This window comes from Lipophrys pholis (assembly GCF_963383615.2).
Source record: "Lipophrys pholis genome assembly, chromosome: 2".
Lineage (NCBI taxonomy): Eukaryota > Metazoa > Chordata > Actinopteri > Blenniiformes > Blenniidae > Lipophrys > Lipophrys pholis.
Window position 1 is genome coordinate 13425411 of NC_137636.1, and position 288358 is coordinate 13713768.

At 41.1% G+C, this 288358-nt stretch overlaps 12 protein-coding genes across 21 annotated transcripts in view; 2 read left to right on the top strand and 10 right to left on the bottom strand.

Moving 5' to 3' along the window:
• Positions 1–5332: 5332 nt before the first annotated feature.
• On the bottom strand, positions 5333–13154 carry stk33 (serine/threonine kinase 33; the record flags this gene model as incomplete). The annotated part of the gene is made up of 13 exons (XM_080458058.1): positions 5333–5545; positions 5862–5936; positions 6357–6526; positions 6852–6924; positions 7011–7096; positions 7224–7336; positions 7414–7489; positions 9209–9296; positions 9972–10054; positions 11889–12027; positions 12191–12295; positions 12437–12550; positions 13068–13154. The coding sequence occupies 13 exons, from the start codon at positions 13152–13154 to the stop codon at positions 5333–5335; spliced, it is 1422 nt and encodes a 473-aa protein (XP_080314184.1).
• A 5115-nt stretch (positions 13155–18269) lies between these two features.
• rerglb (RERG/RAS-like b) lies at positions 18270–22340 on the bottom strand. Its single transcript, XM_080458193.1, has 5 exons — positions 22141–22340; positions 21107–21163; positions 20503–20576; positions 19992–20140; positions 18270–19060 (listed from the first exon to the last, which is right to left on the bottom strand). Exons 1-5 carry the CDS (start codon positions 22190–22192, stop codon positions 18775–18777), a joined length of 618 nt encoding a protein of 205 aa, XP_080314319.1. The 5' UTR covers positions 22193–22340; the 3' UTR covers positions 18270–18774.
• Positions 22341–25221: 2881 nt separating this feature from the next.
• Positions 25222–40710, bottom strand: trim66 (tripartite motif containing 66). The gene is made up of 17 exons (XM_080458195.1): positions 40685–40710; positions 39820–40033; positions 36328–36457; positions 35884–36000; positions 35616–35730; positions 35222–35368; positions 34480–34597; positions 33457–34271; positions 31405–31611; positions 29826–29949; positions 29665–29746; positions 29386–29572; positions 28263–29140; positions 27779–27902; positions 27612–27686; positions 26859–27011; positions 25222–26772 (listed from the first exon to the last, which is right to left on the bottom strand). Exons 1-17 carry the CDS (start codon positions 40691–40693, stop codon positions 26536–26538), a joined length of 3732 nt encoding a protein of 1243 aa, XP_080314321.1. The 5' UTR covers positions 40694–40710; the 3' UTR covers positions 25222–26535.
• Positions 40711–49198: 8488 nt separating this feature from the next.
• dennd2b (DENN domain containing 2B) lies at positions 49199–97969 on the bottom strand. Of its 4 annotated transcripts, XM_080458186.1 has the most exons (21): positions 97805–97901; positions 97244–97390; positions 79989–80090; positions 73988–75256; positions 72149–72294; positions 68771–68892; positions 67406–67618; positions 66889–66985; positions 66687–66731; positions 66382–66566; positions 65674–65783; positions 65078–65147; positions 62924–63001; positions 61768–61908; positions 61512–61660; positions 54704–54881; positions 53483–53524; positions 52966–53077; positions 51288–51527; positions 50947–51033; positions 49199–49882 (listed from the first exon to the last, which is right to left on the bottom strand). In XM_080458186.1, exons 3-21 carry the CDS (start codon positions 80063–80065, stop codon positions 49848–49850), a joined length of 3396 nt encoding a protein of 1131 aa, XP_080314312.1. In that variant the 5' UTR covers positions 80066–80090; positions 97244–97390; positions 97805–97901; the 3' UTR covers positions 49199–49847. The 4 variants fall into 4 exon arrangements, with proteins under 4 accessions (XP_080314312.1, XP_080314311.1, XP_080314313.1 ...); XM_080458185.1 differs by lacking the exon at positions 97244–97390 and having other exon boundaries at positions 97805–97969; XM_080458187.1 differs by lacking the exons at positions 79989–80090; positions 97244–97390; positions 97805–97901 and adding an exon at positions 75703–75962.
• A 1675-nt stretch (positions 97970–99644) lies between these two features.
• On the bottom strand, positions 99645–105136 carry tmem9b (TMEM9 domain family, member B). Its single transcript, XM_080458194.1, has 5 exons — positions 104898–105136; positions 103687–103778; positions 103485–103593; positions 103069–103203; positions 99645–100823 (listed from the first exon to the last, which is right to left on the bottom strand). The coding sequence occupies exons 1-5, from the start codon at positions 104967–104969 to the stop codon at positions 100668–100670; spliced, it is 564 nt and encodes a 187-aa protein (XP_080314320.1). The 5' UTR covers positions 104970–105136; the 3' UTR covers positions 99645–100667.
• A 1448-nt stretch (positions 105137–106584) lies between these two features.
• Positions 106585–126999, bottom strand: scube2 (signal peptide, CUB domain, EGF-like 2). 2 transcript variants are annotated; one of them, XM_080458189.1, is made up of 23 exons: positions 126827–126999; positions 126312–126431; positions 125824–125949; positions 125300–125434; positions 124426–124551; positions 124193–124309; positions 122487–122576; positions 121746–121862; positions 121544–121666; positions 120503–120619; positions 120082–120204; positions 119679–119795; positions 118812–118901; positions 118557–118670; positions 117716–117883; positions 117195–117401; positions 112646–112816; positions 110682–110849; positions 108608–108769; positions 108244–108441; positions 107792–107944; positions 107612–107691; positions 106585–106877 (listed from the first exon to the last, which is right to left on the bottom strand). In XM_080458189.1, the coding sequence occupies exons 1-23, from the start codon at positions 126912–126914 to the stop codon at positions 106731–106733; spliced, it is 3057 nt and encodes a 1018-aa protein (XP_080314315.1). In that variant the 5' UTR covers positions 126915–126999; the 3' UTR covers positions 106585–106730. The 2 variants fall into 2 exon arrangements, with proteins under 2 accessions (XP_080314315.1, XP_080314316.1); XM_080458190.1 differs by lacking the exons at positions 117716–117883; positions 118557–118670; positions 118812–118901; positions 119679–119795.
• A 2042-nt stretch (positions 127000–129041) lies between these two features.
• On the bottom strand, positions 129042–133575 carry sinhcafl (SIN3-HDAC complex associated factor, like). Of its 2 annotated transcripts, none has more exons than XM_080458191.1 (6): positions 133527–133564; positions 132257–132441; positions 132008–132107; positions 131804–131918; positions 131278–131434; positions 129042–131159 (listed from the first exon to the last, which is right to left on the bottom strand). In XM_080458191.1, exons 2-6 carry the CDS (start codon positions 132382–132384, stop codon positions 130976–130978), a joined length of 684 nt encoding a protein of 227 aa, XP_080314317.1. In that variant the 5' UTR covers positions 132385–132441; positions 133527–133564; the 3' UTR covers positions 129042–130975. The 2 variants fall into 2 exon arrangements, with proteins under 2 accessions (XP_080314317.1, XP_080314318.1); XM_080458192.1 differs by having other exon boundaries at positions 130018–131159; positions 131278–131431; positions 133527–133575.
• A 778-nt stretch (positions 133576–134353) lies between these two features.
• dennd5a (DENN/MADD domain containing 5A) lies at positions 134354–169759 on the bottom strand. 4 transcript variants are annotated; one of them, XM_080458106.1, is made up of 24 exons: positions 169502–169759; positions 157863–157934; positions 156938–157047; positions 155674–156358; positions 149942–150129; positions 148459–148770; positions 147167–147382; positions 146559–146793; positions 146227–146316; positions 144950–145100; positions 144782–144875; positions 143976–144107; positions 143320–143472; positions 143113–143200; positions 142940–143027; positions 140405–140533; positions 139760–139881; positions 139529–139674; positions 138643–138761; positions 138375–138556; positions 138072–138154; positions 137078–137201; positions 136101–136269; positions 134354–135859 (listed from the first exon to the last, which is right to left on the bottom strand). In XM_080458106.1, the coding sequence occupies exons 1-24, from the start codon at positions 169599–169601 to the stop codon at positions 135676–135678; spliced, it is 3972 nt and encodes a 1323-aa protein (XP_080314232.1). In that variant the 5' UTR covers positions 169602–169759; the 3' UTR covers positions 134354–135675. The 4 variants fall into 4 exon arrangements, with proteins under 4 accessions (XP_080314232.1, XP_080314233.1, XP_080314234.1 ...); XM_080458107.1 differs by lacking the exon at positions 157863–157934; XM_080458108.1 differs by lacking the exon at positions 146227–146316 and having other exon boundaries at positions 169502–169730.
• Positions 169760–174373: 4614 nt separating this feature from the next.
• tmem41b (transmembrane protein 41B) lies at positions 174374–181924 on the bottom strand. Its single transcript, XM_080489609.1, has 7 exons — positions 181619–181924; positions 179557–179674; positions 178466–178594; positions 177656–177749; positions 176840–176944; positions 175617–175755; positions 174374–175527 (listed from the first exon to the last, which is right to left on the bottom strand). Exons 1-7 carry the CDS (start codon positions 181713–181715, stop codon positions 175358–175360), a joined length of 852 nt encoding a protein of 283 aa, XP_080345735.1. The 5' UTR covers positions 181716–181924; the 3' UTR covers positions 174374–175357.
• A 2007-nt stretch (positions 181925–183931) lies between these two features.
• ipo7 (importin 7) lies at positions 183932–198051 on the top strand. Its single transcript, XM_080489622.1, has 25 exons — positions 183932–184185; positions 186715–186796; positions 189141–189294; positions 189410–189568; positions 189670–189826; positions 189944–190033; positions 190162–190256; positions 190731–190815; positions 190925–191059; positions 191543–191642; positions 191732–191808; positions 191968–192084; positions 192479–192568; positions 192657–192822; positions 192915–193075; positions 193217–193345; positions 194215–194281; positions 194427–194552; positions 194662–194759; positions 194850–194945; positions 195079–195299; positions 195432–195640; positions 195801–196007; positions 196084–196200; positions 196545–198051. The coding sequence occupies exons 1-25, from the start codon at positions 184102–184104 to the stop codon at positions 196640–196642; spliced, it is 3120 nt and encodes a 1039-aa protein (XP_080345748.1). The 5' UTR covers positions 183932–184101; the 3' UTR covers positions 196643–198051.
• A 452-nt stretch (positions 198052–198503) lies between these two features.
• Positions 198504–208690, top strand: swap70a (switching B cell complex subunit SWAP70a). The gene is made up of 12 exons (XM_080490429.1): positions 198504–198798; positions 199864–200004; positions 200973–201146; positions 201232–201456; positions 202045–202191; positions 202336–202444; positions 202575–202756; positions 204628–204735; positions 205098–205264; positions 206254–206452; positions 206860–206956; positions 208195–208690. Exons 1-12 carry the CDS (start codon positions 198703–198705, stop codon positions 208311–208313), a joined length of 1764 nt encoding a protein of 587 aa, XP_080346555.1. The 5' UTR covers positions 198504–198702; the 3' UTR covers positions 208314–208690.
• Positions 208691–214708: 6018 nt separating this feature from the next.
• The window catches only part of sbf2 (SET binding factor 2), a 100184-nt gene continuing 26534 nt past the window's right edge, over positions 214709–288358 (bottom strand). Inside the window, exons 3-42 of one of the 2 annotated variants that reach the window (XM_080493378.1) lie at positions 279693–279830; positions 274749–274886; positions 273920–274030; positions 272869–272974; positions 268393–268525; positions 265974–266082; positions 265560–265673; positions 264182–264259; positions 263792–263905; positions 262849–262977; positions 262578–262676; positions 262278–262482; positions 261958–262067; positions 261014–261163; positions 253614–253682; positions 244279–244449; positions 243690–243958; positions 242472–242644; positions 242245–242318; positions 239801–239996; positions 239143–239270; positions 238413–238588; positions 238101–238234; positions 237796–237997; positions 237267–237463; positions 236945–237085; positions 235490–235573; positions 232289–232363; positions 230918–231096; positions 230095–230271; positions 229646–229747; positions 224641–224826; positions 223441–223567; positions 222453–222580; positions 220130–220354; positions 219933–220040; positions 219615–219805; positions 217627–217714; positions 217422–217553; positions 214709–216050 (exon numbers count right to left, since the gene is read on the bottom strand). In XM_080493378.1, the coding sequence (XP_080349504.1) occupies positions 215952–216050; positions 217422–217553; positions 217627–217714; positions 219615–219805; positions 219933–220040; positions 220130–220354; positions 222453–222580; positions 223441–223567; positions 224641–224826; positions 229646–229747; positions 230095–230271; positions 230918–231096; positions 232289–232363; positions 235490–235573; positions 236945–237085; positions 237267–237463; positions 237796–237997; positions 238101–238234; positions 238413–238588; positions 239143–239270; positions 239801–239996; positions 242245–242318; positions 242472–242644; positions 243690–243958; positions 244279–244449; positions 253614–253682; positions 261014–261163; positions 261958–262067; positions 262278–262482; positions 262578–262676; positions 262849–262977; positions 263792–263905; positions 264182–264259; positions 265560–265673; positions 265974–266082; positions 268393–268525; positions 272869–272974; positions 273920–274030; positions 274749–274886; positions 279693–279830 (5565 nt within the window). In that variant the 3' untranslated portion in view covers positions 214709–215951. The remainder of the gene's footprint in view (positions 216051–217421; positions 217554–217626; positions 217715–219614; positions 219806–219932; positions 220041–220129; positions 220355–222452; positions 222581–223440; positions 223568–224640; positions 224827–229645; positions 229748–230094; positions 230272–230917; positions 231097–232288; positions 232364–235489; positions 235574–236944; positions 237086–237266; positions 237464–237795; positions 237998–238100; positions 238235–238412; positions 238589–239142; positions 239271–239800; positions 239997–242244; positions 242319–242471; positions 242645–243689; positions 243959–244278; positions 244450–253613; positions 253683–261013; positions 261164–261957; positions 262068–262277; positions 262483–262577; positions 262677–262848; positions 262978–263791; positions 263906–264181; positions 264260–265559; positions 265674–265973; positions 266083–268392; positions 268526–272868; positions 272975–273919; positions 274031–274748; positions 274887–279692; positions 279831–288358) is intronic. The other variant, XM_080493379.1, reaches the window with a different exon arrangement.

The following is a 288358-nucleotide window of genomic DNA, read 5'->3' on the forward strand; positions in this document are numbered from 1 at the left end:
GAAGAACTGACTTCAACCGTGGCACGGTCGTTGGTACCAGACAGACCGCTCTGACTATTTCAGACGGCCGATCTTCTCAGATTTCCACGCACAATCATCTCTAAAGTTCACAAAAAACTGTTTCAGAAAGAGAAAATATGGAGTGCGCAGGACAGTTCCCTGGGTACAAATGAGTTGTTGATGCCAGAGGTCAGAGCAGAATGGGCAGACTGGTTGGAAGATGACAGAAAAGCTGCAGTAACTCGAAGAAAATAACTCATTACAACCGAGCAATGAAGAAGGCCTTGTCAATATGTCGAAGCTTTAAGCTGTGGGCAGAAACCCACACCAAGTGCAACTCCTGCCAACTAAGAAAGGGAACTTGAGACTACAGTTTGCACAGGTAACTAATATCATATGATAGAAAATTGGAAACAGGTGCCTGGTCTGAGGAGTTTCCATTTCTTCTGCACTATTTAGATTTCATATAAACAACATGAAGGCACCATCTTCTGACGCTACTTCGATAAATTATATCTCGCCACAGCAGACTCCAGACGATGCCCAATGCCTTCCGTCTTGAAGCGCTTGTGTTTGCACTTTTGTGTTAGTGGCTATGTCCACCAGTGTTTCATTTCACTGGAATGTTGTTGGAAATCTGAGATAAGAGTCGAGCCTCTTATCAAGAAGGTACAAAATAATTGTACATGTTTATTGGAAACTTTTTGTTTGAAAGAAGAAAATTACTTCTACAAGCACCGCAGCAGCCTCGAGATTCATCAAGTTAGAGTGCGCTTATGACAGCAAATTACAGTCTGCTTTTCTAATTCTAATTACTGCGATGTTGGGAGGGCACAGGGGGCATTTTATTTTCTGTCTGATGATTGAATTTCTCCCTCCTTTCCTGAGTTGTATTTTGGTGCGTGACCATGAGCTTTGTGGTGTTCCAAGTCTCATGGGACCAATTCCTATTATTTACTTGACTGTGACCCCGTATCATGACCCCTCAAGTCGCTCATTCTCCAGAAGCCGACTTTTAAATTGCTCATCTAATGGCGACCTGCATTTTTACTGAACTGTAATGAATGTTCCAATTACGCTGAAGGTGATAAAGGTGATTCTCCTATGATAGAGGAGGTGATTGGATCTCCTACACTCCATTTCACTATCTCTCTCTCTTCTTCAGGTATTCCCACAGACCCGTGGTCACTATGAGCTGTTGGGAGGAAGCTAAGCCTCCACTTGTGGTAATGCACCCTCTCAGTGCACTGCCACCCAATGAGGTGACTACAGAATTAAGTACTTGAAATAAATGAATTCATTCTGGCAGAAATGTGTCAAATGACCTTTCCGCTGCTCATTACACATGGTGCACATTACACCAGAGAAATGCTCCTGTTGTCTGGGCTCCTTTGTTTCCCCCTTCCTGTCTGCCTTGTCAAAGGGGAATGGTAATTAATTGAAATCATTTCCATGTGTAAGGTTGTGTAGATTCCTCCTCAAGGTGTGTCAATGGGTCGATAGATATTTGGAGTGTATAGTGGAGTCAGGTGATAAGAACTCCAGTCATACTGTGCTAAATGACTGCCAAAGCTCCATAAAACCAATTCAAGGGCAGATGAGTTTGAGGGCAAGAAGTAAGAGAAAGAGAGAAGGAAAGGCATTGTCCCCAGCTGACTGTATTCTGACAGCGGCGGAGATGGTCACCATCCGCCCGAAATTGCAGTGTTTTGGATCATTCAAGGCTGGCCACATTTTTCATTTTCCAGCCCCCCCCCCCCCCCCCCCCCCCTCCCCGTCTGATTAAAAGGTTGTTCGCAAGAACTGAAGAGTCTCCTTGGAGGTGGCATCCTCCTGCTTGACTGAATGCGGGGCATTTCACCCAGCTCTGTGCACAAGAGAGGAGAGCTTATCCTAATGCAGAGGTTGCCTGTCTGCCTGCCAAAGAGAGATGTGGCTTTAAGAGGGCCATACATGGTGTTGATTAGTTTTACTGAGCGGGTATGCAGAGACCAATAAATTTAATATGAATAAATTAAAAATGTACTCTAGCAGAAAATTGCTTGGAAAACAACCACCTCCCTATTAAAATATGTATAGTAATGCCTTTTATGTGAAGTAACTTGGGATTAGATATCACTGTAAATTAACACACCACCCAACCGTAGTCAAGAACTTTTCACTTTTAACAAGGACTTATAAAAGAGGTATTTACTCCAGTGTGTTCAGTAATTAATTTGATATTCAAATGAGCTTACAGTATGTATTATAATTGCAAATATCCCAAATAAGAGTAGTTTTTAAAAGGGGGTAGTGTCAACAAAGATTGATGAGGCTTGCTTTGAAATTGCCATCTGTTTCAAATGTTTAGTTGACGTGGGCCCACCCCCTCCCTCTTCTTCTGTGGTAATAGCAGCATCATGGTTTACTCCCGCCATTTGGCCATATGTATCTGTCATTAGGTGTGTGCGTGCGTGCGTGCGTGCGTATGCGTGAAGGGGGAGTTACACTGTCGTACGACACACACATTTCCTTCGCACACAACGCAAACACTGAAGGGGATCAGGAACATCAGCATGTGTGATGAGCTCCCACAGATAACGTCTCTGCAACGTTTCCATGACATTGTAGCTGTGTTACCTCATTACCACAATGTCACAGCAGCAGTGTGAGGATGTTGTGTCGGGGGGTGAGGATGGAGGGTGGGCGGAAGGGGGGGGGGGTCAGCTGCAGGTATCGGGCCTCTGCAGATGAGCTGATTAATTAAAAGGAGCTCTATTAAGGTTATTGAGATGCCCCCCCCCCCCCTCCCTTCCCCCTACCCTTACTCCTCAGTGGATGACGGTGGATGGAACCCAGGAGGGGGCCAAGGGAGGGGAAGCATCCTTGCCTCTTTTGACATTAGCCAGCGTGTTCCCACTTCACACGGCCCGCAACTCTCGCCACAAGTGCCTCCCTCCACCCCACCTTTGCGGGAGTGACGCTCTCTTCAGGCTCCAAAATGGGGCTGCAGAGTTTTAATCCCTCCAGCCCATCAACCCACCCACCCTTACTTCCATCTGTCAGGAGCACTGCTGGAAGAACTGGGGGGAGGATTTGTGGGGAAGAGAAGGGGCGCATCCCTCGTTCCATCCCGACGAATTTTCTAATTTCCTTTTCCTCCATGCTTTGTCCCAAATTCACGCCCCTAACCTATCCACCATACAGCCTCTCATTTTGCCCCCCTCCTCAACCATCTCTTTTCTCTGTTGTTTTGGCAAAAGGAATAAAAGCAAAACTGGGGGGGCTCTTCTTTCTTTGCAACAATAGAGGATAACAGTATTAAACATTGGAAACTGCTGCTAGTATATTTGAAAACAGCCAGTATTTTTACATTACTTGTGTTTCAGCTTCTTTACATAAGTCGAACTCTGAGCCGGACATAAACCCTTCGGAAGTTTACTGAAGGTCACATTCATAAATATCTGCCACATAAAAACAAGGACAATAAGCTTGGAAATGCCATTTCTTCTCATCGCCTCTAACAAAATTGAACTAAAGGTATTATTACATTTCATGCAAATCTGGCAAAAAATGAAGAGGTTTAAGTAATGAGAGAAATCATTGTAGTGTGTTCTTGATTCTCATCTCTGGAAATTGTTGCCCAAACAAAATCACAACACAGTTAACGGTTTAATTTGCCTCAATGGACCATCAAGATAAGAGCATACAGCATATTAATTAGAGACACATTACATGGGCATCACAGTTCTAATAGGCAGTGGCTCAAGCAATCAGCACCAATTACACATCTTCACGCACAAAACCAGGTAGCTTTGGGGACAGCACCCTCCTGTCAGAAGGACACCAGGAAATGAATTCAGCAACTTCCTACAGCTCCATCTGCTGTTTACAGCAGTCTGAGTAAACCACAATCGTACAGCCTGTCAGTAATGTAGCAGTCATTTTGGCAAGCAGCTGAAATCAAAGATAATTCACATGTCATTTGTTAATTCTCACAGCCTGTCCCAGTTAAAAATGAAAATAGAATAAACAGTGAAAACAATGTTTTGCATATCGACTTACTAAATCAAGAAACATCAGATCATCACAGTATATTGGCATTCATATACTTTCAGAAACATTCATTATTTAAAAAAAAAAATCAAATAAAAATGAAAGCTACATTCACAAATACACAATAAAACACGATGCCAGCACATGAACACAGGGCCCCTTTGTTGGCACTCATTCACTTCAAGATGCAAATGGGTGGATTTGAAATTCACCCTCTGTGTGTTATGCTTGGATACTTTAATGTTGTATCTATGCTGGGGATTATTCTCTCTACAGCGGAAAAACCTGTGCTTGAATGGCAGTGCCCTCAAAGTAGCTCCTACCGCTTTCAATGGCCTCCAAACGAGATTAGACCCGTGGCTGCCCTCAGTCCCAATCCTCTGCATTCAGATGGAGCGTAACCAGCCTGTGTGACAGTTTTTCTGTTTTGACACTGAGTGGGTGCAGTCACTGCATATAGGACATTTTGGAATTGAGAGGTCAGAGGAGAAAAGAAGAAAATCCCCCACTGCTTACTTTTGTGCTGTGAAATGATATCCAGTAACTACTCCTGTATCCTTTGTGGTATTGTGTCGACAATATCCCATTTATTAGCATTTATTGAAAATACCACTCATTCCTTGCAATGAATCGAGTGTTTGCAACTGTGCAGTGCTTTATATTTGGCACAAGACAATGTATTGCAACTGTATTTATGCATATAGACCCTAAACATACACAATGAACATTTTTAATTGTAATAAAGGCTACTTTACATCATATTAATTTAGAAGGAAAAACTGTAGCACTAGGTATACGAGTAAAAAATTCCTTAAGGCATGGGCTGTGCTGTGCTCGGATCGCTTAAGTGGCTGGCTTCACCCAAATAACTAACAAGGTAGATACTCTAAGATAAAGGCATCAACTATATCTGACAAAACCCATCATTCTCTGCATTTGCTGGACAGTATATAACTGTGAGTCTGTATTTAGGAAGGACGAGGCTCTCCATCAATTGGTTGTGTATTGCTCTGTGCATTTGTCCAGCAATCTTTCACCATTCCAGACCACAATTCGTTTGGCACAAGGTTGTACTTAACGCTGATCCCTCAGCAGCAGTGGTTTTGGACTTATGTGTAATTTTCACACCTGCACACAGTTTGTTTTTTTTGGCACTACCATAATCTCTTGGTCATTGGTCATCACCATAAGGATTGCACATTTCATAGTGGTTACATTCACGTCAGTGTTAAAATAACAGAACAGCATACAATAGAGCAAATATTAACATTTCCCTCATTTTCCTATGTGATATGGCTCATTTTTTAGTTTTGTTCTGAGCAAGTAGTGGTTTTTGGGAGTGCTGGGAGTTTGTAGGGGCCAGGCCTACTTTACTGGAGGTAGAAGGTCTGCGGTCATCTGCTTTACTCTGGCTGGAGGCAGGTTTCTGTCCTGTGCAGGGATCGCTCCTGTCCTGAGGCTTGCGCGGCTTTGCACTCGGCGGTGGGGGCGCTTTCATACCAGCATGAGGCTGCAGGGATAAGATTCATGTTCATCTTACGTAACAGAATTAACTATGACTTTCATGTAAAACAGCTGCATGACTACACCTTTATTAGCATCTTCTGTAAGAGGTAAGTCTGGCACCATCTAGTGGTGATTTAATATCAAAACTAATAAAGAAACTTTAAAAAATTCAGAAACAGCAGACATTTGCTTTTTTTTTTTTTTTCTTAGATTATGCATATAAAAATCTATATAAATAAATAAAAATCGAATAAAAATTTAAGAAGAAAAGGCAAAGGTGAGGGAGGTTGAAAATAAACCTGTGTTGTGGGTGGCTGTACCGAGGTGTCAGAGCTGCTTTGGCGCGCGTCCTGCGGGAGGCCGCAGCTTTTCACTTGAGTCTTCATTCCTCCACTCTACACAAAACACAACATGAGACATTCACAGCTAGTTTCCAGAAATAACGGATAAGTTCTGATCTCTCTAGTGGTAGTTCATGCTGTATTGAAACTGTCTGGTGGACAGCCAAACCATTCTGAGCTGTGGTCATTTACATAAATCAGCACATGACATGATGGTCATTGCTACTGAGACAGTCAATCCGTTTGAGGAGTTTTTGCATAAAAGCAATGCTGACTAAAACAATTATTTATAAACATTTTCATTGTCTAAGTTTAATAACACATATTTTAACCCAAATTGATGTGTCAGCAGAAACACCAGATAACAGTACAGAACTTAGATTAATCACATGCCGTTGCTCAATAGACAAGACAAATCTTAAAGAGCTGTCAAATTTAGAGGCCCCTAAAAGTGAGGTCTGAATGTCCAAGTACCTGTTTAGTGGATGTGGAGCATGTCGAGGTGCGGTGGTTGTTCTTGGGGCTGTGCTTGGCATGGCTACTGCAGTTGCTATTTGTTTCTGTGGAAACAGCCTGGGGAACATGGATCGGGTCCAGGATGTCCTCAGAAGAGGTTGGGGATAATACCTCCAAACTCTGCTCTCCTATGTGAAAGAAATTACAATTTTACCACCAGCTACTGTGCCGATTTAAGAAATCTGGCCTTATTTGATGATTTTGTCATACAGATTTGTGCCACAAAGGTTCATTGTTGTAATAGTCAGGTTGCATATCATATAATTATTATTCAAAAGTATAACAAACACTGCAGAAATGATTGAAATACAAACAATTCCAGCAGCTATTTATCCATAAATAATGAACTGAGGTTAAAAAAACTACAACCTTCATTTCATCATCACATGGTACTATAGTACTCCATGTTGTGTATTGCAGTGATGAAAATTTTGAATAAATATCAAATATTACTCTCTTCCTGTTCCAGGTGATGCTGCATCATCTCCAGCACATTGGATTGTACAGCAGGCACATCAGTGTCGCCCTGTTGGACAAAGCACACTATTAGAGCTCCTCGTGTGACTCATTTGGTAAAGTTCATGAATGCAGCTGGCAGAATCGGCGCCTCACTGTGATCCAGGGGTTTTCTAGGAGCTGACTGGCAGACATGCGGTATGCGGGATCCACTTTCAGAAGGCAGATCAGTACATGTTTTGCTGTTGAGACAGAGACCACAAGCCATTCAGTGAGTTTATCAGCAACAACGTGCCCCATAAACCTGAATACATGCTACATTTGTACAGTGACTTTGCACTGATTTTATCATTGAAAATGAAGTTTCACCTGCATCACTGACGGTCTCCCAGATGGGTTCAGTGAATTTCAGTTGAGTTTTCCTAATTCTCTCAAGCAGGGCTGACTTTGTTTTGGCGGAAAATGGAGGCTTTCCACACAGTCTAAAGGGAAACAGACATGTTGGTGTATGTTTCCGCTGTATGTGCGTATATGTTTGAGAGTGTGTCTGTCTACTTACAACATGTACATGACAACTCCTATGCTCCACACGTCACACCACTGACTGTAGCCACGGTCGCTCATGACTTCCGGAGCTGAAAATGACACACATGCAATATGTTGATTTTAATTTGAATAGAATATTGAAATGTGGCAGCAAATGAATACAATGTTAAAATAGTTGAAATCATTACTAGTGCTGACACCAAGTGAGACAACAAATGTAAATAAATGTATAATCACTGATATGAGCAGTAACGTAAGTTATCAACATTCCAAACTGTAAAAGAGAAGACATTGCGATCCAAGACAATCACAAGCAAACTGTTTAACTTCCAAATGCATAATTATAAAAGCCATTTTTTGACAGTTTGAAATCTTATCTATCTACGTTAATAGGTGTTCTGAGATTGGACCGTTCCAAGGGGAATTACGAGCAATTTCTTGCACAAAAAGTCAACCGAGTTCCTCTTTATAAGGGAAAGCAGCTTGTCAGGAAAAAAGACTTAGTGGTTTTCTATAGTGTGAACACATAAATACGTCAGTGTAAAGCACTATTATTCAAAGTGAAGTTACACTAGTTCAAAAAAATTTTTAAACTTCTGCAAGCGGTTTTCATCTGGACTTTTTACCTACCTATAGTGTCTTTCCTCACACAACCTCATTATCAGCTGTTCATGAGAGAAATACTGTGAAAAGAGATTATAAGGTGGCATGAAAGGCATAATGGGATTTCTCCATGTTGTATGTCTGTAGGGCCTATTGTCTGTAACCCAGAATAGAGACCACAGTGTCCATAGTCTACCTGTAGGCTCAAACAGATGTGTATAATGCTGTGTGCAAGTTTACTTTTATCTAAACTGTGATTTAAATATAGGGTGTCTTTAGTAAACCATCATTCTTTTCACTACAGTTCTATATGCGTATGTTTTCAAAAGCCAGAGACCTTAATAAGCTGAAAGGGCAATACATTAGAAATTTATTATGCACATACCCCAGTGCATGATTGAACCATTAGTCCAAATAAGTGCTAATGAACTATATCATTAACTTGGCTGGATTGTGACAGAAACAGCTGTGTGGGAGGGGCAACACCAGGTGAGTCGCAGCCACAATAAAAAAAGTGTGAACACTCACTGGAAGCACAGTGGTCAGATAAGAAGCTGCCGCCAACACAAGACACAACAAGCCAATGTTTCACCATAGATCACAGTCACAGACGCATCTGGTTAACCCAACATTTGTTCTGCACCGATACAGATGAGCCCTATACACACACACACACACACACACACACACACACACACACACACACACACACACACACACACACACACACACACACACACACACACACACACACACACACACACACACACACACACAAGCCAAGTGATGTGTGGCACCATCTCCAAGTACAAGGTGAGCAAAGGGTCTTAACACCATGGAGGAAAACACAAAGAGGAAAAGAAACAACTGAGACATTTTAACAAATAGAGAAAAGCTGTGGAAACAACACATTTGCCTTCAAAGTGTGTTTATGTCTTTTGAAACGATGCATGACAATTCACGTGAATCATTCTGCGTTAATTGTTTGATAGTTATTCTTTAAAGTATCCTTACTTACCAGTATTTTACAAGTACAATACTTTATATGTAGAAATACTTAATAATACTAAATATGTATAAATAGTAAGTGAAATACACAACAACAGACTTAAACCCGTTGTTTAAGAGCATCACATCACTGTGAATAGCCAACCTCTGCACCTGCGGTTCAATATGGTCTGCCGTTGGTAACACTGGTGACTTACCCATATAGATAAGAGTGCCACAGGCTTCCCTCATTGTCTTCGCGATCCCTACACCTTCTGTCTTCACAGATAATCCAAAGTCTGTCACCTGGGTGGAGAACAGCTCTTGAGAAATTGGTGATATAAATAAACATGATTTAGTTGCGCTGACACAACCTGGATTCAAGTCTTTGTTAAATGTGCCCCTGTCTGGACAAAGCCAGGGCTTGGGCATAAACACAGACTGCTGGCTCTTTCCTTGAAAAGCTTTGCTGCTACAGGTCCATATATTTATCACATCATTGCAAAAGAAAAACATCCAAGTCCTGTGAGCTGAAAGTTCGTTATACTGTGCCATGACAACATTCTCTTACATGTACAGCAGGTTTCTGTTTATGTATGTGCGTTCACACAAAGGAAAAACAAAAAACAAAAAACAGAGCGAGACAAACATTTATGCTGTGGCCGAGCCTTGTTTCAGCTCACACACCAGGTATCTGCTATGGCTGGCTTGTCGTCAATGCGTCTAACATGCTGCGCTCTGCTTGTAATTTCTTTAAAGACACAGTTTATTCTCTCTTTGAAAGGGTGTACTAGAAAAAAAAAAAGACCGGGGGGAGCCTGTCATAATGAGGCAGTATTTAAAGAGTTCACTAACTATAGAGGAGGCAGTGGGCGAGAAAGGAAAAAAAAAAAAGTGCCCATCAGAGGCTTGTACTCAGTCCAGCAAAGAACCGACAAGAAACTGTGATGAAAAGTTTTACGGTTGATGTCACTGTTTTACCTTGATATTGATCTTCCCATCATCTTCATCCAGAGAGTCTCTCACAAGAATGTTTTCAAGTTTCAGGTCCCGGTGCACTATATCTTCAGGATGAGAAGAAGAAAACCTTGATGCAATGGGTTTCAATTTTTTCCATTAATGATCATGACAGGACTGGACGAATTCACAAGATGTGGTGGGGCATTCAACACTAGCAGCTAATGCTGTTAAAAAAAAACAAAAAAACCTGTTTGTACCAAAACATATGGCCTTCATCAACCTTCCACAGCAAAAAAAATAATCATTTTGGATTTCATTCCGTGAATAATACAAATCGATGTGGAGGCAGTTACGCCTCTGGAAAAGTAGTTGTTGATCATAGTTATGGATTATATGAATTACTAAGGGTGGCTCTGTGGTTTTAATGGTGAAGCACTCCTGCCTCACAGCGAGAATATCACCCATTTGAATCCAGTTCAGCGCCTTTCTGCGTGGTTTCCATGTTCTGCCTGTGCGTAATATCCCCACACACTCCGCTTTTCTCCCCCAGTCCAAAGACATTTGAGGATATCAGATGTCTCTAAATTGCCTGTTGGTGTGAATGTGAGTGTGTGATTGCCTGTCTCTGTGTTTGCCCCATGATGGACCTGTCTCGGGTGGAATCTGCGCCATATAGATGATTAATGTATTATTTGCTAAGGATAAACTATGTTTTGTACACATTTACACAGCGATCTGTTCAGCTTGCCGAAAGCAGACCTGACTGAGGGGCTCCGCTAACAAAACTTGGTGGTGTGAGGGAAGGCAGGCGGAAAACAGCCCTGAGCCGTCTTTGTGAGCAGTACACTGTTTGAACTAACCAAGTATACAATGTTATGCATGCAGTATTGATGTCGTGTGAAAGTGCAATAGACGAGCTGTGCAACACAAGTACACCTGACTGGGGTTTTGTCATTTTAAGAATTCATATTTTTTTGATTTGATAAATTCCCATTTCCATATTAAAAAGCTTTCTTTTCCTTTTTTTTTTTTTTTTACACGTAATCAAATCCTAATAAAATCCACCGATTCCGGAATACATTTTACAGTATTTAGTTTAAATTTGGGGGTTTATGAGGGGACTAATAAGAATAAATCTCACTATAATAGCCACCTATAACTCAACATTTGGCATAGTATATTTTAAATGATTTGACATATGTAAGGATAGACGATACGACTTTGAAAAAAAAAAAAAAAAAGACGAATGTGCACTGTTAAGACTTACATAGAGAAGACAAATAGACTATGTGGAGCAACAAGGCCTAACATTAGCAGCTGCAGGTGAGCCTGAAAGCACGTCTGAGGCAAATAGCAGCTGAGCCTGAATAAGGTAAAACATAAAAAATCAATAATCTCAGAATTACTTGAAGAATTTCAGGGCATGAGACTATCAAGACCGGTCATTTGGCCAAAAGGGCTCTAGATTTGTAATTCAAAGCCAGCACTTCCTCATTAGTCTCTGATGAGTTGAGGAAAACCCGCACACAGGGACTCTCCATCTGAGACACCTGTTAATCAGTATTGCTCCCTCGCTTGTTGTAAATTAGTCATTAGCCCAATGTAATGATGCCTCATTGCCAAGCAACATAGTAAATTACCACTAACCACAAGTTTGACCATTAAGGAGTGAAACTCCATTTCTAAGTAAATCAGATTTAATTAAAATGTTTATTGCTTTTTTTTATTTATTCATTGTGGCTATTTTACTCAAATAAGACTCATTTCTATAATTACTGAACACTATGTTGGTAGGAAATCCATTGTGAATTAGAACAAAAACAATTTAGATATATTGGTGAGCCACTAGTACTTTATTCAAAAGAAATGCTCGAAATCTGCTTTTGATTTCAGCAAACCTCACAACCAGTTTCTCACTGCAGTGTAAAACACTATTACCTCTTTTATGAAGGTAGACAACGGCATCAGCTAAACTACACATTATATTCCTCGTTTCATCCTCTGTGAAGACCGTCTTTCTTTGCAAGAGCTGCTTCAGGTCACCTCCTCTGCACAGTTCAGTCACCAGATATATCATCTAAAAACAAGAACAAAGGTGCTTCTTACCAGTGAATCCATTTGCACAGTCATCAGTAATCACTGCGCCGAGATGTATTCAGAATAAGAGATTATATCATATTACCCACATGACACTCACCCTTTCAAATAAATACGCTTATTCTGGGATTATGATGTCTTACCTTAGTGGTGTAGTAGATTGCTTGAACGTGTATGATGTGAGGATGATTCACTTCTTTGAGAATGTTTATTTCATCCCACAGCATCTTAGCTTTCGGACTTCCAGCCTAGTGTGACAGAAAGTCCAATCACAGCTGTGTTTGTTTTTCTCAAAACATTAACTTCTCTTATTAGTGCAACTGGTTTTCTTCATCACGGTGAAAAAAACTAAAAACAGGCTTCCCAGAAGGATGTCAAGATAGACTCACCGCTGATCTGCAAACCTCTTTAATAGCCCATTTTGTCTGTGTCTCAATGTGGGTGGCTTCATAAACAACTCCAAAGCTACCTTGACCCAGTTTCCTTCCAAATTCATAAATTTCCTATGGGGATGAAAAAGCAACACACAAAAAAAGCATTAATGCATTTGTAATCTACGCCTGCCCAGTGTCAGTCAAACAGCAGGGGAGCGTTTATTTAAGACCTGAGCCTCATTTCACTGTTACTTTTAAGGAAACATTATGTTTTAACTCTACCCTGAATTGTTGAGTACATGCTAATTTATAGTTTCCTAAAAAAAACTTAAAGTTGTCTGGTCTCTGGAGCTGCAGAATATAGCGTTTTTAATCAAGTCACAAATGATTAAGTTACTGCTGCAGTTTGTTCAATCTCAGGTCTAATTAACTTGATTATTATCTGTGTGCATGCAAGACTGAGCAGTAGCTGCTTTGGGTTTTGGGAAAGGGAGCAGTCAAATTCCCCAATGAAGGGGAGCGACACAGCAACATAAAGTTTGGCCCTCCACTTATGCAGTACTTAGAGTGACCTATAAATTCTACCATGTATTCCTTCCTCAATGGTGACAAAACAGCTTATGTCCAGTATAGAGGCTCTCCGTACCCTGAGGTCTGCATCGTTCTCCAAGCGATTAACTGGCACATCCCTCTTCAGCAGGTCCTTACTGGTCTGAGCGGACACCAGGTTCATGTCTCATCCACTAACCTCAGAATGGATCATCTGTGGACGGAGGGAGAGAGCAGTCATTATCTCTCTGGGGAAGTAAAAAAAAAGTCACAGGACACATATTTGCTCTTTTGAAATGTGTTTCCATGAAGACCAACTCACAACTTCTTATGAGGCAACTGATTAAATGAAACTATAAAATATAAGTCAAATCTTTATATTTTCCCTCATTCTTCCATGGCCATCATTGTGCGGTTGTGCATTAGCACAAATCAGAAAGGTACTGCACATATAAATATCCCAGCTGAATAATAGAAGCAACCACGAATGCTGAAGTTTGCTTGATCGATATTTTGACATTTATGTTAAGTTTGCTGATCATTTTCATTCCAAGAGTCTATTTTCAAAGTTATGTGCAGACTAACGAAAACTTTACTCCGTCTTGTCAAACTTGTCACTTTTTAACTCATGGTATATAACCAAACTGCTGTCTCTGTCTGAGTCCATATTCACTTCAAGCGCAATTTACCCAGCTTCAAAAACAGTCTCTAAAGCCAAATTAAATGTAAAGCAATTATCAAGTGATGACTGGGAGCGATGAAGTGGATCCACCACACGCACAGCAATTAATTATTAACAAGGAAGCGGTGTCTTTAACCTCTTCACTCTGATGCATTATTTTAGTCCTGACAGGGCTCTCATAACAGGCCTGTCTCTCCCATTATCTCCTGTCTATTTTCCAATCAAAACGATTGTGACAGCCTCTGGAAATTCCAATCACCTCAATCACAGCTCATTTGTGCAAGACAGCGGCTTGTGACGAGTGTATCACTGAGGACTTGAGTGATGGGGGACGGTCCTGTGTGCCGCAGGTGCCTCCCAGACAGAAGGGCCTGGTCCTGGGCACCAGATCCCCGATGCAAAGGGAAATCGGATATCAAGATCAGGATAAGGTGAGAAGTTTGACCTCAACCAGGGTCAGTTACAGACATGGGACTTGAATTGCTTTAAGCCTGGTGTCCTTGTCTACAAGCGCTTAATCTGTGTTTCTAAAACTACAGGTCAAACCACAAGTCAAAACACAGATAGATTACTTTCTTCAGACTGTTGTTGAATTTAATCAGGCACTTTGCATATCAGATTTCTCTGAACCACAGTGAGGCCTAAAGGTGTCAAGCTGACACAGGAAATTACCTGATGGGGACAAAGTGACGCAAGTAAGACTTATTTTATTTAGCACGAGTATTCAAAGTAACTGTGCCTTATTGCTCAAATTAAAATGATGTTGAAACATGTAGATGCTTTTGCGACAATATCAAAGAAATGAAGTGGACTATAAAGGCCATGAGAGTCGTCTCTTCCAAATCCCACTACTCTTTGGCAAACCTGTTCTAAATAACACTTGCTAATGGAGTGACAAAGACAGGACTGTTTAGTCATTTGCAAAATGTGACCCCTTGTGTTTGTTGCATGACCAAATTGCAGGGAACTACATTTGGGATTTCAACCACTCAACACTACTGGGCGACAATCGTGCCCCCGTGCCACATGTGCACCTAAAACGCTGTCCATTAAGGCGGCATTTTCTGTCTCGGTAGCTGTACATCGGTACTTAAAACCAGAAAAACCTTCCTGGAGGACCAAGTCTAGACTGCTTAATTATTCTTTGTGTGACCTAAATAAGTCAGAATATGACCAGAGACAGTGTATGTATCTCTGCATTTCTACCTTGATGATGGATTCAACAAAGAAAAAAAATTACATAATTACTAACAAGGTCGAACAATGACAAACTGGCAGCGCACGGCACGAATTAACAATATCTAAACACAAAAGTCTTTGCTCATCCACCAAGACTGAAAGATGAGCAAACATTAGCACACCTCAACCTCAAGGAGACTCAGACTGAGGTCTACCGTTTTACAATGAGTTTTAGCCTCATCTCCAGTTTCAGCAGGAAGTAATTAGAGCCGACAGTTCATCACAGGTCAAGTCCATACTTGTCTCACCTCTCCATCATTCTGTCAAACACCAATTCTTGGTTATTTACACAACCGGGTGATTATACGTACGTATTACCTCACCGCTGTCACTTCAGAACAAAGAGACTGGGAACACACAAGGGATGGCGCCTGTCGCGGGGAGAGGTTTCCTCCTGTAAACCTGCTCAGCGTCCATTAACCTGAGGTGATGTACAGAAACTCACTTCACCTCAATCCTCAACGTCAATAAGACTGCAACTGAGATTCTAAACTCGACCTACCTCATATTTTAGAGAGATACCGTATGTGAGGATATCATAATTTAATAGTACAAAAAAAGAAGATAAAGTAAGCCTTTTTCAATCTCAACCAGACCATTAAGATATGACACATTTCAATTATGGTTCGTGGCCTTTAGAAGACTGCTTTCCCTAATTGCATAAACAGTGGAATAAATTAGGCTTAAACTCTGTCACATTGCCTCGAGCTGCAATAAGCATCTGTTGAAATACAGCCTGAAAATCAAACATACACAGAATCTCACTAACTGCAATTAAAATGTACACTGCTATCCGTTTTGCTTGAGCCCCAATATTACATTTTACTCATGTGAAACTTAATCATTTATTGACAGCTTGGCTTTGATGACAAATGATAAACTTCACAGTCCTAATGAAGTGTGGAATTACATTACCTGATGAGGCAAGAAATTGCATGTTTAGAATGCGAATATCCCATCTACTTCACTACACTATAGAGTGAATCCTAATAATACGCACAGAGATTATGAAAGCCTGTGGTCTAAATGTAATATACCAAGAACACATCCACATTAAGCCAATAAAGCATGTAGCAGACTTACTCGAGAGCTACGGAAATATGCTGTACCTAAAAACTGATGGCCTAAAAAAAAAAAAAAAAAAGAAAAGGGGGAGCCTCGACTTGAAGTTGCGATTCTTACATGTGAACTAAGCAATGCATATAAACAAATTTTTATAAAGCCCCCCCGCCTCCTCCCCCAAGAATCCCTCCTGTCTTCAATGCTCATGCTTGATAAGTGTCTATTGGCAAGAAAACATGCTTTTTGCCAAAAGGAAGCTAAAGATCAAATTCTGCCATTTGCTCAGGGCACTCCACATGTTGCTGGGAGATAAGGGCCAACAAATTCAAATTTTCCTATTGGTTTAATCCTGGTTGAGGCTAATCTCTGCCCTTGCTGGGCTCAGCCTTGAGAAGCAAGGAAGGCAGACATCTAGAAAAATGTAGGCCAATGCAGAAACAAGAACAAATCTAATTCATTTCAGTGGCAACCCAGATAGAGTCTGCACATTAAAATAGGAATATGTTGTTGTTCAGTGTGTCACGCTGGCGAACAGGAGAGACTTTGAACTGTGTGAACAAAAGATGATGACCAAGACTGAATCATTGTCTTTCTCAATTGGGGATTTATGCAACAGCTCAGTAGCGTTTCACACATAACCACAAAGCGACTGGCCAGGTAAATTAAACTAATCGGCTTAGTTAATGGACGTGAAACTACCACTAATTGCAACAATCTCTAATGGTCCTGTTAGTTTTGCATTCAATTGACTTACCGCCTGGGGTGAATTTAAAAACACGGAGCCTAAAAGCAGCAAAGCACAACCTTCACCAGGCGCGCAACTGAGAAATAACACCACAAATGGCTCACGTGCGTCCACAAAACTGCTGCCTAGGATATTCCAATTAAAGGCACAGATAATTAATTGATCATTTGTCAGCTGCCACTGAGGGGAAAGAACAAACCAAAAGCGGCTCCTCTTTGAGCAGATAAAATATCGCAGAAAAGCGTGTATTGTAATTTTACGTGGCGTCAGCAGAGGTACGCGTTGTCATGGCAACGTAACATGAAGCGGTACAAACGTGTCCTGTCAAACGAAGATAAAAATACGAGCCAATGAAAATAAATAAAGAGGAATTCACTTTGGTCACAAGGGGGGGGTAATGGTATTTAGTGAGGTAAAGTATTCAAATGTTACTTACCTCGCAGACTGTATCATTGTAGTTCAGCAGACTGGAGTCAAAACTTTTTTTCTGGCCGTGACTACGGAAGGCGAAGAGGGACACCCTTACTCCGGATGCTGGGAGAACTTTACTTTGCGAGCCTGTCGTTTGATTCGTCGCTTCACCTCTTCTTTTTAAAAACTGCGCCACGACGAGGCGATTAGTGATTCTCAAGCTTGGACAAGGCTTAAGGGCTGTCATTACTGACTCGAGAAACTAATGTTTCTCTGCATCACCGAGCATTTTCCTTGGAGCTTGGTCTCCATCTAGTGGGTGAGTCGAAGGTTTGATTTTAGCAGCTGCTCATTAATATCCTCCACCACAGTGAATTGTCATAAAATACTCTGGAGTTTAGAGTCAGCACTTTGGAATCTTTTGCAGTTTACCAACTGTGACTGTTAATAAAATCAAGAGGAGGTGGATTGGTACATATTGCACACAATGTGAATAAACTCCATTATTACTTTTTAGATTATTTCTCTGCATTTGATCCGTCCACCCAACCACCCACCCACCCACCCATCCATCCATCCATCCAACACTCAAAGCCATAACATTCCTGTTGTGAAGTGAGAGTGCTGTGCCTCCTTTGGCAGAGCAAGCTATTTTTCAATTACAAAGTATGGGTTCAGTCTCCATCTCACCCTGTCCATGTGTGAAAGTGTCCTTGAGCAATACCCCGAAGCCAAATTGTTCCCAATGGAGGGTGAGCCCTCTACATGGCAGCCCTCACCATTGACTAACATTGAAAAGTGTGTTGGGAATGCTTTACATGGAAAACGGTGAATTGAACTGAAAATCATTTAACATTTAACCACTACACCACCGTGCATCCGAGTTTGACCCAACCTATTCATAGCAAAACCTTAACATCTAACATGGGAGCAGTCTGAGGTTTAGTAGCCTTGCTCAAGGGTCCACAATAGTGGCAATTAGGGAAGGAAAAAGTTCAATCCTCAATTGTATTTCCTATACATATATTGGAGCCAGCTCACCTCTTGGCCAAAATCAAAAAATGTTCACAGTTTTTACTACTACAGATTCTTTTACTGTCTGTGTTCTGACCGTTTTATATTATGTTTCCAGTATGAAATTAAAAATCAGTCTGTCTTTTCAAGTAGAAATACTTATTTGTTTTAATTCTAATGAAACACAACACAGTTCTTTTGTCTTCAGTTGTAAAAGCGGTTTGCACATCATTGATTTCTGCTGTTGTTTACATCTCAATCACTGTTTGTGGTCACATCCAAAATTGTTGGCTCGGAAAAGAATGACAAGTCTACTCAAACCGTGAAATACTAAGATCAAAGAAGCAACGTAAACAAACCATAAGAACAGGTATCTAAATACAGCTTCTACAGAAAGCTTCAAAATCTCAAAATAACCATCTACGGAACAAAATCTAACAAGAGCAGCTGTGAAGTACAGAGGCAAAGTTTCTATGAATAAATGTAAAAAAAATGTTTTATTCGGAAGTAGAAAATGACAGACAGATAGAGAGATAGATAGATAGATAGATAGATAGATAGATAGACTCGTTCACATTATTAGAAGCAACTAAAGTGCTCGGTATGAATCCTGGTCACATCAAAATGAGCAGGAAGTGATTTCATCCAACCTCAGACAGACTTCCTCCTTTTACCAAAGACATTATTGATGAGTTTGACCATGGACTTGGAGCCGCTGTAACGTCTGCGGCCTGCACAGTGCTTCAGGTTGTCCATCACATGACGGATGAGCTTAGTGAAGAGGTTGGATATCCCCAAGTAGTCCTCAGCTGCAGAAACCTCCTGGAAGTGGCAGCGCTCCTCCTGGGCCACAGACCTTCCCTCCTCCTCACACACCTGCCGAGCGTTGCAGAGGTCCTGCTTGGTCCCCACTAAGAAGACTGGAACGTCTTCCAGTCTGTCAAGGTGGCGTTCAGACAGAGGCAGGAATATGCAAAGTACAAACTTCGTTAACTTTTCAGATATCTGTACTTTTTCTGGGTTGTTTTTCTTACTTCTCTAGATTTAGTCACAAATATCTGTCGTATCTACTCCCTATGTTCTAAAAGCTGTCTTGCAACTTGTATATTTCACTTTTTTAAACAGCATGTTATACAAGTAAACGTACATTTTATTCATTTCTTTTGTCATCAAAACTCAAGTCTTCTTGACTAACATAGGTTTGCAAACAATGGTTATGATGTTTTATATAAAGTATTTATCATGTGTGAATACATGAGAAAAAAAAATTGGATTAATATATACCACAGAAATAAGTATGATGCAAGTGTTCTTATGCCTATTTATTTTTGTTGTTTTTGCTTTTCAACCTTAATTTTGCCAGCTAGGTCAAATTTTCAGGACCATATGTAACAGGTCATAGAAGCAGGATTTAATAATTTGTTACCAAATAACCTATTTGAATACAAAATGAAACTTTAACCACCAACTTGTAAAGACTTGTATTGCCCGCTTCAAGTTTTTTTGAAATAAAATACCTTTTGCAACTTATTATATGTCCTCGGTTCTGTTATGAGTTCTACATGTTTTATAATACACAGTCTTAACCGTTTGTAAAATGAACTATACGAGGTTTAACTCAGATCCTTTGTCATTGTCTCCATGCTTTCACGCACAATGGTCCTGTTTGACTGCAAGGTGAAACCACACTGCATGCCGGGATATATGTGCAATACAGCATCTTGGAATGCGGTTCGTAGTTGGGAGCATACCACATTGATCGTCCTACTGATAGGCCTGCACACATTTATCCCAGGAATGGAGCTCATTAGTTCATAAAAGTAAATCCCTCAGCTCAGCTTCATTACCAGCTGACTCTGGTCACTCACCCCTTTCTGCTCTCCTCTCGGGCCTCTTTGATCTGCCGCAGGACACTTTTGGCATGAAGGAAGGACATTCGGTCACTGATGTTGTACACCACCACAAATCCATCGGCCCAGTTCACAGGCTCCTCCAGGATGCAGCTGCTGCCTCCACTCTGACACAGCAAAGGTGGGATGACGGGATTCAATCAAGTGACCTGACTTCAGAAGGTTTGGAACTCTTAAAATATGGGATTACTTAAAAAGAGAGTAGATCTAAATTACAGTGTATGGTACACATTCATTGAGTATACGATCCTAGAGCAGCGGATCCCAACCCTTTTTCTCCAAAGGCCCCAAAATTGCCCATGAGAAAGACCATGGACTCCTCTCCAAACTCTCATACATCAAAACAGAACAGTGTGGCCTATGGCGAACAAACCTACTCTTACATACAAAAACAGAAGTTTTTCCAAGTCTGTTCTAGATCCTTGGAAGTAATTTTATTGATTAACATGTGCAATCAGATTGTTCCCACCTGAGAGCAGGGGTCAAATATTTCCAGGTTTAACTGTCTCCCATCAATGGACAGCCTTTTATGGTACAACGAATCTACAAAGAAACAAGAAAAACGGATGGGTTGATTTTAAAGGTAAACTATTCTATGATGAAGTGACATTCATACGAACACAGAGTGAAACACTGTAAATGAAAAAGCACAAGGCTCTCTTAGAGGCAATCAACCCAGCATGGTGCCAGTTTAGCAGAACTACGAAACAATGATTTCTGTGTTTACTGCAGTGCACAATTACCCAGAGGAGGCACACAACCTAATTCATTTAGACCACAAGTGTAAAGGGATTGAAATGTTGCAGCCCTCTGAAAACGGTCTATTACCATCTATCTATTACTGTCCGTGAACGCCATAAACATGCATGGTAAAAAAGTGCACATGATTACTTATTTCAAACCTAAATGAAACGGACAGAAAAGAAGGTTTTGTTGATTCACATTAACTTGATATACTGTAATTAGTATGAGGCCAAGAGAAACCCTGAACGAAAACCCATGAGGGTCATATGCAATACAGCCTTTCAATGATATAGCGACATTGCTGGTTTAATGAGAGTATTTTCACATACTTGCACTGGAAGCGTACTCTCCAATGAAACGTTTAGTCAGGAAACGCACCAGAATAGCTGTTGGAAAACAGAAGAGTAGGGAAAAGGAGTGAATGCTGCCGTCTCTTAACCAAATCCAGACATTCACATGATGGCATTGTTGAAAAGAAGTGCATTCATATACGCTCAACCCTGCTGTGCAATGTAAACTGGTTTGGCATACATAAAATATACTGTATATTTCCGAGTATACAAACATACTGCAAAACAATGCTGACTTGAATTTTTTCTTAAAATATTATATTTTGGTAATCAGTACATCAGGGCAAAAATTATGACGTAAGTATTTTTTTCTTACGGAACAATACCGTATGTCGCTCACAATTACAAAAATATCCAGTAAAATAGAATTTGTCTGGAGCTGCCGAACATCTTTACAATAAAAACCAATGCAGGATTTGTACCTGTGATTGATTTGAACCTTTTGATTTGAAGGAGCAATTCATAAAGTCCAACCAAAATGCAAGTAATTTAAATAGTGTGTTTTGTTGACATTAATACAAGCATGAGATATCTAATACACCATAAAACAAAAAAAAAAAGGATCAATTCAGAACAAAAAAATAGGACATGGAAAGTATTAGTTTGGATAGCATATTATGCTACAGCAAATGTTATTATTTTTTTACTCCCACAATATACAATAGATAATAAAAATATACAATACATATAATATATTATATATATATATAATATATATATATATATATATATATATATATATATATATATATATATATATATATATATATATATATATATATATATATATGATTATATGTATTGTTTATGCTCCAGAGCCATGTGATGCAGAGACCGCTGGTTAACAAACCCAAAATGTCCCATTGCATTTGATCTATAATAAACTCCTTAAGGTATACAGACACACGTTAAGCAATCTGCACAGTGGCCTCTATTCAGAATGAACAACAGGACTAGGAAATGAACGGTGCACTGGGTCCATCGTTAAAGCAAAAACGCTGTTGTGTATTTACCTGTTTTCCCAGCTCCGTCACTCCCCAGTAGAGCCAGCTTGATCTCACTCATTGTGGTGGAAACAGAAAAGAAGCTCCAAAAAGACCCGTCTGCTTTCGTTCCCTCCTGAAGTCTTCCTGCCACTGTGAGGATGTGTCGTTTAGAAAAGCTGTCTCACCACTGCTCGTCTCCACTGTGAAAACTGGAACTGAGTCTCTGCCCCTTCTCAGCCAGCCGAAGGAGTTTTTGAAGCACGGAGGCAGAAAGGTCAGAACAAACACCAGGATTGACAGGCTTTAAGAGTTTCTTTTTAAAGATTGATTTACTTTGTAATTGTTTAACTATTTAATTGTCCGTGGTTGCGCACATTGTTTTAAACCGTAGGAGGCCATTACCAATGTGAATAATGTGGTTTTGTTTAATGACATGAAGAAAATATTTCAGGCTCAATGTTTCAAAACAAAAAGACACAATGGCGATACACAAAGAGCGGATTGCCGATGACAATAAATGTGTTGGGTCTCCTTTCGTGGTGCTGAAAGTTTTATGACCCTGCTCAGATCGATGAATGGATAGATAGGTCATATGCTCAAGGCGTATTTTAACATGTTTCCTGTTGTCGTTGCCCCGTCAAGGTTTTGTGTCTCGTGCTTACTGTGTTGTGTTGTTTGTATTAACTTTTCTATCTGTTATATGTATTTTTAAGTTCATAGACTTTCATGTTAAAGGTCTTGTCGACATAGTTCCAGTCCATGTCTGTCCCATTCTAGTTCAACACGTCAGTTCATTTTGTAGGTTCCTATATATCTGGATGGTGCAAGCTTTGGCTGCTTTGATCATGAACCATAAGGATTTATGAGCTATATTGAGCTTATTTCATGAAAATGACTAATTGCACATTTTCTAGATCAAAATACATGCATTTGGGACTTTTTTAAAACCTTGAAATAAATAGTAATACAGTCATTTCTACTGAATTCTGGTTCCAATATGCTTCCCATTATCATACCATTAGCTGAAAATCGATGTTTTTTTTTTTTTTTTAATTTTAGAAACTAGCTGGTGGAGAGCCTCACAAATCTTCTTGGAGTAACCCATCTGGTCTGGAACGCACTACAGTTTCATGTTTCTGTTTTGTCTTTAGCGTCTGGATGCGGTCACCGTATTGGACTGTGTACCAAACCTTGTCACTCATAAGAGACTTTGCTGAACCATGTTGAGGATGTTTGTATAGCCAGAAATTCGTGGTGCCACAGATGAGTCTCTGAGACGATGACCACTGAAGATGTTTCAAAGCGTAACATCCTACTTGACCTCCTCGACTTACACATTTCCTCTCCCCCTCCTCTGTGCCTCCTGCAGCACAAGACGACTCTAAACTTTGATTCAACAGACTGTTTCACAGGCGAGCCTACGTTTTTTTTTATTCTCTGAGCCCTTCGCTGTCTGCCCTTTTCATTGTTCACATTATTAAATCTTGTACATTTCTCCTCAATGTCTGCCGAGTAAAAGGTCAGAAATGTGGTTCATATATAAGACATAGAAATGTGCCCTCAGTCCAAAACAGAGAGCACTTAAACACTTATTCTTGTATGAAAAACAGATTGATACTAAGAACAGCACGAGCAGAGTAATGATACCAAAGTCTGCAGTTAATCTTCGTCCATAAAACACATAACACAACTGGAATTTTTACAGCACAAAGCAGCAAGGAAACAAAGTCCCACTGAAATTTGGAAGGAATCTCAGCTGGGGGCGGGGGGGGGGGGGGGGGGGGGGGTGGGGGGGGGGCAGGTTATTTTAGTTGCACAACAATAACACGTTAATATGTCATCGGGGACATCTTTTAGAATGGTCCCTTCTCCAAAAATCACCTTATTAAGTTACATATATCCTTCTTTTGTCTTACTAAATCTAAAACAGACCTGCAGACACACAAAACCTCGCAACATTTGTCGAACAACTATTCCTTGTAAATTTAAGGCGTGCAATATAATATTTTGAAGTCTTTAATGGGAAGTTGAATTTGAAAAATCGTCCATAGTGTTTGTGTTTAATGTGAGGCAGGAGCGAACAGCGTGTTCTGGGTAAAAAGCCTCAGGACCACACAGGAGGCTGACGTCATGGCTGAGCTGAGGAGAGGCCAGGGAGCTGCGTCTCCTTTTCTTTACTGCTTCCCAGACAAAGATCAGGACAGAATCTATGACTTCAGTAAATGTATTATTGCTGATGTCTTTATAAATCTGCTGAACTTTTTTTTTTTTTTTTTTTGTAGTCCATCAGGGAATGCATGAAACCCTGAACTTTAATGCCTCAATAGCCAAATACATTACCGTGGGCTCCAATTGATTTCTAAATGTACCCTCCTTAATTACCAATCATATCTAAAACAATACCCAATACCAAATATACTAAACTAAACTAAACTAACAAGGAAACAGGCAGATGCAAATTTAAATTCAAGCACTATTGGAATGGAATAATCCATCATTTATTTTTAAATCCATCTCACTATGTATATTCAAATGTCAATTGCCGTTTATGCTTCTGATGCCGTATTTCAGTTTTTAAATTAATTGGTGGACATTATCAGTTCTTTTTCCTTCACTCTGAAACCCACATAATCTCTTAAAGTCATTTTTCTTACTGCCAAAATCGTCAGGCTTCCAAATACATTATTATCCACCAATCTATTCAACCACTATGCAGCTTTATCAAATTCAGGGTTGTGGGATGCAGGATCCTAACATGGCACCTGTTAGTTGTGACGTATCAGTTTCTCCCTAAAGTTTGTGTGTTAGAAGCAGAAAAAAAATCCATAATTGTGAATATTATAGGAGGATCCACACACATTTAGACAGGTGTCTCAATATATTGGGTGGCTGGTACGGTTGATGCACTAATTTCGCTTTTTAGAGAAGCTTAACTCACAACTATCAGTCTATGCATAAATGGTTGCAAGACATATAAATTCTGGTAACATGCAATAAATAAATACCAATTTGTGGTGTTTTAAGTGTTGCATTGGTGATTCAGGCAGTCCAAAATGATTACATGTAATAAAGTGATTGAAATGGCCGATAAAATAATAAATAAACATACGTTGTCCTTGGATGTTTTATTGATAGTACTATGCATGTATTCATTGACTGTTGACTTAAAAAATGAAGAAAGAACCTGCTCGCTTGTGTCAGTCACCATAATTGATCAGTTTTCCTTCATACACCAGATCATATGATCATTTTCACTGAAAAGAAGTGACGTTACATACATCGTACATACGCTACTCTTCTGTGTATTACCAAGGAAGTCAAATGAGGTTTACATTAAGATGCAGGAAGCTAGTAAAGTACTTCTAAAAAGAGGAAATGTGCTACAGCGATATTATAAAATGGCAGGTTTTCTTTCAACAGTGCAGTTTTGTATAATAATCAATACTGAACAATATCAAGACCTTACACTTAATTAAGCCTGAGTCATTTAGATAATAGAAGAGTACAGCATTTTGCTAAAACACTGAAGAAACAAAAATGATACATAATCTATATGTAAACTTAAATATTGGACTAACTGATACTTTATTGACTGTTTGATTATTACATTGTGAGAGTGGCTGCAGTCACTCACATCATGCAATCGAATAACAAACTCAGTGGAACTTACAGCAGCTTCTGAAGAAACCCTACTGATAAAACATAATTCAAACTGCAATTTCAATAATGTGCAATAATCATTTAGCAATTATAGCTGCATATAGTAAAATAAACTTTTATACTGTCACACCTGTATAAACACGTGGAACACTTACAACTATCTAAATACAAAATTGATCAGCTTTGAAGTATTGTGTACAGTCAGAGCAATGCCTTAAAGGAAAACCCAAGATTTCCACTTAAAGATGCAAAGTCAAATTAATAAACAACTGCAACATCCTCTATTTACAATAAAGCAATATGAAATAAGATTATAAGAAGTATTTGAGGATTTAAAATAAATGCGTAAAATAGTGAGCGGAGCATCAGCAGCAAATCAAAAGTGGCCAAAATATCATAATATGATAAACTAAAAAAATACAGCATCCCCTCCCTACTGAATCACATTTAAGAGCCACAGAAACACTGTGACTTATGTTTCCCCCCTTTCTTTACATTCTCTGCTCATCTTATCAGTGGAAGTCTAGAGGAAGAATATATTTTCCTGCATTGGTCACCGCTCCAATTTCTAAAGTGTCAATATGATCAGCTGCCATCAGGTGGCAGCACTGTCATGTGCCTACATACCTTAACAAAAGGACTACTTTCAAATTAGAACATGGAGGCAGTATTGCAGTCCCAAAGTGTGCTCATAAGAAGAAATAAAAAAACTGCATGGCGACACGCAAGAGCAACATATTTGCAGCGGTGGTTGACCTCTGGTTAGAAGTGATGTCTCCTGGACCTGAGGGACTGTCTCCTCTTCCTCTTCCTGTGACACTGCTCCCTCCTCTCTGGCCAGGGGAAGCCACTCTCTGTCGTCCTGTAGGCCTCATCGTATTCGTCACTGTCAGAGTCCGCCTCAGCTGCGGGGAAAACTCGGTCTGGGAAAACCTGTTTCAGCTTGGAGGTGAAGAACGCCTCGAGGCTGTGGCCGGCCTGAGCCACCTCAGAGTCGGGCTGCAGGCAGAGAGACAAAGTCACTGATACTGTCACACTGTGACACGTCTGAACCTCTATCGGGATTCATTTGTTTCATAACTTACGTAATTGAACTTTGCACAGTTGCGGAACATCAGGTAGACGTCTGCAACGAACTGATCCGGAGAGTTGTAGTGTCGGCTGTTCCCCCTATTGAGTCTGGTCTTGATCACAGACAGATCCATTGGTCTCTTAATGATCTGGTAGTAATGGCGAGCCTGTATGAAAATGCAGCTCCATTTAAGACTCTCACACCATCCAACGAGCCAGGTTAGGTCAACAAAAGCGATTATTGCAGTGGTTTCTTTTGAATCAAACAACTAGTGTAAAATAGGATGCAGCCTATATATGATTAACATTGACTGTTGTGAATCCTCCTGCATGCTTAACTTAAAAGAAGGTAGACATAAATGCTGTGACTGATATTCCACCAATTTCTAAACACTATCGAACACATTATCGTCACGTGCATATGTGCACACACTATACTGATCAACGCCAACCAGTGGAGAAATCAAAGACAGAAAACTGGTATAAACAATGAATGCCGCAAATACTTTAACAGAAAGTCAGCTTCATCAATATTTAATGAGAGGGAAAATGCATTCTGTGCAGCTGTGAGGCTCTGAGGAACCTGAGCCCCCAAACCCTGATAAATATAGCAGCAATCAAAGTGTGTTTACGTCCTCTTCAGCGTGGGGAACACTTTTCTTGGTTGCTACTGTGGGTCTGCAACTATACTACAGAAATAAATGATGGCGTGCAAATGATCTTGTGAAAAATGAGTGCAGGCCTGTGAGAAGATGGCGGTCGCTCACAAGTGGACTGACGGGCTCCTGGAAGGGAGCGCTCAGGATGTTACTGAGGATCAGAAGAGTCAGCCGCTCACACTTCTGCAACCACAAAAGCAAACATGAAGAAACGGTTATAAAAAAAAATCATTTTAGTCACAACGGCATTTAATGTAGCTTATGCGATGACCTACTCTCTGGTCACAGGCGGAGAGTCCGTGTGCTGATGTGTGTCCTCCAGGGGTTCTCTCGTTCTCACAGTTGTACTCAACCTCTGGTTGTTCAGCGTCTCTGCACAGGCTGCACAGCCAGTCGCCTCTGAACAGGGGAAGATTTAGCATCGATGAAGCGTTATCATATGCAAATCAATGACAAGTTGAATGCACAGGTACGTGTAAGAAAATGTAAAGATCCTTGAGATTCTTTTGTAGTTATTTCATTACCAAATAAACAGCAATTTTTAAGAGTTTTCAAATTTGAATAGTGATTTTAGCCAGTGATTTAAAAGATAGAAATATTTTCTTTCATGGTGTGTCAACTAATTCACAAAGAATGAAACTAAAAGACTTGACATTTTTCAGATTTTTTTTTGTAGTACATTTACAGTTGAATGAACTTTTTATTCGTTTTAAAAATGTCTGGGATGCATCTGTATACGTTACAGTGAGGGAAGCTTACGAGGGGAAGCTCAGCAGAGGCGGGATGTGACACGACAAGTGGAAGACTTTTGGACAGCGGTCGCAGCACAGCAGGTCTCCTCCAATCAGACACACGGCACAGAAGTCCTCGCTCTCCATCTCAGCGCTGTCCTGCTCCGAGTGGAGCTCCTCCGTCACTGGGTTTGCAATCAGAAGCTGCCTCTGATTTCCAGGACCCATGTGAGACTCCTCCTCCAGGTCAGAGCGGAGAGGTTGTGGGTCGTCAGCTGTCAGTTCAGGTTCAGATTGTAAATCGACTTCAGACTCTGCAGAGCCATGAGACTCCAGAGGCTGATCGGACGCAGCATCAGAGTCGGTCTCAGCTTGAAAGCCGGGGTGGAATTCAGGCTGGAACTCCAACTCTGTTTCAGCATCAACTGATTCCGTCTCAGCAGTGGCCTCTTGGCCATCCTCTGATCCTCTTCCTGCATCTGACTCTGGCTCTGCCTCATACTCTAAACTTGGCTCTGATTCAGCTGCAGCTGCTGAGTTCTCCTCTGCCAGACATTCAAGTTCAGCCTCAGATGAAGACTGTGTATTTGGGTCAGACTCTGGTGTGTCATCAGAGTCTAGCTGTGGGTCTGGATCACCACAAGAAACAACAGTGTCCTCTGTGACGGACCTGGGATCTGAGTCAGAGTCCGGATCCGATGGGGGGTAACTCTGTGGTGCATATTTAGAGTCAGTGGAGGACAGTGCAGATGCCTCCTGAGAGCTGAGTCTCCCTCTGTTGTTGTGGCTGTTCACGTCGCTGTTGGATGACAGAGTTTTAAACTGATTACGAGTTTGCCGCTCTGCATATGGTGGTGCTGTGAGCGAGCTGGTGGTCCTCCTGGTCTCAAAGCCTCCGGCTATCCCCTGAGAAATTAGAAAACAAGGAGGGAAGGTTTTTAATGAGCATGTCCTGTTATTAAAATGCAATAACTCTTGTTAACACATCAAAAAACGTCTTTCTGAGGCTAAATTGGCCGCAACATACTTACTGCAGATTAGGAAAAAGGCATTGCATATATCTGGATGTCGTTGGTATTCTTACTACCTAAAAAATGTGGAAACAACAACCTGAAACCATCAATCTTATTGTACACAACAATAAAACCTACTTCAGGTGTTGCATCGTGCCAGCCTCTCTGCTGCGCTGGAGGTTCGCCCTTGTTCACCCCGCTGGCAGGTAAAGGGTCGCTCTGTCGGCGTCCATGAGGGGGAAGCTGTGACACAAGTATTTTGAGCCTCTCTAAGCAAACCACAGGAACCCTGGGTCTTCCCGAGTCCTTCAGAACATCACTGCTACTTCAGACAGAAGCAGAGGATAAACAATGAAAATAACTTTATTTTAAGATCCATGCACAGAAAAGAGGTTTGATCTCTCACTAATGACACACCTGCTCTGGGCATTCCTGGACACTCTGCACTTCTCCTTGGCTTCATGATCAGCCTCTACATTCACATATATGACAGGATGATCTAAACACAAAGATGGACATGCATTAGCCAACTTGCAAACAAACCTGTCTATCTCGAGGTTTAAGGTATATTTCGGTACCTGGCTCAGTTTTATAGAACAGCAGGGGAGGCAGCTGTCCTCTGGACGGGGCTGAGTTTGATGACTTGACAGCACAAAGAAGCCCGTCTGAAGCTCTCCTCTGTCTCGGATCCATAATTTCATGCTGGGAACAAAGTTAGCAAACCACACATAAATCTGCAAGGACGGATACTTTGATCAGGGACACAAAAATAACATCAGTGGTCCAAAATGTGTCCAATTATACTGAAAATGATGTAAGACCTTTAATTTAGTATGCCTCTAAATTTGTTTTAATAGGCATACATTTAATATGCATTTCATATTCTTACCAAAGGGATGAGCGATACAGTCATTACAGTGTGTGTGCGTTTAATATACAGATTAGCATCCAGCCAGTGAAGCCAAGCATTTGATATTTGGAAACTGACTTGAAGAATGGGGACATGGATCACGTGTTACCGGCAGGCTCATGTTTCTTCTAAATAATCACCTAAAAGTCAAACATAAAGCACGTTGGCTGGAACTCGCCCACCAGAAGTTTCTCTGTGGCCCTCAGAGTGGCACAGCATCAACTTTCCAATTAATCTAAACTAATCCAATAATTCACATAAACAATTTAAACTGATGAAGAGTCACTCAGTTAGACACACTGAGACTCAAGCAGAGTGAACAGTGGAGCAGGTAGGTTTATTATTGAACATTTTTTAAACGAAGAAAAAACCTGCAAATGACATAACTTTCTTTAACAATTTTAAAAATAAATATTTAATTGAATGTGGATCCTTTAATCACACCTCTTTGCACTAAAACAAAGATACATCTTTGGAGTTGTTATTACTTGTAGGGTATTATGTATTCTTTCATGGTGTCGTCCACAGGCCATCAGCTTGAACTGCAGGTGACCTTTGAACTAAAGTTACTTTGACACCTCTGCCTGGAAGGATATAGTTGGTTTGTAATAACTGAAAAGAAATTTAAAAAATGGTGGATTCTTGGTTCTCCTTTTTCTGTTGCACCGAATGAGCTTTATCCATATTTAATGTCAACTCTTTGAAGCATTAAAATTTGTTTCCACCAAATGTACTACACCAATTATGTGTTGCACTCCTATTGCATAAGAAAATGGCCGAACTGAAATTTAAATCCTCGTTCAATCTTTTATTATGTGATGTGCTTGTTCTTGTAGAGTCTTACCCACTACAGCACCAGACAGAAACGGTTTGGTGACAGATGTAGAAGTGCTGTTGCTGCAGCAGCTAATGTGGTGTCAAGCAGAGATGTGGAACGAGCTCTCTTGGAGGTAGACGTCTAAACTTTTTGACTCCAAACTCACAAAAGCAACCAAATTCTTCCCGTGGGATAATTCTCTCTTCTACTGCCAGTTTAGTGAAGTCGAAATGTGATTCCTCGCTCTGAGTTTTAGAGAATTTTGTGGAATTACACTTGACAGGAGATAATAGTCCTGTTATTAGTTTTCTTTGCAATGCCAGAACTCACACGTGTAAAGTGCACATCTTTCCTCTGATCACCTCCATTCTCTCTGACAGCACAGCCTCGGATCCTCCACATGTGTGATTATACTCTTGTGCCGAGTTACCTGATTCGCAGCTCCTGCCTGTGGGCTGCGAGTGCACCGTGCGGGCCTTTCGGCGTGCGGGCTGCTGGATGGGGCTGCCAGTTCTGTCGGGATGCTCTGGGAGCGTCTCTTTCTCCTCGTGCACACTGAGGCAGAGCCGAGTCTGTTGCTCTGCACATCAGATACACACTCGTGGGCTGTCACGGACACCTCCAGGGATGTGGATCTCTGTCAGAAACACAAACGTACACAGCTGAGCAGGCCTTCAAGCTGCATCACATGCACAGATGCACCTGTTCGTGCCATTAATAAGTGAAAAGACCGAAAAGAATGTGTGGGATGTGTGCGGCGGACACAACCTCGAGTGTGACACAGGCGCACATTAAATGAACAAAAACCTTACTCACAGCCTATTCTGAGAGTTACACAAAACGAGCTGATCCTTACAAACATACTGCATATATGAGTATTATTATACAGACAATAAAAGGTTTGCATACCACAGTAATTATGGTATGTAAATTTAACATCACAAATTCAATGTGGCCCTTTGATTAAGCCAGAACTGCTAATCGCTCATTACCACTCTTTTCCTCTCTACTGACGCAAGTCTCACACAAATTTCTGTGTTAAACACCTCAGCTGACACAAGCAGGAGGTCTGACAAATCATTTGGCTCTGCACATTTCTTTTTACGTTCCTTTTTCCTCCTTTTCTTATTTTTCATATACACTATCATACATATTCAGGCCAGGATGACACTGTGCACATGCTCCTAAGTATCATCCGATTAAAACACTTACCTGATCTGTGCCCTGTGGGGGAGGAAAGCAGGATTCACACCATGGAGGAAAATAGACTATAATCCTTCTTTCAGGAATGATGGGGGGGGGGCAAGAATTTATCTCAGAGTTAAAACTGGAGTTAAAACCAAACTGGCAGCTCCTACTATTCCCTCAGTGCCTCATTAATGACAGGTTAAGTACATGAATGACTGTGCCCGAGTGGTTTTATATCATTTTCAGATGCTGTGACTTGAAAATGTAAAAATAACGTCTTTGTAATCACGCATCTTGAGAATTTTTAGAGAGGTGATTATGCGCATGCTAAAACCTCTGGCATCAAGTGTGACTGTGATGAACGCTGTTCTTCTGGATTTTATGATGCATTGATGTGAACTGTTCAGCTTTAATTGTCAGAGCGCTTCTTTGTTTTCCCATCATCCTTTATTTATGAAAGCAGGAGCAGCTCTCTGTTGCACCATCTGTTTTCAGGCTAGCTGTCAAAAGTGGGAAGTGATCGTTCTGGCATTAAAAGAAAGCGTCCCTTTTAGTTTCAACCGTTAATGGCCATTAATTAAAGCTGAATACAGCCTGAAACCCAACAATCTCCTGCAAGTCAACAAAGACATTAACAATCATCTCAACATAAAACATGTTTCAGCTGATGTTTAAAATAACTTCAAAAAGGGCTTACACTATATCTCAATTAGAATTTTGCTGTTGTTGTCTGCAATTTTCTGTTTGCGTGTGCAAACTTTGAACTGAATTCTTTTTTTTTTGTTTGTGGCGGGGGGGGGGGGGGGGGTTAAGAGGAAATATGCCTGACCAATCAGTGTTCCCAGCTTGTGTGGTTTGGCTACAAATTTGAACGCATTGAAACGTTGCAAACCCATGTGTGAAATGAAACAAAACAAAAGGACTGCACAAAATGTAACCTCACCAGCTTCTTTCATATGTACTTTCACACCATGGATGTATCTAGCCAGGCAATGACTGCAGTTATTACATGAATACACTCTGCTTTAATGATACTCGATTACTATGTTGACTATAAGAATGGTGGGTGTCATCAAGTTTGAAAAATATCACTAAATAAAAAGGCAACACTATTTTTTCCAAAACCCAAAACCGACACGGAAAATCTACTGAAAGCAATAGATTCTTGTTTCACTGCACAAACGTAATGTGTGTAAATTAGATCTTTTTAGACGCACTATTCTCTGCTTCATTGATTTTTTTTGCAATACTGTGTACACAGTAAGTCAATGTCTGCAGTCAATTGTTTTCTCACCCTGCCATCTCTGTGGTCTGTGGGCATCAGCGCAGGCCTGGTCCTCTGCTGCTCTTTGCCCTGCTCTGCTGCTACAGAAACCTGCAGCTGTTGTTGTGGTTGTGGTTGAATGGGGCTCTGCTTGCCCCTGTCCCGTTGCAGTTCCTCATCTAGTGTCAATTGTTCACAGGTCTCCTCCACCCGGTGTCTTTCACCCCAGCTTTCTTCAGACTGCACATCTACCTCCACAGCCGTGTGGCTGAGCTCTTGCTGCGGGGCTTTGCAGGCCGACAGTTTGCTCGGACACTGGCTCGGCCTGCCGCGGTACACACTGAGCTGATCCTGGCTGTCAGGAACGTCCTCTCTTTGGTGTTGGTGATAAGAGAGAAAGGATTTAGACTGAGAGTGGGGTTGTGAGTCAGGAGCTAGCGGCTGGGATGCAGATGCTCGGCTACAGCTAAGCTGGATGGGTCCTACGATTGGGGCAGGTGACGTAGTTGGGGGGCACTGTAAGGCGTTGTCCATGTCCCAGCATCTCTGGAGCTGCTGGCTCTGATGCAGAGAGGCAGAAATAAGAGCAGGTTGAGTGCAGCTGGAGTTATAAAGTGAAGCCTCCAGCTGCCTTTTGTCCAGACTGGACAGGTCTTGCTGAGTGGGAATGCCATGCAGGCAACACATCTGGGGCTCACAGCAGGCCGGGTACCCACAGCCCGACTCTCGTCCTCTGTGAAACACAGACGGAGCAGCGAGGCAGGCGATTGGCTGAGGCCTCATGATACTGGAGCAAGCCATCCCTGGAGGATAGGTGCAGTTTCCTCCTTCAGCCGTCAGTTGGCCTACAGAGCAACAGAGTCAAACAACACAGTATTTCACTTGAAAGTAATACCTAATATAATAAAACACATTCATATGGCCATTCTGTTTATCGTAAAATATCTGACATAATTAGAAATTTTAACTGACACACATTGTTTCTATGTTTATCATCATGACAACAAAGTACATTTTAATGTAGTCACATTGTCTTAACTGAAGATAATTTACCTAAAGAAGACATTTGCTTTGTCCAGTAACTTGCATCCCAGTTGAATTTGATCTTGACGGGACTCCAAGAGTCAGAGTGGAGAGGAGCCTCAAGCAGCTGCTGCATCTGAAGTGAAATCTGCACAAACGAGATACGCTTCACATATGGGAACAGGGTTCATTTTCAGGGTACATTTTCCATGCAGTATTTTTTTTCAGCCATAAACTCTTTGATGCTCAATTTTTAATCAGCCCATTAATAATTGTGTTGCTTGTACTAAATCCGCAATAAAATAACAATCATTAATCACCCACGTTGAGTGTTTTTACCATTTAATATTTTATATTGTGTGAAAACCAGTTAGATCCAGGTCCAGGGCCTTTCTGTGTGGAGTTTGCATGTTATCCTCCTGTTAAGTTCCTATTGGTTAAACCTTGCACGGAGGACAGATGAGATGAGTGATTGGTTGGAGTGCCCTTTATCCAGATACAAATGTTATCGGCCGTGGAATTGTCCGAAGGTTTTCCCAGCTGGCTGGTTGTTTTCTGCATGACACTGTCATCCTATGGCCCTCGATGTCTCTTCTTAATAAGGGCAAAAGGCCCCAAAACATTTAGAAAAATAAATCTGAGGGGAGGCAGTGCGGTAACAATGGCCAAGATTTAAATAAAAAAAAAAACATCACACTTGTTCTGGCCCCCTCCTTGCGTTTGTTTGTTACAGCGGGACCATGGACGTCTGCTGACCGTCATGTTTGCATACCAGAGCCCTGCTGAAGAGCACCGGGCCTCTGCAGTGATGGGTCGTAGCCCAGGTGATGAACTTCTGAATGTGGTCCAGCTGGCCACAGATCTCTATTGCTCCCTGCAGCTGGTCATCCAGACGCTGCTGGAAGCTCTCGGAAATTTTCTGCAAAGAAACACAGAAGACGCATAAAAGTTAGATGTCAGTGCTTTGCTGTGGGTTGATTTACAACCCCCCTTTTTTTTTGAGGGATGTTGTTGCTGAGATGTTGGTTTAAGCAGCTTTGACAGATTATTATGGGATCTCATTTGCTTGCTTGTAGGGCTGATTTCATCATGGCAGTTAGGGATTCTTTGCATGTAGATTCACGGCTGGTTGAACGATAAGAAGGAAAGAAAGAGAAAGTAATTACCTCCAGTTGCTCTATTAATAGGTTGGCTCGTTTGTTAAGCTCGTTTATCATAATCATCTTTGCCATTTTAATCTGGTTCTCTGCCTTCCTGTGTGCAATCTTTACTCCATGAAGTCTACACAGACAAAAAACGGGGAGAAAAGGGGAGAGCAGAATTTCAGACACTCATTTATTCATTAGTTGCTATATTCTAAACTGCTAAATTATTGACCATCCGTGACAGAGATTACTCGTACCTTTGGACTGTGAATATAACTCTAAAACCAACCTGTCTTCTATTTGTTTGGCATTGTTTTCCACTGCAGACCTTCTCTCCTCCACCTGGACCATCAGGCTCTCAAGCAGCCACTGCTGATCCTGCAGGGCCTTCCCAATCTGCACCACCCTGGACACATGAGAGATCACAGTATCCACCAGATAGAAAGTTAACTAAAGCATCTTTTGGGCAGGACGAACAGTCAAATTAAATTTGTTTCCCCTGAGAACAACACATTATGCAGGTGACCTTCGAAGCGGCTACCGTACTGTAACATCACAGAAAACAAGAAGGCATGAATACGTAATGAATGCTAGGCTGGCCAAGGGTAGTGTATGCAGATACGGATGATAAAAGTGACAGGGCAGTTAAGGAGCGTTACAGCTCAGAGGAAGTTTTTAACCTGCGCTTAGCCTTTCGCTGCAGTGTCCTTGTGCTGCGTATCTGAGGACTGACCTGTGGTTTTTGTGGGAGGACAGGTGACAGCTGCTACAGCACAGAAGGTCACATGACTCACAAAAAAGCTCCAAGGGCTCCTGTCTGTGAGAGTGGCACGTGAGGAGGGAGCAAGGATACGACCCTGGGCCTGCGAGACACACGGAGAGGGGAGGGGGTGGGGGCAGATCATGAAGCATCAGCAACAGTCAACTTTTATTTACACATACAGCAGGAGGGCGCCAACATTGAGAGGTATTGTAGAGGAAATACATGCATCAAACGAGGAATAATTCTAATACAGGCAAAAACGCATGTTTAAGGGTAAATAACAAAACCCCACACGTGCTTCATGTGTGAAATGAGCAAGTAAAAACTTCAACTTTAAGATGTTCCAAAATGCTCTCCGGTGTCTTCTCCATAAACATATGCATATAAACGTTAGCTTTTAGTCCTTAAAAACACAACATTATTTTCCTATGGATAAAAAAATAAATAAATACAAATCTGCACACAGAAAAGTGCAAAATGTGCAAACTTTATATTGATCATGTAATTAAAAATCTCAAAAGTTTCATACTTTCTTTAAAGAATTTGCTGGAGATCCAACTGACACACAGCATCATCAAATTAGTGTCTCATTGTCTCATTGATAAACTACTTTGTCCTGAAACACTTTCAAACAATTTAAAGTCATCAGAATTAAACAAATGCAGTAAGACATAATAAGGGTCTCTCAGCAGCACTGTGGCAAAAACATGGCAGAAAACAAGCCACATGACCACAAGTGTGTCAATTTTGTTGTTTGTTTGTTTTGAGTTTTATTCCTAATGGGATAATGTTTGTCAAAGCACCTGCTAAGAAAAAGTCAAGCAGTTTCAACAAACATGTCCATTAGTTTAAATGAAAGATTCTGACAGGTTGGTTTTGTTGTCAAGCAAAGTCGGTCTTTTTCCTGTTTTGAATCTAAATGTGCAATCTGCATAATGTGTAAATCAGTTTGTAGAATTGTAAATAACACACACCAAGTAGAACCAATGTACCTATTAACAGGTCTAGGGCCCCTGGGGTTCATACTACAGGGACAAGGACTGATAAAAACTTCCTATCTCTGGATGAAAGGCTTGTAATACTGCTTCTCGACACTAGACGCTGAAAGAGTCATTTCTCAGGTTATGAGTGGCAGAAGATGAACTCAAGTCTTTTTTCAAAAGCAGCAGAAGAAGAAAATAAAAAATCATGACCACATAGGATGAAAACAGACATTTTCACTAAGCAACCATTACCGCTGCCAGCAAACAACTAAGTGTGGAAAACAAGCCAAGTTTAAAAAAAAAGTACAAATCATAGAAAGGTGACTCAATGATTTGTGTGTGTTTGTGTGGGACGTTGGCATTGATGGAGGAGGCACATTATTAGAAGGACAATGTTCTCCGTGATGGAAATAGATTTATGCAGAAACCAGCAGTTTTCTAGGACTATGTTGTCCCATAAGTTTGAGCCGTCATTAAACATATTTACAAAGTGCACCTTTAAATTAGGATCGACTGTCTGGTTGCAAGTCATTCCATGTTCATCTTTCCACCGTTCTTCTTTACCTTCAGAGTATCAATCACCAGCTAAACTCAAACACATGTACAACATGCAACCTCCATACAGTAGGACTCCTGAGTCCAGAACTAGGAATATTCTCTCTGTGAGACAAGCGTTCTAAACACTACACCATTGTGTCATGTCTGTTTTTATCAGTTTATGTCTTTCTTTTTTTTAATTGCCCCTTTGATGTTTGATTAACTCTGATAATAGGCTTGTTGACAGAATAAGGAGTGGGGTTAGGGTTAGGGTTAGGTTTAGGGTTAGAGAAACAGAGTAGATATAGTTGGGCTCACTTCCACGCACAGCACTGGCTCTGGAACCATACTCCTTGATAAGGGTTAGTCTTTTTCTTACTGTGGCGTTGCACAGGGTGAGAGGTGACGGCGATACTCATAAACCACACAGTTTAGGTTTGTTCCAGAAGGTCTCCGCCCTGTGGTTTAAGGTGGCGGGGAAAAAAACTGTGACTGTTGTTTTTGCTCATGCACCAAACAACAGCGCAGCGTATTCGCCTTCTTGAAGCGAGTCAGTGAGGTCCTGGAAGGGGCACCACCAACGGACTTCATAGTCTTACTTGGCGACTTCAACCCTCGCATTGGCAACTACTGGGTAAAGTGGAAGGGGAGGAATGGCTTGCCCAATCTGAATCCGAGCTGTGAGCTGTTATTGGACTTCAGTGCTCATTTTGTCTATAATAAACAAACGCTTTGTTCAAACACAAGTATTCTCATAAGTGTACTTAGTACCAGACCCATTTAGGTCTCGGGTTGATGATCGACTTTGGGCGGCTGTGGCTCAGTTGGTGGAGTGGTCGCCGTAGATTCAATTCCTCATGTCAAAGTGTCCATGGGCAAGACACTGAATCGCAAACTGCTCCGAATGGATGGACTGGGCACCATACATGGCAGCCGCCTCCATTAGTGTGTAAATGGGTGAATGTGATTAATGATGTAAAGCACTTTGGAACTGCTCAAGCAGTTGTTGGATGGATGTAAGTATAATTGTGAGACTTTTCCACAGTGCTGACGTTCTGTGATGTTCAACATTTACATGTGACATCAGAGCTGGCCTGTCTCTGTGCTTTGGTGCAGAAACCATTAGACAGTTGTTGGAAAGAAATTACAGCAGAATAAATTCCAGGTGTAAAGCGATTGCATGAGTGATGAAGCTGTCAGTTTACAATCTTTTAGCCATTGAAGCGCCACCAGCGTAATACACACAAAGACATACATTTACATAATATGCATTCAAATGCGTATTCAAACTCTCGAATATGTCTAAATAGGTCACTGAAAAAACAGTTGGCTGTGTAGTATGCTGAATCTAACAATAGCTGGAGAGGCTGGTGCACGAATCCTTACTGGTCTCTGCTGGCCGGCTCACCTCAGCCAATCCCCTTGTGCCTGCAGATCATCAGAGAGCTTTGTGGTGGAGAGCTGAACATCACGGGGTGTGCACAAACCCAATATGACTGACCACATCCTGTCTATCAACGTAGCCCTCCAGCTTTTCTCACAGGCACGCAAACCAACACGAAACACTCCAACATCACAATAAAGTTGTCAAGAATGCTGCGATTTGACAGTTTGCTCAATGCAGGCCTGCAACAGCAGCTGGCAACAAAAGCTGTCGGGCATATTTCAGGGGCTTTAAATAGCAGCACACTAATATTAGAAAAAATGAAATCATCTGAGCACTTGAGAATCTGGGCCATGTGTTAAAGATAGGTGTAATAAAACACAGGGATCTCCAGGAACTATCATCAACCATTGCCGCTGCCTCGTGCATTATTCACTGCAGTAGTTTCTGGTGAAAGACGATGAACGGTCGCAAACAACCAGACTAAAGGCAGGAGGAGAAAATAGTCAGAACAGTCTGAAAGGTGAGGTTACCAAGACTTTTAAACATATGTCTTGCCTTGTCCAGTAGGAGGCAGCGAGCTGGAGCCCTTCTGGTGCAGGTCAGGACACTGGCTGGCACTGGGCCTCTGTTGTTGGTGCGAGTCTGTGTGCTGAGAAGCAGTGGGAGCTCTCTGATGCTGGTGCACATCTGTGCACTGGTAACACAGCCACTTGTTGCAGAGCGTACAGAGGCTCTGAGCGAGTGTTGGCTCTGTGCACTCTGAGCAGCTCTAGAGGAGGAAAAAAAAAACAAAAAAAAAAAACAACCTCTATTTAATATATGCAATGGAGACGAACAGCCTCACACACAGGTCTACGTGTTAAACAGATGACGTGGCAGATGTCACATGTGTGTGGCTGTTTTACTTCGTGTGAAATCAAACTTCAAAGTGTTGTTCCATGTTCTCACATCCGCAATGCCTCAGAGATAAGTAAGCTCTTTGTGACGATAAAACTGAACCATGCTGGAGCGTCAGTTATCACCTTCATCTCTAACGACTTCCTAATTAAAATAAAGCAAAAGCTCTTTCAGTGTCTTGTGTTTACATCACCATTTGAAATGCTGTCATCTCATGTCTACCAAGATAATGTGCAGACAATCTATTCATCTACTCTCAGTCATTGTGTGGAGTTCATCAATTTTGAAGCTATAAACAGACATTCAGGATCCAACTCACTTCTGGACAAAGACATGGATATCCTCAAACCATATTGGATGACTTTATAGGTGAAACAAGAGCAGCGCAAACATCAGAGGTGAAAAAGAGGCCCAGAGTGCAAACTGAGATGCTGCTGCACAAAAAGATGCGATCTCCGGCTGTGTCAGTAAAGAAAGCGCGTTAAAGTGAAGATAGGAAACGATGCTGAAAGAGACACCTTACCTTCTCCATTTCAACGCTTCAAGAGGGGGGGGGCTGTTGCTATCTCAGCAGGCAGGAGCAGAGAGGAGAGGGAGCAGCCTGTCGCCCCTCAGCAGCAGAAACACTGAGGCTTCTACCTGAGGCAGGAAGCAGCACACACCGAGAGGTGGCCCCAGAGGAGACGGCTTACATGACAGCCTCGCAAGTGCTCTCTCCTCCCCCAGTTCATCCAAGTGTAGGACCCCTCACTGTCGCAGAGGAGAGGAGTGTCATGTTCAAATTTCACTCTGCAGCCACAAAAAGGAGAGAAAATCTAATCCTTTTTTTCTTAAATAAGCCTGTGCATAATAATTGGGAATTAGGGAGATAACATAATTATTTTTTGTAGGGCAAAATATCCCCGGAAGCCCTTTTTTCCCAAAATGGAGGAAAGAAGACCAGGTGACCTACAATGAGGAAGGAGGCTGTAACGCTAGCACCTTTAGGTTGTGTGGCGGCAGAACGGGATGATGTCGGGATCAGGTTGTGTCACAGTGTGTTGGGCTGAGCTCGCACGGGCCAGCTGTGGCCTTCTTGCCTTTGTCAGCATGAGGAGGGGACGGGTCCCAGAGGAGACACACTCTAACGCACCACGCTGAAACGGGGTCAGGCTCCGATGAGCTCCAGAAGGAATGAGGATACACTCCTGCGATACTGTCTAACACCGAATAATCAATGAAGGCTTCATGCCGACATGGCAGATAAAGTAAACACTGGGACAGGGGACAGGGGACAGGGGACTGCACCCTGCGGCTCATGCAGATCTTCAGCCTCTACTATCGTAACTCGAACTGAAGTTATTTCAGTGTTTAGTTGTTGTTGTTTTTTTTTTTCATCCATTTCATTTCACAACATACAAAAACTTTTGTAGAAACTCTTTGTCTATTCAATATTGTCACTGGAATAGATCAACTCACCTTCTTGGTGCTTTTGATGAATACAAACAAGACTTCTTGTGATCTCTCTATATGCTATATTAGGCTTCACATTATATTCATTTCTAATTTTGTCTAATTAGTTTATTTTTTCTACATATATCTGAACAATTCCAACAGGCCTGAAAATCTTATTTAGTTATTTTTTTAAGTAATCCTATGGATTATATTAAATATTATGATCAATTTCACTCCTTAAAAGTGATTTCTGTTGCTGAAACTGCTAAAACACTCCTAAAATGTTAGTGATCCTTAATGTTGTTCCTTAACCTCTTTGATGCCACATAAACTACAGTTCTGGTTTGACAGCCTGACTACATATGAATGTTTACAAGCTCTACTGTCCTCGTTTTGAAGGTCATTTCAGAAAATTGAAATGTGGTGGATAAGGAGGCAAAAATTGCTCTTTTAATTCATAAAGGTTACAAACCCCTTGCCTTGTCATAACTCAACAAAAAAGGTTAATTGAGGTAACAGAATGATAAAATGTAGACACAATGGGTTTTTTTTCCAATACTGCAACAAGATATCTACCAACGACACAGCTGCATGATGAAATGGAATCTGTGGAAAGACACTGCTGATCAACGTACTTCTTAAATCCAGAGGAAACTTGAGACACACACCCTCCCAGAATTAAACAACTGGACCTGTGAGAAAGTCTGCCTAACAACAATCCCTCCAGCCTGACCTACAAATCTGACAACTTTCTCATCCTTAGACGTTTCAGTGGGGAGCTTAGAGCAATCCCATTCCCTATTGTGCGCGCAAAGACCCAATTTAAAACACAATTAGTCAGTCGTAGTGCACCCCGTGTCTCGCTCACGCAGCTCGGTAGCATTTTGAAAACCCTTCCGCATACTTTACCCGCACCTCCGCAGCATTCATCTTTCACTCCGAAACCCTCCCGCCAGCAGCTTCCCCGCTCTGCTAAATGAAGCAGGCACTAAATACGCATGCCATCTCAAGAGATGTCACAATAATAGAAACCTGCGCCGTGATCCCTCCCTTGAAAGCACCCCTTGTGTAACATCTATTAACACCGAGGTGATGAGGTCACCGAGAAAGCAGGATTATCTTCATCCACTCTCAAGTTCATATGCAGCTTTACCATTTCTCTCCTCAGAGAAGTTACACTCATCGACGTGAGAAATACAGATTCACTGGCTCACCATTAATTAAATGCAGGTTTGTTTGTTTGTTTTTAAAGACAGCATTAGATACGATAGATTTACCTTGAATAAACGGTCAGCTCCAGCTGCAACTTGCCATATGAATATAATTTTAAAGAAATATTTGTTCCATTATGTTTGTCCTCACTTCTTCAGGTGATTGCACCGCCACAGATGACGGGATCTAAAATGAACCTTCTTCTATATTGAATTTATTTTTCTCCTCACATTATCTGATAGGCAGGTATTTTCCAATTTATTTGCCTGATGGAAGACACTGATATCTGTGCATGATTTTTTTTCACTCAATTACATAGTATATCATCTCTCCTCTGCAACACATGATGGTTCCCATTATTACTGTGATGGATCACTGGCAAATACTGAAAATAAAGGAATGCTTTTGGAACGTGCACATGGTAACCGAGGCAAGTTCTGACCTATTTCTTTAGTCAAGTGTCAACTTAGCATTCATGTATTCTTAGCGTATTTATCAGCGAGTTAAATAATGGGAAAAATCCATTTTGGGAAGACAAGTTCAGTGCATCAGGACAACATAAAGTGACATAAAGAATAGAAAAAAAATGCAGAATTTCATTGTTAGTTTCTGTTGTTGCGTATCTAATGATTTTTCACTTAAGATTAATAATGACGGTATTTATTTCTGACAGAAGACTCTGATTGGAGGAGAGAGTTCGTATGAATACTGATATCTTATAACCACACTGGGACACTTCACAGGTGCATCCTTCAGCTTAGCAGCTGTTTTAAAGACGCTGATAACAGCCAAGGGCCCATAAGAAAAACTTTGCTGTTTTGCTCAGGTTGCCTACTGTATAGAAATGTACAAAAAAAGAAGTTGATGTAGAATTGCAGTGACCAAAATATTGGCGTTTGTTTAGCAACAATCACTTTCAGGTTTTGCAAGCAGCACTAAATGTGCTGACAGGGAAAAATGAAGATTAAAGAAATCAATCATAGTCTATGTTTTTATTGCTGGGCACCAACAAATAGCATCAGTGTAACTGTTCAATAAGCAATATCACACTCGAGGTTGTGTTGTTGTACTGCATTTCTGTATGGCTGTAATTATCTTACAACCAAATCACAGCCTTGCTGATATTCAGTAGCTACTACAGTTCGATCAATGTAATATCACTCAACCACTTACGACCTCACATCCTCATAATGGGGCATTATATTTTAATATCTCAGCTCCATTAAACTAAACCTTACTTAGCCGGGCCTTTCATAGTGGTACGACTGTGGCTTTTGCAGGATTGTTATTGCTTTTGTATTCATGTTGTGGGCATTTTTTAATTCAGTTCTATAGTAAATATTTTGGCCTTTGATTGGCTTATGACTGATTTCTGCTATTTCCACAAACCTAAAAGAAATATAAAAGACAGGCTAAATAAAGCATTCTAAATGTATTCATTAATATATTTTTAAGTTAATCAGTGTCTTTTCATTGCTATCTTACATAGACATAAACCCGAGTGCAAATTCCAAGACAATATTGATTTTTGTTATCATTCTTTGTTAGCATTGTGGGGCTTAACTACTACATACATATCATGTTACTGGAACTCCATTACTTTTAGCAGTTTGCACCAGTAACTGATTCATATTATAGAAATAATGCAGTTATACTAACTCAACTTTGTATACACTTTATTATTTAGATTTTTAACTCCTATCAAACTGTTGCAAAGCCGCTGTCTCTCTCTGTCCTGCTCCCAGTCGAAGCTGATTTTAACTTTTTGAGTTAATCCGTCATTAGACTGCCTCTGCTGTACTTTGCTGTACTCACTATACACTTATGACTGTGTGTTCACATCAGACTCTAACATCATCATCAGGTTTCCTGACGACACATCGGTGGTGGGCTTGATCTCCAACAACATTGGGATGGAGTTCCTGATGTAAACCCACCTGGAGGACTGATGCAGAGACAACAGCCTCCTCCTGAACCTCAGCAAAACCAAGGAGCTGATTGTGGATTACAGCAACAAGCAGCAGAGGGCAGACCACCCACTCAGGATCAGCTGGACCTGGAGAGAGTGGAGAGCATCAAGTACCTGGGTGTCAACATCACACAGGACCTGACGTGGTCCTGTCACATTAACACCCTGGTGAAGAAGCTCCACAGTGTCTCTACCACCTCAGACACCTGAGGGACTTTAAGCTCCCTCTCAAGGTGCTCAGAATCTTTTACACCTGCACCATTGAGACTGTTTTGACTGGAAGTATCATCAGCAGCACCGCCCCCCCCCCCCCCCCCCCCCACACACACACACACACACACACACACACACACACACACACACACTCACTCACTCAACAAACAGCGTGGTATATACACTTGTTGCACTATTTGACACTTTGATTTATTTACATTTACCTTGCTTATTTTCTACTCCAGGGATTAATATCGAGGCACAGTGCAATAAACACTTCTGGGGATATTTTATGGGCCAATTTTATATTCTAAAGGTCCTTATTCTATTTAAAGTCAACAAAAAAACATACCTACAGCACCACACATAGAAAGGCTGCATGCATTTATAAATATGACCAAAATTACAACTTTATACAATCCTAAAAGATCTTGACTTCAATTTAAAAAGATTACATTTAAAAAGAAAAACAAAACTTCTCCCACATCTTAGATGTATTTGCCACAAATTGTCGTTATTTTATTGCAGATGGGTTAAAAATGGCATACTCACAAACACAGAAGTTCTAACTATGGATCTTCTGATTTTTTTTAGAAACTATAAGCTTTTGCTGTTTTTAAGGTTTCGGATTCAGAATCTACCATAAATGATGTCAAACAATTTTGATGCCACCGTATGAACAGTGCACTGCAGTTTTGTGTTGTTTTACTCACAGTGCGAAGCGGCGGGAATTGGGGGCTTTCCAGAGGTTTTCCTTCTGGCTTGTTACACGTCTGGGTACCTACTCCATCTGTCCCTGCACGTGTCAGCCTGACAGCACTTTATTAACGCGGTCTCGGTTTAAAACAGGCCGACAAAACACGTCAGGCAGACGGCGGAGTGAAGCTGCCTCCCGCATCCCCAGCCTCCCTCTCCGCAGCCTCAGCAGCCTCGCCTCCAGGCAGCGCATCCCTCAGCCCGCTGTGGTGTTTTTAGAAAGTGCGCATGAAGATTCCGCCCCTGTCATGGCACCACGCTGCAGTCCACAAACACTGAGGGGACAGCACGCGCACCGTCAAGTCAGCGCGAGCGGAGCGTCCAGAAACACAGTAACAGACGGTGCGCGCGCACAAGCTCCCGCACGGCTCGTGCAGTGCAGCCCATCAGGTAAACATGAGCCTACAGCCTGAGTCCGAGCCGGCCTGTCATCATGTCCTGCGTGCTGCTTGCAGGCGCGTGTGTGTGTGTGCACGCGCGTTTGTGAGTGTGTGTGTGTACGTGATGTGTGTGTGAGTGTTCGTCCGCACAAAACCACAGTTTGTTTTCTTTACCTTGACCCGCGCGGCTCCCGTGTCGGTTGCCCCACCCCCCTTCCTCCTTCGGATGTCGTCGCTCTTTGGCCCGGTCGGACAAAAATTTTGGAGATTCAAAGTCTCGCAGTTAATCGTGAGATTTTATAGTCGCTCTCATGCGATACTTCTGAAGCTGACGAGAGATGCTGCTGGAGAGTTTCACACGATGGCATCAGAGAAACTTACTGCCAGGACAGCACGGAGAGAGAGTCTGACGCACTTCAAACAAGTGCGTCATGATGAGGAAAAAGACATGTTGTGATCCATGTTTTAAAGTATCATTATCATATGGTAAAACAGACACAAAAAAAAATGTAAGAACTGAGTTCAGAAGGACTGGACCCCCGAATGGGCGAATTTTAACATGACAAACTAAAACTTCTGAGGAGGGAAAAGACACACGTTTCACTCACTTCTGCTCCATATGAATATCCATCCCTCCATCTTGTATAATACTTCATCCAACACTGATATAAACAATATTCTAGCTTTAACAACGTTTTGCGTATTGTATTGATGTTGATTTTAGGGTCATAACGAGCTTGGAGACAAGCCCAACTGATTACAGGTAAAGTACATCCTGATCAATTCACCAGTTCATTACAGGACAAACAATGAAACAATCACCTAAATTCACACAGAAAGGCAACTTAGGGTCCACAATTAACATTTTATTATTTAGGGGAAACAATAATTGAATGTGTTTATTCCAAATAGAAAATGTAAGATTTTTGGATACATTTATTTTCTGTGTTATCTGCTGTTGCACGTTACTGTTTTTTAGTCCTTCATGGGGCTGATGATGATGATGATGATGATGATGATGATGATGATGATGATGATGATAATAATAATACATTTAAAGAATGAATGCCATTCAAGGTGATTAAATGAAAGTGTTTAAGAGAGTTAAGAACAAGTTACAAAAACACCAACAATAACAACAACAACAACATAGAAACAATGTGTGTCTGTTTTGTTTTTTTAAAGAGTTTGTTTAGGAATTTGCAGTACACCAATATCATTTAGCATGAATATGTGTTAAAAAAAGATAAGTTTTAAGATGAGTCTAAGGATTGAATGTTGGGTGTGAGAAAGTTCTAGAGGTGGCGGCTGAGCGGCTGAAGGCTCTGGACCCCACAGTGGTCTGGAGGCACAGTGAGGCTGAGAGAGGAGGCAGCTCTGAGGGTCCAGCTGGGTGAGTACTTGTGGAGGAGGTCAGTGAGATGCAGAGGAGCGAGGTGATGGAGGGCCTTGAGTGGTGGAAAGGTGGAGATGGCTGTCATATGTGTGGCAGTGGAAATGTATTGTATATCTAAAATATGGTTAAGGGTGGAGGAGACCGTGAAGAGGTGGGGACCGAGGACAGAGTCCTGAGAGACAGCAGAGGAGATGGGAGATGTCTGGTCTTATATCATTATACTGTAATGTATTAGTCTGGCCAAGCCTCGTCTTCATTTAATTTGAGTTGTCTATTCATGTTTTGACTCCATGCTCAAGGTCGTTGTTTTTGTGTACTATCTGTTCGGCTTGTGTTGTTGTTCTGCCCTTCATGTGTTTTCAAGTCCTAACTTCTTGTTTGTGTCCTTGTCGATCTGTCTATTAAATTTGTGTTGTTTCTGGTGTAGATCCTTGCATGAACTATCCGACCCAGCCCGCCTGGAATCTGCACTGCACCTTCGGTTTCATATTTGGTTTTCTTTCTGATACAGATACTCTGAATATCACCATTAAGGATTACCTCCCATGTCATTTATATATGTCTACATTTATGTCCTTCGATCCCTGGAACATGTAATGAGGGCAAATTGAAATGACAGTAAAACTAACATGATTTTATGTAACTTGTTTAAATTTTTTGTTAATTAACAAATTAAAAAATAATTCACTTCACTGTTGTTAAATGATTTTCTTTTCGATATGTAAATTAAAAATGAAATCTGAAGCAGTAAATATAGAGTGGATGTGGAATATTTCTTGAGATGTAGTGAAACACTGAGAATCGTTTCACTAAAGGGAATAGTGCCACCAGCCTGAAATGTCTTGCTGGTACAGGAACATTCCCTTTACCAGTGCCATTGCACTTATCAATATATAAATTATGTATGCATGTTATGGTATTGTGTTTATGCATTTAATGACATTCATTGTATTTTCGAGTCTCTTACAGTTATCTAATAGATCTACATTAAAGTCAACATCATGGCAACTGTCGTTTACCAGCAACAATTCATATTACAAGAATACACATATGCAGAATTACATCAGATTTTTTTTTCATGTGGAATTTTTTTTAAGTATTCCCCCCCAAAAAGATTTCATACAAACTATTTTAGTATTTATTCCTATTTAATGAAAAATATTTTACTATTTAAATAAGTATTTTCATGAACTACTCTGACCAAACATTGTAGGCGTGTAAAAATAGACTCATGTCAAGATATTATTTCTTTTAATGAAATTATATAGAGACCACTTAAAGTAATAATTTGAATACCACACTGGTAAGTCTTATATTATGGTGTAAAATTAATTGAGGGGTCTGAGTACTTCCTCCCCTGTAATCTGTGGGCATGCAGCTAAATCCTAAACACACAACATAATGACGGCACATCAAATGTCACTCCTAATTGCTTTAAAGGACACAGACAGAGGCAAAGTAACGTGGCACCTGGAGTCAACAGCGAGCCTCAGTTAGGAGAGCTAATAACAGCATGGCAGTGACAGCCACCAGAGTGATGTGCACAGACGTAATTAGGTTACCGGCAGCATGTGGTGGCTGGTGCGAGACTCCTGTGTCTTTTGGGATCTTACCAGCGACTCCGAATGTTTAGCTTTAGGGGAGGCTGTCGTTGAGACGTCAGATGTAAAAACAGTTGACGTTGTAATATTTGGAAAAAGTATTTATTTTATACAAAAGTGACACCTGCACACTTTGTCATCTGAAGAAACACATTTCCCAAAGTGATGAAGGCGACAGAGAACATGGAGGCTGCAGCTTTCTGATGTCAGATGTATGCAAACATTGACATTTGCCATCAAAAATATTTTACAAAAAAAAATCTGAAATCCAACAATGTACACTCAGACACTCAAAGAACTTTAATATATTTTTTTTTTTTTCAATAAAAGATTGCAAAAGACTCCATGAAGAGTTAAAAGTCATTTTCTTCATTGTCTTGCATGTACAGTTCTTGAGAATAGGTTTAACACTCCTTAAACAGAGGACAACACTGCTGTAAAATAATGAAACACATAAACTGTACATCTACGCCCACATTATCTTATATACTCTCACACACTCGGAGAACGCTCCTCACAAGCACACCTGAACATCAGTGGTTACTCTATGACTCGCTGGCTGTGTACCGTCCTGCTATCGCTGTCTCATAAGGTACTATAAACATACACTGAAGAGTGTCACAGCTTACAGTGAATTAATATGTACATTTCAAATGTCAAAACACCAAAGAAATGAGAAACATCATGATGCAGAAACTCGAGACATCGGGTCTTCAGTTTTCCCCTCAGTTCTTTTTATGAAGAAACTTCATTTTACTTCCTGAAAAGCAGCAAAACGGATATATTATTTGACTGAATAAAAACAAAATGGCATGATAGTTGATTTAAAAGAGCACTGGGAAAGTTTCTGTGCCATCTAGTGGTGAGGCTGAAGTCTGCCGCTAAGTGACTATCACTCCTGTTACGCCTTCATTCAATGTAGGAGAACCGCAGGACAGCAGCCAAGAACCAGGAAAACAATTAAAGAAGTCCAATCTAAAGTCGATGTGTGGTTTCTCCTCTGTGTGCTTCTGTTGGAATAGTGCAAAGACCTTCTTTTCAAGGAGATGTGAAGGTCTTATCCAAGTTACCCAAAATGATATCTGTGTTTTAGATATGACTGTAATATTATTGAAATGTTTTGTAAAAAATGTTATTTCCATTTCTGCCAACAGATCTCTTGGAGTCCCACTTTCAAGCCTAACATGTATGTATGTATGTATGTATGTATGTATGTATGTATGTATGTATGTATGTATGTATGTATGTATGTATGTATGTATGTACATTTTGCGGAAATCAGAATTTTTCTGACTGGATTTTTAGTTAAAAGGGTTAGTCTGAAATCTTATTCTAAGTACATTTCTTTAAGATTAATTGCATTTTAACACTGAATGTTTTGATTTTGGTAAATCATACTTTACTTAAACTTGAAACTCTCCACATACTATGAATGCGGTCCCATCTGAGTGTGAATATCACTAACAGAACCAGGCAGTTGTAATGGCACAGATCCTGTAAGAACATATCTGAAACTGACATTTCAGGTAGGAACACAGAAACTGTTTTTAATTTGCAAATGAACCTGAACAACCTGTTGATATCACCATTAATCAGCACAGAGAAGCTCAGAGAGCAAAGTGATTCCAGGAACCTTGATGGCATCTGCCCTGATGGATGTGCTAAATACTTGCTAAATATGTGCTGCGATTGTAGCTTTGTGAGTCAGTGTCAAGTTAATGAAGAAATATTCCCCAAAAATTTTTGCAGCACATTTTCAAACTTGTTACATTTTCAAAGTCCCGGAATGTGAGACGAGGCGCAAACGTGTGCTGCTGAACTCACCGAGGCCTTTAAGAAACTTGTTGACTCCGCTCTGCTCTGTATCTGGCAGCTCCTCCAGATACTGATCCACCCTCTGCTCGAACAGACCTGTCGACCGCACAGCGAAGGTAAGGAGGAAAAAAAAAGACATCATGTCTCAGTGTTCCAGTAAGTTACAATGACGTGGTGACTAAGAAAGACCTTCAGCCACTAGAGGACAGTAAGAGAACAAGAGTTTCCTCAGAACGGTGAGAGCCGGGATGGAAATCCACAGAGAAAACTGCACAGTCACGTAATCGATTTTGTAAAGGAGGAAACAACATTAGCTCAAAAGAACAGAGGCTGAGAGAACAACAGCCTACCTTTAGCTCGTGTCTTCCTCAGCTCCCGATCTTGAATGAACCCAGCAAACATCTGAGACTCCATGAAGACCCCCAGGAAGCGCCGGACGCTCTTTGAGGCCACAGACTTACGGAAGGCCTCTCTTTGGAAAATACGCTCCCCGCGCTCATTCTGCGTGATGAAGAGCGAGTAATGTCCCATCGTCTCCAGGAAGAAGCGGATAAAAGCTTCTGACACCAGACTGTTCAAGGAGTTGTACTCTGTAGACGTCGCAAAGCAGATCAATCAGATAAATAAAGCAGCCACGTGGCAGTGCATCCTACGACGTTCGGCTCAACGACTCTTACCACATGACGTTTCTCAAATAATTCATGCACAAAAAACGTTATTGATGGCAGAAGAATAGCTGAATGTTCATCATTTATAATATAATGACAATATGGAAATAATCTACAGACTCACAATGAAACTGTCAACATAGAAATAATGTTCAGGAGACTCACAGAGTCTAAATTAAAAGTGAGCTTGCCAAAATCAAGACAAGAATGTTACAGAACTAACCCAGCCCAAACGGTAACTGCAAACCCATGCTCTACTTCCTGATTTTGTTCTTCGGTATTTGTTTTGACTTGTCAACAAAAGAGATAGAAATTCCCGATCTAATCTCTGAGAAACTCTGAGACTGATCAGTGGGTTGGACAAGTGTGTTGCTTTGGTTGGCACATTAGTGAGACCAGGTGGTGACTGACTGCAGCAGATGCATAAAAACCTCAAACAGTTGGTTTTATCATGGAGGAGATAGTGGAGAAAGAAAAGAAAAACACACAAGCGCTCTGAGAATCCCTCTCCTCGTTAATGTGTTTCAAAGGGCAAAGTCCCTATTTTGCTCTGTTCTGTAGAGCGCGATGTGACCGTGCTATAAAACTGTCTTTTCCACTGATCTCTTGAGGACAGGAATAAAAAAACACTCATTCCCATACCGGGAGTCGAACCCGGGCCGCCTGGGTGAAAACCAGGAATCCTAACCGCTAGACCATATGGGAGACTACTGATCAATCATCTCCCTCAGTATCAAACCTGACACGGTCTCACCTCAAGCTGCTCAAAGTGCACAACTTTGATCAACACACTCCCTGTTATCTCGCCTTTTCAGATGGGCTACAGCGACTTATTGTCACATCTGTGCAGGAGACACAATTTCCTGCACAGAGTGAGTTTCGCAGACATGTACACCGAGGCCCTGTCCACAAGAGAATGCCATTTCGTAAAAGCATAATTTTTAGCCGATCATCCACATGGCGAGGAGTTCTAGGAGCCCGAAAACTGTTTTTTTTAACAAGGGTCACAGAGTGGGAACCCTAAGGTTTAATAAGGTGATGTGTTAGATGTGTGGAGTACCAGGAGGAGCTGGAGTTTACCTCTATATTTCTATGCATGAATTCTATGTGCTCCGTGTCTTCTTCTGCGTTTTTCGTGCATTCGTTGACTCACAGCGCCCCTAAAGGCCTGGCATATGTACTCCATGCCCTTAGGCATTGTGTTGAGCTGTGTTCATAGTGACATGTGGACGGAATTTCTTTGGGGGGGGGGGTTGACTCGTGTGGACAGGGCCTGAACATGTTCATCTGCACGTTGTGGCAGTAATTAGCTCATAGAGCATCTGTCCTGTTAGTGAATGATGATCTGTCCCTTGCTCACCTTCGTCCGACTCGCTGTCAGAGTCCTGATTGATGATGTCATTCCTCTGCTCCAGAGCTTGCTCCAGAGCCGCCTGGAGTTTCCGCGGCAAGAGCGAGGCCTCATCGTCCATCTATAAACAATTGAAAATGCTGCAGTCACCGGGGATAAACAACAGTGATTGGAGAGCACGTTTCAAAGGCTCGGGGTTTACAATAGAGAACCACGTTTTACAAAACGCTCCGAGCAAAGCCGTGTAACTTTTGAGAGGAGAAATAATGCATTCCTGCTATTCAGCTGACCCTCACTCAGCTTCACGAGGCTTTAGTGTTTGAGATCAGCGTTTAATATCTTTTGTTAGTCATGTCTGCTAATTTGTCTCCTGATCAAATTAAAGAAGTGCAACCAAGACTTAGAATTAGGAGTAGCAGTTATTTATATTTAGAACTTCAATCCAATCCTATTTGCTGTGCAGTATTGTCGCCTTACTCTACAGTCAGTTTTTTTTTTTCGTTATTTGACAAGCATGGATACGAACCTGTCGGATGAAGCGGTCAGTTCCCAGGTCCACCATCAAAGCCTGAGAAAAGACGAGAGAAGCAGTTCATTTTTTTTAGATTCTTGCATTGGACTGTTTATTTTATTTGCAGGGCAACAACAGAAATATCTGCAAAATAAAATCATTAATTAGGGCCAAAAAACGTACATCAGATAACAAAAAAACAAACAAAAAAAACACCTTAGTAAAATGACTTTTTTTTTTTTTTTTATGTTTTCATGAGTCAGTCTGCAATAAGAGAAATAATGTAAACAGACAGCGGGCAATGTTGACAGTCTGTTAACAGGCCAGGGTGAACTGTGACTGACAGTGTCTTCTCACTGAAATCACTCAGCTAGATTAAGGAAGACGGAGTGAATGCTGAAACAAAGAGAAAGGGTTTTATCATTTCTACGAGCTACACAGGTGTATACTTGATGTTTTTCTAACTAATTGGGAGCATTACTTCACTGGGCTTCTTCTGCCAAAATCTGTATTGTGAGCCAAAACAAGAATCAGAGGCAGGACTGATATTTAATAGCTGTGTGTGTGTGTGCGCGCACATTGTGAGAGTGTTGACCAACAGATTTTATAAAAGCATTTAAAATGTATAAACAAATTGCTTAGAGAAAATAAAAATAGATAGGGCACAATTCTTACACGGTCAAAATGAAGATTTAGCTTTGTTGAAAGGCTGCAGCCATCATATTAATCCATTGTTTAGGATCATTCTTTAACTCAGCAGTTATATATTTCTCACATCAAACCACATATATACTTTATGTTTTGTTCTTAAAGAAAAAAAAAACGTGATGAATTTTCAAAAAGCCTTGTTTCAAATTCAAAGATGTATAACCCAAGCTCTTCCAAGTTGTAATCAAGTGAATCAAAAAACCAGAGGTGTTCACAGATAGTTGTATTTGTGGAGATGGGAACATTTTAGATGTTAGACTACTGCTGAAAATATACAATTGTTTTGTTTATTTGGGAGTCATGCTGTTTAGTCTACCAATATAAATACCATTGGAGGCAAAGGATATAAAAAAAAAAGATCGCAACAATCACCAGTTTATAATCAAATCACTTGAAATTTGCATCATTGCAATTTATCACTTGAAACATCAATATCTATTACAGCAAGAGACAGGATTCAATCAGAGAGTCAGAGGAGAAATCCTAGAACAAATAAAGTGCAATTAGAGACAGAGACAGAGCACTCACCTCTTCTATTGGCAGCTCTTTGAGTTTAGGCAAAGAGCTGGACAGCAGCCCCACCAAAAAGGGAGTGGGACAGCAGACGATATCCAACATGGACGCTGGCAGGACAGGAATGAAGGTGTGTTGCCAGGAGAAGGGGTAGAGCAGTGCCACCACTGCATGCATACAGCTGGACAGGGTGCTGAGGATGGAAGAAAAAAAAAAGAAATAGCACACACATCAAGTACCTTTTGTTTTGGAATAGAGGATAAAAGGTAAGGTGGGTAATGGATTGTGTGGTTAAATATTTTCCTGCAGAGTCCAGTCATGCTGGCTTACAAATATATCAGTCAAAATGTTTGAATCATAATTCATAAACCATTATATAGGTTTCCCAAACTGTGTATTTCTTTTTCTCAAGGCTTTTCCCATGTAAAATAACAATTTGATCCTCTTTGGTTGTGAAACGGATCCTTTTATATGAGGCATAACGTCACAGCGAGGCGCTCTGTACTTTGACTTTCTGCTCTTTCCGCAGCTCATCTGTTCTCAGCTATTTGTGCGTTTAGACAAATACATGAAAAAAAGTACTTAAAGATTGTATGCTAAAACACTTCTGGAATGAAAAATGGCCACTTTGATTGCTCTGGCTTTTCTCCCACACAGAGTTCAGCACAACTTCACACACATACCACAAAGCGTAAGAGTAAGCCCCATTGAAAAATGCATTATTCTGATATTGCTCCACTCTGCCTGCAGGGGTGGCGTGACTGTGACATGTTGCTGTAGTTAAGCTGGAAGCTTGTTGACGCAATACAAAAAAGCAGCACTTTGGTTTAACTCCGACAGCTGCGGTATAACATCAAGATCACAAATAGCAGCCTGTCTTTCTCACGATCCGTCGCTTGTTGACAGTGGCTGACCCTCCTCCCCTCTGTCTTCTACATACTATCCAGTCCATGTACACAAAGAGAGTGAAAATAAACTGTGGGCCCAATCACACTCACGTACAGACAAAAGACCGTTAAATCAGTATGGATCAAGGACAAGACCAGGGATCAAACATGGTATGCAATGGGGTCCTACTTGAGATACAGATGCACTTTCAATGAGACATGTTTTGCTGTGGTTGCTAACATCAACTGCAAAAAGATCATTTAAGCCAACAGAAGTCATTGTTTTCGTGTGCTCTCAATCGGTTTGACCTTCTTTGAAAGATTGGAGCAAAATACAAGGAAACTGACAAAACTCCCACAACTTATTTCAAAGTAATCAAGTGGACGACGTTACAGTATTTGCCACAAGTCTTTTCATCTGAACTTCCCAAGAGTCAAATTGGCAGGATTATAATGTGCTCCCTCGACGGGGTAAAATAGAATTACACCAGCGAACCCCAAGTGCTATAATAACCATAGCCATCAGTCTGTTCTGGCCTTTTCCACTTCACTCTCAACACGTAGCACTTGCAGCTTTACTTTGACCAGTCTGATTTCCATTTGCCTGAGGAGGGGCTGATAATTCCTAACAGATTTCGTCTCCTGGGTCTGACGAGTTCCAACAGGGAGTGACGGGGCACAGATTTCAGAAAAACCTTTGCCACAGGCTACACATGGTCCAACACACCACTGATACCAGAAGGATCAATTACACTCATTCCCTCAACCGCACACTCCTGGGAGAAAATGAACATGCAATGAAAACACTACCAGAGGTTGCCACTCAACTTTGGAAAGAGAGAAGGACATTCCCATTTCATCCAGAGCAAAACGTCAAGCACACACAGGTCCGGAAAAAAAACATGTTCAAAAGAATAATACATGATGAACCAAACATTTTACCTGGGCTAATATAAAATGAGTATTACAAGGAAAAGAAGATCACAGGTGCTTGACGATGGCTCCTTTAATGTTTGCGGGTGAAGATAAATATAGTGATTGCAGTGTGGTTGCTCCAGATTGGATGGTGCGGTGCGGTGGTTTTTTTGTCCTGTGGGTTTTTAAGTGTCGCTTGTTGCTCTACTGGTTAGCAGTAAGTTTGGCCACGTTGAAATCTTTCAGTAAATATAAGCTGGTAATTGTTTGACCAAATGTCTGCAATTGGCGAATGTACAGATTCAATGAACTAAAGAGCAGCAGGTCTATAGTTGCAAAATGAAACCGATTTTGTCAGACACGAGCATCTGCTGAAATGTTTAATCCCATTTTACCCATAAATATAAACGACACCACCCAAGCACAAGCTAAAATTGATTTGATTAAATTTACTTTGATTACACACTTAAAGGAAATTTGAATTTATGATTTTCCTCTCAGGAAAAGGAAGATCCAGTTGTGCAGAGGTGAGGTCTGTGTAGAGCTGCTGAGGTTGGAGAGTTAATCCTGACATATTAGCTCTCACAGTGCGCCAGGCCCAGTTTCAAGTGTGTGAGGCCAAACTGGCAGATACTCTAGGAAACATGGGATCGGGAGGCTTAGTCCATGAAACCCATAGAACGAGGGCAGATTTCAGCATTTGAGAGAGAAAGAGGGAGGCAGACAAAAGCCAGTACCGTCACATGCCTTGCAGCTCTGCACTGTGTCGGCCCGTCCTGACGTTCCTCAGACTGACTGCATTGACAAAAGGACAAAGTGACGGTACTAAAATCGACTTCAGACACAGCTCTAACACACCAGCTGTGCTGTAAAGTGCCACAAAGCCATTTTTCAACTTTGCAATACTTCACAAGCTCAAAATAACACATATAAATAATATAAAGCGACAGCAAAGTATATAATGATCTATAGGATTTCTCCAGTAGGCTGCACATGGTGTATTTTTATCCTCTTCTATGCTTGCTCCCTCAGTCCCCAAATGGTTTTTCCTCACTTCCTGTCTATAAGGATCTCCAGCCACTGGTTCTCAGTTGAACAGCAGAAGCATTCTACAGTGAAAAATGGCTCCCCAATGAAAAACTATACTGCATGTTCTCATTGAAAACAAAATGTCTGAGCTTGAGCTCGAGGGTGTCTAGAAAGAAAACGAATGTGCACAGGTGTTGTGTATGTGTGCATTTGTGGGAGTGCATGAGCGTCTGCATACGGGTGCAAATGTTCTGAGAGCGACAGTGATGCAAAAATCAGCTGGCTGGTCTCTGGTAATGGCCACATATTGCTTGAAAAACAGACACAGTTCACATGTTTACACTGTGTCGATTTCACTCCACCTTTGTATTTAACTACCACATGGGAAACCGGTTGAGTTGTTAAAAGTGGTTTTGGCTTCATACCAGCACTGCAGAGCAGGAGAGAACATTTTTTGAGAATAACAGAGGACTGGATGAAACGACTGCTACCACACATTTGATGAGAGGGAGAGAGCCTGCAACAGCGCCAATAATTCCGCACATGTCTGAGGATTACAATCATCGATCCTAAAACTGCAGCTGCAAAACAGTAACTCACTCTCGGAAAACGCAGACCAGGACACCCAAACTCAACACCGGTACCTTAAAAAATTGCACTCTTTTATCATGTCGTCCAACCACAAGGAGAAACGAGTGTGTGGGTCTGTGAAGAAACCCAAGCAGCCAACACAGGAAAGTGAGCTTGATTAATTCACCATGACTGAGAAAAGCTTCCAGCCATTGTTTAGTTTTCCTCTAAGGTCTCCTCCCTTTTTACTCTTTCCTCCTGAACACAGGCATATTATATTTCACTGAATTATTTTCTGTCCTTCTGCGCTGCCTCAGTGTGATACACTTGGGCCGCAGCGTGGTGGCGCAGCAGGTGGTGGCAAACCAACTGAAAATATTGTAACACTCAGAAACATTCAGGCTCCCGTCTTTATCATTGAGAGATTTGAATGGGACCACCTGTTTGATTTGATGTAATAGTGTCACATACTGGCCGCATAGTGGTTATTACACTCGTCTCATAGCAAGAATATCTCTGGTTTGAGTCTGTTTGAGTGTGAGTAGTTGTCTGTCTGTCAGTTTGCCCTGTGATTGACTTGGCATCCTGTCTGGGATGTAAGAGCTCTTCTCCCATAGTCAACTGGGATGAGCGGATGAGACCGTGGTAAGACAGGTTAGTTTTACCCTACTGACGATGTGTTGTTGCACAATAACGCGTATCCATCCAGTGCCCCTTTGGATGGATAAATGGATTTATGAACTGAGAGGTATGAACTGTCAATAACTTTTATGTAATCAATAGTCAAATTAGGAAAAGCCGTTCAGACTTAAGATGCAATAGTCTGCCTGTCCTCATGCAGACTGTTTACGCAAGCCTTTCGCACTGACAAAACTCAACCAGCATCTGCAGTTCAGTCAAGTGAAACACTTACAGAGTGTGACAGTTAATGACGAGTTTATCCAGTTAGACTTCAAACTTGTATTTGCAGGTATCAGATAGTGAAATATCCCCGGAAAGCAATGATCTGTGCAGCAGGCGTTTATCTGTCTGCACTATTACAAGTGAAGTGAATGTGACTATTTCCTAAAATAGCTTCTCCTCTCTGTTTCTGCATGTGTTGGATGTACATTTTGGAAGAAAGAAACATACATCATGCTTTGCAGCCGAGGTATTTTTGGGAGTAGATTATGAACCAGAGCCCCAGAAGAGAGAAGCTCTTTTATCACAGAAGTCATTAATGCTGCGGTAAAGTCCTGTCACTGTTTTCACATAGAATCTGAACTGTGGGAAGGCTGCACGCATGCATGCACTTTAAAATCCACACATATGCATAAATGATTTCAATGATAATAGTCATCAGTCAGTTAGTGGCTGCATGTTTATACCACAATATCATAGTATTCTTTCACTGAGGGGGATTGTTTAGTATTTTGTAATTAGATTTTTACATTGAATATTTCCTAAATAACAATAAAGTAATTTAACTGCTGACGATGGCCAAAGGTTAAATTTGAGGTCATCAATTAGCCTCAAATACATGTTTTTGGACTGTGGGAGGAAACCCACGCAACAAAGGCCCAGAAAGGCCCAGTGGCACAACACGGACTCAAACCTGAGAACTTCTCGCCATGAGACGAGAGTGCCAACCTCTCCACGATTGTGCGGGCCATGACTCAAATTCTAAATGTAAGTGAATATACTGAATAAAAGGCTTGAGTCAGATTTCAGATGTTTCATTAAATTCTTTTGTGTAAAGATCTGACAACAGGAAGATCCATTATCGCCTTTTCACAGTAAACCCAGCAACGATTGCAATACATTGTCAAAAGTGTGCGATTTCATTAATAAATCCAGCTTTCCATCTTGAGAGGTAAAATGATTCAAAGAAAAGCACCAGTGGTGAATGTAATCCTACTTATTCAAATACTACGCAGACATAAGAAGCCAGAGCAGAGGCAGAAAGACAACATGGAAAACAGAGAAAACTCACAAAATACAGGAAGAAAATACATATAAAAAAGCACCAAGTCCAGTGTCAAACCAGGGATTATCTTAATGAGTTTTAACCACCACACCACTGTGCAGCCTGAAATCTCATCATATATCGTATTATATTGTCAGATTGTTGCCTAATCCCACCCAGTGACTCCTTGATATTATCACCTTGGGTAATGAGCAGATTGGACAAAGTTTCTCCAGGGACTGAGAGTGAGGTCGCTCATGTGTAGGGAGTGAACGTGGCATCATAAGTCAATCGGTGACAGTCGAGCCACGGATCACAGAGGGCAGAGTCGCGCACACAGGAAGTGCATTCCTTCCCCTCACAGTCACTGCCCCCACTGATGTTTGTTTAAACTGGGCTCTGATACATGGAGAGATTACTTCTCCTCTTCTCCCGCTCCACCCTCGCTTCTAATGCTCTAAAAGTACCCCTGTGTTTTCTGCAGAAAGAGGACAGACTGGGACACAGAGTCCTTGGAGACTCATCACATCTTATCGTCCCCGCCCAGTTCTACTCTGGAAGTGACTCTCACTGCATTGACCCACTTTTCTGCTGGTATCTAAACTGGCATCTGACAGAGTGACCTCTTGCTTGACTTTCAGAGACCAATTACCATCAAAAGCCACAATTATCCAGCTCTGCACGGAGCAACTAATGAAGCTTCAACACAGTGTTGCTATTATGAGTGAGGTGAATGCTTCCATCATCCAAAGATAGTTTAAATAGGCACAATGTGTTTGTTATTCTGAACTCCTCCTCTGTTTGATATGACAGATGGCATGGAAAGCAAAACATGGCCACTGGAGTCCTGTTATCTGATAATCTATACAGACATAATATTTATCATCCTGGTTATTCTGTTCATGATTTCCATCCATTTTTGAACTCACCTTTTGTTACACCAGGGGCTCATGGCTAGCCGCTTCAATCTACTGCAATGCTGCATGAATTATGCTTCATAGTTTTCACTATTACCTGGCCCACGGATTACATCAAATCCTTAAATCATTCTTTTATAATAGGTTGTCCTGCTTGGGGTCACGGGGAGGCTTGAGCCAACCCCACCTTGCATTGGGTGAAAGCAGGATACACCCAAGACATGTGTCTAGTCTGCAAACAGACCATCACAACATGCAAACTCCATACAGAAAGGGCTCCAAGCCCAACATGACCTCAAACTGAGAACCTTTGTGCTATGAGGTAAGAGTGCTAACCACTACACCTGTGGCCTATAAATAACTGTCAAAGTAAAAGTTAAAGCCAAAAGCTTTCACCCTGAGGGAAAAAACAAACAAAAAAAAAGACAAAGGGTAGATGAATCAACCCAGAGACTGTTTATTAACTGCCGAAAGCTATTTTGCTGTTGTTTTTCACATGAAGTCACTTCAGAAGATTTAATAAATCATTACTCATTTGTTTGGGAGTGGTAGAAACTAACCTGAGCTTGTCGGCCACAAAGATGACTCGACGCTCCAGCAGCAACGAGGCGAAGACGCGTACCACCTGACGCACACTGAGGCATCTGAAAAGGCTGTCAAAGTCCACGTGCTCCAGTCTGGAGTCGGTGGGCCGCCTCAGCTCAATGACCTGAGAGAGAAATATTAATCCACTCAGCACCTCTGGGTTCACTCCATCTGAATCTTCTGTTTTTCTACGAGAAAAATGTTGTGTCTGGATTGTCCAGAAGCTCTGACCTCATTTCCTGCACCGGGCAGGAATGTCTTTACTTTGATCATCTTTCCTGGTGCAGGAAAGGGGGACTCCATCAGACTCCTCATGAAAGGATAGACCAGGGCTGCTGAGACACCTCTCCGTCTCTCCACCTCGTCCAGGATCTGCATTTGTGAGGGAAAAGCAGAGTTTTCTTAATATACCAGTTATTATACCAGCTGCATTGCAAACTCTCCAGACTTTTTGGTGAAAATGTCAGTTGTTGGAACATACTGTATGTGTTTGCGTACGAGCCACTGTTTCCAGAACAGCGTTTTATATTTTGAAAAATAGCTAATTTGTCCATTTTCATGCTTTCTGACTGGAAAATTCCACCCCATGTCCTTCTCAGCCTGTGTTCATCCACTCCCCCTCTTGTCTGGAAAGCTGATTAGAGAATTGCTCATTTTCAAGGTCATATGATATCAGCCTTCTCATTCTCTCCATCTGTGTGTTTGTCAGTCTGCCTCTTTGTCTGACACATCCTCATCTGAAATGCTTTAAGACAGCAATCATTTAATCCATTTTTAAAGATTTGGGCCATTTCTTTCCCTCTCATCACTTCTGGAAGACTATCCTTGATGCTAGTAATGAAGTACTGCCGTTCACAAATAAATAGCAAATTGTGCTAATAGGTTCATCATACTTCATCAACATAATTCTGTCAATTTTGCTTGAACTGAACTACTAAGTACAGTTTTGGGATGTTTCTTTTCAGAGATTTTTTTTTTTAAAGATCAACTGCAGTCTCATAATGCTTATTATTAAATCCCAAATGTTTATGCAAACTGTCTTTAAGATATTCTGTGTTGTATCATTTCCCTGTAATGTAGCAGTCAATTTGTTTTCAACCGTCTGGATTGACTCACTGTGAAATAATAAAATCATCAGATAAGGCTGAAAAAGTCAAACAGTGACTGCGATGCTCTGTGTTGGCACCGATAAGACTTGAATGAAGGAAACTATAACACTCTGGGAAATGAGAGTGAGGGGGGGTGGGGGGTGGTTGCTCAGCTCTGGGACAGGTTAACCACAGCTACAACACCACATACAGCTCGCTGGCTTCAGCTGGCTTTCCTAATGTGTTATGAATGTGTGCAAACATTTACATGTGTGCCTAAAGGACAAGACTGAACTCACTGTAGAGAACAAGTCAAAACAGCCCAGCCTGCTGATGACACAGTACACCTCTGGAAGACGAGGTCCTTTCCCAGTCGGCTGTGAGAGAAGAAGAAAAAAAAAAAAAAAAAAAAAACACAGACTTATTGGACATGAACAGATATGCTGACAGAGGTTTTTATAAAAACAATTAAGATGTGCATTTAGAGTACTGACACAGCTACTATAAAGTTCTTGTAAGAGACATGATGAAAAAAGAAAAGTTAAAATATAAGGAGCAAAGACCGAAACATGCACAGTTCAAGACCAAAAGCTTCCTCATGCTTGCAAAAGGGACTATTTGAGCTTCATTGTGTCCAGTGTGTTTGTCACTACATGGCTGTTTTCTCAATCATACGAATGGGTTCAGTTTGACTATGCCCACTCAAAGCTTGATTTTAAATGATGTGCGTATGAGCAAAGTTTATTATGGCATCAAAGTGTGAAAGCCGATCTTGGGATAAACTCAATTTATACATGCGAGGAAGACACTTGAAACCACCAGTGCACAAACACAAAAAAACTACTTCACAGTTAAGGATGAAACACCTCCTGTGCGTCTACCTAATGTACTGCATACATATTTTTAGTTCCAGGATTTAGAAGAATTTTCAATTGTAAGGTTCTTAAAATGGACTTATATTTTTGTGAGAAAGGAAAAAAAAATCAGCTAAGCATATATTTCCCATAGTTTATATAGCTAGACCAGGGATCATGATGAAAATACAACCATCTTCAGAACTCCACCTTAAGATGAGTAGGATAAGTTGTTTAAATGCCGTGGTTTAACTGTATGATTTAATCTGTTGTCTGAAGTGAACGTCTTTGATGATGTGAAGGCCTCCTTCCCACATGTAGGTGGGTTATCTGCTCCCCCTGATCATATCTGCTCTCCTCAGTGTGCTCACGGACCACAATATGCTTCAAAAACACATTTAAACACACAAATGAATACAAGCACTCAACAAACGCCAGTCCACTTGTCCATATTAGGTATACAATTTTCTCCTCTTGTTTCTCCTCCGCTTTTCCAAATGGATGATTAAATCAACTATGTGGAGCTTGATTCAAGTCCTCAGGAATGCTCAGTCACTGCCAACTTCTGGTTAGACAGCAGGGAGGAAACAAAGTTACTGGAGGGGAGCTGCTCACCTCTTCTTCTACCTTTGTTTAAATCAGCTTTTATTGAGATGAATCGCGGATCAACAGAGTAGATCAAACATAGCAGCGTTCAGCACTGTTTTTGTCTGTCAAAGAACTACCAGCAATGTCTGGCTGATGAACACACGCCGTCACAGAGACGCTCAGAGTAAACATCTGAAGGCCATACGCACTGTGGTAGCATGCGCATACTCCGAAATGCCAAATGGCAAGAGAAACTCGCTGCACATTCGTGGAGTCCCACACAGACATGCTCTCTACCCACAAGCTGAATGCAAAACTCAACAAAACGCTTGAAAGCTCTGCGTGGCCTCATCACACAGAAGAAATGCTCCAGAATGACAACAACTGGATTTTTTACGGGTTTTTTTCTTTGTCTTTTCATTCCAGAGGAACAATCATTATATTCAATAAGTCAAGCCTAACTGAGGTTTAGCTTCAATTATTTTAATCTTGTTAAGTTTTATTCCCTTTTTTTGACTTTCTTTAATGTCCACACTCTCATCTCTTTTCCTAATGTATAATTCATGATTGTACCTGTTGAACACACATTCATTCTGAAGGATTTGTGAAATCAATTACTGCAATATATTTGAAATAGCAACTTTCATAAACATTCCAGTTCATAAACATGTGGTTTGAATGTTTGTTATTCCAGATGTTTCTCCTACAAACACATTACTAAAGGTATTTCCTGGCCTTGCACTGATGCTGATCAGCTGCTACAGCACTAAGTGGGATCATTGTTGTCTCCATTTATTTCTTTCTGTATTTTATTAAACTAATGCCGAGGTCATGTGTCGTTTTTTTTTGTGTGGTGATTTTCCTGTCGCCAATCTGGATGGTCATGCAAGACATTAGCAGCGCCAAAGGAAAAGCACATTGCGTGCGCGGATAAAAACGTCTGTCACAACAAACAGGGCTCAGCGGGCTGTCAGCAGAGAGCAGAAGACAGGGAGCTGAACAGTGGCTTACCAGCAGGCGTCTGCAGTACCCAAACCTCCTGCTGCCGTCCTCTCCAGTCAGCATGAAGGAGAAGGTCTCGCTGTAGCCAAAACCAAATTCAAACACAAGAAAATCAACACGATGACAAAATGACATGTGGTCAACACTCGCATGCATTGAAGAAAAGGTGTGTTAATAAAAACCTGCAAAACACATTTAAGTGAGTGTGGATATCTTTTACAATCAAAGAGTACAGACGAGTAGACAAACAAATTTCATTGTGCATGATGGTGTTAATCGTTAAAGTGATGAAAAGATCAAATTCGCACAAAGAGGTATGCCTCTTCAGGTTTTCAAAACACAGCACGTCTTATCCCAGATGAACAATTATTCCACCATTTTCATTTCTACTTTGATTCCAATGACAAAAAAAACCCCACTGATTTCACACAAAAAGGCCAAATCTTCTAAATTCAAGAAGTATGCAGAATGTGTAACCTGTGAGTGGCTTTAGAGAAATTTTCCAGAGTAAGAAACTCCCTGGAGTTACTGCTTCTGTGTTTTGTAGCGTTCCAACACACAAACAACTTTAATGAGTTTGCCACTTTGTGGAAGATCAGCTGTACCTGGTGTACTCCGAGACGGGACTCCAGTCTTTCGCATCTGGAAAACAGAACTGAGGGATGGCTTTCAGCCTCTGCTCTGCTTCCCTCATCTGCTTAGTGGGTCTCTCCAGCTGCGAAAAAAGAGGAAATACATGATCCATTTTTATGAAAAAATATAAAAGACCCAATGAATGTCTGTGTGAGCAGCAAATGACCAGACTAACGTTTCTCCCATACAAGGTTAAACCTTTGGCCCCTCCAGCCCTCATTAACAAAACAACTGACTGAGTGTTTCCCTGGTTGGCACAGAAGCAGATCTCCCAAAGGACACTTCAACAGAACCAAACAACTTAAAATATCATTTGGAATAACAAAAAACATGTCCAGCTCACATGAATGGATACTGAATATTTTTAACATGTATCTTCTATAATTATCTATGACAAATATTCTACTAGTAGTGGCATTAATAGCAGTAATGCAGGCTGCAGCAAAAATAAAATTACAAACAGTAATTTGAGAAAAAAATAAGAAACGCTGGAAGACAATCAATGGTGATTTGTAATTACTGAAAGAAAACACTTGAAATCCCGTAGAGGACCTTCAAAGCATTTAGGGGCACTGACATACTCGACGTGTTTATTTGGCTATTTGCTTCATGAGAAAATAACTCAGTCATCCAGGACTCTCCGTGTATGAGACGGACTCACTTAGGATTTTTACAGTTACCTTGGGGAATTGGTAGGTGACCTCAGGAGAGTAGGAGTTTTTGCTGGGTTTCTTTTTCAGAGAAACAACCACAAAGTACTCGAAGAGTTCTCTCTCCTGCCACTCGATGAGCTGCAGCTCCAGCGTTCGGTAGCTTGGGGCTCGTCGAAGGATGGACTGCAGTTTCAGTAACCGCTGGGTGTGAGCTGTGGCGGGAAAACAAAGATAATTCTCACAAATGCTACTAGCACAGTAGAAAAGTCTCAACTTTGAATGAATACCAGTGCAGAATCTCATCATGGCCTATGGAAGCTGTGGCCGCTCACCTTTGAACCTGTCGTCAGAGTCACTCTCACTCTCACTGTTGTCATCTGGAGGCAGACATCAGAGAGGGAAGCAAGGATTTTACAGATCAGAGGGTATTTTGTCATGAGTACAACACAGTGAGAAATCTATGTGGGTGGCTGGGACACAAATATTTACACACTTATCTAGCCAGTGGATAAAGGGCACCCAGAAAAGCCTTACCTCTCAGAGAAGCAGTCTCAACATTGGACATGGACAGCTTCTTCAGCCTCTTCTTCCCACGTTTAGTGCAGTAAATGGAGTTGATCCTCTGGACCAGCTGTAAACAGAGGAAAGAGGAAACTCTGTGAAGAGGCTGATGGTTTGTTTCTTTTCATCTTAAGCATAGAGGAAGCTGGAGTGTACCTGGCCAAATGTAACAGCATGATATTTTGTGCTCTTGCATTAATGGTCAGCAAAAAAAAAAAAAAAACACGAGTGAAAAGCTTCAGGGAAAGTTCTTGAGAAAAGGCACCATGAGGTCTAAAATCCACACAGTAATTACACGCATCAAGGTACTGTAGTCCAATATACATCTTTTCCAAACTGAGGAATTACAAGTGATCCGGAGCTGCTCTGACTTTGACTGGGTCCCAGCAGAAACCCGAGCCGGTCGGCGTAGCGGGAACGGAAAGAGAACAAAGTCGGGGCTCTGCGAGGACTTAGAGCAGGTGTTTGTGTAGGATCTGGCAGTGTGTACCTTGGGGATCCTCCAGTGCCTGTGTGAGGCCAGGGTATCACTGGCGCTACAGAGGCTATCATCCAGCAGGCTGCACGGTGATGACACACCGATCTGGGGAAGAAGCAACATTTCGTCGTGGCTGTAGCGCTTGGACAACTGGGACATTCGGTGACTCTTACGATCACACGGACCAGGAAGACGAAGGGACTGGCTACTGGGTTTGGACGGCAACTAGTCACAAACGAAAAAGCAGATATATATTTGGTACATTTCATCAAGTAGTGAACAGTTTTACATCTCAGTTCATAATAGTTTTCATTCTCAGCAGCGGTTTCTGCTCAAGACTTCCTGGACTCAAAATACTTGCTACGCTTAAAGTTTTCACCAGTAATGTTCCTTACGTCAATGACTTCCCAGTGCTTATTTTGTAATATCTACATTAGGTTATTTCTAATGTAAAAATTGACATAAAATTATTTTAACACGACGACCACTGGATGGCTTTGATACTGACACAGTCACATATTATTTTTAGAAGTTAAGTCTGCCGTGTCATGTTTATTCCATTAACTGTTAGAAGAAGACCAAGTTAACGATTAAAATAATTTTCCTGTGAACAGAACATATTAGCATTCCTCACACTGTGGTTGACAAAATATCTATCGATTGCTTAGCTTCTCCGTTAAAACATTGTTTTGATATTGTCAACTCGAAGCTCTACTGTATCTTTTCTATTGAGTCACCGAGTTACCGAGCCAGATAGTCTGATAGTTCGACAGCTAGAAAGACATTGGTCGTCACATCAGTGCAAAATACTCAAGAATTCAATCTGTAATTAGATGCAACAATACAACCTGAAGATAGTCTGTGCTAATCTGGGTATGCACTCATCAAACAGAGACTGGAGATTTTGATGATCGTCACACAATTTTCTCTGCAATCTGAACAAAGTGGGCTAACTTTGATTTTACCCATAAGGACATTCTCAAGCCATGCAGTCATATCCTATTTAATTAATACTTAATATTTTCTATTATACTTGCTTTAATCTATTTTGGTGTAATTTGCTGAAATATCCAGACAAGCTGGTAAAGGAGTGGTTGCAGGAGCATTAGATCAAACTTGTTTTTACAAATGACTTCTGAGACGTTCCACCTTTTCTTTCAGGAGACAAGTGCTTCAGCACTGAATTGAGGAAGCTGTGTGTCCAGATGGGCCTTTCTGTGACTATCACCAGGTCTAAACATGTCAAACTGTTTCCTGTCATGGCACAAATGAGGTGAGGGATTCTTTAAAAGATCTTATCCAGGACCCTGCAGTGACAGCCAGGGAGGTATGCTCACAGGAAAACGTAGCTGTTGTGTTCACTGCAGGAAGACTCACCTGAGGTGGAGAGTTCAGCTTCCTGTCCATGGTGGTCCACGATCTGCTGCTCTCTGACTGACAAGACTTACGACCGAAACTTCTTCGCTTCAGGTCAACATCCTCGTACGGATTCTCCTTCTCTGCAGGGAAGAAGTGAGTATTCAGTCAAGATCAAATCATCAGTAAAGCTCGCAACAACTTGTGGACAGAGGCGGTTTTTTTTGACAGAAAATAGATGAATCTGTGGGGTCAAAGAGGGTAATCGTGGGGTAGCAAAGGGTGTCAAGGGCATAATACAGCCTCCCTAAGCTAGTTTAAAAAGAGATGAGTCATGAAAGGTAAGTCAAAGGTCATTCCCAGCTGCTTCAAGTGAACTCCCTATTTTCAAAACAGTTGCTGTTGGCAGGCGGCCCTGCAGGCCCCGGCGGTCCAACCTCAAGCCTCTGGACACTGGTGGTGAGTCACTGTCCAGGCATGCAAACAGTGAGGGATGAAGAAGAGGATCATTTTCTTACAATGCTGGCAATTACAGACTTGATATGTATTATAAGATTTTCGAAACCCTTTTACCACTTCTTTTTTAACTGAACATCATTATACATTTTGTGTGAGTTTACATAATTATATTGATGTTTTATAACCTAAATGCATTGGGACCAAATGGTATTACTTCTTTATAGATGCGCTTCAGTCAATATATGAGGGCAGAAAGGAGAGAAAGGGGACGTTACAGGGCATTGTGCAGCTCTCACTGATGTCACCTGGCAAACGACCAACTTCAATAAAGAGAGAACTTGTGTAACACCACAGTCCATGTCTATTCAGACATGTGCTCTGAGAATAGCTTTTTGGCAGGGTCTGTAAAAGGTTGTGAGAAAGAGGAGAAACCACAGCGAAGAATAAGAACAGAGCCAGATGGTGTCGAAATGCATGAAAGGAAACTTTTAAAAGAAAGAAAATCTGTGTTATCTGTCGGTAGAAATTGAAAAGAAAAAAAGCATTTCTTTTTTCATATTAGTTATTAGAGCAAAACCCAACGACCTCTGCTTCTCTAACATTGAGAAAGTGTTTTTTATTTTTTTTTACCTGTAAGATTAATATTGGAAGAGACTATTTTTAAGGTAATAATTGGACCAGTACGCACCTACTCATGCACACATGCGTGACTAGAAAATGCTTACTGCTGGGATTTTTACAGCGTTATGTTGTGTCACACAGTAAATTAGCTCGGTGGAGTTATTTTCTGTGCATCGTTAAAACCGAGGAGGGCTTCGTCTGCACCCACATTGTGCTGCTGCGCCATTAAACTGAAGCAATACTGAAATGAGAGCCTGCTGGGAAAATGATATGTCTGTAGAGCTTCTTATGTACTGGAGGGTACTAATCTACTCCTCTGATTACAAACATCCAGATCCCTCTTTAACACACTCCCAGACACACAGTATTATATATGGAGTGGACACACCTCAGCGGCACACTGTGATTGTACATTTTTGTGTGTACAATGGGCTTTCTGGGCGGGGTGAGGCACAGAACAAACTCTAGCAACAACGGTAGTATCAGCTTCCCCGGTGGAGTGGAGACTGCGTTGACACTGCTGAACAAATCATGGCTTAAAGAAAAATAGGCAAAAGTGGAAAAACCGGCTACAGCTTTGTATTAATATCTGGCATTGCTGAAGTGCATCCAGCACACAGGTAGACAGTTAATGGCCACAATGAGGAATGTGCTTTACTTAAATAATCTTTTGCATCAAAAAAAAGCAGGTCCATAAGTTCATAATTGTATGTAGTTGTCTAGGTGCAATTTTCTAATTACTCATTGCATGCATCAGACATTTTCTCAGGTGCGTTCATGAGAGTGAGCGCAGACAGTTGAATCATGCTGTCACGGGGGCACAAAGTGTGATTCATAGACTTGTAAATGTATCACTCATTGGGACTCCATTTATCGACTGCACCCACTTGGTATTGCCATCATTTGTGCTATTGAAAACACCCTGTAGCACAGGTTACAGTTGACTCACAGTCATAGTTAAACATCTGACATTGAGTACAGGTGGAGGAAACCAGGATGAGTCAAGCAGGACAAGATGTCTATGTGGGGTTTTTTAGGGGCTTTGTGGTTTTTCTGGATACTTGTTATAACAGGCAACCTTAAAAGACAAATTTCCTGCTCCCCCGTCTGCTTCTTGAATGTATCATCTGTCCTGCCATAGAAGAAATCCATCATCCTGCTCAAATGGAAGCTCCCTTTTAAAGATTCTGTTGTTTTGAATAAAGATTGGCAAGTGAACGTCTCCTCACAGCAAACGTTACATTCAGTGTTGGATGAACAATGAGGACTTTGTTGGAGTTGGAAAAAATAAATCTTTCATGTCCTGATGCTCTTTCAGAGACTAAAACACACCCTCAGTGAAGAAAATGGGCTCAAAGACTACGCATGACCTCAGAATTGATCCTTCAATACATAAATAAAAAATAATTGATATTTATTGCCAAAAACGAATGCATTATTATAATTATACAGTCATACTGAATGATACATGTTTTGTTTTTTAAATCCTGCCCTCACTTGTGCATGCGTGAGAGCTTTTCATAAAATGTATTTCAGCGTGTAAAACTTTTAACTTCTACTGGAATCCAGACTTTGTCGTGGGCCTGTACTCACACTGACACACATTTTCACTCCATTAAGTCGGCACCAAGGGAACTGCCAACAGAACTGGGCAGAAGGCCTGGGGTCATTCGCTAGTGGAAAGGAATTTGGCTCTTCAGCATGTACAGAATTTCATACACGACTTATCTCACAGAGGATGTGATTGAGTTGGTTGAAAGTGAGGGCCATAACACCAAGAGAGAAAATATGACGCTCCCTCGTAAAAATTCAGCACGCAAATGAAGAATTAAACAATGATCCTTTTCAATAAATCCTAGAATCAGACTAAAGTCTCAGAAAAAATGGCCTTCTTTATTTTTTACAATAAAATGTAACCTAAGCCACGTGGCATCCATTAATCTGATGGTGAAGTTGATTGAAATTCACTTTTTCAACATGATTCGGATACAGGAAGAAGAGCCATTACAGTCTGAGTACATTTATTAATGTTTCACATACCGCTCATTAAAATATCTGCCGGCTTCTATAAAGGGCCTTTATGAGCTACTTATTACACTTATACACTTTTTATGTATTTACTGTAACCATAAAAACCATAAAATTATTGTTACCTTACAATAAGATAATACAATAGCTAATGTAACATAAGGTGATATCTATTTTCTCCTGTTTAAATGCTCCTTTATTCATTCTGAACTGAAAGAATCAGACAGAAACCGTCTAAATGAAGGCCATACTTGTTTTCAAAGTTTTTGGAACCCTGCCGAGCATGCTTACCTACTATGTCCTCATAGGCATTCTCCTCTAAAGTGCTTTTGGAATTGGGTCGACTCCGCGTCTCTGCGGTCAGTGTGCCGTTCTCCGTGGGCGAGGACGGATACGAAGACGGCAAGCTGGCAGCATCCTCTGACTCGCACGACTGTCTGGAAAGAAAAGACACACGTTAATGAAAACAGGAAGATCACAGATTTTTTTTTTTTTTTTTTTTTAAGCCTCAGCGCCCAACAGATCAAAGAGTAATAGATAAACTACAGATGTCAATAAAACAATTAAACGGACAGTTTTATTTCCTACATTTGCTGTAAACAGAACAAAAAACTGAACAGATGGCAAAGATACTCCTACTGTTTATAAACACATGTCCGAATCATTAGGTCTTCCCTCAATGACGTTACACCACAAGTATCACTAATAAAACAAAACCCACAGAAACATGATCATCGCCGTGGTCCAATTACAAGGAAATTCCAGATATTTCACAAGTAAATATGCAGATATCTTACTATTTCTGTCAGGCACACATCACATGTCAAAGCACTGCACACACTGTTAGCTGAGCTGCATGCCTACAGAGATCTACTGGACGGTCGTGTCGCACCATCAACAGCTTGTGGCTTTTAGGCCTGGTCTGAAATTGCTCCAGCCACAGGAATGTTAAACACAGAGTCCAAGGGACGAAAGTTTCAGGATTTTATGCCTGCTTGACACAGAGACGATCTAAAGAGGCCCCACCCTCGCAACCAGAACCCCAAGAGCTATACATTAACAATGGTTAAAAAGAACGGAACAAACAGTGCCTTTAGTGTATTAACATGTGGACGTCTTTCTTCTTTCCAAGATAAACTTCCAGATCTTTTTTTTATGGACCTGCATGAATTTCTGGAAAGGATCTGCCATATCACAGGTTCTGTAAACTATCATAAATCATCTATTTTTAGTGCGAGAACTTTTCTTCCAAACCAAAAAGGCATTTACTGTACGGTAAAATCCACGAACTGAAAAGGACAAAAAGCAGCACTTTACAAAAACAACACAATGCCTTTCATGTAAGCCTAGAATTCTGTAGATTTCCATGTTATCCATCTCCTATTTTGCGTTTTTAAATCAAGTGTCACAGGGCACTGGAGCCTATATCCCAGCTGACTATGGGTAAAGGCAGGATACAGCCCAGACAGGCTGAAAGAAAGACGTAGAAACGTTCACAAACAATTTAGAGTCAACGGCTTCAAATGTATGTGCTTTTGGATTGCGGGAAGAAACTGGAGCGTCCAGATAAAAATTACACACACACACACACACACACACACACACACACACACACACACACACACACACACACACACACACACACACACACACACAGGTAGAGAATGCAGGTCCCATAAGTTCAACCTGGACTCAAATCAGAGAAATTCTTGCTATGAGGCAATCACTGTGTAGCCCATGATATTGATGCTATTTAATATTTAACCTATATTTGATTGCAAAAACCACTCCAGTATATACAATAGGCCATTATACATTTACAGTAAAAGACAGTAACGCAATGACAAAAAGCCCAAATTTGGGGTTGAACTTATCACAATCAACCAAAAGAGATCCCGACAAAGGACCACAAACTATTCACAGCAGCATTGAAAGTTTTTCCATTTCCAGATGCAGTTGCACCTCCAGCACATGCTTTTTACTGAGGTAGATTCTAGAGAAACGCCATAAATGTTTTATTGCGTGAGAATGGAGAACACAAACAGCTCACTATACTGGAGCTGGTCAGCAGAGGCACGGTGAATGTTCATACAAGTGATACGAGAGGATAGCTGAATATTTCTATCTCACCTGTCATGGATTTTTATGGGGGTGCTGCCCTCGGCCTTTGCAGTTCGTGTCATGCCAGGAGCAGGGGTGGAGGGCAGTGGCGGGGGCGACTCAGAGGCTCGGTCTGGAGGTAATCCATTGGCTTGCGTCTGGTCCTGCTTGGCGTCATATTCAAAAGTGCGTTTGGGTTTGGGTAAGGGGTTAACTGGTGTGCCAACAGAAGCTTGCTGGCTGGGGGGCTCTGGGCTTTCAGACCTGGCTGAGCTCACACTAAACCTCTGTCTCAGTTTAGAGAGCTTGTCGGGCACCAAAACAGCATCCGGTTCAGTGGTCACTGAGCAAATGCTGCTGCGCTTACTGGTGCATGTACTGTCCAGGTCGTCACCTATCACAAAGGATCTTTGTCTCATCTTGTCTGGAGCATAGCAGTTACTCAAGTAACGTGGAGGGGGAGGACTAGGGTTCTCCTTCAGGGCTTGCTCAATCTTTTGTATCCGGTTGAGAACTGCTGACGTCTCTTTACGAGCAGACAGGGAACGCACAAATGTTCCCGATGACTCTGCCTTGCCAATCCTCTTCTGGAACCGACCGATACCATCCTTGCCTGGAACTCTTTCCTCTTCTTCCGCCTCTGTGTAAGAGCATTCAGAGAACGCTGTGCTCATCCTGCGAACGCCCTTAAAGTCAAAAGTCTTCTCACTACAGGGCGAGGAAAGCAGGCTCGGGCAGCCCTCGCTACCTCCAACACGCTCTCCTCCTCTTTTGTCCAGACACAAGCTCATCCTAGGCAGAGAGACTCTCCTGCACTCCCATTCTGAGATCTTTTTGCGGATAGTGGCTGGGGGGACACCTGTCACCGTACGGGTCAAGGAGAAGGTGCGTTTGTGGCCTTGGTTAGACGATGGTCCCAGAGAGAGCGTGCTCCAACTCAAAGGTCGACCATTTACTCCTGCAGAGGGATCCCCGTGTTTCTCCGTATGCGTCTGCGCGGTCTGATCTTCACGACACAGCTTACTTTGAGCTGGAGGCTTATAGATGGAGAGCCTGTTGTCCAGGCAGCTGATGCTCCTTGACTTGATGAGACGCCCTTGCGAGTAAGGGTCTTCCGTGAGAGACGCAGCAGTGGAAAGGCTAGCTGTCTTGCTTTTCCATCCAGAGCGTAGCAGGAACCTGCCGTCGGTCCTGACGTACCGACTCTGTTTTCCAGAGTTCTCGTCGCTCTGCAGGAGGGGCTGCTGGCTTTGTCCCAGGCTGGCAGAGAGAGCAGGACAGGGAGATGTAGACTGGCACCTGAAACAAGAAAGAGAAGTGTGAAATGTTCACAGAAATGCAAACTCAAAACACAATCTTTCAGAGGATTTTTAAAACAAAAAAGGTGAGTTGTAAGTGCTGCCAGCCAAGTCCACTCAACTCTATGGCATAAGGGTAACAGAAACTCAATCTGGAACAGATGGGCAAAAACTGTAAAAATAAGAAAAATAAAAAATCAGCTGAAAGGTTTAAATTAATTTTCAAGATCAAAGACAGAATGAAAACCTGAGCCTCATTTTTAGAAAAACCACAGGAAAGTATTCTGCCTTTGGCAGAATGAGACTCAGATAAAGGCCAAAGGAAATACAGACTACATTAAAATGCCACTGTGGATTTTTCCACATGATCAAAAATAAGTTGAGAAGAATCAATGCAGACCTCACAGACAGCGGTGTGCCAGATCAAATTTATTACTGCACCCTTACCTGTACGAGCCTCACTAGTTATCTCTGGTCCTCAAAGCCTTTTCTGATCTTTGCTGAGTGATACTAAGTGCTGCTGTAGTCCCATGATCACTGCTGACTCTCACATCGTTGACCACACATACATATTTTCTCACGGCGTTCACCCCCTTTAAGATTTCCACAGAAAGGAAAAGTTTCCACGTAAATCCAGGTCGCTCCACTACTCACGGTTTATCACGAACATCATCATTACTTGGCCGATGACTAACTCCTGTGAAAGTGGAGAGCTGAGAGATCTGATGTCACAGCCATGGCAAGAATAACAAGCGTTATGGGAGGAGGGAGAGGGCTGTGGACTGTGATCCAACACTGCAGGTCGGGACAGATCCAGCTTCACACCTATTTGCCCTTCCCTGGTTTCATTCTTCCTGCTCCAGGGTGGAGAGACTTTTACAACAGCTACATGCCTGCAAGCTGCAAGCATGATGGATGTATCTTATCTTTCTTGCATGAGAGGTATAGGAGTAAATTTAAGACAACAACTCACATATAAGGAACTCACAAAAACGTGTGTATATATACACACGAAAGATCTGCCATCAGAAATTGTACTTTCTTTAAACACACTAGATTGTATGATCTCTGTTTCATCTAGAAGAATAATTCAAAGCAGTATCTGTAGTCAATAGTTTATACTAAAATTTACTATACTGTACTGTATCACAACTATGCTGTCTAATAATGTTCATTGTTAGCTTATACAGCAGTTTTATCCCTCCAATAAAAACATAAACTGCAACTACAAATTATTTTGTTCAGGTGAAATTATTCAGTGTTGGTTAACTGCTCTAAATGTGAAACTGGGGGATATTATGTAAAGTGATGCCAGTATGAGAGAGAGAGAGACATAATCTGAATCTCATTAAAACAAACCTGCCTGCTTTACCATCAATATGATTACTTCTCAGAAGGACACGCACTTGTTTGTCTTGAGACAAATTGGACATTATGAATAACTATGATCATTAAATTGGAGAAGATAAAACCTATTAACCTATTTATTAATGTGTTGCAGTGAAAGGTTCTACTGAGCTGCTACCTTTCGCAGGAATCAACACAGCAAGGTATCACAACTTGCACCATAAACATGACTAGTTTTTAAACAAGTTGCCATTCCAGTCCCGATCAGGAATCAAACCAGTGTCCCCAACACTAAAGGTCAAGACTTATCCCGATGTGTGGGGTGACAAGTAAAAGTAATGCTTGAAAAGTATCACTCGACAGAAAATACTCTCTGAAAAGGATAAATGATGTCAAATGGACCAAAACAAAGTGCAAGAGCAAATGTATTACACTTTAAACCCACAATAACTCAATCAGACTACATGGTTTTGTGAATTAATATCGTCATTTCTGAGCGCTTTGACGTTACTCAGCAGTCAGCCCATGTACATGCAGTATTTTAGTGGGGAAACTATTAGAACTGGTCTGGCAAATGAAAATCATACTGGGTTCTTGGCAGAACTCCTAACTAAACTTCTGCCAGGGAGATGGACGACTGCAGGAAGCCAGGCGGCGAGCAGTGTCTGTTAAGTTAAATATCAATGGGAATGTTTTAGTAGCAACCGGACCAAACACTCAGAAATGAAATCCTAATACCACCAACAGCACAGTTTATTGAGTTAATTATGACCGTATGAGTTTTTGCTCTGGGGTTTTCCACTTTCCTTTTACTTTCATCGTTGGAACATGAGGGCGTTTTCATGCTCAACAATGTGACAATAAGCAGGCAATAACAAGATGATCCAAAAGAAATATTTACACTGGCAGCAAACTCCTTTGAGAATGTTTTGAAGAATCTGCGCATATGTTTAATTTGATATGCACAGGCCATGAGGATTATCATTAGATGTTTTATTAATGTATATATTATTATTATTACTACAAACATATATAAATTCTACTTGGCTGTTTGAAATGTTTATTTGATTAAAATTAGACATTTAACTTTACCACTTGCTCAATAAAACAAATTAAAGTACATACCTATATCTTTAATTTGTCCATATTGTGTAATTCTTGTTCCATATTGCTTTTGTTTGCTTTTTATAGTTGGTTACACATTTGATGATGATGATGATGTTGACGATGATGAATGAAGGAATGAATGAATATAATATTAAATACAAAAGTGGGTGTAGTCAACTGAAAAACTCCAAAAATCATCTTGAATACCTTACTGTATTAGAGTAAGAAGACACAGGCTGATATTATTCTATATGCTGTAGAATAAAATATAGACTACCCTATGAAAACATCTCAATTAGACATGAAAAGAAAACACAGGGAGATTTCTTTCTATTCTCTATTCTAGGCCTGGAGACCTTTCTGGGTTTCTGGAGGTCTGGTTAATGCTTGTGAAAATAAGCCCAGTTTACCCAGCTTCAGCTGGGCCGGCCACACATGCAGTACTGTACAAAGAGCCGCGTGCCAGTCACAACCTGGCCTCCGGCTTTCACTCAGGCTGTCAGGGCCTGTTAACCACAAGGCACTTCCTGTTACTGACCAGGATGGAGATGTGGAGAGAGCAAACTGGTCACAGAACAGTTCAACCAAAACACTCCAAGTTCAACATTTCCAAACTTCGCCAGTTGCTCCCACTTCTTAATGTAGTGTGCAAACTTGAATGTTTTAGAAAGTCAAATAAAATAGGAGGACATGTAATGTTTGGGGACTTTTTCATGTATTAAACAATAACAGGAGTATGACTGCTCTCTCTGTCGCTTGGTGCTCAGCCAAAATGTTGTCAAAACATCTGACTTGGTTGCTTTTGACGGTTAATTATAATCTGTGTTGTATAAAAAGTATACTCAAAGGTCAAAATCAAAAGATGACCCTGTCTGTGTTAAGGGTTTAAATATAACCTTCCATTCTGTCACTGTGTTGCTACATGTTGCCATGTATGCCTCTTAAGGCTACATAGCTTGCTGTAGGTGTAATTTGTCCTTGAAAGTGATCCCTGGTTAGTTTCATTGTTTGGGGGTAACACATTGCGTAGCACAATCCAACTGTACAGTAAAGCCTCTCCACCTCTTGAAACTGGGATTTACAATCCATCTTTGACAGGTTTTATGAGCTTTACATGTGAACTTAACAGATCCTCAGGTAACACGACCTTAAGAGGCATCTTAAATGATCAGTTATTTTTACTGTAGGAATAGTTTGGTATTGTGATTACAGCCAAATGTATATAACAACTAGTCTGCAGTAAAATGCACGGGACACAGAACAAATAACTTCATCCTTCAAGAATTTCTCTCAAGGATTAATAAAGCATTTCTATTCTATTCGATTCTATTCGATTCTATTCGATTCTATTCTAAATTCACAGCAAAAAGACTCCAGTTTGATTATAAAGTGGGTGCGTTTCTATGAAGGGGTTTACATGTTCTTCCTGTGTGCAGGCTTTCTCCTGATGCTCTGGCTTCCTCCGAAAATACAAAGACAAGCTTACCTGGTTAATTGGTGTCCCTAAATTGGTCACAACAGTGTGAATGATTGTCCATCTCTCTATGTTATCCCTGTGAAGTACGAGCAAACTGCCCTATTCCAAAAAAATTTATTTTATCTGTATAATCATATTTGGTCATCATCACTGGATACCGCTGAACTGAAATGTTGGTGTGTAAGAGCTGTCTGGGACAATCAAAGCTACTTAGCACAAACTGGGAAACTGAGAATGAAACTGGGAAAGAAAAACAAAAAAAAAATTCAATGTGTCTTTGATCCATCCCTCTGGAACATTTCTAGTTTTTCATTAACGTGAACAAGAAAATTAGTATGACTATAAAACTGCCTAAATGTTGTGGTCCAATACTGTATAGAAAACTCTCTTAATAATTATGACAAACCTCTCTGACATATTTCACTGCAGGCAGTTGCAGACACGAAATGCCACTTTATACATTTCTAATTAACACCTATCAACACATTGGCACAATGTCAGCTCTCACCATACTAACATCATCTCAGTACTCACAGTTCAGAGCTCAATGAGGTCTTTGTCCAGGAAACAGGATTACATTTGCAAAAGTTTTAGTAGTATTGACACTCACAGTGGTTTTCCAATGAGCAAAGAAAATCAACCAGATCACAAATGAGAAGTTGTGGCGAGAGATGAATGAGCTGACTAAATACAGGACTTCTGTCTCTTTCAACATCCAGTCAGATGGATACTCATGTGGAAACTACCTGAGATTACTGGACGAGCGCATTGACTCACCCGCTCTGCCCCTGATGTCACTGACCTGTCGGGGATGTCCCGGGGAGTTTTACCCCCTCCTCCTCCTCGAGGAACAGCCTTTGAACTCTTGTTGGCAGTCATGTCTGTCTGCAGCCCGCCCGCTCACCTGATGGACAAACACAATGTGGAACATTTTCACAAAATCACAGCTGCAACAACTTCAGCAAACACAAAAACACAGGTGAATATTTCCAGTAGAGTTCTTCATAGGGTGACTGACTTATACAAAGAGGAAGCATCTAATGCTGTCATAAACATTGAAAATAATTTATAGATCAAACACCAGATAATCAGAATTCCTCTGAAACACAAAGAGGAAACAGGATCAAACGAAGAATCAAGGCTTAGTTGTAGTGTCAATGACTGAATGCAGTTTTCTGTAGCACTAAATTTGTTACATAGAATCACAGAGCAGATTATCGAAGCCCATGGGTTGTCAAAATGTGGAAGAGTTCAGATCAACAGGCAATAAAAAAAGCATAACTCCTCAGATGCTTTCCACTTTAAATGTGGTAAGTCTTTATATATTGCCTGCAACCTATGTGACTGTTCCACGTCTGGTTTTGCACTACATCTTTCTTTTCTATTTCAATTTGTCTCCATTTCAATTGCAACAAACTTTGTTTTAGAAATGTGTGATTTCTACAGGCCACATAGTGATGCAGTTGTTCGCACTATTGCCGCATTACAAGAGGGTTGTTGGATTATGTCCACGATTGGATTCTGTGTGAAGTTTGCATGTTCTCCCCAAGTGGGGGGGTTGTCTCCCAAAACATTGATTTAAGATGTAAATGGTGATCTGTAGCTTCGTGCGTGCGTCACTGTGTCTGAACTATGATAGCCTTTTAAACTGTTTTAAGATGTGTGTTGGTATGAATGGAAGGAAGACATGTGTGATAAGTTGGGGAGGGCGAGAATAGTATAGGCAGGGAGGGTGGGTTAGTGAAAGAAAAAAATACAATGAAATACTGCTTTGCGACAGAATTGCTCTTTATTTTGACTGTCTAACAATCCTGTTGTTTCGTTCTGTGCAAATCGCGATAAAAGAAATGATTTGAACCAAAAGGAAAAGGGCTCCAGTGCACCGGAACCCTGAATTGAATGAAGAGATATGATAGATGGATGAATGAATTCTTCCCAAAAAATGAAACGAAAAGCTTATGATAGAAAAAGGCATTACTCTGAACCCAAGTGGCTTCTGCTAAGAAGACCCACCCCAAACTACTGCTTTAGCCCACTCAGAACTGAAACAACATCCATTCAAGCATTACTGTAGTAATTACTATGACATAATGAGACAAAAAACGTTAAAAGATATTCAACAACAGGAATACTGTTGACCCTGAGTATATACTGTAAGTTTTAAACCATTGAATGAAGCACTGAATGTGGAAAAAAAGTTATTTACTAATATCTATAGCGCACTGATAAGTGTTGATTTGGGAATCTAATCAACCTGTTGGTCTTGAACAAGTGGAGTAGGCCAGAAGTGTATATACCTTTACACCACTCTCTCTTTGGATACAGTTGAACAGTGAGTGCTTTGAGATGACACTATCATTTTAAAGACTTGTGCTTTGAATGAAAAGCAGCATCTGGTGATCTGCTTCACAGATTGTTGCAGACGATTAAAAAGGAACTGAAGCAAAGAGGACTCACATCTCAAAGGGTTAAACCAGGAGTCTATTATTCTCAATCCCAGATGACTGAGCTCCTCCACTTCTTATAAAGGCTGGCTAGTAAAAAAAATCCTACCGTGTACCACACTTCACCACATCTGCCATGTAGAAGCTCCAGTGTAAATAGTGCAGACGACGACTTTCAACAAACCAGAAGTAAGTGGCAGAACTAACACAGCGTGCAGTCAAACCCTGTGCCAGAGTACCGCTGGTGCTCCTGGCACGGTTGCACTTTCCCACCTAAGAAATGTGCCTTTCACCATCCAAAGATACAGAGAACTACGCTGCTGCCCAAAACCGTCACCGACATTTTGGATCTCGGCCAAGAGAAAATCTGGAAGGGAAACTATTTCTTATTCTGTCTGCTCTCCAGTTAATGTGAACAAAGGGTTTATGTAAACAATTCACGTATTACTAGAGATAGGGTGCATATTCCTATATGCTTAGGGTCACTGCTGATATTCAAAGAAACATATTACATCAGGTAAAGTTCTCAACATATTCAAAACACCATGTGAACCTATTTCTTTTATTGTCGTCAAATATAAATAACTCCCATGGTTCTTTTGTGTAAGCAGCTCATAACAATTCATGGGAACCTGAAGTAAGCACAACAAAAGGAGGAATAAGGTGACGTAGGTAAAGAAGCACAAAGTTTATGAAGAGAGGAGGTCAGGGCTGATGGATGGTTCAGCAAAATCCTGGACTTACTGCTGTGCATTTAATGGCATTGCCATAACAAACATATGACTTACATTTGCTAAACCACTCAAATCAGAGGCAATAAAATATGTTAAATAATTTAAAGAGAATCTGAAATTGTAAATATTTTTGGTAACAAGTGTTTGGCTTGTCTTAATATTGTTTAAAATTGATGTATCAATATAATTTAGTTGTACCAGTAAAAGTATTAATCTTATGAGTAGCATTAATGAAATTGATAAAGGCTAATATTGACTGGATCTAGACAATAAGCTCAAATATTGAAGGCTCTGTTATATTTTCTATTATTGGTTTGATGTGTGTATTTCTTCATAAGAATGTCTGCAGAAAGTTGCTATAAGCTGTTCAGTTAAAAAAGTGACTTTTTGTCTTGGGATTGATGACTCATGCTTCCGTCATTAATAAAACTGTAATGTTGAGTGCTTCACTTGTTGAATGTCTTTCAAATATTCAATGTGATACACCATCCTCCAATATGACAAGAAGGCCACACAGAAAACCACAAAATATGTTAAAGACGTCATCTATCACATATTAGATCAAAAGTTAGCTGAAGCCTGTCGTCAAACTTGAGGCCAATGCCCCTGAAATTGCAGCACTGACCCTTTTAAAAGGGGCTCAAAGTAATTGTTTCTGGTGCGTAAGCGGGTCAAACGGACATCCCCGGAGATCAGAGGTGAACAGGAGGGTGCCTGCTTGGCCGCATGACTTGTTTACAGGAAGTAGTTGTATGAAGAAGCCAGCCAACCAGTAGCAGATCTGATTCTTATAGAGACAGATGAGCAGAGAGGGAGCATTCCTGCTGTCAGCTATTTCCTGTGACTGTCGACTTTGCAAAGAGGACGAAGCGTGCATCATCATATTTATTTGATACAAAGAACGGTTGTAGTCCTGCCCTGCTCAGAAGTGCACAGTGCACAGACCACACTGCACAAAGTGAATTAAAGTAGGCTACAGAGCCTAATTACATATTACATTACAATTACATTTCATTGCAGATCTTCCGATGCAGATACTGTTGTGCTGCAGGATTTCAGAAGTTCAAGAAATAGGACGTAACATGGAGGTGACTCAAAGCAGAAGTTCCTTATTAGACAGGACATCTTTTAAATAAATTTCACAAATGTTTTTTGTTTTGTTCTTTTGTTTTTTTTGGTTGTTTTTTTTTACAAAGGATATGGATATACTGAGGAAAATATATTAAAAAAAAATACCCAATTGAAACCAAAACTCATCAAACATAAAAACAAAAAGGGGTATTGAGGAAAAATGAAAGAACAGAACTAAGAACACAAATACTTATTGAGTGAAATGAAATTTGATCAACACTTGATGAACATGTTGTATGTTTTTCTTAAAGTGACACACACTTCTCACTTTCTCACTCTGCAGAAAAGACTATATGTTTTCAGTCATTTTGTCCCGTGACAGCAAACACACACATGTCAACGAAACAACATCGTCATGACTTTACTGAACTTGGTTGAACTTCTCTGTAACATTAGTTGAGGTTAACATCTGTGTAACTTTCATTGTTTTCTTGGCTATTATCACAGAAATGGGTCACAGAGGCCTAAGATGGACTCTGCTGTGTAAACACCAAGGCGTTAGCTAACTGACTTCCTGAGGTCTGATACCATCTCCCTACACAAAATCACAGCGTGTAAACAAGAACTTCTAAGAAAGCTCCAGAGTACCTTTAAAGTGCATTCAACCACATTCAAGTCCGCTTTTCTCTTGAGATGTCCGAGCAAGGCAAACTAACGGTCAACAGCTGAAGATACTCTCAGCATTCACTGGTGTGAACATGTTTAGTGTTTGACTGGCAGGATGCTAAATGACATACAGGCACATTTTAATCTAAGAAGCTTATTTGATGAAGGGTTTTTTGTTACTGGAAAGATCAGAGTTCACAAATAAAACACTGCGCTTTCTTTTCCTCGCCCTCTTTAATTATTTACGCTCTTAGACACTTTCCCCCAAACCTTCCTGTGCTAGAAGTAGCTGGATGTCCTTGTGGATCTTATATCAGTACTCCACATCATGCAAACTAAAAAATGTACCATGTTGCTCTAGTCTGTGCACACAACACATGTTGAATGCCAGTCTGTTATAAAAATATCTTCTATATCCATTTATCCAGACTAGGGTTCCAGGGGTTAGGGTCGGTGCCCACTGCAGTCAACACGGGGCAAAAGGCCGGAAACAGTCTGGACAAGTTGCCAGTCAATCATAGGGGCAACACAAAGGGACAGACAACCAGCCCGACCTACGGCTAATTTTGAGTCACCAAACATAACAAGAATGTGTTTGGACTGTGGGAGGGAGCCAGGATATCCAGTGAAGCGCCACACAGCACAGGCACAGGAAAAATGTGCAAACACCACAAAGAAATGCCCCATCTGTCAGCAGGATGGAACCAGGAACCCTTTCCTTTGACGCAGTACTGATTATCAATGATCCACCGTGTCTTCCCATGTGTGAGGTTGAGCTCAAGAAATAAAGATGGCTTGACTTCAAGCTTAAACAATGTGATCAGATGAGTACACAGCAACATCATTGCTATGCACATGGTCCTTCCAGCCACTTGTTCAAAGTCAGAAATTCTCACTCCATTCGTCTTTGTTTTGTTCTTCAACTCTTCAGGAGAATAGCGAGCCTATTTAACTTCCAGACAATGCATTATTTTTTTCCAGCTGGTCACAGACTGAGTCTGTCTGTTGAGCAGGTAGCCTGCTGAGGGTTTTTAGAGCTGCATGCCACAGCTGGAAACAGCTCTGATAACAATAGTGAGAGTGAACCAAGGCAGTAACCAGCTGGGAAATGTAACGACAAAAAGAAGACACTAGAAAAACGATGTAAAACTGAAAAGTCTGAAGTTGCTCGGACTGATACTAGGAAAAATTGTTCACCGTGAATCTGACAAACTTGCAGCATGATGCCTTTGAGAAAACCTTTGCGAAACATTTTGTCTGTGAGGCCCCCACACACATCGCTGCCATCTTCAAGCGTTTCATCACAGCTTGACAGGATACACCACAAATCTCCTTAGGATGTCAACAGTCTGAGAGACAGAGCACATTAAAAGCATATACTCCCCAAATCACACATTCCCTCTGTTCAGCTGTTGCATCTTGGCTGCTCCCTCTGTTTGCACTCAAGGTTTTGTGAGTGACGCATTCAGTCTTAGAGAGATACAAGTTTGACTTGATAAAAAGTTTGTGCCTTAAACTTGAACTCCAAGGAGACTGCCTTTCTTCAAATCCTCGGCGTTCCTTAATCCTGGAAGCTAAACATGTTAAATACTTTTCCCTAGTTCAGTTCCATCGAGATCCATAAGAGATTCCATGAGAGGCATATCAATGACATATTTTTCACTCTACAACAAGAGCAAGTTGATAAAACGGTACTATGACAGTGTCTCCATCGGACTGTTTGACTTGGAATAAAAGAGCCCTTTGTATTGGTTACGTCCTTGAAAGAGAGCGATGGTTAAAAAGTAAGTCTTTTATCAGTGTGCGTTTGTGTGTAGTTGTGTGCAGTGTCTGTGTGAAGGAGAAACAGACTCCGTTGGGTATAATATCTTCAAAAGAGAGTCCACATGTCCTTGGCACTGTCACATTGACAGATTGTCTGATACACTGTTCTCACCACCACACACAGGAATGTACTAATATTTGCTCTCTTCATCAGACCGCCGCGGCTTTCAAAATATTAAAAGAGTGTTTTCAGTGGGTGAAAGGAAGCACAGCGGAGGGGCAGTAACACCTGGAGTCGATCCCGAGAGCTTCATTTTCATTTAACAAAGACTACACACAAATATGTACACTCTCGGCACCTGGCACTCAATGTTCAGGATTATATGAACAGAGTACGGCTTTGTGTTACAATTTATTGTTGACGTCATGATGGTTGGACTTTTATTACCTCCAATAAAGAGGCTTCCTTTCAGGTTTCTCCGACTATCCAAAAGCACAAAGCAGCAGACACAACAGCTCCTGACCTAATACTGTAATTCTCCTGTGCCCTGGCTTTTTTTTTCTGTTTGACCTGGTACTCTATTTCTGCTGATCAGCAACCCGATTTCAAGGTGTTTTTTTTTTTAAACCGCCACAGAGCTCACAGGCTGCCAAAAAAACAAGTTAAGACAGAAGGAAGAGTGAAAATCTCTGGCAGACATGACCACATGAGCCCACACACTTAACCGCACCATTGTCTCAATATCCCACAGAAAGACCAGTTTTGTCCCGGACAGACAAAAAGAGACTTGAGCTGGTTGAGTCAAATCATGTTAGCTGAGCAGAGGGGGAGTTGTGCAACATGTAAATCCTTTTAGACATCTGTATGGCTTTTGAAATTCACTCACAGCGAGACAAATACAGTCCATTTTAGTGGCTATGTGAACATTTGCGGTATAAACACAAACAACCTTGAGTGTGTGCTTGGAAGGATAAAGGCGATGGGAAAGCTGCAAAATTCCCATCAGAAACTGCAGGAGAATAGTGTATTCTGGATATAAAGTATGAACATATTGCGTTCGTAATCGGACTCTCTGGAGAGCCGTTTAAGGCTCTGAAAGCTTCTATGTAAAATAAAACCACCAAGGTCGCTACTACTGGCAGTTGCACACACAGCTATACCTACTGAATATAATTACCCCACCACATGGTTCACCACGCTGCCACTATAGGGCTCGATTGACCAGGTGGAACCAATACTTGGAAACTTTTTTTTTTTTTTCGCAAGTGGAGCTTCTTTTTTTTTTTTTTCCTTTTCTTTTCCAGGGTAATCATGGCATGTTTTCACTTTGTGGAAAAGAGGGAAAACCCTTCAGTGTAACCTAGATATGAGCGTGCACAGCTGCAGAGGCAGGCATGTGGAAAACAGGCTTAAATCCATCTGAGCTGCAGCGGGGAGGCTTGAATTTGTGTCACAGATCTGACCCATGACACAAACATCTTTGACTTTTCCAAGGACAGAAAAATGTGTTCTTGTTTGCCACTGTCTTAAAGAGAGAGTTTATGGAAACAAAGACTGGTTCGAAGTACACCGGTGGTACCGCTCAGTTTCTCTACTACTTGAAATGTTGTCAATTTTGATCAACATCAAACAGGCTCAAAACTTAAAGTGATGACTTATTTGTGTCACGATCTTAAATGTGATGGAGAAAACAAAAAGAAAAGCCAGTGCAAATTTCAGCATAAACACGTATTGAAAAGTCTAATAAAGTATTGAGCAACTCATAAAATAATAACATAAGCAGCCAACATATTTCCTTCAAATCATAAAGGGGATGCTACCTTCACCAGGTAACTGAACATCTCCCAGTGTGTTGAGCAATGGATTAATCAAACCCACTAAGGGTGAGAAATGAAGGTCGATCAGTGCTCACATCACCGTATTAGCATTACTCCTCCACCTCTAGACGAGGCGTTTCAGAGATCCAAGTAGTTCGCTTCAGCTGTATGTGTTTAATGATCTGGAAATGGTGTTTCAAAGTCAATTTGCGTTGATCTGCACACTCATTGAATGACTATTCATAACAGAGATGCTAGTGACTCATTATATGATGTAAACTGTCTTCTTTATAGAGAGGCTTTGTGAGTGCTGAGTCGGCATCATTTAGTCCAAGTATCAACAGGCTGTGACAAGTGTTTATGAGTTGAACACACAGCTGACAGTGTTTTGTATTCAGACATCCAACCTGATGGTGAAGCGATTGTATTTGAGGAGGCAGCTTCAGAATGAGTAACAGTCTGAACAGAGAAAAGCAGCGTATTTTATGACATGTTCCTCTTGGCATTGTAATACCACCTTATAGTCAAATGTGGAAATGTGTTAAAACAAAGAGTTGTTGGGCCATATGAGTGTTGGACAAGTCAACAATGCTGCCAATCAAGAAGACACATTTGTGGTTTGTTGATAATGAAAAAAAATTTTTTTTAACTTGTTAAATTGGAAACTGAAGAAAAAAAAATATTCAGGCACCTATTTTAACACACACACAAAAAAAATATTCAAAGGCTTGTATCTTTAGTACTGGCCAAGAGTATAGTTCTATAAACAGTCCGTACACATCTGTCATGTACAGTACCTATATTCTGTATTCCGTACAGGCACATGATTCTCCAACTAAACATTTGATTTAACAAGGCGGACACAGACTACAGCACATCCCTGAGATCACAACTATAAGTAGACTGACTGACAGCCAGCATTTTACATAATGTCCAGGCAGATCAGTTCAAATGTTTAGACTTGCAGTCAGTTTCAAGGATAGTGTTCTCTCAATAGAGCCTGGTGGTATCGTTTAGGGAGACGGTCTTGTGATTTGCCCAATTAACGCTGGGATTTTTGTACAAACTATGCTATCAGCTCATCGAAAAGCTCTGTAGCCTTGGGTTCCTATTCAGCAAAATGCCTGAGAACAGCACTGTTCCTGCGGAGCTCCTCTCAAGGCAACATCATCAGACGTTTACTCTTACAGACTAAAAATGTGTAGACAGTGTCTGCAAATCATAACAAATCCTAAGTGGGAAAACTCTGATTGTTGATTGAACAACAATTCCCTTAAGAGCGTCTGGTAAAAAGCCAGACTCACTTCTTGTTACAACTGAATGGGGACCAGAGAAGAACTTCCTCAATAGCTTTGTGTTGACAGTCTTGTCCACTGAGCGGGGAAGGTCATTGTTTGATCTGCACAATGGAAAGAGTATAAGAGGGAAAAACGGAGCCCTAAAGAAAACCAGTCACAGACCATAAGGTTTGTATTATACTAACTAAGATAAGATTGTGAGGATTTAGGCTGTAATCGGTTAAGAAAACTCATATTCAAGACCAAAAACATTCCCAACAGACACAAAGCTCCTTGTATTGACACTACAAAGACTTCAGTGAAAGCTGGGTTTTAAAAGTGCTGTCTATAAGGTATATAAGTAGTATGACTTTAATAACTGTTGTAAAACCCTGAGGGGAACCTTGATACGCACAAACACTCACTTAGTAACAGGTGATTATCACACATTAAGCATTAAGCAGATTTGTTGATTTATTCTAATACATGCAAGAGCCCATGAGAAAGTAAATGAAATAGAGACATCTGGAACATATAGCCTAAAAAAACAAGATAAAATCAAGTGTTGTGCTCTGCATCATGGTGGTAAGAGAGACTTGTGATCAGCTTTTTGAAATGTTAAGTTTTTAACAAATACAAAAACAAGTAACTTACATAAAGAAAGTAAGTTGTGAGCAGAATATGCACATGAATCCAGACTTATGATATATTACCACTGACATCTGGCAATGTACCTGAACTATAAGAATAGAATAGAATAGAATAGAATAGTCTATCCAAGTCCGTTGTGCAACTGTTGTATCGTAAAATATATTGAAAGCTGGAAAGGTCTAACTTCTTAGTAGAATAAATACATGAGTAAGCTGTTTACATGGGAACCTCTCAATGATAAAGTCAAAGTGGAAAATGTTTGAAAGCTTCTAGAAGCTAATGTGACGTAACACAACACAAAGTGCTTCAACACTGATTGATGTACACTGCTTGTTTTTGTTTTTTAAAACGTGTCATAGTTAAGGTGAAATCTGACAGACCTTGTCATTTTGACGTCGCTAGCTGACTACCATAAACGTCTAAAGCAGGAGTCCAACTCATTTTATTTCAGGTACCACATACAGCCCTGTTTGATCGCCACTGGACCAAGAACAGTCAAATTAAAGCATCACAATCTATAAATACTGTCAGCTTCATATCACCCCCTTTATTTTAGTGCAAAACATACAAGTTAATTATACTGTTGTAGTCAAGACCACCAGAGCAATCCAAGATCAACACTTCAATCAGCCGAGACTGAGTCAAGACCAAAACCTTGACATTTTGGTCCTGTGGCCAGTCTCGAGTACTAATAATACCAGTTCTGAAAATATTCATGTTTGATGCAACTTTGTTTTTTAAACAGAACCACCTAAAATCCTCTTTACCATGGTGATTCTTTCGAGACTTAAACATGGTAGTGTAATGTTTCTAGCAAAGAGTTCACGTTCACAGCAGTATCTTGCAATCAGCTGTCAAGTTTCAATTCTCACTGTCATGTCTGATGATCTTGTGGGAAAAAAAAAAAGTTCCACCATCAGTGGCCAATTTAGGAACGACAATATAGTCATTGTCTCTTTTGTAATGTTTAGACTCAGCAACGTCATCCCAAGGTCCAGATTCTTTACCCGAGGGGCCAGGATGGGCCACCGAGACATATGTTTAACCCCACTGGTCTAATAGTCTACAAGTAGCATTGTCTATTTAAATGTGACTTTATTATTAGTTGGGCGATGTAGGTGACTATAATGTTGTTTGTCACTTATCTGCAGATTCCCCACTTGTTAGCAGTTGTTGTGTTGTGTTAATACTCCCAAACTGGTAACTTTCCAAGTCCATGAACGCACCTTTATTATCATTGGCTCAGAAACAAGTAGAACGCATTCAGCTCGAGCAAGGCGGTGCAAAATCAATGAAAACCGAAATGTAGAAGAGATTTGGTCAAATGTGTTTTTGTCTTTGTTAACAGATAAACAAAACAAACAAAAAAAGAAAACAACAACTCTGTATCCAAAGTGTATGCTGAACCACAGAGTCCTGTGCTCTCTCTGTTCATCTGCCGACTTTTTTGGAGGTTCGAACGATTCTAACTTGATCTCATTGCAGTTTGCTGACTGACTGCTTGTATCCGCTGGGATTTTTTTAAAAAAAAAATTTTTCTTCATTCAAAGGGTCAGCAGCAGAACAGAAAAAAGGCAGCAGCAGCAGCAGCAGCAGCCTGGTGTTGCTTTTGTACGCTTCATAGTACAACTTGCCGATGACCAAATATGGTCACATGGAGACACTTTAAAGCACCTTGCGAACTTTTTTCACTCCGTCCTGTCAAAGTCTGTCATTGGAAAGCCGCTGTGCTTCCGACTAAAAGCTTCCTGCTCCCGAGTAGCGGTACAAGAAAAATAATAATAGACAGGGAAAAGCGGCGTTTACCTCCAACTTTCTCCTCACGTCCATGGCTGTTGATATATATATATATATATATATATATTTCTTTCCCAGATTATAATCCCTTGGCGACGCACAAATCCCGCTCGTCCACACGTAGAGGAACTTTGGCTGGCAGAGCCGCGGATACCTGCCCCTCACAGTAAAGTCCGACTCATGTCTTTCCAACCAAAACCGACAAAAAAGAAAAAAAAGAAAAAGAAAAAGAAAGACCAGGGGGGAAAAGGGGGGGGGGGGGGGGGGGGAGGGGGGGGACAGAAACAGCCCTCCTGCCTCCCCTCGCCTCTCTCCTCTCCTCTCCTCCCACAGCCTGCTGCAGCGGAGGGCAGAGGCAGGACTTGTTGCCATGGAAACGGGGTTGTTTGCCCCCCGCTTTTCTTGGGATTTGCCTGCCACCCCTGCCCCCCCCCCCCCCCCCCCCCCCCCTCCCTCCCTCCCCCCCCTCCCCCCCTCCCTCCCCCAGGCAGGCATTCAGCCCCTTGTCCCTTGTTGATTGTGGGCCTGAGGAGTGCGGATGAATATTCAGGAGGCTGCAGGCTGCTGATGGGACATTGTGTTGGTCACCCACACGCACAAAGATGTCTTTCACTGGCTGCAGTGTGGAAGCAGAGCTTGACAGTCGGCCATCAAACTCATTTCACTGAAGAGTTAGAGTTCATGATCAGTTTCCAAGCAAGAAAAGTCCTTTAAAAAAAAAAAAACTCGCTCTCGAAATTACCTGTGTATTTCCACATTAGAATTTTACTCCATAGCAGCGTTTCCAAGTCTACCTGCTCCTGCCTGCTGCAGTGAAAGATGGTTCAAATCAGCATAATCGGCCACCTGGAGTTGGGTTTCAATCTGATTTCCCTTCCAGATGAAGTGCAGTGGTTAGCGCGCTCACCTCACAGTGAGAATACGCCCAGTTGGAGTATGGCTGGGGGCATTTCTGTGTTGAGTTTGGACTCTCTCCCTGAGCGTGGCTTTCCTACTGGTCCTTTGGTTCCTTTCCAACGTTCAAAACCTTGTTTGAGGTTAAGTGCTAACTGTGGAGGATACAGGCTGGACAGAGTGTCAGAAGGGACTAGCTTCAAAGATGAACGAAGTGGTATAAAAATATTTGTGCTGGAAATTTGTCAGATCTGCCTGTTGCTGATATTTACATCCACCTTGTCCAAAAAATCCTCTTCTTTACACCAGTGAGTCTCTCAGGCTATTCAATAGCATTGATGTTTACCACTATTTCAGGACGGGTTAATGATCCAAAACTTTGCCATGTCAATGTCACAAATAGGAAGCACAAATGAAAAGAGTAAGATAGTAATTGCTGCCATAAAAAGCGACCACGGGACAGTTCGGTGAGCGATTCGTTTTGAGAAAGTGAACACTGTAACTCACTTAGCGTTTCCTTTTTGTTAGCAATGGCTTCATGTTATTGTTAATGACTAAATGTTGAGTATCCTACTAATCATTTGTTTACTTTACTGCATTTTTCCATTGTTCCTTAAGATGGAGCCACCAATACTGTGTCATGTCATGTGAAACCCACAAATATTTAGACTACTAACTGGAAATACGCATCAATTGTTCAGTTTGTGGGGGGGGGGGGGGGGGGGTCCGTCATTTTACTTTTGTTGGCAAAGTGAATTATTTCTCTTTGTAAAGAGGGTACAAATGAGTCCTTCATTTTCCACTGTTGACATTACATTGTCCTCTTTGACATCTAGTTCAGTTAAATCAATGAGCAGTCACCAAAAAAAATACAACACTACTCTAACATAGTCAGTTACCACATAGTTCAACCTTTATTTAATTTTGGTTACAGTGAAAAAGATACAGAAATATAATCAAAGCCATAAAACGTCCAGTTCTATACTTCCAGTTGAAAATACTTGGTTTTGAGTATCATTTCCTTTTTATGATGAAATAGCATGTGAAGACGTCACACAATGACATTGACATAATTTAGATTAGTCAGAGGACAATTTAAAGGTACAATAATAAAATCAACAAAAAAAAGTACATTTTGTGAAATCCCTCAACAGGAATTTTGTCTTTTCCTTTGGTGGCTTGGTTTTTCTTTCTCTCTTCTTCTTCAATGAGCCTGCAGGAGTTCTTTACAGGGACTCTGGCTTGCTGCCAAAACCCAAAAGCAGGCTAGTTGGGCTAATTAGTTGTGCGAAACTGCCTGTAGGTGTGAATATGTGTGAGAGTGACCATTCATACAATGACCCATAAGACCGTTACTATAGTGTACTGTACTATACTGTACACTAAATAATAACCCGGAAACCATAAAGTACATCAGTGGTGAAGTACAGTCTGTGAAGTACAATGAAATAAGAATTCCATTGAAACTGGACACGAGTTGGCAGGAGACACCGACCGCCTCCCACCAGTGAAACTTGGCAGAGTCAAAGGTCAAACCCATAAGACCAGATTACAGTTAACATTTTTTTAAAGCATTTTTCCTCTGTATTTCACCAGAGTTAGAAAGCTTTATCAGTTCCACTCCTCTGACCCAGACCCTCACTTTAAATTGTAAATAATATACACGAGTGCAGTCGTCACACTGGAGGGACGATCTGCGTATAATCTAGACAGACAACATGAACATTTAACAGATTAATCACCACGACTGTCTCAAAATGCATTTTTGGTCCTAAATCCATTCTGGGGTGATCGCGGCCAAGGGTAGTGTCTGCTCCGCACAGCGGTGCAGTGGTTAGTACTCCTGCCTCAGAGTGAGAAAAGTCCCCGCAAGTTTGCTCATTCACTTCCTCTACACGTGTAGCTTTTCTCTTCACAGAGTCTTAAAAAAAAAAGAGCATCGGTGGCTAATAATTAGTAACAGAGTGCATCATTCAGTGGGAGCAAAAAGTAGATCACGACTTTCAAAGTCAGATGACCAATGTTGACAATCGGGCTCCAGCGCATCTTGAAAATCTGTTAGTATCATATTATCAGTCTGTCAGTGTTTGCCATGCGATGGACTGTGACTCACCCTGCCTTCATCCTGACTGGGATAGCCGATGGATGAGGATGGTGATTTATATGTTAGATAATTTGATTAAGCCACAGAAGATATACGGATGGTCTGGTCATCCGTCCCGCGCCTCGCTCAATATGTGATCACAGAGCGTAACTGACCTGGACGTGGATGTCTTCACAGAGAGACAAAAAAACGGGATATCACAATATCTATTCAAAATGAAACGTCCGCCCATCCTCAGCTGACTCTGGTCAGTTTCAAACCACATCACCGTCTCCGCGGTTAACTGAATAAAAGATCTGTCATGTGAAACATCTCAGACTGTGTATTATGTATTGTGCTCATTGAGGGACATTTCCTAAATTAGCTCAAAGAAACTACCTCAGACAATAGCATGCGAAAGCCACATGAATTTCAAACTCCTATAGCATGCTGCCCCGTGGTCAAGTGGTCAGTGCCTATTTAAAAGTTCCCTCAAAACGCCACATGACTACACAAACAAACATGCCAGAACTGTACGTAGACGTACAGGAATCACTGGAAGTTCCTGTTTAAGTACAAACATTGGATGGAAAGTCTGTACTTTTACATTCTTTTTTATCATTTTGTTGGGAGTCTTTCTACTGAAATTATAGGTTTATGGGTTGTTGTTTTTTCTTGACCATATGAATTTGATGGCAGCGAATGTCATCTTCTGCCGACAAGGTCAAAAGCTTCAACAAACAAGAAAGTGGACTTTGTTTTGTCGTCCCATTGTTTCCTCCAAGAGAAGACTTTTGGTTTTTTTTTGCCATTCATGGTTGTTATGATGGTGCAGGTAACATTTTTCCACCAAATGCTAAAGCCCTGCTCATCCATTAAACCAGTTCCTCTCTGTCTCTGGGGTTGTCTTATCGTCCAACGGGCCCGGGAAGAGAGAGAGACTGAATCACAAAGCCCAGACATTGCAGTTTGCTACGTGGAGTCCGCAGGAAGAAGTCTCCAGGGCTGCCACATGCAGCTTTCTCTCCGGAATCCAATCAAAAGCCTTCCAGGTCTTGTAAAGATTGCCCTTCCTGAAAACGCTTCAGATCAGTGCTGCCTGAGCACAAAGAACAGAGGCCGCGGCTGCTGTGTGTGGGATGTTTTACCAGAACGCAACCGAGGCTTAAACTCTTGGAATCCATTGTTCCACCGATCGCACTACCATCTGGGCTTCCCATTAAAAGCCGCATCCTCCTCTTGCATGACATGGGAGCATCAAAGCCGAGACTCGCATGCATGCATGAAATTCTTGTGGCCATCCAGGGACTCTCCATTCAGTCGGCCTGCGGGAACTTTACAAGAATGACTTCAAGCTGAGTTTCATAACTTCGGCGCTCATCATTTTCCACCTGCCGTGGCTGCACTCGCAGGGGAATACACGCTTTACATCTCGAATATAATCACTTAGCCTCATCCGTGTATGTTCGAGAATTCGCGATGGATCACAAAGAGATTTCAAAGGGATTATTCCACAGCTCTGTGAAACTTTTACCACCCACTCTCCAAAAAAACTCAACCCTGATCCCTTCTTTCAGCTTCTGGACATTTCACAGGTTGAAGAGGTCAAGTCAGCAAAGAGTCAAAGCCACTGCACAATTATCTGCCACATTTTTCATGAGAAACAACATTTGGTGCAATAAGCAGCGTATCGGGTTTCAGAAGCAGACCCGAGGCGACTCTTAAAAACTCCAGGATTAAGTTGACACATTCTGTCAACACTGAGATACAGCCTGAGAGCCCCGGGGGAGAAGATATGACATGTGAAGACATCCTTTCCTCTTCAAAACTGAAGAAATCAGCTGGAGGTGTCCTCTTTAGAGTATCTGACATTATAATATGAGGACTCGCACATTGTGCACACGCGACATGTAAACAGTGTCACCACAGCTCCGCAGAGAGAATATTGTTACACGTCTGGTACAGTCCTCAGATTTTCTACATTCCTCCAAGAAAACTGGAAAAGGAGCATTTGTATAGTTTTATGCGCTCGAGCAGGTTTCTTTTTCACGCAAACTGCATGAATCATGTTTTTTTCCTGAACGCTGAGGTGCTGAATATAACAGCCTCTATCTCAATGTGGAGCATGCCTATTTGATTATGTTTCCAGTGGTTGTTGACTATTTCCGATCATTCATTTGGATACGCAAAAAAAAAAAATCCAAATATGCAACTATGACTAAATCCAAACCACCAATTAACTTGGAATGCCGTGTGAGGAAACCAGAGTACCTGGAGAAAACCAACAGACATGCAAGAAGAACATGCAATCTCCACACAGGAAGGAATCCGGGACCAATGCAGACTTGAACAGATATAAATATAAGTGGGCAGGTGATGGGTGAAACTTTGTAAAACTGTGATACTGCAGCGTGCCTGTGGTTGATCAGAAAGAACATAGTTTTATGTTTGAGGACATTTTAATCCTCTTGTGACAGTTGAGCTCCATTTTTAGGGGGAAAGAAACCTGTCGAATTCATTATTCCTCTTTGGTTAAGATCAAAACTGTTGGATGATAACTCAGTCTTTAAAGTGCAGGTTCTGATGATGAGCTGGAATGTTTTGTCTGAGACCTCAAAGTTTCACAAGTCACACCGTGTTGCTGTTTCTATAAAAACTCTCCGAGTCACTGCAGCTTCAGTTTCACAATATTCTGTTTAGCACAAGGACATTCCTTTATCTCGAGGCATTTCAGCTTTTCACCGCACAGCAGCCACAACATCAGTGTGTGTGTGTGTGTGTGTGTGTGTGTGTGTGTGTGTGTGTGTGTGTGTGTGTGTGTGTGTGTGTGTGTGTGTGTGTGTGTGTGTGTCACTTGCCTCTTATTTAGAGACAAAAGGAACGTCCCCATCACCACATGCTGATGTAAAGACTCTGTGTTCTTTCAGTCTCCAGACGCTGAATATAAGTTACTGTAATGACACTAAAACACAACTAAACTGTGACTCTAACTCAGAGTTACATGTCTGAAAAAAGACAGAAAAGGGAGACACGTTAGTGCATAAGGTAGAAATTAAAGCCACAGTAAGTGCAAATAGCTATTGATTATTAGATTGATCAAATTCAAAGGCTGAGGCGCCCCCTGTGGGTGAACACATGCAAGTACAGCAGCAGACCAAAGGCGATCGACTTCGCCTCCTAAACATGAGACAAGTCAAGCCAGATCGATCAAAGTCAGTCCCACAGAAACTTCCTCCTCGCTCATGTTAATGAGGTCACAGACACTGAAAAATGCTCATTCACGGTGTCATCCTCACTCCAGCAAAACGCTCTGGATACGCAACAAACACTGACAACTTTTCTTTAAAAGAACTTCTCTTTTTTAAGTAAAGATTTCTCTTGTATTCAGATGATTGATGGATTTGGAGCAGAAATCCTACCTGTGTGTCTCAGATGTTGCAGGGTTTGGTCAGTGCTCCATTGTTGAACAGAGTCTGTCGCTTTCTGTCTGTGCAGCCTGAAAACTGAGAGGGTTTTTTTTTTTGTTTTTTTTTTTTTTTCTGGGGGAAAAATAGTCTCCTCCGTACAACTGCATGCAATGAGGAGTGGAACAAAAAAGGAAAAAAAGTGGAGTGCACAGGAAACGATGACGCAGCTGTATGGAAATCACTCAGTGAAATGAAAAGAAGATGGTCAGTGTGATCAAACTTTTACTGAGAAGTGCAAGAAGTCAAGGCAGCTTTTGACAGATTTTAATCACATTTTTACCTTCCCCGAGCAGGTTTGTTTGGGGTTTTTATGAGATTTAAATCAAAGAAAGAAAAAAAAAAACTTGGGGTGTGAAATCAGCAATAAATGATCATGTGGGTTGGTTTATTTCTAGATTTATTGTGTGAGAAGTCCTGGTAGGAAATGACTTGTCCAAAAAGAACCAGCTGAATCCCATTTTCTCCCCCATATGAGAAACCCGTCAGGTGTACTGGGTCGCAGAATGGTGTAGTGGTTTTCCTGCACACACACTCTTTAATGAGTAAATCCATGGTTCATGTCCCAAATGGGCTCTCTTTGTAGGAAGTTTGCATTTCCTCCTGGAGTTCTATTACATAACTGCACACCAGCCGAAAATGTCATAAAAGTCCCCAAAGACAACTTGTACAATTATTTTCCTTTAAAAAGCTAAAAAAAAAAAATCATTATGTACACAAATAACTGACACACTCGCATGGGGAATATGATTTGACAATTATCATGGCAAGATGATACAGTGATAAAGTTGTGCATAATAGTCCAAAATGAACAAGTAATCAAACTTAACAAGCAAGCAACCATAAACAAATACAATTATGAAAATGGCAAATCAAACAACCAGAGTTGTGACTCAAATGAGACACACAGTGAAGTCAGCACAGACGTGAAGCCGCCAGACCTGATCCAAAAAGTACAACAAATAAAAAGTGAATATTGAAAACTAAAGAAATAAGCAAATTGAACCTCAATAAATCCACAATCAACACAAGGATCTGAAATAGATTTGGTCTTTCAGCCTTGGTGAGCAGATCCTCGGTGGAACGAGGGAGAAAACTTTCCACGTTCATACAGAAAATACCTGTTTCGCTAAATCTGTCTGTGGTCTGGTGCACAAATTATTGCTCATTTATGGGAAAGTGAGTGACTCGACTGTGTCTCTGTTTGTGTGTGGTGTTTCATGCGCGGGGCAATTTTGTGCGTACTTTCTCCTGACAATCGAACTCCAGCATATTTCAAATCTAACAAATCTCTTTGCAGGGTCCCTGTCAGATGCAGTTTACTGTACGATCAGTCTAAACATGCCTGATCTGTGATAATTACATAACACACTCACACAGGCCAATAACAACAGCCGTCACTGAGGGTGTTCAGACACCATTGGTGTGACGTCACCAAGGACACAAAGCAATATGTGGGTTGACCCTCCAACTTTTGAATTGGAAGACGACTTGGTCAACCTCGGCCACTGCGACCCCATATTGGCTGAAAAGCTTTTTTTCTGTTGTCAGGTTTCCTCATATTTCCTCCAACCCTAATAAGTGCTAACAAGTTCTTTCCACTACAGCTAATGCTCATTCATCCACAATTACTTTTTAATACATATACGTTGATTGATTGTGAAGGAAATATGAATTCATGTGAATAGACATTTGCCTGCAGCAAAAAAAAACAAAAAAAAAACACTAATATATTAGTAAACATGTATATTGAACGTAACGTAATAGAAATAAGTCATTAATCACACTGCACATGAAAGGGTCACAAATATTACATATTTATTTCAAAGTTAAAAGGTACCACATATACAATAGTTAAGAACACTTCCAAAGGTCTCCCAGCAGTAGTTCCCAGTCACTCACTGCATTGTACACAACCCAAACATAAAGCGAAGAAGCTCCTTTGTGCTCAGAATAACAGCACTCTGCCAAACCACTGCCGCCTCTCAACACAACAGTGACTGATCGTGGACTAACGTTAGAAAAACCACAGAAGAGAAGAGACAGCATGTTACCGTTGTCGGGCAGTGGACGAGCGCTGCCATTTCGACATTAACAGATGAGAATCAATAGCACGGCTAGAATTTACCGACATCACCAGGAAAATTGCATCAGTTTCTTTGACGAGGTGAATTGAAACTACTTTCAAAAAAGGAGATTGAAGAGATGACAATGTTTCACAGCGGTCGGGAGACATCGGACCGCCGTGGCTAGGGATGAAGCTTTGAAAACAGTTAGAAAAAGGTTTATAACAACACGTGCGTTTTCAAAAGAAGGCTGAGCGATGTCTATTTTACAGAGAGGAGCACAGTAGTTGATGGGAAAACACCCTCCAGTTATGACGAGCAGCGTCAAACATTTACTCTGAGATCTATAGTTTAAAGATTTGTGATCTATGGACTGAGATGACTCACATTTATTGGTCAAAGGGTAAATTCTGCTTTCTTTCTTCTTCTTTTTTTTTTGTTGCCTGCTTATTCAACGTTGTGCAAAAATGAATTCACTGTAATCTCGTGTGCTGCCTGCAGACTGACGGCCGGTTTCCAGCTTCGATTGTGCGTCTGCCAGGAACCTCCGCTCTAAACGTCCACATTTCTCCGCGTTCACCTCGGATGCATCACGTGACGAGTTTTTAAAACCACAAATGAGAGAAAAGAAGCGATAAAAACTCAAGGATCGGTCACAGTGGGGTGTTTGTTTTTTTTTTTTTTTGTTTGTTTTTCTTCCAGTTTTGTTTTGTCGTTTTGTTTGTTGCCCCACCGGTCACCTGCAGGGTGTTCTAACTGAGAACAACATGGCGGTCGAACACAGATTTCCTCTGCTCCTGGACCTGCCTCCTCCAGCGCTGCTGGGCGTGCTCCACTTTGTTCAGCATGTTGGGTCGAGAGTGTGAGCGGGACAGGACGTTGTGAGCGTTGGCAAAAGGCTGCTGGTCCTGGGGACAAAAAAAACAACACACGATGAAATGATATTAAACTAATCTTCTCACATACACCCAATTTTAAGTGCGACGTCGTCATTTTGAAACCGTCCATAAATATTTTCTTTAACCAATTCAGCAGTGGAGTCCAACCACATGGGACGTGTCAAAAAGGACACAATATGAGACAACTGACTTTCAAGTATAGTCTATTTCAGCTTTATTTTTTTTAATCTAGCAACTCCTCTGAAAAGGCAACCTGACCACACCCAGACGAGGCAGATGGATCTCAGACCGTCACACTAAAGAGGCCAGATTCAAGCTTTTAAATCTCGCAAAACCAAAAAAGTTTTCTTAACTTTAATTTCCAACCAACAGACAAAATAATAATGTGATTTATGTGAATTCACACTAAATGTTAGTCTTTTTTTTCCCCCATTGCTGAAATCTAAAAACTGCCCACAGACTTTGATGAATGCAAGACGAAGAGGCTCGGTAAATCCACTGCTGGAAATCGTGCAGTTTGAGAATCATCAGTGAGACGGCTTATCCTATCAAAGATCGAGTAAACATTACTGGCCCATCCTTTCCTCCACAATTAATGTCACAGTATCACTGCCAGAAAACCTGCTGTAATACAAATATGACATTTTATTTCACGCGCAGGCTTCACGACGGATTGGATCATACAGCACCACGACCAACTCCTTCAATCACCACGAACCAAAGCACAGGTTTTAATGCCGATTTCTTCTCAACTCACATTTTATACAGCTACAGTTTTTCTCCCAAGGAAAGCACTCGTAATACTTCCTCTGGTCTGAACTCAGAAAGCTCAGCAAAGCCAGCTGCAGACCCCCTCCTCCTCCTCCTCCTCCTCCTCTTCCTCGAGGCAAAGCCAGCCACTGTTTCCTTTAGCTTAATATCCAAACAGTGTCCTACTCAGAAAGGCTTAAAGGCTCAATTTTACACGCACATCCAGCGTTTAGTTAGGAACAACAACAAAAATGTTTGACAGAAAGTTAAGAAGATATTATACTAATCGTTGAGAAGATTCCACAGAAAGTTTGCCGACGATGGGACACTTTATTTTTCCCATATATAAACTAGCACTGATGCATCAAGAATACTAAGAAGAGATGATGATATAAAAAAAAAAAGAGTGAACAAATGTCATGAACAGGCTTGAACAGTTGCAGAGGATGATGGAGAGACTACTCTGTACAGTTTAGAGACCTCTAGTGGCGAGACTGCAGACTGGGACGTATTTTTTAAGCAGTTCGTAAACAATGAGCGTACAAGAGGAATTCCCCTCAATCTTTAGTCACTGAAAAGGTTTGTGGGTTTTCTTTGCCGTTGGAGAGTCCCCGGTTGGCACGGATGCCAACACACCAGTCTGGGATGTATTGCCTGTAGTCCAGCACACAGCCATGTTGTAGAAGTATTTAAGCTCTTCATCTCGCACTTTGATTGCATTTTTTAAGCCGATTTTAGAAACATCCACATGAGCGCAAAGTCAACCCGACTAAAGAAAAGATGTTTTTTTGGTGTTTTTTTTCATTTCTCCTCCAACTTTAACTTGAATCAAGACTCAATACAAAGTGTGAAAACTGTTCCAAGTGAAACAAAAAACAAATGCTGCTCTGTGCAAATCAAGCAACATGACATGATCCGATCAAGATGTGTTGTGAGAACACATCAAAAAACAAATATCCTGTATGAATTTGATTATAAATACAAACTCTCTCATTCCTGCTCTAAGATTCCTTTGATTTATAGAAACGCTTTATAAAAAGGAGTTCTGTTGTAACGGTGGACCTGTTTAGGCCGTGATCTCATCCCACTGCAGCACTGCCACAGGTATGATAATGCAGATCTTTGCAATGTAAAGGATCTGGTGTCTACATACTGACAAAACCCTGAATTTCATTTTTCAGTGTTGTGAAAGTGATTAACGGTAATGGAAGTGTAAAAATGATAGAGTTTGTCTGAGAGCATTGATCACGCTGTGGCTGCTCAGGCTTTAATACACACAGACACAAACGCACACACAGACAGACACATAATAAACGCGGCAGGATCATCATGTAACTTTGCTGACTTTTACCCACACTGGGAAACTCTCCACGTCAATCTTTACGAGTGGGTATTAACAGGCACATTAAACTTGTTTACGGGGAAAACTGAGTTACCTTGACCCCTTTGTAAAACAGCCTCACACCCTCGGATACAATGCGGTAAAATAAGGAGGAACACTAACCCCGACATCATCATCGCTTTGGATGAGCTGCGAGTGTCCAAACAGACGCCTTTTCAAAATGGGCTCCAGGAGAGTCAAGTAGACCATGTAGAGCAGCAGCAGGCCCAAAATGGAGAGGTACATTATGATGGTAACCTAGAGAGAGAACGTGATTCATTATTACACACAGATTTCAAGTGACGTATGCAAAATACTCAGAGAAAATAAAACAAGTAAAGCTGAAACAGATAATCAGCTACCGAAAAGCTCTTCTTTTTATTTTTTATTTTTTTTAAAACCACAATCAACCCTGATTTTAACGTAATTATCTGTGCGTGTGCGCCCATGAAGCAGACTACATCCACAGAAGATCTATGCTGAGTTTTCTAAGATGTTATATCGAATCATCGGGTACATCTTCTGCTATATCTTCTTACCTTGATGGTTCCGGAGCTCCTCTCCTCATATTTACACTCACAGCGTAGACAGTACGCTTCCACATCTTTTCCATCCACCGGCATCGGTTCAACTACGTGGAGACAGTTACTGGAAAGAAAATAAGATTACCATGCCATTAGTCAGAAGGAACTCTTGACAGTTTCTACAATTCAAGGAACTGTGAGGCTTTTCTAAACATACCAGTCTTTGAGAGACACATTCTGTTTGTAAATCTGCCCCTCGATGTCTCTGTATGGTGGACAGATGCATTTACAACGGATGTCTTCAGAGTTCTGAAACAAAAACAACACATTTATCAGAGTTTGTTTGTTGAAGGAATTGAACCTTGAAGCTAAAGCCTTTGTATGAGTGTATCTGTGTATTAGATTTAGTGCTTACATTTCTATCATATAAGAAGCTCGGTTTGGTGTTAACGTTTCTGTAGACATTCTACACCTTGGGCTAAAGTTCAGGTCAATATTTGATGGTACCACTTTCACACATTAAGGCTTCTACTGACAAGGATACTTTCAAATTAGAAGCAAATGTGCACTTTGATGTTTCCTCTGCATCATAGTCTTAAAGTGCAGTACAAACCAACAACTGGCCAGAAATCAGAGAGTAGTTTGATGAAAAAAATTGTTTCATACCTGATAATACATGGAAGAAAACATTGGTGAAGACATTCAAAAACATGTTTTTAATATGAGAAAGCAGCAGTTCCTAAACCATTTCAGTTGTTCTATGTATTGTGCTGCATAGGATACTGAAGGAACTTAACGTGGTGACCACATTCTCTGATAATAAACTGATAAAGTAAGCTGCTCTGGTATCCAGCTGTCACTGGTTAAACAAGAATATAAGATACTGCAGGAGAACAAAATCTCAATCTCTGAGTCTGGACAGAGGACAGACCAAACATGACACTGGTTCGCTATGACACTGATACCCATGGATTCATAATTTGTCTTCAAATGTAAAAGATTAAAAGAGAAAATTGTTAAATGACTGGCTGCAACCCAACTACTGGATCATAACATTGCTTAGTTAAACATTATGTCAGCTTCACTGCACAAGCTCACGGCATTTTTTTCACTCGACATAGAAAGTGAGAACAAACAGTCCTCAGAGGAGTAGTGACATTCACGTTTTGTTTACTTTGAAGACGTAAAAGCAAAATAAATAGTTTCACAACATCACAGCTGGAAGGACACCGGTAATGTTTTACCACCGATTACGTCAAATATGATTCAGATCACTGGCCAATAGATATCAGACATATGGGTTTTAAACGAAGAAGATCATCGCTCAATAAGCTTTTTTATTTTTTAACAGGATGAATAATGTGGTTTAACGAGCTTTCAGCACCGTGGTCAGGCTGACGCCAGCCGTTAACGTTAGCATTAGCTTACCTTCGCTGTGACTTGACTCAGCAGCACAAAACAGAGCACGCAAAGAGCGTCGGCCACAGACACACGCTTCATCTTTTCCTACAGTGCAAGGTCGTTTTAAGAGTTCACGGAGAGGTGAAGCGTTCCCTAAACACTCCCGACGACGTTAGCCATGAAGCTAACCGATAAACAGCCAATCGGCAGCTGACTTGTAGTTTCCAGAGATGGCGGCCGCGTGCTTCCGCACACAGATCCGGGCTGGATGCGTTCAAAAAATACACTCGGGAAGCCCGGTGGATGGGCGGTGACAGTCTGACAATGTTACGAATTGCGACCTAATTAAAAAAAAAAAAAAAATTGATTTCTTAACTTTTTTTTATGACAAATTTTATATCAGATGAATAAATTGGTCAAGCTTGGTATATTTGATGATTCTTATGAAACCTCGTACGAGTGAAACGATAAGGAGAAACGCCGAAGAGTAAATCGAACGCCCTCTCAGACTTGACCTGATTATAAACACTGAACTCTGTGTGTTATCACTCAATTAGGCATATGTATATTTATATATCGATTTATGCAAATCAGAAATCAAGTTTTCTATTTCAATCAAATCTGTAATCAATTGTGTAAAAAGAGAAGGGTCTGTACTCTGCAAAGGATATCTGGTGAAACCCAAAATAATCAGTTTTTATTACCGCTAATACAGTATAATAGCACTACTTTCATTATAATTAAAAATAATATTTCAGTGGTGTAGTTTGGGTTTTATACCGGCAGTCTGTTCCTTGTCATTGGTACAGTGTTTACATGAGATGAATTGGTCATGAAATGTATGTGGTCTATGTGTGAATGCAAATCAAATGTAGCTTGAACAACTGTTTGACACAATATAATCGACAAAATGAACTTTCCTATCTTTATTTACAGCATATTAGATGTACAAAACAATAAAAATATACTTACACGTGTCATCTAAAGAGAGGTGAAAAGCTCAGATCTATTTTACAGGAAGTCTCATTTCTTTTCATGAGAGTTTTACAGAGTGATCACTTTTCTTTGGTCACTAGTTCACAAAACATGTGGATGTATTTTTGTATTTGTTATTTTGCTAAAAGCGGTTTGATCATTGGGTAATATCCACTGTTTTTCATTAAGTCACACATTGACACTAGCAGCAAATATGGCAATGCTATCCTGTCAAGATGTATGTAGTTGCTACAATATATCAGCAATTCACCTAAAACTTTTTACATCATGTACAAAACATTCATCAGAATAATCGCTTTTGAGGCGGGACTACTTCTTTAGCAGTGCTAATGTTCCCAAGATATTTGTGCTTTATTTGTTTCAGACATTTAGCAGTATCTCTGTCAAAAATTCAATTCTACCTGTAAAAGTAGCCTATGTTAAAACTAGATACACACTCTATATACAGTGTTGCTGACATTCAGTATATATATATATATATATATATATATATTTGTTTAGCTACCACATTTGCTTTTTCATCCGGATGCTATCAGCAGAAGTCCAATCATGCCAGCATGTACAGTATTTAGAAATGTTCAAATACACAAGACGAGCACTTCGGGTTTACTTTAGAATCTAACAGCACGTTAAAAGTCATTGCTAATGACAAAAAATACCAACAAAAGGAAGATTTTGCCGATTTTTCTCTCAGATGTTTGTGCAGATTTTTTTTTTTGCTCTGTACACTTTAAAGCTCCAGATAAACAACCCCTTGCTTGACTCGTCCTCTTTCCACTCAGACTCATGTTTCATAGAGGATGTGGTCCATTCCTGTGTGGAACTCTGTGAGGAAAACAGCTGATGACAGGACAGCGTTGCTTCCTAAGGACGAAGGAATCTCAGGACTTTGGAGCGGAGGAAGCGGATGAAGGATTTGGGGAACATTTCTCTTGATTCTTGTGCTGTGTAGTTAAAGAAGTTCTGCGGGTGAGCCAGCACGTCGAACAATGCCTTCATCAGCTTCTTGTCCTGATGAGAAAAACAACCATTCGTGACGAAAACTGTGCAAATCTGTTTTTCCATACATATCCAAGAGAAGGCGCTATAACAGAAATGCCTCCAAATGAAGGATTGACAGTAGTTTCCTTAGAAAAAGAACATTTTAGTAACATTGTTGAGACTAAAGCACTGGCTGTATTATCAAAAGACTTTTTTTGTTGTTGTTTGCTACTGGCATAGTTTTATGATTTAAATACTTTTATTGGTCGATGACATAAAAAGCTACCCGTAAGTAAAATCTTATTTGTACAATATAAATGAACACATTTTCTTCTGTCTAAGTTCCATTTATTAAAACATAGAAATCACATTTATACCAGACTACTTCTCACAGGTTGTTTTGGGGGGGATGTTGTGATTTTGATTCACATCCTTACTGAAAATAAACCTCTCGGGCCTCTTTGCGGCTTTTGGTTTAATAAGTGAACAAAATGTTGTGAGGGCTGCACAGTGGTTTAGGGGTTAGTTTCCTCGCACAGTCTAAAAAACATGCATTTTAGAATAATTGTCATCTCTAAATTAATTATAAATGCGTGTGATTGTGTGTCTTTCTGTGACAGTCCTGTGATCTTCTGATGCCCCGACCAATGTGTACCCTGCCTTTGCTTATGGTCAAGCCGGTTCGGCTCCAGTGCCGTAGAACTGTGAGTGGGATTAAGCAGTGCAGCAAAGAGATGGATGAGATTGTTATAAAATACAATCACCTTGAGAATTTCCTGATGATTCTCTGAAGCGTATAATCTTCCATCCCTGACAATGTCTTCTATCAGTTCTTGGTAGTCCTCTGAAATAAACAAAATCCATCAGCAACTCATCACTGTGAAACAACGAAGGACTTAAAATCAAATCTATACAAAAAAAACAAACATGGTGCTTCTTCTCACCATCGTACGTCACATAAGGAACCTGAAAGCCTTTCCCACTATTTCCCTCGTTGGATCTGAACTGTATCCAAAGTCTCTTGGAGCGGGAGGTGAAAGCGATGGGACGTTCGTACGTCTGACACGTCTCGTAGGTCGTCACAGAGTTGGGGAGGGCTGGAGATCACAGGAGAACTTTTATAATCAAACTCCCAAATGTAATGCAATCGTTTGAAATAAGATTATGAAACATGACGGCCCTCCATGGTAAAATTGACATGAGCTACAGATTTTCTTCTTTGTACTTTGAAATGTAGTTAAACTGATTCTGCTTTTTACAGGTTTGTTCCTATAGTTTCTGACATTATGTTGTATTCTTTCCCTTTAACATAATTCACCTTAACATGGCAAATAATGGTTATCCTGAATGACAGATGGAAATGTGGGATTTTTACAGACAGACACTCAAAACTCACAGCTTTTTCTCATCACTAGGTAGTCTCCACATTCATCCTCAATAGGCAGGTAGATTTCAGGTACGACAATAAGGATCCTGCGTTTAGGTGGTGGGTTGATGGTCCAGGTGCACTCGATGTTGGCTGGATAGTTTCCCGGGTAGTTGGGGGACTCGATGTAACCAGTAAAGTCTCCCAGTTCTCCTCCACACTGCCGGTCTGTGATGGGACACACCTCATCATTAGAAAAGGTGTTTTTTTTCTTTTTTGTTGTTGTTGGTTTTTTTTAATCTTTCAGCTAAGAGAGATATCTGGAAACCCCTGGGGTATTTCAAAACATTCTACGGGTACATGTTTTACACTTTGCACATTCATGCACACATACTTTTGCACTGCATTTTGCTGGTGGAGCCGTCAAAGTCCGTGGTGGTGTTTCCAGGACAGGTCACACAATAGTTCTGGCCAAACTCCATTTGGTACGTGCCCATGGGACAACGGATGCAGCGGTGAGTGCTGGTGTTGTAGAAATGTCCCGGTGAACACTGGACTGCAGGAGCAAGAGACGGCGTCAAGCTTGAAATCAATTTTTTTCAATGATGGATATTACAGAGGAGACTGGACCCTTTTTTTCTTTTTCTCCCCAACTAAGAAACTTAGACTCATTCCCCCATTTCAAATCACTACTCACAACATCTGTTCCAAACTGCCTATTCGATCTGATGTCAATTGCCCTGCATCTTGTGATGTTTGTATTGTTTGTAATGCACTATTGCAAATGTATGATTGTACGGTGTCCTTTAATGCCGGGATAGGCACCTTCAAATAAAAATTATTATTATTATTATTATTATTAAAACAGATCATCGTTTCCCTAATACAGAATTCTGAAAGCCCCCGAAAATTATTTATTGAGAATTTTTTGGAATATATGGTACTCTGCAACAACAAATGGGTTTTCTGCATTTGAACTCGTCACATAAAAGATTTCATGCTTTCACTTAAAAATCTGGATTCTTATTCTGAGTCAAGTTTTTGCGAGAAGCATTTAAAACACCCATAAAAATACAAGGAATCAAACAACATGTCATGTTGTTCCTCTAGAATAATGTTATATATATCTTCCATCCAAATATGCAAATATAAACATGATAAATAAGTGATAAAACGCCACAGAACAAAATGCAGCCCAGGTCACTGGTGTTATGTTGAGTTCTGTCTGACTGTGGAGAACGATATCGCCTGGCAGAGAAGCAAGCAGTGGAGTGATTGTGTTTAAAAATAATACCAAGTTTAATGGCTGATTAGATGTATTCCGAAGATCTTAATAAAGGGTTTGCACCATCATTGGACCTTAGTGTGTCTGTAGTTAGTGAAAATGAGGGAGTGCATTTTTCGACAGGCACCTTTTTGAATTGCTTTGCTCAGGGAAGGGCGTTAGATGAATGACATTTACTCTGATAACAGAGGCAGATAAAAGCAGAAGGAAAGTGTGAGTAAAATACTGTCATTGTAAAGTGTCTGGGCTCACATAAAGTAGAGGGTGTGTTCTTTTCGGCAGGTGTTTGAGGTAAAAAGATAACCCTGATAAACACAGATACTTCCAGAATAAAATCAGATTGCACAAATGCTTTGTTTTAGTCCTACTGAATTCACCAGTGGAGAATGGATGCATGGATAGTGCACCAAGAGGTTAGATTAACCCCAAACTGCTCACTAAGTGTACCTGGTGTAAAACTTGTACCAAATCAAACATGTGAACCTCTAAAAATGCACTCACTAAATGGGATGCACCGTGTCATGCATCGGTAGCAGAAAGCATATGTTAAGAACAGAGTTGTGCTTTGGAGGCCTTAATATAGAGACCTTATATGTTCCCCCCTGTGCATGCATACATTTTCTCCAGGTACTCAAGTTTCCCCCCCCAAAAAAGCTAATTGGTGATTGTAAATTATAAATATTATGTACTATTATAAATTAGAAATTGGGTGTGAAAGCCTGTCTTGGTTTGCCCTGTGATGGACTGTTGACCTCTCCAGGGTATGGCCATATAGAAGATGGATGGATGAAAATAGGTAAATATGATATCATAATTTAGATCTCTATGTTCCTATGAGCGCATTACTGTGAAGGGAATTCAAGTCTAGGCAGTTGGACAGAACTCAGATTAACATCAGCAGAGAAGCACCGCTGGAGAAAAGCAAAGAAAGACATTAAAGGCCATCCAGAAACTGCAGAGGGCAGCAGAGATCATATTCAGACGACAATTAAATGATATTCATTCAAGGGAGAGTTAAAATCTCAACTCTCAGAGGTTAAAATGTTCTATTAAGTGTGATACTTTTTTCTACACAAATACTCAGCTACAAAATAAAAATCTAAACATTTGATCTATAGTGAAGTTAAGCTACAATAAAGTCATCAGGTTTTAACTCAGCAACAGGAGTAGCAGCGTTCCCCACCTTTGGTCTCACACTCCTGAAAAGAAACAGCCCCAATGTGCTTGGTGACCAGGTTTCCTCCGCAGGTGAAGCAGGAGGTGCGTCCCACTTCTTGCTGATACGTCCCCAGAGGACAGAACAGGCAGGGGACGAAGCCGTCACGAGAGTACTGACCCGGCGAACACTGACCTGAGCACACACGGACATTTGGTCGCGTCAGACTGCGAGCTGTTGTTAAAAACAGCAAGAACTTTAAAGCTAAAGCAGTTGGTTCAATTCAATGTCAAGTTTGTTGATTGTCTCTCACATACGATAAAAGAATATTCTCTCCTTGTATTGAGATAAGCATCTCGGCAAAGCTTGAGGAAATGTTAATGGGAAACATATCATGTTTTATCTCCCGCTGTCACACAGTGTAACTCCCGGAAAACTACTACAAACTGGGTGCCAGTAGAAATCTGCTCTTCATGTTTAGTCTGTCAGAGGAGATGGGATCAGGGATTTGACCACAAAGTGACTCCGATAGCAGTAGCGATAGGAGAAGAAAACATGGTGGCTCCTTCAGCTTTCCTTCAGGACTGTAAACGGCCAAGTTTGCTTCGGAGAATTCAAACAAATCTCCAACATCTGAGCTCAAGCTTCTTTACGCTTACACAAAGCAGAACATCTGCCAGGGACCGATCATTATCAAGGCACCATTGCTTCCTGTGTGACTCATATTCACAATGTATTTACATTTTCTGACTGACTGAGACTTTATTGCTTTCTCTGGTTTCCATTTATTTATTGCAGGCTTTGCATGATATATCCATCTGGAAATATAATGAAAACCATTTCCATATTTTCCTTTCCTCCTTCAGAAGAAATTTTTTTATGAAACAAAGTCGGCAAACAGCAGTTGATGCGATTAGCACAAAAGACCGAAGAACGGTTTATGAAGGTATTGGTCCTATTTGTACTTCCTACTGCTATGATTATGGACTGAAACATTGAAAAACCAGTGCGTGAAATAAACCTCAGCTTACAATAAGGTACAGGTACAAGAGCAATCTCAAGTAGATACAGCAAACAAGAGTGACCCTTTAATGTGCTCTGCACCCCTCATTAAAGTATCTTTTGAAAAAACCTTTAGTTTTTACAGAATTATGACAAAATGCATAAATGACTAAGTCTTTACTTTCAAAGTTTTTTATTCATTTTCATTGCCATTTAAAATGTAGGACTCGAATCATCATATGCGGCCGACAAAGGCGACTAGAGGCCCAATTTCCAAGCCAAGTTCAAGAAAATCAGAAAGTACTATGATAACAGGTGGGAGATTAAAGAAGGTCATTTTAACCCCATTTAAGTATGTTATCAGGTAGTAATCATTTACTGGTAGATGTATTATAGAAGCTATTTCAAAGTGAAAAGTATCTTTGGCAAACAAAATGAGATGTTAAACTTAAACTGGAGATGCTCACTAGTTCCTTTTATTAGATTAGTAACAATAATTTTGAGATATTTAATATATCTTATCAATGGAGGTGTTCATTCATATTTTGGCTCTTTGGTAGTGGAAAGCATTTACAACGATTAAAGTTAACGCGGAAGTTTTGTGCAGCTTTGATCATAAGAGAGTTTTGAATCAAGGCATTAAAATGTGTGGTGATATGAGAATATATTGTAGATGCTGTATGAATCACACTGATAAAGACACATTATCCCTTTTCACAGTACTGTGTGAGACTTTGGGACGACGAGGTAAAGTTTAAATGTTGATTTGATTCTTGTTTCCGTTTATTCACTCTTCGTTAGAAATAAACTAATAATTCCGCGACGCTTGAAAACCTGCTTTTCTTTGCAGCCTTTTTACACCTATTTTCTAACTTTTGCTTGGTGACATATATAACTAAAAGCCTAAATATATTGGCATGATTTTTCTATGAGGTTGACGGGATTATTGTTAGTTTGGATACAACATGGCGGTCAGCGTGACGTCCTACCTCCACACTCCGACATGTTTCGAGCTCCGACCACCTTTGAAACGTCTCTTCCTTCAGGTCCGGGACAGACTTCACAAGACATCTGTCCCTCCTCATCCTGATACGTCCCGGCTGGACAGAGCACACATCGTCCTTGATCGCCATCAAAGTGCGTCCCAACACTGCAGCTCACTGACAGACAAGCAGAGAAAGGCATCACGACAGATATAGCATCCCCGATCAAAGTGCATTAAACACGTTGTTCTGAGATGATCTCAAAATGCATTCATGTTGTTAAAACTCTTACATACATAGCGACTAACATGTGAAGACAAGTTGAGTCAAAGTCATATTGAGATATTGAAAACAAACACTTGAGATGAATCACCTAAAAAAGATTTTTTATTTTTTTTTAAAAACAAACGAAAAAACATCTCGACTTGTAAATGACATCATTTTGACAGAGAGATCTCCCCGTGCAGAAAACAATGTGAAATGAAGACATGACTCCATGGCTACAGCAGTTCACCCCGCGGCTACTCATAATTAAACAGTCGTAACCACAGAGCAGATATGAGCAATAAATTCAGCCACATTGACTGACAAGTCCATTAAAGTAACCCAAACCTCAGCTGCCTCTACAGTATAATCAAAGACAGCCATGTATGCACTTGAAATGGATAAATACAGACAAGTGCCGTCAGGTAATCGCTCATCACCCTGAAAAAGATCAAAAGCTCAAGCTGCACCTGATGAATTTATTCATCTGTTGATAGATTTGACAGTTTTACTACCGTTCAAAGCATCGAGGAGTCGGACACAGTTTAACAGCTGATGCTGGTGGAAGTTAAGCCTCCTGTAGCAGCACAGTACAGTTTTACATACTCCATTAAATTGATAACTACACTAAACTATTAAGTAATATTGATGAACACGTTACGGTCCATGCTTACTTACTAAGCACAAACAAACCTTTATTTCAAACATCCAGTAGCACAAAACAAAATCTGTGTTACAAGGACAGAGGAGGTTTTTTTAAACATGCCAGTCAGGTTGGTATTAGTATCCCTTTTGTTACTTGTCTCTGTTCTTAATGTCTTCTTATTTGTTCTTATCGACTTCATTGCTTAATATTCCTGTGAATATTGAAATATTATGTGTATCATGTGTACTTTAAGAGCTGTGATGTGCTTTAGTCTGAATAAAGATTAGTATATACACAATACTTTGCCTTACTAAAGGAACAGTTATAAAACATGTGCATCTGTAAAATAGCTGAAACATATCGTTTTGTCAGTTAACATAGAAATTTAAAAGTTTTTAATAAAAAGTTTGTGATGACTATACGATCTGCTTTAAGAGATACATAGCATCAAATTTTACGAAACACATTAATATTATGGGATTTCGGATTTTCACGACATATAGGATGGAATTCTAAAAAGGATTGAAATAGTTCTGTCTTATTGTAATGGATTTAAAACAACAGGAAGTGTCACTGCTTGGATTGATATTTGGCAAAAACTAGATTTTCCCCAGTATTACATGTTTTATCTGCAGCTGCATTTTCAACTTCATATTCATAAATGTGTAAATCAGAATCAAACTTTACTGTACCAGATGAAGAAACCATTAGAACAACATAAATACAGAACAACAGGATGAGTTGAGTTTTGGTACTTCATGACACTAAAATAAACAAAATAGTCATAAATACTTATCTGCATATATCCTATCTGACTCGGAGTATAATTCAACATGCATAACCTGTGAGTAACAAATTATACTCTTGAAACCTTGAAAAAAATAAAAAAAAACCCTGGAGATGTGTTCTCTCTGAAACAGCATCTTTCTTCCTCACTGGTAAAAGACGGACTCAACGAGACAAAAAAGCTTCAGTCCTCCCTGCTGCCGCCTCTGTGATCTACATCTGACAGGTCCTAATACTTGATACAACACGGCTGAGAAACTTTTAATGCCCACATAAGCACCTTCAACTCTTTTAAAAGCAATCACAGAGGCAAATCAAAGGGAGCGTTTCCCTCTTATCCCACACAAGTGCGAAGGCTTGATTAAAGGGACCTGAAGCCTCGTTTTGCTTTGGTTTCCTCCCATTCACAGTGATGCCTGTAATTAATTTGGGAATTACTGTGTCTGTCTGATAGTCTTAAGAACTTCACTTGAAAACCGAGGCTGGTCTCACAGAAGAATAAATAAATGAAATCCCTGAGCCTTCGGAGCAAAATGTGCCTCCGTTGTAGCTTTTAAGCTGCCTGTAAAGTAAAGAGTCTCCATCTCTAAAAGCTTGACACAAAAGCTTAAACGTAGATCAATTATACGTGGCTCTGCAAATTGTTAAGATTTTCCCCTCAAGAAAGAAAATGTAATTCTATCGAGAGCAGTTCATTTTTTGAAGCCCATTGTTTATTCTGAAAAACCATGAGGAGCCATCATTGCATTGTCCTCTAACAGCTTTTATTTGACAGAGGGAAGCAGTGAGGGAAGGGAGCGAGTGAGAGTGAAAGAGGAAAAAAAAACCTCAAGCCTTTCAAATGCAAAGAGCGCTTCTATAGAGTCCTCGAATTGATGGCCCCAAAGAGGTTTAAAAGACCTTTCACCTCTATTCAAGTCCCCAGTTTTTGCCTACTTGATGACATAGGAAAACACTGCGGTATCACAGTGGTAAGGAGCTGAACCCAATAAAAGGGGTCAGGTTTCTGAATCCCCCCATTCTGTATGGCCCAATCACTGCTCGCGCCCATCAAGCAGGGGCCCAAACAGCTGATGCTAATTGATTCCCATGGTGTGGCTGAAGTCAATTCTCTTTAGCAGTTTAGTGGCTGGGGGTCATGCAAAGTGGCCCAAGCTGGGGGGCAGGGGGGACACAGCACTCAAACTGCCAGCTTGAATCAACAGCACTTCCTAAACATCTTCAATGTTAAAACAAATATGCAAACAAGTTGACCACAAACACCTAAACAGTCCTGAATGTGTGGGCAAACACCATTTACAGTATCTATGAATCCTCTTTATCAACTTAGTTCACACTTGCTTGAATTTTTTACATCAAGGTATGTTGTACTGGACTGACATTTAGTTGTGTCTATACTTCAAATTGATAAAACAACTTAAACTATGACTGATTTTAAACTTGTTTTCAAGTTAGTTATCAAGGCCGAAACGTCATTGTGGAATATAGACCGTGTCGACCTTCAGTCACCGAGAGGTACCAGAGGAAAAAATGCCTTAAACAGTGCAAAATATTTTCTTTAATTTAACCAGAGCTGCGTTGACGTTCCTCTGGAGGAGCGAGAGCGAGCCCCAAGTCAAGTTTTCAAAGGAGTGGACAAACTGAAAAGGACTGAACGGCACTCCGAGCTAAGCCAGAGCAAGAGGTGGGGGAGGAGGGGAAAAATATGGCTCCTTTAAAGAGCTGGAGGTTAAGAAGAATGCCTTTCAGACCCCCCTCTCCTCTCCCAAATTACATGTCTACACCCCTGCCATGGCCAATAGACTGCTTAATGTTGACCTGAAAGCATGGTGGGGGTGTTAAAGGATCGAGACACTTCAGACCTGCCGTACTTAAAGATAGAAATGTCAAATAGGTGCAGTTATGGCTTGACTCAGGTTGGCACAGATGCTAATGAATCTTAATGATGAGCCCAAAACACGTCACCGCCTATAAAACAAACTTGGGATCTTCTCCCAACAAAAATAACCTTGAGGAACAACAGAGAATCTCTTATTCTAGGGCACGTTTTAGTGTCCAGTTGAAGGGCAAAGGCTTTGAACAAGTCTTATTTCTGCAGATGTGGGGGTGGAGAACTGACTCATCACACTCAGAATATCCTCATGCGTGTAACAAACAAATCGCATGCTGTCTGAATAAATATTTAGACACCTCAAAGGCACTCGTTTTTCCCCCTCTCTGTGATATTAAGATGTCCAGCAAGTAGCAAACTCACTGTGAGGCCTGGAAATAGGGGCAACAGCCAGAAAAAAAAGGGAGAAAAAAAGACACAAGGCAGCTTTAGTCTCTCCACCACTGACAGTGTGCGGTCTTATTTAATGAACATTTTCCCCCCATCACAGGTTGTGTATAAAACTCAAGCGAGAGGCAACGGTTACCAGGAGACCTGCCATCAGCCTGAATGTTACACTCTTATCCCGGGGAGATGCTGGAAGATCTCACAACTTGGAGGCCCAACAACAGACTCTCTGTTCTTCCACGCGAGCCCGCTCTCCCCTCCAACCACCTCATTACAGCATGTCTGCAAACCAAATATGGCACTCATCTGGCCAACACCTGCTCCGAATCCAATCATTAAACCAACTTGTCTAAATATATCTCGCTGGCATGAGCCAATTCGGTTACTTAAAGACGTGACTATGAGCCTACTGTGTGTTGAGGGCACACTCATTGCTGCCTACTGCATTCAACACAAAGAGGCAGGGATCATGAAAAAAAAAAACATCCAGTGTTTCCAGTACATGCTACATCTGACTGACCTGTGTTTGTCCCAATCTCTATCCTGGCTTCTGTGATCAGTAATAAGAACTTGGAACTCACCGCACTTCCTTCCGACCAGCACCTGTCCTGCCACGCAGTGTCCTGGCAGTTCTGCAGGCTGTCCCAGACTCTTGGAGAGCTCGTAGTCCGCCCCGGCAAAGTGGAGGTGGAACTGTTCCCGGTTGATGGACTTCCTCAGGGTCCTGATGGTCTTGCGAAGCCTTTTCTCTGAACGCCGGCGCACACAGTTCAGGTCACAGCTCTCTGCTGAAAGAAGCACTTTATACTGCAACTGTTTCCAGGTGTTTATCCTACACATCTTTAGAAAACCGTGGTCTCATGCCTGGATTACCACATGCTTACCTCACAGAAAAGAAAACACCCCCACGTTACACCACAGGGGTTTATAAGTGAAAAAAAATAAAAAATAAACAAACACCTTGAACTTCTCAAATGCAAGGTCCCACCACCAAGAGCCACATCAAAACAGGAGATACTTTAACAGGTATGTTTGTTTAGTGACAGACAGAATAAGAAGCAAAGGTCACAGATGGGCAGGCAGAATTCGCAGAGAGACCAACCTGTTACCTCCTCTAGGTTCACATCCAGCTCAAACTCAGCCGTGATGGAGGAGCCGTCCTCCTCGCCGGCTTTCCTACCATGGCGGCTGCGTGTTCGCTGTCCAGACGACGTGCAGTGGAGGCTCACGTAGCTGAACTGGACATTTTCAGTGAAGGGAAACCTGCTATCTGTGAACATGGGAGACAACCAACCCCCCCACCCCCCCATGACCACACCAGCAGACACACAAATACAACATAAACAAAATTACACAATTGTTAAAAGAAAATCACAGAAACACCAAATACACAAGAAAATTTCATTTAAAGAAAATCCTAGCTGTATTATATATTATCATCATGTAGACTAAACGGCTGGAGAGAGAAAAAGAAGGATGGCATGTCACTCAGATGATGTTCTTTATTAGAAACAATTATGTTCCCTTTCAGCGGGTGTGAGGGATGTAAAAGACCATGCCGAACCCCTTTGGAGAAGCAAAATAATCCTACAATCAGAAAGCCCTTTGATTGATGGCTAGGTCAGCCCCAGCTGAAAGGCACGCTATGGCTAATTACATCCTCCCCTGTCACCGCCAGACAAAGCGCTGCGCCCAGACACTCAAAACCACATCACTTTCCCCACAAATTTCTTTCACATTTGCCCTCGGTTTTCTGTTTTTTTTTTTGAAGCAGCTTTCAGGTTTTCTTTATCTTCTCTAGGTGCTAGGAGTCCCTGGTAAACCCAAATAGTTGTTTTTTTCCCCCTAACCAGTGACATGAAGAAGCTAATTTTCATATATGTCTGTTTGTAATCCAAGTATTTTGAGGCACTGTTAGGCTTCCTGTGCGGCTGCTCCTGTACCTGAGTGTGCCGAGTTTAGGCTCTCCACAAATTTCTCCTGACTCCGCTTTAAGTTGCATTTGGCAGTGCCGGATCTAAAGGTGGCTGTGGTCTTAATGCGTGCCACTTCCGGACCTGCGGGACAGAAGAACAGAAAATCCTGTCATTTTCATCCGCTTATGAATCAGTCAAACCAAAGGAAAACAGGAGTTGTCTCTACGTTACTGTTCTGTGTGGCAGGGCGGAAAGATAAATCTCTTGAAGTTGGGTACTTGCCTAAGCAGTACAAGCCACTGTTGTTCTTTTGTGCGTCAGCCAAGCAGGGCAGAGGCATTCCACAGGTCACCGTGTAGGAATCCTCCGTCCCTGAAAACACACAAGAGGCCATGACACACAGACCAACGCTGACAAAAGTGAAGGCCACAAAAGCCAAGTTAGAGAGCAAACAGGAAGCGTGTAGGAACATGAGGAATCGCTCTGTGGACCCATGTTGACAAACGTTCTCACAACAATTCTCTGGCTAACTGAGTAGCTGTGTTTCAGCCGCCCACCTGATTGTACTGAAAGCTTTTGAAAAAAACATAATGTGAATCCAAACTTAATCTCGGGATCTCTGTTTGCAATAGTGACTACACACGGAATCCTACATGTTTGTTGTCCACAAAGTATAACAAAGTCCAGAAACCAAAAAAAGTTTTCAATTTCCAACAGTGATCAATGCAACGTGGGTATTCCTGCCAAACTGCTATGGATGAGTGAACACAAACTTAGACGGCCTTAGAGCCGTCGCTTTACTTCTTCACTTTAAACCAGCAAGCAGCTCTTGTTGTGGCACAAAACCCTATTTCTGTTTAGCAAAGAAAATGCAAATCAGTCACTGAAGGTTGAAGTTCTAAGCGGATGTTAGGTGTATACCAAAGATCAAGGTTGATCGGACGTTGAAAAGACAAATAAAGTGAGCAGAAAAAAATAAAATCTGTTAGATCTGTAATTGTGTGGATGAGCAAAGTCACACGATGACTTTACTAATTTACAATCTAGAATGCAATTTGTTGAACTATCAACACAAAATATTTATACAACATTCATCTGCAGGAGAGTTTGAGAGAAGTGTGGATGAACTTCAGGTGGGATGCCACTCACCACTGCTGATGTGAACTTGGGACTGGCATGTCAGAAAGCAGCGGTCGCCTCCCTCCTGCTTACTACAGTTCAAGGTAGGTTTAGAGGGGGGGTTTGTTGGTGGTAAACCCTCAGCCTCTAGATAGAAACCACAATAAAACTCAAAGGTAAAGAAGGACATGTTTAAAAGAGATGCACATCAGAAAGAGGCACAGGACGCCCCCAAAGCCCACAGCAGTGTGGCAAAACAAGTGACGGCGGATTAAAGAGAAAAAGAGAATAATTCAAAGTATCTCCTGTTTTTGTCCCCAAAAGTGTCATAAAAAAAAAAAAGAAATTATAAAAAAATCTCACACTATTCCCCAGACAGTGCAGCTACAGTGTTAACTAGATGTGCTTTATACACATGGAGGCACCAACTTACCAATGCAGTCTTTTTTGTTCCAGTGTAGCTTAAAGCCAGGACGGCAAAAGCACTCAAATCCACCCATGGTGTTCTCACAACCCTGCTCACAGCCGCCATTGTTCACACTGCACTCATTTATATCTGGGATGAAAAGGGAAAATCATTATTATAATTACAGGGTCCACTGTGCAACACTTCAGTGAGCGAGAACTCGCATTTGTGTGTGTGTGTGTGTGTGTGTGTGTGTGTGTGTGTGTGTGTGTGTGTGTGTGTGTGTGTGTGTGTGTGTGTGTGTGTGTGTGTGTGTGTGTGTGTGTGTGTGTGTGTGTGCGCGTACGTGTGTGTGCGTGTGTTTCTTTTTCAGAATAACACACCTGTAAAATGAGTGCTTGTGTGTTACGCTCAACTTCTTATGTGTAGCCCCCTCCGCCTGACTCACCTCCGCAGTGGGCCAGTCCGTACATGGTATAGCCTTTGTTGCACAGACATTGAAAACCACCAGGGGAGTTCACACACGTGTGATCACATGTGCGCTCAAAAAAACATTCATCTATATCTGTAATCAAAATCAAGACAGATGACATAATAGCAGGGCAGTGAGTGGCAATCTGCATCAGCAGGAATTTCCCACACACACACAAAAAGTAAAAGACACAGAGTTTTCCCTTTTTGTGAACTGTACACATGCACTATGGTCCAAAAGAGTAATACATTGGCTTTTGATTGCATTGGTTCATTGAAGACGCATGAAAATATTTGTTGTTGAAACACTGATCACAAAGAAAAATACAGAAAAACTTTTTAAGCAAACACACATATAATCTCATTGGCAAAATAAAAACAGTTACGTATTTATGTGCTCTTACAATGAAGCCGTGAAAAATGACCATGGATTTAATAGACGCTATACATCAGGGGTGTCACACGTAGGGCCTGCAGGCTAAAGGTGTTGCACTAGAAGGTTTAACCCAGCCAATGGGACCACCTTGCAAAGTGAAATAATAATAAGAACAAGAATATTGATTTTCCAATTAAGAGCTGTTTTCCATTTATTTAGTGTGATCACACTGTTTCAGTTGAAAAACAATCAAGATATCACTGAAAACAAGCTTCCTTATTGTTACTGAGGCAGCGTTACCATTACATCCAATTAAATACAATTTCACAATCATTTGCCAGAGAGAAAGACTTCTGGTGGGCAAGATTTACAGTAGTTTAGATTTCCTTAAAAAAGAACAAAATAGGATTTTAGTTGTATTTCTGAATGCAAATAGACAAGAGATGAAAAAAAGCAAATAAAAAAGCAGTATTATTGAAGTTGCACTTATTAAAAATGACTTTCCTCTTTCCTGTATGCTCCTTGTCCAGCCACTTCGAGATTAAATGAGGCTGCTATAAATGCTCGAGTTTGTTGATTTCTGCCTTAATCACACCCAACGTCTCAAGACTTTAATGAAAAAGATTCGGGAGACATTTCTACCTTGACATGAGCGTTCGTCGGTCAGCAGCTTGAAGCCTTTCCTGCAGTTGCACTCAAAGCTGCCGATGGTGTTCCTGCAGGAGTGCTCGCAGCCGCCGTTGTGAAGCTCACACTCGTCGATATCTGTGGCGAAACACACAAATTACCCGACACAACTCTCAGCAAAAGTTGACTTTTCAGGCACATCTCGCCTTTGTCTGACCTTTGCACGTTTTTCCATCCGGCTGCAGCGTGAAGCCGACGGGGCAGGTGCAGCGCACGCCTGTGGATGTGTCTTTGCAGGTGCAGTCGCAGCCCCCATTGTTCACCGCGCAGGTCTCTGAAATGACAAAACGCCATGTCAACATTTGTGAACGACTCTGCTTTTCAGGAAAACAAACAAAAATAAATAAAAAAATGCTGTGATCTTTCTGTGTGTCAAATACATGGAGGTCAATAAAACACACCTTGACTTGTCCACATTGTGCTTTCGGTCTTTTAATGCATTAAAAAAAAAAAAAGAAGAAGATTTTCTTTCTTTTGAATTTTTTTTGGGTGGAATCACAGTTAAAGCACATGTTAACATCTCGGCCGACAATAACAACACACACTCGTTACAGGAAAAGGACACGGGCCTGATGCTTTACATGTAAGCAATGACCCAGATTCACCTTCACACACTCACTTTACGAGGAAAGATTCACACGCTTCCTTTCCCAAATGGAAGCAAAATGTGAAATGTACCACACTGTCACAAATGCGTATATTTCAGGCGGGAATTTGGGTGCGGGGAAGAGAGCGTGTGGCTATTTCACAGCTTGCTCAAAAGTCTGAGGAATGTATCGGTTTTACTAAACATCGGCTTGTCTCTGCCGTTTGACACTCCGGAGTGGCTCCTCGCGGCTCAACATGTCACGTAAATACAAACCCAAGCTGTTAAGATTGTGAGCGGCGTCATTTTTACCCATTAGCAGTCTCCGTTTGACCCGTTTGTCCACCTCTGTAAAAGACGTGGCATTGTGGTCGGAGGCGTCGGCGGTGGCTTCGTCTCGCTCTAAGAACACAGAAGTTAAAAAAAAAAGAAAAGAAAAAGAAAATACAGCTTGAACGCAATATTTGACTCCTTTCGATAAACAACACAGGCACGCCGACCTCGGTGTTGACTCCAGCTCAGGCTGTTTGCAGCATCCTTCAGAAACCAGATGTGTTTTTAAACTTGAGATATTCCGCGTGTAGTGGCTTGGTGTGACTTTCGACAACAAGCAGATCAGTAAAGCGAATCTGCCGACAACATCGCAGTTACTGTCTTCGCCTGGACCTCACACACGCTGCTGCTGCTGCTGGAGAGAGAGATATTACCCACTATCTGATAGCTGATCTTTATCTGCCGAAGCCATTGCTTTTGGAAAAGAATGCACCCCACCGAGCAGGAGGAGGACTGATAGAAAGAGATACTTCACTCATTCATCAAAATATCTCAGGCATTACTGAAGGAAGTCTAAAGCGTTATACCGTAAGTTGCTCCCTGAATGGAAGAGGAAGTTTTAGTTTTAATCCCAAGCGTCTGCAGGACATCACGTACATGTTCGAATGTCTTTCAGCATGAACTTTCATCCAATCGTCTTTCTTTCTCTCTTTATCCAGACTCAGGCCGCCCGGGGTTTGAACTTATCCCAGTCAGCACAGAGTGAGACGGACGATGCAACGTCAACAGATCGTAAGTTCATCACGTCGCATGATGTTCATTCTGGGCTGCTGATTTTCACAAGTGTACCATCCCTATAACGCAGGGGACTTGGAGCTCCCGCCACACATTGCTCACTCCAATGCTCACGCCGCATGTTTTCTTTCATATCAAGAAGCCATATTTTCTATTCTTTTGAATTCTTTTGAATTCCTTTGTCTGGTTTTTGCATTTTAAGATGTTACTGTTTACACATGTTCAGATCACTCAATAAAAAGTTAAACCTTTTCTTGTGCTGAAACCTCCAATTCACCACGATATGGCAGTGTTGTAAAAGATAAAAAACAGATTGATCTGAAATTTAAAATTCAGTTTTTATATGTAGTTTACAACAGTTATGCTGTTGCGCCCATGGTGCATCATTTTGGTTTGTCCCTATCATCCTTACAACAAATATGGTGACACTTTGAAAAGCACTGAGATAATCTTCTAGATTTCATGCATAGCTTGACATGCGTTCCCTTAAATGTTGAGGGGACGTGTTTCCAGGCTGCATGATGGTTTAGAGGTTGTTGCTCTCGCCTCGCTGCATGAACATCAGATGATTGATTCCCGGAGTGTGCGTGTTCTCCCTGTGCATGTGTGGATTTTCTCCGGGTTTACGGGTTTCATCTCACCAATGAGGCTTAAAGGTCACTAGTGTGCCTGCAGGTGTAAATGTGACTGTCTCTCTCTCTGTGTTTGCCCTGTGATGACCTGGTGTGCTGTCCTCTGTGTCCACTGTGTTACAGAACATGGGTGGATGGATGTTTGCCATCTTCAGAATTTGCACCTGTTCCCTAGTGATGTGTGAGTTTGCGATGACTGAGCTCCTGAACGCTCGTCTGTGTTAAAAGTTTAATTCATCGGCTTCTAAAGAGGGAGACGATCAAAGATGGATGAAAATGTACCCCTGACTTCCGTGTGGTTGTGCACCGCCTGCTTACCTAAACACGACCTCTTGTCAGGCTGCAGCGTATACCTGACGTGACATCTGCATATGGGGCCGTTCTCCGTGTCCTCACACGTGTGCTGGCAGCCCCCGTTGCCATGGTTACAGGTCACTGCAATGTCAACAACATGTAATCACAGAATAAATAAAGCCTTCCCCATACATGTGGGTTAAAGTATTTGCGTGTCTCAGTAGGTGTGTTGTGGGACGTCTTCTTCATGCACATACAAATGCAGCCCCTCTGGTTCCTCGCCAGCTCAAACCCGGGACGACACTCACAGGCCACGCCCCCTTTGGGTGTCTCTTTGCAGATGTGGGCACAGCCGTGCTCCTTATTCATACAGTTGAGGCCCTCTGGGGACAGAAGGAGGGCGAGAAGGGACACAATGAAACTCTCCTACAGTGACTGAAAAGCACACACACTGAGAGATTAGTCTGGCATCCTCAAAGACGCCGATTGTTCTCATGCCTTACGCAATCCAAAAACATCCACCGCTGTGCTCTTTGCGGCACTTCTACGTGGGAGAATAACATCTATCACCAGGGCTGAAGCTGCTCAAAATGTCCCTCTGTGAGGCAACACTCTTCTACTCCCTATAGCGCGACTGCGTGTCGAGTTGAAAAGTGAAAGCAGATGAAGCCTCCACACAGACAGGTCACAGCTGAGCGGACACTCCGACAGGGTTTAAAAGGCTTGTCAGGATCCAGTGTGGTGAAAAGTACTTGCATATGAGTTGACTTCAGTCAAGAAGACAAAACGAAAGGCGCTGGAGACTAATCTGTGACATAGAGCACAGTGTCGCAGTTATTAACTTCAGTTTGTTCTCGGGGACACCGAGATGCTTTTCCCACAGCGCCGGTGCTGCCGCGGATAAAAGCTCAGCGACGGGAGTCAGCCGGAACCTGTCAGCCCTCATTGTGCCGTCAATCTCTGATGTGAAAGTGATTATGGGAGAATTTGCGACATCTTCTTTTTTCTTTTTCTTTTTTCTTCCATGGCTTCATACAATTAGGACCGACATGCATCGCCGGACACGAGTGACACAAACACAGAACCTCATTTGTTCCTACATTTCAAAGAGTGCACCGACTGTCTACTGACCCACGGAGCGGTGGATGCATGTGTGCTGGTTGTCACTGAGGAAGAAGCCCTCTTTGCAGCGGCACTCGTAGCTGCCCATGGTGTTGACACAAGTGTGCTGGCACCCGCCATTGTTGAACTTGCATTCGTCGACATCTGCAGCACAGAGGATTGACCGTATTAATGAACAGGTTATGACACTCTTGCAAAAATTCTTTTTTTGTTGTTGTTGTTGTTATGTCTACAAATGAGTTTTGAAACATTTTGTATTGATTGAAATTCCTATGTTTATCTCGTCACTGCCAACTGCAGACGCAACTGATGCTTTCTGTGGCGTGAACCAGCGTGAGAAACTTCTCATGCGGCTCACACACACACACACACACACACACACACACACACACACACACACACACACACACACACACACACACACACACACGCACTCACACACACACACACACACACACACGCACTCCTCGGATGATTCAAGCTCTCCGTCTGAGCCACTGAGGGTGAGTCAGTTGTTTGAAAGCTGGTCTTACCTAAACAGTTGTGTCCGTCGTGTGCCAGATTGAAGCCATCATAACAAGTGCAGCGATAATTGCCCGGTATGTTGTTGCACTCATGCACACAACCGCCATTGTAGTCCAAGTCACATTCGTCAATATCTGAGAGGAAAACAAGGTCAACAGCAATGAAAACAGTTTCAGCCTGTTTCAGACACGACTGTAGAAAGCACATGGAACGAGTATATCTAAATAAATATTTTTAAAAAAAGAGCACAAGAATGTATATTTAATTGTGACATTTATGATTCAGCTGGTATAAATCCAGAATTCTCAGACTAGAAAATTGGACCTTTCAGATTGCACGCCATTGTGACACAAATAAATAGAACATTTACTGGGTGACTGAGGCTCTTTGCAGACTTTCTGAATAGATTCAACATGCTACACATATCCAAATGTGTGCTTTGATATCCCCACATTGCTTCCACTCTGACATAGCAACAACAAGTAGACACATTCACCTTCACAGTGCTTTCCGTCTCCTTTAAAGCCTGCTTTACACGTGCACTTGTACGAGCCTTGGGTAGTCTGACAAATAGCATCAATGTGACAGCCATCACTTCCCTCCGCGCATGGATCTGCTGGGATCCACAAGACATTGTGGCCAAAACAATGGAGAGCACGTCAAACGATGAGCGGTTCACTGCGTGTAAGGATACATAGTTTCTAAGAATACACAAGAGAACAATGAAATGACAAGCACGAAAACAAAGTTCCCCGATGAGTGTAATACCCTACAGCAGGTTTTTCTGGGAGAGAGAATCCAAAGAAACCAAACTTGAGAGAGCTTTTACAAATGCGTCTGTAGACGAAACACAGAGTTTTAAAAAAAATTAAAAAATAAATTGCGTTTCCCCTCTAAATAGAAGAATCACCGGTGGGGAAACAACAAGAGCGCACTCCGTGCGTAAAGTAGCACACACACACACACACTTACACACACACACATATTTACACACACACACCACAGTCCCACCTCGAATCTCTGGAAGCGCTGCGCTCTGGCGACTATTTAACAAGAGCAAAAACAAACAAAAGTCCCTCGCAGCCCAAATAGCTCCCATGGTGATATGATCCAAGTTTAGAGATCTTCTCAAAAGGACGCGTACGCACTGGAGTCGTCCGCGAGCGTCCGCCTCATTTTCATTCTGGCCTGTCAATCTGCCTCACAAGGGGCTTTTGAAAAGAGAAAGGAGTGAGTGACTGTGTGCGTCTGAAAGAGAGCGAGAATGAGAGCGTGCGTGCGCGTACACGTGTGAGTGGGAGTTAAAAAAAAAACAAAAAAAAAAACAACGCGCTTTTGAAGCGGAGAGTTGAGGAAAGACGCTCGGCCAATGAGAAGCAGGAAACGGCCGCAGCGTGCGTAAAACATTACCGAACCAGCGCGCAGAATGGAGATTTTATTTTGAAAACAATTACCCAGAAGTTCTTATTCATTTATCAAAACTCAAAGCTACTTTTCTCCAGAACCAGCCTGTCATTCTGCTGGTCCAAACCAGCCATTTAAGCCAGATTGAAACAAACGTTGTCAAACACATTTTAGTTCAGGGGCCCACATGCGGCTCAGTCTCATCTTGAGTGGACTGGACTGGTCAAATAATACGTCTTTTTGTTTGTTGTGAGCAGAGTATGCGTGATGAAAATGTCTATAGATTCACAAAATAAAACCGTTAGGACCAAAAGTTACTGCAATCTCAATATAAATCCATTTTTTTTTCAAAGATACCCTCTTGCTCAGAATAGAATAGAATAGAATAGAATAGAATAGAATATCTCATGTCTAAAATACATGTTTTTACAAACTCACTTTCATGTGAATATTTCAGCTCGGGTTTCAGTGTTATACTGTGTCTATGGTGTGTCTGCTACTCTTAAGAATTTTATGGTTCTATTTTTTTAATTAGTTGTCTTTCATATTTTTTGCAATATTCTTGGTGGTGTTGCTGCCGGACTGGAGCCTCTTACGGGTCGGTTTTGGCCCACAAGCCTTATGTTTGATTCCCCTGGTTTAAATGGACATGATATAAAATCTTTGATTCATCAACACAAAAAAAATCCAGCTGTGCTTGATTGCTTTAGTGAGTATGTAAATAAGAAACTCACAGAATTGAGTTTGACGTAAACACTTTGAACAGCTTTGAAAATAACATTGAGTTCTAATATCTCAATTATAGTTCATTATTGTGTCAATTGAATTGACCTGAAAGAGAAAAAAAATTACTTTTGTTTGTGTAAAGACTACAATATAAAAGTGTCAATTCAGTTATTGTAAGTGCCCTCAGGGTGTCACTGGGAAATCCTAAATGAAATCACCGTTATTATTGACTTTATTATATTTCAAATACTCAAAAAGAGATCATTCTTTCGGCGTGAAACTCGGGTGCTCAAGAGTCAATTGTTTCAGTGGCCCTTCGGGAACAGGAGTTTGTCCAGCCCTGCTTTTAAGTAATACCATGTCATCTCCAATGCCAAGGCTGACTGCACAGCAAAATGTTACTCATCTTTGGTAAATTGAGGGGCACTTTGAAGTACCATAGGTACATAAACACATTATTTCTATATCTTCCAAGTTTTAGTCTTTTTAATAGTCTTCAAATACCAGTTTCAATAAAACCCAGAGAAAAGCCACAAGCATAATCACTAAACTTAGTACTGCTCCAGTCTTCTTATAGTAGTCATGTACTGTAGTAGTTGTGTACTCAAAGTACACTCACCAAACCACTTAGAGCATCTGTTACTTTTTCCAAGTATTTCACTGTCAACAAGTTCTTCAATTTGACTGTAGGTTATCTGCAGCTTTAGCACGTCATTAGTAAAAAATGACTGAAATGTAGAAAGCAGGATATTTTTTGTGCTATAAAAGATTTTTAATTTAAAAATGGACCTCAGTTGTGATTGCGAATTGGAAAAGTTGAGAAATAGATTGCGTGACGTTAAAATGTGGAATGAGTCGACTACATAAAAAAAAAAAAATACACCTAAAATTACAAATTGTACAACTAAAAACTCAATTAGTAACGTGATCATTGTCAGATAAAGTACAATGTAAAAGTTCCTGAGTGTTGACACACATTAGCTGCAAGTGTATTGATGAAGTTTATAACTGAAGGTAAAGCAGAAGCCCAGAGAATCTCGTGATCTTTGTAGCGCTTTGCCGCCACCTAGCGGTGAAAATACATACAACAGGCACTCAATTTTAATCTATTTATTTATAATACAGATCTACTTTGTGGTACAGTATAGAAAAGCATTAAAAAAAACAAAAACATACATTGCATGTTCAACGGAAGTGCACAAAATTAAAAACAAAAACTGTCTTTCTGAGAGGCTCTACACCAGTTATCTCAAGATTTCCATTAAAAAGGTTTTGTAATAAATAAATATAAATTACATAAGAATCATAATGGAAAAAAAAAAAAGTCAGGTAAGTCATTAAGGCACATCCCACATCCCAAAATGTACCTCACAAAAAACAAAACAATATGGCAACTCCCTAAGGACAAAAAGATACAAGCTTATTTTCCAGCTTAAAAGAGCAGCATTCCTCTTTTCAATAAAAATCATAAACATGTTCAGCATTTCACTACCCTGCCACAGAAAAGTTCATATACTAAGCAACTTCTGCAGAGTATCACCTGACAATTTAGTTTGAGACAGGTGGCGTGAAGGAAACAAGACAAAGCAACCGTTATCACTGCAGTATTTGCGACAGTGCACATTGGCAAAAAAAATAAAAAATAAATGGTGACAATGACTGCCGTTTATGGAAATGTCATATTATTGCTAAAATAGGATGCTTTTTACAAGCCCGTTTGGTTGAATAAAGACCTGCCACTTCACACCATGACAGCAAAAGTGGCAGACAGCCCCAGAGCACTTATCACATTCAAAATGTCTGCATAGTTTGAACTGTTGCTTCTAAAAATAAATTATAGCAATGATAAACACGTCTCTCCAAGAGTAATTCACTGGCTAAAAATAGTATGTCAAGTTTCTCACAAGAGCGTTCAAACACAGTAAGGATTTCAGGGATCACTGATGGTACATTTTGGTCACTACTCTTTTCCCCCCTGCAATCCAACACTTCCGCACAGAGCACAAGCTACAGCTGCCTTTTGAGAGAAACATGGAAAAGAAAAAAGGAAAAAAAAGGAGATGTGAGAATATGACAAAACTGGCTTTAAACTGTGTTTTCAAGCACATTTCAGAAACAGAACAAAAAAAATTCCTACATGAAAGTAGTGGTTTGCCATTTCCATAGTTTAAAATGGTTTGGATTCAACATTTTATATACAAAGTCCATGAAAAAAAAAAAAAAAAAAAAAGGACAAAAAATATCTGATTTAACATAACATGCAATGACATTTCAATGAGACCGTACAAAACTAAACAAAAAAAAAAACAACATATCACTGCTGTTATTTCAAACGCCAGAGAGACATACTGCAACCAAAGAACCAACAACGTCTGAGTCAATGTGCAACAAACAGGTAAAGTAACACGTGGTGCTTCAAACGCCTGGCATGCTTCAACTGTCTGAAAGACTTCTCGTCTAGATACAGAGAACAGAGACTGCTGAATTCAGAGTTGTACTAAAACGACCCCCAATGGAGCTAACAGAAGTTATTTGTGTTAAGAAAACGTGGAGAAAGCAGAGTGGACACAAGAGCAACGTGTTGAACAACAGAAAGCTGCTGTCTTTCTCATGCACACTTACAATGTGACACATTTAAAAACAAAGCAAAAACACAACAGTCCTGATATGTATGACAAGGTGACATATTTACAAAAAAAGCTCATCCATTGATACAAAATAACCAAAAAACCATTGAGAATGAAACGCGGAGCCTTACCCAAATTTAACTCCACATCCTATAAATAACACTAATGCCCTCCAGGATTTTTGTTTTTCTCTTCTTTTCTATATATTTAAAAAAAAGGAAAATCAACTCTATACAAAAGTTAAAAAAATAACCATATAAAAAGGAATATTACGTAGACAAGAAACTAACCGACTGATCTAATAGGGGGGTTGTGGTGGGGGAAGGGGGGGTCAGTCTACCACTGGAGACAAATCCATGAGGATGCCATGGATAACCCCACAGGGAGATTCAACAGGACCGTTTCACCAGCTTTCTTTTATTTCTTCTGGGAGCTGCGGTGGAAGTGTGTCCGGCAAGTGCGTGGCCACTTGTGTGGACGTCAGGGTCTTGGGTTTCTTGGAGCTGCAGCAAGGCTTGAAGAGGCGGGGATCAATAATCACCTCGCCAAATCGACCCTTGTAGACGATGCCGCAGCACACCTTTTGTCTGTTAGAAAAAGAAAATACGGAACAAATCCTTTGAGTTTTGAATATCCATTATTGGAAAGAAATGCGTTACGCTATATATATATATATATATAAATAAGAGAAAACTGTCGCTTTACCTTTTCCAGTAGGTGCGGTCCAAGAAGGAGAAGATTGACGGCGCGGAGCGTCTCTGCTGTTTGGACTCGATGTCCGAGCCGTCGTCCGACTGGTTGCTGTAGCTGGGAGACTGAGCAGGAGACACGCTGGAGGTGGTGCTGTGAGCATCTGAGTCTGCTTAGAAACACGGAAACAGATCAAATCCATCGTGAGATCCAACTGAAGAACAGCGCCACAAAAACCTACAGCGAAGACAAATGTTAAAGTCGTTTCTTCTGGAATGTATTCATTAACGCCAAAAGTAAACTTCAACCAATCGACATTAAAAGTAGTTATCCTCGTCAATTAATCAAATTAAGCTTCCATACAAAAAAAAAGTGTAATTAGTTTAACTTGAGTAAACATTACGCAAGAAAAAATAAAAAACTTAAGATAAATCTATATTTGCATTTATTCAAAATATATTCAATCCGTCTGGATTTTAATATATTTTAATAGCTCAAAACTGTGGAAATACAAAGGCCACCTGAAATTCCAGACACTTACTTTGTCTCTTCAACTTGTGCAGCCTCTTTAGTTTGCTCTTCTTTTTGCCGTCACCGTTCTTGATCTTCTTGGGTTTGGTCACCTTAAAGCCCGGGCCAGCTCTGGCATCCACCACCTGAGACGGCGCCCAAAATCACCGAGTGAATTTCAGCGCAGGTTAAAGGTTTCAAAAGAAACGTGGTCAATTCGGCGGGAGCCACTCACATGGTTCCAGTTCTTCTTGGAGCCGATTGGCAGCTTCTTCCACCTTTTCACCAACAACACACAGGCGTTGCAGATGTCACCCACACGATCCTCCGAGAGCCTGAACAAACACAAAGGGAAAGTGTCATAAACTGAACTTAACACGCTAATAAAGAAAGAAAAGGCGCAAACAGCTGCAGCGGAGGCGAGATTGAAGAGGGGACAGACTCACAGGATCAATGAATGAATGAATGAATGAATGTCTCTCACCCAAAACACAGCCTGAACGTCTCCTCATAGCGGCTGCTGTCTGTGAACCGGGAGCTGGAGGACTTGGTCTTACAGATGCAGCAGCCGTCGTTACTCCGGTAGATCTTGGACTTGTGAAAGCCAAACATACTCTTGTCTGTTGGTCAGTGTTGAGGTCACACACGGAGGGGGGAGAAAAAAAAATCCTGAAAAGGCGTGAAGCACACGGTGAGGCGATTGTCCCTGTGAAAGGCACCATGGATGTCTGCACGCAGTTTGTACGGTTGAAAGGGGGCGGTCCCTACGCACACATACATACACACACGAACCGCCACAAAAACACTTAAGTTAACAAATACTACTTTGGATAAAACTATTAAACAAAATGTGTGCGTGTATCTAGGAGCAAGCACGCGCGAAAAAGGCGATAAAATTCACTAAAACACGACGACGACAAAGTGTCTCGAGGACCGTAAAAGCCGTGTCACGAGACCAAATGCAACAAAACGCGACAAAAAACACGAAAGATTTCATTTAAGCGCGATCGCATCGTGTGTAAAGTCACGAAAAAGTATAAGTTGGAGGGAAAGAAAGTGGAGTTTAGACATGTGAAGGAGAGGCGTGAACTTTGCAGCAGTCCGCACGGTGAAGCGAGGAGACGTTACACCCACCACACGACACGCACACGGGTCCCCTTTTACTACCGAGAATCTTACTTGCAGCCACTTTTCTGGGCACTTCCACGGCTAATGAAAGACATACACGATGGACAATCGCGAAACTTAATTTAAAAACCGAGTTTCGGGTCATCGTTGAACGACATGTGCATTTGCGGGGAAATGTGAAACAAAAAGCGGGCAGCAGCAGCTTTCTGAAGTCCACAAACAAAAAGCTACCGTGCTATTTGCTAAATTACACATCCTCGGAAAACACGTCGCTGGTGTGCCACAATGTCTCGTGGAAGCAGTCAAATGTTGAATAAAAGCGAAATAAAAGTTGCGACGAGCGCATCCTTCCCTTTAAATTCAAACTTTTGCCCGCTAGAGCGCCAAATATGGCTCATTGTTGTTAGCCGTTAGCAGGCGCGCTAGCCGCGGCAGCTGCCATAACCACGCCGCGCGCTCCTTCACTTCCACGTTATCCCATTGTGGAGCAGCCTTTGTACCTCGCGCCCGTCACAACACGTCAGGCTGCAAATATCACCCCGCCGCGACCGCTTCCCTCGCACCGAACCGACATGTAACACAGTTTAAACGTAATATTTGTGTAAGAGAATTAAGAGTGCACTTACTGAACAAAAAACTTTGAATCTTCGCCGTTTCTTTTCACGTACTGCGCATGCTCTTACTACTACTACTGCATACAGCTGGTCATTACAATGTCATTTACATAAAAAGCCGGAATGAAAAGGACTTTGGCGGAGAAATGACCATATAAGGAGCGCAGCCGTTGGGTTTGAACCAAAATTCAACCAATCGATGCACTTCTCGCACACACCTCGGAAGAAATGGATTGTGGGGGATGTAGTTGACAACCAGGAAGTTTAATTGTCAGCCGCTCGCTTCAAAACTCAAAGTCCCACAATCCACCTGCAATAAGACTTCAAAAGAAAAAAACAATGTCTGATATGGCGCGAAAGAGTTTGTTTACATTTTCTCCGTTGTGAAAGCACAGTCAGACGACAATAAATCCGCACTTCAACAAGTTTTTAACCTAACATTTACTTGAAACAGTTTTTAAAAAGTATTGGATTAAAAGATTAGAAGAAGTCATTTCTATCCGTGTTTTGAATCAGAATTGGCGTAAATAGTAAATGCATTTTTAAATTGGGATTTGTTGATGAACTTTTTAAAAAAAAACTTTATTTTTGAAATCCATATATTTATTTTAATCATTAAAATTATTCAAAGCATATTTATGATTAACAAGCCAAAATCACGAGTTTCAAAGCAAAGTCCAAAGTCTGAACTTATTAACTAACTTATTAATACTTAACTTAAGTATTAACCCAGTAACATCTGGAGCATGAATGCAATTTCCTAATTTTCCAAAGTCCAATGTGCTTTAAATTTGTGATTGACGAACTACAAATTAACAACAGAACAGACACTGCAAACATCCATATACTCAGAAACACCAAGTAAATTTTAATGCATTACAGATGCTTTATTCTTAATATGTTTTTACACTGTACACGGTTGCTCACTTAGTAAACACTACATTACACAGCTATGTCAATAAATGTACAACTGTATTGGAAAACAAAAATATATATCTTCCCGGATGCTCCTGTGTGGATTGTACATAGATGAGTACAACATAGTAATTTCAGATGTTGTTGGCACAGAAAAGAAGTCCATCACATATCAAATCTCTTATTCTGCACAGGAAAGTTCAATGTACGTAAGTAACAGGGGATGGCCCAGTAATATCAGCTTTCTCTTGTGGATATTGCATAGCAAGAAACCATGATGACAAAAATCGGGGGAGGGGGCATAGTCTTTTTGGCTCCGCACATGAAGATCCTCCACGACGAAGAGTACGCAGATCATTACACTGTTTTTGTTTGACGAAGACGACAGAAGTAGTATCAGGGTTGGGGCTATGTTATGGGTCAGGGCTAATTGTAAGTATTTAGATGAAGGCTGTTATTGTGATCCACTTTGCACAGAAAGCTGGGTCAAAGCATCTCTCTGAGCACTTGTGTCATGACTACAACACGTTTTTTTCTCTCTATCCAACTGAATATAATGTTCATCACTGGATACAGGCTGAAGCCACACAGCATAATTAATCATGCAAGAAGGTAATTTTCTCCACTCCGATGTAAAACATTTGCATACTTGTACTTTTGTCAGGGAAAGGCCTAAATATATCAGCATTTTTATTCCTATGTGGGTGAATCATCTTTCACTCTACAAACCTCCCTGTCATACATATACTTATAAAGCATACTTCTACTTCATTTGCTTTAAGCTCTGCGTTATGACATTTAAATCCGAGTTGACAACAGAGCAAGCAACTTCACTGATTTAACAAAATAATACTGTTTTTCTCTGAAAATATATTAACAGTTTTGTTCCTCACTTTCCTTTAAATATAACCATTGTCAGCAGTTCACGATAACAATGAAAATATTTAGCTTTCAATAAAACATTATAGCACAAGTAGATCATCATCAATAATGTGAAAATCATGGTTCATAATAGAAAACATATTTTTTAACATCTAATGGCAACATCATTGAGGATAAAAATAACAACATATTTTGAAAGGCTCATTGCACTTAATATATGGCAAATGTAACAGTAGCTTTAATATAAGCCAGAAAGTTTCCTTTGTTCAAGTCTGTTCCTGCATATAAAAGGTTCAGTGATTCTGTTTAGTGGTCCGCAGTGATCTTCCTGGTTAAGCACAACTGGTGGGGAGTTGTTTTGGTTTTAGATACCCACGCCTTTGACGAGAGAAGCCTCCAGGGTGATGTTGAATTCTTGCAAAGTCTGCAACACTCTGATCAGAGAGTTTACCAACGTGCGGTCCTTAATCAGTGCAATGTCCTCATACATCTGAGCCGTGATGGGACAGTCTGCAAGCAGAGCGATCCAGTGATGCAGCAAATGGTCCCTAAGAAAGGAGCGCGCACACACACACACACACACACACACACACACACACGGACACAAAGTCAACAATAGAGCTTAACACACTGTAGCATGTGGTGAAGATATTATCTTAGAAAAAATACTTTAGAAACAGAAGTAAAGAAACTAAACCTTTGATAGAATCAAGGTCAATGTGTGTGTGTGTGTGTGTGTGTGTGTCTGTGTGTGTTTGTTTGTGTGTGTGTGTGTCTGTGTGTGTGTACCTTGCACCCAAACAGACGAGCATCTGGAACTTTCCGTCCTTGCCAATGTTTCTAGACGTGCTGTTGATGGCGCGCATGAAGCGGCAGAAGTGTCGCACTCTTGTCTGCCAGTTTTCATCTGGAGTCGCCTGTCGCTGCTCGGCACTTTCAAAGTACACTTGAGACTTCTCTGTTTGAAGAAGAGATGATTAACAGACAGGACGGTTCACACTTTATGCTAGGATAATATAAGTACACAATCTTTGACCTTGCTTAGCAAAACAGTCTCAATACTAGATTATCAAGAATTTCATGTCTGACGTTCATGAAAATTTATATGGGAAATGGGAAGTGTGTATGATTGGAAGGTATTTGTTGTATTTTTGTTCAAAGTGTAAAAGTATCATGGAGAACTTTTACAGAGCGACTGTTACATGACAAATCATTTCTACTGAAGTGGATCACACTTCGCGAGAAGATTTTAATAGATGTTTTCATTCGGTTTTTTCAAGCCCTGACACCATGAGACAGATTAGAGTTGACTAAATATATTATAAGATGGCGAGTGCAACACACACTTTGACACATAAAGACAATGCAAAGCAAACTACGAGGTTTGTTTGTAAATATATGAAACATGCGAGATAATAACTGCCCGTCATGTTAAAGGATTGTGATGTCTGGGTGTTGGACAGCCATGTGGTGTCACAGACAACCAGTGAGCCTCTATTGAAATACGACGCATCAAAGGAGAATTTAATTAATTTTGTCGACAGGGATCGTGAGTAGACATGCAGCAAAACAAATACACACAAAGAACACAACAGTTAATCTCAGAATTTTGGACATTCTTCACAAGTGTTTTATTAGGGGCCGAGCACAAAAAAACCTATTGTATTTTTGAAAAGTCATTGATTAGAACACTTAGACTCAAAACGACAAGGTTGTTGTATCGTGTTCTATCAGGTTTTAGTTTTTGTCAAGGCTTATGTCCTTACCTAAGAAGTCCCAGATGAAGACATTCTTAAAGAGTCGAGGTGATTTGAAACCGTGCTGAAAAACTTGCTCCAGAGCCCAGACGAGGCCGTACTCCCCGCAGAGGAGAAGGGTCAGACTGCCTCTCTGTGAACAACCACAATGCAAGGCGTTGGATTAAAGCCTGAAAGTTACGGTATTCTCACAAAATTGTTAGTTTTAATTACTCACACCAAAAAAAACTAGAGTGTCATCGACCATTTTGAATTTGAGAATTAGTTCAACTGCGGCAGGTAATAGGAACAAACTACCTGAATATTTAGCACTTTTAAAAAAAAAAATCTCTAATGAAGCGCCCATAGACAGTTACTCTAGTTACTCAGTGAGAGTAAAAGTACGAGAGAGGTACACCATGGCTGTTACATTAGATATATATTTAGTCTAATGTGTCATACAAGGTGACAAATGGAGTGACACACAACAATAATCAAAGCATGGTTCACTTTTAGAAACATTTGTAGTTCTCAGCAGCCTCCTCTCATTGTTCTGTCAGCCCGTTAAGAGAGGTGGAGCAAATGAGAAGGGGATTTCCCTGTAAGGAAAAACCCTCTGTAGTCTCGCTACACGGACTGACTCCTAAAGCTGATAATGAACAGTTAGGTAACCGTGTGCTTTAAAAATGTTTGGCAAGTCTCTCCTTTGAAATGCAGTTATCGCTCCACCTGTGTTAGTAATGTAATTATCAGTGTCGATGTTTTTAATTCCGTCCGTCGTGAACAGGAAAAACAACAGACATCCCCCGAAGTCAGAGAGACTGATCAAGAATCAGGTCAGTTTTTGAAAAAGGAAAAAAATGGCATCAATTCTTCATTACTATGTTCTAACAATGTGAATTATAACACGCGGCCTGCAGCGGCTGAGGCGCTCGGGGGCTTTCGGAGCAGACAGACGTGTTTCCTCATTTGTGATGAATAATAGAAGTGCAGGTTTGGGCTTGTCTAGACTGCCGTCTCTCACCTCCTTCTCCGGCTTGTGGAAGTGCTTCACAATCCCGTTGATGGCCTCTCCCACTCCCTCCTGGATCTGACCTGTGTTTAATTCTGGATGAGGGAGGAAAAGGCAAACAAAGATGCTGTAAGATGATAGAGGGGGAAAAAAAAAAAAATCCCAGAAAGCTTTCCATGGTTAATCGTTTTGTTTTCATCATTTGTGGATTTGATAAGACATGAAAAGTGAGTTTAAAAACAGTTTAATGTCCAGTGAGGGAACAGATGTGACGTGTCAGGCTCCAGACAGAAAACTTGCAGCTGAGGAACCTACTTGGTTTGCTGTTTGGCGAGATGGTAACAAATCTCCTCATCATCCCCGGGGACTGCTGCATCGGTGGCGTGCGGCACAGCCGTTCATCATTCTCTGTGCTGGGGGTCATCAGCTCTCCCACCAGGATCCTCTCCAGGCTGCCGTCATCCACGCCTTTCCCAAGCCAACGCCCGCACGGAAACCTGCCCAACAAGCGCATCAAGCGCATCTTCAGACAACTGCTGAAGCACATCTTCAGACAATAGACAACACCATGAGGTGTGCTCACTTGTACGTGTGTCCTGTGATCTCGTTGCGGACCATAACGCACTCAACCAGCCACTTTGCATAGAGCCCCGTGTTATCGTGACCCATCTGCACTGTGGTGAGTTTTCCCAGGTTCTGGCACTGAGATGGAGAGGAGAATGTTAAAGAAACACCCAAAACAAAAATGACATTCAGAACACATGATATGAGGGAACATTTTTAAAGAACACTTTGAGTTTTGGTCTCGGTTTTTATCTTATTTCATGGGAGTGACATAATCAAACGGTTCTGATCCGACTATTTCTTCTAAAAAGAAAACCAAGGTCTGCTATAAGATGTTCATTCAGGATGTCTCTTTCAAACATCTTTAAGGGAGTAAAAATGGTCTAATGGATTAGTTACGACTTTAAAAATTACAGTAGTCTACACAAAGCAACTTTCATTTTTCATGCATTGTTGCACAATGACCACACAAAAAGTGCTGCATCAACATCAGGTTTAAGAGTCCCAAGCAAGTGTTTATTCTTGTAAATAAAATCAATGAAGGGAATGTCAATAGACGTTCATTATGATGCCACATGTCAAATATTTCATGCTCAGTACCTTAAGATAAATACCAATTCTCCTTTTTGTGCACCACTTAATTCTTAGCAAAAGCCAAAGGCACCACAAAAACATTTCATTATGTGTCGCTCCTGGTCTTAATGTTTCTATCAGCACCCGTCAAACGTCAAAGCAGTGAAACAATTATTACTTACTGTATCTGTCTAATACAGACAAATGGAAACCATTTGGGCTGTTACAGAAATACATTTCTGGCAGTTCAAATGTTTGAATAAGTGTTACAGTGATCATGTTAACAACCCCCCCATTCTCAACTTATTCTTGATGTGAGAATTATTACCAACCTCAAAGGTGATCTCCAGAGTGTTCCTGGGGACCTGCAGGACTCCGGTCTCTGCCAACTCACCAGAGACACACACCCAGGGGTTGGCCGTGAACATGGAGCCCCCCAGCTTCTTACTGGAAACAACCACCACATGGTAGGGGATCACTGCGATCAAGAGAGGAGGGAAATGTCACACCGTGGCCTCAAATCAATAGTATCTGGCAGTTGACGGGGCGTAGGAAACACTCACTGATGGTTGTGAAGACGTTGGTGAAACAAAAATAGTCGACCGCGTTGAAGGACAGCAGGTGGTAAAGAAACTGCTCCTTCTCGTCGTCACACCGCAGGAAGGCGTAGCGTTTGTAAAGTTTTCTGAAGAGGAAAGAAAGAAAAAAAGTTTATTTCGAAGAAATATTAGCAGTTCAATCTACAAACTTTATTTATATTTGTTTATTTCAAACTCATTCCTCCAATGTATAGTTAGGACGAACTGGACAATGAAGTATAACAATGTGCCTTTGCATTTGTTTTGAGTCTGGAAGAAAAAAAATGGCACCGTAAGGTCGTAAAGGCAGACACTAACGCCCCTGACCCACTTCGGCACTCAGATATCAATTATGAACAAGCCTGTGAATCATTTATGTGGCCATGGACTACACTATGATGCTCTGCCATTTCAAAAGAGTTAATGTATTATAAATGTCTGGGGCACACGTCTTCTTAATTTCAGACGAGACCGACATTCCTCCACGAGTAAAGAAAGAAGGTCAAGACATGAACGATGAAAAGACGCTCAAGGAATTTCTAAGAGCTACCAGCTCCTCTGTTTTTCAAAGACAATGAATTTGAAAGAGACACAAGCATGTGGACTCAGGTGGCGTGTCGCGTCGCTCACTTTGTAAGCTCGTGGTCTGATAGCAGCTGCTTCAGATGTCTGGAGAGCAGTTTCTTCTCCATGGAGAGACGGACCCAGGCTCTGGCTTTGCCCACGTCGGTCTTGATCTCACTTATGTTCTGAATGTGTCTGCAGGGTCAAAATCAGAACCGACGATCAGCAGGGTTAGAGCAACTGCCGACTGGTCGCACAGATCAGACCGATCCCACTTTTACTGTCACAAGCATACCTCGAGCATAAATCGATCTGTCACTCACTTTGCATCCCAACAAATAGTTTGTGAAACAATGCTGTACTTACGCCTTATCATTAAACCCGTCTGAACACAAATCAACCTTTTTATTACACGGATTTATAAGTTGCCATGGTAATTTATTGTCTCAAAGTAAAACTCCAGACTTGATGCACAGGAATTGTCACAGAGAGACGTCCCCCTCTGCCTCAGCCTGGTGTTTCTACCGCAGCGTGGAAGAGTGTGTGAGCGTGCGGGTCGCGCCCATGTCATCGCTCCGAGCCAGTATCGTGTCTGCCACGTCCAGACACATTCCCTTCCACTCCACCTGTGCCATACGCGCTTCACCACATCTCCTCCTCCACCTTCCATCCCCCCTCCATGTCTCCACCCTCAGCGCTCACTCCCTCCCAGTAACCCAGTTTTTTTTCCCGCTGCTTGTTTACCTCCATGGCAACAGTGGAAAACATGTCCAGCATGGTCCATTATTGTAACCTCACTTGAAATACGCACCGTTTGTTTGATTGAAATAATCTCTAATAATCATTAAAGCCTAATAAAACCTAGAATGGATGCACTTAGCACTTGTTAAAACTGTATCATCAATTAATTTAATATTCTATGGGAGTCTGATGGCTGCTTCTGTGACAGACCATGTTTACTCTCATGCTGTCAGAAATGTGGAGGAGGACCTATCTATCAGCGGGGCTGTGTGTTGGTCCCTTCAGTTGACCCCTCCTCTCGACTCCGTTAGACTGGCGGGGGGTCTTGGTAATTAGGCTGGAAGTAACGCGCTCTTACACGGACTCACTCTGCGTCTTCTTCGTACAACACAAGCCCAGACTCACAAACACTGGCCGGTTAGAGTAGATACCAAGAGGCAGACGTCTTTCTTAGGAAGCAACTTTTGCTGAATGACAATAAACAAGAAACAATCCAATCTTCATTAAAGTACTGAAAAATATCAGGTCAGAAAGATTGGAAAAACCAATGCTTTTTAAAGAAGTGTACTCTTGTTATTACTCTTTGTTATGACATAGTGTCCAGTCATACTTGGAGGCTCAGTAGATACACAGTACAATTGCCTTTTCAAGGATATTTAAATATCTTCACATGCAGTAGTTCTTTTTTTCCCCTTTACTTAAAGTTTAACTGCTGCATGCCTGAGCACTTAAACAGACTTTGTATAGAGCATATTCAAATAGCTACACATGCTTATAGACTTTGTTTTGATTTATAAGTAATGTTGTAAATGTGATATAATTTACAGTGTGCAATAAAATATAAAACTACTGTTGTTGGTGGAATGAGGACCTAAAGACAATATTTTTGCCTCTTATTTGTTGGGTATCTTTCTATTGTTAATGATGGGCTACATTATCTTGACTGAATAAAATTGCATTGAGGGTGCACAAGAGTGAATACATTCTCTTTATTGCAAGATGTTTTTCTAAGCAGAGCATAATAATTCAGTTTTATTTGATCTGGAGTTTAGAAAGAAAAAAATAAAATTCATGATCTGTGGATAATTTATATGTCGTAAAAGGTGTAAAAAGCTGAAGATGAAAAACAGCGTGCAATCTTTAATATGCTTTCATCAGTGAACCAAAACAAACAAACCAAGAACATAAACCAAACATTTTATAGCTTCTTAGCTGAGAGAAAAAAAAAAATTCATTGTTTGAGATAAAGATGGGCTGTATCAAACGTTTACAATTTCATGTCATTATCAGGTAGTAACCTAATTATTTCAACAAGAACGTTTAAAGGAGTCACATTTTGAGTGCCATCAATGTTTAAACATCATTCTTGTGGATTCTATTTGTTAATTTACCACAAGGGGGCACTATTAACCTTATATACAGTATATGTTGTTCTGAGGGCTGCCTCGGGGACCAGTGGTTTATTGTGCTGGCCTCACAAATATGTTCAAATAGCGACTGGACCTTTGTGTGTGGAGTTTGGATGTTCTCCCAGTGTGTGCGTGGGTTTCCTCGGAGTACTCCGGTTTTCCTTCAACAGTCCAGAAACATGCATGTGAGGATAATTGGTGAACCTAAATTGCTCCTAGATGTGAATGTGAGCTTGTTGTTGTCTCTGTGTTTGCCTTGTCATGGCCTGACAACCTGTCCATAGTGTACCCTGCCATCGCTGGGATTGGCTACAGCACCCCGTGACCCTAAACAGGATTTAGCAATATAGAAGATAGATGAATGGAGGGATGGATATTGGTCTGATAGTTGACTGAACCTCACATGGTTCAATGTAGAAAGAACTGATACGTAAGCATACACAGATCTCACCTCATGTCCTGGATCAGAGAGATTTTCAGAGGAGGCATTGCTGACATGCCTCCATCAGATTTTCGTCTTTCAGCGTCATGAATGAAACCTGTAAGGAATTAAAGGAGCTGTAATTACAATGAAAAAATAAAAAACAATATTTGTTGATCACTTAAACAGATTTCTGTATTTACCCGGAGGTCCTAATCCAGCCGGAGTTGCATTCTTCTTCTCCTTGCTGTCCTGGTAGTGCAGCAGGTGGGACCACAAAGCAGACTTTCCCTGAAAGAGAAAAAAAACATAGTCACAGAGTCAATATCATGGCAGTATCACCTAAAGCCCATCCGCTGCTCATGTTCTATCAGCTGTACGGCGACCCAAGGGTCTTGTTTTTCTCTCACCTGTTTAACCTGCAGTCCGTGGCTCCAGATCCTCTCCAGCAGGTCACAGAGGCTCGCTATCAGCGTGTTCTCCTCCACGCCAGTGATGCTCACCTCCCCATGACCCAACTCCACTGCCTCCCGGCCCATCTTCTCTACCAGCATACGCTTGGTCTGCAGACAATCCACACACACACACGGTTATAAGGATGTCATGGTAACAGTACTACAATATGTTTATTGGGTGGTAGAACTGCAGAACGACCACTGTATATTTGTAAGCATCTGTTTCGAATAAAAGTGCCTGGAATCATTTTAGTTGGATAAATTGTCATTTTAAAGCTGTTCTGCAGTCTTTGCTCTTGAAAATGGCATCTCTGATTTTCACGGGACTTACCTTGTTAAGTTTATTAAAATTAAATTGAAAAATAGAGATGGGAACCTAACTCAATTAAAGAATTAAATATCAAGATTTTAGAAAGGAACAACGAATCCTTTCAAACAATTCAATCCTAAATTTAGACATTGTACAGTTAGTCATAAAAGTTGATAAACACTGATTTATTTCACTGATGCTGTACAGGACGACACACATAAGATTCAGTGGAACAATATTTCCACATGTGTAAAAGTCGTATTATGATTAGTCCTATGCCTTCAGATCATCATCGACAAACCTTATTCCTGCACTCCTTCAGCAAGCCTTCCACAAACTTCCAGTTTGTCTGAGCGATGACAGAAGGCGACAGGTTGGATAGTTTCGGCTGCCTGATGGTCGTGCCCAAGTTTCTGGCTTCCTGGATGTACTTCTGTTAAGAGAAGGGAAGAGTCAGTAAATTATTAAAATAATACACCAACAGAGAATCAATCTCTACATATTGGGGTCCTTGTGCTGCTAGTGAAGCCTAATTTGTTGATTTTGAAAAAATATTTTATAATTTACTAATTCTATAGTTAAAATCATGTGACGGTACAAACTAAATATTCACTACAAAATTAAGAAAATTCATCTGAATTAGCTGCACTGATTAGGGACAAATGTTTTTTATTTTTTTCAAACAAAGGAAAGGTTCAGCTGCTGGACTTTAAGGAGGCAGATTCAGGGAAAGACCACATGTGTGTGCACGTCATGTGGTCCGTGCACTACCAACACATACCGCGTCCACAGTCACCGACTTTAGACAGGGCTGGAAGGACTGCGAGAGCCAGTAGTAGTCAAGAAAGAGCAGGAGCTGCAGCTCCGGAAACAAACACTCTACATGCTGAGAGTGTGCAAGCATGAGTGGCAGAGAAACAAAAAGAAACACAAAGAAGGAAGTGACCAGATGTGTAAAAGGGGTTAGGAGAGCAGACAAGATGGTGAGAGTGAAGTCAAAATAAAAAGGGACAGTGAGAGCAGGTCATGCAAAATGAACCAAGAAACGTCAAGCCGGCAGTTTGAATGAATGAGCTAAGAAAAGAAAACACTGCCGGGACGTCTCACCTCTCTCTGGTCATTGTCTAAATAAAGGTGCTCAGCGTGCTGCTTCTGTCGATCCCTCCTTCGCCACTGGGCAGGAGCACTCCTCTTGGCCCATCTGCGACACAGAACAACAGGCCATTAATAAGCTCCAACAGAGATTTGTTTCGCGTGATGCTGTGAAATATTCACTTATTGCTGGTGGGCCCAGTGGAGAGCACGTCGGACTGCAGCCGGGGGAAGAAGCCCTGCTCGTAGCGCCCCTGACCAATCTTCATGTCCAGCAGGTGGGGGTGCAGGGCGGTGTGGTCGATCTTTGCCACTCTCATCTCTATGGCTTTCTCTGCCGGGAAGATGGAGGAGGGAATTTGCAGTGAGATAACGGGATGCATTCATCATTTCAGCATACATCATTTGAACTTCCCTAAAATAGATAGAGCTCTAAATCTCAGGACATTATTGTTTCAGAGTCGATGACAAAACATTTTAAAGAAACTGGGCTCAGCTATCATATATCACCATAGATTAGAAAATGAATATCCTGTCGCCATTACACAGAATCCCACTGCCATAATCATAATAAAAAATACCATTACCCTTCATAAAAGAGAGGTACATCAATAAGTAAGGAGCGATACTAACTGGAAATAGTCACCGTCTGAACTGATGTCTTTGTCTTTTATCCATCTTTTAATTCAATCATTTGACAAGGATTCTTTCTTTTATCTAAAACATTATATTGAGCAATCAATAGGATGTGACTAATTACTTTTCATTTCTGATTTATTAAGTAGTTGACAGGAGAAAAAAAAAATGCATGCTAAATTTGAAAAGAAACACGTCCTCCCAACCACCCACAGAGCCTGACGATGTGACAGGGAAAAAAGTTCAGAAATGATGCCCGTTTTCTTCACAGGCACATTTATGAATGCAGATTTTGACAGCGATCTCCCGAGGCCCGATCATCAATACACCCACATACAAGGGAACAAAAGCACCCAAAAGTTTGGAAGAAGAAAGTCAACCATAGTAAGAATGCTTCACATTTTGAACAACGGAGCACAACACAAGACAAGATATAGACATAGTGCAAAGCCACAGTATTAAAATGTTGGGAGGCACACAGATTGGCTGCAGTGACAACATTTAATTTCCTGAAAGAAGCAAATCATCATCCTGGAATCATCTGCATGCTGCAAGTTATCAAATCGACTCGACAAGAAGAGATCGCCAAGCTTTGAAAAAGCCTTTGTGTTTGCAATGCACAAGAGGAGCTCATAGAGGAACCTTGAAATTAATAGCAGTGTATGAAAAGTAATAGAAATACTCTGTATTAAACAGAAAAGTGATGTATAACTACACAGAGGAAACCAAACTGTCCTCTATAAGTGTACCTCATCAAATGCACTGCACACACATTGACAGAGCTTCCACCCAGAGAGGTTTGAGGTAAGAAGAACACATATTACGATGGTTGGTGTTGTCGGTTTCCGGCCTAATGGGGTGAGGTTCGGGAATAATATAATCAGCTTTTTCATATCGCTTTCGAATCAGGTTCTCTGCAAACAAGATAGTTATGTCAGTCAGTTACCAGAGAGCAAACCTGTGAAGAAAGGCTGTCGGGTCACACACTGGGACTTAATGGTCGTCTTTAATTAGCGGTTCCCACTGTAACACTAGAATGGTTCTTTCTTTTTTCACCTTCTTGAAGCTTGGAAAGCAACAGTGGTGTTAACAACTTCGAAAGGCTTTCTGAAAACATGATTCTTTCATCAACAAAGTTTTTTTTTTTTTAACTAACCTGCTTCTTCGATGTTGGTGCATTTCTGGTACATGGAGGTTCGCAGTGTGGGCGTGCGGACGTTCAGCATCCGAATCTTATCCACACGGAAGTCAAACACCCGAAGCGTGTGCTCCTTCTCTTCGTCATCGTGACAGAGGATCTTACTATCGATGAAGGAGGCGAACATCTGCGTCTCCAAGAAGCGTGACAGGAAGGGCAGGTATGGCTCTGGTTGGTCAGACAGGAAGGAGGCCTACACAAACACAAGACGTTGAAAGACCACGTGAATAAAATGTCCAAGTGCTTGTCTGAATTCCATACATGCCACAGTAATCAGAGTAAAGCGGGTTGTGTTCCAGGCTTGACTGGCACTCTCAATAGCCAACCTCTTTGAATGTGTTACACAATGTACATTACTATATATAGCTAGCAGAGGACACAGCAGTATTTTTTTACGTGCATTATTATTGGATGGAGGAGTTATTAAAGAGTAAATGAAAGGATTCCTCACACACAGAATAAAAATGGATGCATTTGTCATTTAAATGGTCATTTAAGGAATGGACGTTCAATGTATACTATGGCGCGTCACATTCATGATGAGGAGGTTATCTAAAGCACTTTACCTTGTCAAAGTTCTGCATCTGGTCTCGATTTGTGAACCATGACTCTTTGTCCTGGCTGGGCTGAATGACAAACACCTCGTAGTCTGCGAACATCTGTGTGAAACGGTTGGCGAAGACTTCGCGCACGTGGATGTTGAGCTGGTGCATCTTGAGCTCCTCCTCATCGCACTGAACCTGCGCGTCCTTCATGCTGCCGGCATCCTCTCTCACCTCCAGCTGACGGGCACAAACATTCATCACCGTAATTTGTAACAGCTGCTTTTGATTAATTATAACACAGAACGTAAAATCCAAAAGACGAGGAAGAATAAGAATCTCATCCGTATTCTCACGTCTCGTCTGAGTTATCACAGGCTGCTGATGAAGCAGTGTTGTGGGAAAGAAAACACGATCTATGACCCAAACAAACAGGTTCTTTTTTTCAGCGGCTGAGCTGAGCAGATGTCAGCACTTTGATGGCCCAGGAATCCGTTTAATCACCGCCTTCATGCTTTAATTGAAAGTCCGCCATAGATTCAGACATTAGTAATTGTAAGATCTGACCTTGGAGCTGAACACTTGGACAGATGACCGGCTGGCTCATTCATGGAAAGCTAATGCTGGCCACATGTGCATAAGCTGATTAGACTGTAAGTATCGAAGCTTTTTTTTTTTTTTTTTTAAGGTCTATCTATTAGAAGTGCTTCATGACGTTTATAAAAATACTTAACAGACATGTTGGTGTCATCGCTTATTATTAAGGCTCATTAAGGGTTTCTTTCATCTTCGATGCATTGAACTGCTGAAAGAGAACATCTCATGAACGACACACTATTCTGGATAAAATAACAGCATCCTCTCATTACTTTAAATTGTGACAACGCAAAAAGAGGACAGTCAAAACACAAACGCTCCACAAAGGTTGTGTTATTGAATGAGTGGTGGCTAAAAACGTGTATCATTTGCTCAAAAAGACTTAAATATAATTTTTTATTTTTTTTTAAAACACAAGCTTAAAATGAAAAAGGAGCAGCTCCCCCTGCTGTTTATTGTCTTGTACTACAACAACAATAAAGACTGACAAAACGAGAAACCTTTGCACCTTCTCAATTCCAGACTATCACAACTCCTATATTTCTATCATTAAATTTAATCTGTGAAATAATGTTTGTTTTTTTAATTTAATAACTTATATAGTTGCCATTTCTACTAAATTCACAGTTATTTCAGTGTCGGTACTAAAACACCATCAAAAGGAACACAGTAACACTTATTCTGCAGCTCATTTTTAACTAGAACTAGAACGTTCTCACCTTCTCCAGACTGACACCTGTCCTCTTGACCAGAGCCTGCAGCCTGGCGATGGTTTCATTCTCCCTCAGCAGGTAGGAGTTGAGGGGTGATGACAGGTTGCCGTTACGCTTGTCAGAGACCATATCGACAGATCTGAAGCCGCGGTACTTGGCCTGTCTGTCGGCGGACTGAATATTTCCCTCTGGAGAGATGCCAAAGGACATGAGCACCTCTGAGATCTCCTGAATGAACTCCAGTTTGTTGGGAAACTGGGGCAACTCCTCTGGCAGTTCGATGAAGTGATTATCAATGTCCACAAAACACAGGTTGGCCTGAAAGACGACAAAGCAAAGAAAACATGAATAAATTACAACGACACAGAAATATTGGAAGTTATGCACAAATAACTGCTACAATGTGGTAACTATTCTGATGCAATAAAATGAGTCTGATATTGTGACCACAAAGCCAACAAATAGAATGTTTATACCTCTGTGCTTTATACCATTTGTGTGATTGACCTGAAATCAACAGATCTGTCCATATGAACACCGGAAGCAAAAATACACACATCCAACGAGCTAACCTGCTAAAAGTCAAACATTTTACTGAGAGTAAAGTTTAACCTGGAAAACCCCCTGGACACTGAGACAGAGGAGCAGTGAGGCTTAAATTCTAAATATCTCAGTGACCAGACAGCTTAAATAGACAGTCGGTGTGATATTGGTTCAATTAAGGAGTGAAAAATAAATGTTTCTGGACCACATGTTCAGTGTTTTAGTTAAAATTAAAGCAAAAAAAAAAAAAGGAGAAAAAAAATTCAACGATACAAATAGTATGCTTTTTTTCTAATTTAGTAAATGAAGAGAATATAAAATTGAACAAGTGAAGCCCAAATTTAATTTGAAATAATATTTTGAAATTAAACTTGATCCTTTCCTTCCTTCCTTTATTTAATTTTTTTTTAGATGGAAATGTGTAAAAAACATGCAATGACAGTGTGGCCCATTATCCAGGTGATCTTTTGCTGTGTGATGTAACAGTCCCGAAAGATGGTGAATCTTGTCTATGATTGAATGGTCAAAGGACTGAGTCTTATTTCTCTGTTTTCTGCTGGTTTTTGAATTTTGGAGATACTGAAATGTCTGGAAGTTATAGTTGTAAGAAGGAAAAATTACAACATGTTTCTTTCTCAAATAATGAAAACCCTGGTACAGAAGGCATGTTTAAGCCTGCACAAAAACCAGGGACAAACATTAAAGTAGTCATGAATACTTTTCTTTAGTTGAAAAGCAGGTAAAACCACTGCGAGGAAAAAGATTTGTAGTGCTGCTTCACACCATTGAAGTCGGCACAGGTCAATTTCACACAATAAATTTAGCTGCAATTTAATTAACTTAAACCTCAATGTAGCCAGGAGACCTTTAAAAAGGGTAACACACTAAGAAAGAACATGAACATTTAAACTCAGCATGGGAAGACGGTGTGTGTGTGTGTGTGTACCTCCTGGGGCAGCTCCAGTTTGGTGCGGTCATCCTGTCCATTGGAGTGGAGCCCCATGAGATACGGCACTGGAGCGTCCAGGAAGTGGAGGAGCGAGGCCGGCAGGATGGGAACGTACACATGCTGCCACTGGAAGGGGAACATTAAGGCCGTGATGCTCTCCGCTACCGTCATCAGCCTCTGGTAATCTGTTACGCACATAAAAAAAAAGAAGAAAAAAAAGTGGGGATGACACAAAATTGACACGTCACTTGTATCAGCAGTTGACTGGTTCTTTAAAGCTCTACTGTATAGACTTGCATACATGTGATGGGCCTCTCAACTTTTTTATTTCAGTCTTATTTACATTGGGCGGCTGTGGCTCGGTTGGCAGAATGGTCGCAGGTTCGATTCCCCATCTCTCCCTGTCCACACGTTGAAGTGTCTTTGAGCAAGACACTGAACCCCAAATTGCTCCTAATGGATGGACTGAGCACCTCGCAAGGCGTGTGAATGTGTGTGTGAATGGGTGAATGTGAGTGTAAAGTGCTTTGGGAACTGCTCAAGCAGTGTAAAAACACATTGTCATATTTGTTTAGACTGCTTTTTGATCCTTGGGGGTTTTTTTTCCACAATGAAGTGCATTCATGTCATGGATTAGAATCTAATCTAATTCTATTCTAATGTCATTTTCAATACTATTATTAATGCTAGTATTGGTAGTAATAGTAGTAGTAGTTTTAACAATGCTGAATCCAGGTCAATTTCTTGCTGGGAAAGACTCGTCTGTCTGCATCTTATTTTGTATAAAGTTATTTTATTCTGTATATATTACAATGTTCTGATTACATTTAAGCAGACAGCCCTTCATTCCATTTTATTATTGGAAAAATGTAGAACTCTGGGATGACAGTAAAGCTTGATCTTATGTTTTTCCTAAATCCAACTTCCAAACGGAAGATTGCAATGAGGGATCCCTTATGTACGAGCATTTTTCCTGACTTCTGTCTACAGCATCGTCATGACAAAGAAATCAAGTCATAAGTCATATATGCAACATTTTCTGAAGATAAATATTTTGTCGTTTTTTCCTTCAACTGGTAAACAGCACATGACAGAGGAGTTACACAACATGACTCCAACTATTGCACCATGATCACATTGTCTAAAATCAATTGTGCCACATGACACAGACAAGATTGCTAATGCAGAAAAAGGAGTGTAACCACACCGGTTTGTTCAAACTATAAGAAGATTCTTTGTTTGGCAAAAGCAAGCATGAATGAGGGAATTGCCTGATGTATACCTACTGTACATAGACTTAAACGTTCCGACACAAATCACCTGCTGCAAACCTCTAATTAGCTGTGCCAAAAAGCACAACGGCACAGGTTGCAGCAGGTAAAGCCACGCGGGGTGATGAAGCGACTTCCTCATGGAGACAAAGTGGAATAACTTGACAAGACAAAAGGAGAAACCCAACCCCACTGCAGTGCTGTTTGGCTGAATTGTCTTTGTTACCCTTCATTTTATAACTGGAGGAGTGGAAGTAGAGCAATGACCAACCTTACAGGAATTAGGAGTGATCACACACAGGCTGTACACACTTTTAGGTGATCCTGATCACTGAGAAGGCAAAACAATCTTTACCAAGACGACGGGACCTGGCTCATTCAATTTTATATAAAAAAAGATCAAGACGTGTCTAAACGCTTGACTCTTGAGTAATAAACCATTTTGCTAGGATAGTTTACCTTGTAGGAGTGAGACTTGGAATGTCATAACTCTGGACAACACAGCAGCCATGTGAACGTTAAAATAGATTCAAGTTAAGTTTACTTCTCAATGGCTATGACTTATTTCACATAAAATTGAAAATAAAGAAAGATTTAAGTTCTACTGGCTGTGGTTTGTGACTTGAGACAGTGATAAGATTGTATGAAGTGACCCCACAGCATGTGATCAAAGTGGCCTATGACATTCATGAAGATGTCGAAAGAGTAGTTTGAAGCGTTTCTCTGGAATTAAGCAATTTGTTTGAGGAAGCCACAACCCACACCACCATAGTTGTTAAGATGAGACACGTGTTCTGGACAATGTGATTGACATGCAGTGTGAAAGAAAAGCATAAAAACCTATTTTCTTCTCAATTGTTTTTTGTGAGTGAGAAACAACAGAAATTAAGAAAATTGGAGGACTGGTTTCATTTTTCAGTGTGGAGTTTTCATGTTCCCTCTCTCCCCAGGTGTTCTAGCTTTGTGTCACAGTCCAAAAACATGTGTGAGGTTGCTTGTCGGCTCTCGATTGGTTAAGAATGTGAGTATGTGTGTGACTGTCTGTCTCGGCGTGTTTGCCTTGTGATTGACTGCTCACGGGTCCAGGATGTACCCTGTCCTCACCACACGGTCAGCTGGCATCACCAGCCTGAATTTGGTTAAGCAGTGAAAAAGATCACTGGATAGAAAACAGATTTTCCATTCTATTCTGAAAATTTGTTGAGATGTTATTATAACGACCAGCCAATTGCACAGTGGTGTAGTGGTCAACTCTTTTCCACTGCCTACAAGAATATCCCCAGTTTGAGTCTGGGCTGGAGGGCGTCTCTGTTTATTTTGTGCATCTTTGTGTATTTATTTTCACTCAAACAAACTACCCCACTCTTTTTCTCTGTTTGTCTTTCTCACACAAACACGCATACACATGTTCTACCTCCTACCCCATGATCACCCTCGTCATTGCTTAAACTGAATTTTTGCCATTTCCTTTTTGTTACAATATCTCTCTAATATAAAAGAAGAAAAAAACACAACTGAAGAAATAATACACCAAATAACCTCCAGTCTATAAAAGCCTTGACACTTTTCACTTTAAGTGTTATCACTTGGTAATAGGAATGCCAATGCTGTTTACACCTTGTGAACCATTCAAAAAGCAACATTTGGGTGAAATACCCACATTTTTTTGAAATTCTTGGCTGCCTGACAACAGAGTTAGAAGCTGGTCTCTGAGAGGTTTGATCAGGAGGAGGAAGTGCTCTGAAGGGCCTTTTGGAGTCCAGATTTTGAAATGTGAGACAGCTGCAGTCAGCTGGCCTTCTGGTTAATGTTAAATTCCTTTATCGTGACTCCACATAGCAGCACTTCAGTGAATACATTCAATACATCCAGCTCCTGCCTCTCTCACTTTAACACCTACTACACATACAGCAGCCGTGGTGGCAGCCTCTCCTGTTTTGGTGCCAAAATAAATACCATTCCTTCATTTGGTCATGTGCTGCTCCATGAGAAGAGGCTCTCTCTCACACCCCAGCCAGACCCCCCCCCCCCCCCCCCCCCCCCCGCCTCACCCCTCTTCCCAGCAGGCTTCCTCTTCCCAGGACGGGGACAAGAATACTAACATCACCCCGTCTGCTTTTAAACTGGGCCATCGTAACAAGAAACCACTTGAACAAAGACTGAAGTACGCCTGCTTGTATGCACAGCTGCATACCATGAACATTTTAGAAATACTCACACCGGGAGCTGGTGGTTCAGACACAAAGTGATGCTTCAACTATTCACTTCAAACACCAAGTATGAATTATACTGCAGAGCAGGCTTAAAATGCACTGAGCATACAGAAGTGAAAGGGGCTGCGATCGGACATCTCAACACTATTGTGAACAAACAACTAATCTTCAGGAGCTCGTTTCAACATGCTCAGTTCACTTGACAGCTGTATGGAAATGTTATGCTGATCAATTTGATATTTTGAGGATTTTTACAGCCAGAAATTGTAGTATTTCTCTACTAAGTACAGTTGTTAAAATATCACATTTCATATTTCAGCCGGAATCCAAACATATAACTTGATTAGTATAAAAAACAAAGAACCTTATTTTAATATTTTGGTTAGAAAAATACACTAGCATGCATAAAAACATTAAAGTACCATATTATAACATTGGGGCAAGAATGCGGGATAGCTCACATGTGAAAAGCTGCATAAATTATTTAAAGTCATTTAAGAAAGTCTGCCGATAAAACCTATATAAGCCTAAATGATATTGCAGCATATATTAATAAACACATTCCTGAGCATCACGAATGACCTAAAAATTGGAATAAGAAGTTAATATAAAGCTCTAATGATCCCCAGTGCCCCTCTGAAGCCAAACAGTCTGTGCCAACAGCTTCGGATTTGTGGTTTTAATCTAGATTTCCTCTTTGTAGCTCAAGCATGTGCAACTGCAGCATCCTCAGTTTAGATCTCTCCTCTACACTGTGATGTCCCTCTCCTCTAAACTGTTCTGTCACTGAACTACACAATGAGAGAATAAAACAATGCCCCAAAAAATTAAATTAAATGTTGAATAATGCCGAAAATGTGACTCGTTGCAAAAGTTGACCCGCGATGGGCTTCCTCTTTAAAGGTGACAGCAGAAGCAGCTGACAGTGTTTGAATGTCTCGTCTTTAATGGCTTCATTGAAAAGATGCTGGTCAGGGTCCTTTTTTTTCCTTCTTTCATCAGTGTTATGAATTACAGCTCTATTTTTAGCCCACGCTGTCGTCTCTCTAATTGCAGAGCATCGCTCTCTTCGCAGTGTGTGCTTAACAGTGCTGCGTTTCTCTCCGACAATCCCTCGGTTCTTCTCAGTGGAAGACTGCCCAGGCTTAAATCTACACAACACCCCTTCACATGCTCTGCAGCGACGAGCCTCGTGGGGGTGTAAAAAAAAAAGAAAAAGAAAAGAAGAAGCATGATGTCACTTCCAGCCAATAATAATCATCCTGCATCACTGCAATACTCCCCGTCTCCAGGTTACCTAGCAACACCACAGCTTTCCCCTTTAAGAGAGCGTCTTCCTCCCGGCTCCTGGTGTTTCGTAAACCATTTGCCTTCTCCAGCAGTTGCATCGGATTCAATCACAACAATAGAGCCAACTTCCTGACGGGATCGTCTTGTTCCCACACACATAAAGACACAGAATGATAGGAAAGACACCTTTTTCAAAAGGCGGGGTTCACATGAGTGAAATGAATCTTTACTAAATAATGGCGAACAGAGATCGGACTCTGGGTGATTTTTAAATACAAAGCTTTCCTAAATGAGAAAATTGAGTGTCAAGGTTTTAGCTTTATGTTATTGAAAAGATAAATGCACACAAAGCAACCTATTAAAAAAACTTTTGTCATTTAGTTCTTGTGAATAATAAACTGCATTGATGCCAGGCATTTGAAAGTTAAACGTGAATAAAAAGCTCTTGAATCAAGGCACTTCCTAGGGACATTATGTTTCTGAGCTTTTCAAGGATGATGAAAGAAAGACTCCATGCAGCAACACTTTTTCAGCACTGGATTACAAAAGCAGTGAAAATAGTTTATATAAATATATATATATATATATATATATATATATATATTTTTTTTTTTTTTTTTTTTTAAACCCTAGAGATACATCTGCATGTAACCCATCCCCCCAGACAATATCTGAGTCTCATGTGATGACACGGATATGTCTCACTGCTGCAGAGAAATCTCCTGAGACAGCCTTTACTAACAGGCTTACATGACCTTGCAACTCTCAGAGTAACAGCTGTTACAGATGATATAGGACTCGTTCCTGCCTCACCAATGCCAGCTATTCAGAGAACATTTACATTTGTTGAACTGCGTGCATAGAAAACAGGATGAGCACTTGTTTATTTGCACTAAGAGCCAGATGCATATGTACTTGCGATCGATGCGCTCTAATGAGAATGGAAACCACTTACGCTGCGAGTAGAGCAGGATTTGCATCTCGAGCAGGGCACAGGTGAACAGCTGCAGGACGTTCTCCACCCCGAGCAGATTAAACATTTCACTGATGGCAAAGTCAAAGAGCGGCAGCTCGGATGTGCTCGGCCTCTGGCACACCACAGGCCCGTAAACGCCTGAGAACTTAAGAGAACGCCCGGATGGTGGCAGGGGCACCTCGTAAAGGATGTTGAATATGTAGCTCTCTAAGGGGAGAGGAGGGGGCTGGGGGCAAGAGACGGCTTGGTGGAGTTGCTGCAGCACCTTCCTGCAGGCCTGGGCAAAGGCCATGGGTGTTATCAGGCAGATGCACTTTGACACGTACAGCGTGTCGCGGCTGATGTCGTACGAGTTGAAGCGCTGCAGACGGGAGATGGAGGGCGCCGCGTGCAGCATGGGACGGGTCTGGGTGTGTTGGTGCCGCTGGTCCTCAGGTCCCGGCGGGGAAGTGGGAGTGTGCAAGATGTCATACTGCTCTGCATTGTGCATGTGGTAAAGAGTCTGCATGGCACTGCAGATCTGCTTGCTGGTCACCTCCTCAAAGAAGGTGAGGGCAAAGCCGTAGGTCCGGGAGCCATCCTCTCGGGTGATGATGAAGGAGTGGAACTGAGGCTCCCGAGAGTCCACCTGTGTCCTGAAGGACAGGCCCTTTGGCATACAAAGCTGTGGGAGGAGTAATCAAAACAAGGAGTCAGAGTCTTGAAAGACGACACACGTCTTACAGGAATTAGATGGAAATAGCTTTTCAGTTTTCAAGGCTGCTTGGCAATAAATTTCACACCATTGAAAAGTCTATCATTGCCCTTTGAAATGCTGCCACATTTACAAGGAAGATTCTTTTGTGGGATGAGCGGAGCTCAGCATGTGGGTTACACTAATGTAAAATTTGTCAAATCTTCTTCACAGAAGCCAAACAGCTTATTTTTTTCACAGTTCATATTGACTCTTGTTTTGTGTTTGTGGTCCTCCTCTGGTGCGGACTTATCAAGTCAGATTGGCACCAAACTTTCTGCAACCAGGGTTTTTCAGGCACTGCCTTCCCAATTTGGGAGTGGAGAGGATGGAACAGCTGATCAGCAGTCCAGATCTCAACTCCATTAAACAGCTGTGGGATCAGCTTGCTGTTCATGCCCGAGTGACCAACACGAGCTCAAAACAAGAGTCAACTATAACCTTTTAAGGAAGGCATACTGTCATCATGAAAAAACAAGAGGTTATGTTAAAGTTGCGTAGAGATCATACCATGCCAACTGCATCTTGATCAAATGGATTCCATTCGACATTGTCGGGGTAATGTGCAAGGACTTTGGATTTAAAGGTTCTCCGCAATGGACTCTGCTCAAAATTCTCACCTGTAAGTCAAACAAAAATAGAGACAGTGCAAAGACAAAAAAGCAGGAAAATCAGTTAGCACATGTTTCCAGATGCAGAGGCAGGAACAGAAAAAAAAAACACATTTTGAGCAGAAGCGACATAAAGTGCCAGGCACAACTCCAGAGAGAGCAAATCAGCGGGTTTGTCTTGAGAGGAATACTATATTGCATCAGATAAAACTGTCATCTGCATTTTGATCCAGAAGGGAAAATAAAGACATGCTTAGACAGCAGAATTTGATAATCCAGAATAGTTTATCGGGCAAACACATGTAACTTTACAGATCTTAATGCTTTATGACAGCTTTAGTGACAATACAGAGGAACACATAAAATAATCAATCAGAGAAGCACAAATTGAGTCGATTTGAATCCAGAGTAAAGCAGAAGTGATGCACACACCAAGGCAGTACTGAAAAGTCATTCAGAGTGTAGGGGGAGAGTAAACATTGACCAAGCAATGCCAGTGCAGCCAGCACTGGACTTGGGTGTGTGTGTGAAACAGAAGCAGTGATTGTCAAACATCAGCCCATTGTTCAGCTGCTGCTCAAGGAGGTGAGGGAGACGACGGAGGAGGGGGAGAGAAACCAGGAGGAGGAAAATCAGGAGTGCGCAAAATAGAAAGGGCAAGTACCCACACCGGTGCAGAAAATAAATGTGAAAACTCAAGATTTTTAAGTAACGAAGGAGGGCTGCTGAGAAAATAAACACAAAGTGTGCCAGGTTTGAGGGTGAGGGGGTGAAAGCTGAGCTTAAGTTAGAAGGGAGAGGAGTGTGTGTGGTGGGAAGGTTACCTTCGTTTGCACTTGCCAAATTTCCTCTGGCCCCATCTCTGAATTTAGTAGCCTCTATATACTGGCATAAAGCTACACAACAAATGAAACAAAAATATAATTAAAAGCCTGGTTCTCGATGGGTAGCGCATCGCTTCTCAGTTTGTGTGAACACATCCTGGCAGTTCTGCCCTCAAGAGAACAAGCCACACACACACACACACACACACACACACACACACACACACACACACACACACACACACACACACACACACACACACACACACACACACACACACACACACACACACACACACACACACACACACACACACACACACACACACACACACACACACACACACACACACACACACACACACACACACACACACACACACACACGCCAGTATCCTGTCTGTGTCAGGTGGGTATGCAAATCCAAGCCAGTCTGTAGGATCCATGACACAGGAATGGAGTATTTCTCTTTGTCATAGTTTCCTCCTCTTTGTGAAGATCATGCATATCCACATTAGTGTAACATGGATCATGATCTCAACACAAAGCCAGGGGGAAAGAAACAGCCGAGCTTAGATCTTTGTTATGATGTGATGAGATATGGCCGTGCCTTCACAGAAACGTTAGCAAGCTCCCATGCCCTCATATTCATCACATTCATCTGCTAAATTTAGCATGTAACCATGCAACAGACACAATATGCATCGTTTAGACAGCGATTATCGGGGTGAAGGGTTGCAAACAATGACTATTTTCATTACTGAATAACTGAAAAACCAATTTATCCTTTGGTCTTTTAAATGACAGAAGATGGTGAAATATGTCAACCAGAGTCTCCCAAAAGCCCAAGAAGCAGCTTAAAATGTCTTGTATTGTCCTAAGCAACAGTCCACAACCAAAAAGATATAGGGTTTCATGTCAGAGAGGACCGAAGGAACCAGAAAATATTCACACTAAAGAAGCAGGAATCATAGAATGCAAACATTTGAAATGATGAACACATAATACATTTTGTTTACTATGAACACATTTTGGCAGCGTGTAGGTGCAGTGACTCTCGCCTCACAGTAAAAATATTCTTGTTTCGAGTCCTGTTTCTGTTGGAGGCCTCTCTGTGTGGAGTTTGCAAGTTTTCCTGGTGCGAGTGTAGGTAGGTATCCTCCAGGTACTCCAGTTTCCTCCAAAAACTTTCCGGTTAAATGGTCACTCTAATTTGCCTGTAGCTGTGAATGTGAGCGTGTGTGTGTCTGTCTCGCTGTGTTAGTCTTTTGATGGACCATGACCTGTTCTGACTGTAACCTGCCTTCAACTTTAGCCCCCTGGGATTGACCCAAGCCTGCTGCACCCCTGAGAAATTTGTTTAAAAGATGAGTGATGACTACATAAAGAAAATTAAAAAAAAAAACATTTCTATTCTGACATCAACAGTGTAGGATTATCATGTTCTATTACAGATGTGACATTTAAAGTGCCATGTGTGTAAGAAAAAAATTAATCAGCATATTCTCTCATCCTCTAATGTCCAAAAAGACGAAATAACACTAATAAGCAGTAGTTTTTAACTGGGCAGCATGTTGCCTGTTCACCATCACACATGGGCACTGTAGTTTATTTTGAGCCGATTCCACGGACGCCATCAAGCTGCTGTAATTACTCACTAAGCACGCTGCATGTGTATTAATCCGTCGCTATAAACAGGCCAACAAATTCTTTCTTGCTGCTCCTTTTTGGAAAGAGATTTAAGAAGAACTACAGCACCCTATTTGGGTTTTTTTCCTGTCATAAATGCCTAATGCCCTCCTAAACCAAGGGAGTTTTGTGACCCATTTTTAAAGGAATTGCTTTTTCATTAGAAATGAAGGCCAAGTTCCACGGTATTGGGTGAAGAAGTAGGTAAATACAGGCGTAAAATGTGGATCCCGTCAGATGAGAGTCATGAGATTACAGTGGATGACTGCTCATTGTATTACAGCCCTGAAGCAGTTTGGTTATTTGATGTTTTACATCACAGAAAAGACTCTTTGTAGCCTTTGCAGTGCTACTTCCCTTTTTCATGCATCCATTTTCCAAGCCCCAATGAAATCCTGCTGGCACTAAAACAAATTCATGCAGCATGTCGAAGCCTAATGTGAGCTGAGTTGATACACGACGCATCAACTCTTCCCCGGTTACACCACGTCAGCTTCAAACTGAAACTGCTCTCAGGACAATGTCGCCTATCAGACAGAAAATCAGTACAATCCTCAACTGACTTTTTTTGGGTACGAGTAAGGACAATTCATCTTTATTGTATTTGTATAGTGACTCAGTGCTGTCAGACAAATGGTAATTACATTGTAAAGCCTGGAGATTACATTAATTTCCTCTGTCGCAGTCTGGAGAGAATCCAAGATTTGAGCAATGGGACACATTCACTCAGATAAACTGTTTTCATTCTTCTAATTCTAACCTAATTCTTATTTTATTCCTCCCAAAGCCACTAACAGATGTGTCAAGAGAAGCAGCAACTAGATTTGCAGTAGAGCCCTCCCAACAGCGAAATGATTTCTGGCAGAGGGAAACAAAAAAAAACCCTGTAGGATTACATGGTTTAATCTGATGGTTACTTTCTTACCCAAAGTGACCAATGGGATGAAATTAGGCCAGAAGAATAACTTCGCCTGAAAAAATTGCTGGTGACAGTTCACAAGGGGGATTAGTCAAGAAATGGTCATTCATATAATTTTATGTTATTCTGATGACCCCATTCATCATTTCTAGACTTAAAACCCCCCCAAAGCTGAAATAAGTAACTTCAGTTGACCGTGAGCATGTAAACACAGGCTGAAGTCTTTGACAGATGTGATGTGACTTGTTTTGAAAGTCCTTCATCAAAAGCCTGACAGCATTTAGCTTGTGCAACAAATTAAGAGATGTCATGTTGATTTTCTCCACTGGCCCATGTCACTGCTCTTTACGGTAATCACAATAAAATGGAACGTCATTTTTCATTTTCCCCCTAATTTGTCCTGTTCACCCTACAAGTATCCATGTATGTAGATATGCGTGTGTATGTATATGTGTATGTACATAGTATGTATATATAAAGGAAGAAAAAAATTGAAATAAAAATAACGTCATCGTCGTGTACTTTTCAAAAATCACAATCAGGTCTTTACAACAAAATGCTGTGAAGCACTGCCACAATATATTCACCATACAAAAGCATAAAAATAAAGCTGGTACTTTCCAAAGTCAATATAAATCTAATAAATTGTTTAATTAAATTTGACGTGATTATTCTAATTATACTTCCAAAGAGAGAAGCACTGATGGATTCCTCTATTCGGGAATTTCATTAACATTAAAAAAATTTATCTTATTACAAGATTGATCTACATACATATTTAATCGAGATGGTGATGTTTGTTAGATTGTTCAGGCCAATGTAAACATCAAACACAAGTTTGGTGCAATTTTATGGTCGATAGTTTCATAATCTGTTTGTGAGACTCACTGCAGTTTCAGACATTCTGTGACACAAAGAACATCAAATGGACAGTGAAGTTAACCAGATGAAACGTTGAACGTTATTGTGCGTGGGGGCTTATATTCAACTTTCAAAACCAAGCAAAAGCTTTTACACAGTTACACAATGATGTGTTCTTCATAGTGCACAGAGGATCATGTTTTTCGAGACTTGAAATCACTAAAGCCAGAAGTTATAAACTCAGACCATATTCACAACACAAATATGTCCACACGGGACATTTTTCAATTCAGTCTCTCCCGAAGTATGAAATGTCTTCACCGGGACTAAATGTCAGAACGACATGTCAACATATGCAGCATGTGGGTGCATAGAATAAAAACACGACACTACTTTCCGTGATTAGAGTGGAAACTAACGCACTGCAGAAATACAGTCACTGTTTGACCATTTATGTTGACGGAGGCAAAACGAGAAAAACACATTATTTTCAACTCAAACATTTTCATCAGATTAACTGTCATAGAGGCACGATATGACACTGAAGGTCATGCCGTTATTCAGTACAACAGCACAACCTCGAGTGTTATATTTCTGGAATAAATACGCACAGAAGCTTTTTCTGGTTGTTCACATGTGACTCAGGTTCAACTGCCTGATGTTCTCCTCAGCTGCTAATTGGTGCTAATGACATGCTAACAGCCTCACCTGAGGAGCCACACTCCTTGTTACGGGCACTAAAGGATTCGGCCGGGGAAAACGTGTGCGTCATTTATCTCATCTCTCCGACGCCGTGAGCGAGTGGACGCACCGGTAGTTGGTGGGAGTGAGCGCGTCACTCGGCTCTGGCTACGCCTCCCGTGAGCCAGGGAACCACCCACAGCTCTGCTCCACCCTCACACCTACTGCAGCATGGCCCACGAGGCCACGCGCAACAGGACGCCATTCGATCACGACTCGACCGCCTGCGGCAGAATGCATCCGACGGACCGTTGCCACTTCAAAAAAAATTAAATAATAAGCTCAGCGGCAGAAACGTCAACACTCATCCACCTAGAGGATCCGGTGTTGACACTAAACGATGGCTTACTCACAGCTTCGACTCACTGCCTTCACAGCTCACAGCCCCAACTCAGACTATTGGTTCGTGCATGTTCCATGTTTTACTTCTTGTTACAGCGTGGGAAGCTTCGAAGCTGGCAGTCTCTGCAAACACTCTGCTGTCTTTTCTTTTACGCTTCAGTAGTTAACACTGCTTACAGGCCAACTGCCAAAAAACACCAGCACACTGATTCCTGGGTACTTTTTAGTAAAACAAAATAGATTAAGGGGAACACTAAAGACAACTGTCGAGAGGTTGAGGATTTTCTGCGCCTTCTGGAAAGCTAAATAAAGTATTTTTAAGTAATATTACACGCTTCTTTTCAAACAGGACGACGGTCACTTGCCTCGCAAGACCACCTGCAGCAAAATCCGAAACTAACAACGTACGGAAAGGCACTTAAGTTCAAGAGTCAAAGTTATTCAAAGTATTTTCTGATGATGATATTTGTTGTGTACTGCCTCTCGGGAAATTAGCACATGTACAGTGTGTTTATAGTGGAAGCAGACTTTTATCACTACAGTTAACATTAGTAGATGCCTTTCTGAATCCTAATTAAAAGACAATAAATGTACCCAGAGGTGTTACTATAATTTAATTTCAAACACTACAATTTGCATACCTTTTCCGGGGCTTATGTTATACATAATAAAACAAAGATTTTTGTGGTTCCAGAAATCACAATTTTTTTTAACAAATGCAATAACTTTAGTTAGGGAAATTACAATTAATTCAATGTTGTTCAAGAAAATGAAATAGGATGATAGTGACTTAACACTCAAGTATTTCGTCATTAATGTGTCGTCTGAGAATAAAATGGAGTCTCGAGTTCATGGAGTTCATGGAGTTGGCCCGTCTGAATCTTCTTGTTCTCGTCAACTTGTTCAGGATTTAATGTTGATGACAGAGAATATAAAAATCGACTTCATTCAATAAGAAAGCCTGACATTTGAGTTCCTGAAACATCTGTTTGCTGCCACGGGATTGGACTTCAGGGGATCCGACCGCCTCTCAGACAAGAATGTGCAGGTTTAATTTGTCTGCCACCGCACACAGGAATGTAAACCTTCACCAGTCGAGAACTTGTTTGAAGTATTTTTACTCATTTAACTCAAGGATAACATGACAAGAGGTCTGACACTTTACAATAGATATAAAATCCAGATGACATATCAAAAAAATTGGCATTTTGAAACAGCAATCAGAAGACGGATTTTTAATCTTTTGAGTCGATGACTAAGCTGGGAAATCTTTGGGCTTCCAGAGTCGCATGTTCTCTGTGAAGTATCATCTCCAGAGAAAAATGCAGATAACCTTTCATCTTTGTAAAAGAAGTGAGCTTGTTGACTTCGAAACTGTCTCACGAAGTTTACTAAAGAAAAACAATCAACCCCATGAGCATATAATGCAGCATCATGATACACTCATTAGAGGATTAATTTGTTAAAATAAAAAAATAAAAATATGTAAAGATCAGTATATACATCGCCTTTAAAAGGCTGTGAGTTATCAAACTGCATTCCAAATGACGCTGATCCATTTTCAAAGACAGTTTGAAAGCACAAATCTCTTACGAGGCCAGAAATAAACAACTCTGGGTGGAAATATGAAAGAGCTCATTATGCATTTAAAGCCAGCTTTTCATGTTGAGCCATTCATCCTCATTTGTTTGCCGAGTAGGATTGGGGGAGAGAGGCTGCCTGGGAAATTCAAAAGGATATTTAGCATTTGAATAAGTGGAGCCTGTCTGCCAGTGTACTTGTGTCCCTCAGCGCTGTGTGTTTCCAGTGTTGCTTGTGAGGCTGCAGGGTCATGCATATGCTAATCAGGTCCTCATTGTGCTGCCACAGGCTGGGCTGTGAGGAAGTGTTGGTCATTTCTTTGTGTTCCACTGTACGTGGATCATATTAAAAACCCTCGATGATACAGCAGTTCTGTTAAACCCCAGAAGAAGCTCACCATTCACACGTGTGAATCAGCTCATTTATCCAAGTTTAATCAGCAAATCAGCAGTTTGATCCTTTAAATCCATTTGAGACCATTAAAAGTCCCCCCAAAAAAGCGAGCTGTTCAGTGATGACAATAATAGTGAAATCCTTCTTACCATCTGTTGTTTCTGCACGACTGAATAATAGTGTTTACTGCAGCTTCAGTTTCATTACAGTTTTATCGTTGCCCAAAACCGTTTTACTTATGAAACATTGAATGAGAAATATGATTTCAAACTAACTACAGTTTTTAATAAGGCTGTTCAAGGTGATCTGTTTTCCATAAATTTGATCGGTTGGTTCAATTTTCCCTTTAACAATAAGTATAGTGCTGTGAATTGTCTGAATTAGGAAATGGCATGCTGATGTCTCTTTCTCAGGAGACATTTCTTAAATCTTGTTTATCTGAAGATGTTTAATCATTGCAAAATCCAAACAACTGAGATAAGTGAGCGCAGTTCCATTGATCTTGTTGTCTAAATGGCTTTGTGTATGAAACAAATACATTATTATTCATCCTAGGTCACTGAAATGTTACAAATAATACACTAATTATAATAAGTCGTCTAAATGGGAATCGTCTATCTGGGAATCGTCTATCTGAGATGACACCTCTAAATGATAAGGAGGGAAAAACAAATACTAGTTGAGGGTAATATCTATGTCTGGTGATTAAATTAGCAATGATTTCCTCGAGGCTGTGGCAGCTTCACATTTTCAGTTCATTCTTCCTCATGAATCTTTAAGAAAAAAATAACCTCCAATTTAAGAAATTGACAAGCGAAAGCAGTCAAATACTATTGGTACTCCCGGATGAGGGTGATTCTGTATTGTTTTATTAGATAAATCATAGAATAACAAAAAAACGCATTTCGATCAACACGACTTGCAATATATAAATAGTTGATTATAATTATCAGAATAGATGGTTGTGATACATGTCTTTAGTATTTGATTTCGCCATGGAGCAACACTAAAAAACATGAATGTTTATCACTGCTAGTTAAAAAAGGGACATAACCGATTACTTTCTGGAGTTTATATCAAACGCTTTCTACATTTGTCACACTTGTGTGATAAGAACTTTTAAAAGCCATGACCTCAAATTCTTTGCCATTTGTATTTCTAGTGGAAAATGTCCTAAAATGTCCCACCTCGTGTACTTCCTGTCTAAACACACTGCCTGAGAAGAGTCGACAGAGACGTGACTGTGAACGGAAAAAAAAAAATCCCCTCCAACGAACAATGAAATCTGATAATATCTGCATTTCTTTTTAAATTATTTACAAGAAGAGTAAAAACAAAAACTCCAAGGTTATGTTTACTTGACATTACATGTGGCTTCTCCACATCATTTCCTCTCTTCAACTAAGAGTGAAACAGCCGATAGGGGTAAGCCCCGGACCTCGCTCGACAGTAAACAGCAGCATCATGCATTAAGTAGAGCAGCGGGAGTGAAGTCTGACCTCAGAACACCGGTTTGTACATCTGAGCAAAGTTTCAGTGGGTTACTTTCAGTCTCATCTGAGAAGCTTATGAGAAACCTCATCAAACAACCAGAAAAAAAAACCAAAGACAACATGCATTACTTGTCGTAGGCGGTTTTTCTACTTGACAACTTCATAATATAACAACTGCTATATAGGTACGAGTGTATGTCTTGTACCAAAAACAAACACGGCGGATGATTTCACAAATACAAATCATTGAAGATACAAATCCATCTTTTACGATTAGTATATCACTAACATTACTGGTTTTATTTCTACTTTCACAACAAATGAACTTGAAAATGACCAATTCTTCTTGAATTTTATTGTGATAATCATGGCCACTGTTAAAAAGAAAAAAAATTATAAAAAAAAAACATCTGATCTTATGAAATCATGACTGAAATGCTAAAATCATACGGAAGAAAAGAAAGGCTTGCAATGTTGCAATATGTGTGTAGTAAAATCCATGTCAATAAAATGGGTCAAAGAAAGAAAAAAGGAAATACAGTATATGGAGGTTTCAATGTTTGGAATAAATTACAGAAGAATTATCTTTTCCATCTGACATTGCTGCTTTATCAACTATTCTGACATAAAAATTAAGAATTTGACTTCTAGAGTTTGCTAAAACACAACGATATCTAAAAACAACAGTTATTTTTATATATATATATATATATTCTTTTTTTTTTTTTTTTATAGTGCACTTTCATATTGATTTTCAGACGAGAGGAGCGTCTGTGTGCCTTTGTGGTGGTCGTGCTTGGATAGAAACCAAACCAGTGTCAGTTTTTTGTTTTTTTTACATATTCAGTGTGAATTTGGGCTGAAGCAGTAAAGAGGAAGACGACTGAAGGAAACAGAAAAGGGAAGTGCAGGGGTTAAGTCTATGAAGGATTTTCAGTTTGGTGAGCTACTTTTAGGAACTCCATAAACCTTTCACCACCTGCTGAGTCACAATAACCAACAATGACACAGAAAGGAAAGTGAATACAGCCTGTTCCTGAATCGTCTTCACTTTCCATCACTGTTTATGTTGTCATGAAAATCAAAATCTGTGAAAGTCAAACTAATTGGATTATTGTCTGACGGCACAGGGAGGCGTGACCCGGTCAACAAGCGCTTATACACCTTAATACGGGTTTACATTGGTAGATTTACACTCCGCTGTCTGAGTGAACTACAGCAGTCATCGGGAGGCGTCCGAGTGTGGAGTGAGAACAGCTTCAGTGACAAAACAGTGGTACTTTATTATCTACCTCGATGTGTGATACACATCATTTCAGCTCAGCAAAGCCATTTATTCTCTTCAGCGCTCAGGACTTCCCCAGGATATTTATCATCAGAGGAGGCGCAGTGGGAAACCCTGACATTATTACGAGGGGGGGAAATGATGGCGCTGACACTGCCACATGTTCATATCAACACCAAACAACACAAATCTCTGTCAAAGGTCGAAGTAATACTTTTCAGCAAAAAACAGCAACCCCCGCCTGCACTGAGGAGTCAGGTCAGTCAGGACACGGACTCCAATGTCTATTTCAATAATACATCGACTACAAATGTAAATAGAGAATGACATATAACATATGAAGCTACTATTTTTTTTTTTATGTTTCAGTCTTGTTTGAAAGGGTCTCATCAATACACAACTGCACTTTGCAAAGCATTTTAGATGAAGAGAGAAGTACCATCGGCTTTATCAGACAGCAGTCATATCTGAAGACTTGTGAGGTCAATGTGCGATTACAGAAATGAAGTTACCTATGTCATCAAATTAAGAACGTTGGCCATACTACTACTTCCGGAACCCATCTTTAAATAATGAGGTAGCATTTAAAAACATTGGCTTTATGACTGGCAGAGTAAATCTGGAACCAATACTATATTTTGTTGTTGGTGTTGCAGTGGAATAAAAACATTTCTGTCAGAAACTTGTGCACACTACTGTTTATGTCCAAAGTTCTTAACACGTACAGATAAAATGCAGACCTGCTCAACAGCACCGCAATCTATAGCTAAAAGGAAAATTACATGAGGTAATCTCACGCAACACTGATTGTTATAACATTGTAAAGTCAGAATTTAGGGCCGAGCTGTTAAAACTGGAAGCCGTTAAATTTAAGAAGTGCACCTAACTAAGCGCTGGTGAGCATCTCCCTCTTTCAATTCTTCACCACTGACAGTGTGCAAAGCAGCTTGCCGTACTCTTAGATCTGTAACTGTTTGCGAAAGGAAAGGGAGTGGCGTGCCCTCGTACAGGTGCACTTCATTTAAATGTCAATGTCAACACAATTGGAAATATAGTTTTCCACAATGGAAATCTCATAGAGAAACTGAATATGTATATGTCATACATCCATTACAAAGTAAAGTTTGTCAAACCTATCTCTATTGGGCGGCTCTATTGGTTGCAACGCTGGTTCGATTCCCCATCTTGCTTTGTCCACACTTTGTGTCAAAGTGTCCCCGAGTCCCCAAATTTTTCCCAATAGAGATTTAGCACCACAGATGAAAGCCGTTACTGTCACTGGATGGTTAAATGTGACTAACAGAGTAAAGCAGTTTGGGACTGCTGAAACAATGGAAACATTATTATGCGAGCGAAATCTGTTCCACAATTCATTGTAAATTTATGCTCATCACAAAAAAAAATAATAATAAATCGGCATTTTCAATTATTATAGTGTGACAGATTTTAAAGATCTGTAATGGTCGTATGGCCAATCACATTGAGCCCTACTGTCCTAGATTGTGTTGACATAGGAACCTACCTAACCTCATTTTTTTTTCAACATTACAAAAAAACAACAAAGGAAACCGGTCAAACAATAGAAAAACGAATGCAGCTCAGTTTTGCAATGAAAATCAATAAAACACAAGCTCAAAAATCTAATTATTGTATGAGGTCAGTTGTTAATTGTTCTATTGGTATTGTCATGTAGACATTGCTTTAAATATTTCATTAGAACAGCTATGAGTGCAGAAATCGATGGGGAAAGAAAGATGCACCTGGATTTCAATAGGTGGGCGCTGATAGATGCTGATGGGCGACAAACAAAGGAGGGAGGACAGGTCACTATATGGAGGATTTCATCCCTGCGTGTTGCTACCTGGATGTCTGATCTGCTCCACGGTGACAGTGACAGCTCAGGATGACAGCCTCCATCCTCACACCAACCAATCCACCGCATTGCATGTACGTACAACACTGAACACTGCGCCCGCACCGAAATGACACTGGTGGATAAACGAGTGTACCATTCAGGAGGGGGCTTCGTGGACAGGCTCTGAATTAAAATGCATGTCAGCACGTTAAAGGGACACAACAGGCCAGTAATCCGCTGGCTTTTCTCCCCGCAGCCCTGCGAGCAAACAGGCTGGGAGAAGATGAGCTAGGCCTGGCCTAATGTTCGCTCCCCTGCGCGTCTCGACAACACACGACACATGTAAGACTGGACGCTGAACCGCGTGAACGTTAATACATAGAAAATACGGTTTAATAACGCAGATGAGATGTTAAAAACAGCCCGCTCCTCCGTTCACCCGCCCGACATTTCACCCTCCCCGGTGGCTAACGCGCTTACCGGACAGTTCGTCGGGTTCCAGCCCGCTTTCGGTGTCGAGTCCGCAGATCACAAAATAATCTGCGAACCGGCAGGAACCGGAGCTGAAGCCGGTGGTCATTTTGAGACTGGTCCGGTGCTACCGTCACTCCCGCAGCACGGAGCATATTAAAGCGCCTCGGAGACGTGATTTGAGCCAGCCATCACGGATGAGACGTCGCTGCGAAGCTCGAAAATCACAACCGAGTCCACACGGAGGGAGGCAGCTCGCTTAAAAACAACAGCCGTGGCCACATCCGGCTCAGACCTTCACGATAAAGGCACCGGCAGGAAGATGCGTGGGCCTTCAAAACACAACGACAAACGTCTGAACGAGGACGAGGACGAGAACGAGGACCCAGCTGATCGTGAACCAGACTTAACAAGAACATTCACGTCTGAAATCACTCAGTCTACACAAAGTATTTTCCTTTTTTAGAATAGATTTGGGTGGATTAAAAATGTATTTTTTGTTCATTGTTTTAAAATACATTACTAGAACAAATAAAATAACCTATTTTTTATTGCCATCATTGTTGCTCGATATTAAAATGGTATAAAATGGACATTAATAAAGTCCTATTTAATAGTGATAGCATTAAAAACATTGCTACAGACAACTGAACCTAATCATCACAATCAGTCTCAAAATTACCATGGATATAATTGTCTGTGGAAGAGAGAGGGAAGCATTTCTAATGAATTTGTACCGCAGCCAGATGTGCCATAATTCAGCCTGTATGCTACATCAATCAACATCCTCTGTATCCTCAATACTGATAATATTTTTTAATTCGTGCAATACTGTTGTTTTGATTATTACTGTGCTGTAATTATTTTATATGAAATGTTCTTCTAATCTATTGTTCTATCTAGGTTAAACAAAACCTAATGAAATGAAAGGGAAAAAACTAGATATTACCTCCGGATTAGTCTATTTCCAACTTTGTGAATCTATGAGAAAAAAAAAAAATCTGATGTTGTAATGGAAATGCATGATGATCCCTCACTAGCAACCTGGCTGTAATAATGTTCATTTATGTGTGGTACTGTTTGTGCATGAGCCAGGCCGAGATTATCCCTGACTGCTGTGGAGCCCTAATTTAACAATCGTAATTGTGCACTGGAGACTTTGTGGTTTTCTATTGAACGAATCACGGGAGTGTAGATCATCATGATTTATGTATTATTCATATAAGACTTCAACAATCTTGGGAAATTGTCTTTTCAAAACATTGATGCAGAAAGTAGTGAATATAATTTACTGTAACAGTGGATGCTGACGCAGAAAGACTAGAAGAACAAAATTCATAATAATTTTTGATCATTTGTTTTATGGCCTTCTGCTTGTATCATCTCACTGCACTGTGCGGTTATAAAACAGCCTCCCCTCATTTCACAGTCTCTTGTCAGATGCCTCACAAACAAGCTGGGCTGGTGAGCTCACATACTGCAAAATACATTCAAGCTATTTGAAGGGCTTGTTTTGGCTTTTGTTTCAACGTGAGGTAATCGATTTAGCAGGTACAAAATCCAAAAACTAAAGCTATTCAATATAAATGTATAAGCAGATCAATTACTTTCTATTTTTATATTGGAAAAGATATTGTGGTAAATGCTCTAGGCATTTGGACATCTGTTTACATTTCATATCGATGAAATGTACCTGCTTATTACATGTAGTAGAAACACATTGCTGCCTACACTACAATATAACTGTGGAATAGTTGTTAGTCACTGCTGAACGGCTGTCACAATGTCACCACCTGGTGGCACTATACCTTCACTTTGGTATTGCAACTGTTAATGAAGTGTATTTGATCGTATCAGTTTGTGAATGCAAAGTAAATACAATGATCAATCAGCTCTAAAAGTATGTGTTTGGATTACAACTAATGGTTTTATTGAGTAAAATGCATCCAAAAGAAAAAAGCTAGTTCATGTGCGCCGCAACCTCTAATTTTGTAATTTTCCAGTTATGGGTTGCCATAGCGAATTATTTTCCTCTAATTTCCTCTCTCTCCAGCAGCCTCCTTCCTCACGCCAGTGGCCTTCCTTTTCTTTTTTGGTATACCAGCTCCATCATCAGCATCATTTTCCCTCTGCACATGACTAAAGCATCTCAACCAGTTTCTGTCACTTTCCTGTTTATCCGTTTATCAAAACGATCATCTTTTTTAAAAATGTGAACAATTATATTTTTTATGTCTGTAAATAAATTTTCACATATACTGTATATCCATCCATACTGTATCTTCCATGGGTGGCTGGAGTCAATCCCATCTGATTATGGTATAAAGCATAGTACCCTCTGGACTGGTTGCCATTCATATGTGACTAACTGTGGACAATTTAGAATGATAAATTAACCCTAAAGTGTCAAACAGGATCGAAAACGAGCCCGAAGGAAAAACCTAAAACTTAGAAATGACAAAGAAACTGTTGTTCATAATGTGTTTCAGTTGTTTTGTTACAGCTGAACAGCATATGGAGTCAAAATACATAGTAATAGTAAAAGAAAACAAAAGTAGTGTAATAATATAATAAAAATAGTTGTGAAAGCAAGCTACTCCAATGGTAGCAAAATAAGAGACTAGTTTGACTGTGAAAACATTCAAAACAAAGAAAGGACATTTGGATAACTGTCTAGGTAAAATCAGGCTTTGGATTAAAAATGAATTCAAAAAGTTTCAGAACGAAACATTTGGAGTTACCATTCCTACACTCAACAAAAATATAAATGCAACACTTGTTTTTGCTCCCATTTTTCATGAGCTGAACTCAAACACCTTTGACTTTTACTAAATACACAAAAGACATATTTCTCTTGAATACTGCTCATAAATATGTATACATCTGTGTTGGTGAGCAGTTCTCCTTTGCCAAGATAATCCATGCGCTAGGCTGGCCACAATAAAAGGAAGGACACTCTAGATTGTGCCATTTTACTGTTTTGGGGGGTGATACCTGGTGTGACCACGATTTGCCCCATGCAATGAAACACGCCTCCTTTGCATAGAGTGGATCAGATTGATGATTGTGGCTTGTGAAATGTTGGTCCACTCCTCTTTAATGGTCGTGCCAACTTGATGGATACTGGGCAGAATCGGAAGACGCTGTCATACACGCCGATCCAGAGCATCCCAAGCATGTCCGGTGAGCACGCTGGCCATTGCAAGAACAGGTTCGTTTTAAGCTCCCAGGAATTGTGTCCAGATGCTTGCAACATGTGGCCGTGCAATGTCACGCTGCAACGCGAGGTGATGAGCGTGGACGACTGGCACAACAATGGGCCTTAAGATCTCGTCACGGTATCTCTGCGTATTTAAAATGCCATCAATAATATTCACCTGTGTTCATTGTCCATAACGTACGCCTGCCCATACCATGACCCCACCGCCACCATGTGGTCTACAGTTGTGATGTTTGAATGGATGTACTGTCCAGTTCTCTGAAACACCACTGGAGATAGCTTACGGCTGAGAAATGAACATTGAAGGGCAACAGCTCTTGTGTACATTCCGGCAGTGAGCATGCCTCAAAAAACGGAGAAGCGCTGAGATTTAGACAAATTTGTGAACGATACTTGAGAGAAATGTGTGTACATAGACTAAAGTCCACCCAGGAAGCTTCTTAACTGGAAACACTGATCACATCACTCTGCCGCCCATATAGAGATCATTGAACCAGTGAAATTTCGGAAAGATAATTTTAATGATTCAATAAATATTCCCCAAAAAAACCCCAAAATAATTTGATTAGATAGGACAGAAATCTGTGATCTGTAAACACTTAATATTGCAATACATCACTGCTCAGGAGAAAATAATACTGCCTTTTGAAATGTGAACAGAGAGTTACAGAATAATTAGTCAACATCTTGGATTGGGTAATAGAACATAAACAACACGTGCAGTCAGCGTTCATGTCTGGCTTTCAGAAGAGGCATAAGGTTCAAATAATTTAGTTAAGACAATCAATAAAACATCTAAAATCAGTTACATGGCAGATTTCAAGGAATTAAAAGAAAGTTATCAATAGCTTTTCTGATGTGAGGACAAACATGAAATTTTTTAGGATTTGGGTTACATTTCGCCACGTTTCCAGGTCACCGACTGAAGTTACATGTTCTAATATAATAGGTGTACAATGCAGCCCTCCTGTACAACAGTGGAAACTAGTAAGGTATCCTGCTTTAACATTCAGTATATGGATGCTTCTGCAGTCATTTTTGGGGGTTTGAGAAATTAAACTGTTAAGACATCAAAGCAAAAACAGGGATTTACACAATGCACAATTAGCTGTAAATGTGCAATTTTAAGAGACTGTGGGTAAGTGTGTTGTATGAGACATGTGTACCTGCATGTACAGTCACCGCGTTAACGTTTCTGGTCACCAACCAGAGTTTATAGCAGTGAATAGCAGCAATGGATTCTCTCAGTACACGGGCGAAATATCCAAGCGGAGAGAAAGACAGGAAGCTTTAACATCACAGGACATAATTAGTCAGGCCATTCAAAACAAATTGAAGATCACAAACTTGCAACATAAACCAGGCATCATAACAGATTTGTTTTTTTTCCCCCCTGGAAAAGAATGGAAGCAGTAAAAGCAAAGTAAGGCTCAGGCGCCTCACAGCTTGTTGGCAGTCTTATTGAGGGTACTGGAGTATCGTCCAATGTGTATATATATATATATATATATATAGACTTGAACACCAGTTTTTAAAAGGCATAGCAAATATCATGGAGCAGAGATGAACACATATGATCACAGTACACACATACAGGTGCATTATTATAAATACACCTCATTCAGAACTTAGAAGCCCATATCAAACTTTTTTTTTTTTTTAATTCACAGAGCAGTTTTACCAACTTCCCTGATAGTAGCACATATTCAGCCCCACACAGACAGACACACAGTTCAGTGCGTTTATGAAATCTATATTCACTTTTTACTGAAAAGTTGGCGATGGAAAGGAGCAGTGCTTGGAGTGTGACACCCTGCCACCTGGATGTCCCGTGTTTGAAATGAAACGTCATCTTTGTCTGATTTCTACAACATCTGGTAGAAAAGCGCTGCTTCAAGTGGACAAAGGATAAAAGAAAAAGGACCATTGTGAGGGGGTGGATTGATGCGACTTTTGAGAAACAACATGGGAATAGGCCCGTGGTATTACAACAGCTGATCTTACATTTTCATTAATTCTTCCTCGTTCCGTGCAGTGAGATTTACCTTTGGAAAAAGTACAATCTCCTTTTTACAGTAGTCTGAGTTATTGCTGCGGTGGTGGCTGACATCAGGTTCAACATGAATGCTAAAATAAATAATAAAAAGAGTGTGAGAGATAAAGGTGCTACCATCTGGATGTAGTAATTGATATGTTGCTGACAAAGTTAATGTAACTGTTATTCCAGTACTTTAAAAAACAGAAGTTCACTGCTAAGTACACTGTTCAGGCCATATCAGCACTAAAAGTAGCACCTTTAATCGTCTGGCAAGAATAAAACAATGAAAAGAAGCTTAAATAAAACCAAGACAAACTTAATCGCTCCTATTTACACGACGTGCCAACATTGACAACATGAAAGAATAGAAGAAGAAGAACAAAAAACGAGTGCAGGCAGCGGCCAGCTCTACTGAACATCAGGTACAACCCACCACTGCATGCATTTTGTGGCCAGTGAGTGTTCGCTGAGTCAACGCTCAGATTCCTCCAGCAGCAGCACACCCGCCGCCGTGTCCAAGACCGAGGCAGAGCTGCGTGAGTGACAGCGGCGCTTTCCTGAGCGGAGGTGGGGTAGGGTGGGGGTGGGGTGGGGGGCGTTCGCTCTTCTACTCTAGTTTCTGCTGCAGCTTTTTCTGGAAGCAGACGGGCAAGATGGACAGAACAGCGAGCACTCCGAGCACAGCCAGCGAGTTCCAGGACACGGCCTCGCCAGCTGTGGTCAGTTTGTACAGCGTCGTGCCAGCGTTGATCGCTACAAAGGATGGCGGCGCCACTCCTGTCGATGAGCCAGGTTAAAGAGAAGGCGAGTCAGTGACGACAAATAAACAAAGAAACCAATCAAGTGATAGGGGCAGAGAGTATTACCGAGGAAAGTGCCAACGAAGAAAACTCCCAATGGCACATTGATGACAGGTGAGGTGATGTTGATGAACCAGTTGGGAAGAAACGGGGTTATCCTCAGGAAGATGATGTAATTGATTAAATGATCTCTATGTTTGTCAACCTGTCAACAACAATGTTCATTAAGTACAAAAGTGCACCAAATGCTCATCCAGTACAGAAGATCTTTAATACAACCATTTGTGAGGTTTCTAATGATCTGTTTGACTGACTCTGCACCAGAAGACTGTTGTATTAATCCAAAATACTAAAAGCACTAAAACTCCAGCTTGACGTGGTGTCAGATCAATCAATGGAGTCGTTCATGACTAGAATTATATTGAGTTGCCTGCAAGTATTATCATTTCAAGGCTATAGAATTATTTGAAAATTAGTCTGTGCTTTTGCCCCTTTTTGCAATATGACTTCACCTTTTAAATACCTGACAGGTTGTTTATATTATGGTGTGTGTGTGTTTTTTTAATTATGTTACAAATTTGTGACTCCTCTCAGAGAGTTTTCTGTGATTGGAGGGTGGATTAGTATAGGAGGGCAAAGCTCAATTTCTCTGCTCCTCAGTAGTTTCTGGATTTTCTAGACACCAAAATGAGTCAATGAGTTATAGTCATGGGATTATATGCAGACACAAATCCTGTCAGTGGAGTGCAAGTATGATAGGCCAGGCATCTGGCCCATGAAACACTTTCTCTGTCCATCTGTCCAGAGCTCCAAAGAGGGACTGAAAACATTCATTTTTATTAAAGCCTGAGTTGTAAGTATATTTGGGCTGGATAATGCAATCTTAATCTTTTAGTTGGGTTCTGTTGTACTCTATCATTGTAAGAGCGCTTTGAGATGTTTGTTGATGTGATTTAGTGCTTTACAAATAAAATTGAATTGAATTGAATTAATCTTTGCACTTAGCTCATTGTTGTAATTGCATTTGTTTCTCACTGGTTTTAAGCCCTTTACATCAATGCCACATGGAACACAGATTTATTTTTACAAACTGTCAAAAGCATCATCGTTATTATAAGTATTAATAGCTTGAAACAGTTAATTGGTTAAGCAAAACGTAATTTGCATTCATTTTTATGTTTATCATTCACTTTTCTTTGATATGTATGGATTTTTGTTTTACACCCGCACAGGCTTTTTCTTTTTAAAATATTCATTCAAGACACAATTCTTTTAATGGAAGAGCTCACCTGCTGAGACCATTTGTGTGCTCTCTCTGTGAGATACTTGTAGACCATGGGTCTGCCCACTAGATATGACAGCATGTAGCAGAACGAAGCGCCCAGACCGGAGCACTGCCAACAGACAAAACACAGAATGACTGACTCCAACATGTCATCACACAGCTGCTATTTAATACCAGCAGTTTAAGAAATGCGGGTTATTGCATCGCCATAAAAAAGTAGTAACCTATTCCTGCAGTATATAGGTGGGAACACAAACACATGAATACAATACATTCAAAGAAAACATCGTTTTCAATAATTAGCATAATATCCATGACAACCACTAATTTCTAAGAAAAGACATTGGCTGGTAGTGCGATTTCACTTTCGCCACTGCTCTTCTCGTCAGTTGCAGCAACGACCTGCGCAAACAGGAACTGCTTATGCAGGCAACATATTGTCACAGACATTAAGGAACAAAGCCATTGCAGAATAAGGGAAACCCAACCCAAAGTGGCCACAGTTGGCTATTTACTGCATGACGCAAAGCTGCACACATGACATGATACAAGTTCAGGAACTGAGGTCAGTCTGGTGAGTTTGTGATTGTGGCAGGAATTCAGATAAATCAGTAGAGAATTACAAAGACTGGAACACGTTAGCTTGTGAATAAAGTTCAACCAGACAAAATATCTCTGCACACGTTAACGATATAATAACAATCAGCTTTTAACACAGAGGTGACCTGTGTGTTAGAAGACGTACAAACGAGTGTGATGGGAAACATCCAAATGAACAGCACAACATTTGGTTTTAATCACATTTACCGTTCTTACTCACCAAGCAGACTAAGAAAAGCGCCAAGGGGAAAGGGTAGAGATATCCAGACAGGATGCTCAGGAAGATCGATCCAGGGATCGCAAATGTCTGGAGGCTTATAGAAAAGTCAAGGGGAACAACTTTGCAAAGTCATAATCATGGCACAGATGTGTTTGATCATACGAATAAACTAAAGTATATAAAACAACACCCTCTACAGTCTGCCCTGATTCTGTTTGTTTTTTTCTATTCGTTGATCTAAAACCATCAAAAAACTACGCAGAACAGATGGAAAAGGTACTCTCAGTATTTCTTCAACTCCACCACATTTGTTTTCTTTCCCGCCATTACTGAAAGGCCAGCCAAACCCAACAGGCGATCTTTTGTCTTGCATTTGAACAGCTACAGATGTGTTTGACGGCACACAGGAAATACATGACTTGGAGCAGGAGATTCATTGACCTGGATGAGTCAGCAGATTCAGAGCCGACACCCTGGATACAAGCAAAGAGTGACTCCAAATCATCTATCAGGTTAAGCTAGATAAAGTGAAGTCGAAGATGTGTGGATGAATATGCTGCTGAACGAGTCTTTGTGCTGTGCGTCGGCACTCTGAACTCCAGAAGATCATTTTAGAGCTTAACTGAGAAAAGTGTGTACTAGGCTTAGTAGCCTACCAGCAAATAAATTAACAGGATCAAACAAAACAAAACAAAAAAAACTGGTCTTCCAAGGTTTTGTTTTTGACAAAGTGCTTCTACAAACATTCACAATAACAATACGTCCATCTAAAAAAATAAATAAATAGGTGCATGTTCACTCCAAGGATACAAAACATATGTTGCAAAGTAGGCCACCAACACCTGCGTATAGTAAGTGTCTTTATATTTGGACAACACAGTTCCCAAAGCTTTGGCGTCGTCCATGTCTTTTGGGATCTTGATTTTTTCCATTTCATCACTGAAAAAAGAAAAAAGAAAGAAAATGATAAAACCGTAAACCATTTTAATAGCAAATGTAAATGTTCAGAATCGTGATAAAGTCAGCAGTTCAGTTTGACCTTAACCTCCAAAGACATTTTGTCATATTTGGTGACTTTGCTGGCAGCAAGTCAGTCTGATTTTAAAGAAACAGGTGAAAACCACCAACACAGTGTTCCTAAGAATAGAAAAACAGTACGTGGATGCAAATCTGTCCCACTGCCAACATTTGGTTTGCTCAGCTGATGAATGTAGGATTGGCTGTTTTACTGTCAAGCTAATACACACCTAAAAACAATGAATCCCTGAAAGACCAACAACCCTGCACCTCCAAAGTCTTGAGTTATTGATTCTTCTATTTGTTTGAACTGTTCCCATAAATATCATAAAAGTCATGACCTTCATCAACAGGTTCGTGGAACAAACATCAGATTTCAAGTGGTTAACAGATGTGTATTAGTCAATACGTTGCTTAATTTTACTTATTCCTATTTTGATACAATTTGAGGGATGTTCATAGAAGCTGTATGTAAAGAAGTATCACGAATATATCTTGAAACAGACAAAGGAAAATGCAACTGTTTATAAAGTCGGCCCAAACACAGGCGTCAAAATAACTTAAAGAACTGTGCAGTGCTGCTCTATGTATATAAATACCATTTTCTGTCATGTATTTGACATGCAGATTTGATTTTCTGACTATAAAGCCATTAGAAACCAGCAGAATCAATCCAAAACATATTGGCCAAAATATCTATGCAAAATACTTGCTTCATCTCAAAGAATAGTTGTTGGGTTTTTTGTTTTATTGAAAACAAATGATAGTAACATTTATTCCTCCACTTCACACTGAAACAAGTTTACATGTTTCACATTACTCAAGCATGGCTACAAATGCAGTTTGAAAATTACATGTCATTTCCCTTAAACAAGTTAACTTACTCTTGAAGCTCGGGGAAGTTCTTGTAGACCAGGTACATGACGGAGGCGGAGCAGGCAAAGACGGACACCAGGATGAGTAGAGACATGCGTGCTGAGCCCTCTGCCTTAGGTTGAGCCTCTGTGAGAGAAAAAATATATGTTATTTACCTGATAAATAATAACTTTCACCTGAAAAACTACCAGGTCCACTGCTGGGAAGCCTTGTGTAATTTGCTTCTCTGCTTTGCGTCACTTGTTAATAGTTTAGGACACATCAAAAATTTGCTTAAAAGATTATTACTTAAGGTTTCGGGATGTTCATTAATGCCAATAAATGGTTGTGCTTCTTCCTCATAAGATCTATGTAAATTAATATTCTTAAAATAGGTCTAAACTCTAAAAAGGAGCTTTAAAAAAAATTGAATAAACCAAATTATTCATTAATCTCATATATTTACGTACTAAAAGTTATCACATCCATGTCGACTTTCAACAAGTGCAATCAAATGAAAACAAAGTTTATACTGACGCCACAATTTAAAATTCTAGTAATTTATCAGAACTTCTCTTTGTTTAATTGGCTGCGTCGCTTTGTGTTTGACAAATTTGCAGCTGTTTCATCTTGTTACAGCGACAAAGAGTAGAGATCAAGAGGAGACACCTTTCAACATAGGGATGGTCTGGGCCGAGGTTTTGGGCCGTGGATGTGAACATACAGTGGGAAATAAAAACAATCTAAAGAGGAATTTGTGTGCAGTTCCACAGGCTTCTTTTGATTTTTGGTAATCATTTACCCACAGAGTAAACTGGTGAAGTCAAGTTGACTGTTGGACTTTTCACTGAAGTTACTCATCTTCAAGGCATCTTAGCAGAATAAAAATACCACTATCATTTGACTTTAATCACTTCAACCAGCAAGTCAGTGATCGTGATGAAATGCCACTATTTTTAAGTTTTTTTTCATGCCCTCAACATAAGTAAATGTGAATGTCACTTTACAACATGTTTTCACAATGTAAATATTTTATAAACCACACACTGATATGTTACTATAATAATGCATGTATGAGTATTAAAATCATGTGAATGGTTTATTGGATACCAAACTTTTCTTGCCGAGTTTACACTTGGAAAATCATACTTGCAACAAAGATGAGAGGATACTTATGGACTTCAGCCTCATCAATGCAAAAAAATATAATTTTTTTACTGGGAATTGCATTGTTATAGAACTCAGATTATAGCCCAACTACCAAGCAATGGATACAGATTTAGATCTAACAGATGAAGGCAATGATTTTTCACTTTACAGAATTGTACAGCATCTCTTATTTGCCCATTGATTGATATTTCTGTTTTGTTTTGAAGGTGTGGAAATTCACTTTGTAGCTCTGAGCTTTGTTCTCTTCAGGAATGTGTGCTTACTAACAGTCAATATGTCATTTAATATTAATTGCTATTCGTTACAACAAGGAGCACGTTTGTTGCGCATTCGCTTAGCATTAAGCAGCTACATTTTATTGTGATTTATATCTTATAGTCTGCAGCTGTATAAAAGTTTAAGTGCAAATATTTTGGATAATCATGTGAATTATCTCCAGATCGAAGGAACAGAACAGTTGAAGATGTAAATTTGTGACGGAAATCAGTTTAGATCTTAATCGGTGTTTTGTGGAGTTACTGTCAGTACTTCTGTTGGTCATTGCAACACGATATGTAACGTCTTTGTGAATAAAATCTTTATATAGCTGGTGGAACCATTTGAACATTAGATTCAGAGAACTTCAGTTACATAAACCCAATTTGATTCACCAAGTTTCAGGTGATTTATATCGTATTTTTGTTTTGTTCTTCGCGTTGTTTATCTTTGCCTTTGTCCTCCGTTATCAGGCTAACTGTAGTTAGCTGTTGGCTAACAGTAGCACTCCCGACCGGCCTCAAATCACAAAGTGCACTAAAGTCCCCCGTCTCACTGCTCAACGTGTCCGTATCGCCTTCAGGTGTGTGTCCCCCCCCCCCCCCCCCCCCCGCTCCGCTCCGCTCGGGCTAACAGTTAACCATTAGCCGCCTCCGGTAAACTCACCTTTCACGACTGGAGGGTCGTTTGCGGCTGTTTTCAGCTCCTCCCGAGCCGACGACAGACCGTCCGTCTCCCGTTGTTCTCTCCGCTTTTTGGCCATTCTGTCTGCGGTGCGGCGGGGGTCAGCTCGGGTACCGGGGCGTGTGAGCAGGAGCAGCCGGGTGGAGTGACACCGGCGCGGCGGGGACAGTCTGGTGACACGTTACGTTTGGGTGAACTTTTACCTCCAGCAAAGCCCACAGAGTCCACAGCAGCGCCCCCAGCAGCTCCAGAAGAGCTGCACTCTCCACACTTTAAACTCTGGAACGCGCACTGGGCTGTGTGAGGCAGTCGATGAGCTCTGACTTCCGGTAGTGGAAAAACAACATGGCAAGCCTGACAAGAAAGTCAGGTTGGCTGTACAAATCGCCTTTATTTTGGTTTTAAGGGTTCATCCATCACATTTCAAGCGGAAGTACATGGCAAATAATCAGTAAAAGTTTCCCTGTATGTACCCATGATAACATTTGTTAATTTAGCCTAACCCCTTTATATGGAAGTACATTGAACCTATTGTGATATCGTTGGCAAAATAAATAAACAGGCTTTTACATAACTCTTCATTTTATTTTTCTTTATTTGTGTTTCTTTATGTGAATTGTCTTTGAGGGCCTCTGGTATTTTGAGACATTTTGTGTGTCCTGATGTGTCTCATATCCCTACCAATCCTAAGGATGATATCACAAAGTTTGGGTCTATGAGTATGTGAAAATATAATTCCTTAAACTTCCTCTTACAAATAGGTGGCGCTATGGCTATGAATGGACATTAGCCTATGGACGTGTTCAAGGCAGAACTTGACACATGAAGTTTCAGGCAGATGGCAGCATGTAGAGCAGAGTTACACATCACTTCCTGTTTGATGGCGAACCATTGGATATTCATTGGAGCGCCATGGCCACGCCCGTTGAGATTAGCGTTATATTTTGATACGTTTTCATCATGAAGGCCTAGGCCTGTTGTATGTACCAGTCAGATTTCAGGCCTTGAGGACTTACCCTCTACGAGGATTGTGTTTCACACATTTCAGGCACAATGAAAAATGGCGGACTTGCTGTTGGGTTTAGAGTATGGGTGCCAGTTACATTTTTGTGCGGCTTGATGTGCTGCATATGCCTACAAAATTTCTTGGACATAGGTGAAACGTGTTAAACGTGTTGCCTGTTTTCGATGTTACAAACGTGAAAACAATGTAGGGGCCGCTATGGATCCATTTTGCCAGACACATGTGCAATGACCATAAAATTTATAATGGTTCGCCAATTCTGACGTGTGTAAATTTTCACAAAGGAGCATGTTTAGTCCATCCAAAATGCAGTTGTGCGCGCAGTAGAAGAAGTAAAAGTAAAACATAATAATGATAATCTCTTGTATCCCAATAGGGTCTCATCCAGCTTTGCTCGGCTCGGACGCAAAAAAATCATTAATTACTCTGAACTGATGTAATTTAATGAGCATGTACATGTTTAAGAGACAGAGGTAGTTGGATAGAGCATCACTGAATCACTTGTGACAGAACAATTAGTCATGTAATGCACAGAGGTCAGGAAACTTCAAGACATTCACATTCTTCAAAAAGACATTTGTGTTACGATTGTATGAGGTTATTGTGAAGCCACTTTGTGATTTGAAACTAATATTTATACACGTGTTTTTTATTGCTACATGAATCAGTGTCTGAATAACAATGATAGGACAGTACACATTATTGACTTGATTTTACCTTATTTGTGTGTATATATATATATATATATAAATATACACACTTAGGCGGGAATCCAAAGGAGACGCTGATCTCTGATCCATTCCATGAGGTGCCTCTCCCATTCGCTTCGTATGCGACATTTGTTTTGCAGTTTTTTGACATTTATTTGGAAATGGTTACCTAAACAGATCTCAAAATCAAATCCATTAGTCCTTGGATGATGAGAAATCATACTTAAAGATTTCATGCAATTTGGGTAAAAAGTTTCTGAGAAAAAATTGTAAAATTTAAATTATTTATATACAGTCTGCAACTGTTGTTACATTTCTGAAATAATTTGTCACCAACTAATTCAGCTCAATTGTGTGTGGTTCAATTATCTCCGCCAATGTGGTTATATTATGATTCATTCTTAAAAATTAAAAGGAAGAAACTAAATAGCTGTTCCTGTCCACACTCCGTATTCTATCATAGTTTATTATTCAGAAACTCCTGAAATGATACTTTTTCGAATCCGTGTAAATGTTGGACGCTTATATTTAATGAACTACAACTCCCACGCGCCCGCGGTCGCAGCCGGATGTTCGTGTAGCACAAATTTGGCGCTGATCTATCCGGGTACTTCATTCACTGCTTCCTTTCGCGCCGGGTAACCGGAGAGCCGTGCGTCCATGTGCGCAGTGACTGGGAACTGATAGACCTCTGAAATATTAAAAAATCCGAGCCGCAAACAGTTTTTGCGATGGATCCAGAGTCTTTGGTCGAGGCCCTTCGGGGTACTATGGACCCCAACCTGCGGGAGGCCGCAGAGCGACAGCTGAATGAGGTAAAAGTTGCGATTAACCGTCAATGGTGATGTGAGTTGTGGCGCGGTTTCAGCTCGGGCCTCGGCCCGTTCACAACATCAAGATGGTGCGATCACGCAGCCGCGGCTCCGCTGTTCTCACCGAGACGCGTTCAGAGCCCAATCCCGCTCCGCTCGTACGCTCTCTCGCTGCCCTCACCCTCGTCGCCACTTTTTCCGAAATCCTCAATGTCATCTTTGTCGTTTCGATGACACACTCGCGTGCCAGTAACCAACGTCAACGTGAGCTTCACGAGCCAGCTGTGCGGCTAATGCTAAATAAGCTAACCAGATAATTGTTAGCTGGTCACACACTGATTCGGTACAATTTGGGACTCTTTTCAAAGCTGACACGACACCGGAGCAACACGGACAGTGTGTTAATCCACAACTGTGGCGATGTGACTGGGCGCCAAGTGCTAATTTGGGTATTTTAAAGCGCTTCACCGCTGTCTCGATGTGAGGCTAACGTTAGCCAGCTCGCAGAGGTACTTGTTGGAGCTACGGCTACATAGCTGCTGCTGCTCACGTGTCACCATGACAAGCCCCGAACTGCGTACAGTACACAACAACAACCAAAGAAAAACGCACAATTTCCAATCCTTTTCCGTTGTTTCGCCTACGCTGCGCCTCACCTCACGGGGCTTTCTTGGATGTTTTGATCAAATAGAGGTTCACTTCATCCGGGAAGTCCATGAGAGCTAAGGTTAACCGAGTTAGCTGCTCTGTTTCGCGTGAAGTTAAAGCCAGCCGTGTCCTCATCCGCCATTTGTTTCTTCTGTATACATATCTTTGTATGTATATAATGTATTCGAAGCAAACGTACAACTGATATATCTATTCTACACACCATAGGATGTGTAGAGTTTAACAGCGATTACCGTGACTTACATCATCGTGTCCATCTCTGATATCAGACCCTTTAAACTCAAAACATTTCGGGTTTGGTGCTAAATTTATTTAACACGTTTTTTTTATACATGTATTGACCTTCATCCTCCAAACATAAACGATAGTAATATATTGCATCTCATTTTATTGAGATATAAAAGTTAACATTTATTGGAGAGTAAAACAAATCTAGCACTATACTTATTTATGAGCACATTGTGTATTCTTAAGTGCACATGGATGATATTGTTCGGGCATGTAGAGAACATTAAAATGAAATCGACCTAGAATTGTGTCAATTGGCTGATCAATACTGAAACTCTTAACCACTCAATAGAGTTGCTCCCTTTGGGTATTTCCTTTGTTCAGTGTGGAAAGAAAGGTCTCCAGCAAACTTAAAGTATGTCTCCCACTGATAACATACTCCACCAATCAACCATATGATCGATCCCTGCAGCTCTGCCTTCAGTGGTTTCTGTTGTTCAATATTATTATATATTATAATATTGTTTAACATGACACAACATTTAAATGAATCCCCTTAAAAGTGTTTGGGCTTTGTTTATTTTAAGCAGTATTTGTCATGCAGAACAAAAGCCTTCATTTGATTTTTTTAAAGCCAAGTTTCTGCATGAAGAAGAATAATACTGCTTTCATCCTGTGCATGTGTCATGGACACCCCCCCAAAAAAAAAAAAACAACCAAAGGCTTATTTATGTTCCATATCAAGGTGATATCCATCATTTCACCAATGTTTTAACATGTAATGCTCTCGTCAAGTTATTTTTAGTAATCCAAAGGGCTTAATATTTCTAACACCCACACATGCACTGAGAGTGACGGTTCACTTAAATGGCAAACCTCAGTATTCTCTCACCGCTGGCTGAGGTTGTTTGAGGTTGGTGTGTATCATAGGAAAGCTGACCTCTGGAGGAGGATCGAGTAAAATTGTTCCTAAATGCAGCTCTTTACTACATCTTTTTTTGTTTTGTTTCAAATGGTAATACTTTCATACATTAGAGTTGCAGACCATATTTGTTACTGACTGACCCCTTAAAGATAAACATGGGCTCCATCGCTCGGTCATCTCCAAAATCAGGTTCAGAGATGAATACAATGCAGCTTTTCCTATTTATTCTACCACTTAGTTATATTTTGGAATCAACACGCGATGGACCATTATTTGGATGACTGCTGCTTGGTGTCTCTAAATAGGACACATTTCAGGTTTTGAAACTTGTGCTTTTAAAACTGTTTTATCTCCTGTACTCAGCTTTTGATGTGTTTGTTACAAAAATGACGCAGCTCATGATTGCTTTAAGCCTTTTGTTAAAAGAAAATCCTACAAAGCTCAACATTGTTCATCAACCTTGTAAGGCAAGTATACGTTGTCAGTTTTTGTAGTCGGTTGCGTAGCAACTGTGTTGATGTGCAGGTATGACTTAAACCATCCAAACAGTGTTTATTGGATGAACCAGGTCAGAGAATCTGCCATCAAAAGTATTAAATGGATCTTCAAATCAGCTCTATGGAGAAATGCTATTTAATTGATTGCACAACCATATTGAAAGATATTCCAAGTGTTACATGTGTTTGACATTCAACTGTTCTCATTTACAGGGTCACGCCCAGGTAAACTTTGTGTCCACTCTGCTGCGTGTCACCATGTCTGATCAGCTGGATTTGCCAGTCAGGCAAGCAGGTGAGCTTAAACCTCGACATGTAAATATTTCTGCAGTCGATTACAGTAGACTGCAGATGGAGCAACAGTTAAAAATATTGAATACTGTGTTTTCTTATTACACTTCTAATGTATGATTGAGTTAAACTTTTGGTAAATTTTTAGACTTGAATGGTTTATCAGATCACAGCTAGGAACGTAAAGTCAAGAAGTGGATTTTCACACTGCTTTTCTCACTTTTGGTTTTTGACGAGAAAATCCCTCAAATGTCTCCTAATTATAAGCACTATCAGGTTAAAATGTACCTGGATCTCCTCGGCCAGGGGTGTCAACCTCAGATCCTTGAGGGCCGCAGCCCTGCATGTTTTCCATGTGTCCCTGCTTCAACACAGCTGCTTGCAATGAGCGGCTCGTTAACTGGCTTTGTGTTGAATGTCCTGATGAACCATCAGGACATTCAGGTGTGTTAAAGAAGGGAGACATGGAAAACGTGCAGTGCTGCGGCCCTCCAGGATCCTAGTTTGACACCCCTGCTCGAGGCTTTTAAAACACACAGCACTTTACCACAGTGCTTCAGCCGACTCTGCATTAGCTGAGAACTCGATATGCTTCATGAGCCCGCGTTAAACAAGTTGCTTATATAAGTTTTTAAAAGGTAGATTTTAGCAAAGGTGCGTGATTCACGCTGGTGTTTTTGTGAAGCTCGAGTGCCACGCTGAAGTGCAGTGTACACGTGGAGTTGGATAAATATAGCTTGTTTTGCTCCTGTCCTATGCTGCTCTGGGAGGAAGACGTTCATGGGGGGGGGGGGGGGGGGGGGGTGATCTTAGTTCAAAGTTGGAATCTCAATCAAACTTGTTGGTGAGCATGCACACACTGTATGAGAGTCATGACGTGTTCGTCTCTGCAGTACTGCGCTGTACTTGAGTGCAATAAATTACTTTTGCAGCTGTCAAAAAATGTCTGACAGTGTTTAAGGCTGAGTGAAGCAGCAGCAACAGCTTCGTCGGACTCCACAGAAGCTGTTTAAATTAGGACCATAATCAGTTTTACTTGTAATATAATTTCTTGTGCTGGCACTGGCTCACTCGGCCCAGCCAAATGATTTATGAGCTCGTCCAGCTTCATGATGGTCAACAGTCAAAAACGATCATTCTGCATATATCTGGCTCATTTTAGGTGATTGACAGCAGTTGCGTAATTTTGCTCAATAGATCAATCAAATGCTTTCAAGGCAGTTGTTTCACAGCTGAACGTCTCTAGAAAGAATGACTGTGTGGGTTTGAGTTATAGCTGAATTCATGTTGGCAGGATATGAAGTGATAGCCGTTTCCAAGATCCTTTTTTTTGTTTGTCAAATTAATACAAAGGAAATAAATGTCTCATCGAGGGAGGTCACAGTGCTTTGAAATTGTGTTGCTGTCAAGTCAAATTTTTATTCTTTTTTATATATATTTTTTTGCTTTACATATGTGTACTTGTACTATGTGTACTAACTATAGAAAGGACAGGTTAGTGTAGAGAAGTATCTTAGATATCTCTTAGAAATTGGCCAATATGTGAAAGCGAGTTAAGATGAACTTTGTCATGGTGTCTTGCAATGAGATCTCATTTTGTTGCAGTGCTTTTTTAATCCTGCCATCAAAAAGTAATTCATCATCCTAATCTATTTTAAAGATCCGCAGCGATTTCACAGTGTCGGGCAGCATTGTCATAGATGAAGAGCACGGCATTTATACGCTCCGTCAGCACTGATGGCTGGATTATGATTGCCTCGCTGGTTGTGTAGACATTTGTGTCAGCAGTCTGCCTGCAAGCTCTCGCTCCTCCACGGCCTCAGATGCCTCTCCCTGCACGCTGCACCGCTCAGAGTGGGGCCCCACGCTGCAGACGTGAACCCAGCTGACACCCCGGTGCAACATTCAAAACTACTGAACTCCAGATGGAAGAATTTATTTCAGTAGCTTGGGGTTAATGCGGTTCCGAATTCAAACTGCTCTGTTGTGCACAACAGTAAAGCAGTATATATCATGGGAGTGAGTTTGGGAGTTGCGTCAGTTGTACATAAAACCGTACATGGAGAGTAAAATGTCTCTAATGTGCAAGCAGTGCCCATCACTCAGGTTTGTTTTTAAATTGGGTGCCGTTTTAAAATTCCTTCAGTGGCTCCTCCAATACCTGGAACAGCTGGACGACGTCATTAAGAAGTCATTTAAACAAGAGTCGTCAACAACAAAGCAATTAAACATCATAGCATTTTTGTGTCATTTGTCACAGTTCACACAGTATGTAGTGTGTTATGAGGTTGCTGGGTTGTTTTTTTTGTGTTGCTATTATCTAACATTTGCATTCTTTCTGTGTCAAGGTGTGATTTACCTTAAGAACATGATAACCCAGCACTGGAGTGCTGGAGATGGTTCAGGCACAGAAACGCCTGTTAATAACATCCCTGAGGAGGACAGGCAGTTCATTCGAGACAACATAGTGGAGGCCATCATCCACTCCCCCGAGCGCATCAGGTAACCACAGAATGTACTGGCTGTGAGGAGCTCTGTTCCTGCTAACACCCTTTCACAACTATTTTGGCACTTTGTTGATCACCCGGTGTAACACAGGGTCTTTCAAATTTCTCAGGGTCCAGCTGACAACATGTATCCACCACATGATCAAGCACGACTACCCTGGCAAGTGGACCACCATCGTGGACAAGATCGGCTTCTATCTGCAGTCAGACAACAGTGCAGGGTGGCTGGGCATCTTGCTCTGCCTTTACCAGCTTGTCAAAAACTACGAGTAAGTTGGCGCTCTCGAGGCTTGACCTTTTTTATATCAACTTGTAACTGGTATTGTGGGGTTGACCGTGTGGTGCTGATGTAGCTTGTGATTTTCTACAGATACAAAAAACCAGATGAGCGTCAGCCTCTCGTGGCTGCCATGCACATCTTCATGCCTATGCTGAAAGAGCGCTTCATCCAGCTCTTGCCGGACCACTCCAGTGACTCTGTCCTCATACAAAAGCAGATTTTCAAAATCCTCTATGCCCTCTTCCAGGTATTGCACCATTAGGAGTGCTCAACTCGGAAGAAGAAATAGTTCTTTGAAACCACATATAAATATATGCTTCAGATGGATAAACGTTTATTGAAGAAAAGCATCTTGTGTCCACAGTACAACCTTCCTCTGGAGCTCATCAACAGACAGAACCTGACGGAGTGGATGGAGATCCTCAAGACAGTTGTGGATAGAGATGTGCCTCCGGTAAAGAGATTGAAAGAATTCACACCATTTTTAATAGTGCAGATCCTAAAAGATGCCCAGTTTCCTAAATGAGCTCATTTGACTTTTCCACAAGTGGATTTTGCCAAACGTGTTTCTTGTCATTGCAGGAGACGATGCAGATTGATGAAGACGAGCGGCCCGAACTGCCATGGTGGAAATGTAAGAAGTGGGCCCTTCACATCTTGGCTCGGCTGTTTGAGAGGTAAAAAAAAAAAAAATCCATATTTTCATGGCTTTCAAGCTACTTTTATAAAATGATTTTATATATATATATGTATATAAAAAATTATGCTTATAACAATTATCTGGTTTACAGACTTATCTACTCAATGCTTTTTTTCCCCTCTCTCAACGATTAACCTAATCGGCTCCAAACAGTATAGCAACTTTGAGGACTATTATATTTCTCTCATATTTAACATCTTTAAGCAACCAGTCACCATGGAAACCAGTAAAGCAAAAACTCAGTCACTTCAAATGCTTTGCCACACTGCTCGTTTCGTAATAATCGCAGGACACATTTATCTCCTGCACTCTCAATAATCCTTGCTTCTCCTGCATGGTGACCTGTGTTTTAGAGGAGAGACCTCATACAGCCGCTCTCTACTTCACGTGATGGACACATCTTTAACATGAACCTTCTGTCTCACGCTTGTGTTTTTTTTTTTTTTTTTAGGTATGGAAGTCCTGGCAACACAACCAAAGAGTATACAGAGTTTGCTGAGCTTTTCCTAAAGGAATATGCAGTTCCAGCACAGCAGGTGAGAACGTCAAAAAGTGAAATGTAGGCTGCAACAGCTCTCCAGTGAGGCCACGCCTTGTTTTTAAAGTGAATTTCACAAATAAAGTTTGTTTGTTTTGTTTCTGTAGGTGCTGTTGAAAGTCTTGTATCAGTATAAGGAGAAACAATACGTGGCTCCAAGAGTACTCCAACAGACACTCAACTATATCAACCAGGGCATAGCACACGCCCTGACGTGGAAGAACCTCAAACCACACATTCAGGTATAAATACAAAATGTTGATCTATCAAGTCAACATTGGATTCTGTGTACTGCAATATGGGGTTTAACAGCATTGTGATTAAGTGAACATTGTAAATGATGTCAAATATCCAAGCGCTCAAAGCAGAACTATATTATGAATGGTTTAACCGTAACATTACCAAACACACAAGTTGCAGAATATTGCGTCATAAAGGTGATCAGTTCAAGTCTTGACCCCGAGTGCATGGGAACAGGGTTCGATTCTAGTCACAAGCAGGAACACAGTATCCGACATGAAAAACTAACCAGATTCACATTACAACTTGCAATGACTTGTTGTAGTGACTCCTGTAAGAGGGAGCGTCCAAATAGACTTTAATACTTGCAATTAAGATTATTCATAAGTTGAAGCATTTTCTTTGGTCAGGTGATGTTTGTAATGAGGGCAATTATCTGTCAAATGCTGTGTTAACGTTTCCTTGTTGTGCATTTTGTTTTTCAGGGCATCATTCAGGATGTGGTGTTTCCCCTCATGTGCTACACAGACAGTGATGAGGAGTTGTGGCAGGAGGATCCATACGAGTACATCCGCATGAAGTTTGGTAAGCAGGGGGAATGTGCTGTAATCCAAAAGGAATCCAGTCTGTAGCAGATGACTAACGTTGACTCCAATCTGCTCCGTCTCCACTAGATGTGTTTGAGGACTTTATCTCGCCAACAACCGCAGCACAGACGCTCCTTTTCACTGCCTGCAACAAGAGGAAAGAGGTGAGCTGTTCTTACTTTGTCCTTCACGAATTTGATCCTTAATTTATATTTTATTTGTCACTAGTGTTCCCGCGATAAAGGAAATAAAATGTTTTTTTCTACAAAATTCTTTATATAGAAGGTCTAAAAGGACAAATGACATGTATTTGTTCTCTTCAGGTGCTGCAAAAGTCGATGGGCTTCTGCTACCAGATTCTTACCGATCTCGGCTCTGACCCGAGGAAAAAAGATGGCGCCCTGCACATGATCGGCTCTCTGGCTGAAATCCTGCTGAAGGTAAACCGATAATGGCTGACTTGTTTGGATTATGGCTTAAATGTAACTTTATGTTCCAGTTAGATTGAAAGACTTGCAATCCCCCTGTCAGCCTTTCAATAGATAAAGTTACTATTCATCATTTGTAGCAAAGGAGGCACAACTGTGCTGCAAACGTATCTTCTGTCATGATCTAGTAATGATAAAAACAAGAGTCGACTTATTGGAGATGTTAAAATCTTCCCAGTTATGCTTAGTTGAACTTCTTTTTAATATCTCATACCCAAAATATTTAAAGAGAAGATTGTGCAATTCTTTATGAGCCCATTTCAATGTAAACATACTCAATATTCTGAATATATGTAAACTATTTACTCATATTTAACCCCCCAAAATCTGATGCTTTTATTCACAGAAAAAGATATACAAGGACCAGATGGAGTTCATGCTGCAGAATCACGTCTTCCCCCTGTTCCGCAGTGAACTGGGCTATATGAGAGCAAGAGTAAGTTCAACTCACCCTGTGACATACACTATTTGGATGGAGTTTGAATGTGGATTATTTAATCTCCCTCATCGTCGTTTTTTCACAGGCTTGCTGGGTCTTGCATTACTTCTGTGAGGTGAAGTTCAAAAGCGACCAGAACCTGCAGACGGCTCTTGAGCTGACCCGCCTCTGTCTCATCAATGACAACGAGATGCCAGTCAAGGTGGAGGCTGCTATTGCCCTGCAGGTCCTCATCAGCAACCAGGAGAAAGGTGAGTGGGTTGTTCAGCTCGTGTATTTATTTATGGAGTTAAAGGTGAACTCAGAGGACTCGTTGAGGCTAAAGTCCGCCATTGCTTTCCAGCCAAAGAATACATCACTCCCTTCATCCGGCCAGTGATGCAGGCGCTCCTGCACATTGTCAGGGAGACGGAGAACGACGACCTCACCAATGTCATACAGAAGATGATCTGCGAATACAGTGAAGAGGTCACTCCAATCGCAGTGGAGATGACGCAGCATCTAGTGAGTTTGATGTGGCTGCATGTTAAAACCAAACTAACTAACAAAACTCAGTCAAGGCTTCAGCCTGGTGGCAAATTATTTTAACATTAAACACTCAGCTGATGGACACAATCATCAAAGCCTCTATTCAATCCCTTACAGGCGATGACGTTCAACCAGGTGATTCAGACAGGGCCCGATGAAGAAGGAGGCGATGACAAGGCTGTGACTGCTATGGGCATCCTCAACACCATTGACACACTGCTAAGTGTGGTGGAGGACCACAAAGAGGTCAGCAGCATAACCACTAAGTGCACTGCCCACACAAACGATGCCATAAACACACACTCGCTCTTACTCTCTCCTGACTGATCGCTCATCTTGATGCCACTTCCTCTGGAGAAGCAGCTCTGGTCTACTGCAGCGTTCTTGCCAACACATTTGAGCCACCCACCAACTCCCGAGAACACACTCTGTTCTCACCATGTTTGAAATGACTCAGAGGCTGAGGCAGCCGCTAGAAATAGTGCCGGGGCACGCTGCCACCATATCTGCTGAAACGTGGAGCTAATGCTGCTCAAAGCCAAGAAGCCATTAGCTTTGACCACACATAGAGGATCTTTAGATTGCTTAACACCTCAGTAGTATGGATTCTGTTGTTGCCAACACACAATTGGCTGCATCAAAATGAGATTTTTATTTATATTTAATTGGACCATCAAATTTGGGTGAAGACTGTAACTTGCTGAGTCTGTGAAGAGGGACGAGAGAACAGGAAGTCTGCTCTCACCAGCTGAATGGTCGATAACATGGATGGGAAAACTGCTCGTCTTCATTGAGCTTGTTGGCGGTTTAGTGAAGATGAATCACTGATTTAATTCTTGCAAATTGCCCTAAATGCCATTTTCATGCTGCCATATCTGGGATCAAATTGCTTTGCTTTGTCTGATTTATTTTGTATATGTTGCACTAATACCAAAAAGGCTACAGAGGAATTATAACTGGAAATCTGTACTAAATTATCGGCATTTGTATTTATTGAAACATTACTGCAGTTCTCCCCAAAGATGTTAAGACTTCATGATACACAGGTTCCATTTTGACTTTTCATAATTTAATTGATCACATGTTGATTAAATTGCCATTGCGTTGTTTTGCAGATCACACAGCAGCTGGAGGGCATCTGTCTGCAGGTGATCGGTACCGTGCTGCAGCAGCATGTGCTGGGTAAACCAAACTAGTTTTTTGTGCTTCCACATTTCAGTCAAATATTGCATTGAAGCGGTTTCCGTGCCTGTTTAAGAGGTCACCTACTTTGATAAATGGACCTTATTTACCCCCCATGACTCACTTGTGCTTTCTGTTCTCTCAGAATTCTACGAGGAGATCTTGTCCTTGGCTCACAGCCTGACCTGCCAGCAAGTGTCGCCACAGATGTGGCAACTTCTTCCACTTGTGTATGAAGTCTTCCAGCAAGATGGATTTGACTACTTTACAGGTGCACGAGTGTGAAAATGAGTATTTGCGTTTGATGTTAGAGATCAGCTGAATTATAATTGAGATCTGGCAGGACCTTCAGTTATGTGTATTTATTGGTTCCCTTTCAGATATGATGCCTCTCCTTCACAACTACGTCACAGTTGACACAGACACCCTCCTATCTGACACCAAATACCTTGAGATTATTTATAGCATGTGCAAGAAGGTAAAGTCATGCACTTAAATTTTCTAGAACGGTATTGAAGTAAAATATGTTGTGGATTGTGCATTTACTCTTGCTGGTCTTTTCACACAGGTCCTGACGGGGGATCCAGGCGAGGACCCAGAATGCCATGCAGCTAAGCTGCTAGAGGTGATCATCCTGCAGTGCAAAGGCAGAGGCATTGATCAGGTCTGTCTGGAGGAGAAAATCAATTTCATGTCCCTTGCAAATCGACGAGATTCAACGAGCGACCTTTTAACTTGCCACTTATGAAATTTTCTTTTGCTGCTTATGACACATGTTTGACTGGCTCTTGTTTCAGGTTGTCCCCTTGTTTGTGGCTGCTGCTTTGGAGCGTTTGACACGGGAGGTGAAGACCAGTGAGCTGAGGACTATGTGCCTGCAGGTGGCCATTGCTGCACTTTACTACAGCCCCCCTCTTCTCCTCAACACCCTGGAGAACCTCCGCTTTCCCAACAACACTGAGCCAATCACAAACCACTTCATCTCTCAGTGGCTGAAAGATGTGGACTGCTTCCTCGGGTAAGTTGTTCATTCAAGTTACAGTTAATTTAGCAGTTCGTGTAACTACTGACACGCAAAGACGGTTTTTTACCTGCATGTCTTCCACGTTCCACCAGCCAATTCGATGTTTGTCCCCCTTGCTTTCTTCAGTCTCCACGATAGGAAGATGTGCGTTCTGGGTCTCTGCGCTCTTATCGATCTCGATCACAGGCCTCAGGCCGTCAACCAGGTTGCCGGTCAGCTCGTCCCAGCAGCCATCCTGCTGTTCAGCGGCCTCAAAAGGGCGTACGCCTGCCGAGCAGAGCACGAGAATGACGATGACGACGACGATGACAATGGGGAGGATGACGACGACAATGGTATGGCCAAGCTATGTTTTCAGTTTTGCAACAATTGGATGCACCGATCCCACTTTTTTAAAGCACAAGTAGCTACTTGGTGCTCGATACTTGGTGCATCCCGAGCAACAATCAAATTCATGCATTATGATGCTAAAAGATCTTCTGAATCTGAACTTAGCTGAGCTGGGCAGCGATGAGGATGACATCGATGAGGAAGGTCAGGAGTACCTGGAGATGCTGGCCAAGCATGCAGGAGAGGACGGAGATGATGAAGACTGGGAGGAGGATGACGCAGAGGAGACGGCATTGGAGGGCTACAATACAGCTGTAGATGATGAAGATAACCTGGTGGATGAGTATCAGATCTTCAAAGCCATACTACAGAGTAAGAGGAGTCTCCTGTGTTTATTACTGTCTTTGGGTGTGAACAACTTAACTGACGTCACTCCACTGTCACGCAGACATCCAGAACCGTGACCCAGCATGGTACCAGGCACTAACACAAGCCCTCGACGAGGAACAGGGCAAACAGCTTCAGGACATTGCCACACTTGCAGACCAGAGACGGGCAGCACATGGTAAGCTGGAGCTCTGGTGCAGATTGGCAGTGTAATGCTGATGCTGCATCTTGGTCTGACAATAAACCTGTTTTCCATCTACATTTCAGTCTCTTTTGTGATTAATACTTTCAACTGGAATAAAACACGTAAAAAACGTTCTAAAGCATTTATAAATGTTATGTTAAAACGTGCATGCACCGCAGTTGGGAAAATGTCTCAGATTTGACTCCGGAGGGACTCTTTAATGATTAAACTGGCCACAGTTCAGTTGGGGGCATGTACCTTCTGTGTAGTGAAACAATGACTTTCTCCTCAGTTTTGGGGGTTTGTTTTAAGCGCTGTCTCTCATTGTCAATTTACAGAATCAAAGATGATCGAGAAACACGGCGGCTACAAGTTCACAGCGCCAGTGGTGCCATCTACTTTCAACTTTGGAGGCACTGCTCCAGGAATGAATTGAGTCATCTTGTCCTTCTTTTTATTACTCTGTGACTGATTGTAGTGAAGTGAAAAAAAAAGCTTGTGTTCTTCCCTTAAGTAGTGGTTCCAGAACTGGTTCTTCTCAGTCATTCTTCAATCTTATCAAATGGGGAAACAGTACCAGAAGATGTGGGAAAGCAACCAAAATGTAACCAATGGCTGGGGAAAACAAACCAAGAACTTGAGCACGATGCGGGAGAAGAAGCTCTGAACAACGCTGTCTTCTGGAGTCCAGCGTGGAAGAGATACCATGACAGCAACTCTTTTTGTTTTTTTTCCCACTTACACAAAATTGGGGGATAAACAGAATTGATAATGGGACTAAATATTACATTATCACTGTTGTGGCCAAGTGGCCGTAATAAGATTATACCTCTGGTAGTGATGAAATGTAATTTTCTGCATAAACAAACACTCCTGTTTATGTACATACAAGCCAGGGTTATTGATTTTTCAAGTAGCCTTGAGGAATAACCGGAGGCATTTGTAAGGTGTCAACAGCTGTATTCATATGTAGCATATTGGATAATACATAGCACTATGTGATGCCTGATATCTGTAAATTAATGACTAGCACTTTCATATTGTTCAGGTCTCCTAAGCCTTCTGTATCAGACTGCAAATTTTTTAAATTGAAAACTATTTAAACTGAAAACAGCTGTAACTTTGTTACTTTGCAAGTGACTTCCGTCGACGGCTGGTAATGATGCATCTGGTTACAGAGTGGATCAGTGGGCAACTGGGAAACATCGATTTCAGGAAGAGACTGCTCTTGGTGTTCAGTATGGCTGCAGGACAAGTGTTTGTGAGCACTGGAAGTACAATTGGATACATCATTGAAGCATGTACAATTGGACTTGAATCGTGAAGGTCTCAAGCTTTTGGTTGGTGTATGGATGAACCATCTATATATACAACATATTAAAACAAAACAAACAAAAAAAAAGCTAAGGGAGTTCATGACCATGAGTGTTTTTATTGAACAGACATGCATTTCCCAGCTTTTCGCTTGAATTTTTGTTTAAGAAACTGGCAAATGATGAGTGCTCATCTTTTCAGAGGGAACAGTGGGGGGTTTTCACATGGATGTTCCTGTCTTTGGTTTGGGTGTAACTCCATCTCTGCATACATAACCTCGAAATTGGAAGAAAAAGTAACTTCATTAACCCCACAGAGGTCAACTGGCTTGTACTAATGAAATTGTGTGGGGATGAACACAGCATTGACTCAGAGCAGTTGCCTTTTGAGGTGTGTCTGATCATTTTTTTGAGGGGGGGGGGGGTTAATTTTTCCTCCCGACAAAATGCAATTTCTGCTTCATGAACTCATTCCTGTAAATCTGTAAAGGTTTATGTGTAATTAAACTAGAAAACAAAGTCTGGGTCCAGGTAATTTTGTAGTGTTGAAAGGTTGTGCAGCACTTTGAGTTTCTCCAACACACCCGATTGGAATAAATGGATCCACCAATTCATTCTGAGGAGGAAATGTCAGACAGCCTAAGCAAGTGGGCTGGTTGGTCAACTCTGCCAAATCTCGTCAGAGATCACTGTTGGCTTTGAAGGTATGGTTGTGCATCAATACTGAAATCGTTAGTTACATTTTTGTAGAAAACCTTGAGTGTGAAGGTCACTGGTTCAAATCCTGGTTGTGGCAGCAAGGGCAAAAGAACTGATATCACAACCTTTACTGATACTGACTCTAATGCTGCACAGTAACTGAGAACAAGCCTGTTTTTTTTTTTTTTTTCCCCGGATACAACGCAAAGACGTGCGTGAAAGGCGCACCAATGTGTTTGCTTCCTTAACTCCAGTCCAAAGTGTCTGCCCCTTCGTCCTCAAACCGGACAAAGTGATGTCCAAGATGGATGGAGTCCATCTATTTCATTCATCATTATTTAGGACGCTATGTGGCGCCATCAGTGCATTAATATCTGCTGCGCCCTCAGCGTTGTTCCTGCTCGAGAGGCGGACAGTTTTAAAAAAGACACGCAGAATAACGCACAGATACACAGACGTGTTGAGAAAGGTGCAGTGAAACAAGATGTGGCTTCGGGAGGAGCTTTTAAAGTCGATATGGCACGCATTCACAGCCCTGGACCTGGACCATCGAGGAAAAGTTTCCAAGTCTCAGTTAAAGGTGCGTTTCACTTGTTTTTTTTATCACAAGTTCAGAGTTCGTGGAGGTTGAACAGCTCGCGGTATCTCTTCCCCCTTCCTTCTACAGATGTTTTACAGAAACACCAGCAAACTGCAAAACTTAGAAAGAAACTTTCCACCTGAGGTGTAAAAATGAATTGTACTCCTGAAGGTGCTGTTGAGTGCTTGTCTCAAAAACTACTCAAAGAATGAGTTATTTTTAGTTGCATGAACATTGATCTTACCCTCATGATATATCAACACGTCTCAGACATAAATGAATTATGGTATAGCAATTGGTTTGGACACAACTGTTGATACAAACCAGGAGTTGTTTCTCTAAAAACTTAGTGGTTATAAAAATACAGAATGAAATGCTTATTCAAAATGTTTGCGTATTTAATAGTGACTTTAAGGTGTGTAGGGATTTCTTATCTCATAAGGATCACATGGTAGCATTTATGTTTGGTTTTGGCAGTTTTCCTATCGATGTTAATAATTATCAAAGATAGTTAATTATTTTATTTAAAATGTAATCTGATCTGTATCAGATACCTTGGGAGCACCATCCGTTTAACAGGAAATGATAGCCAATCTAGACGATCTGAGTTTTTTGGCGTCCTGGCTCTGATGTCACTTTGCCCAGATAAAAAAAAAAAGAGTCAGACTCCTGTAAGGGTTTTTACTTCTCACACATACTCACTGGTCACCGCTGCAAAAGTCCCTATTTCTGGAGATTTATTTATATCATAGTCATGTCACTGTTGTTGATCTACCCTGGATCCACCTTGGAGAGAAGCATCACTTTTAAAATAAACATTTTTTGATTAGCATCTTACTAAATCTTTCCTTTCACCTGGACTAACCAATTCTGGTCTAAATACTGAAACATGTTTTGCCCTGTAATGCGCCAACTGTCAGAAAGAGCTTTAAAAAACCAAACATGATTCACCCTTTAACTTCACTTTTATTTCACAAAATGTGTATAATGTTGTGTGTTGGACGAATGCATTTCCACTATGTTTCCTCACTTGTAGTGTGCTTTGTTGTCAATGTGGTGATTCAGGTGCTGTCTTACAACTTGTGCACCGTGATGAAGATTCCTCATGACCCCGTGGCTCTTGAAGAACATTTCAAAGATGACAATGAGGGGCCCCTCTCCAACCAGGGCTACATGCCGTATCTCAACAGGTTCATTCTTGACAAAGTGAGGACAAACAGTTTTGTTTTGACTCAAACACAAAAAGGCTCATTCCATTTCATCCCATCCTTTATATTTTCTATCGGCAATGCAGCCGTCTGAAGAGTTACTTCCAATTTGCTTTGAAAACATGTAACACTGTGAAAAGAGCATTGAATAACAAATTCAATGTCCCCTCAGGGGCTCTGTACAGTAATAATAAAAAATAGTGATATAAATGGTATTTGTAGTGTACTTTACATTATGAAATCCTAAAGTGCTACAACCATAAATCAACCAGTATTCATAAAAACAATGATTGCATTTTTAAAAATAACATCATAGAAACTAAGAAATAGAAATGTTTTGAGTTCTTTTTTTAAGTGTCAATAATCATTATCGTATCATAATATACTGCACTCATTCGCGTCAGTATTCAAAAGTGCCATTAGGATTTAAGGTGCATGTCATAGTTCACCCGGAAAGAGTTCTAAAGCTTTTTTCTAATTTGGATGAATGTCAGTTATACAAACAATAAAAAATAGACTATGACTAATCATGATCTGCACTTCTTGTACCCACAAGTATGTATGTGTGTTTTTGGCTTTGTGATCAAAGTTATGTCATTGTTTTGATTGCAATGGGATTCATCTTTGTAGACATTTTGCTGGATTTGAGTCATCGTCCTGCTTCTTACTGTGTACAATAAAATATAGCAAACGTGGAGTTTTCTAAATGTAACTCTCATGTCAGTGGGTAAACTGCTGGAGTTTCACTCTTTGTACTCAGAAGCTGTTTGCTCGGTCTTCTCCAGTGGGCTCTGACTTGAATGAAAATGAGGCGTTTAATTGCAACATGTTTGTACCCCACATCCTGCAGACTTGAAGTTTTTGAAAGGAGACAAACTTTGCTCTCCTGTTTAGCATTTGTAAACACATTGCTGACTGGTGCTGAGCAGCCTGACTGTAACTGAGTGTTTCACTTCCCCTTCACAGGCACACCAGGATTTTGATGTACTGGAGTTCAATAGGATGTGCTGGACTCTGTGTTACAAGAAAAATATATACACTAAACATCTACTCATATCAGATGAAGACGCTTTCAAAGTCTGGTGCATTTTCAACTTTCTGTCGGAAGACGAATACCCGCTTATAATCGTCATTGAAGAGGTATCTGACAGGAAGCTGTGACCTTTCCCTTTACTGTTGGAATCACTTCCGAGCAAAAGTATTTAATATGTCCTTGCCTCTTTAGATTGAGTACTTCTTGCGAAAGCTGACGGAGGCCATGGACAGTGGATGGAGCGAGCATCGTTTTGCAGAATACAAGCTGAAGCTGAAGACAAAGACGCGCCTGACTGCATGGGAGCTGATCGAACTCGTGGGGATCGGTTACTTCAGCCAGGGCATGAACCGCCAGACTCTGTCATTGGGCATCAACGAGGTTTTCACCCAGCTCATACTGGATGTGTTCAAGCAGGTCAGACGCATGGTCCATGTTTCTCACTGTCCTAATATTTATTTACTGTCATTTATTGTGTTGGCTGTAAATCCCAAGTGCATTTTTCCAGTGAACATAAAGGCTTCATGCTTTTTTGTAAAGTTCAGTTTGTAATTGTCTCATGTTGACGAACTATATATTTAACAAACACATACTTGTAGTGTGAATCATAAGCCTGGTCATATTCACAAATCCAGTGTGTGTGTATATACTGTATATATATATATATATGCACATAACCCCCAATTTTAAAAGATACAAGTTGTTACTAAAGGTTTACTGAAATTACTGAACAGCTACACACCACATATGTGTTTATTAGAAGTTACAGCCGTGGTATGTGAAACACATGCCACTTATTCCCTGTGTGTTTGCAAATGGATAAGCTGTTGGGATGAATGTGGTTCAGATGGTAGAGTGGGTTGTGATTCAATCACAATATTGTTGGTTTGATCTCTCACATCACTCTATCCACGTGTCAAAGTGTCTTTAAACGACTAGTAATGCTGGTGGAGAAATGGGAGCAACTCAAGTGTTTTGATATACCTCCATGCTGTGTTGTTGCAGGGATACATGATGAAAAAAGGCCACAAAAGGAAGAACTGGACAGAGCGATGGTTTGTCCTTCGAACCTCCACGCTGTCGTACTACGTCTGCGAGGATCTGGTGGAGAAGAAGGGAGACGTTATTTTGGATCAAGGCTGCTGTGTGGAGGTGAAACATTCAGCTGTCTTTTTTTCTTTTTTAATATAACAACAACTACAATATACAATTCTGAATCTAGCTGTGAGCATGGATGACATGCATTCAACTTGGCATTTCCCAAAGGTTTTATTTCTATGTATATTTCTCCTGCAGTCTCTCCCCGAGAAAGAAGGGAAGAAATGTCTTTTTATCATCAAGTGTGCTGATAAAAGCTTTGAGCTCAGTGTGTCTGACAGAAAGAAGAGACAGGAATGGATTCAAGGTACTGGACACGTTACGTTACACTTCCTCGTCGCCCGGTCTCATCATTACCTCACCAATAGTGTTTCTTTTGAATCAACAGCATGTTAACAGCCTCTGTGTCTGTCCCGTCTCGTTTACTCTGGTGGCAGCCATTCAAACGTGCATCCAGCTGCTGAGTTTAGGGCTGATGTCTCCTCACCGGGAGGCTCGGCTGAGGCGCCGGGAGCTGCGGCGGAGGCAGCAGGGGGACGAGCTCGACCTGGCCGAGAGGATGAGGCAGCTACAGGCCGCTAATGAGGGCAAACAGAGGCAGCTGGAAGACCTGAGGATGGTCTGTGCTTCACTCCACCAAAACATCAGCTCAGATATCTACACAAATAACACAAAACAGATATCAAGCGATCTCATGAATATAATATTGAGCAATGTTTACATTGAAGAGATTATTTTCAATGTGTGTGTCCCACCTGAGAGGCGCGGAGGAACTTCAGGGGGGCTTAGCAAAGACATGTTCGTCTTCGAAAAGAAATCATAATGTAAACTATAGCATAGAAAGTAGAACTTGTATTTACTTTTACATTTGTTGCAATTATTGGGATGGATGGATGGATTTATTTTCATGGAGGTTAGTGATTCTCCAACACTTGAAGAAACGGGAAACACATTTTTATTAAAATAGTACAAACTTAAAATGTGTTGACAAGACTCTAGCGTCGAAAGCAGCACAATGGCCCATCAGAAAAAAGGATGAGATGAGAAAAGGGATGCCACGGGTTTTGAAAATGACCGTTTTATAATTATGTTTGAAGAGCAGGGAGAGGAAGTGAGGAGGTGTTTAAAAAAAAAGAAAAAAAAAGAAAAAGATTAAGACAGTGTGTGAAAGTGTTGCATATAATAAAGCAGCTGAAAATAAACCTTGTGCGACCGGACGGATCTTTCTTACTGAAAGATTCACTTCGGCTGCAAAGCAAATTCCTTTTTGGAGCACCATTCAGACTGGAGGCAATTCAAAATGCTTTAAAAGAACTTTACAAGAACATTCAGATTCAGTTTTAGAAAATGAAAAACTAAATCTACAAGCAATACTAGAAATGAACCATCACAGAAGTTTCATTAAGACATAAACTGATACAAACATTACAAACCGATGCCGTATCTGAGGAGGGATTCATGATGAACATGTTTTTGTCACTTTCATATTTATTTATTTATTTCTTGCATGACGGTAGCTCAGTTGGTAGAGCGCGCACATTCCAATCCAAAGCTTGGTGGTTTGATCTTTGCTTGATGACACTGTCTATGGAATTTGTCTATAAGTGTAACTGCTGTTTCTCATGTATTTACTGGGGATTACAGGGATTACGTAAGCCAATTGATCAGCGCTGAAAGCAAACTCACTGACAGAGGATCATTAGCATTAAGCCACACAGCGAGGGTGAACCTGTAACAACATGGAGGCTGAATGCTTTAAATGACTGCAAATAGAGAACATTTCAATGCATTTTATACCCGGAGGCTTTCTTTAAACTGTCATAAAGTTCAAACTGCAATTATTTTCTTTGAAATGTTCAACTGATTGTTTTATAAAACTATATTTAATTAAATTCAAACTATTAAGTTGTAATTTAATAACCAAAACAAATTGAACCAATGTGAAGTTTTCCAAAGATTTACACTTGAAGAGTGGTGAAAATGTGCTGATGTCTCAGCTCACATTCATCCTGGAGCGGGAACCTTCGGACACAGTGCAGTGGAACAGAGAAAGTTGCTTTACTGAGTTGCTTTCTGCTCACAATAAAAAAAGGGAAGCAAAAGTTTCCATGCAAATGAGAGGCACGTATCGGTGGACGACATCTGCAACTAATCTACTAGAATTGGTAAACATTATCTCTTACACCACACTTCTGCTTCTGTTCTACCATTTGGCCTTTCTCAAACGGGTAAAAATATTCTCTATCGAAACGCCTCATTACTAATTTAGAAAACGCCGCCCGGAAAATGAGTCAAACTGTTTAAAAATTTGTTCCTTCTTTTCATCACTCAGAAATGTATGCAAAGAAATACTTTGCTGAAGTGACGCGAGATTCCTCCAAACTAGATCCTCTTTATCTTCGGTGGTTGGTTGATGAATCTCCTTGCAGGGTTATGTGGATTCACGCCAGGTCGACAATTGATAACTAATTCCTCTTTTGTGCGTCACAGAAAATGGAAGAGGCTGCCGCTAAAGCAACACTGGAGGAGCTCAGGAGGGAAAAAAAACAGGCAGACCTGCAGGATCGTTACAGAAAGGATCTGGAGAGAGAGAAAATGGTACCCTGCCTCCCACAGCTCAGTTCCCTTTGTCCCTAAACATGTGTTGAGGCATGATGTTGCCATACTTACAGGAATAAAACTGAAGTGTTCGATTAGATCACTTGTTGTCTGCGGGCCAGTGCGCTCAGAGAAACTTCCCCTGATGTCGAGTCATCTGTTCTGCCAGACGAGCCAGCTCGTTACTCTTTAACATAATTCAATCATCATATTCCTCCTGAAAGGAGACTGTGTCATTTCAGCCGCTATTTGCAGAAGTAGATAAAACTACCCTGAAGCGAATGTCATAGTACCAACACAAAATGCTGATTTATAGTTTATTGGTTGATAAATGGACAGCGTGTGTGTGTTGACTCATCCAGGTCCGTCAGCAGATGGAGGAGCAGGTGGCCCAGAAGTCCAGTGAACTGGAGCAGTACCTGCAGCGTGTCCGCGAGCTGGAAGACATGTACCACCGACTGGAGGAGGCCTTGGAGGACGAGCGGCAGGCCAAACAGGATGAGGAGGCCATGAGAAAGCTGCAGGCCAGGTCTCAGAAACACGCCCACACACACACACACACACACACACCCCCACACACACACACACACACACACACACACACACACACTGAACAGCATGTGAGTGAATAAAAGCAGGAACTGATTACAGACATATCTCTCACTGTGTTAGATAAGGAAGCCAGACGAGCAAATATATAAATAGTTATAGTCTCATACGTTCAGCTGTTGATTTATTCCTTTTTTTATATTTATATATATATAAAGCCTGGAGGGTTTAAGTTTGTTAGTCTTCCATCATTGTTGTGCATGCATAACTTTGAGCAAAGCACACATTCCTTCAGAGCGGGAAGTAATGTAGTGCAAATACTATTGTATTTATGTACAGTTTCCAGGTATCTGTAATTAACTTGAATAATGAAAGAAAAGAAAAACCCAGATGACTGAGTGAGTGTTGGGGTCACTGAAGGGGTGGGCGAGGTGTATTTTATTTTCCAAATACCAGCATTCCCTAATTCCTGTAAATAACAAAATGACCTGATTTAACAAGAAAAAATCAAGTGAAGTTTGAATTGATTAAAACACCCATATTTAGAACTGAATATACTGTAAATGTCATAAAGAAAAAGGAAAATGAGTAAATTAGCTTCAGTGAGCAGCGATAAATGTAACAGGTGAAAAAGGAGCAACTGATTCCAGCCCAGATGAAACCTTTGAGAAAAGGTATTGATGATTGTTGGCAGAAAGATGATAAGCAGCATGTTTTTAACTTTAGTACTTTGAGCTGATTCAGTATTTCTATTCAGAAATTCTCTCATTATTTGACAAAAGAATCTGCCTAACTACTATGAAACCAACGTGTGTATTTTAGCCACTTCTGCCTCTACGACTGAGGTTCCTTTTTTTTTTTTTTTTTTTTTTTAAACAGATATAACAGGAGGAACATGAAAACAGTGTAGAATAACAGAAAACATGCAATAAATATGCGATCCATCTTTTTTGGTGTGTTTCCTGACAGGCTGCTTGAGGAGGAAGAAGCAAAGAGAGCCGAGCTGGAGCAGCTCCACCTGCAGCAGCAGAGGACGCTGTCTCAGGCCGAGGCAGAGAAGGAGGAGCTGCTGGCCGAGCAGCTGGTCAAGGAGAGAGAGCTGCAGGCAGCCGTGCAGCAGCTGGGGAGGCTGGAGAGCGAGAGTAGGGGGGCACTGGAGCAGTACCAGGTCAGAGCTGCCTCTGCATCAAATCCTCCGTTGGTCGGGCTCACATGGAGTGCTGCTTTTTCCTGTTTTTGATCAAGTTCTTTTTGGGGAAAGTTTGGGACCATTCCTCCCTTGCAAAGCTTGTATTTAATTCAGAGGAAAACAAAACATTTGACCTCTCAAGCTAGTAAACACATCAAGCACTACTGATCCAACCCTATCTGCATCAATTGCACAGAGTATAAAATCTGGTTTATTGTAAATGATAGGAAAAATATTAACTATGACCTTAGCAGCTATTCACCCATCTCTATGTTCACTGTTCACATGATCTGACCATACCTGTACTGCTACTTCATATATTTCATTCACACATTCATTTAAAGAATTTCCCTCTGGGATTAATAATGTATTTGTATATATTGTAGGTGGTATCGAGAAAGCTTGAACGAGCAGCGAACAAGACGAAGACTTGGAAGGACAAAGTGGCCAAACAAGAGGGGCTGCTGCGTCTGATCCAGCCAGGTACGACTCCTCACTGATCAGCACTTGACTCAAGAATTTACTTTTAACTGCAGATAATTTGGTGCAGGTATTTAACCATATGTGGGCACATTTATTCTCCTAACGGATTTCCCATTACATGTGCATCCAATCAAGAAACTGTTTGGTTCCCAGAAGAATAACATCTCTAAACTCATGCTGACACGCAGTTTAAACCTTCAACTTTATAGTCCTTCTCCTCATTCACTCTGCAATATATTTCTCTCATCAGTACTATGCATTTTTCTCCTATCTTTTACGCTGTATTGTATAAAGGCAACAGAGGAATTCAATTCTATTCAATCCTATTGACAGTAGAGAAATAAACTTCCAGAGGAACCTGTCTTAGTTCTGCTCATCTGCTCAATAAAAGAAAGGAAAGAACAGGACAATATTCATGATATAAGTCGACATGCTGCAGTCTGATCAGACCACAGTTCAGGCAGAACGTTACAGTTTGATAAAATGTAGTTAATGTGCGGTTCATGTTCACCCCTACTTTTGGCGGTGTGGTTCTGTAATAATTGAGGAAGCATCATTTTTCCATCACATGATGGGGCCATGTTAATGTGGCTACTGACTGGTTTCCCCCAACAAGTATTTTGTGCTGCTTGTTGAACCATGGATTTTCTTTTTCCGCATCATTGCATCTCATTTTGATAAGTGCTTCGTGCATTTCGAGAAATTCTGCGGTACATGAGCAGAGAATCCATAGCTGCTTCTATGTCGCTTTTTGATGAAGTTATCCTATTAAAGTTAGGAATTGAATCTGGGTGAAACCTTGGTTCCAGTTTTGGCCTCATTGGGTCACGAATGAGATGCGCATGAAGCTTATCAGACGACGTTTCAAGTCAAATTTGTGGTGTATGCAAGGCAGTTGCTAGTGTGCACCCTGGTGTGGAAGGTTTCAAACACACCTCTTCCTCCTGGACACCATGCAGCTGTGTTGATGCACACCAGAGTGTGAGCGTGGTGGTTCACACGCAGTCCACCAAACTGCACACAGCCCCAAACTGCTCAGCTGGTCTTGGCTAAAAACAGCATGTGTTAACATCGTCCTCGCTTCACTGCCAGACATATTTGCACGAAACAAGATCTTGTTTTAAAGCACCTTTCAAAAAAACAAACAAAAAAAAACTTGATGAAACTGAACAATGAAAAAAAAACTAGTTCATGTAAAAGTTCATGCTGTTGAAATACTTTCATCTATGTTCTTTTAGGAGACAAAGCGCCGCAGATGATCACTAACTGGGGGCCTGCGTCATTTACCAACTCTGAGCTGGAGCTGAGGAAGAAGACGTGGCAGGACAGTAAGATCCAGGGAGCTCAGGCCCAGTGAACGTCTAACTAGAGCACTCCGGGTGTGTCAGAATCACTCGCTCCTTCCTCTGCAAAAGAGACTATTGTATAGACCGGCTATAAAATAGATGACATACAGCTTAATCCTCAAACTCTTACCCCTTTGATTTCATCGATAACAACCCATAATGGCTTTGAAAATGATAGCAGCAACAACCTTTACAGAGAACCTCTAGGGATGTCACAGGCCAGTAAAACACTTTAATTTTAATTCTCCGTTAAATGTTTGTGATGGAAAGGTGCACTTGGACTTGTCATGTCTCCTACATCAAGGGAGAAAGAAGGTGCAACATTGTGTAAATGTATGTTTTGCTATACTTTTGCATCATCATTAAACCGTGTCATTTAAAAAGAATCTATTAAATGTTGTGTTGTGTCATTTCAATGTTTTTAACATGCAGTGTATGCAGAGAAGCCCAGGTAGCCCTGTTCCCTGCAACTTTCTCCAGCTCTTCTGGGGGGACCCCGAGACGCTCCCAGGCCAAGCCAGAGGTATAATCTCTCCAGCGAGTCCTGGGACGACCTCGGGACCACCTTCCAGTTGGATGTGCCTGGTAGACGTCTAAAGGGAGGCGACCAGGGAGCATCCTAATCAGATGCCCGACACTCCTCAGCTGGCCCCTCTCGATGAGGAGGAGTAGCAGCTCGACTTTGAGTCTCTCCCGGATGACTGAGCTCCTCACTCTGTCCCTCGTGGTACTTAAACTCCTCCACCAGGGTACCATACCCTTTTCCGTGAGAGGACCATAGACTCAGATTTGGAGGTGGTGATCCGCATCCCAACCGCTTCACACCTTGAATGTTCTGTGACAAACGGCAGGGAGACCGACTCATTTAGGAGTGACTCAAAACAGAACGCTCTCCCTCGTTTCTGAAACTGCTTGACTGACACTGCAACGGTTTGCATCTGGACAAGACAGTACGGCCTCATATTTTTATACAACAGTGAGTTTTAGCTTCTGGGAACAATCTGCTGTTATTGACATGATTTGAAACCATTTTATCCAAATAGGAAAAGATGAGTCAGTTCCCAAACTCTTTTGTTTCAGAGCGGAGCACCTAACTTGCAGGCAGAAGATAAATAACTGTAGCACACTGCCAGCAGCCCGAGAGGAAGGTGGTTCTTTTTAGAAGAACTGGGACCAAAAAGTCTGCAGATTTCTGCCACTTTTGGTGCCACTTTAACACACCTTTAAGATACATCAGTATCAGCAGTATCTACTTTTAGAAAAGAATACAGCAGCTCACAGCTTCTCTCTTCTCTGTTTTTCTTTGTGCTGCTCCTGCTTCTACTATGTATCCTGACCTTACTCGTGCCGTTTTAAAGTGAAATGTAATGGCAGTTGCTAGGCAACATGCAAGTTTATTTTCATTAAGTCTGTCTTTCGAGTACTTGTTTTAGTCATCCCTCATGTTGCACATTCTGCCTAATCTCCCACTTGAAGAGCCGCAGTGTACAGTTTTTACTAGATTCAACAACTTCACCATCTATATTACAAGTTATTGTCTTTCGAATGACTGCGGCCTGCAAATTATTCCTTTATGTTCATGAATTAACAAAGGATTTATTTGATGTGCTACAAAATTACAACATGAATAACTTAATGAGCTATTGTGTCCTTAAGGGAGACAAAAAGGAGGAGGGAAAAACAAGTTTTTTTTACATAAATTTTCTCTTGATTTTGGTTGAGAAGAAGTTTGTTTTTTCATTGAGTTTTTGTTTCCTATGTTGATTTCTGTCAGTGTGACAGGGATTTTTGGGTTAGTAGTTTTGTTGTGTTGACATTTCTCATCCTGAAGTTTAATAAACTGCTGCTTTATCAACTTTGACCTTGAAGTTGACCTGCTGGTTGAGAGGAAATAGGGGGTCTCGGTAGAATGTCCCTGGTTTGTCTGGGCTCCGGTCCTAACAGACTGCAGTCATTCTGTGCATGTGAACAGTGTCCACCAGGTGTCACTATGTGAACAGGATGCTTCAGCAGATGGTGATTCCAAACTTCAGACCTCTGCTTCTGGTCTCCTTTATTTAAATCGCTCCAGTGCTTTTTCTTTGAAACCACATGAGACTTCTTCTAGGAAAGGATATGGACCCCTCCTCTAAATTCTGATTGGAGGATTGATTCTTATTATAGTGAAGCCATACATCCATTTCCTTTCCTTGTTTGTCCACATGAGGTCATCGTAGCAGTATGGAGACAAAGTTCATAAACCCCTATCATCCCCTGCGACGTCTTCCAGCTCCTCAAGTCGGATCCCAATCCACTATTTGACCAACCAGGAATGTAAGTTCTTCTCATCCCACGTGAACATGTCTGGTTGATCTCAAATGAGAGACTATGAGGGAGCATCAAAAATCAGAAACCGGAACCACCTTACATCTGTTGTCAATACCCCTTCATCCAGTTCAGGGTTGTGCAGCGCTTGTGCCTAGCCACGCTAAGGAAGGCAGGATACACCCGAAGAGGTCACCGGGGCAACACAGAGACACGCTCACACTATCGCCTACGAGGAAACCGGAGTACCCAGAAAAAATTAATAAAATCCACAAATGCACAAAGTGACACTCAGCTCAGAAAGGACAGGCTCAGACTTGAATCATGACCTTCTCTTTGTGAGTGCTATCCACTACACCACTGTGCGGTCCTCCACCTGAACTACCTCCTCAACTAGCTCCTCTCAAAGACTGTAAAATAAAAGTTTCAAAGGTCTCCGTGTTTATTGGAGAAAGTATGTTATTACAATTTTCAAATCTAATTTTGTTCATTTCATTGCAAGTAAATACTTGTTCTCCGCCCTTCATCCCAAACGAAGGTCCTGGACTTGACCTGAATGTCTGTCCTTGTAAAGTCTCGTTACCTGTGATGTCGGTGATACAAAACCATTAATCTAATCCAACCCATTAAAACAGGTCACATACACAAACATTATGATTGATTCAAATAGTCTGAAAAGCGACAATAAATAAGGAGTTTGTCTCTGACAAACAAAGAAGGCTTTATTGTGTCAGGACACTCAATTCAGATACCCATCAAGGATAACTTTTGTTTGACTGATGCAAGAGAGAGGAAACACAAACTTCCCCATCGTGCCATGCACAGAACTTTAGATTGCAGAAACCCGAGCTGGTTCTCCACTCTTCTTTTTTATATGCAAACAAATGCAATCAGTGCAGACAGTGTTGGGTCAGTGCATGCTTCAGTTACCGGCCCGATTATATGACAGGTCTGTAGGTGTTTTACAATATGACCTTATTGTTCCAGTCTCCAGAAAGCAGGCTGAATCACACTTGATGCAGTTGATACGCAGCAGCGAGGTCTCCATTTTACTGGATGTGGGTGTCAAAACAAACAGTCCGTGCAACAATGAAGGACTGTTCTCACACGTACGCCTCACCTCCCTCTATCGCACCTTCACGTTCCAGGGTGGAAAGAGAGACGGCGTTACAGGAACATCGTCAGCGGGTGAAACTGTCAGCCGTGGGTTCATGTTTGTATCGTGCCTGCACAATAAGAGTCTCCATTTCCTGAACTGAAAACTATCAACCCACTTTAGTCCATGTGTCTTGGAGAGACACGATTGAGGGACAGGAGTTCATGTTGAGTTCAGAGAAGGAAATAAGACAAGAGCCTGCATTCACAGTCAGCATCTCTTGATACCAGCAGGTTCCTGAAGAAAGCTGGAGCCACACTGCTGAAATCCCTGAGCTAATACTGCAGATAGAAATAGGTTTTGATCTCACAAAAGATAACACAAACCTCATTGTTTTTGTTTTACAAAATTGTATGGATTAATTAGAAAATATTCTTGAAAATAGGAACACACCATTTGTTGTTGTTGCGGAGTCGTGGTTCACTGCCCGATAAACAGATTTGCTGTTCACATTTCTTCCTGAGGAGGTATTTATATCTCAGAATCTGAGAAAAATGTGGTGCCTTTTTTTATTTTTTTTTTATTATAAGGACTATTCTCAGAATTGGGAGTTGGTGATCTCCGTAGCTAAATTGCACAAGCCCCGACATTCCACGTATAAGGATATCTCTAGCTGTCTCACCCTCCACCCAGGGGTCTGAAAAGCAGCATAATGCCCATAACCAATTCATCTGATTCCTGTCCAAAACATCCTCTTGGAAACTGATTTGAAACTGGAACATTTTATGGGATTGTCTTCTGGTGGAAAAATGCCTGGCAGATGCTTGGTTTCTGGTTTAGATGACTTCCCACAGTGACCTCACTGAGCAACCCACATCGCCTCCACTGTGCAGTGAACAACATCAGGGCCTCGGATAAATCGCTGAAAGTGGGCTAAGAAAGCATACTTCAGAAACCCTCACATATATCCTTTGAAGCCACTAATCACATTAAATGGACTTTTTCTATTCATGGATGAGTGGGTTGTGTCCGGATAACATCATGTTGATTCATGCGTTTGATAATCCGACCAATAGACCCCCATGTTGCCGCCGGCATCTGACATCACCCTGATATCTCGGGCGGGACTCAATGGTGCGTGTCGAGCCGTTGAGATCAGCGCTTGGAAGAGGTTACGCTGAATTTCAGAGCAGGTGCCCGCCAAGAGCCCAAAAGGTTGCAAGTCGGTAGAGGAGGGCCCCCAGCAGCCCCTCACAGAGGCACCCAGGAAATGGAAACGGCTGCATAGCTCGTTCCCTGCACTCGGGGAACGAGGGCCGCGGGGATAATGGGATTTGTAGGACCAGTGAAATAAATCAGAATCATCTGTCACTGGAGTATTTTTGGGGCCTCTAGATGGGCCAATCAACATTTACTACAACCATGACTCCATTTGAAGATTAAGGATCCAAAAGCAACAGATACGTGCAATCTTGAATTTATAGACTGATTTTGATTTGTCTTCTTTTGTGACAGCGTTATGTTTCAGGCCAGCTGAGACCAATCACACTGAACTCAGAAGAAATGCCGCCAAGTTATACAAGGTCATGATTACACAGCAGTGTATTTAAAACACTGTCCTTCTTAAGGATAATAAATGCTTTCATCGGTAATGTGCTCCAACTTTGCAGAAGAAATCAATGAAGGACACACTAATGTTTTCTAACTCACGTCATGGTTACACAACAACAGTCTTTCATCTCCTTTAAACATTTACACTACAATAATTTGCCTGAATGTGGTTTCATGCAGTCAGGAGAAAACAGATACGTGAATCAGTAATTGAATAAAATGGCTCTCATGTAAAACAGCCCCCCCCCCCCCCCCCCCCCCCCCGCCTTTTCATGAGAAAACGATTCCTGTCGTGCCATTCCATGCGATCCTGCTGGATTACTTCCGCTGTGTCAGTCTGTTTGTAGGCAGACACTCTAATCTCCGTACCCAAAGCAACAGGCTAAATATGGAGGGAAGGTGCCAGGGTCTCGGCCCAGATGTTGGGCTGCTTCTGCTCTGCACCTGCTTGCCTGTGCGAGCCAGCTGCAGGACCGTGGAAGGGCACAGACACTTCCAAGACCCGCTCTTCCTCTGACCTCTGGTTCCTCTCTGACACCGGGTTTTCGAAGGATTGCGGGAGTCTCGTCCTTCACCGCCAGCCAGGCGCCACTCAGCCTGAGCTGGGGATCCTGCCCGGTAACGTATTCATTGCTGTCAGGAGAGACGTCCTCTCCAGGCCCTGCTGGCGGCTCCAAACCCAAAAAACAAAACACGAGTTACGAAGGTGTCTGTTTACCTTCCGCCGAGATAAAAATCCTTGTCAAAGACGAGATGTTTGGAAGAGGCCAGAAAAACGTGGCCATTCCCAATGTTTTGGAGCTTCTCTGTGATGAAAGCCTGCAGCTCTTCAAGGTTCCAGCCTTCTGAAATCTATCCCTCCGTCCATCCATCCATCCAATAGTATGACCAGAGTATTAAGATCAGTTCACATCATTTGGTAAAATAACTTTCCTCTCTGAATAACACAAGGAACCAAGACTGATTGATTTCACTAAATAAAAGTAAGTAAACTACATAACCTTGGACAAACAGTCCTCCCTTAAAAATGCACTGGTGTTTAAATCAATATCTGGAGACATTCCTCGAAACTGGACCGTGAAGCTCGGTGTGATCTGCTCCACTTTCAGTCATCTGATTAATTCCTCATTTCACCTCCTCATATTCAGTATCTGTTCTCTCTGTGTTTTCCTCTTTCGCCCCAGTGTCCACTGCTGCTTGCAGGGACGTCGCAAAGTGTAAAAAAATAATAAAGAGAAAACGCTTTAATTCCTCCCCAAAAATGTTCGTTTTTTTCAGATTTATGCATTTGCAGCATTTTAGTCAGTGATGGACGTAACACAGCACGGTGACGCACGTTCCTCTGTGATACTCCGAACAGTTGATCTCTGCAATCAAACGATGGCCACAAGAAAACTAGTTTCAAGTATGTTTGATTTATTTCCAAAAATTAGTGTCACCACAAAACAAGATACAAAGATACAGTAAACAAAGGAAAAAAAGCCTCCGACATCTTTGAATAGTTTAATTTGTAATTTTGTTCCTCTTTTAATGAAGCTGTGTAGGCCACACAAACAGGAAAACAGGAGACGTGGATGATATTTTCTTTAAAAAGCCCTTAAAAACACACAGAGCTTGCTGGACCATCCAAATGACAACAACAAGAAGTCTCTATTTCATTTTCTGGACAAAGTTTCACCACAAACAGAGAACAGGCCACTAAGGTTTTTGCACCAGTAACGACATATTAAAAAAAACCAAAAAAACTTATTGGTCACATTGAAGTTAGAAAAGTATACTTATGTTCAGTACATACAGTTTATAAAATGAAATGTCACGCAGGTATTTACAGAACAACATGACACCACCACACTGACAGTTACACGTTTAATAAAAAATAATAATTTACATGAGACAAACGTGTTAACCACAAGTCAATAAACATTCAACAAAATAGAGAGAACATCACTTATTTAAATAGAAAAATGTCAGGTAACTCTTTTGAACTCACTGTGCAAATTCTTTTCATTTCACCTGGAATGAGGAAAAGTCACATGTACGGCGTAGCGCGACGCCTCGAGCCTCGCTGTCTGCATCTGCTAGAGAGTTTCTGTTTGAGAAGGAGTGCATACTTTAGAGCTGAGTGCAAACAAATTGCTTTTTTCGTGTTGTGCATTAAAATCTCTGAGTTTTTGGCAGTTCATACGTCTCTGTAAGCAGCAATCACCTTCCCTCGTAGTAAAATATCTGATAGAAATTCTTTGACAAAGTATTTCTATACTTTTCTTTTTTAAGTCTAAAATTGAACCCACAGTTTTATTGGCCAGTGATATTGCTTTGAACGATATACAGTTTAAGTAGGATCAGATCCCCCTAGATAGTGCACAGTCCCCTCAGAAGTCAGTCCTTCTTCACCTCCCCGTCGGAGGAGGCCGACAGCAGAGACCAGGAAGTCCGACGGAGTGACGGCGGCTCCATCGGCCGCCGAGCAGCAGGGAGAGGAGGCGGACGGACGGACGGACGGACGGACAGACGGCGTCCCTCCTTCCACTACCAGGCACTTTATTCACGGTGGTCCCTGAAGTTTAAGACGTCAGAGCAGCGGTCATGTTTCTGCTCTCAGCCTCCTCATGGTGGCGCTGACCATAGATGTGAGTGTTCAGGCATCGGAGATGCAGTTCTGGATCTTGTCCATCCACACCTGAGCGCTGGGGGCGTCCGAGGCGCAGAAGTTATAAACTCTCTTGCTGGTCTTCAGCTGGAGGGGACAGCAAATAAAAAATAAAAAAAAAGACATGAAGGCACCGGGGATAGAAGATTTCAAGCTGATTCAGAGCAAATATGCAAATAAAAAAAAGAAAACAAAATTCCATTTGAAAGTGTTATGTGAATATTCGGAGCTGATTCGTGGTATCAACATTCCAGTTAGCAACACTTACTAGAAAAAGCTCAAATCCAATGACAAAAAATGGAATAAATTCCGATTTTTGTCCTTCGAAATAAATCAGATGCTTTAAAGTCTCTTTGAGGGAATAGTTCCAATACAACAATCAACCATGTGACATTTCGTCCTTAAGTTAGAGATGTTAGAAGCAAGACAAGTGGACAAATATTTAAGGAGGGCAGAATTGTGACGGCTGAACAATTCGATCAGAGCGTCTGCAGCGATCAGCATCCTTTAAAGCAGGTCGGAGGAGGGTAAGACTGTGAACCCGTGACGTGGAGGGCTGCACCTCAAACTCTCAGAACTCAAAGGAGCTGTCATAATGTTACGGCTGATCAGCGTATATTATGTTTTTCCACAGTTTTTTCCAGTTTATTTGATCACGATGACCTTTTGACTTCAATAAAAATGTAAAAGAAAAAAAAGAAAAGATTCCCAGATACATACTGTATGTAATGTTTTGTCTTGTTTTGTAAATCACGTTGAAAATAAACATGACAGACTGCTACAGGCATGCACGTACACACTCTTCCATGGTTCTGCTAGTCCAAAATAATTGAGTGTAATTAACTGGAATTGATAAATGGGAGTAAACGATATCACAGTGAGACGTTCTGCAGCCAACCAAGACTTTTCAGTTGAATTTATATCGCTAAGACATGAAGGAGTTTAACAGGACATATTAACAGGACCGTATTAATGTTGCTGGATTGGCCGGATTTACGGGTTGCATTGTGGTGAACACTTTAGTTTGAGCCACTCATATCCACGGTATTCTGACAAGTCATTGTGCAAGTATTCAATGAAAGTACCAAGAGTCAGCCCCACAGTTCTGTTGTAATACTACTGGGGTATTCGATTCAGACATTTGGTTTTGATTGTGTCGATCCTCCAGCCATGAGGAGAGGCATGCATTTCCTCAATCGTGTTACAGTGACACGTGCTTGTAGTGTTCTTACTACAAAGAAAAGAATCAAAACCACGAGGAGAGTTTGGTTTCTACAAGATTCACAGGACAGAAATCCGCCTTAAAATGTGACAAAAATATCCATTTAAATGGAAACTTGTTGCTTATTGGAGGAAAGAAACCTCTTTAGATTGAAGTAGAAGATTGAAAAGATGTTTTTATAGCTGATTGCCACAGAAAAAAGGGGTGCTCGCAGGGTGAGACCCTGCAGCACTTACATCGAAAAAGGCCTTTTCGCTGATGTGTTTAGGGGATCCTATTGTGGGCGCAGCGATCATCACGGACTCCACCTCGGCCAGGTCGATGTGGCCTCTGCAGTTGGTGTCCTCGCCGGTGTCGTAGTACCGCAGCTGTGAAGACACGAGCGTTAACCCTGCAGACGGGTGGAAGGTGAAACGTGAAGGCGCCACGGCTGGCACTCACCTGGTGCTTTGTGATGTCCAGTACAAACCAGCGAGGCTTCCAGCCTTTCAGCAACGCGCCGCGTTTATACAGGATCCCCTCATAGGACCTGAGAAACACCAGAGTCTGAGTCCAAAAGCTACGTGTGTTCGACGGACTTGTTGGCTGTAACGTGGCACAAGTTTCCCCTCGCACTCGAAAACTTGACATTTTTAACGTTTTGGGGGAAATGATGATGATCTGAGCTGAACTCGAGGTGAAAAATGATAAAGATTATTTTCTATAAAAATATCAGGAGCGTGTATGCTTTGATTTTTATGTTAAAAATGGATCCAGAAGTCCAGAAATGCTTGAGTCCTCCTATGATGAAATCACAGTGTGGATAGAAGAAGGAAAACCATCGTTTTTTATTTTTTTCAAAACGCCAAATAAAATAGACACGGTTAATAGACGTTGAATCAAATACGTCCAGTACTGACGACCCCACCCTGGACTTTACAAACCTTTCAAAAGAATTACCCCGCCCCAATAGGGATTTTTGTCAGGAGTTAAAAAAACAAAAACAATCGATTAAATTTCTCCATCTTTGAAACCAATCCAATCTCCTCTTTTAGACACGTTCCTTCAGAAGCAAAACTTGATACTTGGTTTGTCATTTTTCTGTATCAGCAACATTTATTTGCCAGCAAGGGCAGTTGAACATGTAAATTCATTGTGACTTCACAGCTCTTGCAGGCCACTTCGTTCTGCCTCTCAGACTAAACGCACACAGCACAAATCGCTGAATGAAACTTGAGAGCCGAAAGCCCCTCAGTGGTACATTTGATTATCTTTTCCGTCATTTTAAACTAAACTGGGCCCAAGAAGTAAAGGAAAGTAAGGTCGATTATTTCTTTGTTGTCATGGTGATTCTTGGCAATCAATGTTAATGTTCATCAAATGTATTTACTAAAAGTCTCCATTTCCCTGTGGAACAGTGCCACATTTATAAGGAAGAAGCATTTGAGGGATGAGCAGCAGAGCTGAATACGTGGGTCCATGAAAAGGATTTGCCGATGCCAAACAGACATTTCCTCACTTTTTGTTCATAGTTTATTAATCAAAAGCACTAAGTAGTAATAATAATAAGTTCCATATTACAATGTGGTCTCAGACGACATTACAATGGCACCACCTGCAGAAAAACATGTGCTTAATGTACAGGATTGATCAGAACTGTAAAATGAATGTGTTTATAATAGCAGTTGACGCATATCTGGAGAAAGGCGTCTTTATAGCCAGGGGTCTTTTTAACCTTGGGAAGTCTCTGGACTCTGGGGTTGTACTTTTCTCCATATGTACAAAATCAACCTCAACACTGTCCGGACATTGTGTTCTCGTTGTGCAAGCTTGCTGGTTAACTGCACTTTAACCTCCCATACAGCTGCGTGACCCATTTATGTGAAAAGAAAATGTTAAACTGATCTGGTCAAACCATTAATACTCTGTTTTTATGTCTTCGACTGAGTGAAGCCTTGAAATATTTCATCAAGTATTTCAGAGTGTACTTCACCAACTCATAGCGCCACATGGTTTAATGTTGATTTATCACTCAAGTACATTAAAAGTACTTAGACACTGTTAATTATTGTTAGATTTCTAATGTATTTCATATGTTAACGCTTTAGTGTGTCAGAACGCTATTTGGCTGTTGAAATACGAGGAGCGCAAACAGCATAAGTACACTTTTTTTTTATTTCTTTTTTTTTAGATAAAGTAGTTTTTAATGACTGTTTGTCCATCTTGGAGAGAGATCTCCTGTAATAGGAGCCAAGAGAATGTACTTTGACCCCACAATAATTGTAAAATTACACACCCAGAATTTAACAGAGTACAGACAATCCTTACAAACATGACACATGGCATACCACAGCCCTGACTCAGCTTCCAAAACAGGACTGGCCCCTTGCTGAACGAACTGAGACGTGGACTTCCTATTTGTTCCGGCGCTCAGGAAGTTCACGACCCACCTGTTCTCCTCGCTCTTGGGGGTGAACTGGTTGTAAAGCGTTGCAGCGCGTCGGTTGATGCCGTTGGCTGTGGCGGTGCTGCGGTCCTCGCCCAGAGTGCTGTCTGGCAGGTGCAGCATGGAGCGCCGCTGGAAGGCCTGCAGGCTGGACGTGGGAATGAGGCCCGAGATGGACACCGACTGCTTACGAAGCTGCAATTGTAATTAAAAAAAAAAAAATACACGTAAGATAACACGCGACTGGTAAATGAAGCTCAAGACTGTTTCAGGCTTGTTTTTTTTTAACGGAACACGTTCTCTTTACTCCTTTAATACGCACATTTCCTTCCAGTTTGAGGTCTTCCTGAATGCTGATCCTGACTCTCTCTAGAGTGGTGTGCCATTTCTCCGGGGCCTGGTTCAGCGCCCCCTCCAACTTCTCGATATCCTACAGCGAAAAGGAGAACCGAGAAAATTGGCACAAAGCAAAGAACGGGACCAAACTCTTTGACGAAAACTTTGGCGAGTAGCTCTCACAGCGAGGAGTTTGGTGATGGCGTCCGGCTGGGCGCGGCTCACGCTGCTGTAACACGGCCAGACAATCCGCCTCTTGCTGTTGGAGAGGTTGTCCGTCTCCTCAGAGCTATCCAGCCTCACCGCCATCATCCTCCAGTCGTAACACGGCCCGGTGGACAGAGTCTCGTCTGTGAAGAAGTCCCATTTGATCAGGCTGGGGATGCCGATCGAGGGCTTCAGGATCAACTGTGACACCAAAGCAGAGGAGTAGGTTTAAAAATAAGAAGTATATTATCACATCTGAAAAAAAAAAGAAAAGATATTTGAAGAGGAGCAAAGATCCCGTCCTGAAAGAAAACATCCTTAATAATGAAGTAAATGTTGAATATGATGTATCTGATGTATGAAAAAGATTTTCTTTCAAAACTTCACTCATACAGGTTCATCTAAAAATGGAATTATAACTGAAAAGTTAACTATTTCTACAGTCAGCACAAACTAAAAAGACTGAACTACTTTAGTTTATGTGTAACAAATCTAAATATAAGTTAATATAGCCTGTAAACCTGTAATGAGGCACAAAACAAGATTCTTTCTCCTTTTCTATATGCATCAATATAAATGATTAGAATATATTAATTAAAATATCTATACTGTGTTGTTTCACTGAGATTATCAGTAAGTCTCACAGAGAGTATCCGGTTATGTATCGCCTCACAAAAAGACAAAGAAGCTCCCCTCAGTGATAAACGATTATCTGCCGCCATTAAAATCATTTGGAGGTTTTAGTTGTTGCTCCAAAGAGAAATGAATCAATCAATGAAAGCATCAGGGAGGGAAAAACATCAGAAAACAAATCAACTCATGTGAGAAAAACATTTAACTCCAGAGAGGAGGCCTGATCTCTATTTTTTTTTAAACGATATTAAATCATGGAGTTTATTTTTGTCATTAAAAACAAGCTTGAAGGCTTCAGAAATCTGATTACATCTGATTAGGGTTTTTTTTCCATAACACTGAAAATATTTGAGGTTTTATTGTGCGAGTTTAAAGTCCATGATTGATGCCTCCTCCGGCCTCGACAGGAACCTGGACCCGACGCTTCGCTCTGGTTGCCTTTTGGATGAGAACTGACGTCAAAACCAGTTGTGCTCACAGTTTGTGCCTGGAACTCCGATTTTATGTGAGCAACAGGGAAATTTCCACTTTCAGCAAAAAAAACCCATTTCAAAATGGTTTTCTGGCGTCAGTCTCCAAACAAACATCGTCGCTCTGAATAGTGAAGCTCAAACATCCAAGAAAAGCATTTATGAGTGCAAGGGGTGCAATAATAAAAAATACTTGAACAAATCATTGTAAACAGTAGTGATATTTATCCAGTACTCGGAGTACAAACTGCCACACAACTGTTCCTTATTTTTTTTTTGACCAAATGCTCAGGACCTGAAATGCTCCTTTTAAGTGAGCTGCATTTATTTATTTTTTGTTCTGAGGTTGTTAAACGTAGATTTGCTCATTCAATTATTTCCTCTGGAGTTCTCCGGTCAGTCGATGAGTGACGTTATAAAATCGCACAACGTTTGTGCGCATCTAGAACCAGTACCATTCGTTATCCTGAACATTAAAGATCCCGACACGGCTGACAGGTTAATCTGATTTGTAGCAGTTGAAGTACTCGAACCACTGACATCGAGGGAAACAGGAAATGATGTGGAGTGGAAAAACACAAGCTGGCGATATAAGTTGAGTTGCTTGAATCCACATAAATGTCAACTATCAGATCTTGTAGCAGCTTCTCGGGTCCAACAGCAGTTTCCGTGTACCGGTTGCTTGTAACACACTATATGGCTGCATGTGTATTGGCCAAGATGTGGTGATAGGAGACGTACCGCAGAGCAGAGCTAACAATTTAATACATATTGTAATACTGTGAGCAAGGCAAGAAATTGTGATAAAAAAAACAAACAACTGACTAATATTACCACCATAGACACATGTTAGTTTCTATATCCAAGCTATGCACATTTTGGGCAACTCAGTCAAAATAAGCCCCTTAGAATAGTAAAATAATAATGGTCCCCCTCCCCTGTTCTAGTCTGTCCTCAGTTATTTCCTCCATGGATGGAGAGGAGGTCATACCAGGCTGTGCTGCAGGGATTTGCAAAACTGCTTGACAAGTGACTGATAGAATTCCTTTTCAGATTCAGCTGTGAAGATCAATCAAATGCACATCAATACTGTTTTTAGGTCATTCATACATTATAGCCCGATGTAACACTGCAGGATACAAGTTGAATTTTAATAGACGTCTGCTGAAGGGCAGCGTGTCGACACCAGCACTCACCTCGCTCTCCGAAGGGTTGTACAGATAGTTGAAGAAGATGGGACTCCTCCGGTGCATCCTGTTGATGCACTCCCAGATACAGATGCCTCTCCGGGCCTGTTTATCACCTCTATCCTCGAACAACAAGCCTGTGGAAGCCCACAAGGGAGAAACTGTTGCACAGTAACGTGAAAAGAAAAAGGGCCTGATTGGATAAATAAGAAAAGGGTCGACTGGTGGTTTCAGTGACTATTGGATGCATGCACTCATTTTCCGGTAGTTAAACTACAGGCAGAGACGCGGTGTAATGCACAATAAAAGACAGAAACCTAGTAAGTCAAATTGGCAAGCAAGCAAATGTGCGATTCATTTATCTTCGGGGAGGCGGAGTGAATCAGGCTGATCATACTGCAGCAACACCACAGTGGTATTACTCAGTCTGGACACAAAGGATCAGATATGCATTTATTTAAGGAAGTGGCTATTTCTTCATAAAAAGGTCATTATTAGAAAGCTGTATACACGTGACGGAGCTTCAAACTAAAATTAGATCCAACCAAGTTTACTCAGACTCAGTTGTCTTGTGCAACTCACGTGCATTCATAGAAACCATGTGTTGTTTGTGTGATAAAACTTAAAATTTTAGTAATGACAGAGAGCAGTAAGAACAACACTCCTAATTCATGAAGGTTGGGATCATAACGAACAGTTCTAATAACTAATCACCCCCATATGCGACGTAATGAAATTGGGAAAGCAATAAAGGCTTGTGATCAAATGGTAATAAAGCAGAAAAGAGAAAAACACATTGTCTTTTACTACCAAGGTAGGTCAGTGCGGTGATGAATGGGACGCACGCAGTAAGGTCATTTCTATCTTTTTTTTTTTTTTTTTTTTTTTAAAGTAAAATTCTTTTGCATACTTTGGCGCAATGAAGCATTTGCGCAGCATCAAAAAGACGAAGGAAACAAACAACCCCCCCATGCTTTATTCTGTGGAAGACACTGACCATGTTCCAGACGCTCATAGTCTGAGTCCAACAGGAAGTTCTTGAAGCGATTAGAGATGTGATGATAGGCCAGGAATCTCAGATAATACTGATTAAACTCAAACTCCAGAGGATGTTGCTCCAATATCTGCAAGGATATGAAAAGATGAATAAAGACTATTAGGAAGGGGAGAGGGAGGTCAGAGTGCGTGTGTGTGTGCGCTGCACAGCATCCTCATGTTGGGGCTTCATGTCTCTCTGGCGTATACATCAACCAATTAGAAACAGGAAAGAGCATCTCCTGTGCCGGTGGGGGTCAAAGGTCAGTGATATCATCGCTGGCAGACACAATCCAGACTGATCAGCCGTGCCATTGTTCCCATCCAGTGGTGTGAGGTGTCTAAGTAGAGAACTAAATAGTTGTGGCCACCTGGGTCCACTGGCAAAAACAACAGCTGTTTTGGAGATGAGGCACTTCTATTTTGAGCTCTTGTCCGAACCCCCCCCCAACCCCCCCGTTTATAGCTCTCCAGACCCAAGGACCCCCGCCAAAAGTGCCTAAGCTGCCAAGCCTACAGTTTCAAAAGACAAATGCAAAAACTATGTGTTGATGTAAGTGTATGGGAGTGGGTCTGTGTGACCCCAGGAGACAGAGACACACACACACACACACACACACACACACACACACACACACACACACACACACACACACACACACACACACACACACACACACACACACACACACACACACAACTCTGGACTTCAGCTGTGTGAGTTTCATTCTTAACTCGACTCCCCCCGCCTCCATCTGAAACCCTGAAGCACACCCAAAGCCTTCCCAGAGACCCTCAATCCCCAAAACTGCAATTTTCCACATGTAACTCTAAACACGCACAGAAATGTGAAGAGATGCTGAAACACGCGAGCTCAGACAGCCCAGCGCTGATCACTGGGTTCACGGACCATCTGTGCAGCAGCCTCCGCGCACACTCCCTTGTGCAATGTGCTGTTGTGATTACACATCCAGCGTTGGGAAGTGAAAAACCAAACCAATGTATAGTTAATGACAGCTGAATTTCTCGCATTCTTCACTCACCCCTCTGCTCGCTCTTGAGGAATGTGGTGAGATCATGAGGAAGTTATGAATGATGAGGCGGCGAGAAGGAGGCCCAGCGTGCTCGAGTGCTCAGCGCGTCGGCGGCGGGCGAAGCTCACCTGGTGCACGCAGTCCAGGAACTGCAGGAAAATGGGCGTGAAGCCGCTGCCCTGACTGCTGGGACTCAGGTTGCTCCGCTGGCTGAACTTGTGGCCGAAGGACAGCCACTCTTTCTCCAGCAGCACCTGAAAACCCTCCAGGGTTCGGTAGAACGGGTCGCTCAGCAGCTGCACCAAAGACACCACCTGAAAACATCAGAGGGAGCAAGAAACTTACAGTCCTTCCTTGAGGAATAACTGCTGAATTGTCACATCTTCTTTTGGGCTGCAGCCCCCAAAAAATAAGTGCAACGGTACACACAGTAGAGTCCAACTAGTTGTACAGAGATGTATTTGTTCTTTCACATCTCTCATCCAAGTATCAATGTTTCTTTCTTTAAATATATACTTTTTTTTTTTTTTATAGCTTTGACATCTTAAAAGAAGCAGCTGGTAACGACTTTGCTGCTGCATCACTTCATGTAACGACTTCGCTTTTTAAGCTTCATGTTGTGTTCCAGTTAGCTCGGCATTCAGAACGGCTTTTGGAGCAGAAGTAACAAAAAAGCAGGTTATGATTCTGAGGATGAACTTGGGGCAGCATGGAGGATCCTGAGCTTTGTTTTCGAGATGTTTTTACAGGCTGCAGAACTCTTGAAAACACACACATAAACCGTTGCTTCAGCGCTCAGTGTCTGAGCATAGTAAGTTATGCTGTTCCACGTTCACGTGAATGAAATTTGGCATAATGTAGCATCAAGTTCTCACGCAAGACCAACTTTTCTGGAGGCGTCGGGTTTTACTGACTTATGATGTTAGAATAAACGGGAACACGACAACACGATTTTTCCGAGAATATCGCAAGTTTGTAATTCCAAGCAATGACGAAACTTGAAATCAACAATACCGAATTCACTCATGCTTTTGCAACTTATTTGTTTGGACACTCGCTTTCAACCTGTAAATCCATCTGCTTGCAGTAATATCTCGGGGAGTTTGGGAGCTAAAAAAACCCTCAAGAAACTCTGCAGTGTGAGGTGGTTTTTAGCCTTCCATTGACAGGCTGCATAATAAAAAAAATTAATAAAAGAAGATTTTTATGTAATGACCTTGCTAAGTAATATATATATATATATATATATAAGTGTCTATTGACAAGTTTTCATGCGCTTCCTGATGTCACCAGGAATTGATCCTGCGTCAGTCACACTCAAGGTCAATACTTAATATGCCAAATGTTCAAGTATTAAACACAATTGTTAGTCACATGATGCAACTCCTGACTTCAACCATCCATCTTCTATGATACCACGTCGTCCAGCGTTGTCGTTCATCCCAGCTGCTTATGGCTAAAGGCAAGATACACGGGTGGACAGATCACCAGTTCATCACTGAGCAAACGCAGACAGACAGAAGCCGACAACCTCAAACACATGTGGAGCTGCAAACATGCAAACTCCACAATGACAGGACCCCCCCCCCCCCAACCTGATTCCAACTGAGGATTCTCACACTGAGGTGAGAACACTTCACCATGCAGCCCTAACTTCTGAGTTTGCCCTCCAAAATACAAAGTGCAGTCAAGGAGTATGTGAAGTCAAACTTATAATAAAACACACAATCTTCTGCTCCTGTAGGATATGTCAATACTGCAGTCCCAACTTTAAAGCATACAATTCGCACACACACACACCTAGACAAGGTAGAACTTCGAAAATATTGTGTAAGAATTGGTGGTGGTGGATGGGTGGGTGGGGGATGGGGGGCAGGACATTTCCACATAAATAACTTGAACGTTAACATATGGAAAAAAATGTAGCATGTGTACTTCATGACGTCTAAAAGTTATGATGTGTTCGTGTCACGTTCCCAGATTTGACAACCCATTAATAAAGTAAAGTATCACCACTGAGTGCACACATTCTCACTGAGATGAAATACAGATTGTTTTTTTTAGACAAAGACCAAATCTGATATTTTATAACCATTTTCTGGAACACAATATAATGTAACTAACATGTGTATTAGAAACAAGAAGTCAACTGTCTTCCTTAATAGGGAAACCAACAGTAATAGTGTTTCTAAATTGCTGTAAACAAACAATCTCTGCAAACATGCAAATTCAAATAAGTCACAGAAATAAATTTTTGAATACGTTCAACGCTGATCATGGCAGCACTAACTTGTGTACAGTTGTTTTACCCCAACCGTGCACAAGTTCTTCGATTTTATTTTACAAGGGTGATTACATATTCTTTCTATTTGCTCCGACTTTCTGTCGCGTCCCCTCAAGAGCTAAAACACGTTAAAAAGGACCCATGTTCTGAAGACACAATGTCAAACCCATCATCTGCTATTAATAACATTTATACAACAATGTAGAAGAGTCTTGAGGTGCACTTGAGCTCAGTCCACAAAATACCCGTGCAGAACCACTTGTCTACACATGCAATAAGGTTGGCCTGCTTCCCTGTCCGCATCTTTTTCAACATAAGTAATGAGCCCTGACGCATGTGGAACACAGAGAGAAAAACAGATCCCGAACTCTCTTTGGGGGTTTACAAGAACTCAGAGTTCTGCCTGGTAGGGAAAAGCCTCCTGCACCTAGCGATGAAGTGTGCCACCCTGCAGCAGACTGGAGAGTGCCTAGAAGCATGAAACAGGCCCCGAGAGAGGACTGTGGATAGCAGAGAAGTAAAGGACAGGAAGGACAAAGGGTAAATTACAACGGCATTCAGACACAAAGCAAAGACAGCTCTGCTTCCTGTCTGCTGGGGGTCTATGGATTGTGGGCTGAGGCAGTAGAGTCGGAGCATATGGAGCCCATTTGTCTGTGCGGGTTGATCAGGACCTGACTGGATGGAGCCGGTGGCCCGTGGAGAAAGATGCTCAGGGCTGAACACGTGCCCCGCATGAGGGATCCACAAACTGAGCTTTTAAACAGCAGCCCAGGGCCCTACGAACCCACATAAACACGGTGCAAGGACACACTTTATGCACTTTAACAGGTCAGGATGGAAAATATGAGCTCAGTGTGCAAAAATGCGATGAAATGCTGAGTTTAGCAGTAATTGGATACTGACAACTGATTAGGATTGATGCAGGGCTTTTTGTTTACATGACTACAATCCACAAACGTGCACTTTCATGATTGAAATCGGGACATTTGCCTTCACTACTACAGCTCTTTTCAATATATTTGCACATCTGGGTCAATGGCAACACGGCTGTTTAGAAGATGAGCAGGAAAAGCAGGTGTGGCAGATTTATGATTCACACATGGTCCATACACAAGTGCAGGCTGAATGGATGCCAATGGGTCTCTGTGGAAATCTCTAAAAATGTTGTCAACAGTCGAGAAAGCGGGATTATACTTAAGTAGACACTTGTTTCTACTTTCAGCCTCAATATGTGGCAGAGGGATAAAAAGAGTCACAAGCTTAACACTGTTTCACACAGCCTGATAATTCATGTTTGGAATGGGGAGTGTCAAACTCATTTCAGTGCAGGAAAAACACACCATTCAACTTGATCTCAAGTGGGGGGGGACAAGGAAATCTATATAACAACTGCCAAGTTTCCATTTATTTGAATGAAAAGAGGTAGAGACCTTCTGGAAAAAGTCATTTCCATCGTTTTGTCATTTTCTTATGTGATGCCTCCTGGTGCAAAATAGAGTGAAATGTCTTGTGATTTTCAAATAAAAAACATAGTTAATGCATTTTTAATGTGAGTGAACAAAACCAGGAAATATTATCAAAGTTTTGAGATAATATCTTTTTTTTTTTTTCATTATTTTTACCCATCGAATTGAAGGTTATCTTACACACTGGGTTGGAATCACTGGCAGACCTGTTCTGGTTCTCGCTTGTTTGAAATGTATTAAAGTGAAGCAGTGTTTATTGCCTGAGCTTTCCACTCAGCAGTCGTTGCTTGGTTGAGTAGTGACACCGGCTGGTAGACCGCAGGATTAGAGTGAACCGCGTCGATGGGATTCTCTGAGCAGCGAGCCATTAGTGGGACAATGTACAATGCTAACTCAAGTTTATTTTGCAAAACGCAAAAGCCCAGACAGCGTGGACTCGGCGAGGCGACTGCTCACCACTAGACCACTGTGCCCCTGGTACCCTGCAAAGCCTTCAAACTACACTCTCATCAACAGGTTGCAGCAAGTAACCGGTAATTGACACCAGGATCATCTGCGGTCTGGCTCTCCATGCCCGTGCTCACACGAGACATGGCTGCGTCACAGAAACAGCCCGGTGGTCTGCGGACATTAAGCAGCAAGTCTCTTTCTGACAGACGCCACATCGAGCTGTGCAATTGACATGGGACAATACAGAGTGTTTCAATATTAAAGACACAGTGAACCTGTGGTGGCGGTGTGTAAAACAAAACATGTATCACTGAGGCTCTAGTTAACTCCAGCCCCACACGTCTACCTGAACAGTTTTAGTGAAATAAAACATGAATCTGCATCTTCTATCAGCAGAATGTGCGAGAGGTTTCTGGACGCTGTGAAGGACTTCCATGACAGAGTTCCAGTAAAGCTTACACACTGCAGCTTGGAATTGCTGCTTCCCACACGATTAATGTGTTTTTGGTCCTTCTCCCTGTGGCATTTTTATTATCGGCAATGACTGCAACATGCAACCCCGCCCATTATTGGACATGTTCCAGACCCCCCCCCCCCCCCCCCCCCCTCCTGGTCTGCTGAATGGACACTCAGGTACACGAGAAGCTGGATGATATCAATGATTTGTCTCCACAGATCTTACAGAAGCAATGCTTCTTTTTTTTTTTTTAACACCAGCTATTGCATCTTAAGTGTTTAAATTAACTTAGTCTGTAACTTCTCTTCATTATGACGTCGTGTATCCGTCTTGCAAAGTTTTGTTCAATACACAAAACCAATATCAGTTAAAAAAAAAAAAAAAAAGAAAAAAGGGTGGATTATGCACATGTTCACATCTGTCTCCACTGCATGTGTTTTTTATGCCCGGTGGTATTTGTGCATTTCTCTCACCTGTGTGGTGATGTCCCAGCCATCCTCCAGGCTGAGAAGCACAGATGAGCCGCTGTCCAGAAGCTCGACCAGAAACAACGCCAGCTGCAGGATCTTGTGAAGCTATGGGAGGTCAACATATGTGCATGTGAATAAATATAAATACACACACACAGACAGACACACTTAATCCGGTAAATTACTGCTTCTTTTCCCACAGATAGTATTTTTCGACTGCGCATGTTATGTTCAATGTAAGGCTGCAGGGGGTCAATCAGATAACCAGCATGATAAGTGCCCCTCAACATGGTTCCCTTGGGAAAACGGCTTCAGAGTGGATTTATTCACATAATTTATCCATGATGTGAATCTCATGCGCTGACTGCCGGGTTGTTCTCAGACAAACTTCAGGGTCAGACTCTGCTTGGCTTCAGTTATGAAAAACGGTGTTGTTTGTGTGTTTTTGCCACCTGCAGGAGCCATTCAGATTCCTCCAGGGCTTTGAGGAAGGAGTCCTCGGAGTCGGAAGAGGTGGCGCTGGGGGCGCAGGCCCTCAGCAGCTTTTTGAAAGCGGCCTTCACCTGCCGCGTGTCGGCAAAGTCCACCGGCACCAGTTCACAGTTCAGAGACGAGTCCACTCTGAGACCCTGTCAGACATATTGGAATATAATAACTCTTAGTCCAATGCAGAAAAGCACAACAGTGATCAAATTACCCACATGAACATTCTATTCCGTAGTTAGACTTCAGTTTAAATATAAAATTGAAGTGGTAGTTGCAATATTAACTCTTTGGCATTCATGAAATGCAAAATTTCCAACTTTTGTATACATTTTGTATAAGCTTTCACAATCCGTTATCCTTCAGTATTCAATTAAAAGATGTTTGAACTTGCTCATGTATGCCTTTCTAGAGATTCAATTGAACTTGAAAAGTAGCACCCCTGTTTTTCTCAGAACATCTTTTATTGCTTTTCTTCTCGATGCATACCTTTCCCAACTATCAAGTTACTTATATACAAAATATATGGATGAAATAATTATTTTTGCAGAATTAAAAAAATGTAAAGAATATATGCAACCTGGTGTTAGTACTGAAAACATTTTATAGAGTAGACATTTAGTTCCTTTCATGATTAAAATAGAATTTCACATCTTTCTGCTATAGCACACAAACTAACTTGAAACAAATCTTCAAAATATACCATTCAGCAAGGGCTCACAAGAAGCAACACAGCGGACTAAAACAAAAGTAATGCATCATCTCAGAGAGCCTATTTCTTCCCAGTCTCACCCTGAGATGGGATTTTTCTCCAAAGACGTAAAGAGCAGCTTGCTGCTTGAGGAGTTGAGCCTGCAGACTGTTGCTTCCTGCAGGAGGCGCCAGATCTTTCCCTGCCAGTCTGGCGCCCACGTCGCCTCCTGATGAATGCTGACCGAGTCTGCTGCTGGAGCGCAGGCTGGCCCACATGCCTGCAACCGCACAGATACACAGTCACAAACACACACACACACACACACACACACACACACACACACACAAATACTCGGGAGCAGGCCTGTTTGAAAGCTGTCGAACAATCTGAGGCTCCATGATGAACAACACACGGGATGCAGACTTTGTTGACATGCACGGCGGTGCGACAATCATTACGTAAACACCCTCATTCTTTCAGTTCGCAAACAATGCAGTTGCCTTTGAGAATCGGGTGTGTTGAGAATTCAGAAAGCAGAGAGGTTGCTGAAATAATTTTTTTTAGCCATTCTCTAAAAAAAAACATGCATGCAATACCTTCCAAATAGTGTGACTCACTAGCAGGAAGAACGTGATTTTTCACAGTAAATTTTCTCAGGCCGTTTCGAATGCATCTAAATTGACTGTTGAAGAGTCAATCCGACGTAACGGATGCAAGTGTATGAAAGCTAAATGAGCAACAGTCAAGCTCAACATAATACAAATTATTGCCCATCGAAATTTAGAATTAATACAGGAAACAAGAAGATCTTATTTTAGTTTATTTAGAGAAATAGTGAGACCTAAAAAAAAAAAAAAACAACTTTAAACTATAAAGATTTTATCCCAGATTAGCAAATGAGAGCAATAACTGAATGTTATACAATTAATTTTTATTGAGGTTGTGTGCTGTCGGTCAGAATAAAACAAGAAATTTTAGGATTGCCAAATAGTAAAATAATCAAGTGGTCAACCTCTCTTAACTGACTCCAATCCATTTTGTGTTGCATTTAAAGTTTATTACAACTTTGTTATGCCGCATGATCACAGCAGCCTCATTTTGGATGATTCATGACTGGAGTGCCATGACAAACAGCTTCTTTTCCCCCACAGTCTGGACCCGGCTCTGAACTGACCACAGTCAGCCTCGCTGAGCCAACACATTAACAATGGAGAAGACCACATTAGAGCAGCAACTTTGGTTTGTGAAAAACCACTGCTCCCAGAGGAGCGCCCGCAAAGTCAGCAAGGATTAGTGCTGTGTCTCACAAGGTCTTTGTGAGGAGGTTCGCAGCAAGTTTTGCTGTCACTTTGACCTGGTTAGTAAACGCGTGTGTGTTTGTTAGAGGAAGCAGAGAGGATGCAGCTCGGCCGATGTGTCAGAAAAAGAAGAAGCGCTGAAGGAGGGCCAGCAGGGAACGTGACTATTACCTTGACTGTGGACTCTCTCCTTTATGGCACGTTTTGGGTTTGAGTGAGTGAAAAGTTTATCTCTGTACTCAAGCACTGGGTGGTGGTTTTGTTGAGCAATGAGGATGGGGGTAGAGAGAGGGGCATGAAAAAAAATAAAAAATAAAAATGAATCACATCAACGTCAACTCCACGATAGAATAAAATTGAGTTCACAGACACCCTCATGCAAATGACAAATAAAAGCTGATGGTAAAAGTTGGGACTCTTCATTGTAAATGATGATGATGATTATGACGGCATGCACGAGTATGACTGAACTTGGTTATGAGCGATGTTGGAATGAAAGATTGATGCTTCTTATGCAGGGATCTGGAGTTACAGTCTGCATTTCATCTCTCAGCATTGGGAGATGGGCTGTGTGCAGTTAATGCAATTTGTGTAAAGCTTTTCTTTCACCGAGTTGTGACAACTTTAATGAGCTGGAGACTCAGAAGTTTAAAAAAAAAAAAAAAAAAAAAAAAGGCAAATTAGTGACAATTCTGGAAATCACAATGAACTGGCGGACGCTGTAAGAATGTTGCATGAAACTTAAGATTCACTTTATTCACCAGAGAACTTCACACATTTTGCAACCGTCTTGCAACAGACTTACAAGAGTCATGCAGCCGGAGTGCAGTCGCTATAGGAGAAAATGGAGAAATCTTGACCTGATATATACGAGGTCTTTCTCGTTTTGCGATGGTTTTGTTTATTTCAGTAAAATGTTTGCAAAACCCTGTAAAAGGTTTTGAGACATTATGGAAACTCCATTGTGAATTCTCTTTCTAATTTGTAGCAACTGGATGTGGTAGAGGTTTGATAGGAGACACAAAATGTTGAATCCATAATGGGGAAGACAGGATGTTTTCTCTCTATTTGAAAAAAGTGTATGTATCGCAACATATTTTGGTAGTGACTGTCTGACTTCTTACATCTATGATAGTTTTATGCACTAAAGGCATCTTAGCTTCAAGCCGATATCCTGCTTCCGATGCATCGCTTCATTTTTAAAGAAGCACTGGTAATATCTTTGACTGTAACATTATCAAATTAACATATAATATTAGTAGCAGGATCTCCACATTACAAACTATTTAGTGACCTCAGTAATCTTAAATTGAGTAATCTTAAAAGGAGCTTCACTTTATAGCATTTCTTTTATAAATCTGGATGAAATCGCAACTCCGAGCTCCACGGTGGCAAAAATGTGTCAATAATCCCAATAATCCCGAACTCTAAATGCTTCTGTTGTTTAACGAACAGGCCTGCTGATCTGCAGAAGGTAAACATGGGACTGAAACACTTCAAGCTTCCAAACAAAATGTGCAGTATCACCCTCCAGTGTACTTGAAATCTGCCGAGTCAGTAGAGAAACATTCTGACCAGTCATCTTTATCTGACGCTGTGAGTAAGGCTTCAGTCGTGCAAACATCTGGCTGAATTAAAATGTTTCTTTTCGAGACTTCCCATTCCTGCTTACACGGCCATGGTGACGAGTCAAATAACCAGCATGATAAATGTTAATCCGGAAGACGACCATGACCGTCACAAATATATGGAAGAGTATTAGGGCCATTGAAGAAAAAAAAAATTTGGAGGTAAAAAAAAAATTCTCATGCACTTCGAAATTTTTTTTTTAATAAATATTGACTTTTTTTTAACAACAAAAAAAACTCCTGCACTTCAGAAAAAGTCAAAAATCAAAGTCGAGATATTTTTTTCATGACGAAATTTTTATTTGTTTTATTTATCTATTTTTTTTAAACAAAGTGGAAACGTCCGTCCAGTCACCTGCCAGCGCAAGTGACTGGAAGGTGGGACGATGCTTCAGAACAGGCTTTAGCTCATAAACACAGTGCAGTTATCATCAGTATTAGGACTTTGCAGAGACAGCGCAGCATGCTGCTCTCCATCGCGGACGATCACCGAGTACGAGGAACAAAAGGAACGGATCCCGGGGTGCTTAGAAGATGCACTATTATTAAACAAGGAAATCCCGTGTAAAAACAGATGTTCGAAAGCAGTAAGCAATTCCATACAGTCAGAATTAGGTGATTTAATGTGATTTCACCTCCACGGGCAAATGATGAGGGATGGACAGACGTCTCCACTTTGTATAAAAAAAAACAACAAAAAAAAACAACTTTTTTTTCTGTCCAAAAAAAATCTTGACTTTTATTTTCGAATTTTTCTGAAGTGCGTGAGCTTTTTTTTTTTTTTTCAACCTCCAAACTTTATCTTCTTCAGTGACCCGAATACTCTTCTGTACGAATACTACCCGTCACAATGAAAACAGTAAATGTAGCAAAGAGTTTCCGTTGTGGGACACCGGGGCCATGAAGCTTCAAATGACAAACGTGAACCCATAAGCTGGACACATCTTCATATGACTCACTGACTACAACACCAACACGCTCAATCACAGCACCGATACTTGAAAACCTATAAAGTTCCCGACAATGACTCCCACACATGTGCCACTTGTACCGCTGCTGGTCTTTACTGGACCAGTTTTCTTATTTCCACTCTTGAATGCTCTTACAGTTTCTGGATTTTATAGTTTCAATACTTTTACATGGATTCAAACAGATATTATCACTATGACTATCGCCATTCGAACTCCACCACTTATGTTGGCTTATGAAGCTGTTTTTTAAAAGTTGATGCGTACTTTTACTGTATATGAGCTAAAATATAATTTTTTTTTCTTTAATTATATTTATATTGATAGTTTTAGCGTGTGAAATATGTGTTGCATGTCCGTAGAAATGTACCCAACTTGTAAACTTTACAAAAAACCTCCACAAAAATAATGTGTGCATCATCTGTATTAAAAAAATAAAAACACTTTCTCGGATTGGATCAAAAATTTGTATTTGGCCATAAATGTTTTTGCTGCCACATTTCCTCACGCTATATTTTGGGAACTTCGCCTAAAGAAAACTAATGCTGTGGACAGAGGGAGGGAGGGAGGGAAAGAGGACACATCTCCAAGATCTTAGTAAACCATTCAGAGGATAATCAAGGTGCTGTGTTTCTGCTCTACAAACCATAAAAAAACCTTTCATATAGATGACGAACATAACTATATTCTTACTTATGATGCTATTGCAGTTTATCATAAATCCCCAATGCAGAAATAAACTAAACAAATGACATGTTGGGTCAAAAAGAACTCACCTCCTCTGGTAAAGCTGTTTGAAAAAGGGAGGTCTAAGTGGACAGGAGCCATCTTTGGTATCCTGGACGTTCTCCTTTCACTGCCTGTGATCAAAACATTGATACAACAACCGGAGGACGTTTAAAACAAGTGTAGGCAAAACAAGATGACAAATGTGTACTTTACACACAAGAAAGAAAAACCACAACAATTAAGATGTGAGCTTTGGCTCGGCTCTGCAGCAGAACTGGGCGAAATGCAATTTTCCTATTAAGATCCTTTGATCTGATATTAGTGCTTTAAAAAGAAGACAAATAGTAATTGAATGAGAACACGAATGGCCAGGACTTGTTTGCATGTGTGTATGAGAATCGGTCAGTACCCTTGTCACAGTTTTAGGATCCAGGTAACAAACGAAGAGGACTGAAAAGATGGATGGGCTGAGCTGTGACCCTTGACATGTATTGTTGTGTTGCATAACTTTTGTTTGTGCAGATTTCCTTTAAAATGTCAACAAATATTTGTCGCATGGGCAAAACACACACACACACACACACACACACACACACACACACACACACACACACACACACACACACACACACACACACACACACACACACACACACACACACACACACACACACACACACACACACAGGATTAAAAAAAAATTAAAAATACCGCTGACCAGAGCAAACACAAAAAGGAAGAGAATGATTACCTGATGCCAGAGAGAATGGACAAAAATAACTCTTGGAGTGCAACGCTGCAGTTTTTCTCTTTATCTGAACAAATGAACTTAAAGTGGCCCCATGTCCCTTTGCAAACAAGCTCAGATTTTTTTCCCACGGCACGGACCAAGGCCACCGCCACAGCCAATTCAGGTCAGGTAGAAGCATGGAAGTCAGGTGACATAGATTTGTTTTAAGGGAAATAGGACCCAGATTTTCACAGGCACCGACCTCTGTCCGTCTGCCAGTTGGGTTGAAGTTATGGTTTGTGTTATGCTACTTCCTACGTGAACTTATTGTATTCAATAGCTGCTTTAATCTGAAAGCAAACTGAGGTCAGATGATTTATTGGAGTTTCACTGAAGGCAAACTTTCAAATGACACGGACACAAAGTCTCCTGGTCTGTTTGGATTGAACAGCCCTTTCTCATGCCCCACACTTCAACAAACAGACATCAATGTTAGCTGATAACACCGACAGCAGTATTTCAATCATGTATCACAGTTCGAGCGGCTCTATAGGCGAGTTCAGCGGCAACTATTTCTCTGGTTACGCCTTAGATTTAAAAATACAGCAGAACTTATAAACTGTTGCTTGGCTGGCAGAACTTAAATAAGAGACCTCTGGTGTAAGGAGAGGCCTACCTGGGGAGAGGCCTACCTGGGGAGAGGCCTACCTGGGGAGAGGCCTACCTGGGGAGAGGCCTACCTGGGGAGAGGCCTACCTGGGGAGAGGCCTACCTGGGGAGAGGCCTATGAGCGAGCGGTTTGACAGAGTGTTGGTTCCATTCATTTTGAAGTAGATCGGGATGGAGTCAAGGATAGCTTGCAGATACTTCTCCTGCTCGAGACTACTGGACGAGTCCGAGGATGACGCAGGCACTAGAGAAACAGAATAATTGCCATGAAGCAGCACAGGAAAGTTTAGCCGGACAGCAGAGATGAGAAGATTTATTGTAACCTGTTATTCATAAACACTCCTCAACTGTTTATTCCATGTGCTTAGTGATCGCCAGCCACTTTCACGAACTCACCAAACACACAAACGTAAGTGTAAGCACACCTGTTGAGGACGGGTTCTGCGACTTGAATAGTCCCACCACGCTCTTGCCGTGAAAGCCTCCTGAGCGGAGCAATACGGCTTTGGTGCGGGGATGTTTCCAACACACAGTAGGCAGACGGTTGTGTCTGTAGCAGCGAGCTACTTTGTGTAAACTGCTGTCCTGCACAGACTGAGGGACCACCAACAGGCCTGGGTAGCTGACAGGGAGAGACAGCACAGACATATCATTGAGATCAGCCATGTTCGTCATCAATAGTCCACTAGTTACATCTCTGGCATGACTAAGGGATGCGCATGAATAATTAGTGGTTTCCCAAAACAATATGTTAGTCAATGATTTGAAAGACCTTCGACAATGTTACAAATTCTTGCAGACAACATTAATTCAGGTCTCCTGTGCTTCATGACAAGAACATAGATCAGCTGTTTGTTGCCGTGATTCACGAGGCATATAAAGCCACGGCAGATAAAGCCACGGCAGATAAAGCCACAGCAGATAAAGCGGTTGAACTGGCAGCAGGTGGTGTACCTGCGGCAGAGTGAGTAGAGTCTGTTCACAGCTGTGATCCTGAACTGCTCGCCTGACTTGGAGCGCGACGAGCTGGCAGTGATGGTGCCAAGGCCCAAGCGCTGGTAGTCACGGAAGCAAGACTGCTCCACCAGCTGCTCCATGGTGGACTTCTCTGACGCTCGCAAAGTGCTGCTGGGGGGTGGATCACCATCATCTGAGACTGAAGCACGCATGAGAAGCTAAGTTATACAAAAGCCCTGCCTCAAGCTGTTTTTCTTCCTCTTGACACACATTTGTGCGTGATTAACTGTGATTTATCTCACTTGAAATGTCATCGTCCTCATTCCAGGTCAGCCTACTGCTTCTTTCGCTCTTCTTCAGTGAGCTCTGGCTGCCACGGCCCATTGTGATCTTTCCAGCCCTCTTTGCTCCTTTGACGATGGTTTTCGACAGTGTTCTGTGAAGAGCACAAAGTAGAAAAGATTTACTGTCTGCAGGTTGTGCATGAGTACGGCTAAAGCATGTGTTCACGGTGGTATTTCATACACAACGACCTCAGTCAGTGAGGCTTGTACGATCGAATTACAAGATTAAATCAGTTCAGAAAACCCTTTCTATGGAGCTGTATGACGGACCTGAAGCCAGTGTTTCTTTCTTTTTGCTTTGGAAGGATTAGCTGAGGTGTCGTCTGTCCTGCAGCGAAGGCAAAGGAACTGTAGATGGACTGTGGATAGCGGATTCTCTGGAGGTGTTTTCTGAAGATCTCCACCATCTCTGAGCTCACCTCCTCATCAAAAGCCACTTTTATCAACTGCAAAAGAACAATCATGAAGCTCTTGTTTCAACCTCAGAAGCAACATTTCAGAGTGACCGTGGAACACACCTGGAAGTAAACGTTGCACTATACTTGCATCATCTCATTGTTTGGGTATCGCTGCTAAGATTCCCTGTCTGTTGTAATTATACAAGCCCACAAACGAGGCGGTCGCACAGTAACAAGTGACCTATACTCACTTTTTACATCCCTGTTAGTAAAAAGATAGGAATGAACTATAAAAAGGTTTTACAGCAGTACATCAAAAGAGTGAAAACACATGCCTGACTGGAAATCGTTTGTTCTCTTTGATACTGTAAGGCTCAAATTATGTCAACAGCAGGGTGCTTGAACAATGTGCCACACTGAATATCAATTATAATTTTACTGCTTGTATGTCATTTTGACGGCTTGTAATTCTCTGGCTGTTCAGAGAATTCAATAATTACACAATGCTATGAAGCTCATTTCCAGCTCATCCTCCCATCAGCTAAATGAGAAATATCTTGTGGTGAAATTTAGCAAAGAGGCAAGTGTGTTTCAGTTTTTACCTGAAACGATGCAGAGCGCAGCTGCAGGCCTTCCTGCATGTTCTGCTGCAGCTGGTTCTGGATGCTGATCTTCTTCTCTTTGGTCAGCGTTGACACGGGAAAGGCTCTGATCACAGCCTGCTCACCCACTAGACACAGACAGGAGCCAAGAGCAACATCACATCACTGACAGGAGAAGCTACAGCATCTTAGTGATATAACAGAGCGGACTCTTGTTTTTTGTGAGCGCTGGAGAGGTGGCAGGAAAAGTCATTAAAGGAGGACGGGTGGGATTGCGATTATCGCAAATTTGACCGGGAAGGAAAATGAGGAAACTTCAAAATATTTGAAAACTTTCACATTTATTAAAAAATAGGATGAACTGAATTATCAGGTGAAAGTCTGAATCTTTTTTCCTTTTCTACACAATTGTTAAAAAAATAATCAAAAAAAATTGAATCGTGCTATCTCGCTAAAGTAAAAACATAAAATCAACACAGAAACAGTATCCTTCAAAGTATTGTATATGGTAACTTTACACCAAACTGCATAAAGGCAAACTGTTGACTAGATAACCTGACCAACAAGTGTAACTCTGAAAACCCTGAAAGACGTTTTAAAATCAGCTAACAAAGAACAAAAGCATTGTTTCCATTTCACTGCGATGCAAAGTGTTTACCAAGCGGGTCGTGGGGGATGCCTTTAAAGATGATGCGGTATGTGGTGAGGAAAAGGGCTCCCTCTGCTGGGAGGATGTGTGGGCCCCCCAGGAGCCCCCCAGTGGCTTCCTCCCTGCCGTCGGGATCCAGAAGCACGCGCAGCCCTTCCGACACCAACTCTTCTCCGGGAAGCATTGCTGGACGCAGAATCTTAGGCTGAGGGGAGTAACAGAAAACCACATATATTACAGAGGGAGTATGCACAAACTGTACCTGTCAGTGACAAGTATGGGATATTAATATGATTTTTTTTCATCTCAGACGGGAGTCTTAAAATGAGACAAAAAAACACCCCCAAAAAAACCCGCTTGCGTCAGGGACTCGAACTTAAAACAGTCAGGAAATGAATTCATCACTATAACGTCAAATCAGAGTGGTGCATGGCCTGGTTGGACAAATTTAAGGCTCAATATGCACGTCATCATCAAAATAAGCACACTGACTTATAGTTACCCAACAATCTGAACACTGAACTTTCCAACAAAAACAAATTCCTGCTCGCTATAGAGAAACGTTCCCCACCTGAAAAAGCACAACCTGCTTTTCAACTAAACAGCATTCTGTTTATCCAGTTGATTGTACTTAATAATGACTTGTTTTTACTTCATTTCTAATTGTACAAGAGCTGATATGTGCAGACCTCTGTAATATTCTTTAAAGGTTGTGGACCTACAACCTATATTCTTCTCACTCAGTTTATCGTTACGCTGCACAGTGGTGGTGAACAATACTAAATATCTGTTATATGCAGCACGATTTCTTATGCTTTTTAATTTGTTAAGCCGATGAAGGCCGACTCAAGGTTTATATGAACGTTTATGTTAAAATTCATTCTCTACGAAGGAAATAAGAGAAGGAAGGAAAACAAAAGAAACATGTATGTGCACATTATACAGTTGACTAAACTTGTGTGTTTTTGAAAAAGCAGTTGTTTATTAACCCTCAGACCAAAAGCTGAAACTTCCAGCAGTCCAGTCTGCATTTGATGTTACTTCAGCTCCTTCTGGCCTTCAGCAAGTACACCAACGCTCAGTTATTCCACTGTCACAAATATAAAATGAAGAGGGACGTCACTACAGTCACAGTATTTCTCATTAAGGACACAGTTGACCAGAGGGAGATGACATCTGGCCAGGAAATAATATTAGCTGCTTGATGTTTTCCTTGACTGAGCACTGGGAGCAAAAAGAGGTTCCCTCTACACCTCAGTGCTACTGCGAGCTCGGCTACCTAATGAGCTGGATCTTTAAACCACACGCTGCTTTTTCTGTGTGTGTCTTATTGCTTTCATTATTACGACTATTCAGACTTGTCATGAATCCAGAGGTGGTGTCGTTTGCACAGTTTGTTGGCAGGGTGTTCCCAGCTATCTGTCCAGGATGGAAGATTATCACCGAGTAGAGAAGGCAGTCAGCTCACTGAGCTTTCCAGGTTGCTCCCAAGGCAGTACTGGCATGAGATTTGTCTGCGTGCATGACAAGCTGGCAGATACACAGCACAGCGGGGTCCAAAAGACCAACTGGAAAAATATGAAAATGCCAGAATGGCTGGATAACGCTGGATGATTCTGGCTCTCCTGTGAATCAGCAAACCAGACTGAACTGAGATTTAGGAATCACAATGTCAGTAAAAGCCTTTAATAATTAAAGGAAAAACAATTCATTGATTTGTGCTGCATTCGACTGCATGAAAAGTGCTCGTCACTTAAGGTTGATTGATCACATGAATATTCAGATAACATGTTGAAATCAGATTTCATTTTCATGGTTTCCGAGAAGCAAATACTGAAGCATTGTTAACTAAACGTTAACGTCTGATTTTATTAACCATCTTTATAGCAGTGTACTTACATTTATCAAATTCAATCGTCCCCCCCCCCCCCCAGATGCACAATAACCAGTGCTCTCATCGATTGGTGTTATGAAAGAACCAGTCTGTTTAATTAATTTTATGATACAGAGGTTTGGGTTCAAAAAAGGTTTATATCATTTAAAGGTAAGCAGTTTTTTCCCCCAGTTATTTCCACACCCATAGCATATAAATAAAGGTTCCAAGCATTAAAACTCAAGGGTATGAAAAAAGAAAAACATCTGATCTTTTGAAATAATCTCTTTTATATCCTTTATCTATTTTACAGATTTTTCAAAGCAGACAACAACTAAACTTCTCCTACAAACAGAAAATATTACTTCTTGCGGTCACCGTCTTTGCAAATAACACCAAAACATTGTCATCTGCAGAGGTGCATTTTCAACTTTTGAAGTTATCTAGATTGTACTTTCAGGTCTTCTTACTTAAAAACTCTGATTTAAAACATTTGTACACTATTTAGATATTTGAGTTTGACCCTGCTCCACAATTTCATAAATGCTGAATGGACAGCTCGGTGTATAACAACACTCACCTTCTGGATGGGAGGTAACCGCCTGCTCTCTCTGTGAACTGCCTCCAGAGCCTCCATCTGCATCGCCACGATGCCTGTGGGTCAGATGCCGGGGTCACTTACCATATGCACAGACACTCATGCACATGCATGTGTGCAGATTTTACCTGAGTGTATTAACGCGCTACATACACACATGTGAGGGTGGCAGCGTATAAAGCTGAGGGACTCGGCTATGAGCGCTGTACCTGGGATCATGCTGTGCAGGCTCTTGATGTGCTCCTGGGTCACTCCGCTCTCTGTGCACACCTTGTCGATGAAGCGAGCAACAAACCTGACCACAGAGTTGGCCAGATCGCTGTTCTCCGAGTCTTCAAAGCCACTCTCTGTGTCAAAGCTCTCTGCCACACTGCCGGCAATGCTGCAACATACATGGCGACACAGTGAAGAAGAAGAAGTGGAGGGCCAACGTGCTTCATTGAGGGCTTTCTGAGAGCCGCATGCTGACAGACGTGGATTTAAAAATGCATCTGATACAAAGTAGTGACAGTGATTTGCGGTCTGGCACGAGTCGGATGTCTGAATCAATCGTTCCAACAATTAACCAAATAGAACATTTCACGTCATGCAAACATGACGTGATGAAAACCAAATGTTCTCTGCAGGAATCAAGTCTGGGATAATAATCAAAGTCCAACGACATAAGAAAATTTCCACATAAATAACTTAGTGGCTGCAGTATTTTTGTGAGGTGAGAGGATTAGAAAAAAATCACAGAAATAACAGCATGTTCTAATGACTAAATTAGAAAAGACAAACAAAATGTCCAAAACTACAACATAAACAACAATATGTTGCTCTTATTATTGACAACAAGAGAAATTGGGTTGAATATGATCCTATTTTAAGGAAAGACAATGTGGGGGGTCTCCATGTTTTCATGCTACAGTAGTAAGAGCAGAACATGGTGAATCCCTTGCAACTGCAATTGTGTTTAGTTTGGGTGAGTGCAGTAAAGCCCCATTAAAGACACATTGAAGGCTTTAAACTCCCCAGCAGAAGGAAATGAGCCACGCTCTGTTTTGTTCAGTAGCAATGTCGGCCCACGGGATGGATGTGGGTCGGAAAAAGAAGAGGAGCTGCGGCCCATTTGGCTGAATAGGGGGGGGTATCATATAGACTGTGGGGTACACCACATCCACCCATGTCTTGGTCATCACCTTATTAACAGAGGTACTAGTACTCCCAAATCATGAAACCATACCTTGAGGTTTTCCTGTCGATAAAACTGATTACTCTACCTTAAACACTCTGAACAAGCCAAAAAATATGCTTTGCTTGGTCCATTTTAAAAAAAACAACATTTTTTTTAAGATGGATAAAAACAGAGGAGAGAGAGGATGTGTACAAGAACATTCTTTTGTATACTCGAGCAGTCATTCAAAGCATGCCGTTGCCCTTCAGACCTGTTGGTGACGATGCTGTTGCTGCCACTCTCCCAGTCGGTAGCGGGGGTGCTGCGCAGCAGCTTGTTCTTGCTGGTGTCCAAAGGAACCAGCAGGTAAACCATGAGGCTGGCGTAGTGGATTGCCTGGCTGAACACTGTGCTCTCCTCGTTCTTCACCAGTTCCTGCTGCTTCTCCTTGTCCAGGCCGGGCCACGAACGCAGCTGCTCTGCTGCCAAGTCCATGGCCGTGTGATCCTCGTCTCTGCTCGCCACTGGGACTCCGCTGTCCTGGAGTCGTCAAAGCAAACAGACGATGGATCGACTGTTGAAACTCAAAAATTTTGTGATGATGATCTTCAATGCTTTACTAATATCCACAAATTTAGATTTAAAACAACAACCTGTTGTTAGGCTGATCTTACAGGGAATCTAAAACCTCACTCAATTAGCAATAGTCATAGGTATCCTACAGCATCCTTCAAAGAGCTGCTTCATATTTTTGTCAACAAATCAAGTTTTATAGGTTGTGCAGCAGAATGTTGTTTGTGCATCTATTGACATTGGAATATAAGTGATTCATTATTTCCATCCATCCATGCATCCTCTACCTTTAGCCTGGCTGTGACGCTGCCCTTATCCCCCGGGGTGTTTAGATAAAGGGCTCGGATTTGACTCTGTACTTCACTGTAGAAAGTGGCTTCCCAGAACTGCTGGTTGGTCCAGATGGGATGGTCCTGTATGCAGCTGTAGGCAAATTGGTTGACCCCTGCAGCCAGTTTCTGCAAGAACACGCGTCACATCACAGAGTCATGTTAAAAGAAGTGACTCTTTGCTGTGGTTAGATGTCGGATTCCTCGCAGTCACAGGATGGCTGACAGAAAATTTATGCAAGCACACAATGTGAACACTGTTTTCAGGAGAAAATGCAGCGAGAAGAACTCTTAACCCCGCAGAAACTGACTGTCATGTTAAAAGCATCAAGTGACGAGGGGCTTGTTGAGGACTAAAGAAGAAAAAAGTGAGGAGCTCCTGCAGCAAACAATTCAAACCACATGTTTGACTGGCAGGTTCACAGGGCAATTATCTGCTTTACAGTTTAGATTTAGGTTAGAATGACGATTATCTGTTATGATACCGACGTGATTGTAAGTTGTTGACATGTAAAAACACAAAAGGAAATGTGTATTAGAATACAATAATGACTCTCAGTCAGTACAAACCCATGCTGCTCAGCTGACCTTTATCGGAAATCCATTGACATTCATTTTGAAAAGACATGAAAGCCACAGAGTGTCCTAACTCACAAAATATCTCAAAGATTTAATTTGGATTAAAAAGTGAAACAGTCAGGCTGTGTTTTCAAACCGTGTCCGGGCGTCACAATCTGACCAAAGAATATTTGCAGTTTTGAGTCAAAAAGAACTTCTAACACGTAAGATAAGACGTAATCATCTTACATGTATCATTTGTTTAAATTCTATTTCTAGATTTGGAGTCAAAGACTAAGCTACATCTACATCTCACAGGAACCTTATTTGTGGGGTGATTCTGTGCATTTGTGACTTTGACAAGATACTTTGGCATGAATCCAGACAAACAAAAAGACTTTCTGCAGTTCAACATATTGGGCACCATCTTCTTTCATTCAACTATTCTATATTTTCCCATGCAGATGTGCAGGCAGCTGGTCCTTCCCAGATTTAAAATCTCCTCAGTGCATGGACCGGATCCTGAATGTGCTGAATGCGAACACCACTGTGTCGGCGTACATGTGGGCTGTAAGTGTTAGTGCAGGTTTATTTTTCTCAATGTGTATTTGCATCAGGGGAATTCAGTAAGTGTGCCTTGAAAACGAGTTTGCCAAAATGTTATTGAGAAGGAAAAACAAAACAAAAAGAAGAAAGAAAAAAAAAACATGCCCGTCATGGAGGTTTACAGTGAAATCCATCTTTTGGTGCGAGTTGTAACTTTTTAAACAGATAACAAGTCCTATTGGATACCAAGACCACCCCTGTAGTGTTTTCAGTCAGGATGTCTTCGGGAACAGAGCTGCTGTTTTGTGATAGTGTGGGCCGAAGAGTAAATTACATGATGCTTGGAAAAACAGCTTCTCTCAGGAACATACAGTCCTCAGCTGAAGGCATTATAACCGTCCATACATTGAACAACATGGGCAGACAAAATCAGGCCACAAAAAAACAAAAAAAACAACACGATCTCTGAACAAGCACCGTGTGCCAACAGACCGCGAACTGAACGCTCACCAAACGTCTATCTGAAGTCTGAAGGCTGCATGTAGAAGCTCAAACCTGTTATTAGATTAGCTTCTGATTTCTCTCCGCTGGGCCTGACACAGCACCACGGCTTCTATTATCACTTCATGTTTTGCCTTTGATGGATGTGAACTGTGGGGGGGGGGGGGGGGGGGGGGGGGGGTGGTTTACTATAATTATCATGGACAGAACCAAAACAGCTCCATTCCCAGCTTGATGGGCCAAATGCCAAGAAAGAAACGCGCTAATGCCCATACAGCAGCAAGAGCACAGCACTGTGAACATGAGAGTCACATTCCCAGCTTGTGGGTGTTAATATGTCAACCATTTTCCCTTATGATACAGATGTATTTTGTTTGCCACATTTGCCACAGAATGACTTCACGCTGTCAAAGGGCAGGTCAAGAACGGGAAAGCATCTCCTTATATAGTAACAAAAAAAAAAGTATGTAAATAGAGAAAAATGTGGGTGTAACATCATGAAAAACTGAAACAGGTTCTGACATGTTACACAACTGAGGCAGGGTGTCCTGCTGCTCTTCTGCTCATATTAGATTACTAAAGTGAAACCACTATTTTGGGGAAATATGACACTGTGCAGTTCAGCGCCTTTTTTCAAGGTTTTTAGAGAAAGAGCTGAAGATACAACAAGAAACAGACTCCAGTGATCTCTCTTAGAGAAAGGAATGTGGAACTGTAGTTTGAGGCATTTTGAGATATGAACACAAAGAAAGGTCACTTTTTCACTTTTCACTTCAAATTTCATTTCATGTCACGAGAAGAGAATTCTTCCAGGACCAGGGACAATAGCCAGTCCACCACACTGCAACAATAAAGACAGGCAATTCTAGAGTCACTAATTAATCTGAAAAGCTTGTTATACGATTGTGGAAGGTAAACCGGAGCAGCCAGAGAAAACCCACACACTCATGGAGAGAACATGCAACCTCAACATAGAGAGACCCCCCCCCACAGGCAATCAGACTTGAACTAGACACCTTCGTGCTGTGAGGCCAGAGTGCGACGACACCACTGTGCATCGATCACACAGTCATATCCTCAATGACAGAATGTTAGAAGATATTTTCTCTATTCTATTCATAATGTTGATTCAACATATTTTCATTTACTGGACTGATTTTCATTTTATAGGTGTAAAAATGAGCACTCCTGTAACCTTTCAAATCTAACTTTCAATATCTGGCTTCAATGTCACTGTTTTTTTGAAGAACTGAGAGGGTCACGTTACGAATGTGTCACGTGAATGAATCTCGTCTTTGATTGGACAGTCATACAGCAGAACCGCTGGGCGCCACAGTATCGGTCACTATATGGACGCAAACCTCACCTTTTCTTCTTTCAGGTAAATCTGGAGTTTTCCAGCGGTAGAACCTTTCAGCGAATAAAACAATAGTTTTGAGAAACACAAGTGACAAGATATGAAAAAAGGGTTCAAATGAACACGAGACATAGTCCAGACACGGAACTGCATAAAATGATGAGGACAAATTCAAAGTATCCTGAAATGAATTGAAGAGAAGTTGTAACGCAATCAAACCCGCCACTGCTCAAAGTAACAGAAATGCTAACTATGGCATATTCGGTACAAGGAGGTTGAATGTGTAGGAGAGGGCTAATGAAGAAGACGAAATGCAGCTAAAAATAAACTTTTACAAATATGATAAGAAGTGAAGTTATCTGGAAAGCATTAAAACACCTTTCTGGCCAATGAATGTTGTGGGTCTTGCAACAGATGCTGCGTGGGTGTGTGTGTGTGTGTGTGTGTGTGTGTGTGTGTGTGTGTGTGTGTGTGTGTGTGTGTGTGTGTGTGTGTGTGTGTGTGTGTGTGTGTGTGAATGTTTGTATGGGGGGGGGGGGGGGGGGGGGGGGGGGGGGGGGTCCCGTCAGTGGGATCTGTCAGTGTTGTCTATACTCAGCTTGGCTGTACTTTTCTGGCTTATCAGATATGTGCGGGTCATTTTGACCGAGGTCGGCTCTTCCTAAAATTATAATACACAAAGCCTAGTAAGACAGATGTTGGAGGAAGAGGAGGAGGACAGGGAAGGAGAGAAGAAAGGAGAGGAAAAGGAGGAGGAAAGGAAAGAAGGAAGTGAAGATGAAGGGGAAGGAGGGAGTGCACGACTATCGGACCCATCTGGCGGTGTGACAATTGAAGAGGAGGAATGCAGGGTTGAGGGAGAAAGGGTGAAAAACAAGCAGGAAAAACCACAAGGGGAGAGAGAAAAGGGGGAAAATGCTTCGTACAGGTCAGAGGAATGAGGCTATCAGGATTTAGGATCTTGTTTTGAACTCGGTGACTTGATCCAGAGGTTCACAGCATGATTGACTCCAGCCTCCAAACATCAGCTGAACAGACACCGACATCACACATGCCCACTGCGTGTCTCGGAGACACGGAGACGGTGCCGGTGTGTAGACTCGCATGCAGACAGTACGCAAAGACTGCTGTATCTGATATGTCACCAGCCTTGGGGCAGCCACATTATTTACGTGTTTTGGAAGAAGTCGCAGCATTCCTGAAGAAAAAACAGTCATTACTTCTTGGACAAATCCTCGGCAAGAGTACACGCCTGACCCGAAAACAATCCATCTCCTCACTCTGCAAAACGACATGAGCCAGAGTATTGTGTGGAAAACTACAGAAACCCTGACAAGCTGAAAAAGCCTGCATCTATGCAATGTGTTTATCCTATTCAGTCAGGTGAAACAAACAAAGTCTGAAATGTTGAAAGTCACACTAGTAAACAAACAGATCATAGCATCCATAGGCCATAACTGTGGAAAAACACAATGTACGAGTCACATAAATGTTCTGAAACAAAGTAAACATGGATATTGTAAGTCAAGCGCGGGACATAGAGATACTCGGGGGTCACCCAGAGCATAATTTATCCCCTGTGAGGACATGGTGAAGAGCAGGTTGACAGAGCGAGCCGCCAAAGCCCGCTGTGCATAAACTCTGACAGGAAAGAATGCTAACAGTGAAATGCTTTCACTGTGGAAGTCATGCAAAATTGTGTTTGGGTTATCCACTCGCTGCCATATTCACTGTGCCTCACCACCAGCAGAGGGATTTAGGAAACATGCAAATGCAAGAGAACACATGACGTGCGACTGCAAAGAACAGAATAACAAAAGCTGTTGACACTGGTGACGTGTATTCATATCACCATAACCCCACCAGCACTGGATAATAAATGCCACAGAAACTGTTTATCAGATGATCTCTGCAATATTTAAAACCTCAACTCAAGCAAAGGGGACCTGTGCAAAGGTTGTGGCATTTAGATAAACATTATCTACACCAGTCAAATGATGCAACTGATGCATGCAAAGATATTTTGCTAATAGCTCCTGTCAATCTCAAATGTTGCTCCAGAGCTGTCAGATGTACGTCACCAAGTGCTTCTGTTTCAGAAAAACATACTGTACAGGTCAGGCTCAAAGAAAACCCAAGAAATGGGGAAGGAAAACAACAGAATGTAAAATTTGGGTCAATAATATAATCTGTTCAATGTCAACATGGCGAGCAATAAAACTAAACACGGTCTCCAGCCAGCAAGTTCTGGAAGCAGACATTTGTAAAGCAAAGGCGCTTCCCATGTCTCCTGACCTCCAGACCTAAGGACCATGGGGACCGGGGGCCATGAGGGCCAAAGTGCAAGTCTGCTGAAGTCTGGCCAAGAAAGCAAGAAAAGAGGAACACGACCAGTGCCTGACTCCTGCATCTAGATTATGGGTAAAAAATACACAGCGCCTGAGCAAAAGAGGAGCATTTATTGAAAGATGAAGTCTGTATTTCCTGATCAAGCAAACTATCATAAATAATGCAAAGTCTGTACCAGCTTCTTAAAAGGCAACAGATCTGACATAAACACATCCTCCGCTCTCGAAACTTGTTGAAGTCAGAACAGAGTTAAATGGGTCAGGTCAATGATCCACAGCAGCAACAACTTGTGGCCTTGGAAAAACACAAAACTAATATCTCTCCTAATATTTAATATTTCCAGGAGAAGAGACCTCACATTATACTTGCCCCAACAAAGCTAATTTAAAGAAATGAGTCATAACCACACTTGTAACACAAATACCCAGAATCCTATTGGCTCATCATTTTTATTCCAGTATGATGGACCAAGAGATTTAAACTGAGCGCAGTAAAAATAAATATCAGCTCTGCCATGTGATGTATTGCAACAACTAAAACAAACTAAGATGTATATGATGTAAATCCTGAGTGTAACAGGTGCAATGATTAAGACTTGTATTTACAGACTGGGAAGTTAATTTCAAAATAAAGTACTAATGCCCTTCAGCAAAGAATCCTGTCTTTTTTTTTGGTTTTTTTAAAGCCACTAATATTTGTAATGTTTATTTTAAACCTTATGAATATTTATGTAAAAATGATAATCCATGCATTCATATTTAATCTTTCACTCACTTAATTACTAGTGGCATTACAAATAAACTCATATCAGTGCGAACTGGCTAATAATAACTGAATGATGCCAATCACCTGCAGGAATTGTTTCTCGCTGGGATTTGCTGTGATTAGTGATGGGAAAAAGTAGGGGACTGACTCACCAGCCACTTCATTATGAACAGCTTGTAAACACCATGTTCAATTCCTTTTTTGCCTTCAGTACCGCCTTTACTTTGGAGTATAAATTCAGCAAGGTGTTGGAAGCAAGCCTCAGAGATTTTCAGGTAGAACCTTCCATCTGCTGCAGATTTGTCAGATGCAAATAAATGATGTGAATGTCCCGTTTGAGATGGCGTAAGCTAAAGAGAAGTTTATATATCCAGATTAAAAAAAACAACACTTTTCACATGTCTTTGTTGCCTGTGGGTGCATTGTCCTTCTGAAAGTAGCCGTCGGTAAATCGAGACAATGTGGCGTTTAAACAATGCTCAATTGACACTAAGAGGTCCACTGTGGCCCAAGGAAACACCCCCCACCTGCTTTATTAAATAGCATGGACCCATGCTTTCATAGTGTTTACGAAACATTACGACCTCACTATCTGAATGTCACAAAGGAAATCCAGACATATGAAAACATTCAATGCTTTTCCAACTTTCTATTGTCCAACTACTGTATGTTGAACCTGTGCAGGCTGTAGCATCAGTTTCCTCTTAACTGACCTGAGTGGCACTCATGGTTATTGGAGCAACTGTTGCCTTTCTCTAATCGCAAACCACTCATTTTCCGGATATTCACTTTTTTCCCCCAGATCATTCCCTGTAAACCCTACAAATGTTTGTGTGTTAAAATTCCAGTAGACCAGCAGTTCCTGAGATACTCAAATCATCCCGTTTGGCATTAACAACCATCCTATGTCATTTAAAGTCACTTCAATCAACCTTGATCCATATTCTCATGCTCGGTTTGAACTCCAGCAGGTGACCTAGACTATTTCTACATGAGTTCCTGCTGTGTGATTGGCTATTTGCTTGAACAAGTAATTCATCAGGCAGGTATACCTTAAAAAACAAATATGGAAAAAGAGCTGGGGACAGTAATTTAATTATGATTCCGCCAACTGCGCTAATGTAAGTGACGAGCAAGCAGTTCTGTTATTGTTGTTTGTCATTTCTTTGTCAACAATCTGGGACATTCTGATATTTCGGGATTTTGTTATGCGAACTGCGAGAGGCGGCTACATTTTAGCCATCAGAATTTGCTCCGCTTCCTTAGTTACAGAGTCGGCAAAGGATTGCAAAATAAAGACACATCACAATTATGTTACTAAAGTCCTACAAATTATGTGTCCAAGTTGTTAATCAAAAGATAAAACAGGGCAAGCAAACACATGAAACAGTATGATGCAATGACAGCGGTCGCGAGATGTCAGGATCATGCATGGCTCTTGGTCTCCACACACAAGATGACAGCTGCAGTGACGCGCCTTTACTAAGCGCCGTTTTTCTCACATTTCCACTGCATGGTCTTTGCTCCATTAAATCTGAGATTACAAATACTTTTGGCAGATTCTCTCCTGACCTCACTTTACTTTTTGCCCTGTGAGTGCGGGTGGGCTGCAGCTTGTCACTGCTTTCAATCATCTGTTCAACAAGAAAAAGCCTGTCTCGCAAAATATCTTTCCATCTAAATTGCTGTCCCCTTCAGACTAGAAATCACTTCAAAATGTTGTTCAAAAACAGGAATAAATCACTGCAGAGAACAGGAATTGCATCTCATGAATAACATATATGGTTATGAAACAGTGGTTTGTAATTGGTACAAGATTTAAGAAGCACCGAGTTAAATAAGAGACCGACTGAATCAAGAACACAAGACAAAACGACAAATGTGGCTTATCTAACAAGAGTAATATCAGTGGCATGTGGCCTGGATGAGTCATGTGGTGGTCTACAGCGGGCTGGATCTCAGTCCAGCTCAGAAGGGCACTGGCAGCTAACAAAAAAATTAATAAAAAAAACGAGCGTGGGCCTCGTGTCTGTCACTAAGGCAAAAAGCAAGCATCAAGGAAAGAGCTGTGTTGACCACATACTCCATGTTGGTGATAATTTAGAAACCAGAGACCACAGTTGTTATTTTACACTTCACTGTGGAGGCTTTGACATGCTGCACTGAGTACGTACATGCTCCGGGATCAGCAAAGGGCAAAGGTTGAGAAAGCTGTTCTTCCTCTGGCTATTCCCTGCTGAGACGCCTCTCTACAGTACGGAGTGATGTCCAACTTGACGATAACTCAGTTATCAAAACCGTAACTGTCATAGAACTTAACACCTTTTTTTCAAACAAATCTAAATCCCTTTCTTTGACATAGAATATCGTAACGCTGAAAAAGATTTTGTAGGTTAGTTCCAGTTCTTAAATAGCTGCAATAAAAGTGAAGGGAGGCTGAAATAGCAGGAAACCTGATGTTTTGTATGAATCTAGATGAGCTGCTGACACATTGCACACTTTGCACATCTTTGAAGGAAAATCACACAACCACATGTTCCCACAGAGGACGCGACCTTGTCGGCGAAGCCGCTTCAAAAGTTTTAGATTTTTCTTCGGCAGATGTTAAAGAAAAATATGAAGTTTGACATATGAGCTTGCAAATGTTTGTCTTTCTCCGCGAGAACACCTTTGCTTGTCGACAAATTTCAATGGGTTTGTAAGTCTTTTGAGCCACTCAAATGGAAATAACTCACCTAATATCTATTGTAATGGTACAGGGTCTAGAAGAGAAAATATAAATAAGAAATAATGACGGCCTTTTACCAGTCATTTATTGATAGATGTCTATTTACATCTTTTTCACCATTTGCTTTCCATCATTGTGGTCAACAAATACAAGCTCTGCAGCTGCTATTTCAATGTTTTGTTCATCGTATTAGACCGGTTTGAAATATTTGACACTGTCGGATCAAGGCACTTTTTCCCTTCCTGTAACGCTGTGTCTAACTGAGACCTGCGTGAAGTTATCAAAGCCTTTAGCCTCACCCAACCAATAAGAGCAAGTGTTATTGTGGGGCCTTTTTTTTTTTTTTTTAAGTTTAAATATATGATATGATCTGGTGTTAAATATAAAATGTGCAAACCAATTCTACTCCTATGGGAGCAAAACCATTCATTTCCATACGCTTTAGGAAGAAGATGGTCGAAATAGTCTTGATTGACTTTATTCTCTTACCCTGTAGAAGGCTGTAGAGAGGGGCAGCAGTGCAGCAGCTACAGTGTACTCCTCCGAACTGGAGCAGTCCTGTGGGTCGAACAACAGGAGAGAAGTGAGCACAGAGCAGGACGCAGCAGGACACTTGTTATGAAGCTGCATGAAGAGCTTCTTTTTTAGCAGAACTGCCAAACTAAAACAGCAAGCACATGCTTCCGACAGAGAGGTCGTACACACTGGGGTCAGGGAGGAAAAAAGTTTGGTAACTCAAAGGAGAAACATTTTATTACTGCTGTGCAGCGACAGGTGTCAAATGGAGAAACTTTATCTTCAAGCACTTTATTGATAAAACTGCAATGATCAAGAGTTGTGACTTGTGCTGAGAATCCACCATCAGCAAACACAGCCTCCATTTGCATGAAGACAGTTTGTCCTGTTACACATCAGCGCAATGCAAATAAACCCCAAAAAACAACCTTGTCAAAACCAATCGCTCTACTTTACGCCGCTATTAGAACATATGCTTTCAATAGCCTTATATAATACCTGCCTTGACACAATTGTTTGAGGGCTCCAGTCTTCGTTCTATCAATAATATTTGGTTTTGCATTCTTCAGTTGGATTTCCGTGTAATTCTCATTGATAAAAATCTAAAGATGTAGCGTATAAGCCAATCGATCTGGTCATAAAAATGCGGCGTTGTGGCAGCAATGACTAGCCAGGAACCAAATAAAAAAATTATTATTTATTTTTAAGTCAGAGAATGTTGGGGAAAAAAAGATTCCTCCTTTGACATTTGCTCACCATGCCAAAGTGTCTTTGTATCTGGATTTGCTTGAGGTCAAAAAGATGGTGCTTAATGCCACTTTCAAGGGAATGGTATTAAGATTAAGAATGCATTAAGAGCCTAAAATGAAGGAGGCTCAGGGGCCCAAAGTTAGCTTTTTCTGCAAACATCACAGAACAACGAGAAAAGGATAATCAAAGAAAAAGACGTGAGTCGAACACTAAAGTACTTCACCCAAAGGAAATTGGTACTTATCCCTGGTAAGCTGTGTTGGGATGTACTTAACTCTGTAAATGAGAGTGGCCAGAGGGAACTTGATTTAAGACCCAGCACAACCAAAAACACACATTTTGACCTGGTGCTTCACCTAATAACCTCAAACCTTTTCTTTTTCTGAAATTAAATACAAAGTTACAGACATAGAGAAATCATGTGCGCAACATACTATCAGAGTCATTTTGGCGGGAGACACGCGCCAAGGAATGTTGTCTTTCTGATAGCGGTCTCTAATGGTGGGCCTCTGTTACCATGACACACACACACACACACACACACACACACACACACACACACACACACACACACACACACACACACACACACACACACACACACACACACACACACACACACACACACACACACACACACACACACACACACACACACACACACACACACACACACACACACACACACACACACACACACACACACACACACACACACACACACACACACAGAAGAATTTACTGAGGGCAGAAAATGCAAAACACATGAAAGTCTGGCCCCCCGTTGACTGAGCAACATAGTTTCTGTTTTATTTTTCGTGTCGCTGGAGGTTGTTTTTTTTTTTGCAGTTATTTGGGTTGCGGTAGATTGTTCCAGCTTACTGGAGCAGCCCCAAAGCATTGTTTACCACCATCCTTAACAATGCCACAGGTCACAGGAGTTCATGGACCCCCGGTGAAAATAGAACAACAAGTGGAAATGCACAGACAGAAAAGTGTTAATATTTTACAAACCAGGAGAAAGAAGGAAACTTAGCCACGCATGTCATCAGTTCTGCGAAAGCGATACGTAGGACGACAGACACTGTCAGCACTTAGAGAGGCTGTAGGCCTGTTTCAGAAGTAACAAATGTCACAAGCTTAGTTCAAAGAGCCGTTCAACACTTTGTATCTTACTTAAAGTGGACACTATCAGTAACACATGCCATCTACAAAGCTCCATGCTAATCTCCTGCGAGCAGACAGAGAGGCTAAGTGACAGCTCAAAAGCTTTGGGGGTCAACTAACAAAGTAAAGAGATAGAGGTGAAGTCAACAGCAGGTCTCGGACTGGATCGAATGAAAAGTAAAAGCAGGGAGCTAACCTACCAAAAATCATATATTAGTGAAGGGTCAGGGATTGGCAGAGTTGAATATGATGATTCATATGAATCACATGATGGAGGGTAAAAGACTTTATTGAGGATTTCATTTTCTTTGTCAGAACCCCCGGGAAGTTTCCATTTCCTTTAATTATTTACTGCACGTTTAAGCATTTTTCCTTCAATCCTTTAGCGGCGAGGATGACTAACACAGGTACTCTTTCTCAGACACGTATACAGTGAACAAAAGCAAGAGGCATGCAGGATGTGAATAAACAAAGACTTCCTGCGTGTTCAAACAATTTTAGCACTTTCCAGGAAAGCCCAGAGAGGAATTGACACTCATGACATGCATTTATGGGACTATTGTGGCCCTGAACAAGGAGACGTAAACAAAAGAGAGATGCTCTTGTCATTATTGTGCCTTGAATGGTAAGAAGGGCGGGCTACACAGATTGACCTCTGTGATGTCAAGATGACCAACAAATACAGAGTTTAAAAAAAAAGAAGAAGAGAAAAAGCATGAAATCTGATTCAGGTAGATGTTTACCTGTCCATACTGTTGGACATCAGAGAGAAACAGTCATCTGGACATGGGAATGATACCCAGCGCAGATTCCCAGTGACCACGTTACGTAAGACTGTATGTCAAGACCACTAAGGCAGACAGAGGCCATGTTCTCACAGCAAAAGGCCAATTTATGATCCAAGTAATGTATAAAATGCAGTGGAGTTGTCTAGTCAGAATTAAAAGAGACATTTCAAGTGATTAAGATGCAGACGGCAGCAACTCTGTTCCGGTGGGTGTGTGTGTGTGTGTGTGTGTAGGGGGGTGGGGTGGTGGTGGTGGAGGACAACGTGTACAGTTTTGGTTGGTAGGAGCTCCGGCCGATAAGCTCAGACAGGCAAGACAATTGGATACATCGCTTGACTCTTTCCAGCAACATCTGCGTTTAGCATGCACGCTCATGTGCTGTTCCACATCAGACCCGAGCACTCAGGATCACACAGAACTCATGGACTCCATGCTATTGCGACCACTTCCTGTGGTCCACCCGCCCTAATCCTCTCTCACAGTAAACTGCCATTCAGACTGTGTTTTTGAGCACCATCACGAGGCCCTCGGCCATGAGAGAGCAGAGCGCAGAGGGCTCATAATCCTATCTGACAGGAAATGGTTGGGATGCCAGGACACATCCACAGCAGGACTCATTCCCCCCACATGGCTTGCGCAACGTTCACTTCCAAAAGCCGGAGGAATGACCAGTGCACGCACACACGCACGCACACACACACACAAACAAACAAATGAATGAATACACAATTAAGTGAAATATCTTAATGGGGGGGGGTCATTAGTAAAGCGTGATTCATGGCAGAGAAATGGCTCAGATAAGAATTGCAACAGATGTTTAAACAGGAAAAAATGCGTCACAGTACATTTTTTTGAACAACTCGTTGCAGATAATATCTCAACTCTGTTTTGTCAATTACAAAACAGGTAAAGAAAGAAAAAAAAGAAAAAAAACAATAATGAATACTGACAAGGTTCCGTCCCACCTGATTCTAATGTCCTCACCTTTAACCTATTGTACACGGTGTGTATTGCAGTGTTTCCTGCAGCTGTTTTCAGCATGTTGATTGTAACCAGACAAGAGTACTGTCACTCACCCTGAAGTGGACACGGCTAAATGATTAACAACGTAATTGGCCTCTTAATGATGATGTCACTGCAAATCAACATGTCACATCAACACAGAGGCCAGAAATTCAAGCGAAGCGTTATGCTGTCATTACAAGGAGAGCGAGCAGCATTTTTTATAGAATAGGTCACTTTGGCTTTGTTAAACTCTGAAGGATCGTTTACTTGCGCACACACACAGACACACACTTGGTTGCACTCTGTAATATCAGTTTGGGGTTTTTTATGTTGTTGGGTGTTGATAGAAAGAGCAGAATGGAGAATATGAAAATGATTAGTGACTCCAAAATTTGATATTTATACTCCTTTCACAGAAGGTCTGATACGAATCCTTTCTGAGACAAAGACATGGAAGCCAGGAACAAATGTCTCACATCAAGACAAACCTAATCATTAATAAGAAACAATAAAATCTTAGAAAAAACAAAACAAAACACAAGAAGCCATCAGAGTAAACATTGAAGAAAACGTCACTCGCGACATCAAATCTCTTCTCCATGTGTGAGTTTTTCCATGTGTGACAGTGAATCATGGGTTTTTCAGCAAAATGCCAGAGTATATGAAGGGGGGGGGGGGGGGGGGGGGGGTAGCTTTCATAAGCACACTTGGAGAACAGAGAGATTTTATCTTAAAACTAGAGTCAGGCGGGTGTTTTTGTTTTGTTTGGTGCAAAGTCTTACACTATACTCTATGAATGACAAAAGAAGGGCTGGATGATTATAAATAAAATTAAACATTCATCTCCTTCTGCTGTAGGAGAAGTTATCGTAATGACCATCACTGCAACACGATTAGAGAACTTTACCATTTATACAATGCATACCCTACACATAACAGCACATCAGGATGCCACTTCAATTTAAAATGATGCACTGACTGCCGCGCTCCAAGACAGTAGTGCAATAATAAGATGACAAAACAAACACAGAGATTTTTGGATTTGTTATTGACTAAAGACACTGTGTTCACAAAGCTGGAGCGAATGTGGCATGGCCTAGACTTCGTGTCATCTTTTGGCCTTTAAACAGACACATCAGTGATTAAAATATTGTGTAATAGTTCATCTCTTTTTCCTGGAAATAAAGATGGCCAGACATGCTTCGCACACACAAAGAAGCTATTGATTGCTTCTTGCTTTGCCTCCAACAGCAGCCTTTTCACAAAGACGAGACATGTGCTCGAGCCACCGAGTGATACGGCCACAAATTCTGTTAATATTTATGGAACAGAGTAAATAATGATTTTAAATGGCCTTTGTGTCTTTCAGTGCAGGACTAAACTTTCTATCATTATATGGGAGGAGTCAAGTACGACAGGAATCTAAACTTGCTGCGTAAAAAAATTACTTTGTGAGGACAATTTAGAAAATCATTAAAATCCTTGGAATGTGCCGATTCAAGTTAGTAAAAGATGAGAAACTACTAAAAAAGGCCCTGGCAGTTTCAGCTCAGTGGTGCTTCATGCTTTATGAGCAACACAAATACACATAACTCTTTCACATGTGCTAGGATGATACAAACCATGCTATCAAATAAAAGAAAAGAAAAGAAAAGGAGAGAGAGAAGCGTTGCTGGGATTCTGTCTAAAAGAAACACACAGTTCTCGATGAAAATTACACAAATGCAGACCTAAAAATATAATTGAACGATGTTTGAAGACAAAAGTAGGAAGCTCATAAAATATAATATGCAGGGAAGAGAGCCAAAAAGCTTATATATTCAACCAGTTATATAACGTGGTTCGTAACTTTAGGATAAACTGGCAGCCAAACATTATTATTAATATTAGTGTAAGAAAAAGAGAGCGAGTTTTAACTAAAGAGCCCCATTCACAATTTATGCAAGCGCCATGAAACACAACACTGTGGATCAGATTTCTGTTTGAGTTTAAAATAAATACAATCATTTCTTCAGCTGTTTTATCAGCATAGCAAAACCATTCAGTTCACTTTAGTAAAAACAAACTCCAAAATAAAAAATAAAATAATCTTACCACGAATTATGCAAGTTCACAGCCTCTATGCATTGGGCCTGAAACTAATGTTTTGTTTATTTGTGAATCTTCACCTAAATATATTTTTCACAGTAATTTTAGTGACGCATTTGAAAACTTCAGTGTGTTCGATCACCGGTTTTCACATTTGTATTTTAACAATGAAGTAGAAGTAGGGGAAATGAACATGATCACTTTAGTGGCAAAAGCCTACAAATTAAGCTTCCAGAAGAGCTGAAAAATGAATGGAATACTTTTTAATTATCAGTAATATTATTTAGAAAATGTTGTCAAAGTAATTGTAAATGAAACATGTTACAACTACAGGATTATTTGGTGATTGTAAGTAGAGACACAATAAATGAACCTGAGAACAAAGAGCTCCACTGCTCCACGGTTGTATGTCATTACTTGAAAGTGAAGTCAGAGTTGAAAGAGTCCATTCTGAATGATACCAAGCATGTGGTTAGGGAAATATAACTAAAGGTTTTTATTTAGAAATAGTATAATATGATTCCCTAGATTTCTGTAATAAGCAACTGTGATTTAATCAATATCTAAATCATAAATATCGACACAGAATGTTCAACTTAATATGACACAAACTATTTTAATAACTGGTTAAACTTTCATTGGTATCAATGACTTCAACCAGAAGCTATTTCTCAGTTCTAAATAGGAAGAAGGAGCAATATGGGACCATTTTCCTGATGGAACTACCTAAGTTCACCCATATCCTCAGGACGTCTGGCAAGACGGCAACAACTCCATTTGAGATTTACTTTAATGTTTAAAGTAATTGTCCAAGTCCACTGAGCTTCAGCTGGAAAACAGCTTCCAGAACCTTTTCTTGTGGGATGCCCTGAGAAACTTTGGAATTCATTTTCCAAAGCAAAGCAAATCCAAACTATGACAAAAAGTATGATGCTTCCTCCATTCAACACCAGTCCTGGAATTATATTTCCAGCTTTAGACCACTGTGTGTTAATCCAAAATAATTTTGTCTTTGATTCATCAATTCAGAACACAGTTGAGCTGTGGCATTTCAAAGTGCTCTTTGGTCAACTTCAAACCTAAAGTGAAGTTTTTCTTGAAAGCATTGGCAGCATCACCTTTTTAATTACTGTATTTGCATATGGTCAACTCATGAAAAGAGATTTTAATCACATGTCTTTAGCATGAAGCTGATTTTGAATGGACTCTGGGTTTGCCAGCTACTGACTCCTGATTCGATCAGCTTTTCATTGGGAGTCATTAGACTTACCTTTTCCTCCAGCACTGGAAATGTTTAATGGGTATGTTCAATAAAGACATGATTTTTTATCATAAATATCTGGTATAAGGTTAAGCACATTTTTATCTATACTTTTGATGTCGATTGAATATCATTTTATATTCAGAATTATCAGAAAGTGTGGATGCTAAAATAGAGTTTCTTGGATTGTTCAGAAAAATAACATTTCCTATAATAAAATTAATAAATTATTGGAATTAATAAAATATAACGAGCCTCAATGGCTGTACTGGTGCTGTAGGCTGACTTGAGTTTGCATGTGTCCCTTTACATACCTGCAGTGCGCAGTTCATCATTCGGATGATGTAGTCAAACTGCTGGTGATCCAGTATCGCACGATTCTGCTGAACATGAAGACTCAGTTCCTCCGTCAGACACTGACGAGTGGCCTTGCCTTTCATTGCGCGTAGTGCAGCTGGCAACGTCTGTTCGGACAAAAAAAAGAATGAAGTAGAACAAGAGGTCAGACACGACAATCTGAATTTTAAAATATGACATTCAGAACCAACTATTCAACTAACCAAAGTGTACATTTATGGGTCATTGATAAGGAATTTTAATTTGATATCCATTCACAGCTTTAGGCAACACTATGCACCAGAGCAGCACTTTCAGCTATGCTGACCTGCTGCACACCCAATTGTGTTCAATTGACCATTTGGCAGTCTGGGATTTACAGGCTCCTGGTGGGGGTTCAGAATACGTCTGCAATGCATTCGTGCATTATACACATAGATGCACACTTGGGTTATATAACACCAATATGATGCCAGAAGGACACATAAAGTAACGGGAAGCCATCCCATTTGCAACAGATTGGATGAATATTGGGCCAAATGTTCACCTACAACTTCATACAGATCCCAGTACAGAGATTTTTATTTTTTTTATTTGAAAGGCAGTAACAATGTAGTGTGAATGCAAGCTGAGGTAAACATAAAAACTAATCCACCATCTTGTTATCGATCAGGTCTTGTAATTATGGCTTAACAAGTCAGCGTGAAAGCACCTCCAGATAGAGTTTGATTAATGCCCTGTCTATTCCTGTGTGTGGATGTCGGCTTGACATCTGGATGATATTAGGACGACGGAGGTGAGGAGAGATCTGTAGCTCTGCAAGAGCCTGCCAAAGTGTTGTGACCCCGTGTATGGATGCCTCTGGTTAATGAGCTCATTTTAAGGCTGATTAGCTCCCCTGATGAAAGACAGTGTGCATCACCTTTTCAGTCTCCAGGGTCTTGTTGTCAAAGATGAAGGAAATGCAGCTTCGCACCACCTCCAGCCTGCGAGCGCTGTTGAACACTGAGCAGGTCTTGCCCATAATGGCCGCTGGAATAAAACAAGACAGAACAGCAGCCACATCACTGGAGGTTCAAGTGACAGTCACTGCAAAAACATACTTTACAGATTTGAAATGCTAAATTCATCATTAGCAGATATACAAACAAAAGCCTGCAGGTATGTAAATACCTTCTGCGAATGTTGACACTGTCGTAAATGTGTACAATACTGATTGAAGCGGTTCAAAATGAGTCATACCAACAGGTGGTCCCGCAGGTACAACACACTTCTTCTCAGGTCTTGCAGAAGAAGGTGCAATGCTGTATTTTCCCACACTCTCCTGCACTATCGTCTCCACCTTTTGGTCATCCAGCAGGGGGAAAGGTACCTGGTGCACACGCAGGTGGGATCCCTCGGATGGCCGAGGCACTTTCTGGAATGCCATGTGAGGGTTTGGGTTTTCCTGCAATGCGCATGCCAAGAAACAAGACATAATAAAAGTACATGCAAACAAACAACTAACTCTTTACTTTTTTAAAGTTTTGCACGAAGCCTTACATTTCTGTATAGCTGCTCGGAGAGCTCCCTGATGTGCTTCTGCAGCTTGGCAGGGTTAAGGTCCTCTTCCTTAAAGCTGTCAAAGTCTAAGGCCACCAGCTACAAAGCACAAAAGAAGCAAACAAAGAAAACAAAAAAAAAACCTGAATCATACATACATGATGAAGAAAAATGTTATACCTGAATAGTTTGTCAAAACTGATGCGGTTAAAAAAAAACAACAATAAAAATGTTTCTTTAATTTTCGAAAAGAGGGGGAGTGTTGCAGTACCTCATCAAAGAGATCGCAGGCTCGGTATGGAGGACCTCTTTCTGAGACAAAGCCAGCAAAGGCCATGCCATCCAAAACCTTGGTCAGGAAATCGTTCTCAATGAGGCCGCGCTGGCCGAGGAAGGCAGTCTGGACAACATCAGAAGTAGAGCCGTTACGATCCAACACAGATGGGAACAATGTAAACTTGTTCATATGGATTTACTGCAGACTGAAAAACATGCACGGAGATCATAGCCATTTTTAGAAGTTGATCACGCAATCTTCAAAAGATATCCCTGCATGAGGGCTCTTTGATTCTCGAATAGGTGAATCAGTTCTTGGGCAACATGGGAATAAATCTGGTTATAAATGACCACATGTAAATGGATTTAATTTAATTTGCACATAATCATAAGTGCTTGTAGGTAAAAGAGAAGAAACACGGTTCACTCAAGCCTTTCTTGCTCAGGGATTCCAGGCGAAGAAGCAGAGCTTTTTGTTTATAATGTGATCCATGTGGGGTACTTTGAGGTTGATGCACTGATGGGTTACCACGGAGACACCGACAGACACGAACAAACAAAATCCCCGGCACAAAACAAAAATGGAAACCTAATACGTTTCACATGGCTCGGTGCCGGCTTTGCCCAAGGTTACGGGCCTGTGTCCGAATCTTCCTCCACTAAAGGAAAGTATTGCGGAAGAATCATGAAGCTTGTGTGACACATTTAATACTACATGAACACTCGCACATGCACACACATTATACACCCGTGACAAGTTTATCTGAAGGGTCTTTATGTGCAATACCCCCACACGGCTGGCTACAACATTCTTGGCAGATTATGGGAACAATGTGTTCGCTGGGGAGCAAATGCTTTAGAGTTTAATCTCGGGTCAAATATTTTAGCTTTTAGAAATGTTAATTTTAGGAGTGGGATTTCCGATGTTGGTTTCTCACCTTGTGAAAGTGAATAACGGGTTCGGAATGGATGCGGATGAGCTGCAGGCAGGACCTGTAGCCCTGGAAGAGTTGCGCAAACAGCCTGAGGAAGACCCCTCGCACCTCCTTGTCCTGGAACAGACATGCGAGCATGAACACTCACACATTAAACAGCTATGCTACTAATGCAGTCCGATAAGTTAATTATGCAACGGTCATGTCGTTTGTCTTCTGGGTAATATGTTACCATCAGTTAGTGCCCTCACTCCAACAGTCATCTTTACTGATAAGAGAACGTTTTTCAGGCAAAAGTAGCTTTTCGTCCTCCTCATTTAAGAGAGCAGGAGGAGCTCATTCCTTACAATGATACACACCAAGACACTGAATGGGAATGATGTAGTGACTTACCAAAAGCTTAAGGTTGGAGGGGGCAGTGCGAGGTGGAGGAAAGGCATTGTCTGCTATTTCCAAATCGGGATGCAAAACCTAGAAGAAAAAAAAAGAAGTTATTTCATTGGATTTGTTCATTTACACTTCAATTCAACAGAAAAATAGCCAGTTACACCGTAGTCATTAATCTATTATGACTTGCCCCTTTTTAAGAATAAGAATGAACACAACACATACACTAAAACCTGCAAAATACCAAATAAAAGACTGCCACAAAAAATAAATAAATAAATAAAAAATAACTACCAAGACTACATTTGCATCCATTGTATCACTTGCTATTTATTTATGGACTATTTCTATGTTTATTTAACATTGATATACAACAAATGAATTATTACCTGTGTAAAACACACATTAATGAACGTACACCAATCAGCCAAAACATTCTGACACCTGGAGTGGATAACACTGATTATATCTTCATCATGCCTCCTGTTAGTGTGTGGAGTGCATTAGCAAGTGAACAAATTGTACTTAACGGAGATGAGATAGGAGAATTTGAAAATGGAACACATTTGAGCAACAAGGACCATATTGTGATGGCTGCATATTGGTGCATATCCAAAAGTGGTCAGGGGTCAGAATCTATCAAACGTAGTCATAGGAAGAGAAAGCAATGAGCCAGTGACGGGGTTATGGGCAGCCAAGGCTCAGTGATTCACATGAGGAGTGAAGGCTGTGCCATGAGGTGCGTTCCAACAAACAAGCTTCTGTAGCTTCACAGGTTCATTCTGGTTTTGATAAAAAGCTGCCACAATACAATGCCTCATAGTTCTATATAACATACAGATAAACATAACATGTGTGACTTAAAAGAAAATAAGTAAAAATATGAATTTTGCCAATGTTCCAGTATGAGAATATTCGACCTCTCAAGGGTGAAATAAAATGTGAACTAATGATTGCCATAATCATATCAACAACAACAACAACAACAATAACCATCATCATCATCATAATATACCATTACAATAAAAAGACAGCTTTTTGCTTCTTTTTCAACAATGCGAGGTGGGCTACCTTTCTTCATTAAAGTTATGCTCTACCTTGTGTCTTGTTTTTTTTCCGATTTTCTAAATTGAAATGAAATTTTGGTGTCCTCCATATGCAGTAATTTTCAAGCAAGGGTAAGGGCCTTTCTGTGAGGAGTTTCCACACACGTGGAGTTTCCATGTTCTCCTCGTGTGTGGATGTTACAGTTTATTTCCTCAAACATATTCAGGGATAGTATTCTTGTGTGTGTGTGTGTGTGTGTGTGTGTGTGTGTGTGTGTGTGTGTGTGTGTGTGTGTGTGTGTGTGTGTGTGTGTGTGTGTGTGTGTGTGTAAACTCACCAGGGACAAGGTTGCCTGTGTTTGGCTTAGCAGAGGTTCAGGGAGGAAGGACAAGTGGATGCACTCGGGAATCTTTATTGTTCCTCCATCTAGGTCGGCAATGATCACGTCCAACTGAAGAGAGCATAAAAAAACACTGACAGGTCAGGTGGTTTTACTGCAGCTGCGAGGTGCGACATGCACTGTACATCACATGTAAAAACTTCTTGAACACGGAGAGACGGTGAAATAGTGACAAGAGAAAAAGTCAAACAATGTCACGAGAGCTTCAAAAGTAATAAAATAAACTCCAAAAGACTTCGGTTGTTGTTAATGATTTACAGGTGTCTGCACACATTCAACAACTTTATGATCTTCAGGCTTCTGCATGCAAGTTGAGCCACTGGTGGATCTCTGTGATGCATCTGCACTCACCAGTTCCTGAGTTTCACTCTGAAACATGGAGTGGACTCCGATGATAAAGGGCGTGGGAGAACTCAACACCTCCAGCAGTCGAGAAGGCAGAATGGGGATGTACGGGTAACTAAAACATGAGAGGGCATTTAAAAAAAATAATTTTTATTAACACATGTACAAATTTCATTAAAACCAAAAATGAGGAAGAACTAAAGCAACTGAGAGCTTAAAATAAAATTTCCTGGAAGAAAGGTTTTTTCCCCCTTTCGTTTTTAAAAAGCACACTACTGGGAAATTGAATGGCACATGAGCAAACTTGAAATTGTTAATACGGAAGTATAATTTAGATGACACTGGTTGTACAATCATGACACATTTAGAAAATTCGTTGAAATTGCCACACTAGGATGTGTCACATTAACATAAAAAAAAAGTGTCAGCTGCTCATATATTTAAATTCTTGGTGAATTACAGTGCATCACATTTCGACATGCAACCAAGAATTACTTGAAATCACATCCTGAAAGGCACAGTCTGAGATATGAAATCTTCGCAGGGCTTATTTAATAATGACGGTCAATTTATTAAATTCTTTGTTACACAAAACCTTTTGAAAAAAGCACCAAAAGTTGTAATTAAGCTACTAATATTTGCCTGTTACTGTTTGCAAAAATGTGATAGCGAGGTTTTTACAAAAAGACCAACTACTAAAGGCACTGGGCAGGTATTTGTCAAGCTCCTATACAACAATTAGTTGCTGTGACGTACTTTATCGTGTTTATGCAACAAGGCATTGTCTGGTGGAACAAGGAGCATCGCCATCATATTTCATCTCTCTAAGTAAAGCTCTTTCTTAAATGTTGTTTTGTTTAAGATGCAATTACATCTCCCACACACAAACTAATACACTGATGTGGGTTAACAAGTTGTCCCAATCACAAGACGCTCTACCACTGTTTTACCACACCAGCACTCATCGCTTGCTTGTATCCTTGTGCTACGAAGGTCAAATTGTAATTTCAAATACCAGTGGCTCCAGCTGAACTCTGGCGCAAACATCAACTGGTCCAGGAATCCACGGATCGCTTCGTGCAGTCATAACTTTAACTCGGTAATGCTCTGCTAGTCCAATGAGCTATACTTTGTGTGTTCGGCGAGCGTATTTCATACGATTAAAACAAGGAAAAGGAATTCAAGGAAGTGCATATCGTAGGCAGAGAGTAGCCACTGAAGTCAAAGGAGCAGCACCAACTAATAAAGTCACTTGGATGAGGACGAACCATCTTCCAGACCATATGACATCATTCAGTATGTTTGAGATGCTTGGTAAGACAAAAGTGAACGTGCATAGACAAATCTACCAAAGTAAACTCTAGTTTGAAGATGATGCTTCCTTCGTTCCTCCAGTTTGTGTGGTCTTTAGAAACCAGGGCAAACAAAAAAAAAAAAGATAAATATAAAAAATTCTAAGTTAAGATTTTTATCTGCACTAAATATCCACTTTAACAGGTGTGTAATACACTCATACTGTACTTTAGCACAATATAAACAGTAAATATATGAGCATTAGGCCATTCAAAAATTACACAATTATCTCGAGGCCTATCAATTCCCCCACCGGTGCATATCAGTGTAGAATGTACCAGAAGGATAAGAAATGTACATAAATAGTACTGTGTTTTTTGGCAAAACATAAAATAAATACATGTTTTTATTAGATTTCTAAAAAGCGTTAATAACGGAACTACAGTGACAAATCAAAACATCTTCTGTGGAAAATACCTCCAATATTGTCTCACAGTGTTTTATTTTCTTATGTTTTCAATTGATCAGCACTTAATTGATTACTTTGAAGAAGTTGATTTCAAAATAAATGCAGCCAAGTTGTGGTTTACAATTATTTGCAACAAAAGAAACACTACCAAGAAAAAAATGCTTCCACTTCCCTGTAAAGAGTGTGATGTGTTCAACTGGTCCAAAAGGGAAGGAAGTAAATTAGTCCACAAGTGAAATGCATTTCCAGTTAGAACGATTTCAGAAAAGAGTTTACAGTTACAACATATACATTAATAGAATTGCTATGGTTTGCATTCTGGAAGGTGACTTTCTGCTGTTAGAATGAATGCTTTGCCACTTTTTGGCCCAAGATTTTCAAAAACCCTCCGCACAGCTGATAGTATCACCATCACCCCTGAACCTCTGCCAGCCCTGTTTGGAGTCTGTTGCTTCCATTAAAGGACGTAATTCATTTTGTTTAGTTCTAATTTTGAAAATGTTCAATAAAATGAGTAAGTTATTAAAGACATAAATAAAGTGAATACTGTCACGAAAAAGTTAATTGTCTGCGTAATCATGAGTCAAGAAAGCCATCACTTCAGTCTATGTGTTAGGAGTTAATCACAGGATGCCCCATCGGTGGGGGGAAACATATACTCACCTGTACTTCAGAGGAAACATTAGGGCTTCTAATGCTCGACATGCCTCGCCAAGCCTCTGGTAGCTCGTAGAGTGGAACAAGACCTTATGCTCCGTCAGAACTGCACAAAACAGGCTCAGAACGTTTTGGATTCCTGAAAGGAGGAAAACAACAGAGAGGAACTGATGATGTGTTTGTTGGAATTTGACAGACATATCATTCCAGATCGTTCATCAACCTTGCAGCTGTTTACGGCAGACTTTAAGCTGCAAGCACAGATTAAAACAAACAATATCTGCTTGTGAATGGTCATTAAATGCACCGTGAGGAATTAAAGTATGTATTTATACTACGCCGAGCAATTGTTTTCACTCTGCAAGCCAACATGGCAACGTTAACATGAAAGATTGTGATGTTGCATATCAACCAGATGAAAGCGACGGGCTAACTTGGTCTGCAAGAGCCACATTGCTGCACAGTGCAAACATTTGATTTAATCTAATTGTAACTGTGAAACTTAAATGAAGGTTTTTTCTGCCCTCGACATTCACATTTCTGCCCGTTCTTAGATGAAAAAAGGAAATCTACATGAAATAAACTGACTTAACTTTTACAACTGAGCATGATTTTAACAACCCACTAAACACGTTTATTGGTTCAGTTTTCGATGTTGATGAAATCCTCACAGTGAGCGTGTGTGGTACCGCGGTTACTGCACTGCGTTTCAGTTTTCATTGCACAGGTCTACTAAACATGTGGGGCTTTTTATCTACCTTCAAGGTGCAGACACAAAATACACATTTTACTGCATGTTGTTGTACCAAGCATCACTATATGTGACCGACTTGCATGGTGGCCGTATTGAGCAAACTGTGAGAAGGCTTTATTGCCGATTTAACAGAAAGAACACAAATAAGCACATATGTTTTTTAAATTCCTTCAGTAAAGCAAGAACTAGGGATGAATCACATGACTGTCTTCCAAGAAACTAATCAGTTATAGTTTTTTATTTGACTCAACATGAAGAATGAAAAGCGGCTCTGTGTGTGGCCCACAGACCTCTAGTTGTCAATGCTTGCACTATGATAAGCAACCACACAATATTTTTGTGTCCCAATTTCTCCTGTGCAAGTGCACTAAACCCCCCCCCCTTCTCATTGTTTCCCCCCCCCAACAATTCAAATTATTGTAATAATATTTTGGCGAACGCAATGTTGTTCAGATTTATCAATCAATTAAATTTTCAATAGTTTTCCAAAATCAGAAGTTATACAACCGTCCCATATTGTTTAATCTGTGAGGTGTCCTGTGCTATTTTAGGAAATGGAAGCTGCTGGTTCATGATGACAAAAACAATGCAATTCCACAACCAAACAGGCCAGAGTATGTTAAACACTGAAGATACCGGACACGTAGGGGAAAACTCATCTCTAAAAAACAAAGGAAATTACACTCAGTCAGTATAAATAATATTTCAAATACCGATGTGACAATCAGGAAGAATTCTAAGTTTACAGTTCCTGTTATTGTTTCCTATCAAGCCACAGACGGCCCGATTCGTCACACATTGGAGTGATAAGCAGAGAGGAACACTGGCAGACAAGTTCGCACCACTGGGGGCGCTGAGTCTGGATGTTTGGCAGCCAGAGTGGAGCGCTTCACTGATAAACAGGAAACCCAAGCTTCAACAAATTCGGACTTTTTGAAAATGATTATCCGACTGGACATAGCTGGTGCAGCAGTGCTTTTCTGGTAAAAACAAACAAACCTAAATGATCATAAGGTCAAACCAGCCAGGTTTAGGCTGACTTATCACACCTTGTCTTCAGGTGTGTACTTATCTTATGGAAACAGCGACGCATTTCCGAGCCCTAAATAAAAGGCAACAGTGCCGGACGACAGAACAGACAAAGGCAACAAACAACAACAGCAGTGCTGCTGATGGCTGGTTTTATCTTGCCCCTGGGGGGTGTACTTCCTGTGCAGTGTGACATGCTTCACGCACATTCCTCTGTGGTGACTCGCCGCCCCGTGACCATGGAGTGATGTGCCGACCTGTCTATCTGCCCAGCTACTAACCTTTCCTTATAAAGACATAAGGATGAGCTAATAAGTGGAAACAAAACACTTTTTCTCTGCTTACAAGTAACTCATCAGCTGACTTATTGTGCCCTCAAAAACGGATTCCGATGAGTGCTGACTGTTATAATGATTAACCAATGGTATAGCATCAGTCACTTTCGCTTTGAATGCTGCAAGAGCTTGTTTCTCAATCATGGCTTCATGCATACATCTGTACTGCTCCATATTGTCAGACTAGTGCAGTCGAGGAGCCACACCGTTAAAACGGCAAACATGCATATTTGCGTGCTATGAGGAGGTGCAGTCCGCCATACTGGCGATGCGTTTCTTTCAAGAGGTAGCAGAACGTATGATAGACCAAGTCAGTTTTGCATTGTTTTTTCAAGGTTAAGTGGTGTTTGATTGTCTGCTACCATCCGTGGGAACCTTTCTTCTGAAATCTGCTTCTATCAACAGCAAAATCAACACGGGCACTTGCGTTTCCGTGTCTTACCCAAGAACACTTGGAGATGTAAAGATGGGAATCAAAACACAGATATTGAAAGACTTCCCGCTTGACCAACTGCCCCACTGTCTTTTTCATTCCTGAGCTCAACCACAGCTTTCCCACTGTTCATAAGACCAGTTCCTTCTGCGGACAAGCATTCATTTATTGCATTTGCAAATTTGAGCTTCTCACGTCCAATAAACTAAGAGCTCAGTACAACCTCTTTTACTCATATGTTGTATTCTAAACATATAATGTAATAAAAGTGCAAACATGGAATTAGGCTCTCTTGTAGTTGCTTTGTTCTTTGGATTGAGTGCTATAAAATATAATTTGATTCGTCTGTGACATGGTTTAACAGTCTGACAAAAAAAACGCAGAATCACCCAAAATAAAAATTAGCGCAGTGTCAGCGAGAAGGTTGGGGGGTCAAATACAGCCTGGGGCCTTTTCTGTGTGGCGTTTGCTTGTTCTCCTCGTGTGTGTGCGGGTTTCCACCCACAGTTCAAAAACATGAACGTGAGGTTAATTGGTGAGCCTAAATTTCCCCCAAGCTGTGAGTGTGAGTGTGAGTGTGGTTGTCGGTCTCTGGGTATTTGGTCCAACCTGGACAGGTCGCCAGTCCATCACAGGGGATAGTATCTGGGATTGGCTCCAGTGCCCTGTGCCCCTGACCAGGATTAAACAGTATAGAAAATGGATCGGCGGATGGATGGACAAGATAAAAGCCAGATCCAAAGAGCAGAAACATGCTGAACACATTGAACACACAAGTACTGAAGCCGCTTCAAAGTCTAATGAACAAACAACATTCCATAATGTGCTGTGCCGATTCCTGGAATCAGCTTCATTAGGACGGACAGGCCACCCGCTGGAACGTATGTTGACTTTGTTTTTTATTTTGTGTATCCAGATTGGCCGCAAATGCATGACTTCCACATGACCTCCATCACATGTATCAAGTAAGCACCCCCCATGTGTATGTTCTGCACTCTGTCCAAACAGAGAGAGGGTGGTGTTAATACACTGAGGAAATTGAGTTGATTCAGATCTGAAGCACATTCTTCTAATCAAATGAGGCTAAATGAGAGCCAACTTTCCATTACAAATCAAATTTCAGGTGAATTACATTAAATGTTTCACTCAGCTCACAGAGGCATGCTGCAGGAAGTGAAGGCGTGCTGGATATTCAGGAATGACCTTAAAGTCCACAAACACAATGAGCCGTGAGCAAGAGAGTGCCAGAGAAAATGACAGAGTCTGAAACACCGCAAATGAGTCACGGTGAATCAGGGATTCTGTACTCGACGCACTGTACAAAGGTATAACTAGAATATTTTGCAGGAACGCCACAATGTGAAACCAGCAAACTGCATCAAAGCTTCATCATGTGCTTGTTTTAACCCAGACAAAATTACAGCAACTCTAACAGGACACGGCAGAAAACAACATAATCTTGTCTCAGACACATTTAGTGTAGAATTAACCTCAGCTTATAGCTTGTTGTGAAAGTCTCCTGACTGTGTAAGTTCAACTGTACTGTAGTTTATCAATACATGATTAACCAAGGGGCACTAATCCACTAAAAATCTGATAAATGTAAAATATGTCACAAGCATGATTAAACTCCTTTAGAGGTCCTTTAGTTATATTTTAGAACAAATGTTCTTAGATTCAGATTATAACAACCAGTAGAAACAAAACAGCGGTATAATCTAATTGGGCAACGGGTACATGTGACAACCTGCGAGAGGAAATGATTAAAAAGGTTGTCACTTCAATTAATTATACAGTAGGACTTGTGACAATACCAAACAATTGACAAGATATTTAGTCATTTAATCTTGTTGGTTGCAAAAGAACAGATACAGTGAATTACTCATGACCAGACTCATAATTACTAGTTAGTGTTAACACAGTGGACCCACCCAGCTGCTGGAAGAGCAGAGCCACACTCTTACAAGTGACGGGCAGAGTGTCGTTCAGAGGCGTCTGGATGAGCTGCCGGTCTCCTGCTCCCAGGCTAAACAGTTTCTGTTGGGAAAAACACAATCAGCAGAATCACCTGAGGTCATGAGGGACTGGAACCGTCAGTCAATTATTCAGATTCATAGCTGCATGCATCGAATAAAGAGGACACATACTATTTCATGCTTCACAGACTATACTGACCAGATGAGCACGTTTGCTTGTCGTTGACTGATGAAAACAAAAAAAAAAAACAACAACAACAACTAATGCAGCACACGGCTGCAGCCAAATCTCAGAAACATCCAAAATTTCCTTAAAAAAAAAATAATAATTAAAAGACTAGATCCAGTGTGTCATATTCTGCTGAAGGAACATGAGTGACAAGTCGGGTTGAGTTGGTTCGGTATATGCTTTATTTGAAGTGAATGAAAAAAAGAAAAAAAGAAAAGAAAATCCTCAGTCAGCACAACATAAAAAAAAAAACTAAAAAAAAACCTGAAGCGCCCTTGAAGCCAGTGACTCCCAACCTTTCCTCTCCAGATCCCTCCTCCAATATTCATCAGATTCATCGAAATATTCCAGGAAATAGGTTACCCTTTCTTTTATCAGTTTCTATCTTTTGCATTTTTTTGATTTTCAGTTGTTATTTTGAAATAAATAATTCACAACAAATAAATCGCTTTTTAAATTAATGTCTTGCTTTCGTTTACTTTTTCCTCACGTTTGGTTTCACTTTCATTATGTAAACCTATAAAACAATTTTAATTGTTGCAACCTGCATAGAAGATCAGAAACACATGAAGTTGGACTGATCGATAGCAACAGCAGTGTTGTGTGTCAGTTTAGATTAGAAGAACCTTTATTAGTCCCACAAGTGAGAAATTGCATGGTTAATTGTTGAGTTGATGCCAACGGTTAGAGGTACCTGGTCAGCTCTGACCAGTTGCCAACCGTGAGAAATAATCTGTTAACACAATGTTGAGGAGTGAACGCTGCATGCAGACTCACTTGAGAACCTCCAGCAACAGGAACCAGGAATGTGAAGAGATTGGCCACCAGGCCCTCTAAAGGGAAATTCAGGCTATCGATGTACACAGTGTAGATCAGACCCAAGCATCCCTGTCAGGAAAAAACATCAAATGATATGTGAACACAGAAATAAAGTATTCCATATACCAGAGATTTGCACCGAGGGCCTGTGGGCCATATGTGGACCTGCCGCCCATACTCTGTGGCAGCAAGGACATTTCCAATAACTTGTGAATTATTGGTTTCACAGGTAATCTTTAGAACTTCTGAAGAAGCTATCAACTGAAATGACTTCAAATGACTGTATTACTGAGTCTTCTTCAATTTATAAACATCAAATGCATGCACGTTGAGTCCTTTTTCTTAAATTAGCTTCCATTACTTCTTTCATTTGGAAATTCTAGCAGTAATTAAAATAAGCAATGTTGCCCTTCCCTGCCATACGCAGTAGGCATTTAGAGGGTTAATCATTGCACACTTTTTATTAGGTGTCCCAAGATAAAAAAAAAATAATTTTCTATGTTTGGGTCAGCTCACGTTTTCCTGCACTGTTTATTACAGCAGAGACTGAGTATGTATAAACTTTGATTTTATTGAAAAGATTATGCTTCTCTGGCTGACTTACTTTGCTAAATTCACGCTCACACCTAAGCAAACTTGGCCTCTTTTGCAGACAGTACAAAGTGGATTAGCATCAACTCAGGACTGCGAGATGAAAGAATGAAAAGACAAACATTCAAAGAATTTCTTCTTAACAGACAGAAAAATATTTTTTTTAATTTAGTCATATGATATCATATCTTATTACCCGGAATATTTCAGGATGATCCAGCCTGGACACAAGAATGAGACTTTTGGGTGCAAACACTTGAGCTGGCTGGATCAGGCCATCCTCTTCTTCTCCCTCCTCGTCTTCATCTCCGTCCGCCTCAATACTCTTTGATCCCTGAAACGTTACCAAAAGAAGCTATTTTAGGCGAAGAGCTCAACACTGTGATGTGTGCTGTTCACACTGAAGAGCAACTGTAGACGACACCAACTCCAGTGAACAGCGAAGACATTCAGCAAGCCGGCCATATCTGGCATGTCCCATAAAATAAGAATGGAAGAATTTTTTGTTTAGAAACTTTAAACCACCCTTTTTCCATTTTCTTTTGAGAGATGTGTCATACAATAGGCTCAAAAGAATAAAGTGGAACATTTGTCAGGCCATGTGAGATTGAAACTATTGCATCAGAGACGAGGGTTACCAGAAACTTTTGAAATTCAACTTTGTCCCCAGAGTGGAGACAAAGGCAGAGACATGTTTAAGAAAGTTTGGATGAATAATTTTCCAATTTTCCAATCTGTCGTGGTTCAACGGTGTCTCTTTCCCCTGGAGCCATTTAATAAATTGTGCACGTTTTCTAAAATCGCACAAAGGTCACACAAACAAATTTGATTAGAAAGGAACCAAAAATAGTTCAAAAGCAAATAGGTTTTCCCTCCCAGACTCAACTCCTAACAAAGTCAATGCAAACAAAATGTCAAAGATGGCCTCGATGATTCCAACGACGCTGACAAAGACCACAATGACTGTTCTACATTTTGTTTAATGAGACGTATAATGTAGAGGTTCAGGCGGGTCCTTATCGTCTCTGCTGCAGATCTATAAACTTCATTACACCACTGATACACCAGCCTATCTGTGCTCATTCCAAACTAAATCCCTTTTCACAATCTGGTTTATTTCTCCAGAGAGCGAAAACATGCCACACGTGCTTAAATATCCCAGAAAGAAGCAGTGCTGGATCAAATAAAAACCCAGTCAGATCAGGGTCACGTTTCTCAATTATTTTTAGGATTTTGTTCAATTATTGAACAAAACACATTCCTGTGCCGCCTGTCTGGGCGCTCCCTGGATTCTATCAGAGCAGACAAGAAAGTCAGTTTAGAGAGTGCAGATTATTAAAAGACTGTCAAATTTCAAGACCTTCACTTCTGAAAAGGTAAAACAGGAATGTGTGTTTGTTTGTTGTAATGCGATAGCTGGCTGAAGCCAAATATAGCCTGATCCCATGATTAAAGTGGGCCCGACTAAAAACGGTGAGGCAGTGATGAGGAGCCTGTCGGATTCAAAAGTTTATTGGTTCAGTCTTCACATTACAGTATGTGATCTTCGCAAAGTATCCAAAGTTTGCAGGTCAGGTGTCTTTTTTGTATGCACAGACATGTGTGGCTTTTTGTTAAGATATGAGATTAATTTCACCTGCTAAATATAAAAACGCAAAAATGCTAATAATTTCTAGATGTATTCACACACACACACACACACACACACACACACACACACACACACACACACACACACACACACACACACACACACACACACACACACACACACACACACACACACACATAAAATTCTTATACACAACCAAACTCCACAAACAGCTTTAACATTGACCGACTATTTTGTAATAACGTCTCCCTTAATAAACCAGTTCAGATATTCTCTTAAAAACGTGTAGTATTGCAGTCAATGAAACTTTTTTTGACAGCCTGACATTAGATCATTCTGTATACAAGCTTTAAAAATGATTGCAGTCTGACAGTCACGTGAAAAACTGAGGTTACTGGAGCAAGGTTTAAATTCTGAGGCGTGCAAACTATCTGCTTCACTTACAGCATCAAAGAACGAGTGACAGGAAATAAAGGTTAACACATAAATCAAGTGAAATTTGTCGCTGCAGAACCCTGAGCTTTATATCAGAGGGGAGAGGAGACACAATCTGGTGATTCACTAATTCTTTATCTCTACGTCTTTTCCTCTCTTGAAATATTAATATAACATTACATGTGAAAGTGTCGATAGTCTAAATCTTCTGTAAATGACACTTTATAATCCTTTTATTATAATGTGTGATGACTACCAATGCATCGTTCGTGGCTCTCAGGAACAGCACAGTAATTAAAGTTTCTCAAAACAGGGTAATGCCGTTGTGGCTGTTTTTTAAAGATGAGTTGCGGCAAACACATACAAACAATTCAGTTGTGTGAACTGCTGACAGAGATTCATCTTCAATGGCTACTGCAGGCGTGAGTCTCAGTCATTTCGGGCAATAAATATTACTACTGCATAGTCTTTTGTATCTTAATACATGGCTGGTGATGGGCTTGGCACTGATTCACCTGACATAGTTGTCCTGATGCAAACAAACATTCAGTGTGTTGGTATGAATGACAGAGGAGCTCCAGTTTGATTCAGACACCATCGAGGTAAAGGTGGTGATCGGGTATGAGCAGCTATTAATAAAGAACGACTAAGTTTTTACATTTTCTTCAAGCAGTGGAACAGATAAACCTTGCATCTTTGAAGAAGACAATGATTTTTTTTTATGCAGGACAATGCTTCATCACATGCTTTTGAGGAGCCATCACAAGGTCCGCCACATAGTTAACTTTTCATGTGCACACCTGACGTCTGTCTGTTTCACATGCAACATGTTCCCGTTGCTTTTGAGGTCTTGGTGCTTTTGTTCAACCAAATTCAGCACTGGAAGCTGAAAATTGGACCCTGAATACAAAAAGATGTCACTATTTCTGACCTAGTTTGGGGGGGGGGGGACGACGACTGTGTTCTGTTAGGATCAGTACAATAATAAAAGAAGTAAATCAAAAAAATACGTTCCAAGAAAAAGAAAATCACAAAGTCAAAACAAAATCTGTCTCACGAAGAGTCCAGCATAATTTGACCTTTGCCTTTGTTGTTGCTGACCTAAATAAGATCCAAATTGCACATATTGTGACCCGTTACACTTCAACACACTTCGCTCCCTACCAGGTGCCTTGTTAGGTGCTGGCAGGAGCTCATGGTCTGTTCATGTTTTTTAAGAGATTTAAAAAAAAACAAAAAAAACTCGTCAGGATGCAGGTTTGAAAGGCCTGTTTATTGTTTTTGTTTTTTCGTTTCTAAGGCATCTTTCCTTTATTTAGAGGGGATAGCTATGACGGAAATGCCACTAATTCTTTGGCAAAGCATTTGCCTCACGTTTCTTTGTCCCTGGATAAGTCTAAATGAATTCTCAAGCCAGTACTAAACACCGAGTGATAACAAAAGAAAGAAAACTCAGGAGCATTGATTTTCAATAGTGAATGAGGGCAATTCAAGAATATCCTACTTGTTGTATACAGCTGAGGCACTTCAAACAGAGAAGAGACTCACTCAAAGAGACCGTGGCTAGTTTTGTTTATTTCTAATTATCATATGAAGATGTGAATTAAATCTGTCTACCAGTGAAGCTTCTGCATGACTCTCATAGCGACTGTAACATTCAAGTAATGAGGAAACAATGCTTTAAGAGAGTGTTGATTAAAAAATAAATAAATAAATCCAACAAAGTGACTCCGTCCACTGCTCAAAAGCAGACACGTTTCCTGGACGAGACCACAACTCATCTGTAACTCAACAACATTTTGCTGACCTCACTGGAATGTGATTGACAACCGCTCTCCAGCTGTGACGGCACATCGGGCAGAGCGACAGGAGTCATCTAAGGCCTCCAACAAAGTCTGACACAGTGAAACAATTAGCTTGGTATTCTGTGGGCTTTTGGCAGAGGCAGAACTCAACAAGTTCATCCATATAAAAAGTATAAAACTGATCCCATCCAAACAAATCTGTTGTAATCAATAATTTATGGGGAATTTGAACAGTTCTGCCGTGACCACGAATCTGCAATCAAAGGCAAGCTTGTATGCAAGAGTAAATCAAATAAAAGCTGTTTGGGCGCACAGGTCCATCCTTTCTTTTATACAAGAATGTCTCAGCCAATTCTTGATTCATTAGGCTGGAACTTTTGTTTCCTGGTAACGCCGGAGATTCTGGAAGACATCACACATGCGACAGCCATTCCTAAAACTCAAAGTGCCAAAAAGTAAGAACCCCCCCCCCCCCCCCCCCCACAAAAAAAAAACAACAGGCTTGAAATGGAAAACAGAAAATAAGTATCATCGCATTACCCAGCTATGACATCTCTGAGGATTTCTCAAAGTCATGAGCGAGACACACGAGGATGAAGGTTGACCTCACGCTGATCGTCAGAGTCAATGAAACGCTCTATTATCACTGTGATAATCTAACAGAGGAGCCTCACGAGGAGCTCGGGGAGTCTGCTGCAAACCAATTGACAAAAGGGACTAAATAGTTTTTGAAGGTTATGGCCCCTCCTCTGGGTACACGCTACAACAGAGGGAGCCAACAAAATACCCCTGGGCAGTGGACGCCCGGCCTGCAGGGACCTCGGGATTAGCACAGAGGGCATGTCCTAAAAATAGTGGTCTGCGCAGGCGACACGATTTAAATGTGTGGGATAATTAACGGCTCTAGAAATGTCACCACAATACGAGTCAAAGTATAATTTGCACAAAAATATCCTCAAATTCAGACCTATCAAGATCTACTCAAAATAATCGCTGGCAACAAATGTTGAAACTATTTAGAATCAAGAGAAATAAATAATGCTGCAAGTATATGTGTTCCCTATCATGGTAAATAACTTCCTAAAGCCCTTTCACATGTATGAATATTAATTTGTCATTAAGGACAAACATTGAAATCACATTATATTAGTTGGCGCTGTTGAAGAATTCCAGAATTAAACAGGACAATAACCCGTCTCATGAGAAATTGTGCTTGACGACCGTGACGACTGAATCACCCAAACTCAACCAGGGGTGTAGCATGAGAGTGTAAGTGTTGTGGTCTTACCTGCAGATTGACCTCGGCCTCATGGAAAGTGAGGCAAGAGCAGTAGTGTCGGTCTGAATCGATGTCCGTCAGCACCACAGTAAAGAAGGTGGGTGTTTTCCTGTCCCTGGAAAGCCTCCAACCTCCAGGCTGGCAGAACTGCAAAGAGAAGCAGCACACCACTGATGCCCAACTTTGCTCAATGACTTTTGGCCAATTTTAAGTTTGAACAGTTGAATATTTTATTGTTGCTTTGAAGAACTGAGCTGAATGACGACTCAGAGGATATCACGTCTTCTGAGACCCCGTGCCGGTAAACCAGCCAGACCAGAAATGGACGGGGCATCGGAATACTACCGGGGCAAGTCCAGCCTAATCCTAATGCCACCACAGAGACGGGATGTCCTGTTCCAGTGTAGCAATGAGTGATTTGCCACACAACAAGTGGGAAGTGACTTGTTTAGAATTCATTTTCCTTGACTGTTTTGAGTGATGGGGCTAAATCTAATTGCACTGAGGAAAACATCTGAAATAAAAGCTGTGGAAAAGTACAAGGAATGACACAACATACCAAGTGATTGTAGTTTGGCATGGTACAAATGAACAGACTATTGTTCATCTTGCAGTCAGCTATTCTGGCGGTCCACCGTCTGTGTGAAGATTAAACTGGACGAGTTCTGCCTACAAGCCAGTCAAACTGACGCCGACGATGCACAAGCAGGTCACGTTTTGAAAAACCTTTCGGTGTAACGATGTGTTATTTTTCCCAAACATTCTGTTTATCGAGGATTTCAGAAGGACACAAATCAGTCTTTTGCAATGGATGACGAAATGGAGCCATTTCAATCTCACACAGGTTTTAGGACATAGAGAAACATGAGTCATTGCAACCATGACTGAGAACTGAGAACATCTGGGAAATGTGGAAACTACAAATTCAAAAAATATTCAAAACTCCAAATGAATTTTTTTTTTAAAGCTAACCCCCCCCCCCCCCCCCCCCTTTAAAATGACCTCTTTTATCAGTCATCTTATTTTGAATCTCGAGCTTTTTGGGGTTTTCCTTATTCATTTGTAGCATTTGCTTTTATACTCTTACTCCATTGTCTTATCATCAACGTGTTAATCTGTAAAGCACTTTGAATTGTATTTACGTCAAATGGCGTGTGCATATACACACCCGATTTATTATAAAAACAGATTTTACATATGAGACTAGTGTTGCCACTGACACTCCTCTTCCACACTGACATGGATAATTATTTGAGGGGTTTATCAAGCATCCAAAGCACAGGTAAATCACTGCATTATTAGTTCAGAGTTCAACTTTGTAATTGAGAATGTCACGGAAGGGGACAGGAGACCCCCATTCAGGAGGTAGGCAGGCAACAGATGCTTGTGTCTGGACTTTCTCTGTTTTTACTGGAAGCTCAATTGGCCCTGGCTAAAAAAAAAAAAAAAAAAAAAGTGTTTAGTCTGCTCCACATGAGCTAAACGGAGGATCACCGGACACATGAAGGACGAAAGGAATGAGTGAAGGAGGGAAGGGAGAGAGATTGATGGGTAGATAATCTGTGTACAGCCAACGACGAATGCGCTGGCAATGTAGTGTCCCTAGAGGGAAATAATCAGAGGACAGGACACAAAGAAATGCGAGCTCAATATGTGATGGAGAGCAGGAAAGTGGAGAAGAGAGGAAGGGAGAGAGGGAAGAGGGGGTCGGCTTGTTAAAGTTAGGATCAGGATGCCACCATCTTCCAGCAGATACAATAGTCCACAGGAAATGTGTTAACCCTTCATTGTGGCAAAGTGCATGTGTGTGCGTGCACTCTCAGGCCAGACAGGATCCAAGGACAAGTGTGGATAACTGTGATCCCGTGTTAAACTATTCCAACTATGCCATTCATTGTTGTCAAAAATGGAGATAAACACATTTGGGAGCACATAGCTCTGAAGATCACAGGCGATACAACATCCTGTGTGTGTGTGTGTGTGAGAGAGAGAGAGAGAGAGAGAGAGAGAGAGAGAGAGTTGATGTGACGATTTATATCAAACAAGTGTTTCCTTCATGCCGTTATCTTTCCTGTAGGTTTGCAGAGAATCCCTCCAGCGCTGGCGTGGGTTTAAAGACTTCATGGAGGTCAGCATAAACTTCACTGAGTTCAGGTGTCTGATATAACTTTGCATACAACTACTGTCTCACTGACAAAAGTGAGTCTGCCCTGCTTAAAAACAGAATTTGCAAATACAGAGAAAATGCAAATGTCAAGATTTTATATTTAACTATGTAATGAGCAAACATCCAGCTTGAGAGATTGTATTTGTAATTCAGGTTGACAAAACGCAGAGTGAATATAAACACACAAGGGAGGAATTCTGTTGAAGAAATAAGTTTCAGACTGTTTTCACACTCTCCAGGTTTAGTGAAACAAACCAGTGTGATTGCAGTTGTTAGTGCAGTTCTTTTGTGGGTGGAGAAATACTGTGCCCTCAAATGCACTGCTGTTTTAAATTAAATTCATTTGTTGGATCTTTGATTGCAGAGACGGCACAGAACCAAGCACTGCGATTGTTGGAGGCACTGTTAGACCAACAAGGCAGATGATTACCATGTTTGAGTTATGTGCCGGTTTACTAGAAGGATATCGATCAGATACTAGTAAAGGTATTCATCTAACTATCTCCTTTAGATTTGATGAGATTTATACCTATGCAATGTCCCTCTACTTACTCTGAAGAACTCTTTCTTCATGGGAAAAAAACCTCAAGACGTGAAGTGAAGTGGCAGATTTCAGACTGATGACCATGATTATAACTGATCTCATGGACAATATCCTAATTCACCTACTCATCCTTACTTTTTGCTGCTTCTTATTGTAATTTTCTCACTTCTTGTTGGTGATTTATTTTCAAATGAAGTACTCTGAATCTGACAGGTGGCGGAAATGCCTCTTCTTGACACAGATTGTCTTTTGTGTATTTTTAATTTCTACATACATTTTACAAACACTTGTTGAACTCCCACACTGGGGAATATCAAACTCTAACCCAAGTATATCAATCAAGCTACCAAGTATATAAATCTACTTTGACGTGAGATACACTGTCACATCCCATCTAATGTGAGTCACAGCAATATAAAATGTAACATTTCAATGAGATAGAGTGTTTGTTTCACTTTAAGTTCAACCAGCCTACTTTTTTTTTTTATGTACAACAAGGACTATGGGTAATAAGTTAAAGAAAAACAATGAGACATCTGAAAAAGTAAAAAAAAATGTGTGGATTTAAAGATGCAAAGTTTTGGGGAAAACCATCCCTATATTTCATTGAAATGTGCATGACAATTTAACGGGACAACAAAGTGGACAAATACATTTGCTCGGCAGATGCGCTGAAAATGTTTTCATTTTAACCTCAATGAGTGCATTTGACCCAGCAGAGTGAGAATGTGAATAAATCTGGCCATATAAAATTCTTCATAACTGTTTTTATTTGGCTATTTGTTAACATCTGTTTCGCTTTCATAGTAAAATTAATGAGTGAGTGTGTGTGTGCAAGAAGATAGACGGAAGATATGGCAAGCTGAGCAAAAGCCTTGCGAAACGATCCACTTCTTTAATCAAAAATGATTCAGGATTACCAATGTCAAAAGCAGTGTGTACAGTGGACAAATCACCAAGACCACAGAGGGAAGTGGAATACAAAGTGCTGACGGACAGCATCAGACACAAGCTGAACTGAATATCCACCTATAGCATAACAAAGACATCCACAGCAGAGCAACGGGTACGAAGGTCAACACGTAGGAAGCATAACCTTCATCTCGCTCACGCACATGCAAAAGACTTCTCATGTTCCCGAATTAGACCCGAGTCAAGTGACAAAGGAACTCTGGGACAGACTTGCTGTATTTATGCCAAAGCTGAGTAAAGTGCTGCCCCCCAGCTAAACCCTCCGCACCGCATCATGTGCTGCAGCCCAGCATGACTGACTCTCGACCGCACTATTCACCGGCTCAGCCAGTGACACTGGATACGCAGTCTGACCTGTTAAACATCGCTACAGCAGAGCACTTGAGGCGCAGCAGTAATCAAAAAAAAAGGGGGGGGGGGGGGGGGCGGCAAAAGGCCTGAGCAAGATTGGCCTGCATTCTTATACAGTGACAAGAAGTTAATGTCTGCTCAGGCCGTCGGTGGCCAGATATAACTGGGACAAGAGCCATTACTAAAGATGACTCAGGACAGGCCATTGAGGCAGCATCTCCCTTTAATGTGGGCTGTTTTTCTGTGTGGTGTGACACAATTAAGACAAAAGAAGTCCTCAATGTTTTTATCATGACCACAACATTTTAGTGTCCTGTACTAACAGAAATGCAAACAGACTTTGAAGGGTCGTAAAACATTTAAAAAGTTCCCGTCACCACAAATGAGCTCAGTCCCACAAATCTGTTCAGTGAGGGACTCGTTTCAAAATTTGGTTCAGTTACAAACCTAAATAAAATCAGGCACCAAAGTTCCTACATGTTTTCCCTACACACCAATAAAATGTGCATAGACCGAGCTGTCTCCAATGATCAAAGCATCAGCATAAATGACACAGAATGAAGAATTCTTTTTTTTTTTACTTTTCCACACTGCCCTGAACACTAAATACCAAGTTTTGTTTGACAAAAAGGAAAATAGCAAAAGGCAAAAGGAGGATTCTTTTTAACAAATAACAAAATATGCACCCAAGCATCTTTAAAACTTAGCAGGCGTAACTGGAGGGAAATCACTTTGAAAGAAGAAGGGTCAACTTTCCAAGGTGTCGGGGAGCTTTTTAAGGAGCCTGGAACTCAAGCGACTGCCAAGACAATGTGGTCAGGAAAACTGTAGCGCAACAGATGTGCGCTACATCATGTACTTCCATCTTCCTCTTCCCTCTACCTTGTTCTTGTCCCATTCGTGTCTGATGGTCGCATGCCAGGAAGGCAACACAATGACGGAAAGTGTGGTGTGAGGTGTCAGGGGCCAGAGAGGAGGGACAGGCCAAGGGAGGGGTGAGGAGGTCAATGGCGTGCTGCCTCCAGCGTTATCGGGTCTGCAGGATGAGTTGCGGACAAAACAACCAGAGGATGGCCGCTGCGGCCGAGTCTTGAGACACAAACATGCTCGTGTTTACCCCACCCGTCCCTGACTCGGCCCCTTCGCTCAAGGACGGCTCCGATTAAACTCAACTAAAATATCAACGAAATGATCACAACAGCCTCACCTCATTCCCTTCCAGCACCAGAACCATCCTGCCACTAACACACTCAAAGCAACGTATCTTCTCTGCTCTTGTTCACTCCATTGTCACCAACAATCCCCGTTTCATTTGCAGTTATGCAATTCAAGGCACACATGGTTCATTTTAAGAGCCAGATATTTTTAGACGACCATCATGAACCACACTAAATCGAAAAAAAAAATGTCGAGTCAGGCAGGGAAGCAAGAGTCATCGAGCAAATATTACAAACAGCACTGTACACAACATTTCAAGCCTCATAAATGCCATATGTGTAAGAAATACAACACCAGAGAAAGAACACACATGTATTTTTAGTGAAGAAGAAGGAAAAGACCCCACCCCCCCCATTTCTTCTTCAGACCTTGGGGAGATTTATTCACTTTAGGGCAAATACTTCATTTGACAAACAGAATAAATGAAAAACATGCGTCCAGCTCACCACATGTAACTTAAAAACAGAAAAGAAGGAAATAAAAAAGACCCTCTCGAAAATTTGACGTTTTTGCACATTAATCAATACAGAGTCAGATAAATTCATGCAATCACAAGGCGTACTTCTTTAGTTAAACCACAAGCGACTATGTTTTCATTACAATTGGCACCAGAGGGCGAAAATTGACTTCATTACATGTTGGTTTTGTCGAAAGTAGGTTAATACACACCATACCTTCCCAAGATAAACCGGTTATATCATAGTTCTTCCGAAGAATCTGTTGTGAAACGTAGAGTCATGGATTTTCCCAGCACTGTTGAGTTTTAGACCGAAAACTACAGAAACTAGTTATAAAAGATTTAAATCTATATCCAAATGTTTAGCCATTGATGTGAAATGCAATGAGATTGAAACGATAGACCTACACCGAGTTTTAAAAAGGAGATTTAGAAAAACACGGCGATGCACATTAGTGAGGTAAATTTGTTTAATATTGAAAACTAAAAAGTGAAGATTTAAAAATGCAGTGGATATAAAGAGGAGACAGATGGTCACAGACCTGTAACTTTCACGTGACAATGAAAACACAAAGCAGACACTCGACACTGGCAGGGCATAACAACTGCAGAGTCTGAAAAACAGGCAAACAGTAGGTCTGATTTGAGTTTAACCTGGTATTATGCCAATATGGAAAGACAGAGACAAGGATTGTGACTTTCATGTATCTAAAAAAAAAAAAAAAGTTGAAGTGACTGCTGTTAGTGTTAGAATACATCAGGAATAACGGCTGTTATTTCCCAAAATGTATTTTACTGTAAATACAACCCAATCACTCAATATACAGTAAAAAAAATAGCTGATAAATAGTTAAGGTCTTCTTATATTGAAACATTTCAGTAATGAATTCATCAATCAGATACAAATTATTGGAATTCAAAAACCAATCAATGCAGTGAAACTCAAACACAGCTTTACTACTACCAACAAGTTCTCTTGTAGTTCCTGTATTTTTTGACACATAGTTGGACTATGAGCTGAGGTAAAGCCGTGGTTCCATCGAGGTCTGAGCAGATAAAAAGATGAACATCTGACCAAAAATAATCTGGATGAATCACAAATTTTCAATACCTGAAATATATTTGCAGACTTAAAATGTGACAAAATCTTGAAACACAAATTCATTTTGAATAACATTTTTTCAGCGCCACCCTCCTCAGTCGTCTGATCAGCCTCACATTACCGCAGCTTTATTTTTAAATCTCCGTCAGCTGATGGCAGGTAAACACGGCATGTTGTTACGTCGTGTGAAAAGTAAACACGGGACATCAAAACCTATCTGTGAACACATGGCGTGATGCATGAAAGAGCAAGGTAAACAGCTTTGTCTTGAGGTGTGTGTGATCAGCACAATGGCCGTCCTGCGTCAGGCGGGCCGAGCACTTTGGAGCGCGATAAAGAAAATGACACTAGAACAGGTGCTTCCTCTACGGCTTTGTGGGGGCCCTGTCTCACTTCTGCCTCAACAACGTTCCCCTCAAACCACAGAGAAGTTCTTTTGTTTTGTTTTTTTTCTTCCTCTGGCGAGCGATCACTAACGTGCCGTGAAGAGTGGCATATAATGAGCTTCCCGGTTGCATTGCGAGAGTACGCGCCATCAAAGGCCTTTTACCTCATTAAATTTCGCAGAACTTTCTTGTAAAGACAACCTGCAAAAAACAAACATTTAATCAGTAATTTTTGTCACCGTAAAAATTTTCCAGCCACTAACTTTACAAGCAGACGACGACGAGGTAATGTTAAGCAAGTGTGATTAAGATTTGAGTCTCCAAAAAAAAAAGAAAAGTTCTCGCGTCCCTAAACTGGACGCGCTGTCTGCATGAATAAAAATAATGTGCACACAAGGAAGGAAAAACTTGGCATCCGGCCACAGGAGCTCTACATATGGCGTTGTTCTAAAACAACAACAGGGGACGTTATCAGTGACGTACCTTAAATGTGATGTCCGACCTCACATCCGCTGTCAGAAGTCATTATATCACATGTAAGTGCATTCCGGGCATTTCTATGGATGGCGAGTGTGACAGACGTGCGCCATAAAAACTAAAGGATAGCGGCTTTGGAAAATTCTTCATTTAAGAATTATTATCTGTTCAACAAGGATTGGACAGTTGAAATGTTCCACTAAACTGGGAAGCCCTCATTGGTAGCAGAATATATCTGACAAGAATAGATTTGCCTGGACGCTGACAGAATAAAACCGACTTTAGTAGCGGAATAGGCACATTGCATGGTTTTGCTGGCCAAACAGAACAAAATGTGGTGCGCTTCTGAGATTTCTACAACCGTTGTCTACACTACAGGACATGCTGCACCTCAAATCCAAAGAGGCTAACAGAGTTTGACAAGCACCCAGCACGTATAACAGCATGGCTTAAAATGTCAATGGAAAACAGCAATGTTGAGTATTACAGAAACAGGTTGTTAATATGTCAAGGACGAAAACCGCTCCAAAGAATCCGAAGCACTTTCCTGTGAAGATGTCCAGCATTCAGCTCATGTTAGCACCAAAACTTTTTTCTTCCCTGAGCTGAACAGACTTCGAGCAAAAGTTGTCTTTATGTTAAGAGATTTTAAATGACGGGGTAAGAAAGAAAAGCAGTAATAATAATCATCATTATTATATCTTAAGCACATTTCTGCCATAGCATTCAACCAAAGAAAGTAGATCGATGTCACATTTTAATGTGCTAATATTGCACTACGTTAAACTGTCACATCGACGCACTGTTTTGGTGTGGGATATTATTACACTATGAAGTAATCATTATCCGTGTTACGTTTTCATGTTATGCTAAGAAAAATTATCTCCGAAACATGAAATATGATAATATATTATAACGTTCTGTGGTGTGACTATTACACATCATGTCTTTGACAGACAGCCATCCATTTTTCCATTACTGCAAAAGAAAAAAAAAAGAAA

What these genes read in the sequence shown, in the direction of transcription:
- rerglb (XM_080458193.1), bottom strand. Translation starts at nt 22,192, where the DNA reads ATGAGTGAGATCAAGCTGGCTCTACTGGGGAGTGACGGAGCTGGGAAA. An exon ending in TGACGGAGCTGGGAAAACAG is followed by an intron (nt 21,164 to 22,140) that starts GTAAATACACAA and finishes GTTTTCCAACAG; the next exon opens with CTATTCTGGTGCGTTTCCTG. An exon ending in CGAGAGGAGAGCAGAAAGGG is followed by an intron (nt 19,061 to 19,991) that starts GTGAGTGACCAG and finishes CCACCTTGACAG; the next exon opens with ACTGGAAGACGTTCCAGTCT.
- trim66 (XM_080458195.1), bottom strand. An exon ending in GCTGCCTCCTACTGGACAAG is followed by an intron (nt 36,458 to 39,819) that starts GCAAGACATATG and finishes TGTGTCTCGCAG; the next exon opens with GCCCAGGGTCGTATCCTTGC. An exon ending in GCCAAACAAATAGAAGACAG is followed by an intron (nt 35,731 to 35,883) that starts GTTGGTTTTAGA and finishes TTGTCTGTGTAG; the next exon opens with ACTTCATGGAGTAAAGATTG.
- dennd2b (XM_080458185.1), bottom strand. Translation starts at nt 80,065, where the DNA reads ATGACTGCCAACAAGAGTTCAAAGGCTGTTCCTCGAGGAGGAGGAGGG. An exon ending in CCCATAAAAATCCATGACAG is followed by an intron (nt 72,295 to 73,987) that starts GTGAGATAGAAA and finishes TTTTCTTTCCAG; the next exon opens with ACAGTCGTGCGAGTCAGAGG. An exon ending in TGACAGCGAGTCGGACGAAG is followed by an intron (nt 51,528 to 52,965) that starts GTGAGCAAGGGA and finishes CGACGTCTACAG; the next exon opens with AGTACAACTCCTTGAACAGT.
- tmem9b (XM_080458194.1), bottom strand. Translation starts at nt 104,969, where the DNA reads ATGAAGCGTGTGTCTGTGGCCGACGCTCTTTGCGTGCTCTGTTTTGTG. An exon ending in TGAGTCAAGTCACAGCGAAG is followed by an intron (nt 103,779 to 104,897) that starts GTAAGCTAATGC and finishes TTTTTGTTTCAG; the next exon opens with AACTCTGAAGACATCCGTTG. An exon ending in GGAGCTCCGGAACCATCAAG is followed by an intron (nt 103,204 to 103,484) that starts GTAAGAAGATAT and finishes TTCTCTCTCTAG; the next exon opens with GTTACCATCATAATGTACCT.
- scube2 (XM_080458189.1), bottom strand. Translation starts at nt 126,914, where the DNA reads ATGGGAGCTATTTGGGCTGCGAGGGACTTTTGTTTGTTTTTGCTCTTG. An exon ending in AGCGCTTCCAGAGATTCGAG is followed by an intron (nt 126,432 to 126,826) that starts GTGGGACTGTGG and finishes TGTGGATCCCAG; the next exon opens with CAGATCCATGCGCGGAGGGA. An exon ending in ATCATCAGGAAATTCTCAAG is followed by an intron (nt 106,878 to 107,611) that starts GTGATTGTATTT and finishes TTTTCTCATCAG; the next exon opens with GACAAGAAGCTGATGAAGGC.
- sinhcafl (XM_080458191.1), bottom strand. Translation starts at nt 132,384, where the DNA reads ATGTTTGGCTTTCACAAGTCCAAGATCTACCGGAGTAACGACGGCTGC. An exon ending in ACGTTCAGGCTGTGTTTTGG is followed by an intron (nt 132,108 to 132,256) that starts GTGAGAGACATT and finishes GTGTTTGTTCAG; the next exon opens with GCTCTCGGAGGATCGTGTGG. An exon ending in GACCGCACCTACTGGAAAAG is followed by an intron (nt 131,160 to 131,277) that starts GTAAAGCGACAG and finishes TTTTTCTAACAG; the next exon opens with ACAAAAGGTGTGCTGCGGCA.
- dennd5a (XM_080458106.1), bottom strand. Translation starts at nt 169,601, where the DNA reads ATGACCACCGGCTTCAGCTCCGGTTCCTGCCGGTTCGCAGATTATTTT. An exon ending in CAACGTCTTCACAACCATCA is followed by an intron (nt 139,675 to 139,759) that starts GTGAGTGTTTCC and finishes TCTTGATCGCAG; the next exon opens with TGATCCCCTACCATGTGGTG. An exon ending in CTCTGGAGATCACCTTTGAG is followed by an intron (nt 138,762 to 139,528) that starts GTTGGTAATAAT and finishes TCTCCATCTCAG; the next exon opens with TGCCAGAACCTGGGAAAACT.
- tmem41b (XM_080489609.1), bottom strand. Translation starts at nt 181,715, where the DNA reads ATGGCCAAAAAGCGGAGAGAACAACGGGAGACGGACGGTCTGTCGTCG. An exon ending in CGCTTTTCTTAGTCTGCTTG is followed by an intron (nt 176,945 to 177,655) that starts GTGAGTAAGAAC and finishes GTCTGTTGGCAG; the next exon opens with TGCTCCGGTCTGGGCGCTTC. An exon ending in CTTCGTTGGCACTTTCCTCG is followed by an intron (nt 175,528 to 175,616) that starts GTAATACTCTCT and finishes GCTCATCGACAG; the next exon opens with GAGTGGCGCCGCCATCCTTT.
- ipo7 (XM_080489622.1), top strand. Translation starts at nt 184,102, where the DNA reads ATGGATCCAGAGTCTTTGGTCGAGGCCCTTCGGGGTACTATGGACCCC. An exon ending in CCTGCAACAAGAGGAAAGAG is followed by an intron (nt 191,809 to 191,967) that starts GTGAGCTGTTCT and finishes TGTTCTCTTCAG; the next exon opens with GTGCTGCAAAAGTCGATGGG. An exon ending in TGGGCTATATGAGAGCAAGA is followed by an intron (nt 192,569 to 192,656) that starts GTAAGTTCAACT and finishes GTTTTTTCACAG; the next exon opens with GCTTGCTGGGTCTTGCATTA.
- swap70a (XM_080490429.1), top strand. Translation starts at nt 198,703, where the DNA reads ATGTGGCTTCGGGAGGAGCTTTTAAAGTCGATATGGCACGCATTCACA. An exon ending in TACTGGATGTGTTCAAGCAG is followed by an intron (nt 201,457 to 202,044) that starts GTCAGACGCATG and finishes GTGTTGTTGCAG; the next exon opens with GGATACATGATGAAAAAAGG. An exon ending in GAGACAGGAATGGATTCAAG is followed by an intron (nt 202,445 to 202,574) that starts GTACTGGACACG and finishes CTCTGGTGGCAG; the next exon opens with CCATTCAAACGTGCATCCAG.